General features: G+C 45.1%; 9 protein-coding genes across 15 annotated transcripts in view; 6 read left to right on the forward strand and 3 right to left on the reverse strand.

The window, feature by feature from the left end:
* Positions 1 to 2,620, forward strand: part of Rrp8 (ribosomal RNA processing 8) — a 5,061-nt gene extending 2,441 nt beyond the window's left edge. Inside the window, exons 3-7 of one of the 2 annotated variants that reach the window (XM_042691401.1) lie at positions 616 to 1,065; positions 1,161 to 1,290; positions 1,438 to 1,544; positions 1,621 to 1,717; positions 2,219 to 2,620. In XM_042691401.1, the coding sequence (XP_042547335.1) occupies positions 616 to 1,065; positions 1,161 to 1,290; positions 1,438 to 1,544; positions 1,621 to 1,717; positions 2,219 to 2,338 (904 nt within the window). In that variant the 3' untranslated portion in view covers positions 2,339 to 2,620. Of the gene's footprint in view, positions 1 to 611; positions 1,066 to 1,160; positions 1,291 to 1,437; positions 1,545 to 1,620; positions 1,718 to 2,218 lie in introns of both variants that reach the window. The other variant, XM_042691400.1, reaches the window with a different exon arrangement.
* Positions 2,621 to 18,493: 15,873 nt separating this feature from the next.
* On the reverse strand, positions 18,494 to 94,475 carry Dnhd1 (dynein heavy chain domain 1). The gene is given in 43 exon segments (XM_042691374.1): positions 18,494 to 18,859; positions 19,041 to 19,825; positions 20,067 to 20,216; positions 20,315 to 20,406; positions 21,884 to 22,085; positions 22,171 to 22,293; positions 22,513 to 22,693; positions 22,912 to 23,877; positions 24,016 to 24,194; positions 24,396 to 24,548; positions 24,777 to 25,043; positions 29,445 to 29,910; positions 30,111 to 30,542; positions 30,678 to 30,860; positions 31,088 to 31,237; positions 34,394 to 34,496; positions 34,571 to 34,775; positions 35,005 to 35,213; positions 35,395 to 37,051; positions 38,534 to 38,822; positions 39,046 to 39,238; positions 39,408 to 39,585; positions 39,788 to 42,674; positions 42,792 to 42,889; positions 43,402 to 43,527; positions 48,281 to 48,488; positions 48,961 to 49,055; positions 49,806 to 50,004; positions 50,107 to 50,234; positions 52,550 to 52,829; positions 52,831 to 53,049; positions 53,516 to 53,673; positions 63,027 to 63,270; positions 63,359 to 63,630; positions 73,426 to 73,468; positions 73,606 to 73,743; positions 73,846 to 74,100; positions 85,433 to 85,589; positions 88,362 to 88,472; positions 88,556 to 88,759; positions 91,683 to 91,853; positions 93,350 to 94,151; positions 94,412 to 94,475. Coding segments are annotated over 43 exon segments (14,388 nt in total).
* Positions 94,476 to 103,840: 9,365 nt separating this feature from the next.
* Positions 103,841 to 105,060, reverse strand: Timm10b (translocase of inner mitochondrial membrane 10B). Its single transcript, XM_042691306.1, has 3 exons — positions 104,966 to 105,060; positions 104,665 to 104,760; positions 103,841 to 104,509 (listed from the first exon to the last, which is right to left on the reverse strand). The coding sequence occupies exons 1-3, from the start codon at positions 104,993 to 104,995 to the stop codon at positions 104,333 to 104,335; spliced, it is 303 nt and encodes a 100-aa protein (XP_042547240.1). The 5' UTR covers positions 104,996 to 105,060; the 3' UTR covers positions 103,841 to 104,332.
* A 137-nt stretch (positions 105,061 to 105,197) lies between these two features.
* Positions 105,198 to 110,231, forward strand: Arfip2 (ADP ribosylation factor interacting protein 2). Of its 4 annotated transcripts, none has more exons than XM_042691303.1 (8): positions 105,198 to 105,373; positions 106,136 to 106,236; positions 106,489 to 106,585; positions 107,506 to 107,624; positions 107,800 to 108,021; positions 108,576 to 108,733; positions 108,884 to 109,058; positions 109,442 to 110,231. In XM_042691303.1, exons 2-8 carry the CDS (start codon positions 106,138 to 106,140, stop codon positions 109,595 to 109,597), a joined length of 1,026 nt encoding a protein of 341 aa, XP_042547237.1. In that variant the 5' UTR covers positions 105,198 to 105,373; positions 106,136 to 106,137; the 3' UTR covers positions 109,598 to 110,231. The 4 variants fall into 4 exon arrangements, with proteins under 4 accessions (XP_042547237.1, XP_042547236.1, XP_042547238.1 ...); XM_042691302.1 differs by having other exon boundaries at positions 105,198 to 105,318; XM_042691304.1 differs by lacking the exon at positions 105,198 to 105,373 and having other exon boundaries at positions 106,153 to 106,236; positions 106,445 to 106,585.
* Positions 110,232 to 112,391: 2,160 nt separating this feature from the next.
* Trim3 (tripartite motif containing 3) lies at positions 112,392 to 136,595 on the forward strand. Of its 3 annotated transcripts, XM_042691301.1 has the most exons (13): positions 112,438 to 112,560; positions 112,965 to 113,172; positions 120,634 to 120,799; positions 127,012 to 127,243; positions 127,461 to 127,612; positions 127,816 to 127,996; positions 128,282 to 129,014; positions 129,136 to 129,239; positions 133,848 to 134,015; positions 134,203 to 134,371; positions 134,632 to 134,702; positions 135,749 to 135,889; positions 136,001 to 136,595. In XM_042691301.1, exons 3-13 carry the CDS (start codon positions 120,669 to 120,671, stop codon positions 136,151 to 136,153), a joined length of 2,235 nt encoding a protein of 744 aa, XP_042547235.1. In that variant the 5' UTR covers positions 112,438 to 112,560; positions 112,965 to 113,172; positions 120,634 to 120,668; the 3' UTR covers positions 136,154 to 136,595. The 3 variants fall into 3 exon arrangements, with proteins under 3 accessions (XP_042547234.1, XP_042547233.1, XP_042547235.1); XM_042691300.1 differs by lacking the exon at positions 112,965 to 113,172 and having other exon boundaries at positions 112,392 to 112,588; XM_042691299.1 differs by lacking the exon at positions 112,965 to 113,172 and having other exon boundaries at positions 112,392 to 112,560.
* An 11,845-nt stretch (positions 136,596 to 148,440) lies between these two features.
* On the forward strand, positions 148,441 to 158,445 carry Hpx (hemopexin). The gene is made up of 10 exons (XM_042691645.1): positions 148,441 to 148,531; positions 148,670 to 148,728; positions 148,817 to 148,888; positions 149,191 to 149,312; positions 150,435 to 150,588; positions 151,203 to 151,415; positions 151,667 to 151,804; positions 157,634 to 157,764; positions 157,849 to 158,011; positions 158,129 to 158,445. The coding sequence occupies exons 1-10, from the start codon at positions 148,449 to 148,451 to the stop codon at positions 158,386 to 158,388; spliced, it is 1,395 nt and encodes a 464-aa protein (XP_042547579.1). The 5' UTR covers positions 148,441 to 148,448; the 3' UTR covers positions 158,389 to 158,445.
* Positions 158,446 to 166,242: 7,797 nt separating this feature from the next.
* Apbb1 (amyloid beta precursor protein binding family B member 1) lies at positions 166,243 to 192,539 on the forward strand. The gene is made up of 14 exons (XM_042691356.1): positions 166,243 to 166,371; positions 174,585 to 175,313; positions 180,878 to 181,053; positions 181,144 to 181,200; positions 181,303 to 181,388; positions 181,496 to 181,559; positions 181,970 to 182,119; positions 182,483 to 182,610; positions 183,024 to 183,138; positions 183,292 to 183,376; positions 183,640 to 183,723; positions 191,369 to 191,484; positions 191,849 to 192,025; positions 192,109 to 192,539. The coding sequence occupies exons 2-14, from the start codon at positions 174,599 to 174,601 to the stop codon at positions 192,274 to 192,276; spliced, it is 2,121 nt and encodes a 706-aa protein (XP_042547290.1). The 5' UTR covers positions 166,243 to 166,371; positions 174,585 to 174,598; the 3' UTR covers positions 192,277 to 192,539.
* A 283-nt stretch (positions 192,540 to 192,822) lies between these two features.
* Positions 192,823 to 196,785, reverse strand: Smpd1 (sphingomyelin phosphodiesterase 1). The gene is made up of 6 exons (XM_042691357.1): positions 196,341 to 196,785; positions 195,116 to 195,888; positions 194,403 to 194,574; positions 194,103 to 194,179; positions 193,771 to 193,916; positions 192,823 to 193,608 (listed from the first exon to the last, which is right to left on the reverse strand). The coding sequence occupies exons 1-6, from the start codon at positions 196,644 to 196,646 to the stop codon at positions 193,199 to 193,201; spliced, it is 1,884 nt and encodes a 627-aa protein (XP_042547291.1). The 5' UTR covers positions 196,647 to 196,785; the 3' UTR covers positions 192,823 to 193,198.
* Positions 196,786 to 241,972: 45,187 nt separating this feature from the next.
* Cavin3 (caveolae associated protein 3) lies at positions 241,973 to 243,648 on the forward strand. The gene is made up of 2 exons (XM_042691409.1): positions 241,973 to 242,436; positions 243,028 to 243,648. The coding sequence occupies exons 1-2, from the start codon at positions 242,053 to 242,055 to the stop codon at positions 243,436 to 243,438; spliced, it is 795 nt and encodes a 264-aa protein (XP_042547343.1). The 5' UTR covers positions 241,973 to 242,052; the 3' UTR covers positions 243,439 to 243,648.
* The last annotated feature ends 30,780 nt before the right edge of the window (positions 243,649 to 274,428 follow it).

The following is a 274,428-nucleotide window of genomic DNA, read 5'->3' on the forward strand; positions in this document are numbered from 1 at the left end:
AACCACCCAAAAGCTGGAAGTGGAGCAGTGACTCAAGTGGTAGAACACTTGAACCTTGACCAGAAAAGCTAAGCCATAGCTTGAGGCCCTGAGTTCAAACCCTAACATTAAAAAAAATAAAAAGACATTTATATGTGTTTGCGTGTATGCATTTTTTCACGTGCTCTAGAACAGGGCCTTGAACTTAGGACCCTTAGCTCTTTTTTTTTTTTTTTTGTCGTGGGCTTGAACTCTGGGCCTGGGCGCTGTCCCTCAGCTCTTCAGCTCAAGGCTAGCACTCTACCACTTGAGCGACAGTGCCATTTCCAGTTTTCTGGTGGTTTATTGGAGATAAGAGTTTCACGGACTTTCCTGCCCGGGCTGGCTTTGAACTGCGATCCTCAGATCTCAGCCTCCTGAGTAGCTAGGATTACAGGCGAGAGCCACCGGCGCCCGGCTTCCCTTATCTCTTTCACTTGAAAATGGCACACTACCACTTGAGCTACAGCTAAAGCACTTTATTCAGGCCACAATCTCTTATGGACAAGAGTATGTCCAGGATGACTTGCTAAGCTTCTGAAATTAGAGGATTCTGCCTCAGATAATACCTTTCCACACTTCCTTCCTTATAGGTCTTAAAGTCTTGGAGAAAAATGCTACAGATGACCCACCCAAGGCAAGCCCTGGATTGACTTCCCCTAATGCCCCCCATACCTTGAGCCGCAAGCAGTGGCGGAATCGACAGAAAAACAAGCGGAAACACAAAAACAAATTTCGGCCACTTCAGCCATCGGGTCAGGCTCCTGCTGAGGCCTCCACAGAGGAGACAGAGGTGCTTCCTGCTCCCAGACCAGACAGCCAGGAGGCTCGGGCAGAGGCCCTGAGAGCTCGTATGACACAGCGGCTAGATGGAGCTCGATTTCGCTACCTCAATGAACAGCTATACTCGGGGCCCAGCAGTGCTGCCCAACGCCTCTTCCAGGAAGACCCTGAGGCTTTTCTCCTTTACCATCGAGGTTTCCAGAACCAAGTGAAGAAGTGGCCACTACAGCCAGTAGATCGAATTGCTAAGGATCTTCGCCAGCGGTAAATGGGGCAAGGCCGGGGTTGGGGGGAGCCCTGTGAGAAAGAAGCAAGGGGACTCATTTAAAGAGGTCAGACTAAACCCCTGCCACTCCCAGGCCTGCGTCTTTGGTGGTGGCTGACTTTGGCTGTGGAGATTGCCGCCTCGCGTCCAGTGTCCGGAACCCTGTGCACTGCTTTGACTTGGCCTCTCTAGACCCTAGGGTCACTGTGTGTGACATGGCCCAGGTAAGCCTCTCTGTATCTAGCCTATATTCTGTCACACACGCCCTCCCTTCTTCCCCCTGCCTCATCCTGGTATTCAGTTCTAGCTCTTAAAGCTGAGTTTCTCCTTCCAGCATTGTGTTTTCCTTCCAATACTCCCACTCTCCACAGGTTCCTCTAGAAGATGAGTCTGTGGATGTGGCTGTGTTTTGTCTTTCACTGATGGGGACCAACATCAGGGACTTCCTAGAGGAGGCAAATCGAGTGCTGAAGCCAGGGTGAGAAAGATACATTCCCCACCCCCCAACACATACAGTGCAAGTTCATTTACACAGAACTTCCTGCTTTTCTCAGGGGTCTCCTGAAGGTAGCCGAGGTGAGCAGCCGCTTTGAGGATGTTCGGGCCTTTCTGAGGGCTGTAACCAAGCTGGGGTTCAAGATCCTCTATAAGGTGAGGACTGCAAGAAACCCTGTTCCTATTTTTGTCTCATGACAGAATGCTCTTTTTCAGGATAATGATGCTTAGGAAGGAAGACATAGACACAGAAATAGACATTTTGCTTCCCAAGGGGAGCAAACTCTAGGAAGAGCCCTGGGAAGCTTTCTGGATGGGGCAAGGATATGGAGGGGAGGTAGTTTTGGTTTTGGTGGTACTGGCGTTCGAACTCAGGGCCTCACATTTGTTAGGCAGTTGCTGTAGCACAGCCTATACTGTGATCCTCCTATTTAAACTCCCTACCTAGCTGGAGTGATAGGCATGAACTGCTGTACCCAGCTTTTTTGGTTGCAATGGGATTCTGTGAACTTACTTGCCTGGATTATCCACGAACCACGATCCCAATTCCTATCCCTTCAGTAACTAGAATTACAGGTGTGTGCCACACACTGAGGGACATGTTTTGAGGGTATCTGATAAGAATTTGGAGCTAACTGGGTCTTTTTCTGCCCGTAGGACCTGACCAACAGCTACTTCTTTTTGTTTGATTTTGAAAAGACTGGGCCCCCTCAGGTAGGACCCAAGGCTCAGCTCTCAGGCCTGAAACTTCAACCATGTCTATACAAGCGCAGGTGACATCTGGATACTCAAAAGGGAAAGGAGGTGAGGGTCAGACTCTGAAGACTGCTTTCTGCTATGCTGTGAGCCAGGACTTAATGTTACCTTTCCTCTGTCCAAGAACACATTGTGATAAAACTGCTGGCTCAGCTCCTGTCTAATGAAGCCTTCTGGGCTGCAAGAAGTATAAAGTCACTTGGATACGTTAAAGGAAAAGATGTTTATTGCAAAAACATAGGTATATGTGGGAATTATGGATCACCTTACATACCATGAAAACTAGTTGGTTTGAAATCGGTGCATCTGAGTTTGACTCCTCTTTCCATCTTCAGAGAGCACATGGGCTTTTTGTCCTGACCTCTCTACCATGCCATCTACTGACCTGTTCTGACCAGCCATTCTTCTACCATAGATCTACTTCTTCAACTTCAGTTTGTCCAGACCTTGAAAACTTCGGACAAGCAGTGCTTGCTTTGACAATTCCAATTTGGCCTGCCACTTAGAGCTGAGAGTCTAAACTCCAAATAGTCCATTCCTCATTTAGACAGTGGTGAAATTTCTGTCTTACAGAATAGTTCTGTGGGATAACCCAGGAAATCTAGGCAAGGTTGAGAACATTGGAGGTGCTGAATATTAACCAGCTGTATTCCTTACATATTGTAAACTTTACTATTCTTTAAAGGTCCCCCCCCCCCCGAGCTAGGCTAGAAGTTAAAGGGAAAAGAAGGAATTTGGGGGGCCTGGGAATGTGGCTTAGTGGCTTAGTGGTAGAGTGTGCTTACTAAGTATGCATTAGGCCCTGAGTTCAATTCCTTAGTACCACATAAATAAATTAAAAAATTTACAAAAAAAATGAATTTGTTGACTGAGGAAAGGCCAGGCAGTTTTGGTTAGACTGTACAGCGAACTCATTTCATGAGGCATTTGTATTTATAGCTACACCAGTCAATCCAGTGATGTGGTTACTTTTATCTGCTCAGGAATCTAGGTATAACCTGAAGAGATGAGTGCTGAGGGATCATCCAGACCTCATTCTTTGCACATGAAATCAAAGGACAGGAAGCAAAGGAGTTTTAGGCATTCAGTGTGCAAGTGATGGATTGTTGAAGTTTTTTGCACAGGTAGGACAGTGAAATTAGGTTGTTGAATTCGAGTAATCCAAAAATGTCCTGGGAAGTTAGATTGTCATCAGAATTAGAATGTTTGAATTATTAATTTTGGAAGCAGATCAACTCCCAAGTGATGGCAAAGTATTGGGTGTAGCTTCGGGGGAGCATTCCTGGGGAGACGTGAAAGTGGGGCTGCCTGGAGATTGATTAGTAAATGGAAAGGTATTATGGATGGAGGCATTGTTTGCATCTAGGTTGGTAGTAGAAGTTGGCAGTGGATAAATGCCAGCTTCTTGAGGGAGGGAGAGGATCAGGAGATCAAAAAGGGAGTGAGCAGGATGGCATACGTTTCAAAATAGCAGAAAGTTTACACAGCTTACTAGAAAGACTTCCATGTTAGGGGTGGTATGAGGCTGGTGAATAGCTGGCTGCCAGGTAGCCAATGAAATGCTTTAGACTGCCCTCTTCAGCCTGTCATGATCATAGGGCTTCTAGGAGGACCTGCCATGCTCCATAAAGCAGGAGCTTCCTGGCATAACACCGTGGGAGACAAGCCTCAAAGATATTGAATGTGTGAATAGCAAAGCATAAGATACATATCATCTTTTATAGTTCCATATTTGTGTTTTTCCTGATTATTATTACTATCCTTACATCTGGATTGTTTTTTCTATGTTCTTGCCATGGTCAGCAGAAAAGCTGAGGTCTGTCTTTTCCCTCTCCGCTTTCCTTCCTTCCTTATCATTTGGATTTGCCTATTCTGACTCAAACCACCTGAATAAACATCTCCAGATCTGTCTCACACCAGGCTTTCCCTACTTCAGCCCAGCCCCCACTAGTGGGACAAGACTCTCCCGAGCTATCAGCTTCAGAACTTTTATTCAAATCCATTCCCAAGCTTCTGTATCCAGTGTTGAGAGCCTAGGCTTGTTATTAAGAAATAACAATATGCTCTCTGTTCAAGAAATTGGAGACCTGTTTGAATGGATCAGATTGAAGGAGGGAGTGGAGTAGGAGGAGGTAAATGAGAAGTCAGGGGTGAGAGGTGGTGGCTCTCTTTAGGGTACCTTAAAATCACCACAAGGCTCCTTACAATGCAGACAGCCCAGCCTTCTCCCCAACTTCCTAGTTCAATAGAGGAAGTTAGGGCCCCAGAAATTCTCTTCTGGTTATGTTGACTTTTGTTTTTCAAAGAAGCAGGAAGATAATTTCTTAGGGGAGAGAGGGGGTGTCAGAAATTCCAAGAGAGAAGAATGTAAATTTCATTTCTAGGGAAGTGAGACAGGGAATTAAAAAAAAAAAACAAAAACGGGAAATACAGTGTGATTGCTAGCAGCACTAATTAGGCACAGTAGAGGTTCAGGATCATAAATAAAGAGGACAAGATGGAAAGAGAGTGGTGTAAAATTGCTTTGTAGAAATCTTGTTACTCCCAACCCCTCCTTTGCTGGGGCTGGGTGTCTTACCTCACATCTAGTTAGGGACCCCAGTGGGGTCATTTGGGAACCATGAGATATTTCTATTGCTGAGAAATGATGAGACTAGAGGCTAACTCCTGCCCTGGAAATGTATACCAACTGGTTCAAAGGTGGGCTTTGGCATTGACCCACATCTCCAGAATTTGCCCTAGCAAGCAGTACATGAATTTCTCCTCTATGTACCTTGGGAGAAGAGAGGGAAATATGGGATGGGTTGGGACCTGTCCATGCCCAGTAGGACCATTTTGAAGAGGAAATGAAATCAGCACAAAGAAGCAAGGAGTGTGCTGTATGGGCTGGGGATGCAATTTTAGGGAACTACCCAGAATAGTGCTTCCAATGCCAGGGGGCATTGGAATGCTTCCATCTCCAGGGGGCAGCAGGGACTCCTCCTTTAAATATTTCCTAGGCCCTTCGGCCACACAATCACCCAGTTAAGCCAGACTTATTTATCCTCTTTCCTCTCAATTCTACAATGTGGAGGGGGCTTTGCTACAGCAAGCAGACAGCAAAGCTCTTCCTCTATCCCTCAAAGCAGGCTGCTCAATTTATATGAGGCAGGGCTAGGGGAAGGTAGGTACAGGTCACTTATCGTGACAGAATTATGCATTCTAATTACTTGAGATTGTGTTTGCCCCCTAAACTGATCGTACAATCCGTAAGTCAGTTGTTGACGAGAAATGTCCCAGGGTTGTTGCAGGTTTTCTCCACAGCAGGGAAAGAGGACGGACACCCCGCTACCCCCCGGCCCCAACACACACACACACTCTCTCTCTCTCTCTCTCTCTCTCTCTCTCTTTCTCTGCTCTCCACAGAGTAAAGTTTGCAGAGCTGGTAAGAGACAATAAAGTTGGCTTTGGATATCAGTCTATGCCTCATGCTTATTCAATATCCCTTTTAGACTTTTGAGTAGAGTTTTTGCTTCTTCAGTTCCTGTAATACAGTCCTAACAGAACACAGTTCCAAAAGAAACAAAATGATCTTGGCAGAGACACTGCTGCAAACACGCATCAGTTACATAATTGCACAAAGCCCTCTGCAGCTTTTCACAGAGAGTAATAATTAGAGCCTTTCATTTCCAACTCATCCTTCTCAGGTAACTGTCTGACCAGACATTTTACTATAAAGTCACTCCCTTTCTGGTCTAATTGCTTCTGTTCCCCAATTCATTTTTTCACACAGTCAAGCAACCTTTTTAAAATGTAAATCAGACTATGTCACTTCTCTGGTAAAAATCATTCAATGGATTTTCATTGCCCAAGAACAAAAAGCCAGATTCCTTCCCAGGCCCTGTGTGATCTTGCCCAGGATTTGCTCTCCAAGAACATCTCAACCCACTCCTCCCCTCTTAAGACTCCAGCCACACACAGGCTTTTTATTCATTGCTCTGTATTCCAAAGCATTCCTACTTAAGCATCTTTACACATGTTGCTCATCTTCCTAGAATACACTTTACTTAGTGAGCTCATTTTCATTTTCTTGATCTCCACACCAATATCACCATTTTTGTATGAAAAAAAAGTCCTCTTTCTGGACACACATTTTCCAGCTCCATGCATTTAGCAGGGAGAATTGTACTCAACAATAGAAAGAGAACTAATGTATCAATATTCAGCAAAGACTTTTTTATTCTCCCACTCGTCTACCTACCAAGGTTTCAAAGGTGGTAGAATCAGCATGAAAGTTCTTGCCAGATGTCAGTCACCACTTTCTTTTTAACCCATGTATTTAAAATGGGAGAACTGCTCGTGACAGAAAATTGAGATAATACTCATAGCAAAAAATAGAAAGTTTGGTCACAAGCCAAAAGTGTGAAGAATGATTTCTTATTTCTTTGGTTCCTTTTTTCCCCTTTCCTAGGCAAAATCTCTACCCATTGAGCCATATCCCTGTCCATGCTTGTCCACCTGATTAAGTGGTTACGAGATATTTTCTTGTCTTGATTAAACAGAAGTACCCTACTTATTAGACTTCCTAGGAATCTTGCCATTAACCATGGCTCTATCTTGGCTCTATAATTCAGTAGTCCTTCCACATTTTAATATTCTGGTGTAAATATTTTCTGTTCTACATACCATGACAGATGAATCTAAAATATTAACACTAAATATTTTCCTTTTCCATTCCCTCCCGTGTTTCAGCAACCTTTAGAACCCTCTCTCTAGCTTAATGGATTGGGAGAGCATGATCTCTCATTTTTTTATCTCTTCTGTTCTAGGGGAGGGGCATGTTAGAGGAAGAAAGATTAAATTATGTGAATAAAGCAGCATCAGTGTGTTCTACAAAGACAAGCATTTAATGTTGATTTGTGTGGAGTGTGGGGGAGGGAGGCCCTAGACTTGTGCGTTAACAGACATTGGTTAGCTCTTTGTGGTATGTAACCCACACTGCCCTCAGCTGTTTAACTCCTAACTGCCAGTTCTGGAGATTGAACTCAGGGCCTGGGTACTGTCCCTGAGTTTCTTTTACTCAATGCTAGAACTCGACTATTTGAGTCATAGCACCACTTCTGGCTTTTTCTGCTTATGTGGTACTGAGGAATTGAACCCAGGGCTTCATGCATGCTAGGCAAGCACTCTACCACTAAGCCACATTCCCAACCCTAACTCCTAACTCCACAGCCTCCTAATTCAAATATGCCTTACTTAGCAGGCAATTCTCGGGAAAGGTCCCCACACATTGTCAGAGAGCCCATGGGGAGTTCAGACATTTGTCCTACCAAATAGTGGAAGTACAGCCAGCAACTAATAGTTCTCTGCTCTGATGGGAAGGGCTAATCTATAATCGTATAGCTCCAAATCAGTTCCTCATTCCCCTCATATTGCATCCTAGACTCATACCTATCTTTGGCAAAGTATGATGGTTACCATATGGTATATGAATGTTATGGTAGAGACAGTATTCTTCATATCCATTTTATTCTTGGAAAATCAGCTGGACTATCCCAGCTACTAAGTATGGACATGTGGTTAAGTCTAGCCAATTGGATGCTCATGAAATTGTGCTACTTCTAGACTTGGATCTTTAAGTTCCTTGTGTTATTTCCATGATGGTCAAGTTTATCATTTGAGCAAAACAAATACCTGCCAATTAGCTTTTAGCATGGGAATGCTATATGTCATATTGCGGCATATAAAGTTACTTATATGTAACTTTTCCTCCCTTTTCTCTCTCTGTGTGTGTGTGTGTGTGTGTGTGTGTGTGTATCAATCCTCAGACTTGAACACAGGGCCTGGGCTTTTATTACTCAAGGCTAGTGCCACTTGAGTCACAACTCCACTTCTGGCTGTTTTGGTGCTTAATTGGAGACAAGAATCTCATGGATTTTCCTACTTGGGCTGCTTCAAACCAAGATCCTTGGATCTCAGCCTCCTGAGAAGCTAGTTTTATAGGTGTGAGCAAACAGCACCTGGATGGTAACTTGTTTCTTTAAGTTCTGTAGGCTCACAGCTAAAAGTTTGCCTTACATCTCAGAGGGGACATTGACCTTAGACTTTGGGAAAATGCATTTTGCATTGTGAGATGGACATAATAATTTGGGTAGTAGGATGCAATGATAAGGTTTAATACGAAGTATACCCTAAATAGGCTTATGAATTACAGCATTTTAAGGGATGATGGGATCCTAAGGATGCTAACTTCATCAATAGACTAATCTATTGATGGGTTTATTGCAGAATAGGCTAGTGGGAGGTCAAATCTTTGAAGTGTGTGACTTGTTCCTGGACCTTTCAGCCATGATGTTATTACCTCACTGCAATAATGGAGCCAGCATACCTTGGATTGAAACTGAGCCAAAATAAACCTTTCCACCTTTAAATTGTTTATCTCAGGTATCTCAGAGTGGAAACTATGTGAAGCAAAACTGATAAAACTGAAAGAAATAGACTGATGGATATACTTGGAACTTCACACCTCTCCCTCCCCCTTCTTTTCCCCCTCTTCCCCCCCTCTCTCTCAACAATCAGTAAAACAGCTAGGCAGTGCCATTGGCTCCTAGCTACTAAGGAGGCGAAAATCAGAGGATCATGGTGCAAAACCAGCCCAGGTAGGAGACTTAACTACAATTAAACAAAAACAAAACAAACAAACAAAAAAAACCCTAAGCAGAGCTATAGCTCAAGTTATAGAGTAAAAAAGCAAAGAGACAACTTTGTGCATGGTTTCCCTCATTTTTGTAGTTAGAATGTGTCTGTAAATCTATAAGTAAACAGACTGGGTGATATGCAGGCAATTACAAATGAACTAACTGAAGTATAATAGACTATAGAGAGCTAAAATAGTATAAAGTTTTAGAAAGACTAAGTCAGAGCCCAGCAAAATAAATACCAGGAAATGGGTACTTGCAAGACAAGGGGGAAGAATGCAGTCAAGCATTCATTGTATATACTACAAAATTTTTTTAAAAAGGGAAGGGTGGGTTGAAGAGAGGTTAAGATGTTGAAGAGATGACACAGATCACAATGTTTTGTGTACATAAACTGCTTTGTTAAATAGCAAAAAAAAAACCCCAAAACATCCTAAAATATTAAGAAAAGTGAGGGAAACGGGCTAGGAGGGATGGGTGAGAATGTTGAAAGTGTGACAATTGATAGATGCATTATATTCATAAACTTTGTTGAAGGACAGATCCTTTGTACAACTACTTAAGGATAATAAAAATCATTTTTTTGTTTGTTTGTTTTTTTGTCGGTCGTGGGGCTTGAACTCTGGGTCTGGGCGCTGTCCCTCAGCTCTTCAGCTCAAGGCGAGCGCTCTACCACTTGAGCTACAGCGCCACTTCCGGTTTTCTGGTGGTTTATTGGAGACAGGAGTCTCATGGTCTCTCCTGCCCGGGCTGGCTTTGAACCGCGATCCTCAGATCTCAGCCTCCTGAGTAGCTAGGATTACAGGCGTGAGCCACCAGTGCCCGGCTAAAAATCATTTTTTAAAAGCTAAGGAACAGCCCTCAGGCCTAGAGTTCAAGTCCCAGTACCAGCATTAAAAAAAAAAAAGGAAGGGAGGGAGGGAAGGTGTGAGGGAAGGTGGAAGGTAAAGGAAGGAAGGAAGGAAGATAATAAACAATCAGCTGTTCTTCAGCAGGTGAAACAAACTGGTATGATCATACCATGGAATACTAGTCAATAAAGAAATGAGTCTTTTTAAAATTTTTTCAAAAAATTGTTATTGTAAAGGTGATATACAGGGGGGTTACATGTACATAAGTCAGGTGAAGAGTACATTTAAGGAACACATCTTTGATACAGCAACCTGGATGAATCTCCCTCCAGTCTCTTATGCTGAATTAGAAATATATATACAGTCCTCTGCCCCCTTCCCCAGAAAAAGAACAGCCAGTTCAAAAAGATTATATATTGAACGATTCCATTTAATAACATTCTTGAAATGAAAAAAAAAATTAGAAAACACAAATAGGCTAGATGAGAGGAGTGGAATGAGATGAAGAGACTGTGACCATAGAAGGACAATATGAGAGACCTGCAATGGTGGGACTTGTGTGTACATCTTGACTGTATCAGTGTGTCTTGATGTTGATATCTGATTTGTTATAGTATTATAAGATCACAGTTTGGGTGAATTTGGTAAAGGCTATATGGGTTCTCTCTGTATTATTTCTTTGTTTTGTTGTTGTTGGTGGTTGTAGGTTGTAGGGCTTGAACTCCAGGCCTGGGCCCTCTCTCTAAACTTTTGCTTAAGGCTAGCACTCTACCACTTTGAGCCACAACACCACTTCTGATTTTTCTGGTGGTTAATTGGAGATAAGAATCTCACAGCTTTCCTGTGCTGGTTTTTCCAACACTTACATTAAATTTGGGACAATACAGAGGTGAGCTTGACACTCAAGTTTGTGAACTTTTTATATTTTTGTACAATGTTGGTGTGTCTGACATTGTTTTACAAGACTTTGATGATAAAACCTTAAACTTAAAAATAAAGGATCTGGCAAACAAAACATGAGCAATTTAAAATTTAAAGACTGAAAAATTTAACAAATAATGAAAATTTAAAATTTAACAACTGAAGTAATGAAAATCAAAAAATTGTGAGATGCAACTACAGTCTCCTTAGAAGTGTAGAGCTTTAAATGCTTTTATAGAGAACAAGGCACACCTAAAATCACTAGTCTACATTTTGTATTAAGAATCTAGATAAAGAATCTACATTTCACATAAAGAATCTAGTGGCTCACACCTGTAATCCTAGCTACTGAGAAGGCTGACATCTGAGGATCACGGTTCAAAGCTAGCCTGGGCAGAAAAGTCAGTGAGACTCTTACCTCCAATTAACCATTAGAAATCCAGAAGTGGTGCTGTGGCTCAAGCGGTAGAGTGCTCGCCTTGAGCTGAAGAGCACAGAGATAGTGCCCAAACCCAGAGTTCAAGACCCACAACCACCACCAACAACAACAGAAAAATCTAGAAAAAGCATGAAAACAAAAATAAGTATAAAAATTTTAAAAGAGCCGGGCGCTGGTGGCTCATGCCTATAATCCTAGCTACTCAGGAGGCTGAGATCTGAGGATCATGGTTCAAAGCTAGCTTAGGCAGGAAAGTCTGTGGAACTCTCATCTTCGTTAACCACCAGAAAACTGGATGTGGCACTGTGGCACAAGTGTTAGAGCGCGTACCTTGAGCCGAAGAGCTGAGGGACAGCACCCAGGCCTAGAGTTCAAGCCCCCAGCTGACAACAACAACAACAACAAAAAGGCTAAAAAAGATAAATGCAAGCATTGAAATAAGACATTGGAAAGATGGTAGAGAAAAATCAATGAAACTAAAAGCTAATTCTTTGAAAGAATCAATAGAATTGAAAAATCATTTAGTTAGACTGATTGAGGAAATAGGAGAAAAGACCAGTAATAGGAATGAAAGAGGAGACCTTCCTGTAGATCCTATAGCTATTTAAATGGAGATATACCATTAAATTCCACATTGAAGATGAAAATTTTCAAATAACACCACAACTGGTTCAAGAAGAAGTAGAAAATCTGATGACCTTATCCTATTAAAGAAATAGAAGTTCTAAGTTACTGGCCAATTTTATTTATGGAAATAAAAAGGAATGACATCTCTTTTACAGACTGTTGAAAAGTAGCAGACTGGGTTATTGATTTTTTTGTTTTGTTTTTTTTGTGGGGGTAGGAGGTGGGGGGCATAAGAGTCTTGTGGAATTTACTGCCCTGGCTGCCTTCAAACTTCAATACTCCCATCTCAGCCTTTTGAGTAGCTAAGATTACAAGCGTGAGTCACTGGTACCTGGCACAAATCTTTTATCTTTTATTCCACTATGTAGTAGAAGAACCTAGAAATAAGTCTCTGGGTATCCTTCCTGCTCTTTAAATGATAATTTAGAATTCCTTCCATTCCACCTCTACTCCTCCCTAAAGTAGCAGCTAGGTATAGAGGGGAGGGCTTATAGCACTTTTTGATGTCAGAAGAAATGGACTCCTGGCATACTGCTGGTTCTTAGATGTGCATAAGTTGGCCTCTAGGGATGGTTGGCAAAGTTTCATACCTGGGCATTCTGCCAACATTTGCTTCTAAAGCTGATGAATTTGTGGTCTAGTGTTTCATAGCTGCCAGGACCTTGTTCTCTTTCCTATCAATTGAATCTTGTCTCAGCAACACTTTTTGGTGCTAAAGAGATTCTCTGCCTCATACTTCCTTTAAAGGCTCATTTCTTAGTAGCCATACCATACAGGGATCCACAGACACACTTCTTCATGGCCATGACACTCTGCCCTCCTAAGAAACTTGGGGCCATAATGAGTACTTGAGAGAGAACAGTTCCCTTTAAGAGTTCCAGGAAGAAAAAGGTGAAAACCAAGCCCCTTTGCCTTTTTTACGTCAGTCTATATGCTATTCCTTTCCCCTCTGAGATTTCAGAGGCAAAGATCAAGTTGGTCATGTCATCCTTCTTCCTTTCATCTCTGCTCATTCTCTCCACACCTACCCATTAAGATGGAAGGAGATATTTATTCCCTTGTAAATGTCATACTTCCTTTTGCTTTTTGTTGTTCTTGATGGTTGTGGAGCTTCAACTCTGGGCTTAGGCGCTGTCCCTGAGCTCTTCAGCTCAAGGTGAGCCCTCTACCACTTGGGCCATGACACCACTTCCAGTGTACTGGTGGTTAATTGGAAATAAGAATCTCATGGACTTTCCTGCCTGGGCTGACTTTGAATTGTGATCCTCAGATCTCAGCCTCCTGAGTAGCTAGGATTATAGGCATGAGCCACCAGCACCCAGTTTATTGTTTGCTATTTTAACTTGGTTTTTCCAGTACTGTTCTTGAACTCAGGACCTCAAACTTTCCCTTAGCTTTTTCCTTTCAAGGCTGGTGCTCTACCACTTGAGCCACACATCTACTTCTGGCTCTTTGCTGGTTAATTGGAGATTAAGAGTTTCAGATTTGTCTGTCCAGACTAGCTTTACACTACAATCCTCAGATCTCAGCCTTCTGAGTAGCTAGGATTACAGGTATGAGGCACCTTTTATGATTGCTTTCCTACAACATCCTCACTGTTGGGTCTTTGTCCGTCCCACGAAAGACGGACGGGGTCCAAGGAAAGGTAAGTGCGCCACTTGCCCATTCCCCAGCCTCCCTCAGCCCGGGAGACAATCAGAAGCAGCTGTGAGTCAAGTCAAGCAGGAACTCGTTTATTACCACACAGCAAGCACTTTTTAAAGCAAAAGAGACCCGTGGCATGGGGAGGAAAAGGAACCAATCACTGTCAAGGTCACACCCTATCATGCACCTAAGCTTCCACGGGCTGATTACGCACTGGACATAAACAAATCGGTCTCTACCCAGTCAACTCCCTCTCAGCACCATCTTTGCCGCCCATGTGCTCTACAGATTCCCCCTTTTTGTTTTAATGGCAGACCTGCTTCCCAGTTAGTTATCCTTTTCCCCTCCTCTGTAAAGGTTATTTTAACAGGATTACATTGGTAAGAATAGCATTGGCCACGCAGGGGGTTTGAGGCAAGTCTGGGGGTCGAGATTTGCCAGACTAGGATAGGGAGGGCCCTGGTGCATGATCCAAGAGCCCGTCCCAGTTACCTCACATCCCCACCTAGCACAAAAATAAACATCAGCCCCACCACAGTTAGAAATGTCCAAAGCAGTTCGATTAGTGGAAACAGAGTGCAGTAAAAACAAGACAAGGTCAACTAGTTGAAAGTAAAACAAACTCTGCAGACATAGCAAAGCAATCCCCGGCACCTGGTGTCTTTTCAAGTAAGCCAGTTTCTTAAACTTGCCTTCAAGCGAGCACAGGGGTCAAGATGACCTTTGAGCTTTACTGTTGGCTCCCAACACCCCGTCTTTGTTTAAAGAAGCGAACCCGCCTGTCTTAGGTTGGGTGGATCACCTTGTCTGCCTTACCTGTCATCGGGAACTTCTTCAGAGCGAAGCTGAAGGCCCTGTATTAAGTTGGTCAGACTGGCACCCTCTCCTACCTGTCTTTGGCTGTGGTTCCTCTCAGGGGAAATCCATTCACTTGGAGCTTGATCTTATGTAACTGGCTCGCTAAACTCATAAAAGTTTTGCAGTGCACGTATAATGCAAGGAAGGCATAGAAAAACCATCAGCAAAAGCATTGCCAAGGCCAAGCAAGTCATTAGCAGTCCTTTAACACGAGTCAGGGATGGGATAGCAGTCTTTGCCACTTTAGAGTCCAGAGGTGGGGCTTGTTCTAATCCGGCTATTTGCCTGTGGGGTTGAAAAGGATCTAAAGACAAGTTATTATGTTTAACATTCTGTGTTAGTGCCATAGCAGCTGCCACTGCGGAGGCAGCTAATGAAATAAAGGCCCAAATACCAAGTTTTAGACGTGTTTACAGGAAGCATAGGGATTCAGTAATGCTGCTATACAAGCAATTAGTAAAAGAACAATTAGAGCAGGTAACATTAAAATAATTATAAATTATTATAATTATAATAAATATATATATATAATATATATATAATATATATTATATAATATATATATATTATATATATATATTATATATATATAAAATATATATATATATAATATATATATATATTATATATATATATAATATATATATAATATATATATATAATATATATATAAATATATATATAATAAATATAAAATAATTATAAATAATAAATTATTATTAAAATAATAAACACAAGCCTTGGCCACCATAGCCGTTTTTCTTTCCTTGTTGGTTGGTTTATCCTTGGGCATCCTTCTGTATAGAGGAAATTGGTAAAAACTTAAGGTTCCTGGCAGGGATCCAAATGGGGCTGAATCCCCTTTGGGAAAAACACATCCAAATCCCCTGTCCATAGTAACTAGGGGGTCAGGCCCTCTCCATTGTTGTGTCAGGGGGTCCTTCCATCTGACTTTCACTTGGGGCTTAGGGTTTAGCTGTCCCCAGTGCCCCTTTTGAAAAATTTAAAATGTTAATGGTAAACAAAGCTATCTGTAACTGTATATGGGGGCTAACTCCCCCTTTTTGTTTTAATAATTGTTCCTTAAGACATTGGTTATTTCCTATAATTGCTTGGCCTTGGGGATTATAGGCATTTCCTGTAGTATGATTAATATGCCATTTGTCAAAAAACTCTGACATTGCTTTACTAAGAAAACAGGGTCCATTATTGGTTTTAACTTGTGCTGGTAGCCCCAAGGTGGCAAAGCATTGAAGAAAATTGTGCTTGTGAATGTTTAGTTCTTTCTTCTGTATGTGCTGTGGCCCAGCATGCTCCTGAGTAGGTATCTATAGAGACAAAGATATATTTGAACTTACCAAAGGCTAGGAAATGAGTAACATCCATTTGCCAGAGGACGTTAGGTTTAAGGCCTCTGGGATTTACCCCTGGTGGTTGTAACGGTACACCTAAGAAGGGCTGGCATGTTTTACAGGGATGTACTATCCTTTTGAGGTCCTTTACAGGAATCTGAGGAAATCTATGTTGAAAACCTCTCCAATTAATGTGGGTTAAATCATGCAAACAGGTGGCCTCTTGTAACGTTAATGCTTGTGGGCCAGTAACTAACTGGTCTGCCCAATTATTACCTACGGATAAAAACCCAGGAAGTTTTGAATGCCCTCTCAAATGTTGAATATGAATAGGGGCTCCCTGCCCTTCTAATAGGCCCTTAAGCGTAACCACAAGGGGGAAATAGGGTTTCCATCCAGCTTAATATGTGCCTGGGGAATTTGAGGGAGCAAGTTAATCATATATAGGCTATCAGAATACAAATTAAAGGGTTTTTGAATGTCCTGAATGGCCATAATTAGAGCGAGCATTTCTTTATATTGTGTTGACTTGACAAGGTTGAAATCTTTGTTGGCTTGGGGTCTTTTGTTGTTCCTCAAAGGCTGCTTACGCAGAGCCTGCTTTACCTGTCAGTAAAAACATGGAGGGCGCCAGGCATCCTGCACCTGGAATCCTGCACCTGAGGCAGGGTGTAGGGGGCAGTTTGGACACCCCCCCCATTGACGGGGGAGGGGAGGGGAGGAGGGATTGTTGTGAACAGTTCCTCTTAAAGTGCCCCTCCTGCCCGCATTTAAAATAAGTCCCTCTCCCCGATGGTCTTGGGGTTCCTTGGCCCTGGGCTGCCAGCGCCTGGGTAATAGCCTTAGTCAGTGCAGATGTCTGAGCCTGTAAAGCTAAAGCTAGTGATTGGGACTGGTACTGTTGTGCTCCCACATCCTGCAAGGCCACCACCCATCTGCTCAGGGAACTCTCTCTCAATCCCATGCAGCGGCAAGGCCGTGTGGTGGTCTGCATTCATCCCTTCCCAGACCAGTAGCTTTACAAACTGATCTCGGCAGTCCCCTGCGGGCAGCTGGCAGTTAATACTCTGTTGGTCAGTCTACAAACTCAGCTAGAGGCTCACCCGGTTTTTGTCTCACTCCCGCTATGGGGGACTCAGTAGGCCCATCATCCAGTTTGTACCACACGGCAAGTCCTGCCTGCCTCACCTGGTCACGGTATGGGCCAGGTATGGCAGTCTGTTGGATGCCAGTGGAGCACCCTTCCCCTGTCCCTGCTAACATGGCATAAGTAATAGGTATCTCGGGTTGAGCCTGCCGGTTATTCTCTGCTCGCACTCTGCATTCCTCCTTAAAGCACACCATTTAATAAACTGAGAACTGGTGAGGATGGCCACATCCAGCCAGTCCTTAGGGACACACGGGTGATAGGCAATGTCTTGTAATAAGGTTTGGGCCCAGGGAGAGTTTGGGCCATCCTCCGCCACCGCCTTGTGGCGCTCTTTAAGATCCTTAGCTTCCCATGGATACCACTCCAAGGGCCTGTTAGCTCCTGGTGCCAGATTGACCAGATATGCTTGGGGAAGCGAATCCTGTGGCCTAGAGTCTGGGCTCCCAGGTGGCCCTTCCTTTCCAGGGTAGCCCTCCAAGTAGGTTACTTCCCCAGCCCTCGGCCCCTCCTTGGAAGGTCGGTAGGGGTCCGGGTCCTGCAGGTCCCTCTTGCAGGTTGCATAGGGCGCCATACCTCCCCCCCAATCGGGGGGATAGGGTGGGGGCATGGGACTGTCAGGGGCACCCGAGTCAGAGGGGGTAACCTCACCCTTGTTTTGACTTCCACTGTGCATGTTTCAGTGCGTTCTCGGTCGAATTTCACCCATTCCTTTTCTTTCTCACTTCTCAAGTCCTCCTGTACTCCCTCTAGGCCTAATGTTGCCTCCTCCTCCTCCTTCTGTGAGATAGCATTACTCATACTAAGAGTTTCACTTACCCTGAGAGACCACTTAGCCTCGGCCGCTATATTTTCCTTTCGAGCCCCACGTTGGGCACCAGGTGTCGGGTCTTCGTCCATCCCACAAAAGACAGATGGGGTCCGAGGAAAGGTAAGTGCGGCTGCATGCCTGTTCCCGAGTCAAGTCAAGCAGGAACTCGTTTATTACCACATAGCAAGCACTTTTTAAAATCAAAAAAGGCCTGGTGGCATGGCAGGGGAGGAAAAGGAATCAACCAATCACTGTAAAGGTCACACCGTATCATGCACCTAAGCTTCTGTGAGCGAGCTGTTTACGCACTGAAGGTAAACAAATCAGGATCTGCCCACTCAACTCCCTCTCAGCGCCATCTTTGCTGCCCATGTGCCCTACACCTCACCGGTGTCTGGAAGAATCCCTGGTATAGAAGAAGAGTGAATAAGAAGGAAGAGCTTAGGTTTTGTGTTTCATATGTATAATCCCCTCAAGAATCTATCATAGGTGAAGACATGATGAGATTGGTAACACAGGAAGTCCTTGAGGATTTAGCGCAAGTGCTGCAACTACAATGCAAAGCCGAGCAAGGATTCTGAAGTCTTTGTTAGCCACTGTCACATCGGATTAATCTTTTGGAACCACAAGGAACACCAGGCCCCTCTTCCAAAGGTGTCCTAGACCTGTCCAGGACAGGTCCTCTCCCCAGGTGTCCAGCTCATGCCCCCATCTAACTCAGCGTAAACACAACCTCTCATTCCTCAGTTGTGCACATAGTACTCTCCCCTCGTGTCTTGTTTTGTCTCCTGAGCATATTCCACTCTCCTTCCCAAACTCAGAACTCATTTCTGGACTCACTGCTAGCTTTTATTTTGGTAGAGGGCAGGGCAAGGGTGGGCTACACACGTGGACTCTGCGTAGGACACAGGTGTCGGGGCTGAGCTTGGTGGGTAGGGGCAGGTACATCAGGATGTTGCTGCTGTGCAGCTTGGTGGTGCCAAGGGGCCCTGCCATGTACACGGGACAGAGGTACACAGGCAGGCTGTCTGGGGCAGGCAGGTCACTGGAGCCAGGGGCCTGTGCCCTGATGCTGACGGGAGGCAGAGGGCTGGGCTGGGTGGAACTGGTGTCCCGCAAGGCCCCCTCCGATAAGTCCCACTTGGCGTGCAGGACTTGTAATCCGGTCAGCAGCAACCCCAGCTCAGGAACCGTGGGGTTGGGGCCGTTCTCCACCTGGGGGAACCAGAAACTGGTCAGAACTGAGTAGGAAGCTGGGTGGGGATAAGGAGGGAGGAATCCAAGATCAGAAAAGGGACTAGGGGTGACTGAGGGTCAACATGGGATGTAATGGATTCTTGAGAGGCTGGTGGGAAGCAGGGGGTGGGGGGGCGGGGTGGGGGCAACATCAAGATACCCGGAGGTGCAGAAGATGGGGCAGCTCCTGACGTCTGTACAGGAGAGCACCGAAACTTAAATCTTGACAACCCCGGAAGCTGGGGCTGGCCAGGATGGCCTCCCAGCGCAGGGCAAACAGCAGGCGACGCGGGTGACAAAAGGCTGACAGGTGAAAGATGCGCTGGGGGATCTGGAAACCTCGGTCCTCGCCGTCGCCCAGGTAGAGAATCAACTGCTGCCCACGGCTGGACAGCTGCCGGAGCCATTGCCAGGGCGGCTGCGGCCCAGCTGGTGCGTGGCGTCGCCAAGGCCGGGGAAAGTGGCCGGCCCAGAGGGCTTGGGCCACCTCCACGCAGCGGTGGGAGGCGCATGGGGGCTCCCCCGAGAGCTGCTGCAGCAGGCAGGTAAGGTCACACTGCAGCAAGACTACCAGCTGACTGAGTTCCAGCACCTCGCGCTCCAGGAAGGCCCGCAGGGGCTGCTCCTTGGTGGGCCCCACCTTGTAGGCATCAGACTGGTCTCCGCATGTGTGCTGGGTCAGCAGATCCTGCAGGGCCTCCAGCCTCCCCTTGGCTTGCACTAGGCGTACCCGCAGCCGCCTTTCGGCTCGCCGGGCGCCTCCCGCGTCGGCAGGGACCCAGGAGGTTGCGCACTGCCGCATGGCGCGTAGCAGTGCCCGACTGCGGCATCGCAGCAGCGAGTCGCGGGGGGCCTCACTCAGGCCGCAGATCCCCGGCTCAGATGGGGTGGGCAGCAGGTGTACCTGCGCCTTGCACTCGGCCATGGCATCCAGCTTCCCTAGATCTGGGAGTGGGAGGCGAGGGTTGAGGGACAACATGGATTCGACATCCACCCCCCGATCCCAGAGCTGAGGGAGTAGGTGTTCCTCTGGTGTGGCATGCCATCACTTCCACCCCCAACCTGTGACTGTGACCCCTTTATAGGCCCTCATTGGCACTGCTGTGTCTACTTTGGGTGGGGACGGGGGACAGAGGTGACATTACACCACCCCGCTCCACACACAGATAATTTGTCGGGAGCTTACCTGGACTAGGCATCAAACTGGCCAGCAGAGACTGAGGTGTGTGTGGTTGGACCCCACTCCTATTGCTGGAGCCCAGGCAGGCTTGAGTGAGGCTAATCTGAGCCTTCATGTCCTCCTTGTCTTCCAGCGGGCCCCCATAGAAAATGGAAGCTGAGGATGAGGCCAGAGTCCCTCAGTTCCAGCCCCTCCAGTATCCATTACACCTCCCAGCCAAAGTTGTGACTTCATGTCCCAGATGTATGTCTTACCAGCCAGCTCCTGCATGGCAACACTGGGATTGCTGAGACTGGCCCACAGCTGATTCTGGGTCTGAAGGACTTGGGTCAGGGTTATTTGACTCCTGGGGAGAGGAAACACACACACACACACACCACACACACACACACACACACACACACAGGATTTTAAAGAATACCAATATACTGACGATTCAAGTCATTTCTGCTTCCCAAACCTCTCTTCTGAGCTTCAGGGTTATGCGGTCTCACTAGGCATTGGACTGGGCATCTCAAATTCCATTTACTTCCATATGAAATCACCACCCTTCCCCTTGTAAAAGCTGTTCCATCTTTTATTCCAGCGAGAAGTGTCATTAGCCACCCAGTTGTCTAAAGCAGAACTGGGAAAGTCACCCCCGACTCCCTCTTCCCTTTCTCATGTTTGCTCTTCAATCTCATCCCAGCCTCTATCACTCATTTATCATCTCTTCTTTGGAAGCTACTGGAATACCTTTCTTTTTTTGGTGCTTTTTTAATTTTATTTTTATTTTTGTCATGGGGCCTGAACTCTAGGCCTGGGCACTGTCCCTCAGCTCTTAAAAAGCTAGAACTCTACCACTTGAGCCCTACCACTTGAGCCACAGCACCACTTCTGGTTTTCTAGTGGTTTATTGGAGAAAAGAGTCTCACAGACTTTCCTGCCTGGGTTGGTTTTGAAGCATGATCCTCAGATCTCAGCCTCCTGAGTAGCTAGGATTACAGGTATGATTCCAGCACCCAGCTGGAATACAAATTTTTTAAAGGCAAAACTGTTGTGCTTGCCTCCAGTGCCACCTCCTCTGGCTCATCTTTCTGAAAGATCAAGGTCCTTTCCTAAGGAAAACCCTTCAGTGGCTTCTCACTGTCTCAGAATAGCATCAGCCCCACCCTTTGCCACAGCTCCACTTAGACCTTTTTGCTAATTAACTGGATATAAGAGCCATGGTGGGTGCTGGTGGCCTGTAATCCTAGCTACTCAGGAGGCCGAAAATAATGGTTCAAAGCCAGCCCGGGCAGGAAAGTCCCGGAGACTCTTATCTCCAATTAACCACCAGAAAACCAGAAGTGTAGCTGTGGCTCAAAGTTCTAGAGCACTAACCTTGAATGAAAAGCTTAGGGACAGTGCCTAGGCCCTGAGTTGGAGCCCCATGACCACCATGACCACCAACAAAAAAATAGTCTCTTGGATTTGTCTTCTGGGGCTGGCTTCAAACTATGACCCTCAGATCTCTACCTCCTGAGTAGCTAGGAATATAGATGTGAGCCACTGGTGCCTGGCTTCAAGGCCCTCTTTTTCAACCTTCAGCATGCCTTACTCCAGCTGCATTGAAGTCTCCCTTCAGCTCAGCTTAGTTCCCCCTGCTCAGAAAGGCCATATTTCTGTTTGCTTCAGCTTTAAAGACTCAATTCAGAAGGAGATCTCAAAGTCCTAAAGATTTCCTTCCCCTTACACTTCTACTTTGGAGATACCAAAGATGAATTAGTTCTTTTTTCATGTGGAAAACAGTTTGGTGAGTGACTGAGCTAACTGAACAGGATGATGGGTGGTGGATCTCTTACCAGCGCCCCCTGTGTGCCTGCATTTTCATCCCATAGAGCTGCCTGTGCAGCAGAAGGCCATGTAGGAGGAGCAAAGGAACTATCTGGGTAGGGGGTTGGGCAAGGGATTCTTGCTGGGCTAATTCCACATTGTTGACCAAAATGTGGCTCAGCTCCAGGGATTGGTCCCAGAAAACAGGCAAGGAGTGCTGAGTCAGCACAGCTGAAAAAGAAGCAAAGCTCCAAGTCAGCACCACACAGTTGTTGTCTTACTTCTGAAGTGAGAACCTGTGGGTGCTGCCCCTCACCTGGCAAGGAAGATCTTGCTTCTGTGGACACAATAAGCCACAGACGGAAATTTCTGTGGACAATGGCTGTAGTACTGATCTCGGGTTGAGGTACAGAGTCTTCCAATTCCCTGTCTGAAACCACTAGGGTTAGAAAAGGAGCAGAGATCAGACCTCAAATAAGGGGCAGATCCACAAGTCCAGGAATAGACCTGCGATTGGATTGACAGCATTCTGACACAAGGCTGTAGAGAAGTGATTAGGCTTGGGGCTAGTAGACTGGTCATAAGGCCTGAGTGTTCAAGCTCAGGCTGGAATATAGAGGCCCTCATTCTGGAAGCCATCTCTAAACAGTTAACCTACCCTTAGCTCCATCCAGTAATCTCAGCAAGGCCTGCAGCAGCTCTCTTGGCCAATGGGGCATCAGATGACAGTTATCCAGCACCAACCAGTACCCCATGAACATAGCCTGGCACAGACTGCCGACAACAACAGAGAGTGGGTCCCAGGCTTTGGAGCCAAGAGCTATCACCTGCACTTGCTTCTGGAGACAAAAAGAAAGATGGCACAGTGACTCACAGTGGTACTGGATGACCCTGAGGAATCAAAATGGTTTTTCAAAAGAGCCACAATAATCCAAAATGTGCTTGAATAATCCAGGAAGATCCACAAGAATGCCTGAGAGGAGGGGGGGGTCCCCCCAAACTTCACACCAGCCCCCAAGAGCCTGCTCAGTCTGTGGCTGAGTGGCTAGGTTCAAACCTGAATGTGGACGTCAGCTAGTTTCTGAATGTCAGCCAGAGGATGCCCCAAGGCTGTGGGGTGACCGGGTGGCGGCAGCAAGATGAGTATGGGCTGGGTGGCCTGGCTGTGTTCGAAGGGTATGGTAGGCGCACTCAGGTTTTCATCCAGCGGGCGGCCCAGGAGGCTGGTGGTGAGGTCTGCCAAGGCAGCTGCCAGGCAGTCAGGTCGCAGAACCCTCCACAGAATCAGCTTCTGAAAGAGGCTGAGTGGCTCTGATTGAAGCTCAGGTGCAGGACCCAGCACTGTAGAGGACAGCGACAGGTAATCCTGCCAGATTTTAGGCTGTTCTGTCAAGGATGCACGCAGCCCGTTAAAGGGAGGCAGCCGTTCTAATATTGCACATTCTTGCCAGGCATTCAGCCCTAGCCATGCTGGCCGGCCTGCACCTGACGCGGATTTGCTGTGACTTGTGATCAAAGAGGTCGTCAATCCAGGCCACAGTGCCAGCTTCTCTAGCTTTGGGGCCTGGTTTTTCACACTCAGCAGAGCCAGAGCACCTAAGGCACCCACCAAGGGTACTTGGGTCAGCCCCAGTATAGCCACGGTGCTGCCCAGTAGATGGCGAGTCAAGCGTATTTTCAGCTGCAGCAGATGACTGGCCAAGTCCTCTCCATGCTGGCTGTCATGTGGTTTCATACTGTTTAAAGCCCGCTTGGTAGCTGTCAGCCAGTTCTCTAAGCTCATATGGAAAAGTGGCAGCATGTTCTGTAGGGAGCTAAGGGCCTCTACTATGGCTATCCCGTGACAGACCACATTCTGGTAGGGTACCCATAGTGCAACTTCCCGCATCTTCTGCTCTTCTAGCTCCTCAATCTGGGCTCGCAGCTGACATATCTTTGCCTGGACTCTCACCATGTCCCGCAGAAACTTGGCAGGTTTCTGTTGCATTGGACGCCGTAACAGTAGGGCAGTCAATAACCGCTCCTGTGCATATGGTCATTTTAATAGATGGATCTGGTCCTTTCTCACAGTCCCCATACATCTCCCCACTCATCTCCACCTCCATACTTCAAGGGTCCTCCCAAAGCTCATCCTGTCCCATAGACTGGGCCCCTCAAGCACCTCATCAGTTTTAACAGCTTCACAGGTATCCAAGTGTCTGGTCTGTAGCTCCTGCCAGCGTTTCTTAAGCTCAGGAGCCTCTCTAGACAAGATTTCATGCAGCATCTGCTCTTCTAGTACATCCATGTTCATGCCAAGATCCATCACATTCATCCTCTTCAGCAGTTCACAACCTAGCACTTGGAGGGCCATGCAAAAGAGGCTTAATATTTTCTTTTTGGCAGAGATATGGCATGGGGAGATGGGAAGGACAAGAAGTATGTATGGCTCTACTACAGTTCTGAGCCAGCTCAAGGCTAGGTGAAACCCTCTGAGGGCAGATCCTAGGAGTTTAGGGTGTCCACAAAGCTGTATCAGCAACTTACCTCTCTCTGTCTTACCATTTTCCAAGGCACCAAGTGTGATGGTAGTACTCAGATAGAGATAGAAGCCAGGTTGCACCTCGGGTGGGCTCAGCTGCTCCCGATGCAGCAGCCATTGGAGTTCTTGGCACCCTAGGCCCAGCTCCATGTTGGTTAGGAGCACAGGCTGGCCTGTGAGAGAAAGCAAGGACAACCTACCTACCCACAATGCCAACACTTATATCATCCAACCCCTTTTCACAAGATCTGGCTCCATTCAGGGCAGGTTTCCTACCCTTCTACGTAGTGAGATGAAGCATAGGAGTTGAGTGAGATCAGATAGCTGTGGGAGGACTGTGTGGTCACAGGACTGGGGGAAGTCTAAAAGGGAGGGCATGGTATGTGAGGGCAGGTTCTTACCATTGGCAGCTGCCTTCCGGAGCTGAAGACCCAACTCTGGGTCAGCACCCGAGAGGACACATAGACAGACAGGAGGCAGAGGCCCAGCCTCAGAAACGATATCTGACCCCTGACTCTGAGTCTCAGTCTCCTCTTTCACATTTTCCTCTTGTTCTTTCTTCGCCTGCTTTTGTTCTTCTGTCTGCTTCTCGGGCTCATTTTCCTCTTCACTAGTGTCATCTTCGGTGTCTTCTTCATCTCTAGTTAGATCTCTCAGGAGGCAATTCCCTAGGACAGAAAGATGGAGTAGAGGAACTGCAATCCTAGGGAGAGCCGTTCACCCAAGGACTCCATTTCAATGAGGACAGATCTTCAAAAAGATGCCTTAGAATAGCTATGTAAGCGCTATGATTTAATTTCCCCGTCTGCAAAATCTGCTTGATATTAGTGAGGCCCTCATGGGATTAGTGTGAAGATTAATTGCAATGGTATATAAAAAGCACTTAGCCGGGCACTGGTGACTCACGCCTGTAATCCTAGCTACTCAGGAGTCTGAGATCTGAGGATCGCGGTTCAAAGCCAGTCCAGGCAAGAAAGTCCATGAGACTATTATCTCCAATAAACCACTAGAAAACTGGAAGTGGCACTGTGGCTCAAGTAGTAGAGAGTTGACCCATGACCAACAAAAAACCAAACCAAAGCAAACAAACAAAAAAGCACTTAGACTGGCACAAAACAAGTGTCCAGACTCCAAAATTCTAGGGAGGAGGTCAATCATCTCTGAAACTGGCCCTATTTCGGCCCCTTCTATTGGTTGACTAGAAGAGTCAATGCCTTTCTCTTCTTAACTAATATAGTCACTCATATGGACCTTAGTATCTGGGGGACAGTGACATAAGTGAAAGGCTCAACATCAGCCAAGTCATTGGTGGGCAACCACCATAGCAGCCATTCACAACTGACTCCTTGCCTCCTCTACTGCAGGAACTAGTAAGATTTTTCCAGGGATTTTTTCCTCCTAGGTTCTTTTACAAAGGGAGGTTGCCAGATCCACAGATAGTGTATCACTTTTTATTGGTAATAAATTACTGCAAATTTAGCAGTATCATTTATAATCTCACAGTTCTGTATTGTTACAAGTCCAGCATAGCATGGCTGGAGCATCTGGAACAATATTATACTAAACTAAAATCAAGGTGACCTCTAGGCATAGAAGTCTCATCCCAGTGTTAATATCTTCCATTTAGATTTACTGTTTGGTGTGTGTGTGTGTGTTTTGTTGGTTGTGGGGGCCCCTTGAACTCTGGGCCTGGGTGCTGTCCCTCAGCTCTTCAGCTCAAGGCTAACGCTCTACCACTTGAGCCACAGTGCCACTTCCAGCTTTTTCTGCTTATGTGGTGCTGAGGAATCGAACCAAGGGCCTCATGCATGCAAGGCAAGCGCTCTACCACTGAGCCACCTTCCCAGCCCCTGTTGCTTTGTTTTTGACATAGTTATCTCACTATGTTGTTCTTTCTATCTTCCAACTCTGGGGCTCAAGTTATCTTCATGTTTCAGCCTCCTGAATAGTTGGGATGACAGATGCACATCTGTGTGTCTGGCTCTTACTGGCTTTTAACAGTAAATTTTGATTTCCTTCTTATACTGGCCCTATAGACTTCTCTGTTTTTGTTGTTGTTTTTTTGTCAGACATGGGGCTTGAACTCTGGGCCTGGGCGCTGTCCCTCAGCTTTTTAGCTCAGAGCTAGTGCTCTACCACTTGAGCCACAGTGCCACTTTCGGTTTTCTGGTGGTTTATTGGAAATAAGAGTTTCATGGACTTTCCTGCCTGGGCTGGCTTTGAACCGTGATCCTCAGAATCTCAGCTTCATGAGTAGCTAGGATGACAGGTGTGAGCCACCAGCGCCCAGGTTTTAAACCCAATAACATTGTGTTGAATCATTCTTGAATTTCAAATATTTTTCTTCCTCCTTTCTGCTTAGAAGAGCTCATCTGAGCCGGGCGCTGGTGGCTCACGCCTGTAATCCTAGCTACTCAGGAGGCTTGAGATCTGAGGATCGCGGTTCAAAGCCAGCCCGGGCAGGAGAGACCATGAGACTCCTATCTCCAATAAACCACCAGAAAACCGGAAGTGGCGCTGTGGTTCAAGTGGTAGAGCGCTCGCCTTGAGCTGAAGAGCTGAGGGACAGCGCCCAGGCCCAGAGTTCAAGCCCCACGACCGACAAAAAAAAAAAAAAAAAGAGCTCATCTGATTTCAAGACCCTCCCCCACAATATAATCCAGGATAAGACCTCTATTTTAAGATCAATTGATTAGTAATCTTAATTAAATCTACAAGGACTTTCTTATCCTATACATGATGTTAACACCAGAAGAAGAACATTTGCTTAGCAAGTACAAGGCTATGATAGGTTCAAGCCTCAGCAATTGGAAAAGGAATTTAAGAAACAAAAGGTAAAGGGGGGGGGGAGGGAAGTAAAGGTCATGGAGATCAGAAGTCTGCCTAGGAGCCAGGTGCTTGTGGCTCATGCCTGTAATGGTAGCTACTCAGGAGATTATGATCTGAGGATAATGATTCAAAGCCAGCCCAGACAGGAAAGTCTCCATGAGACTCTTATCTCCAATTATGCGCCAAAAGCCAGAAGTGGTGCTGTGACGCAAGTGGTAGAGTGCTAGCCTTGAGCACAAAGAGGCTCAGGAACAGCACCCAGGCCCTGAGTTGAAGCCTCATGACCGACCAAAAATAAAAAAGTCTATTCAGACTTCTGGAAGAGCTTGTACTTTCCCAACAAAAAGGACATCGATGGCCAGCAGATATCTGTGTAGTAGGTATCTTGTAATTATGATGTATGGATTCGTTTCTAGGGGTTCCATAACAAATGACCATACACTTTATTCTCTTAGAGTTATGGAGGCCACAAGTCTGAAATCAAGGTGTCAGCAGAGTTGTGCTCTTCCAAAGCCTTCTAAGGGATCATCTCTCATTGCTTCTTCCATTATCTGATAGTTCTAGGCATGTATTACTTGGCTGGTGGCTGCATAACTCTAACCTCTGTCTCCCCCTTCAGATGGACTTCTCTTTTGTATATCTGCCATCTCCTCCTTTTCTAAGATGCCAGTCATGGGATTTTGAATCTACACATATAAGTAAGATTATCCCCTTTCAAAGTCTTATTAAACCTCATTATCATCATCACAGGCCCTTTTCCAAAATCGTGTTACATTTTTTCTCATATCTACAGCCTCATAACCCCTTCTTTCAGGAAATAAGCACTCCATCTTCCTTCTAGGAAATGTTTCTTCCAACATGCCACCCTGACAGGCCTCTGGTCCAAAGAGAGTCAATAAAAATATTCCCTTAGAATTTCAAACATGACAAAGTTGCTAAGGAGAGACTTCTCACAAGAGGTGAGAATGGCAAAGAAACATACAAGGAAATGCTCAACATCCCTGGCCCATAAAGGAAATGCGAATCAAAATATCTCACCTCACTTAGATTAGTCAACATCGTGAATGTTGGCGAGGATGTGAGGAAAAGAGAATCCTATTGCACTGTTAGTGGGAATGTAAACTAGCATAACAACTCTGGACAGCAGCCTAGAGGTTCCTTTAAAAAAAACTAAACATAGATCTTCCCTATGACCCAGCCGTATGGCTCCTGAGCATATACTCAGAATATCACAAGCCAGGACAAGAGACACTGGCACATCCGTGTTCATTTGCTGCACTATTTACAATAGCCATGCTATGGAAACAGCCCAGATGCCCCCAAATAGATGAGTGGATCCAAAAAAATGTCCTATACTAAATGGAATTTGATACAACCATTAGAAAGAATAATACTATATCATTTGTAGGGAAATGGATGGACCTAGAACAAATCATGTTAAGTGAGGTAAGCCAAGCTCAGGGACGTGATAGCACATGTTTTCTCTCATGAGGAAGCTAGATCTAAAATACAATGGGACAGGATAACTTATACAGGCCTCTAGACAGTCACACACAGTGAGACCAATGGGGCAAGGCCTATATGATCTTCCGATCATATAAAATCATATTTATCAAAATGAACTCAGAAAATGGAAACAAGAGACTTGTTTTTGTTTTCTTTTGTCTTGTATGTTCACTTATTTGTCTTTGGGAGTGTAAAGGGAGGCAATGAAATGGAGAAGCACAGGGTAAGCAAATGCAGCAGTGATACTCACTACACACTATGTTGAAATAGAACTCTACAACTTGTGGGTGAGGTAGGGGAGGGGAAACCTGGGAGAGAGTGAGGGAAGGGGTGACATTGTCCAAAAAGATATGTACTCATTACCTGACTTATGTAACTATAACCCCTCTGTACATCACCTTTATAATAACATTTTTTATAAGAAGAATTTCAAATGCTGGATAAATTTGGGAAGCAAAGTTCTGGATTTTGAGCAGGTTTCTAATAATGCTAAGTAGAGCAAAGAAATAGAAGATCATGGGCTGGGAAACCAGTCTACAATCGTGGTAACGTGTCAAAAATCACTAACAAAGTAAACATGACCAAATTTGTTAATGTAGTATAGGCCAGTAAAAATTTGGGAGATCCTAAGTCACAGAAATTTAGTGTCTCTATTATGAAAGGGAGGACCACAAGAAACTGAGAGTCTTGGGCAATTCAGATGCCTCCGATATAACATGTTACCCCTGGCTTACCAAGCCTCTCGGTGGGTTCTGAGGCTAAGCACACGTTCTTTGCCCGTGGCAGTGGGTCCAGCCAGATGAGGGCCTGTTGGCTAGGGTCAAGCAGCAGAGGCCAACGGTAGCTGTAGTAGTGAGTGAAGCTTCGAAGCAGCAGGCCTATCAAGCGGGCTGACCTAGCATGGGGCTTCTGGTCTCGGTCCCACTGGAACTGTTCAGCTTCGCTGCTCAGCAGAGAGAGAATCCTGAAGGGAGAGCGTGTGGGCAGCAGAGACATCTTTGGTGGTACGATGCCATGTTTCTGTTTCAGTGCCTGGGCCACATCATCTGGGCCCAGGGCCTCCGGGAAGCCCCTGCACAGAGCCAGCCACTTGTCTAGCAGCTCCCGGCGCCTCAGTGGTGGGAAGGGACCCAGGTAGGTGATGGCAGCAGAGCACAGGAGGGCATCTCCAAACAGACTCATGCAGTGCTCCCTCAGTTTCTGATGTGTCGGAAAGAGCAGGAGGCGTGGAGGTCAGTGAGGGAACCCGGCGGAGGGTATACGTGTAGAGAGGAACAAGGTAGGGTAGTGGAGGAGAATATGGAGGGGGGCAGGCAGAAGAGAGAGGGGCAGTTAGAACATGGGGCCTTAGGGAACAGAAGGAACTGAGAAAGTGACATCATCTGGGAGGGGTTGAGTACCTGGAGTTGTGTAATCCAGGTGTGCATGGGGGTGATCAGCGCAGACTTTATGGGCCATTCGTGATATTGTCCGTAGTGTGCTTGATTGAGGTTCTCCAGCATACGGCTGTGAGATGCTTGGGCATCCTCCAGCTTCTTAGTCAGGTCTAAGGTATACTCCAGCAACTCCTGGGCCTGAAACTGGTAGCGGCCTAAGCGAGCCTGCTCTCGGATTAATGTTTCCTCCACCTGCCGCAGCAGCAGGCCTGTGGGTAGTCCCCGGCGCTGTGCCATCCCATAGTGCATAACTGCCCACAGCCAGATTGCCAGGTTTGCTGCAGGCTTGCTCACTGCCCGCAGCGCGGCATCGCTCATACCCGGAGCACTCAGAGCTTGTCGTAACTTGAGCAGTTCTGAGTCTGTGAGCTTCTCCTTGGGGAAGAACACCAACTCCTGGAGAACATGGGTTGTACGGGAAGAGAAGAGCCAAATGCTCTAGACCTTGACCCAACAGCTCTTACCTCATCTTGCCAGGTCTCCCCCTTATGCCTCTCCTCTTCCTTCTTCCTGAGGCCTCATCTTCCTTACCTGATAAAAATCCTCGGGGCATAAGAGCTGCTTGGCACTGGCCCAGCCTGTTTCACGGTGGAATAAGTCGCACAGAGCATCTGTCACGCGGACTACAGGTTCTGGCGGTGCTCGATAGCTCCGGATCTCCTCAAAGTCAGACACCTGCAGCTGGCTCAGAGGGCCCAGAAATGCTTTGCCCATCTAAACAAGGAGAGAAGCGTGCTGCAGAGCACTCCTAACAATGTCTTCTTGTGCTTCAGTATGTTTCGTCTCAGGAGTCCTCGCGGGGAGACCATCCCCAAACCATCTCAGTACCTGAACCTCCACCAGAAGCCGCTTCATCTTTCCCTTTTTTTTGGCATCCTCGGAGGGGCTATCCTCTTCCCCCAGAGAGGAGCAGGGCAGGGCAGTTGGCAGGAAGAGCCTACCTGTTCCAGGAAAGCATCGTGCTGAGCCTTCAGGGCATCCCGCTGCTTGATTAGGTTCTCCACGAGGCTCTCCTGATGCCAACACTCTGCCAGCTGCCGCTTGTACTGGAGCTTGATCTGGTCAAGCTGATGCTGGTACATCCCAACATTCTGTGAACAGAGATCCAAGCCCTGCAACACCACCACATTCTGGGCAGTGTGGGAACACGCCGGGGTGGGGCGGGGTGGGGGGGGGGGGAAGACACCATGTGCTTGATAGAGGAACCAAGCTGAACAGATACAGCCGGAGCTCTGGGGTCTGTCAGTGGTTAGACACCCAGTAGCACAGGCCCAAGTTAGTCAGGACTGGGTATTCTGACTCCAAAGCATGTGTGTGTAGCCATTGTGCTCTGCTCCTTATTTTACTTAAGACTCTTGAGCAGAAGTTGTCTCAGAAGACTGTCCCTTTCTTTGGAAGGAAGCTCCTCTCTTGGTCTTCATGATACTGTGTTCCCTTGGGCACTCTCCAACTTCTCTGGCTGTTCTCAGACTTTTCCTTTACTGATATATTGTAAACATAGTACATTGAACTAACATGTGAAAAAAATGTTCAAAATGCATATTCCCTCACAAGTCCTATACAATATTGCCATCTGCTCAGTAGAAATCTCCACTTGGATGCTTGGCAGACCTCTTCAGACTCTATGCCCCCAAAAGGATGTTGGTTATGCCTCCTTAGCTCCCCAGCAATCTTCCTATTTATTCTCCTTGACCTCTTTTCCTCAGAAAACTGGCAACGCACAGTCAAGTTTCCCAAGGAAGAAACCAAGCTGGGTTGCTACGCTTGGACTCAGTTCCCAGCTTGTCTTTGAGATCTTGCTTTCAGTTCTATCTCTAACATGTCTCTCGTGTCTACACTTCTGCCTCCAACACCTACTGCTCACACTCAGGATCACTCTCCTTAACTGTTCTGGCTTGCTAACTAGTTTCTCCAGTGCTGCTCTTATTTCTGATCTTGAACCCATCCTGCACTTGATTGGTTTCCTACAACTGGGGTCTAATCATCCTCGTGTCTCTTAACCCTGGTCATTTCTACATATGGTTGACAATGCTTCCTTGTCCAGGCCCCTACTTTTCTTTCTAACCACTCCATCTTCTTCTGTCTCCTAGAATATGACTTTCAGTTTTGCCTTCTCTGGGCCTTTACATGCACAGTTACTTCACCCTTGGATATCCTCCCTCCTCGCTTCACTCTACCCTTGGTCTAATTGTACGGAACCTGCAGCACCAACTCTGATGTATTTCATTCATTCATTTACATTTTTAATAAATATTTTTGAGCTCCTACCATGTTCTACACATGCTATGCTATATATTGGGGCAGTGTGCTTTTTCTAAAGCCCTGTGGACTTTCTCTGTTACAGCACACTGTTTTGAAATTGCCTAGATGAATCTATATTTTCTAGTAAGTTACAGCCATGAGGAGAGCCAGGGCCTTATGCCCTCTTGTTAGGGGGTGATCTAACTGAACATCGAGGCTGTACTAAATGCTAGCACTTCTAAATGTTCTCCTCCTCTTCCTCCTCCTCCTTCATCCTCCTCCTCCTCCTCCTCCTCTTCTCCTTCTCCTTCTCCTTCTTCTTCTTCTTTTTGGTCAGTCATGGGACTTGAACTTGGGGTCTGGGCACTGTCCCTGAGCATTTTTGCTCAAGGCTGGTACTCTGCCACTTTGAGCCACAGTGTCACTTCTGGTTTTCTGGTAGTTAATTGGAGATAAGAGTCTCCCAGAGTATTTGATTCCAGTGCCCTGCATCTTGAATATACATTTTTCTAACTTGGAGAGGGGAAGGGAAATATAAAATGCTGAAACAAGGATACAGGTTGACCCATTGTAACAATGAGATAGATGTACAAGACAGTATGTTGAAAATGAACTTTACAACTTTGTGAGGGAGGAGGGAGGATTTGGGGAGGTGGGGAGGGAAGGGATGGTAGGGGGAAAACAAAGGAGGGGATAACAGTGCTCGATAGGAAATGTACTCATTACCTTACTCATGTAACTGTAACCCCTCTGTACAGTATCTTTACAATAAAAATATGTTAAAAAGAGTCTCCTAGACTTTCCTGCCTGGGCTGTCTTTGAACCATGATCCTCAAATCCAAGCTTTCCTGAGTAGCTAGGATTACAGGCATGAGCCACCAGTGCCTGGCTACATGAGCTCTTACATGTAAAACATTTAGAAGAGCTGGGCACTGGTGGCTCACACGTGTAATCCTAGCTACTCCCAAGAGGCTGAGATCTAGGCACTGCAGCTTGAAGCCAGCCTGAGTAGTAAAGTTTATGAGAGGCTTATCTCCAGTTTACCACCAGAAAACCTTAAGTGGCACTGTGGCCCAAAGTGGTAGTGCTAACCTTGAGCAAAAGAGCTTAGGAACAATGCTCAGGCCCTGAGTTCAAGCCTAGGAACCAACAACAACAACAACAAAAGGAAACAACAAAACCCTCTTGTTCCTGAGAACTGTATCGGAGGAGCTCTAATGGGAAAGTGGGATAGCAGGTATTGGGAGAAGGGAGTGAGAGAGAAATACCGACTAAGGAAACTGAGAACATTTATGTCTAGTGTACTATTTAAATACAGTTGTTTCTTTGGTATAGGTATAAATGTCTACCTACCACCATTTCTAATCCAATTTCCTTACTGCAAACAACAGACTTGTAAATTTGATAAGGACAACATGATATGGGGAGGGGGAGGTGGCTACCAAAGGTGAATCGACTGGCAGGGATAGAGATTTCAAAGGAAGAACTAAGAGAAAGAGGTGGTACTAAAAAGGTAATTATCAGGCTGGGAAGGTGACTCAGTGGTAGAGTGCTTGCCTCACTTGCAATTCCTCCACACCATATAAACAGAAAAGGCTGGAAGTGGCGCTGTGGCACAAGTGGTAGAGCGCTAGCCTTGAGCTGAAGAGCTGAGGGACAGCGCCCAGGCCCAGAGTTCAGGCCCCACAACTGACAAAAAAAAAAAAAATGTAATTCTCTTCCTCATTCATCATGGGAATCCAAAGATCTTGAGAGTATACTAAACTGCTTATAGTCAGTGTTGTAGAATCAGGACCACAGTCAATCTGGTCTCAGTTGTACTGTGGGAAACTTTTGAGCCTGAGATCGAAGGGAAGAGGCAGCAAGAGTTAGAGTTCCTCTGGGGAAAGGGAGACTGTTGAGAAATAAGAACTAAGGCTCACTCTGGTTGGTGCCTCTTAAATCCCCTTTTGTGCTTTCTGCTTTGACACAACTGTCTCACATCTTAACAATCTTCTCCCTCTTACCTTGTGGGAGCCTTTTAGCTCCTGTTCCAGGTTCGAGACCAGGTTGGACTGGAAGCTGTGCTGGTCAACTAATGTTCTCAGATTCTCCACGGCAGTATGAATCCTGGAAAGCGATGACACAGTGAATTGACTCCGGGGCACAGGAGGAGGAACGCTGTAGGGAATGGGACAACTTACCGGTTGGCTCTAGTCTTCATCTTCAGGGTCATTTCTTGCTTCTGTAGCATGAAGGTGTTCAGGAGGTCTAGGAAGGTATTGGGAGTGACCAGTGGCAATGAAGGGCACAGGTGCTCATGGTAGTAGGCAGTTGAAAGGTGGATGAGAGCCATGGCTTTGGCCATGCTGGGAATTGAGGTTTGGAGGTCTAGGAACTTCAAGGCGCCTGCAAGGAGCATGGTTTTAATATGGACTTGTGGACTTGCAGGGGGGAATGGGAATGAAAAGAGCCTTTTTTCCTAGCTCGTGAAGGAGGGCAGAAAAATCTCAAGGGAGTGCAAGGAGAGAGAAGAAAAGAGAAAGGGAGGAAGGGGGAGAGAAGAGAGAGAGGGAGGGAGAGAGATTCAGGTCTAGTAATGACTAGAACCTGGTGAGAACAAGTGACAATGGCTCACTGTCATCAGGGGGTGGGCTTTTAGCACTCTCCAGGTAGTACTGAGCAACCTTGACCAGGGAAGCTTGGTCCCAGGGCTCGTAATGGTCAATGCTGGCAGTGGCCAGTTGGAGAAGCCGCAGGAAAAGAGTGGAGGGCAGCTGCTTTTGGACCTGGTCATCTTCAATCAGGAAAAACATGTGCAGGTGACGACTCACTTGCTGGAAGAACCTGTGGGCAGGCAAAGGGCTCCTGCTGCTGTCTTGCTGCTCTATCCGTCTTTCCACTTCCGACCCCAACCCCTTTGGCCCTCACCCTGTTGAGTCCTCCACAGTGACTCAGATAACTTATTTGGGCCTTTTGACAGAGTAATGGCAGAGAAGGCTTGGGGGGACGGGTTTCGGGACCTTACCTCTGCAACACGACTTCTTTCTTAATGTTGTATTTGAGACCCAGGTTCTCCCTGGGGACCCGCTCTTCAATGTGATCCAGGTCTGCCTCTGTGTACTGGTCAGGGAAAGTGCCTGAGGTGGCCAGAGCGACCAGGCGATAGAGGGTGGTAATATTCACACTCTTGGGTACCACCAGTGCCACTGGCTGGTTTGACATTCCGGCATGCCAGCTGGCGTCTTGTAGACACTGGAGAATGGCCTCCTCCGACCCAGACGGCAGGCAGAAGAGGTGGGCCTGACAAATGCTGGCAGCCAGGGTGATGGCTGTATGGCGTCCGGTACCCAGAACTCCTGAGAGCAGTAAGCCATGCTGGTGGGGTCTGGCTAGCACACGGACCAGACGAGCCACGTGCTGGGTTGAGGTGTGGCAGCGGGCGAGGTGGGGGTTCAGATTCAGCTGAGCAGCAGACGCAGCCAGCTGCTCTTCCAGGCTCTCCCACTCCCGTTCCAGGTACAAGTTGGGAGTTTCGGAGTTGGATATCAACAATTTCTGACTGAAGACCAGGTCTAAAGGATTTTCCCGGGGACGGAGCAGCAGCACTGGAAGCAACAAGGGTGAGACCAAGTCTTTCTGGTTTATCTTTTTCCACCACCTCTTCTGTTTCTTCGACTGCTTATAGATAGAAGCTCTGGTGTCTGCCTCCTGCTTTGTCTTGGGACTTTTACTTTCCATACTTTCCTTGCCTGTTAATGTTTTGGACGGTAGGAGGCTTGGGTCAGAAGGGTGTGCACCTGTGGTGGCCTCAAGGCTGTAAGGATCCTCGTCATCTGTTTCACTGTTGCTGTTGTTTAACTCCTCCCACTGGGCTAGTTCCCCTTCAGACTCCACTTCGGGAACCCTCTCCTCTTCTTCCTTCTCTTCCTCTTCCTCCTCCTTTTCCTCCTCCTCTTCGTCCTCCTCTTTCTCCTCTTTTTCTTCTTCCGTATGGTCGCTTCTCAAGGGCTGGGATTTCATCTCACAGCAAAAGACTCCCTGAGCTATTTTTAGGAGTATCTTGGAACAGCAGGTGCGTTCCCTATGGCTGTCCAGCCGGTCACAAAAAGTTCTATGTGCCTCGTGCAACCAAAGACGCACCATGTTGCGTGTGACCATCATAACAGCCAGGCGAGTGCCACGTAAGCCTGACACCCTGCGCAGATGCTCCTGATGGTTGTAAGAGTCTACAAGACTCCCTGAGCTCACTCTAGTAGGTAGTAGCTGTAGGCTTCCCAGAAGCTGGCTGACAGAGTGCAAGGAGAAATGGTAGTGTGGGTGGAGAGGTGAAGGCATGAAGTGATTGCTCACAGCCTCCCAAGCCTCCATGGAAGCTCGAACCAGAGCTCTTGCCAGAGCACCTTCCCGCTCCATAGAGGGAAAGCGCTCAAGCCAGGCTTGGATGTTTGGTGCGTGTCTGCTCAACATGGTGGTCAGGGTCATGCTGCCTAGGGCTAGCACTGTGAAGAGCCGAAAGAGGCGTGGGCAGAGCGGGCGCTCACTGCACGCTGGCACTGTAACCGTGGCAAGGAAGTTGACTGTGGGCTGCAGTGTCTGCAGCTCCAAGGTGTTGTGGGCATACACAGTGCCATCCATGGCCTGGCGCAGAGTCTCCAGAATTGGCTGGCAGCTCTTCTCTGGGTCTGTGGGACATGAAGAACAGGGAGGATGCGGGCAAATCCACGTGAGACTCTCCCCTTTCCTTCTGGTCCTGCCCCATCCTGCTAGTTGCAAAGGAAGTCTGTGCTACTGATGCGTTAGGACTGAGTGACATCTGAGCAAGTCATTCGCTCTCCATACATTCCCCAACATTCTTCCCTAAATCCTACCTCTGTGGTCAATTATTTGTTAACCAAAAGAAAATGAACACTGTAGTAAGATTTGGAAGCTGACGTAGTTCGAAAGTGGATCAGGTGACAATTAGGGGGAAAGTACAAATACTTCTGTCAGAGAGCCCATATGCACACTGGGGTTTCCAGTACCACAAAAATACTGTGCTAATACTGCGTGTGTGGATATAATGGAACTGTGAAATCCATCTGTAACTGGGAGCATTTATTATTAGTTCAAAATTTTAATAGATAGGGGCTGGGAATGTGGCTCAGTGGCAGAGCGCTTGCCTTGCATGCATGAGGCCCTGGGTTCGATTCCTCAGCACCACATAAGCAAAAAGAAAAAAGCCGGAAGTGGTGCTGTGGCTCAGATGGTAGAGTGCTAGCCTTGAGCTGAAGAGCTGAGGGACAGCGCCCAGGCCCAGAGTTCAGGTCCCACGACCAGAACCCCCCCACCCCAAAATTTTTTTTTAATAGATAGGAGGTGATTTCTGGTGGGTTTTTTTGTTTTGTTTTGTTTTTTTCTGGTCCTAGGGCTTGAACTTTGGGCCTGGGCACTATCCCTAAGCCTTTGTGTGCTCAAGGATAGCACTCTACCACTTGAACCACAGCCCCACTTCTGGATTTTTATGAGGAGATAAGTGTCTCATGGACTTTCCTGCCTGGCTGGCTTTGAACCACACTCCTCAGATCTCAGCCTCCCTCCTGAGCAGTTAGGATTACAGGCATGAACCACTGGTCCTGGCTTCTGTTCTATTTTTTTCTTTAGTCCGACTTGGAAAAATTGCATTTTGCAAGACAGATTTCCTTTTTATCCAAATTACTGGGTTTATTAGCATAAAAATTTCCGCAATATTCTCTTACGCTTTTAAAAAATGTCTTTACTAAAATCTCTTTCTTTTGGGGGGAAAATTTAGGTTTTCTTTTTTATTTCTTGATTAGCTTACTAGGGCTTTGTCCATTTTTATTTTTATCTTTTCCAAAGAATCAAATTATGGCTTTGTAGACATGTGCAGTAAATAGTTGAGTAAACATACCTGTGCTTAGAAATTAAATGTGGGATAGAGAAAAGAGATTTACCAGGAAAAAAAAAAAAGCGGTAACAGATGAGGACATGAGTGTGGGTGGATGGGACCGCTGGCAGAATAAGAATGAGAGGATACTAAGAAAGGAAAACTGTAGTTCTGTGAGCTGTATACATATATTTGACAATCAATATTGCTGTAGATTTTGTAACCTCAGGAGATGAGATTACTAAGTGATGAGATTCCTTCCCTCCACCCAGCTCCTCACCAGAAGTGGCCAGGTGCAGATCCTCCAACAGGAAAAGGAGGGAGTCTTTAGAATCCTGTTGATTCTCAGGCCAGGGGGTGGCTTGTGACTGTCCTTGGACTCCCCTGCTCAGGAGTTGGCGGAGATGGGCAGAACCGAAGGCAGGGTGGATGGAGTTGGATATGCATGGGTGGTTTGGCACCACTAGGACCTCCACAAAGGCTGACTTCCCTGTGGCTGCCTCTCCAGCCAGCAGCACGGGCTGCCCCTTGGACAGAAGCAGGTCTACCATATATAAGAGCTGCTCGGTCTGGGGAACAGGAATAGAGCTTTCACTGAGATAGTTCCAGGATAGGACAGTTGTCTAGATAAAAATCTACTTCTAAGGGACTTGTCCCAAAGCTGTTCTTAGAGATCATATGCCGTGTATTCTTGTGATCAAAGAATGGGAGCAAATGGATCTCAGTCCAGCCTTAAACATGGTCTTACTCCCTTTAGTCCCAACCTCAGCTATTTCCCCACTGTCCTCATACCTGGTCAGAAGAGCGGAAGGATCCTAGATTTCCCTTGACACGGCTGCTCAGATAATGGCCAGTGAAGGGGACCAATGTCCCATCTTCAGGGTTTACATGTAGATCAAACACTGAAGCTGAGGGTGGTGGCTCAGGGTAGTTGGTGAGGCAACTAATAGAACTCCTCATGAAGGTATCAAAGAGGGGCCAAAGCCTGCTCAGATGGACACACAGCAACAGCCACGCAGTTATTACAGAACCATCAATAACACGCTCATACGTGATACCCTAGCTGCATAGTAAGGTTAACTTGGAGTTTGAACTCCTGTGAGCAAGTTAACCCCAGCTCTCTGCATCACCCAAAATCCCATCCCTGTAGGTACCTGGAGGGAAGGTGGGCTCCAAAGCCCCAGATCAGGGCAAAAAGAAAGCTGCTGATAGCCAGCAGATGTTCCCTGTGCTTATTCGACGTCTCATTGCTTTCAACATGGTATTGTTTCAGGGAGCTGCTTTTTGAAGACGGGAAACTTTTGGCCATAGGATCTCTATCACTGTGGTCCTCTGCAGCAGTCACCAAGGCCAGATGGGGGTCCCGGCATACACACAAAAGTGGAATATGGAGAGGAGAGGAGAGGTTGACCATATTACCTCACTTCCTCTGCAGTTCCCATGCACTACAGAACCCATGCTTCTGGCTCCAGGCATTCCCCAATCCCCCCAGGCCCCCATGTCTCTCAACAGGCCAGCTCTTCCGTTTTCCTACCTGAGCCATATACACTCTTTTCTTCATAGAGGCGCAGGTGAGAGTCAAGCAGACCACGCAAGATGCGGGCCAGGCTGGTAACTTCAGCTACACCTGGACAAAGAGTCTGCTGCCCGTGTATCTGCAGCAGAGAGCCAGTCCCTTTGTGGGCAAGAAATCGGACTGTGGCAGGCACCAGAAATTCAGCCATGTGGTTGAGCTCAGTGATTGTCGGAGGCTGCAAGCGGTAGTCACGGGGCAGGGATGTCATCAAGGTGCTAAGCATAGACTGCCACGTCTGTCCCCCCCCACACCAGACTAGGGCACACCGGCCGACTACTGTGGGGGACATACCTGTGGCATCTGCCACCTCCAACAAGAAGAAGGTACCTGGTGGTCGTGCTATTTGCTGACCATTGGGGAGGCTAAGCTGGGGAGGATTACTCAGGAGGCAAGTGATGGAGTCCAGCCACGCCGAACTAGAGGCCCCATCACAGACGATCCAGTGCTGGATTCCTATCCATTCTTGGTTGTCTTCTTTTGCTGCCTTACTGTTACACCGAGGGGTTGCACGAAGGAGCCTGGGGAAAATGCCATGGTGCCAACAGGGGCCCTCTAGCCATCCTAGGAACTCCTGGGAGTTGAGCGTGCTAGGATAGAGGTGAGTAATTTCCACAGGTTGGTAGCCCTGGGTGGAAGTGCTTTCCATGGCTGCCAGCCGATTGTGGATCTTAAATAAGCTGCGCCAGCAAGTAGTCTTGCCACTGCCTGCAGGACCCAGGAGCAGGACGCCTGAGGAACGGCTCAGGGCCTGGCTGAGCTGCTCCAGGGACCCCAGAATTTCAAGGCTGGGAAGCAAGCTCACCTGCCGCAGTTCCTCCATCATTAATGACTTCATCAACCTGTGGGCCATAGGCTCTGCCAGCATGTGGCTAGCATTTGGGAAGACCCCACACAGCAGCTTGCGGAGGTTTTGGAGGTGGAGCTCGTCAAGGATGCTGAACAGTGGTGAGTGCAGCAGGGCACGCAGTAGGACAGTCTCCTCCACAGAAGTGAGTCTACCCTGGGACTCCAATTCCTCCTTGGGCTCATTGAGCATCTGGATTGCGTCTTCCAGTATCTGCTTGAGCAGGGGCAAGCGGCAGGGCAGGGGCCCAGATGCCAGCTCCTGCTCTAGGGAGAAGAATTTGGATAGGCGGGCAGCCAGGCGGGAAGCATCTCGCATCCCTGCACCCAGCAGGGCCAGCTCTGCTACTCGCTGAAGGTCAGGTAGTGCCAATGCCACGGGCCGCAGCAGCTGGTGCAAGTTGGTGGGTATAGCAGGGCTCAAGGCACGCATGGTCAGAAAACAGCCATAGCCAAGGCGCATGGACACATGATGCTTCTCAAAGAGGCCACTACCAAGGAACTGGGGTTCAGTAGGGCTTATGGTGCCCATGTTTCGGGAAGCCTGTTGGTACAGAGGGCGATAGAGGTTTTGCAGTTCAGCCAGGTGCTGGCCCAGGGCAGAGAGCAAGCCAGGAGGCAGATGATGAACTGCCTCCAAAAGCAACCAGGCACCACACTGCAGGGCACCATTCAGGTAGCTGCTCAGACACCTGGCCTCTATCTGGGGCAAGCAGAGCATCATTACCAGCTGGCGGCCCAGGGCCCGGGCCAAGCTGTTTACCATTTCTGTCTTGCCTACACCATTAGAACCCAGTAGTGTCCCACAGGCTACCTGGTCCAGGGCCAATATTAGACTCAGCACTGGGCGCTCAGGTAGCAGGCTGGGTAGAGGCTCTACTCTGGGACCCATATACTCGTAATTGTATACGATGGACCGGCCCAGCACATCGACCCAGCATGCAGCTGGTGACAGAGAGGACTCAGTTGATAACACTGTCTTAAGATTCTGCAGTGGACTTTCAGGAATCAGGTGAGGAGAACCCAGGTGATACTTGAGTTGACGAGCCCAGTGGAAGTCCTTCAGGTCACGGACCTGGTGCTTCTCTAACAGCTGGGCGATATCCCGGTGACTTATTGCCATGACCAGCAGGGCACTGAGCAGGCTGGCCTGGCGGGCAGAGGGCACGAAGGTCTTTCTACCCTGGGAGCCCCTCCGGACTCTCATAAATTGCACCAGGACTTCGACTTTGTGTATGTGCATGGGAGTCACATCGAGGGCCCCTAATTCAAGCAGAGCCTCCTCCATCTCAGCCCGCCACACCACTTCCTCTGCTACCAGTATACACTGCCACGGGAAATCCTGGGCTAAATCTAACCAATGATGAACATGTTGCTGCAGGGGCAACCTTCTTTGCTGAGGCAGTTTCTTAAAGACCAGGAATGAGCTCAAAGCCAGGCGAGCGGTGACACAGTCCTGTAGCAGGGACACCAGTGTGGAGCGCAGGTATTTCTCCAGAGTGGCTAGCCACTTGGGGATATCTGGATACAGGGGTAAGGACTCCTGCAGCTTCACCGCCTCTCCACCTGCCCCTCGCACAGCAAATGTCTCCACTCGAGTCTTTCTACTTGGGATTGACTCCTGGTCGTGGTCATGAGTATTTTTCTCATCCGTTAGGTGGGATTGGAAGCTTACTGTGTAGACATGAGGAAAGCAGCGCTGCACCCATGGCTGGGCCTCATACGGTTCTAGAGGGGTGGCCAGGAGGGCCACCAGCTCGCTGTTACTGAGGAAGAAAAGGCGGGGGAAGCAAGCACATACCTCATAGAGCACACTCTCCAGAGCCATGATGATGCTTTCCAGCTCCACCGCCCCTGACTGCAGCAGCTGTTGTAACTGCTGACCCTGGAAATAAGGGCTCCTCTTGGCACTGGGCACTATGAGTGACAGCACCAGGGGGTCAGCTATGGAGATGTGCATCAGGGTCCGATACTGATCATCTATGGCCTGGAAACGAGCGTGCTGTGGCAAAGAAGACGGTAAAAGTGAGGGCTAAAGGGAAGTGGCAGCTTTCCCCTCCTGCACTGAACCCTGAGATTCAGGAGCCCTTGTCCAACCTTGGAGCAACTCCCTTCCTACCAGGTCAGCATTAGGAAACTGGATCTTCATCTCATGGAGAACTTTATTCAGAAAAATCCACTTCTGCTGGAAAGTCACCCACGCCTCCAGCAGGGCACCTGTGTGGGCAGCCGGAACAATACTAGATGACACACTGAGGTTCTTGCTTTTGCAAGGGAGCTTGAGTTCTTGGGTCTGCCCCAGTAGCCCAATAGAAATTCTCTGCTCGAAAGACCCCAGGAACCTTATTAGGGGAAGTTATTACTTTCACTGTCAATAAAGATCTAGTCACTTTATACAAAGAAATAGCAGGATGGGAATGTGGCTCAGTGGTCGAGTGTTTGCCTTGCATGCATGAAGCCCTGGGGTTCAACTCCTCAGTACCACATGCACAGAAAAAGCTCGAAGTGGCACCGTGGCGCAAGTGGTAGTACGCTCGCCTTGAGCAAAAAGAAGCTTAGGGACAGTGCCTAGACCCTGAGTTCAAGCCCAAGGACTGGCAAAAAAGAAAAAAGAAGAGGTAGCTCAGAAGGAGGTCCTCATTCTATCCTTCTATCCCTCTCTTTCCCATCCCTTGGAACCCTCCCAGCTCAGGTCCCACCCAACAACCCATCTACAGGCCTGTGCTCACTCAGGCTATGCATGATGGTCACCCACTCCAAAGCTGTTCTGTGTAAGTCTCCTGTCCTGTGGATAGCCCGCATCTTGAACAATGTCTGAAGACTATCCTGGATTGAGTCTTGTAGATTGTTGTAGTCTGAGGAAGAAAAAGCTGAGCTATTAGTTACAACTTAGTTGAGCTGTCAGTCACAGCTTAGTTGAGCTGTTATTTCATATGGAGCAGGAAAAGGGTAGACTAGTGTGACCTTTTATGGGAGGCAATTACAGGGATCTTGACACCCCTTCTATCTTCAAGGACTTCATCGGCCAACAGTAGATTCAGTGGAACACTAGGGTCTTAAATAGTAGGAAAAAAACTTCCTCCAGGTACTGTGGGCAGACTCCCAACCAGTTGATTTCCCTGGCTAGACATTATCAGTACTCATCAAATTTCACAAAATTCCTTTGGAGAAATAGAGCCTTCATCCTGGGAAGAGGGCTTTAATGGGTTTAAAACTCTACATAATATTTCTATGGCAAGAGTGCCCATTCAGGGATGAAAGAGAACCCTGGTGGAAAATCAAAGACCAAAATTTTCTCTTACGATATCATCATTTGGCTTTCTGGTGCTGTTTAAAGAGTCATCTCAACATTCTATATGAGATTAGTGCTGGGAGTTAAGTGGAGAAAGTAAGTAGAGTGGGAATATTGGAGAATTGAGAGAGACCAGTCCTGACAGATTAAGATTCTCCCAAAACTCTCTGTTGGAGAGAAAAATGCTCTGTATCTAGCGTCCACAGAAAAATAGTTGCTGCTCTACTAATAAAAAAAGTACTGGAATTTTTAAGCATCTCTGTCTGTCCCTTTACACTGTAAATATTTACATGGTCCTCCTCATGTGAAGAAGCAAAAAGGCCCATCTCTTGTACTCTAAGGGATGTGAAGCCGACCACAATCCATACAACTCCTTGAGAGAATGATTTGGGGAAGGCTATGCATAGGTTGTATTAAGTCTCAATCAGGATACAAGCTATGGCTAACAGCAGGTTATATACAAAACACATAGTTGGGCTTCCCTTTTCACGCGTGTTCTTGTTCTCATTTTGTTAAGAATCTAAAGAGAGAAGTACGGATCCCTAATCCTGAAACAATCTGCCTTCCTGGGATAAGAGTTAAATACATAGTTTCTATCATCTTGGGCTCATTTTGGGTGAATGAAATTGTTATCTTTGTGATGTGAGGACACCATAAAACTTGGTCCTTGACCAACATATCTAAGGAAAAGGAAGCCTGGCACACAGAAGGGAGAGAAGGTATGGGGAGAGAAACCAGCCGCATGAAGTGTTTGGTGCAAATGGAAGCCTAGAGATAGAAGGAAAAACTTGGAGCAAAAATGGGGAAAAGCTATAAGCTTAAGTAAAGATTGGGAGGACTCAGTCTACCCAGCCTGATGTCTGAACTCAGAGACAGATCAAGGCAACACAATCCAGAGCCTGTACTCTGTACTATGATTCTTTGTTCTTTACTTCTAGTAGCCAAATTATCTATAGATAATACAGTAGTGGAGACCAAGTAGAAGCAGATCTGCAAAGCTGGAGAATCAGGATCAAAACTGGGCAAAAAGATCAGTGTAAAATATACTCATGTGAAAAATGAAAGAGGATGTCCTTTTGAGTCTTAGTGCAAGCATTCACTGTGAAACCCAGTCTTAGTATTTATTAGTCAACACCAAAACCTAGGAGTCCTTAATAAGACAGATATGAACAAGGAGTCCAGATGTGAACAAATACCTGAAGAAGACATTCCTAGCCAAACATTAGACAAGGAGAGGTGACATGGATAAAGAGTTTGAGTGATGAAAACCATCCAAATTAACGTTGAGAAGTCATATACTCTGTTCCATGTCAAAGTCAGATCATTTCATTTTTCCCAGTTGGACTTATGCAGAGCATCAGTCCATTTACTTTTCTTTGTGCCACACTAAACTAGGCCACTATTGGTTTTCAATTGCGTTACAGTCATTTCTAGTTTGACCCTCCAACCTTCATTCTTTGCCTCCCTTTAGCTTATTCTCCATATTAAACTAAAATCTGAACATTTCCCTTTCCCTTTTATGTGTTACTGAGTTAATTCTTAACATGACCTATAAGATAGCATATGTCCTATTTCCTCTTCCAGTACTCTTTGGGCTGCAACTCTGGTGAATTAGATGCTCTTTCATGAGCATTCTCTTCTCTTATTATAAAAATATACTGACTGTGTTAGTCAGACTGGGTCAGAACACATGACATATACAACTTAAGAGGGGAAATTTTATTTTGAGCTCATGTTTTCAGAGGTTTCAGACCATCGTGGCAGAGAGGGAATGATGGATCAGAACAGAATGCACCATGGTGGCAAGGAAGTAAAGAAAAGGGACCATAGCAAGATAGAGCCCAAGAATATGGACTCATGGATCTACTTTCTTCAACTGGGAGCCATCTCTTACTTTTCACCATCTCCCCAAAGTGGCATCCTATTATGGATCCATGTAAGGATTAATCCATTGATTAGGTCAAGCCACCAGGATTCAATCACTTCCCAAAACTCATCAGCTGGCAACCAAATCTCTAATACAAGAGCCTATGAGAATACTTCAGATTTAAATCCTAAGAATTAAACTGAAATTTACAAATCCCAAACTATTCTTTACAAGATCCAAAACATTTTTGCATCCACTAAACTGTCTTCTTGCCAAGGGACAGATTGTGATTTCACAGCTATTTGTGAAAGTTATATCGTACTTTGAATGATACATTTTTAATATGGGTAGGAAAAGAGTTGTTATGTCTGTGGAAATGATAGAAGGGTTCAGTAAAGACTGTTACTACATATAGACAATCCAGTCTTATTAAGTGGGGAAGTTGTAATAAAAAAATTAGAATAGTGGGCTGGGAAGGTGGCTCAGTGGTAGAGCACTTGCCTTGCATGCCTGAGGCCCTGGGTTCGATTCCTCAGCACCACATAAGCAAAAAGAAAAAAGCTGGAAGTGGCGCTGTGGCTCAAGTGGTAGAGTGCTAGCCTTGAGCTGAAGAGCTGAGGGACAGCGCCCAGGCCCAGAGTTCAGGCCCCATGACCGGACCCCCCCAAAAAAATAAATTTAGAATAGTGCCAGGCGCTCGGTGGTTCACACCTGTAATCCTAGCTACTCAGAAGTCTGAGATCTGAGGATCGTGGCTCAAAGCCAGCCTGCGCAGGAAAGTGTGTGAGACCCTTATCTCCAATAAACCACTAGAAAACTGGTAGTGGCACCATGGCTCAAGTGGTAGAGTGCTGTCCTTGAGCTGAAGAGCTGAGGAACACACCCAGGCCAGAGTTCAAGCCCCACAACCAACAACAACAAAAAATTAGAATAGTTTTGGACTCAGCTAACTTTGTGTAGTCAACTTGCTTCCCAACCTTACTCAAATGAAAGCAAAAACAGAAAATAGAAAAGAATGAATGAATGAACTTGAATGAATGGAAAATAGAAAACAATGAATTACTTCAAGAAAAGTAGTGTGGAGCAACTAATGGGCCTCAAGTGAAAGCAAAGCTCTCATTGTTTTAGGACAAAAAGTAATATGCATATGAGTGTGTGTGTGTGTGTGTGTGTGTGTGTGTTTAAAGCTAAAATAAAAATATAACAAATACATCTTTCTTTTTTTTTTGGTAGTATTGGGGTTGGAACTCAGGACTTTATACTTGCTTGGCAATAGCTCTACCACTAACGTATTATACTTCCAGCCCTTTTCTGTGCTAGTAATTTTTTGAGACTAGGGTCTTGCTTCCTGCCTGAGAATGCACCCCAACTGTGATCCCCCTATTTTAAACTTCCCACTGTAGTTGGATGGAGACAGCCAAGTGCCACCATGCAACACTTGTGTTCTGGTGACATCTTGTGGACTTTTATGCCTGGGCTAGCTTAGAGTTATGTTTCTCCTGATCTTAGCCTCCCATATTTCATAAATAACTAGGATAACAGATGTGAGCCACTAGTGCCTGGTTGAATACATCATTTTTATTACTATTTACTAACATTTGGACTCACTGATTGGGTTTCAATTATGTTAGATAAAAGAATTTCTCTTGTACTGGAAATTCGCTGACTGTACCAGCTTTTATGTTCTTTATCTGGCAAACTCCTAATCTTTCAAAAGTCAGTTGCTCCTCTGATTCGCCTTTTTTTTTTCTTGCCAGTCCTGGGGCTTGAACTCAGGGCCTAGGCACTGTCCCTGAGCTTCTTTTGCTCAAGGCTAGCTCTCTACCACTTGAGCCACAGCGCCCCCTCTGGCTTTTCCTGTTTAAGTGGTACTGAGGAACTGAACCCAGGGCTTTATGTATGCTAGGCAAGCATTCTACCACAAAGCCACATTCCCAGCCCCTGATTCTCCTTGATCCTTTGAGCTGATCTCCTCTCTGAGATTTTACTGTTCCCAGTAAGTGCTTCCATTGGGCACTCATCTGTATGTTATTGTCTGTGCCTGACTGGCCTGGGATTTTCTAAGTGGTGGATTCTATCTAAGTCTCAGGGTCTTTGCCTTTGGCGCAGAGGAAACTGGCAAATTTAATGGGGGAAGGAATAAAAGAAGAAATGAGTGGGTATGCCATAAAATTAGACAGCAGGGTAGAATCCAGAGGACAAGAGCATTGAAAGGTGAAGAGAAATTACCCTGTAGAATTTCTGAGCACACTCCAAAGGCTGAACCTTTGCTGAAAGAGCCAGGCATCAGGCAGGAAAGAAAAATGGTGTGTGTGGGCGGGGGGTAGGGGGGAGCTATCAGAACTATCAGATGGAGTTCTGGCTAAAAAGATTAGATGTGACAAAGCTTGGTGGATGAAAGTGGTACCCAGCCAAAGGCATTCACTGTGTCACAAGGGTTGAATCTCACCTGATAGGATAAAGGTGCCGCTATCCTTGCCCATCACCTCCCACTGTGGGCTTTCGAAGAGCTTCTTCTTGGAACGCTCTGAGGCTGGGGGCTCATAGGGCACATTCAAGATGAAGTTGAGCAGACGCAGCTGGCGTGTCTCCCAGTACTGCTGCAGCTGCTGGAGGATCTCTTGGGCGTGCATTTGTTCTTTTTCATGCTGCCAGACCTGGAACGGCCGTGTTTCAGAAACCAGAGCTGGCTTGATGGCTCTGAGGATGGTTGGAGCTAGGATTTGAGTAGTGGGGCTGAGGCGCAGCTCAAGGGCCAGGTCTCAGGGTGGTGATGGTCTCAGAGATGGAAGGAGAATGGGACCATCAGGCATCAATGATGGCCATTACTGGGCCCACTGAGCAGACACCTCAAGCAACTGGTGCTCCTTAGGAAAGTTAAACGTTGAGGAACATCTGCTATTCTGTGTGTTCATCACTTTGAAGCTGCTACCCTCTTCCTCTCTGCCCCACCAGGGGTAGAGGTTACCTTTAGTCACATAGGGTCTAGAACTTAGAAAGACCAGCCGATTCTCATCTGGATATTTGGGGCAGTTTTCCTAATCTCTAGGCAAATCAGCAATCAAGGACTGTGATGGGTTTTATTACTAGCTTGGACCACCCACTTCCCTCCCTTCCTGTGGACCCTACCTGTTTGATTCGACCTGAGAATTCCAGCAGTGGACACAAGAGCAGCTGGCCCAGTGTCAGGAGGTCCATATTGCGGATAATGCCTAACCCTAAGGCTGGAGGTAGAAGAGAGTAAGTCACACCAGTATCCAGAACGTGACAAAATCCAGGATATATTCCACAGCTCAGTGCCACCTTAAGCCAAGAACCAAGAGGGCAGCTCCAACTGATCTCAGAATATAACCTAGAGCCAGAAACTCAGAAGTTAAGGTCCAGGGTTAAGACCCCAGCCTCAGCCCATATCCTATCAGCAGCAAGGATTTGTCATGGTAATGAGGAAGGTTAGAATTCTCTTTTGTCTCTGTAGGGGAAAGGAGTTTAAGATATATGGGAGCCAGGAGGCCCCTGTCATCCTAGCAACATAGGAGGAAATCTGAGGATCAAAGTGTGAAGCCAGTCTAGGCAAGAAAAGTCCATGAGACTCTTAATTAACCAATAAAACCTGAAAGTGGAGCTGTGGCTCAAGTGGTAGGGCTCTAGCCTAGAGGAAAAAAGGCTAAGTAAGGGACAGTGCCCAGGCAGGCCCTGAGTTCAAGCCCAGTACTAGCACAACAAAGAAAGGAAGAAAGGAAGGATGGGAGAGAGGGAGGAAGGGGAGAGAGGGGTGTAGAGAGGAAGGAAGAAGGGAGGAAGGGAGGAAGGGAGGGAAGGAGGGAGGGAGGGAGGGAGGGAGGGAGGAAGAATATGGGCAAAAATGGGAAACAAGTGAAGAGGGTTTCCAGCAGAAGCAGGGAACTGCCTGCCTCATGGATTGCTCCTAAACCCATTCCTGCCCTCCCCCCTCCCCTGACTCTACCCAAACACACCTCGGAAGAGGGCCTGGCAGCTAAGGCTCTGAGGGTTGAGGCTGCTGAGCTTGGTGAGCAAGGGCAGACAGCTGCGAAACTCCTCGAGCATGCGCATGCAGCGCTGCAACACTGGGCTGTGCGTCCCCAGGGTCGCGCTCAGGCGCGCTGCCTCTGTCAGCCAGGCATCAGTCTTCTCCTGGGCCATGGACAGGTTGAACTGCAGGTGGAAGGGCTCACTGTCAGTCCAAGACCCTCCCTGACCCCCACACCTGCAAGCCTCCCCCGCCCCCAGTACAGCTCCCAGGAGGAGTGTGGGCACCTTAAGAAAAGCCATGCACTTCCACTCGCTGAGGTTCTCAGAGATGACTCCGTAGAGGTGCCAGATGCGCTGCTGCATCACTATGGGGTGGGTTCCGAGGATGGGCAAAGACATACCACAGTCTTCCCCTGTGGGATAGGGCTGGCTAAGACCCAGGCCATTTGGAGAATGCTCTGTCAGGACCCCATGACAGAAGAGAGGGCCCAGACAGTGCTGCTGCTGCTGCTGATGATGATGATTGGGGGAAGCAGGGGAGTATATATGTGTGTAAACTACTGAGCTCAACAGCAATGCTAGCAGAGCCCATCCAAAAGGCAATTATTCTGGGGAGAGAATGTCTGGGGAAATATGGTGGCACGGAAAGGGAAGGGTCCCCTCTGTCTCTCGACTGCGGCACAGAAGCACCATTGTCCTATGCCTTTGCCCATCCGGTTAAGGCCTTTGATTAGGGACAGTGCCCAGGCCCTGAGTTCAAACCTCCTGACCAAAAAAAGAAAAACATTGTTATCCACCTATCTAGCTTTTTTCTAGACCACCATCTAAGATACTACCTAATTTAGTTTATTATTTATTGTCTTTCTTCCTAAGTGAGAGTATCAGATACAACAGAAGTTTTTCTGTTTGCTCATTGATGTACCTCAAACCTACTAACAGAGCAAGCACTCTCAACAGATATATCAAATGGATGAATAAACAATGAACGCAACCCATGGTAGGAAAGAGATGTACAAGACACTACGTTGAAAACAAACTTTACAACTTTGGGGGGCAGGGAGGGAGGAGTTGGGGAGGTTGGGAGGGAAGGGATGGTAGGGGAAAAACAAAGGAGGGGGTGACAGTGCTTGATAGGAAATATTCTCTTTACCTTACTCATGTAATTGTAACCCCTCTGTAAAGGATCTTTACAATAACAATATATATATTAGGGGCTGGGAAGGTGGCTCGGTGGTAGAGCACTTGCCTTGCATGCATGAGGCCCTGGGTTCGATTCCTCAGCACCACATAAGAAAAAAGCCGGAAGTGGCGCTTTGGCTCAAAGTGGTAGAGTGCTAGCCTTGAGCTGAAGAGCTGAAGGACAGCGCCCAGGCCCAGAGTTCAAGCCCCACGACTGGACCCAAAAAAAACAAACAACAACAACAATATATATATTTAAAAAAAAAACAAATGAATGCAGCCCAAGGGATGTGTAGACAGATAAAAATGAAAAAAAAAATAACAAGCTGTGGCTCATGTAAGAGTAAATGATAGGGCAGTGTGTTTCATCTCACAGGCTTCTACGTTAGCGCTTAGCCAATCATTTTACAACCAGTGTGGAGATATATGCCTGAAATAATTGGTCATCAATAACAATTCTAGAGTAGTATACACTTAATTTACAGTGAGTTGCTTTTCTAATGTACTTAAAAGATATCAAATAACAGTCAAGGTTATTGCTGTAAGATGGTCATTCTCAGGCTGCATGTCAGGGCCTCACAACTGTACTCCTACGTGTAGAAGGCTGAGATCACAGGATCACAATAGGAGCCTGCCTGGGCAGAAATATTTGCTAGATTTCATCCAAAAAATGATCAAAAAAGCAAGGATAGAGGCACAGAAGCCTGCAGCGGCATACCACACATATGCGTGTTCTTTCAAATACTGCATTATGTTGGACAGAGACAATATCCACACCTGTTCTTATCTGGGGCTTGCTGCTTGGAACAGGACCACTGTGAGTACACAAGGGCTAAGTCTATAATGAAGACACACAGTTCCCCTACATGGGATTTTAGCCCCTGACCCCATCACATCTGAACAAAACATTCAAATTCATTTATTTGTTTTCCCCACCATGAACCCCTTGTATCCCTACCCTTAATATAATATCTGAAATATGCAATATATGAAGGTTTTGTTCTGATGTACACACACATACACACAAACATACATATGACTTTTTGCTTTTGAGATACTAGTGCTCTACGATTTGTCATATGCTCAACCTTTTCTCTTTAGCTATTTTTAGATAAGGTCTTGTTTGCCCAGAGCTGACCTCAGATCATGATCCTCCTACTTCTACCTCCCCTATGGCTGGGACACAGGTATGCACCATCATGCATGGCTTGTTTTTCGGTTTAGGGGTCGAGGGTCTGTGGTACCAGGGTTTACATTCAAACCCTCACATTTGCTAAGCAGGTGCTGTAACACTTGCGTCACAATGCTTGGCTTGGGATAGGATCCACGAATTTACACAGCTGGCCTCAGACCACAATCCTCTGATCTCCATATTGCTGGAATTACAACAGTGTGTCAGCATTCCCAGCTTATCCAGCAATCAGTGGAGCCATGTGATTCCTGAGGCCTACTTAGGGTGACAGGGGACAATGGAGCCTGAGTCCCAATCTTTATCCCAGTTGGAGACTATGACAGGGCCACAGTAGAGGGAGTGGGCGGCCATTTTTACCAGTCAATGCAGTGTAGGTATAGTGGAGTTCTTTGAAGTATCTGCTGGTTTTCTCATATTGATGCTCCAGAGAGATGAGCTGTAGCTCAGTTTTCCTCTGAGCTTGTGTCGGGTCCATGAAGGGACCGGTCAGGGCCTTGTCAAGCAGGCTTTCCAGCTCGGCCAGTGCTGCTGCCATCAGCTGTTGCAGCTTAGGCAGGATGGAATGCTGCTTGCTCAGCAGGAACTCAGAGGCCTGGCTCTTCTCAAACTGAAATGTCTCCCACATATCTAGAAGCTGGCAGAGGAGGAGAAATCATAGGGTCATGAGTATATGTGGCTTGGGGAAGAGGGGGAACAAAGAGGGTGGGAGACATCGTGACCTATCCTCTCACCGAGATGTCCAGTGCCTCATTCTCACTGCTGAATACATTAAAGTGGTTGCGGATGAGTTCATGGAGAGACCGGATGTATTCTGTTCGTGCTTCCAGCTGGTTGTACTGTTCACTGGCTTCGTTCAACTGCAGGGGTTACAATGTGAGACACCAGCACCCCCACAACTCTGCCCATCCCTTTTGACCCACCCCCAAGGGGAGGCTCCACACCCAATCACAACCTCTTAACCAACTGGGATCAGTGGCAATCTGGGATCAGAGCTCTTCTGACCAAGATCTATGAAAGCAGTTTTGGTGTCTCCCACCAGCTGTCACCCTGATAGGTCATCATAGCCCTATCTGATTGGCACAGAGAGAAGAATCATATCTCTTAAAGTGAGACTGCCTCTCTCATTAGTGCAGCCTCCTGACATGAGGAAACCCAGGGCCGTGTGAACAAGGCAAGACTTCTCAAGTGCAGTTTGACGTGTGAACAGGGTTTTAAGAGCACCAAGCCTCATTGAAGTTCAAGGGAGATGGGAACCAAGTGTACTGAGCCTCTGGACAGGGTGGGCCCTGGGTAAGCTGTGGAGGCTGGGCGGGGAGAACCCACCTTCTGGGAGCATCGTGCAATGGTGTGAATGTCTGAGCTGATGGTCTGGAAGACTTTCATGAAGATGCTGAGCTCGGACATTAGTTGCTTACTGCGTTTCCAACACTCGTCCTGCACCTGGGCAAGAAGGTCCGTCGTAATGTTGTTCAGCCTGGATGCTGGAGACAGGAGAGTCAGGGGTTAGAGGGTGCACAGAAAAAGGGAGGGGGGACTTTCTGGGTGGGTTAATGGGTCCAGAGTAGAAGAAGGCTGATGGGGGGGGCGGGGCGTATCAAGAACTCTTTCCCATACTCATTAAATGCCGGCTGCACCTCTGCTCAGTTTCCAACAAACTGCTTCAGACTTGTGCCCAGTACATGGAGTGAATGAGCAAGGGCTGAGTATAGTGGTGCTGTACCTATATTTCCAGTTACTTATGAGGTGGAAAGTAGAGGATTAAGATCCAAGGCCAGTTCAAGCAAAAAGCCTGAATAAAACAGCTAACTCAGAAAAACAACTAAAAGCAAAAAAATGCTGGAGACATGGTTCAATGGGCAGAGTACCTGCCTAGAAAATACCAGAGCACGAGATCCTTATATATCACCCTGCACCAGAATCAACTCCAAATGGATCAAAGACCTTGGAGTTAAAACAAACAGAAAACATTACAGGATGGAATAGGAGAAACCCCTAGGTCTCCTTGGCTCAGGCTGAAATTTTCTTCATAGAGACCCAGAAACACAACAAATCAAAGAAAGGTTGGATAAATGGGATTGCATGAAATTGTAGAGCTTCTGCATGGCAAAGGACATAGCTAGCAAGATCAATAGAAAGCCCACGGATTGGGAGAAGATCTTCACTAGCCATATAATGGACAAGGGTCTCATATCTAAAATATACCTGGAACTCAAACAATTAAATCCCCCAACAACAAATCTTCAATAAATGCCCAATAAATAAGTGGGCTAAAGACTTAAAAAGAAACTTCTCTGAAGAGGAAAGAAGGATGGCCAATAGACACATGAAGAAATGTTCAACATCCCTAGCCATAAAAGAAATGCAAATCAAAACAGCATTGAGATATCACCTCACCCCAGTTAGAACGGCAAAAATCAAGAACTCTAACTCTGGAGGGGATGTGGACAGAAGGGAACCTTACTGCATTGCTGGTGGGAGTGTAAACTTGTTCAACCACTTTGGAAAGCAGTATGGAGGTTCCTCAAAAGACTCCACATAGAGCTCCCACTTTTGGGCATTTACCCAAATGTTCACAAGCAAGACCACACTAAAGCTACCAGCATGATTATGTTTATTGCAGCATTATTTACCATAGCTAAGATATGGAACCAACCCAGATGCCCCTCAGTAGATGAGTGGATCAAGAAAATGTGGTATCTATACACAATGGAATTCTATGCCTCCATCAGAAAGAATGACATTGCCCCATTTGTTAGGAAATAGAAAGGCTTGAAAAAAATTCTATTAAGTGAAGTAAGCCAGAAGCAAAGAAACATAGGTCCCATGGTTTCCCTTATTTGCAATAACTAGTATATGTCTGAGACAAGCAGAAAAGGTCAGATATGTTGATGTTAGGTGAAATGAACCTCAAGATAAGTATTCAAATGTTTTTTCTTTCATGCGATTGTTTCTAACATATTTATGATTTTTTTTGTTGCTTTGTATGTCCCTCCCCCAAGGTATAACCCCTGCTTTCACTGTATTTGATGTTGGTATAATTTGTGGTGGGGAAGGGAAAAAACAAATCGTTTAAATAGGGATACAGGTGGACCCATTGCAACAATGAGATGTACAAGTTGTTATGTTGAAAAACGAACTTTACAACTTTGGCAGGGGGAGGGACATGGGGGGGGAGAGGTGGGGCAGGAGATGGGGGGGAGATGGGGGGGGAAATGGGAAGGGACAGGAAGGAGAAACAAAGGAGGAGGCAACAATGCTTGATAAGAAATGTACTCATTATCTTGCCCGTGTAATTATAACCCCTCTGTACGGTATTTTCATAATAATAAAAAATAAAATAATAATTTTAAAAAATGCCACAGCACGAATTCAACACAAAGTGAATGAGAGAAACAAAGTTTTCTCACTAGATAGGAGCAGAGACATGGTTATACATGAGCAATCGGGAGCCCAAAGCGTGGCATACCGCAGGGACTGGGAGGCTGAGAAGTCCTGGCACGCTGTCCTTCCTTGGAGGAAAGGACACTGGAGTTGACTGTGTTGCGCAGTTTAGGTTGTGTTGTGTTTGTGTGTTTCCCTTTTGTGGTGCTCTTGGGGCTTCAACTCAGGGCCTTCCACTCACTCAGCTCGTTTGTGCAGCTGGCACTCTTACCACTTGAGCCAGGCCTCCAGCTTGCCTTTCTGCTGGATAATTTTGGAGATGGAATCTTACAGATTTTTCTGTCCAGGCTGGCTTTGAACTGTGATCCTCAGGATTTCAGCCTCCTAAGTAGCTAGTGTTATAGGTGTGAGCCACTGGCACGGAGATGCCATGTTCATGAACAGCAGGTGCCTGAGGCAGTGTGCTATTTTCCTACTCTTACTCTCTCTCCTCTAGCAGAAGAAATACAAAGAAAAGGGTATAGTCTGGCTTTGGTTTTTTTTTTTGTTTTGTTTTGAGACAGGGTCTCGCTGGCCTTGTAGAGCTAGCTTTGGACTCACTACATAGCCCTCAGGCTGGCTTCAAACTCAAAACCCTCCTTTCTCTGCTTCCCAAGAGCTGGGATTACAGGTGTTCACCACAATGCTCAGCTTGGTTTTTGCATTTAAGTATTAAAGGAAATCTGCTCAGGTGGGTGTAAGGTTAGAAGATGATCCTGTCCTCAGTAATATTCATTGTCTCAGAAAGTGAGACTAATACCCATGTGAGACTTCATCTTAGATCTGATATTCTTAATTATAAAGCACACATTATGTTAGGTACCACTGAAAAGGAAAATGGGCCAGGCGCTAGTGGATCATGCCTGTAATCCTAGCTACTCAGGAAGCTGAGATATTAGGATCACAGTTCACAGCCAGCTTAGGTAGGAAAGTCTGTGAGACTTTTTTTTTTTTTGGTCTGTGAGACTCTTATCTCCAATTGAACACCAGATAAACCAAAAGTGGCGCTATGGCTCAAAATGGCAGAGCATTAGCCTTGAGCAAAGAGAGCTCAGGAATGGCAGCCAGGCCTAATGTTCAAACCTCATGACTGACAAAAAAAAATTAAAAGGAAAATGATACCCTTTGAACGCTGACAGGCCATCCATTACAAGATGCTTAAGTTCAGAGATGTTAAAATATGCCCAGAAGATCAAAATATAAAATAAAAATATGGTATTCCACCAAATTCAGTACATGGAGGGCTTATAGTATACTAAAAATTATTTCAAGTACTTTTACCTACCATAACCAATCTTTTTTTTTTTTTTTTTCCGGTCATGGGGCTTGAACTCTGGGCCTAGGCAGTGTCCCTGTGCTCTTCAGCTCAAGGTGAGCACTCTACTGCTTGAGCCACAGCGCCTCTTCCAGTTTTCTAGTAGTTTATTGGAGATAAGAGTCTCTCGGACTTTCCTGCCCAGGCTGGCTTTGAACCGTGATCCTCAGATCTCAGCCTCCTGAGAGGCGTGAGACACTGATGCCCGGCACCATAACCAATCTTACCTTCACAAATTTCCTTTGAGTATTTTATTTAGACTTCTTTTAGAAATAAGAAGACTGAGGCTCAGAAAGGTAAGTAACTTGATCAACACTGCATAGTGGTAGAGCAAGGATTTAAACTCAGGCTGCCCAAGTTTGAATTATATAGCCTTTATTCCACTATATCTTATTATAAACATGGATAAAATATCTACACGTATACACTGGTATGTGTGGCATATGTGATCTTTATGGGTTTTTCCAAGATGGAATTAAAATACACCTCTGATTGTTCAAGAAATAGCAGATTGGGCTTTTAAAAAATTAAATAAAAAAATAGCAGAGCATGGGTATATTTTGGGATTACTAGTGTACTAATAATCTTATTTCAAAGTCTTTTAAAGGTCACCTTATTTAAGTGTGTGCATGTAAGTAAATATTATTTGAAGAGTAGACTTGCCTATCTCCTATTAGCATCTCTGTAACTGAAAAATGAATTCATGGGCTCTGAGGACAGGTACTGGAGAGATATTTCTGAGCCATGGAAAAAGAAGCCAGAAGAGCCAGACACTGAGAGCTGAGACAGACAAAACCTAAAGATGGGGAGTTTATAGAGGGCACCTATGTCGAAGAGAATGCCAAGAGGTCCACCTCTACTTTAAAAAATATTCCTCTGTATCAATACCAAATTTCAAACTCTACTATAAAGCCATAGTAATCAAAACAGCTTGGTATTGGCATAAGAACAGACCTCAGGACCAATGGAATACAATTGAAAACCCAGAAATGAACCTACAGACCTATAGCCATCTAATCTTCGATAAGGAAGCTAAAACAATAGAATGGAAGAAAGACAGCCTCTTCAGTAAATGGTGCTGGCAAAATTGGTTAATCTAACTAAAGCTAGATCCTTATATATCACCCTGCACCAGAATCAACTCCAAATGGATCAAAGACCTCGAAGTCAAAGCAGAAACTCTGAAAATATTACAGGATGGAATAGGAGAAACCCTAGGTCTCCTTGGCTCAGGCCGAAATTTTCTGAATAGAGACCCAGAAACACAACAAATCAAAGAAAGGTTGGACAAATGGGACTGCATGAAGTTGAAGAGCTTCTGCATGGCAAAGGACATAGCTAGCAAGATCAATAGAAAGCCCACGGATTGGGAGAAGATCTTCACTAGCCATACAACAGACAAGGGTCTCATATCTAAAATATACTTGGAACTCAAAAAATTAAATCTCCCAACAACAAATCCTCAAAAAAACAACTACCCAATAAATAAGTGGGCAAAAGACTTAAAGAGAAACTTCTCTGAAGAAGAAAGAAGGATGGCCAATACACACATGAAGAAATGCTCAACATCCCTAGCCATAAAAGAAATGCAAATCAAAACAACATTGAGATACCACCTCACTCCAGTTAGAATGGCAAAAATCAAGAACTCTAACAACAACAGATGCTGGAGGGGATGTGGACAGAAGGGAACCCTATTGCATTGTTGGTGGGAGTGTAAACTTGTTCAACCACTTTGGAAAGCAGTATGGAGGTTCCTCAAAAGACTTCACATAGAGCTCCCCTATGACCCAGCAATCCCACTTTTGGGCATTTACCCAAATGTTTACAAACAAGACCACACTAAAGCTACCAGCACAACTATGTTTATTGCACCATTATTTACCATAGCTAAGATATGGAACCAACCCAGATGCCCCTCAGTAGATGAATGGATCAAGAAAATGTGGTATCTATACACAATGGAATTCTATGCCTCCGTCAGAAAGAATGACATTGCCCCATTTGTTAGGAAATGGAAAAACTTGGAAAAAATTCTATGAAGTGAAGTAAGCCAGGCCCAAAAAGACATAGGTCCCATGGTTTCCCTTATTTGCAATATCTAGTATATGTATGAGTCAAGCAGAAAAGGTCAGATAATGTGATGTTAGGAAAATGAACCCTTAGATATGTATTTTAATGTTTTTTCTTTCATGTATTTGTTTCTAACGCATTTATAAGATTATCTCTTTGTTGCTTTGTATGTCCCTCCCCCACCATATAACCCCTGCTTTCACTATATTTGATGTCAGTATAACTTGTGGAGGAGATGGGAAAAACAAGTCGTTAAAGGATGCAGGTGGACCTGTTGCAATAATGAGAAGTACAAGTTGTCATGTCGAAAACGAGCTTCACAATGTTGGTGGGGGGAGGGGAGGGAGGGGGGTATGATTGGGTGGGGGGGAGGGGGGAGGCTGGGAAGGGATGTGAAGGGTAAACAAAGGAGGAGGCTGCAATGCTTGATAAGAAATGTACGCATTATCCTGCCCATGTAATTGTAACCCCTCTGTACAGTATGTTCACACACACAAAAAAAAATTAAATAAAAAAAAAATATTCCTCTGGCCCCTAACAGTAGACAGGCAATGCTGCCACATTTGGATCAGTAGCAGCAGCTAGGTAAAGGCTGGGGGAAGGCAACAGTGACACCATATGGCATAAAGGAGAAATGGTTTGATAAAATATCAGGGCTCGGGACAGAGAGCTGGAGCTGGATGAGAAAACATATGTGAAAGATATTCAGGAGGCAAAAGGATGCAGTGCTAGCTTGGATGTAGCAGATTTAAGGAGCAGAAGGAGGAGGAGTAAAGGATGATCGCTAGTTTACCACTGAGGCCAATGTACCAGAGAGGTTCAGTACGCTGTCCGCTGTTCAAGGAAGCTCAGGAACAAGATGCCCAGAATTAGAGATAAGAAGATAAACTGTGATCAGCAAGAAGGGTAAAAGAAGACAGAAGAGGAAGAGATGAAGTGAAAAATTACTACTGCTTTCCATAGTCAGCACTAGGAATACTGTAATAATATCGCATTGAGTCCTTGCTCTTGTTCTGAGTGACTACATTAGCATACTCTGGCCACAAAGAAACTGAAGCTCAGTGATCTTGCCATGAAGCAAGTGAAAGCCAGCCAGGATCCTTACTTCCCATCAGCTCCTCTAAAGAGACCATTTGATCTTTTTTTTTTTTTTTCTTTGCCAGTCCTGGGGCTGGGACTCGGGGCCTGGGCACTGTCCCTGACTTTCATTTGCTCAAGGCTAGCATACTACCACTTGATCCACAGCACCACTTCCAGCCTTTTCTGTTTAGATGGTATTAAGGAATGGAACCCAGGGCTTCATGCATGCAAGGCAAACACTTTACCACTAAGTTACATTCCAAGCCCAACCACTTGATCCTGAACTAGGAATCAAGAAGCTAACAGACCAGAAAGACAGGGGAGAGGTGGTACAAAGCCCACCTGAAACAGGGCCAGAAGGAGAGCAGACCAATCACAGACCTCTGTTCCTGCCTTGCCAGCATTCCACTCCTCTCCCACAAAGAGTCAGAGCTTGCATTCATCAAAGCCAGGAAGGCTTTGCAAGAAAGTACATTCAAGCTCAGTCTTTCCAGGCCCCAGTTCTAAGGCCTCTTACTTTCATAAAGCAGGTGAAGATTGTGTGTGTGTGTGTGTGTGTGTGTGTGTGTGTGTGTGTGTGTGTGTGTGTGTGTGTGTGTGTGTGTGTGTGTGTGTGTGTGTGTGATGGGTCCAATAATATTTAGGCTCTGCAGGAAGTAGGCACTATTCATTATTACCATCCTTGGTGAGCCTAAGCGAGGATTAGAAAAATCTTCCTGTTTCCTAAAAAACAAGTCAGTGACTTCTTAACCTACCCTACCATGAACCTCTACAAGCCTAGCTCCTAGGCTAATTCCTGGAACTAGAGTACAATATCATGTGTCATCCTTCCAATACCTAGGGGGCAAGAGAAAAAGAGGAGACACCACTGAGGTGTAAACCAGATTTTCTCAGGGGCATCAACAAGTGGGCTTTGACCTAGCAGAGATAGGAAGCGGCAAAAAGAGATAAACTTAGATGGGCTAAGGAGAAAGCAGAGAGAAGGCAGCTACTGAGTCCCCCATTCTATGTGGAACCTTTAGGGTGCCCTTGAGCTAATATGAACCAGTCACTTACACAGTAGAAATCGTGCTATGATGTGTTATAATAGAAAGAGGTCGCCAGCCAGGCACCAATGGCTCACACCTGTAATCCTAGCTACTCAGGTGGCTGAGTTCTGAGGATTGTGGTTTGAAGCCAGCCCAGGCAGGAAAGTCTATCAGGTTCTTATCTCCAATTAACCACCAAAAAGACAGAAGCAGAGCTGTGTCTCAAGTGCTAGCCTTGAGCAGACTCCTTAGTTCAAGCCCAAGTACTGGCACTCCCCCCAAAAAAAAGTCCCCCAGAGCTCCCAACTGGCAGGAGACACCAAACATAACAGAGGAATTGATCACCAGTGAGACTGGAGAAGGTTTCTATGTTGTGGGGTGAGGGATCCTGAAATAAGTGCTGTGGGCATGACCAGCCTCAACGAGGGATTGATTCAAAACCCCGAAGATCTGTTATGCTAGCAAAAGCCAATGTGGGGCTGAGCCAGGAAAGGAAAGCACTAGGAACTCTACTAGGCCACAGCTACCACAACCCGGGACACAGCACCCGAAGCACAGGAGAGCTGAGGCTACGTAAGGATGTACAATACTGTGCAAAGAAGAGCATGCAACTAGACAGCCCCCACCCTTGCAGAACCAGATGGCATCTGGGGAAGGAAAAGGGAGCAGAGGACACTTAAGAATAAAAATAACCCAGAACTGTGGTATAATCAATTACCCACAATAGACTGAACTAGACCAAAGTGGCCACTTAAAATGAAGAGAGCTCCTTTTAATTAGGAGGATCATATTCTTCTCTCACTAAACCCACAGAAGTTAAGAATTATAGAGTGAGGAAAGACCTGCTAGAGAATTTCTATACATGCAAATTGTGGCATAAGAGCTGATTTGCTACATGCATGGTGGGAAAGGGGTGCCGGGGGGGGGGGCAGGGGGGGAAACACGATGGACCCTAGATTCTTGAGAACATCTGGGAAGAAACAGAGATCAATAGCCCAAGCAGCAGGCTGAGTTTTTTTTTCTCCACCATATTGGTATAAACTATGTCTATACCATAAAAATACAATGTGTGGGATGGGAAGGGGAAACAAAGGAGGAGGCAACAATGCTTGATAAGAAATGTACTCATTACCTTGCCCTCTGTGTGCTGAGTGCTGGTGGCTGACACCTGTAAATCTAGCTACTCAGGAGGCTGAGATCTGAGAAACAAAGGTTCAAAGCCAGCCTGGGCAGAAAAGTCTGTGAGGCTCTTATTTCCAATAAACACCAGAAAAAAAAAAAGCTGAAAGTAGAGCTGTGGCTTGAGTGGTAGGGTAAAGCCTTAAGCCAAAAAAACAACAAAACTAAACTAAACTAAAGATAGCACCTAGGCCCTGAGTGCAAAAAAAAAAAAAAAAATATATATATATATATATATATATATATATATGGGGCTGGGAAGGTGGCTCAGTGGTTGAGCGCTTGCCTTGCATGCTCAAGGCCCTGGGTTCGATTCCTCAGCACCACATAAACAAAAAGAAAAAAGCCGGAAGTGGCGCTATGGCTCAAGTGGTAGAGCGCTAGCCTTGAGCTGAAGAGCTGAGGGACAGCGCCCAGGCCCAGAGTTCAGGCCCCACGACCGGACCCAAAAAAAAAAAAAAAAAAAAATATATATATATATATATATATATATATATGAACTGATTTTTTAAAAGAAAAAAATTATTGAACAACAAAAACATGATTCCTAAGAAATTCAGGGAATACGTGGAGCTATAATAAGAGGTTATTTGTTAGTAATCCTAAGTTTGATAGAAAAGGGGAAGGGGCTTTAGGATGCTCCTATTGTTCAAAGAGGGGCCTGTGCCAAAGGTAGACAGCTGTGGCCCAAGGCAGGCTATGTGAGTACAGGGAAGGAATGGAGCCAGGCAATACTCACTTAGCTCTGTCTTTACATCACAGCAGCTCAGCAGCAGCAGCTTGCCTTTTGTCACCAACTGATTAGGGATTTCAGAGACTTGGGCCTGCCAAGCCTTCAGACGGGTCACCAGTGCTATGTAGTTCTTGACAGGACAGCCTCGCATGTTCTCCAGCTTCTCAGGCCCCCAGCCCTGCAGGAACTCATAAATGACTGTAACCCATTGATGGTCTTTGCAGAATTCCTGCACCTCACACCGCATGGCCTAGGGGAAGACAGGGGTCTTAAGATAGAGGCAGTGGCTAAGGAAGAGAAGTGAGCAGCATTGCGGGCCTGAAACCTCAGCTTCTTACCTCCAGCAGTGCCTTTTGTGTAGTCAGTGCATGCTGGATTCGGAAGCTTCTGTCCAAATCCACCTGCAGCTGGTTATAATTGTGAGGCAAATAATCGCCCCGCAGTCGGTGCCCACAGATCTCCAGGAAATGAGTGGTAACTACATGAGTCTTCCAGGGTAACACGAATCCAACATTAGGGCCACAGAACATTTTAACAGCATAGGTGGGCTGGTTGTGGAAATCAGGTATTGGGAATTCTGAGTCTTGGTCTGAGGTCTCCTCATTTTTCCCTAGTGGAACAATTGAGGTTAATGGTCTATGAGAGCCCTCCAGAGTCCCCATGAAGCCTTTCTCTCTACCCTGAGTGTATGTTCAATGCACATATCCTCACATATCCAATTCTTGCTCATAACTTTACACACATCAATAGCATCAACACAGTTCATAGAGAGAACTTACAACTTAGAATTCAAGAGGTACAGAATTAAATTTACTGTTTGTCCATGCAGAAAGGGAAATGTACAACATGTTAACTGGTATAGAGTAATGAGATCTGAACAGCAAAGCCACTCTAGGCTAAGCATCTGGACTTTCTGTTGATTGGCAAATTGAAATGTCTCCCCTACCATGAGGAACCAAGCACACTGCCTCTGCCATGCAGAATCTGCAGAGTAGATGAACGTGCTCTACCTTTTCCCTTAATTCTGAATGGAAAAATCATATGATACATAGCTGCAAGAGAGTCTGGGAATTTGTAATTTGTAGCACATCATCCTCTGTAGAATAGAAGAAGATGTAGGTGGGAAGAGATGTTGATCAGGCCAGTCCTCACTATCTGAGCCTGGCACACCCCCTTCACTTTTGAAGAACTAGTTAACTATCATGATGAATAGTTGTGCTAAAATTTTTTCTCCAAATAAAGGTGGGAAAGCATCAAAATCACATCTGTTTACACACATTTGGTGTAAGAAAATCTAAAGTACAGAGTGCTCCCAAGGTTTGGGCCTCAGATCTCTACTGTATTTGTACACACCCTCAAGATCTTACTTGAAGATTATAAGCATGAGCCACTAAGATTATAAGTATGAGCCACTGGTGTCTGGCTGCAGTCATCTTTGATTCTTCTCTCACATAGAGCATATCTAGCCATCACAATATCCAGTGATGTGATGTTAACATAGATCATCGGCCTGACTGAATTGTAAGATAACTAGGATCTTAGAAAGCACATCTCTGGGTGTGTCTATGAAGGGATGCCCAGAGACGACTACATAATGAAGGCTCTGACTCCATCACTGTCTCTGGTACCCCAGCCTCAGCTACTCAGGAGGTTGAGATCTGGAGGATTATGGTTTGAGGCCAGCCTGGGAAGCACAGTTTGCCAGACTCCATCTTCAAAATAATCAGCAAAAAGTGGGGTATAGATGTGGTAGATAGAGTGTTGGGAGATGATGGAAGTAGAATGCAAGATCTAGTTTGAAGAAGTGGGTCACGGGGATGGGAGAAATTATTTCTTTTTTTTGTTTGTTTGTTTTGGTCAGTCATGGGGGTTGAACTCTAGGCCTAGGCGCTGGACCTCAGCTCTTCAGCTGAATGCTAGTGCACTACCACATGAGCCATAGCACCACTTCCAGTTTTTGGGTGATTTATTGGAGTCTCACAGACTTTCCTGCCCTAGCTACTCAGCCTTCTGAGTAGCTAGGATTACAAGCATGAGCCACCAGCACCTCGCTAAATAAAACTCTTATAAATTAAAAAAAGAATAGTTCCTGCTTTGGCCTGGTGGATTATTCTGCTAAGACAATATCAGCAAATGCTGAAAGAAAAAAAATGAATTGCTTTGGGATAAAGAAAGATTTTTGAAACGTAAAGTTTTGCCTTTATGGAAGACACACTCAGATGGTTCAAGATAGCAGCGTATGGGTATATTTGGGGATTATTAGTGTACTGTTCATCTTTTTTCAGTCTTTTAAGGGTCACCTTATGTAAGTGCATTTTACCTTATTCAAACTAGCCAACTGAGAACAGATTGTGAATGTGAGCACAACCAATCTGGGCAGAGGGGTGGGGCCTGCTGTGTTAGGAATTAATAGAGGAGCAGCCTGCCTGCTTGCCAGATTTCTGGCTGGTGGCACACACTTTTGCACAAGTAAATTTTGCTCCGCTGAGACAGTTCTCTGTTTGCATGTCTATCATTGTGACTCCCGTGGCTCTTGAGGAGCGCATGATATGTGAAATAGTGGTTCTTGAGGAGCACATGGTATTTGAAATAGTGCAGACCACTCACACAGCTTCAAGCCCCTCCTCGATCAGCAGTTATGAGGAAGGAGACAGAGCAAAGATAATGAAGCGCTGGAAACTCCCAACAGCCAGCAAGCTTTTTTCTCGAAAGTGGAATGAGGGCTGATTTGCATAATAACAAGTAAAAGGTAAGGCCCAAAGTAACTGAAACAACTGATGCCCTGGGACCTCTTGAAAACTCGGGACAGTAAGGGGAGACTGCTGGGAGTATAATAAAAATGGAGAAGGATGGAAGCTGGAGAAAAAAAAGCCCAGACAAAGGTATGGCCAGGAAATAACGGGAAGCCAGCTGACACTTTTTGTTTGTTTTAGCACTGTAGAACTATGGTTCTATAGAAGGTTAACTGAGTGGTCAGAAAACGATCTTGAATCACCTCTCCTTCAGAAACTACTTAAGAAAAGCTAACTACATGAACAACAAAGAAGAGAGAAAGAGGAAATGACTACTAGTGGCTATAGAGTTGTTGGGGAATGATGAAAATGTTCTAAATTGTTGGTGATGATGATTGAATGGCTCTGAGAACATATTAAAGTGCTAGAGTGTATGCTCTCTGTGGCTGACTTCTGAGATGAAGAATATATCTCAGTAAAGCTGTCTTGAAAATCACAAAGCAAACTGTCCTGAAACAGATTTAAAAGGTGAAAGGTTTATGTGATTCAAATAAAAACAAAATACATATTTTTAAAAGATTTAAAACTATAGTAAGAGAGAAAATATGAGACTCCTCCCCCATATTTCATGCCAAAGCACATTCTACTCAGATTGCTACATATCATGAAAAAGGAAAAAAAAATAGACAAAAGAGAGAGAAGAATTGAAGCCAGGTAATCCTAGCTACTCAGAAGGCTGAGATCTGCGGATTGCAGTTCAAAGCCAGCCCAGGCAGCAAAGACCTTGAGTCTCTTATCTCCAATTCACTACCAGAAGACTGGAAGTGGCACTGTGGCTCAAAGTGGTAGAATGCTAGCCTTGAGCAAAAGAATTAGGGATAATTCCCAGACCACGAGGTTCAAGCCCACAACTGACAAAAAAATAAATTTAAAAAAAAGAGAAATTGCATTTAAGGGGAAAATTAGATATCAACACACAATTCACAGTAGTGAAGACAGTGAAGTAATGTATTTCAGATAAGTAAGGGGGAAAAAGACATTCAACAATACTTTCACACCTTGCAACACTAACTCCAAAAAGATATAAACTGTTATCAACGGAGAAGAACTTGAGAATTTTGTTTCTGAAAGCTCTCCTAAAGAATATACTGAGAATGAGCTTCAGACAAAACAAAATTACTAAAGAGATGTCAATGTAAGGAGTGCTTCACTCATGACTAATTGCAGAACTAAGATTGAGTGACAGGGGAAAGAGTAAGCACAGTGTGATGCAACAATGTAGAAAATGCTTGCCAGGTAGGGAAAGCCTCTCTGAAGACTGGGACTTTGGAAGAGGAAGCTAGCTTCCTCTTCCTTCCTGTTTGGTGGCAAAGCCTACCCCTTAGAAAAGCTGAGGATGTCAGCCATTTGATTTCTTGTTGTTTTTTTTTTTTAAATAACTAGAAGTAGTAACATTCTCTAGATTTTGACTAGAAGATATAAAAGTGAATCTGCTAGGGATATTTCTGGATAAGATTCTTTTTTTCTTGTGAAAACCGAGACTCTGGCATAGACAATTACCCTGGTGACTTGTTGCCCACTTTCTCTCTAGTTTTGCTTAAGCAAAGGAAGTTAAAGCCAGACACCAGTGGCTTGCACCTATAAATCCTAGCTGCTCAGTAGGCTGAGATCTGAGAATTGTGACTCAAAGCCATCCCAAGCAGAAAAGTCCTTGAGTCTTATTTCCAATTAACCACCCAAACAACAGAAGTGAAGCTCTGTGGTTCAAATGGTACAGTGCCAGCCTTGAGTGAAAAGGCTTGAGTTCAAGCCCCAGGACAGGCACCATTAAAAAAAAAAAAAAAAGACAAAGGGGATTGGGGAAGACGGTGGAGTATGATGATACATGCCTGTAATCTCAGCACTCAGATAGGTGAGACAGGAGGAGTGTGAATTTGAAGCAACCTGGTATATAATAATATATACTCTCTCTCTCTAAAAAATAAAAAGGAGGAAGAAGAGGAGGAAGAGAGGGGGAAAAAGAAGGGAAAGCTTAGAGTTGCACATTGTTTTAGAACTATAAACAATAAGCCTAAAGAGGGCTGGGAATGTGGCTCAGTGGTAGAGTGCTTACCTGGCATGCATGAAGCCCTGGGTTTGATTCCTCAGCACCACATAAACAGAAAAGGCCAGAAGTAATACTGTGTTTCAAGGGCTAGAGCACTAGCCTTGAGCACAGAAAGGCTCAAGGACAGTGCCCAGGCCCTGAGTTCAAGCCCCACAACTGACAAAACAACAACAACAACAACAAAAAAAAACAATAATAAGCCTGAAGATTTTTTTTAAATGTCAATAACAAATGTTTGCAGCCTCTCCAGCACACTCTCCCTTCAAAGATGTTCTGCCCTGACCTGTCAATAAATGCAGGAAGGTGTGTGGAAAAGATATAAAGACCCTAGTTCATAGCATTTAATCTTTTGCCACATAATCATACTTAACAGCACTTTTGAGCCATTAAATCCTGGAAGCACTTACCTCAAGACGTTTTGGTTTTATGGTTTAGGCCACTGTAACTGAGCCAAGCTGAAAATATACCTTTCTTGGGAGAACCAATAAATTCTTCTTGGATTATGTTAGGATTACGTAGTCCCAAACCAACTCACACATTCAGTCTCACATATTAATAACCAAGATAAGCATAGTTGAAGATTACAAACAACTCCATTACACACACATCCTTCTAAGAAGAGGTACCTTTGGGCTGGGAAGGTGGCTCAGTGGTAGAGTGCATGCCTTGCATGCCAGAGGCCCTGGGTTCGATTCCTCAGCACCATATAAGCAAAAAGAAAAAAGCCGGAAGTGGCGCTGTGGCTCAAGTGGTAGAGCGCTAGCCTTGAGCTGAAGAGCTGAGGGACAGCGCCCAGACTCAGAGTTCAGGCCCCATGACCGGAAAAAAAAAAAAAATAGAAGAGGTACCTTTACCAATCAGTTTGCATGACACATTCCCTTGTGGTAGTTTGTGGCTACATGATTGTCTACAATATGATAGTCCTTATTTTTTTCATTTTTGTGTGTATGTGCACACTTGAACTCAGGGTCTCAGACTCTTCTTGGCTTTTTCACTCAAGGCTGGTACTCTATCACTTGAGCCACAGCTCTGCTTCCAGGTTTTTATTGTTTAATCAGAAATAAGAGTTTCTTGGGTTTGTCTGCCCAGGCTGGCTTTAAATATCTTGACCCTGGACTACTCAACTTCCTGAGTAGCTAGGATTATGGGTATGTGACTCACCAGCATGGAGCCTATTTTCTCAATTTCTCACACATACGGGAAAACTTGACTAAAAGATCATATAGTGTCAAGGGTGGAATTGGTGTTGCACAGCTCAAGTCATTTGAAAATAGTAGTCATCTGGAGGCAGAACACTCAGTGGAAATAGAGATAGCTGATCTTAGGAATACAAGGAACTGGAAAGATACACAGGGAGAAACAGAGTTAAAAAGATCAGTCATACTTGGAGAGACAGGGTCACTTTGCCTGACTTTCTAGTTCCAATTTCTGTGAAGGTTGATGCTGCTCTTTCTTTACTGCCTTTGAATTGAGTAACTTTGTTCTGTGACAAGGTTGAAGAACAATGACTCAAGGTGCCAAGACCTACATGGAACTATACAAAGTCAATCCCAGTGTGACTACATACAAACAAAAGCGAGTCTATTTTTAATGTAGTTTTGTGGAAGGAACATATAAAATAAAGGAGGAACCACCAATAACTTCATTCCTAGAATGAGAGCAAAATAAAGTTTGCTTCAAATAGAAAACCAATCATTTCAGAGTAATTAGGAACACACACACACACACACACACACACACACACACACACACACACACACACACTACATATAAATTGATATCGAGCTGTATTTTAAACTATCAGCCAGGCACCAGGGGCTCATACCTGTAATCCTGGCTATTCAGGAGGCTGAGATCTGAGGATCATGGTTCAAAACCAGCTCAGGGAGGAAAGTCTGTGAGGCTCTTATCTCCAAGTAACCACTCAAAAACTGGAAGTGACACTGTGGCTCAAGTGATAAAGTTCTAGCCTTAAAACGGCTCAGGGAGTGTGCCCAGGCCCACAGTTCAATAAAATATCAATCTAATTTTGAAAGTTCTAAATAATATAGATCTTTACTGTAGATTTCCTTGAGTGAGGGATTCTGGTAGTTCACACAGAGCTAAAATTGTCAACTCTTCGTTTCTTTAAAGTTTCACAAAGCACCAAGAAGAAAAAGTCTGTTTCTTCTCCTATCTAAAATCATCTTGCTCCCACACTGTTTCTTTTAATACTTTTTCCTGGTCATAATATTCAAATCTATCTCTCTCGAAAGACCCCAGTGAAATGTGAAGTTTCCTGGTGAAGACAAAATGAACAGTCACATCTTTTTCATTCTTCGTTTTGTATCTCTAAGCTAACTTCAACACCATCTCAACTAAAATGCACACTAAAGATTATGTAAAAAGATTAAGTACACCATTATGTAAAATAATGCATTACATAACCTTCATGATATAAAAGATAATATGAAGGCCTGTTTGGGAAGCTGAGGAAGGATGATGTCTATAGAGTTCAAATCCACGTGGACTACATTCTCAAAAAATGTATAATGAGACAATCCTTTGTCTTTTTTTCACTGTACCGAATTTAGCTTGCCACAAATATAAAAAAGACACTCAGAAGATCTTAGTCAAATAATTGTCATACTTTACACTAACATAAGAATATCATGGTTGGTAGTTTTTGAACTTGACATTTGACAGATGAGGAAAGTGATTGATGACCTGATAGTTTTTTTTCTCAGTTTTGAACTAAGTAAAATTTTGAGAGAAGACTACAGAAACATTGGATGGTAATATTAATATTCTACTTTTTTTTTTTTTTTGCTCCAAGATGTTCTGTGAAATACGTTGGAGTACACAGAGTAAAGATGGGGGATATATGACCCTGACATTTTGTTATTAATACATTCTGTTTTCTTTTAGTGACTAAACTATAACCAGTGTATGTTTCTACTGTAAAGGAGTTTTATTTTTCATATATAAATAGGGATTTGAAATAATTTTAAAAATTGGTTAAAAAGATGTATAAGTCTTGCCTTCATGAAATAAATATTTCTTAGTTTGATGTGTGCTTCTTAAATATTACTAAAAGGGGTTTATCTGCTACATATTTCTTATTAAAAATAACTTCAAAAAAACTTCAAAAAAAACTTCATTCTGTATTTTTTTATTTCTTTATTTTTTTTTGCCAGTCCTGGGGCTTGAACTCTGGGCCTGTGCACTGTCCCTAAGCTTCTTTTGCTCAAGGTTAGCACTCTACTAGTTGAGCCACAATGCCACTTCCTGCTTTTGCTCTTTATGTGGCATTGAGGAATCTAACGCAGGGCATCATGCATGCTAGGCAAGCATTCTATCATTAAGCCACATTGTCAGCCCTAATAACTTCATTCTTGTAAAGAATTTAGGGAAAATCCTTATAGAGATTGAAAACTTTGGTTCTGTTTCAGTATAGTAATCCCAATTTGCAGATCTGATTTTGTAGATCTTATTTGCTTCAAATTTTGTAGAAAAAAAAACGTAAGGAATGGCATTACCCATCTACTTAGATTCAAAAATTAACATTTTACCACATTGCTTTCTGGTTTTCCTTCCATCTTTTTCCTCTATGCCATTTGATAGTAAGTGACAAACATTATATTTTACCCCAAACACATCAGTCTGGGTTGTTCTTTTGAAAGTAGAAGGGACAAGCCAGCCACTGGAGGCTTACACCTGTAATCCTAGCTGAGATCTATGGATTGCAGTTAAAGCCAGCCCAGGCAGGAAAGTCCGTGAGACTCTTATCTCCAATTAACTACCAGAAAACTGAAAGTAGAACTGTTACTCAAACTGATAGAGTGCTAACCTTGACCAAAAGGGCTCAGGGACAGCACCCAGGCCTGAGTTCAAGCCCCACAACTGACAAAGAAAAGAAAAAAAGAAAAATGTGGAAGGGAAAGCATCTAACGATTGCCATGAGTAGTTGCACTCATTCTAGATTTTAGAATAACAACTCAAGGTTCCCTTTTATTTTTCTTTTTTAAACAATTTAAAAGAAGATACCAAAGCATATAATGAGAAAATCTTGTGGCTCCTCTGATTTAGCTAAGTCTTTAATACTAACAGTACTAATACTAGTAGCAATAAAATACAATCTGTAGCATGAATTACTATGTGCTGGACATACTACCTTTTCTGATCTTCAAAACAATCATTTAGTTGAGGTACTTTTTTTATTTCCCCTGTGCAGATTAGAAGAGCTTGATCTCAAGCTCTGTCTGATTTTAGAGCTTTTTATCTTTCTACTGCACTATGTAAAATAGATTCCAACAGTCTATCAATTAGCTGAAATTCACTTTTGGAAAAATTATGTCCTAGCCAGTGCAATTTGTAAAAACCACAGGCTCCTTTCAATTAACTTTTTTTCTTTTTGTCTTCTATTGACTTAATTTAATTCCATCTTTCATTCACCTTAATGAAAATGTACCAGTTGAATGGCAAAGTTAAAAAGCATCTATATATTAGGTCATGGTGGCATACACCTGTAATCCTAACCCTCTGGAGGCTGAAGCAATAGGATTGCAAATCCAAGGCCAACCTGAGCTGTCTCCAAAAAAAAATAAGACATAATAAAACAAAAGACAAAAAAAGGCATTTCCTGTGTCCATTGTGGCAACACATATACAAGAAAAGGCATTTACATGCGAATGTGATTGAACGCATTTTGTGGTTTTGTTGCAACAGCAATAGTAGTCTAGCGTGGCCTTCCACCCTGAACCATGCCTATAGCTCTCACATTACTATTCTATTTTTTCCATTTATTTTTTTTATTATGCTTAAGTAGTTGTACAAAGGGCTTCAATTCAACATGTCTGTTTCTTATATTAGTACTCTAACTAAGGGAAATATGAAGATGTATTGCTTCCCTGATCATGAACAGGTGCAGAACTGAAAGGTCAACATTATCAATTAATTCCTCGATATGAAATGAAAAGCAGCTGTACAAAATAAAGCAAGTGTCAGGGCTGGGAAGTTGGCTCAGTGGTAGAGTGCTTGCCTTGCATGCATGAGGCCCTAAGTTCGATTCCTCAGCACCACATAAGCAGAAAAAGCCGGAGGTGGCACTGTGGCTCAAGTGGTAGGGTACTAGCCTTGAGCTGAAGAGCTGAGGGACAGTGCCCATGCCCAGAGTTCAAGCTCCATGACAGACAAAAAATCAATCAATCAATCAAGTGTTGAACAAGAAACACTCCTCAAGCAAGTATAAATTAACTTAGCAACCAAATTCAACAGTAAATAAAATGCAACTATTTCACTAGAGAAAAACCTTATGGACTTTTGGGCAAAGTAGGGGAAGGGCAATTTAATTCACTCTTAAATATACACCCTCACTACATACACATATGTATGTAAGCTTACAAGTATCGGATAGTGAACAAAAACACCAGGTCCAATTGCCCTACCTTTCAAGAGCTGCTTTATTCCGTACTGAAGGACTAAGTTCCATGGGCTGGGACACCTGTCTACTTCCCATGCTCTACATGTGCCCCCCCCCCTCCAGCCTTCATACCCCCGCCGGAGTCTTTTTAAATACCTTTTTTACTCAGGACATTCTTGGAGGGCTTCAGAGCTGCAGACCGTACTACCTTCATACCAGGATACAGAGAAGAGGCAGAAATGGACAAACTATAAGAAATTCTAACCAGACTGGGACTTCGCATTGCACAAATGGTGATAGGAAGTAGGAAGTCCAACAGCCAGCCCCCTGCTCAATCCACAATACCTGCAGGGTACAGGTCTTGATAGACTGCACACCATCAATGAGATTACGGATTATATTTTCAACAGGGGGCATGGGAGACAGCTGGTTACATTCATTAAAGATAAGCCGTGATAAGAGGAAGGGGTTTTTCCTGGGGGCCTGTAAAAGAAGCAGAAGAGGGTATATGGAGCATGTGTACCCATCCCCCCCTCCCTACTACATGACCCTTGGTTGCCTTCCCATCTTCACCCACTACCTCACTTGGATAATATTGGCCACAAAAGAGGTTATCTCATCTTCCAAGATTGAAACCAGGCTCTGACAAATCATGTAATTGACCAAGCGGTGCAAGCTTCCCAACTGTAGCAGCCAGGTCTCTGTCTGACTCAGCTTCTGCTGCAGCTGCTGGAGCAGGACCTTGTGAAGGTGCACTGAGCCATGGTCTATCCTGGATCTGCTGCAGTTCTGCACTCGCTCCTGCAGGCCACGCTGCATGTGGTATGTGTCCTCATGAATCTGTCAGGGTATAAGAGGAAACTCATCAAAGAGAGGAGGATGGAAACTAAACTACTCACACACTGGCCTGTGCAAACTATCATGTACTGATGTCTGAAACATAGATATGCACATGAAGAGCTCCTTTTGTGTATGTGTGTTTGCCAGTGCTGAGGGGGGGGGGGTGGGGGGAAGAGGGGAAGGGGCTTGAACTCAGGGACTGGGCATTGTCTTAGCTTTTTCACTCAAGGCTGGCACCCTACCACTTGAGGCTCCACTTCTGGCTTTTTGGTGGTTAATTGGGGATTGTAACAATGAGATGTACAAGACACTATGTTGAAAAATGAACTTTTCAATTTAGGCCCTGGGAGGGGGAGTGTAGTTATGGAGGTGGGAGGGAAGGGATGGTAGGGGAAAAACAAAGGAGGAGGCAACAATGCTTGATAAGAAATGTACTCATTACCTTGCTCATGTAACTGTAACCCCTCTGTACAGTATTGTCACAATAAAAAACTTTAAAAAAAAAAAAAGAGTTTCAAGGACTTTCCCACCCAGCCAGGCATTGAACCATGATGCTCACATCTCAGCCTCCTGAGTAGTTAGGATTACCGACATGAGCCAGAAGTGCCTAGATAAGAACTCCTTTATGATAGAGATTTGTCCCTAGATAACTGTAAGTGACCAGAGAAGATGCAAAACAGAGGATATATATTCAAATAACTCCCTGTGTTAATGGCCAGACCTCCATTTGTGTCTATGTTCAGAGAGCATCACAATGCACAGAACAGATGCAGAAGAGACTGGAAGAGTGAAGCTCAGCAGTCACTTCAGGAGGAGGACTCTAACAATTAGGACAAGGTGGAGTGAGGCTGCTTTATTTTCTCCTAGGAGCTGTTTCCAGGCACTGATACAGACTTTCTTTGAAGAAAGTGAAGTGTGGGGAGAAGCCCAGGAGACCTCCTTGGGAGTTCTTCTCAGACCTAGAAGGGTTCTCAATCTATAAAGGCTGACAGAAGTTGTTGAGTCTCTGATCTTGTCCTGAGCAGACAAACACAAGAAGACACAAGGAAACTATGCTTGGCCCGGATGGACTCTTGGTCATTTACTGCTCTCCTGTTCCTTGCAGTGTTCCACAGAGCTCATGGTTTAGAACTGACTGGCTTCTGTGGGTTGTATTTCTGTCACCCACAAATGTAAATCTTAGTTAGTTGGGCCCTAAGTAAGGCACAACACACCCAAACGTGTCCTTAGACTTGGTGAAGAGTCCTCTTCCATACTCCCCACAATGCCCTGAACCCTACAGCATTCCCCTTCACAGCTCAGAGTCCAGTGCATTGCCATTAACCAGAATTGTGTGTCACTCAGCTACTACACCATAAGTCCCATGAAGGTAGTCTTCTGCCATGCCTTAATTTCATTTTTTAAAATTGCTTAACATAAGTGGCTGGCAAAGAATAGCTCCATAGTAAATATAAAAAGATGTAACACTTCACACAAACAACAAAGTATTTTATATATAATATATATATAACAATATATTCACTATAGCTCTTTATACACATCAGCAATAGGTGAAATAACTTGTGAGTTTTGAGGGATTTTTTTTTTTGGGGGGTGGTTCGGTCATGGGGCCTGAACTCTGGGCCTGGGCGCTGTCCCTCAGCTCTTTAGCTCAAGGCTAGCACTCTACCTCTTGAGCCATGGCACCACTTCTGGCTTTTTTCTTTCTTTCTTTTTTTTTTTTTTTGCTTATGTGGTGCTGAGGAATCAAACCCAGGGCCTCATGCATGTAAGGCAAGCACTCTACCACTGAGCCACCTTCCCAGCCCCTTGAGGGATTTTTTAAACCTACAGCATCATTGAAATTGGAGAATGAACAAAGGCAATTTTAGATACACAAAGATTTAGAAAATTTACCACCCATCTATTTTCCCTTGAGGGGGGGTAAGGAATGGTGTATTTCAAACAAAGGAAAATGAATCCAAGAGGACAAATATATTTACTAGAAGCTTTAGTAGGCAAAGAAACTTGTGAAATATACTGTTCATTAAAATGGCTAGATTTAAAATAAGAATGTTTGTAACAACTCTCAGAACTCACATTCCAGGATTTGTAAATGTAAGATTAGCAGAAGCCTATAGAGAGACTGAGAGGAGAGAAAGGAAATTAGTACTAAACAATACTAACTGTGCTAAATATTTTCTTGTGTGTGTGTGTGTGTGTGTGTGTGTGTGTGTGTGTGTGTGTGTGTGCCAGTTCTTGGGCTTGAATTCAGGGCCTGGGCCCTTTTTGAACTTTTTTTCCTCAAGCTAGTGCTCTACCACCTGAGCCACAGCTACACTTCTGACTTTTTGGAGGTTAATTGAAGATGAGAGTCTCACAGACTTTACTGCCCCCTCTGGCTTCAAACTGCAATCCTCAGATCTCAGCCTCCTAGGAATAGCTAGGATTATAGGCATTATTAGCCCACCAGTACCTAGCTGTACTAAACATTTGTTTGAAAAAAAATCTGGATGCAAATTCACATGAGGCATTCATTCACAGCAGAGAAATGAGGCATTCATTCATAGCGTAGAAATACTAGAGATAGACCACTGCATGAAACAAAAAAGACATACCTAACAATTTATATTTTATATAAAAAAAAGGTGATAAGTGCTATAAAAATCAAATGGCAAGGGAAAAGGGACTGAGAGTGCTGGAGATGGCAAGGATTTGCCATTTCAATGGGAGAGTCGGGAAACGTCCCGTGGAGAAGGTGCTGGTAGAAGTGGGCTTGTGCTGTGCAGAGCCTGATTCAGTTTCACTTGCGGGTGTGTCTGCCGAGCCTCAGGCAAATCCCAGAGAGAGCAGTAAACCAGGGACAGGAGAGTCGTAGAGGGAGCAATCAGTCTAACTAGAGAACAGCTCCAGGGGGGTGATGAGATCCCAACCAACCTGCAGCACCAGGATGCCGTGGACCTCTTTTGTACGGCAGGCTGAGAGCGCGGCACCGGAGACGGGTACAGAAGGGACCTACATGACATCCAAGTCAAGGGGAGCCCAAATAGTATTCCTAGAGCGGTGATGCTGGGGCCGGAGCGCTCCCACCGTGGTAGCAGCCTGGGCCTTCATGAAATACCGACACCAGCTTTGAAAGACTTGCTTCCTGCCAGCGTTCCCAGTGAACCTATGTGTTTCTTTTACCCCACTTCCTTGCTGTTCTTCTGTATCTTTCCCCCTCCGCATAACCAACACATGACTGAAAGTGACTTGATTCCTACCTAGACCCTTGCTGTTCAAAATCTCCAAGTCTTTACATTCTAATGGGCGGGTAAAGATCGTCTTGGAAGGAAAGTTGGACATAAGCTAAGACTTAGAACAGATGAGGCAAATGAGGCTTGACATATTTTATTAGGACTTCTGATAAAAATTCTGCAGCTACCCAAAGAAGGAAAGATCCAGTCTCCCTGACACCATTTTTTTTTCTTAATTGGCATAGAAGACCAGATGTATGAAATGAGAGGAAATGTTTGTGGCCTTTATTAATAATTTCTAACTATGTGCTTGAGTGCCTATATTGAACACAGGAGAACAAGAAGAGCTTTTTATTTTTTTTAAAAAAAGCAACTGACATAAAGTACACACACAAATTCTTATATGACAGCATAATACTGATGCCTTATGGAGAATTAAAGAGGTGAGGAAATCACTTTGGTTTCTGATCTAAGAGATGATCCTAATTGAAGAACTTTTGAAGATCTATTGTGTAGAGCATACATAGTGGGGAGGAGAAAGCTTTTTTAAGAGGGTGCTCAGAGTCAGAAAAGTAATTGCTGAAGCAACTAACTGAAAATAGTAGAAAACCTTTCCATAATACCTATGGTAATATTGAGGTAAATTATAAAATAGCTCTGTTCAAGTTGATTATTTAAAAAAAAAAACAACAACAACAAAACCTTGAGGTAGTCCGATAAGTTTTATCAAGCTCTGGGCTACCTAATGGCTTTTGTGGTGCCTCATCATGCCAGGATGCCCTAGTGCAGAGATGGCTGTGGCTAGGGCTGTAGCAATGAGGTCAAGCCAAACCAGCAAGACAACTGAAAAGCAAAGATTGGGCCTTAGTGGCTCTAGGCTGCTGACTATTCTGAGAAGAGATAGTGAAGAAACCAGTTCTGCTTCTGATTTAGCTATGTTGAAAAGGCCTGGATTACTATTTTTTTCCCAAAGGCTCTAAAGACTAGTTATGGGTTTTATTATTAAGTGAAGAAACTTTTTTCTTTTCAGAGAAAAGAAGGAAATGAATTTTATTTTAGGGAGAAAGGGGATTTTGCTGGGTGTTTTCCAGGGAAGTCTGGGAAGGAGAATGCAATTAAATGGACCTTAAGAGATATAGGAATGCTGGGGAGGTAGGAACCGTCCTGTTCTTGTGGTAGTTAAAGCTTGTTTTCGAAGCACTGACGACAGCTGAACCAAGTCTAATTTTCTGGGTTTAAGAAAATCCTTTCTGGGGGGCTGGGAAGGTGGCTCAGTGGTAGAGCGCTTGCCTTGCATGCCTGAGGCCCTGGGTTCAATTCCCCAGCACCCTATAAGCAAAATGAAAAAAAAAAAAGCCGGAAGTGGCGCTGTGGCTCAAGTGGTAGAGCACTAGCCTTGAGCTGAAGAGCTGAGGGACAGTGCCCAGGCCCAGAGTTCAGGCCCCACAACTGGACCAAAAAAAAAAAAAAAGAAAAGAAAAGAAAATCCTTTCTGGGCTGGGAAGATGGCTCAGTGGTAGAGTGCTTGCCTCGCATGCATGAGGCCCTGGGTTCAATTCCTCAGAACCACATAAACAAAAAAAGCCAGAAGTGAGCACTGTCCTTGAGCTGAAGAACTGAGGGACAGCACTCAGGCCCATAGTTCAAGCTCCTGACCAACAAAAAAAAGAAAGAAAAGAAAAGAAAAATAAAATCATTTCTATCCTCCAAATAACTTGGACAGATTGTATGGCTTACACATTCCAACCTAAGATTTTCTAGACTCTGCCTGAGGCAATCAGTCATATCACTTTTAACATGGACAATCTAGTTGTTATTTAATAAATGCTGATTGGACATAGGATTTGTCAACACACTTTTACACATCTTCATCCTAGAAGGATGTTTTTGTTACAATTGGGAGGAGAACACTTACCACTGAATTGGCTAATGAGTAGGGCATTGTAAGTGTGTATCAAGCTTATAATACAGGCAGAAAAAGGGAAGTTATTGAAAATTGGATCATGGAGGAAGTGAAAAACCCAGAGGAGCTTGTAGAATTCATGAAGTAGGTGAAAAGTTAAGTAATAATTAAAAATAGTAGGATAAATGATATCATGCATAATACAATGTAGCAACAAAGAAGATAAATAGATGGTCACCAGAGTTTATTTTTTAATTTAGATAAGAAAAGGTATTATGTAACAGCATTGTTATAAGAGAAAATGTTACCTTTGAGTCAACTGTTAAGATAGGGAGAAACTTGTTCTAAACAACTGTGACACATTACCTTCCATATTGCAACCTGAACTAGACAGTGCTTTTTTTTTTTATACTTGTTTAGATAACAACTCCTTGTAAAAACACCAAATGTATTCCAGTTCTTGTTTCAGACTGCCCCACTGGAGGATCAATCTTAGGTATGGTCCTTGTATCTTAGGGCATATGTAGCAGCTTCTACCTTAAACCTGCTTATCTCCCAGGGTTTGGACATTAAATCTTAAAAGAGCTATACCAAGTGAAGCAAGTGACAAGCAGGAGGGAAAGCTATGTCCTCTTAATATATATAAATTTGAAAACACCTATTTTCAAACATTTGAAACATTTCATCATTGGTAGAAGCTTTGCTTTGGTTGATAATGAGGATTCTGATGCACTTTAATAATTTAGGTTTTCTTGGAAAATTAAATAGCATTTAAAGACCAATATATTGAAGATTTAGACAAGTGTACTATTGATGTATATCCTTCTGATTCTGTGAAAAACTAAAATTAGAGATGAGGTATCTGAATCCATTACAGGTTGTAAAAATATTCCTGTTCTTTTTTTTTTTTTTTTTGGTGGGGCCTGAACTCTAAGCCTGGGGGCACTGTCCCTCAGCTCTTCAGCTCAAGGCTAGCGTTCTACCCCTTGAGCCACAGAGCCACTTCTGGCTTTTTCTGCATATGTGGTGCTGAGGAATCGAACCCAGAGCCTCATGCAAGCAAGACAAGCACTCTACCATTAAGCCACCTTCCCAGCCCCCAAATTCCTGTAATTTATAATTTGAATCTACTACTTTATAGGCTATATATAAAACGTTCCTACCACCTAAATTATAATGTTGAGTTTTAAAAATTGAATGTAAGTATTTTAAGATCCTATACTTAATATGTTTTTTATATTTATCATTATGTATTATATATAATTCTAATAAAATATTGTTTGCTTTAAAAAAAAGAAGTGGACTTGTAAGTGTTAGTTATAAAATATGAACTGAGGCCTAGTTGCTTACATCTGTAATCCTTGCTACTCAGGAGGTTGAGATCCAGAGTATAGGGTTTGGGTTTGAAGCCTGCCTGGACAAAAAAAGCCTATGACTTTTTTTATTTCCAAAACAACCAGCAAAAATCAGAGTTGAAGATATGGCTTAAATTGTAGAGTGCTAACCTAGTAAGTATCAAGTCCTGAGTTTAAGCCTTAGTACCAGATATAACTATTTTGGGATTTTAATTAAGAATATGCATATAGTAAGGTTTTTAAGTATTTTAAAATAAAAATACAAGTAGAGTAGCCACATTACAAACCTTAAATATGCATTTAGCTGCAGCTACCAGGATATTAGAAAAACTGTGGCTTAAGCAAATGAGTTTATTTACTTAATGCAATGAAAGAAATCTACAGGAAGTAGTGCTGTGGTTCAAGTGGTAGAGTGCTTGCCTTGTGCTAAAGAGCTCAGGGATAGCGCCCAGGTCCAAAGTTCAAGCCCCACAACCAATAAAGAGAGAGAGACAGAGAGAGAGAGAGACAGAGAGAGACAGAGACAGAGAGAGAGAGACAGAGAGAGACCGAGAGAGAGACAGAGAGAGAAATCTATAGATGATACATAGGCCCAATAATAATGGTTAAAACAAAGCTTCTCAGGGCTGGGAAGGTGGCTCAGTGGTAAACTGCTTGCCTTGCATGCATGAGGCCCTGGGTTAGATTCCTCAGCACCACATATACAGAACAAAGCTGGAAGTGGCACTGTGGCTCAAGTGGTAAAGCACTAGCCTTGAGCTGAAGAGCTAAGGGACAGTGCCCAGGCCCAGAGTTAAGGACCCACGACAGACAAAAAAAAAGAAAAAGAAAAGAAAGCTTCTCCTGTTTTCCTCCTCCCACCTCAGTGTGACTTTCCCCAATCATGGTGATGGCTTCTCCATCACCACAACTTTCACTACAAGTAAAAGGACAGGAAAGGCACACACACACACGCACACACACACGCACACACACACACACACACATACACCATTCTAGTTGGATCTGTCTCTTTTAAAGAATTTTTCCAGTTTCTTCCATGTATACTTATTTTTTGCCCAGAACTGAGTCATGCAGCCACCCACTCAACTAGGAAAGTCTGCAAAGAAACAAAATCAAGATTCTAAAACTAAGACTGACCAGTAGACTCTGGGTGATACCTGGACAACCACAAGAAGAGTAAAATGTATTAGTATCCAAGTCAATGGAGGATAGTAGTAACAATAAAGTTGTAAGCGATCCAAGGAAAGACAAGAAACACAGAAAGATTTAACTGGAAATCACAGGAAACCAAAAACATCAAGACAAGATGAAAAAAAAAAAAGCGAACTTATGACATAAACCTACTGTAAGATAGACTCCCAAATAAAATGATTTCCATCAGTTTATGAGAGTAACATTCCAAAAAAAGAAAAAAGCCCAAATTAATAAAGAAAAATTGAAAATAAAGGGGATATTAAAAAAAAATCCAGGGCTGGGAATGTGGCTTAGTGATAGAGTGCTTGCCTAGCATGCAGGAAGCCCTGGGTTCAATTCCTCAGTACTACATAAACAGAAAAGGCTAGAAGTGGCACAGTGGCTTAAATAGTAGGGTACTAGCCTTGCACAAAAGAAAAGAAGCTCAGGGACAGTGCCCAAGCCCTGAGATCAAGCCCCAGGACTGGAAAAAAAAAAGATCATAGCCAGGAACCAGTGATTTATACCTATAATCCTAGCTATTCAGGAGGCTGAGACCTAGAGGATCAAGGTTCAAAGCCAGCCTAAGTAGAAAAGTCTGCAAGATTTGATCTTCAATCAACTAGAAAAACGTTAGAATGGAGGTGTGGCTCAAGTGGTAGAGCACCAATGATGAGTGAAAAAGCTACGCAAAAATGAGAAAGCCATGAGTTTAAGCCCTAGGACTGACACACACACACACAAATCTGTATCAAAGAGAACTTTAGAAGTAAGACAGTAACAGGAATGGAGGCATTTATATTTATTTGTTTAGCAATTATGTATAGTTAAAGAAAATGTAGCCAGGTACTGGTGGCTCATACTTGTAATCCTAGTTACTTAAGAGGCTAAGATCTGAGGATCTTGGTTCAAAGCCAGCTTGGGCAAGTTTATCTCCAATTAAACACCAGAAAACAGGAAGGGATGGTGTGGCTCAAGTGGTAGAGTGCTTGCTTGAGGTGAAGAGCTGAGGGACAGCGCCTAGGCCCAAAGTTCAGGCCCCATGAATGACAAGAAGGAAGGAAGGAAGGAAAGAAAGAAAGGAAGAAAGAAAGAAAGGAAGAAAGAAAGAAAGAAAGGAAGGAAGGAAGGAGAAATATAATATTGTTTGAGAAAACACACTGGCAGGTTTAGAAATAAAGTGAATTGATACCTTGAATTTGGTCTTAAAGGAGTTAGAGGAAAATGTGTTCATATGTAATACAAAAAAAAAGAAAGAATATAAATAGTAAACTAAATGTAGCAAAGTTAAAAGCTGGATAAAAGGTATATGGGATTTTATCTTGCTATCCTGAAGCTCTCCAAATAAGGATAAAATTAAATCATTCAAGAAAAGGAAAAAGGAAGAGCAGATTAAAGGAGGAAGGGACAATGGGAGTAGGGAGGAAAGGGGACAAGGGGAGGAAAGGAGAAGGGAAGCAAATTTATCCTAGTAATGCAATGGTGTCCTCAGACTGGAAATTCAAATGAACAAACTAAGTGGAAAAAAATCCTGAGATCATTTGAACAGAAGCAGAAAAAAAAAACAATTGGCGAAAGTAAACATCCATTCAATATAAAAATCTCTTAGCAATGGATAAAGGATATCAACCCACCACCACAATTAACAACACATTTTCGTTAATATCTCCAATGTCTTCTGGCTCTAGTAGCAGGCAGCAGAATGCATTCACTTAGCACCAATTGCAAGCTTGGCTCTAAAGCAATTCAGTTACCAGCTGTGGTAATTCTTGTTCTCCATCTCCCATCCTACCTCTTTCGGAGACTGCCAACTTGGACGGACTCTCCCACTCCAGGCAGTAGCATACAAAGTTCCTCAGTTTGTTCTAATACCTTTGTTTTCCCCTCTTTTCCCTTCCTCCTCCTCCTCCCTCTTCCCGTCTTGCTCCTTCTCTTCCTCTTCCTGCTCAGCTGCCTCTTCATCCTCTTCTTTCTCTTCCTTCTCTTTGTTCTCCTCCTCCTCTTTTTTGGGAGGTTCTCAGTTTGAACTTAGTGCCTCACACTTGCTAGGCAGGTGCCCTACCATTTGAGCCACTCCCCCAGCCCCTGTTTTTTCATTTATTAACTGGAGTTTTGTTTTGCCAGTCCTGGGGCTTGAACTCAAGGCCTGGGTACTGTCCCTGAGCTTCTTTTCCTCAAGGCTAGCACTCTATTACTTAAATCACAGCACCACTTCAGGCATTTTCTGTTTATGTGGTACTGAGGAATCAAACCCAGGGCTTTCTTCATGGTAGGCAAGCACTCTACCACTAAGCCACATTCCCAGCCCTAACTGCTGTTTTTAAACTGTACCTTTAATTTTAATAGACAAGCACACCGACTTGCTGTAGTTTACAAGTTTGTATTTTATTTAAGAAATCCTTCCCTATACTGAGAACTCTCACCCTGTATGATCTTGTAATCTTAAACCTGTCCTCTTTTCCTTTCACACTTAGATCTTTTATCCATCATTAATTTTCTGTACGTGGTACAGCAACCATCAGAAGACATTTTTTTTTTTTTTGGTTTTGGTTTTGGGTTTTTTTTGACACAGGGAATTGCTATCAAGAACCCACTGGCTTCAGACATATTATGTAACCCAGGTTGGACTTGAATTTGTGGTTTGCTTTTAATCCTCCCACTTCAGCTTCCAAAGTGCTGGGATTACAGGCACGTAGGACCATAATCACATGTATTTACTAGCAACCGAGGCAAGACACACTTTCCATAAAGGCTCAAAGATTATCCCAGCCAGGTGCTGCGGCTCAATCATGTAATCCTATCTACTTGGGAGGCAGAGATTGGAGGATTGGAGATTCAAGTCTGCTAGGGCTAAAAAGTCACAAGATTCTGTCTCAACCAGTGTCTCTGTGAGGTGATGTATACCTGGTCATTCCAGTGATGCAGACAAGCACAAATGGGAGGATCACAGTACAGGCTGGTCTAGGCATAAAGTGAGACCCTACCTCAAAAGATAGCCAACGCAGGGGCTGGGAAGGTGGCTCAGTGGTAGAGCGCTTGCCTTGCATGCACGAGGCCCTGGGTTCGATTCCTCAGCATCACATAAGCAGAAAAAGCTGGAAGTAGTGCCATGGCTCAAGTGGTAGAGCACTAGCCTTGAGCTGAAGAACTGAGGGACAGAGCCCAGGCCCAGAGTTCAGTGCCCATGATGGACAGAAAGAAAAAGATAGCCAACACAAAAAGTCTGGTAGAGTGGCTCAGATGGTAGAGCACCTGTCTAGAGTTCAAACCCCTCCCCCTCCACAAACACACACACACACACACACACACACACACACACACACACACACACACACACACACACACACACACACAAAAGATAATTCCTGTAGAATGAAAAAGATCAGAATTCCAGGCCTCAAATTACCAAGTGTCTTAATTCCCTAAAGTCAATACAAACAACCAACAAAAGAAACATTCTTCTATTCTTAATCATCTCTGCCCTTAGGCTGGAACCAACCTTTAAGAAAGTTTGAATCTCAGTCTCTGCTCACCTATTCTGGATCCCTGACTGACTTCTACTGCTGGGTAGGACAATGACTCTAAGACACATGGGTTCCTGGGAGAAGCTTAACCAACAGGATGCTGGAATTCCAGGGAACTGAGTTTGGAGAAAAGGTTCACAACAAATGGGAGCCTCTTACCAACTGAAGAATGGATGTACAGAGATTCAGGAAGTAACCGAGTACCCGCAGGGCCCTGTATTTCTTTCTGGCCAGGGCCCTTTGCAGGTCCAACAGCTCATAGCAGTAATCAGGGTCATTGGGCAGCCAGGACACAGTGTGAAGCTCCTGCAGAAGCCTGGAAGCAAGGGATAAGTTCATTAGAGGTAGCTCCTTAGACACCTGTGGTCTCTTCTTAGGCCAAGACCTGTTCACACCAAACTATGCAAATGTGTGCAAAGATAATGAAAATCCCAGTGCTCAGCAGTGACAGATCTTCTTCAGAGTTCTCTGGAAGAGTTCAAGCCTAGAAAGGTGCTAGCTGAGGAAGTGTTTGGGGGGAAAAAAAAGTAAGATATGTGAGGGTGTTTATATCTATGACCTCTCTTCCAGGAGAAAGGATCAAACAGATCCTAAGTTCTGGCTAGGAGGAAGAGACAAATGAGGTTTTTTTTTTCCCCTTGGAATAAAGGAAATGCAGACTCTCAAAGTCCAGGCTGACAGGTAGAGTCTTATAACCCCAGGTGATTAAATTGCAACTTCTGATATCCACTTTCCCCATTATTCCTAGAGAACTGCATACCTTTAAAACATTCTTGACACGTATGAAGAAATTTTTTTGTTTTGTTTTGTTTTTGTTTTGGTCAGTTGTGGGGCTTGAACTCAGGGCCTGGATGCTGTTGCTGAGCACTTTTTGCTCAAGGCTAGAGCTCTACTACTTTGAGCCACAATTCCATTTTCAGCTTTTTGGGTGATGAATTAGAGATAGGAGTCTTATGGGGACTTTTCTGCTTGGACTGGCTTCAAACTGCAATCCTCAGATCTCAGCCTCCTGAATAGTTAGGATTACAAGTGTGAGTACCAGTACCTGGGCTCAAAATTTTGTCTTTTACTCAGTGGAGACTAAGCAGCCATTGGCTCTGTCACTTTGTATCCACAATTGCATTTTAATTCACATTGGAATTACAAGGGCAGAAATCTTTTTGTTAAAAAAAAAAAGTGCCAGTACTGGAGTTTAAGCTCAGGACCTGGTTGCTGTCTCTTAGCTTTTTCACTCGAGGCTGGCGCTCTACCTTTTGAACCACAGCTGACTTCTGGCTTTTGGGTGGTGAATTGGACATAAGAGTCTCATGGATTCATGGTCTGGGTTGGCTTTGAACTGTAATCCTCAGACCTTAGCCTCCTGAGTTGATAGGGTTATAGGCATGAGCCACTGGTGCCGGGCAAAGCAGAAATCTTTATCTTATTTTGCAGATCAGTAAACTAAGCCACAAAGAGCAAAATGCTTTACTAGTTTTCAGAATCTAAATTCAGATATATCCACACTCCCAAGTCCTTACATTTTTAATCAGGCAAGACTGGAGGATGGAAACTGCCTAGAGCAGAGATTGCAAACTGGCAATGATGTGTCCATTTTAGACTGAAAAAAAAAATCTAGTATATGCCACTAACGAGTTGGTTGGCACATATTTTAATTAAAACTTGAGCCAAATGGTTAAAATTAAGAAATTTCACAACCAAATGTGGACTTCCAAGAAATCCTGAAAAAGAAAAGGAGCTGATCACACTACATCTGTCCTCTCAAATGACAGCAGTTTGTTGGACCTGAGTAGTGACTGTCCTCTTCAGATATAGTCTCCAGGTTACAGCCTCCAGGGTCTCTTATGTCTTCCCTTACCCACTGCATTCCTTCAATGCTTTCAGCTCAGAAGCTGAGTTGGGAACTATGAGTTGGGAAGAGTAGCTACAGCATCATAAGGGGAAGGAAAGAAAGCACTGAAAATAAGAATAGCCAATTTGTGTGTCTGTGTCTGTGTTGGTACTGAGGCTTGAACTCAGGGCCTGGGCTCTGCCCCTTAGCTTTTTTCTCTCAAGGCTGGCAATCTATTCATTGAGCCACAGATCCACCCCTGGCTTTTTGCTGGTTAATTGTAGATAAGAATCTCACAGACTTTTCTTCCCAGGCTGGCTTCAAAATGAGATCCTCTCAGATCTTAGACTTGAAACTTAATTGCTCAACATTTGGGACAAGCTGATGTGGAAAAACATGTAACTACATACATATATGTTCAGGATATATAATTTCTGGGGAAAAAGGTTCTTTAAGATTATATAACTACAGTCATATTTTGTATATGTGGTAGGAAAAAGGTGAGAAGGATATGTTCATAGTAATTAGAGTGATGAGATTCAAAGACTTATTTTTCATTGTGCTTTTTTGTACTTTCTAAAATGTTTTCAAAAACATTTTCTTTCTTTCTTTCTTTCCTTTCATTTTTTTTTTTTCTGTCAGTCATGGGGCCTCACCTCTGGGCCTGGGCACTGTCCCTCAGCTCTTCAGCTCAAGGCTAGTGCTCTACCACTTGAGACACAGTGCTACTTCTGGCTTTTCCGGCTTATGTGGTGCTGAGGAATCGAATCCAAGGCCTCATGCATGCAAGGCAAGTGCTCTACCACTGAGCCACCTTCCCAGCCCCTCTTTCTTTCTTTTTTGAGTCAGGATCTTGCTTCATTTCTCAGGCTAGCCTGGAACTTACAATCCTTCTTCACCTTTCAAGTTCTGGGATTATAGTTGTATGTCATCATGCTTAGCAGTCAAAATAATTTTTAAAAATCGACTGAAGTCCTGGGGCTTTGTTTGTTTACTGTTTTATCTCAGTACTGGGGCTTGATTGAACTCAGGACCTCTGAGCTCTGGTTTGGCTTTACCCCTACTGGCTAATGAGTCTATCACTTGAGTCATGACTCCAATTCTGGCTTTTTGCTGGTTAATTGGAGATCATTGTCTCACAGACTTTCCTGTCTGGGCTGGATTCAAACTATGATCCTCAGATCTCAGCCTCCTGAGTAGCTAGGATTACAGGGGTGAGCCACTGGATGTCTGGCTGAAGTTGTATTTTTAATAAGTTACCTGCTAATGTGGAGTAACCCAGCTCCAAAGTGGGGCACAGCGGAGAGCAGTTGAGTCCCTAGGAGAGTCTGGATCTGATGCAGTGTGAGCAACTTCACGTTCTTCTTCCAACTACAGATTAGAGGTCAGTGACAATAAGCTGTGGCTCCCAAGCATTTTCCATCCACATCCCATCCCCATTATCACCCACCTACCAGGCCAAGGCCTTGCGTAAGAGGTAATACTTAAAGAACGGAATGAACTGGAGCTGTTGCCAGAGAACAGAGTGACGATGCCAGGTACCCAGCGTCATGGCCTCACTGCCATCCAGTGGATGTACATACAGCACCCCAAAGGGAGAGAAGATGTAGTGTTCAGGATTCACCTTGTTATGTGGCACTACTATCAGATCATAAGGCCTATTCACACAAAAACAAATTTTAAAAAGTCTCTAATGAGTAAGTTGGACAAGTCAAACTCACAAAGACAAACACAGATTATTTTCACTCCTGTGGAATCTAGATTAAAATCTAGACTAAAAATAACATTCAGTTGGGGCTGGTTGCCAGTAGCTTATGCCTGTAATCCTAGCTACTCAGAAGGCTGAGATCTGAGGATTGTGATTCAAAGCCAGCCTGGGCAGAAAAGTCCCTGTGAATCTCTTATCTCCAAACCGTTCAAAAACTGGAAGTGGCACTGTGGCTCAAGAGGTGGAGCCCTATCATGTCCAAAACGAGCTTTACAACGTCGGTGGGGGGGGGGGGGAGGAAGGGGGGAGAAGGAGAAGGATTGGGATTGGGGGGGAGGGGGGAGGCTGGGAAGGGAGGTGAAGGGTAAACAAAGGAGGAGGCTGCAATGCTTGGTAAGAAATGTACGCATTATCCTGCCCATGTAATTGTAACCCCTCTGTACAGTATGTTCTCAAATAAAATAAAATTTAATTTTAAAAAAAAGAGGTGGAGCCCTAGCCTTGAGCACAAAGAGGCTCAGGGTCAGTGCCCAGGCCCTGAGTTTAAACCCACAACTGACCAAAAAATCTTTTTTAATTAGGGGAAATATTATTGGGGAAAAACCAGCAGGAGGTGGGAAGGAGGAAAAGACAAAGTAACTGAGGGAGAATATGACTAAAGTATATTGTAGGCACATATGAAATTCATGATAAAAGCCACTTAAAATTTTGTAAGAGATCTGGACATAATACCTCATAACTGGAATTTTAGCTACTCAAGAATTTGAGATATGAGGATCCAAATGTAGAAACAGACTAGACAGACAAATCTGAGAGAGTTCTATTTCTAATTAAGTAGTAAAAATCTGCAAAAGCCAGGACTGAAGGCTGGTTCAAATGATAGAGCACCAGCTGTGAACCAAAAAGCAGAGACAGACAGAGCTCAGGGCCCTAAGTTCAAGTTCAGTGCCAGCACAAAACAAAATTTGAAGGAAGATTTTTTTTTTTTATAAAGGGAGGCTGTGGGAATAAGAAAGAGCAATAAAAGAAAGGAATACAGAGTATATTATATGTGTATATGGCACTTTCACCATGTGACTGCTCACCTTGTGTAATATAAGTATACAAGAATTTTGTAATTCTTAAGACAATAGATATATAATTTAAAAGAAATACTTTGAATTCTATTTAAAATAGGATCACAAAAATATTTAGGAATATGTTTAATAAATAAAGCAAAAAAGTTGAGATCAACAAGGAACCAAAGAGGTGTGTGCATATTTCAATGACAAAACAAAATTGAGGCAGACCAAAGAGGATGCAGGGAGAAAGGCCAAGGAAAGTAGAGAGAAAAGAAAGAGAGCAAAGTGATTTTCAAACTAGACAGATGAAAGGAATAATATGAAGAAGAAATGAAAGCCTAGGATAAACAAGAAGAAAATGGTACCTACTCTGTTCTAAGCTCATATGTCAGGTTCTTATAGCCCATCAAATTTAAGACACAGTTGACTGCCAGCGGCAATAGTATTTTATGAAAAAATAAGGTTAAAAAATGTTTCCATTGTGAGACTGCATCACATTTTCTGAAATGTGTACATGTGAGAAAAGGTGTCATCTTAATAGTGGGAATGAGGGCCTGAGGGGGGTATGTTGGAGAGAGGGTACAGAGGGGATAATTAATGGTATGGGACAAAGGTGAAACTGGACAGGAGAAATATTTTATAATGTTCTATTGTACAATAGGAAAACTACTGCTAACAACAGTTAATTGAGTATTTCCAGTCGTTAATTGAACTTTTCTTTTTTTTTTTTTTTGTCGGTCGTGGGGCTTGAACTCTGGGCCTGGGCACTGTCCCTCAGCTCTTCAGCTCAAGGCGAGCGCTCTACCACTTGAGCTACAGCGCCACTTCCTAATTGAACTTTTCTAGTAGAAAGTGTTTTGAATGCTCCCACCACAATGAACCAGTACATGATTAAGGTGACAAACATGCCAACAACTGTGATCTGATCAATACACATCATACATAGATACTGAACTATCACACTGCACCCCATAAATATGTACAATGATTATCAAATAAAAAATCAAGGGCTGGGAATGTGGCTTAGTGGTAGTGTTTGCCTAGCATACATAAAGCCCTGTGTTCAATTCCTCAGTATCACATAAACAGCAAAAGCTAGAATTGGCACTGTGGCTCAAGTGGTAAAGCTCTAGCCTTGAGCGAAAGAAGCTCAAGGACAGGGCCCAGGCCCTGAGTTCAAGCCCCAGAACTGGCAAAAAAAAAATCCAAAATCTATTTTCAAAAAGGGATGTAATTTAAACCTAATGGGAGAAAGTGAATGAGTGTCTTCGGTCATATGGAAGGACTTTTTTTTTTTTTGATAGACCTAGAGATAAAATAAAACCAGGAAGCAGAAGTTAAATGAACAACAACAAAAAAAACAAAACAAAACAAAGGATTCAGTCTAAGGAAATGGATGGTTTTGGAAGATAAATGCTTCCCTGGCACTAAAGATTTAAATATCTGATTACTGCCTTGGAGTTGGAAAGCAAACAAATAACAAAACACTCTTGAATATGCTTTGGAGGCTAGGACCAAACATCTTCCTCATTCTAGAATATAAAGAAGAAAGAAGTGTGAGGAAGACAAAAAAAAAAAAAAAGGATGACGAAAACAAATGGCAGCAACAGCAAATGAGGAACAAAGAGGATGGGTGAGGAGGAAGCTGCTGAGAAGAGATGGGGGGGGGAAACTAGGAGACAGAAGAGGGTTACTGGGAGAAAGAAATAGGGACAGGAACAGGTGCAGGGAGACAGGAGGAAAGGAAATAGTGCAGGAGGAGGTCAGAAAGAAAGAAAGAAACAAAAAAGGGGTCTGGGCTATGGCTCTTACTTAAAGTGGCGATTGGGAGCCACATTGAGGTAGAGGAAGTGTATGGTCCTCAGGTACTTCTCAGTCTTCATGATGGCCACCACCTGACTAGCTGGGTAGGAAAACTCATGCAGGAAGCCAATACTTCTCCCTGGGAGAGATTTTTGAGGAATTTCATAGTCCAACTGAGACCTATATGACAAAAAGCCAGAGGAAGAAAACAGACCAAAAGGTCAGATACCTAGAGATGGCCGTAGCCAGTGACGGTCTATGAAAGAAGGAGCTAGAACAGGTGCCTGAGGTGATGTGATGCTGTGTGATACTGCCAGAGCCCCTCAACCAGCTACTCATATGGACATGTAAATACCCTGTTTATTTATTTCTTTCTTTCCTTTAAAATTTTTTTTTCTGTCAGTTGTGGGGCTTGAACTCTGGGCCTGGGCGCTGTCCCTCAGCTCTTCAGCTCAAGGTAAATGCACTATCACTTGAGCCATAGTGCCACTTCTGGTATTCTGGTGGTTAACTGGAGATAAAAGTCTCATGGACTTTCCTACCTAGGCTGGCTTTGAACCATGGTCCTCAGATCTCAGACTCCTGAGTAGCTAGGATTATAGGTGTGAGCCACCAGCTCCCAGCTCCCAGTTCCTTTCTCATACATGAATAACAACACTGGATTAATTGTAATTATAACAAATTATAGGGAAATTGGGAGGGAGGGAAGGGGTAACATTGTCCAAAGAGAAACATACTGTTTACCTGACTTTGGAAAGCCAAGCTATTTCCTGCAACTTTGGTTTCCTGATGGTGGACTTTTTTTTTTTTTTTTTGCCAGTCCTGGGGCCTGGGCACTATCCCTGAGTTTCTTTTGCTCAAGGCTAGCATTCTACCACTTGAGCCACAGTGCCACTTCTGGCTTTTGCTGTTTATGTGGTCCTGAGGAATCAAACCCAGGGCTTCATGCATGCTAGGCAAGCACTCTACCACTAAGCCACATTCCCAGCCCAGACTTTTGACTTTCAATTGCTGCCTTCCCTATGGGGATTAACACTGAGATGCTGTTTTTTGTTTTTCATTAAAAAACAAACAAACAAACAAAAACGGGGCTCAGAAAGCTTGCCTTGGGGGCTGGGAAGGTGGCTCAGTGGTAGAGCGCTTGCTTTGCATGCATGAGGCCCTGGGTTCAATTCCCCAGCACCACATAAGCAAAAAGAAAAAAAGCTGAAAGTGGCACTGTGGCTCAAGTGGTAGAGTGCTGCCTTGAGCTGAAGAGCTGAGGGACAGTGCCCAGACCCAGAGTTCAGGCCCCACGACTGGACCTCCTCCCTCCCCCCCCCAAAAAAAAGAAAGCTTGCCTTGGATGTATGAGGCCCTGGGTTTGATTCCTCAGTACCGCATAAACAACAAAAGTCAGAAGTGGCACTGTGGCTCAAGTGGTAGCGCACTAGCCTTGAGCTGAAGAGCTGAGGGACAGTGCCCAAGCCCAGGGTTAAGGGCCCACAACCAACACAAAACAAAACAAAACCTCACTGGATCAGTCTCACAAACATCAGCTCAGCTTGGGGTTAGAGTAATTGGTGAGAGGCACAATGAACTGGCTAGAGACATTTTAGGGGCCTTCTGGGCACTCACGAATGGATTTCTTTTTCTCCCCTGATCAAAGTCCCAGACCAGACCATTCACTCACTCACTTAGTCTGTCTTTCAACATATGAGTCTGAGTAGTCAGTGTCACTGCTTTCATACTGCACAGGGATGTTGGTCGCCAGGGCCAAGGGCAGGAGACTAAGGCCATCCAGCCAATGGGTCTCTTCTAGGGCTACTTCAGCACCAACAATGCCCAGGCAGTGCTGAAACTCACGAAGTGTCAATGGTCGTGACCATGTGGCCAATTTCTTCTTTTTTTGTTTCCCACTCCACTGGGCCTGCAAGAAAGAGCAGGCAGGGCAAGGGGACTCTCGATAGAATCTCTTCTTCCTAGGAGAGCAATCAACATGGGAGGCACAGCGTAACAGAGAGCTGTCTGGAGGAAAGGCCTTGTCTATGGCATCTAGCAGGTCCAGGTGGACTTGGACTTGCACCCTGGGTGCCCAACAGTAAAGCTGTTCCAGGAAGGGCAGCAAATCAAGACAATTGGCTAGTATCTCACGATATGGAGGCAACAGACCTAGTACTGCATGCAGGTATCGCCAAGCTGCAGAGCTGCCATCCTGCAGCACAGCTGAGAACAGAGCTCTGATCTCAGCAATCAGGAGCTCCAGCAGTGTAGACGTTTCTATTTCCTTCAGGAATTGTCTTCGTTTCTTCTTAGAGACCCGGGGCCGTTCATTGCTGTCCAGAGACTCTCTGATATTAGTCAAAGACCGACCAGTAGACACTGTTGCCTTCTCTTTCTCCAGATAAAGGAGATGAATGTTCAATTGCTGTCGAAGTGACCTGGCCCACAGCTCAGGGTCCAAATGCCAGTTCCAAGCGCTCTGCTGCTGGTCCTCACCTGCATGGCCCAGCCCAGAAGAGAGGTAGGAAAAGAGCCCTCAAGTTCTGGGCCAGGTTAAGGGAATTGTGTGGAAAGGAAGAAAAACCCATCTACAATAGGGAAATGGATGGAGCTGTAAGGCAGAGCCAGATTAGAGTATGGTGAGACCTTCACAATCTCCCAACTGTTTCCCTAAACACTAGGAAGAAAAGGTCCTGGTGAGCTGCGGGAGCTCTACCTGGTGCAACAGTTCCTTCCTTCCTCCCAGGATTCCTCACCTGGCTTAAGAGATGTCGGAATCAAGGGACGGGACAAGGGAAAGGTCTGCTGGTGAGGTTTCATTGGGCAGCGTCTGTGGGAGAAATGAATGAACTTAGATTTGGGTCCGGTGCATGGGCTCACCTTAATCACAGTCATCGACACAGAGAGGCTGTGTGGCAGGTGCCATACCTTGGAGAGGCACACTGACACACAAAGTGGAAGCAGGCAATCACCTTGGAGACTCAGAGACAGCAAAGCTCCAGCCCCTTGACGCCTTTGCCAGCAGGTTGGGAAGATCTTAAGGACGGGAAGCCCAGGAGCCCACACAATATCAACTTTGGTTGGGAGACGATGGGGAGGCCTGGAGAAAGAAAAAGCAAAGGAATGGGGCAGGAGAGGAAGGCGGGGGGGGGGGGAGGGGGAAGGTGGATTTTTGGAGGGAGGTAGGGGCTGTGGTGCTGCTCCTGGATAGCCCAGAAAAAGGGATTCTTGCTGATCCTGAGCCAGGACTCAGCAGCGCCCCCTCCCCCGACCCCTAGCTGTTAGAACCGTTACCACATCCTGGGAAGGCGAGAGCCTCAGCTGGGAGGAAGAATGAGGGCGTGACGGGGAGGGGGGGGGGTTGGGGGGGCGGGGCTTAGAGGCAGGTACAATGCCTGGTGGGGAGGGACCCGAAGCCAGCCAGCCAACTACCACTCTTCAGGCTTTGGGGGCCTCTCAGAGGAACCTGCTTAATATGAAAAATGAATGACACGATTCATTAGGAGCACTAGCTGGCGGAGGGGGGGGGGGGAGGGGGGGGGGGTCTTGGTTATCCACTTAGTGAATATGTAAATTAGTGCAAGTTTCAACAAGGTATGACTTTGAGATTTACTCCTGCCACCCCATACCCATTTGAAGCAACCCTCCTTCCAAAAGAAACCCATGTAAGACAAAAGCCTTGTAAAAGACTAATTTTTTAATCTCAACTAGTTGCCCATCTAGTTGAGGACCAGGAAATCTAAGAGTGGCTGAGGTGATTTTTAAAATTCAGCTGAATGATTTAAAACAACAGCAGAAATCCAGCCCTACCTCACCTCTGAAATTCAGATTTTTATATCTAACTACTTAATGTCTCCAGTTGGATATCAGATTAAGTATTGCAAACTTAAAACCTTAAAATACCCCGAAAGGGGCTGGGATGGTGGCTCAGTGGTAGAGCGCTTGCCTTGCATGTCTGAGGCCCTGGGTTCAATTCCTCAGCACCACATAAGAAAAAAAAAAAAAAGCATTAAGTGTCACTGTGGCTCAAGTGGTAGAGTGCTAGCCTTGAGCTGAAGAGCTGAGGGACAGCGCCCAGGCCCAGAGTTCAGGCCCCATGACTGGACCTCCCCCCAAAAAATATCCCTAGAAACTCTTAATCTTTTTTTCCCCCACAAAAGAAACCTGTTCTTTCCCATTTCAGGACATGACAAGCCATTTTCACTTGTTCAAGTAAAAACTTTGAACTCTCCCTCCCTTCCTCTCTATCCCTTCCTCATCCTGTCTCTCTCTCTCCTTCCTTCCTTCCTTCCTGTCTCCCTCTCCTTTCCCCCCCCCCCCCCCCCCTTCCTTTCTCTGGCAGACAGAGTAAACATCACCTTTACCAGTGTGGAGGAGTATAATCCAGTCTATTTCCTGGATAGAACTATGAGGCAGAGGAAAGGTAAATCTGCTCTTTGGGCAAATTTGAGTTCATCCTGATGCTCATGACGACACTATAACTGAGTTATAAGGAGCAGCTTTCCTGTTTCTCCAGCTGATATGATCGCCTTTCTGCCTATGCTTCTGTTTTTTGGGTTTTGCTTTTGTTTTTGCTTTCTTTTCTGGAGAACCTTGGATCATACAAAGTATCTGTGGCGTTATAACATAGTATCAGGAAATAAGAAGCTCAAAAGCCCAAAACCCTTGTAGGATTTCACAGGTTTATAACTTAGATCTCCAGCATGACTTGCTTTGGGGTATAACAAAATGTTGACTGGGCTGACTCCTCATTTGCAGACACTGTGGGGAGGGATCCACTTCCAAGTATATTCATTTTGATGATAGGACTCAGCTCTTGGTAGCTGTGGGGCTTAGAGGTCCTTGTTTCTTCCTTGGCCATCAGACAGGGGCAACTCTCTGGACCTAGAGGACATCTGATTTCTTTGAAATGTTCTTCTTCCATCTTTTTCTTTTTTTCAAAGGAAAAAAGCTCCTGGAGTTCATTTTGATAAATATTATTTTGTATGATCAGATGCACATAGGCATTGTGCCTCTGTGTTCCTCTCCTAAGAGTATCCTCCTTTGGACTCACTGTGTGTGAATGCCTAGAGTCCTGTATAATTTATCATGTCCCAGTGTATGTTATATCTAGCTTCCACATATGAGAGAAAACATATGCTGGTTAGTGTCTCTGAGCTTGCCTTACTTCACTTAACATCATTTGTTCTAGGTCCATCCATTTCCCTGCAAATGACACAATGGCTGTGTTCTACTACTTGAACCACAGTGCCACTTCTTGATTTTTCTGAGTAGTTTATTGGAGATAAGAGTCTCATGGACTTTTCTGCCTGGACTGACTTTGAACCATGATTCTCAGATCTCAGCTTCCTGAGTAGCTAGGATTACAGGTGTGAACCACCAGTGCCTAACTGTGAGATTCTTATCTCCCATTAAACACCACAAAAGCTGGAAGTAGAGTCTGTGACTGAAGTGGTAGGGTATTAAAAAACTCAGAGACAGTGTCCAGGCCTAGAGTTCAAGCACCAGGACCAGCACAGAGACATACACTACTTAGTTTTGCACTATTTCCTCGTTCTTGCTAGCAAGAAGGGTAGCTGTCTAAAGCCGAGCTATATACCTTTGCTCTGTGACCTCTTTTCCTCTGGCATCCATTGATTCAACAAATATTAAGTATCAGCTATATCTGTGACTGTTTTAGGTGTTTGGTTGCATCAGTGTAAAACAACAATAATCATAAAAATTTCTCATTTCTGGAAACTACACTCTAATGGGAAAACAGGTAATAAACAACAAACAAAATGAATAATGTACACTGAATGAATGAAATGCCTACTATAGAACAGGATAAGAAGTTGGAGGAGGGGGCTGGGAATGTGGCTTAGTGATAGAGTACTTGCCTAGCATGCATAAAATCCTGGGTTCAATTCATCAGTACCACATAAAAAAGCCAGAAGTAGTGTTGTGGTTCAAGTGGTAGAGCCTTGAGCATAGAGAGGCTCAGGGACAGAGCCCAAGCTCCAAATTCAAACCACTGGACTGGCAAAAAAGGAAGAAGGAGGAGGAGGAGGAGGAGGAGGAGGAGGAGGAGGGAGGTAGGGGAGGAGGAGGAGGAAGAGGAAGAGGTGGGGGAGGAGGAGGAGAGGAAGAGGAGGAGGAGGAAGAGGAGGAGGAGGAGGAGGAGGAAAGAAGAGGAGGAGGAGGAGGAAGAAGAAGAAGAGAAGCAGCAGCAGCAGCAGCAGCAGTTGGAGGAGGTTAGGGAACATGGACTCTCAGGTTTGGGCTTTTGCTTTGTTTTTTTGTCTGTGTAGACAAGTTGGCTTCCAACTTGTGATCCTTCTGCCTTAGCCTTCCAAGTTCCAATTTTAAATAGAATCATTAGAGTAAGCCTAAAAGAAAAGGTGATAAACAGGCTTTTTTTGGGGGGGAAGAGTAGGAACTAATGAAAAGAAGTTGAGCTGATGAGGATCAAAGAGGATGAATATGGTCAAAAAAGATTGTCAGCAAGTATGAAAATACAACAATGAAACCTGATGAAATTGTTTTATAAAAAGGGAATGGTAAAGGACAGGGATGGCAGGAGGTATATTGGAATACACTGTATATATGCATGCAAATGTCACAATGAAATAATGTTTGCTAATGGAGAAAGAGAGACTGAGAGAAAGAGAGGAAATAGGGGCTGGGAAGGTGGCTCAGTGGTAGAGAGCTTGCCTTGCATGCATGAAGCCCTGGGTTCGATTCCTCAGCACCACATAAGCAAAAAGAAAAAGGCCAGAAGTGGCGCTGTGGCTCAAGTGGTAAAGCATTAGCCTTGAGCTGAAGAGCTAAGGGACAGTGCCCAGGCTCAGAGTTCAGGCCCCATGACTGGACCCAAAAATAAAAAATAAAAAAATAAAGAGAGGAAACAGAGTGATAAGACATGAAAGGAGGGAAGCCTTTCCTTCTCTTTTGTCCAATTAATTTGAATTCACCCTTTGGATTTGTTTTAAAATCACTTGGAGAAGCTCTCTATCCCACAAACAAGGTGAGTTTTACCATAGTGTGTTTCCATTGCAATACACATTTCTTCTTGATGACATTTACCACAGTGGTGACTACTTCTCTTATAGTATCTTTTTCATATCATGTTAGTTCTCAGAGAAGAGCTGCTGTATGTCACCCACACCTCTTTATTGGCAGGGCTTAACCTTAACTCAGTGTTAGTGGGATGGATAGATAGATAGATGAATGTCAGGCAAAATTCAGAGTTCAGAATTAGCATGATGTGCTCAAGCACCACACATAAAGTGATCATATTTATAACAAAAGGTAAGAGAATCAATAACTGAAGAAACATCTGACCAGAGAAAGCCTGTTACAATGCTAAGGGGTCTAAAAGTCAGACATTATTAAGTAGACGAGTATCAACTAAATAGATGATATACCATTAAATACATGAGTATCATATATATATATGTGTGTGTGTATGTACATGCACACACCTATAGATAGGTTATAGGTTTATATATATATATATATATATATATATATACATACCTATCTAGATGTGTGTGTACATATATACATACACACACTCGCATACTTTTGGTGATATTGGGTTTGAGTTCAAGGCTTTAAGCTTGGTAGTCAGATAAGCTCTACTGCAGTCCTTGTCTTTTATTCTGCACTTATTATTATTAATTTATTTGTGTGTGTGTGTGTGTGTGCGTGCACACAAAGCTCTTGGGGCTTGAACTCAGAGTCAGGGCACAGTTCCTGAGCATTTTTGCTCAAGGCTAGCATTCTACTACTTGAACCACAGATCCACTTCCAGATTTTTCATGGTTAATTGGAAAGAAGAGTCTCATGGACTTTCCTGCTTGGGTGGGGAGGAAAGGATACTCAGATCTCAGCCTTCTGAGTAGTAAGGATCACAAGCATGAGCTATCATTGACTGGCTACATTGGTTAGCTTTGATAGAGTCTCCTTTCTTACCCAGTCATGTACTGGACCACAATCCTATTATTTGTTTCCTATTGTAGCTAGGATGACAGGTATTATAGCTAGGTGTAGCTTAGTTTCTTCTGGTGAGATCAAGTCTATGCCTGGGCTGGCCTAGAGCTAGGATCCTACTGATCTCAGCCTCCTCAACAGTTAGGTTAGGTTAGAATTATAGGCAAAAACCACTAGTTGAAGCATTATTTATATTTTACTTCACTTTGGCTAGTGTGGAAATGGAATTGATAGTTATCTCTATAGCCAACATCATCTCTTTACTTAGGAACAGGCCCCCAATCTTTAGATAGGAAAATGACTGCTAGTATAAAGGTAACATTTCCCAGCCTCCCTTGTAATAAGACCTGGCCACGGGCCAAATTTCTGATACATAACTTCCAGTATGTCATTGCTAGGAGGGCCTGCCCTTCACCACCAATCCCTGCGTCATCTTTGGAATGTTTATATAATGAAAGCTCCATCTTGCTCATGAGGATGAGGCTTATACCTCAGAAAGCTGCTAAGTAGACTGGGTCTCAGAGGACTATGAAGTCACTACATCAGTTTTGGACTAGATTTTTAAAGAGAAATAAAGTGACTAGTTGAGTCTCTGTTAAATGCAGCTTAGCTAAATACTAATGAACCAAAAGCAGTCTAAACTGAAGACAAAAAGGGAGAGACATATGGTAGAGAGCTTGCCTAGAAATGTGAAGCCCTGATTTCAAACTCTAGTACTACCAGAACCCAGCCAACCAACCAACAAAAAATCTATTAAGACTGTTGCTTGTGGTATTAATAGAGGTAGAAAGGAAAAAACTAAAAATATTTGGAAGAGAGGTGTCTGGCTCATGCCTGTAATCCTAGATACTCAGGAGGCTGCGATTTGAGGATCGCAGTTCAAAGCCAACCTGGGCAGGAAAGTCCGTGAGACTCTTATCTCCAATAAACCACCAGAAAACTGGAAGTGGTGCTGTGGCTCAAGTGGTAGAGCACTTGCCTTGAGCTGAAGAGCTCAAGGACAACACTCGGGCACAGAGTTCAAACCCTACAACTGACAACTATCTATCTATCTATCTTATCTATCGGACTTAGAACTTAGAAATTGTCGAACTTAGAAATTGAATGAATAGCATGACAGTGAAATGCTCTAAGATGGGGGCCTTCAGGTGAAGAATTATCTGGGTAAGGCTCAAAGGTTCTATGTATTGAGTTCTTGGATGAAACACGTCTCTAGCCAGGCACAGTGGCATGCCTATAGACCTAGCACTTGGGAGTCAAGAGTGGGAGGTTGATTTGAGACTAGGAATTTGAGAACAACTTTGGGAAACATGGTAAGATCTAATTGAAAATAAATCTCCATAAATTATTTGCAGTTAATTCAAATTACCAGTTCATTTGTCTCTGCTGATAAAAGGGCTTTCCTTGCTTAAATTGAACTATTGAGCCCATCTAATGTACCAGGTATTATGTTTGAACTCTGCCTTTGTAATTACAAACTGTGAAATAAACCTAGATTGTAAGAGCTGAGGTACTAGAATTTGGCAACCATAGGGGTATAATCTTCTCAATGGTAGTTTCTTTGGATAGCATTTAGTTATATCCAAAGGCGGGCACAAATGTCTTTTATTTAAGGGTTCAAAACAAGACTTAAAAAAAAAACACAGGGAAATTAAGCTTATAGCTTATTCCAAGAAAATGAGTCCAAGCTGTCTAGGAAAGTGCTAATGGCAAGGATAACTGGAATGTTACAGTGAAGTGATATCAAAGAATGACAGTCCAATAAGACTATCAGTCCAATAAGCAAAGCAGAAGATGCAAGTAATAGTGGCTTTGGGCTTCCCCCCCTTGCTCCTCCCCCTCCCGCCCCCCCCCATTTGTCATTGTTGTTGTTGAGTGGGTATGAGAGAATAAAAAATCCTTAGATTGAGGCTGGGAAGATAGCTCAGTGGTAGAGTGCTTGCCTTGCATGCATGAGGCCCTGGGTTCAATTCCTCAGGATCATATAAGCAGAAAATAGATGGAAGAGGTGCTGTGGTGTGGCTCAAGTGGTAGAGCACTAGCCTTAAGCTGAAGAGCTAAGGGACAACGCCCAGGCCCAGAGTTCAGGCCGATAGACAAAAAAAAAAAAAAAAAAATCCTTACATTGGGTCAAGGGAACTTAAAAGAGACCTAAATTCTGAATGATTGTCTAAATACTTAAGTTTACAAACAGACTAAGAACTAGCTATTTGTAAAAAAGTAACAGGGCAGTAGTAATTAGTGGTAGTAAAACAAATAATGAGAGTCACAGGGATCAACAGCTTCCAAAGAATATGATGTCAAAGAGCAGAAGTGAAATCCTGAAGCCAATGAGAGGAGCACCCCCACAAAAAAGTGTTTATGCTAATGTGAGCAAGCTAGTTTGTTTATTTATTTCTGGTCCAAGGATGTGACTGAGTGGTACAATGCTTGTCTAACATGTACAAAGCCCTTGGTTCAGTCTCTAGCACTGAAAGGAAGGTAAGGAGGGAGGGAGGCTATTTCTGTATTGTGCTTGAAGCATTACACCATTGGTCACTACAGCAATGGCTGTCACTTTATAGAAAGATGTGATATAGAAAATAGATGATAAAACTAGGCTTTGTTCTTGAGTGGTAAACAGAAGACAAAGAACCAGGGCACAAGAAACCGAGAAAATGGTTTGCACCTAGATCAAACTGCACATGTGAACTCTGGTAGGCTGGGCATACCAGCACTTGGTAGAGGTAGAGGCAGAGCAATCTTGATTTTGAGGCTGGCCTAGGCTATCCAGTGAGACTCTACATCAAACAAATCAAATCAAAATGAAAAGCTCTGTAGACCAGAACCTTTAGGAACTATGCTCCTAGTTTTTCTCTAATAGGTACGAATTATGTGAAATTGTAACCAAAGAAACATAATTCAAAATGGAACTTTACTGAAAAAACACATACAATGGTTGGACCAATTTTCCCAGCACTAGCACATCTGGTTTCTAATGTCCTATTTCTGAGAGTTAAGATGTTCACAAACTTTTTGCTTGCATTTATACTTCTCAAGGAGAGAAGTGTAAAGACATGAAAGCTACTATACAAAGAACTTTCTCATTAACAATTTTCTGTTCCTATTCTATTGCCTTTCTATTCAAGAAATAGCAGAACACATGAGCCCTTTTATCAATAGATAACTGTACAAATAGGCTTTGAGTAAAGTCTGGTTTCTTCATCTGTTTAGTAGACAACCCTCTTATAGTTTTTGCTGTAAAAATTGGAACATGACATCTGTTAAATTTAGAATCTATACAAACTTAATGCTCAGTAGATAATGATTTTGAGAAACAGCCTGATGTAGGACAAAGAATATGGACCTTAACGTCAGATCTGCACTGCTTTGTGGGTGGCTGAAAGTTATTATTATTGGAGCCAATGTCTACATTTAATTCTTCTGTAAAAAATGAAACATTATCACCTGATGGGGATTCTTGAGGATGTAGTGTAGATTGATGACAGCAGTAAGAGTAAAATAACTATCATGGTGATTAGGGGAAGGAATGGATCGGGGATTTCTCAAGGGGATTTACTGTAATGAATACTTGGTTGAGATTGAAGATCTTATATATTTGGTAGCATTCATGACATTTTTCCTAGCAGTTTGAATGGAAGAAAACAAAAATCATACAAGAGGTCAAAGGATGCTAGAATATGAGGCACACATGTCATTCAGAATGCTGAATAGACATAAATGCCACCAAAATGAGGACAATGAGAAAACAATGGAGAGGCTAGAAGGGAAATATAGGAGAGTGACAGAGTGAGGTTAATGAGGTACAATCAAATCTCTCCTTCAACAACTAATGTATGCTAATAAGAAAATCCTTTAAAAAAAAAAAAGAATGAAGAAGCCAGAATTAGAAGTCATAGAACACATATAGTGAGAACACTGTTGAATAGAGGGTAGCAAGGTGGAATAAGGAGATTTTAGAAAAGCAGTAAAACATTAAGGTAGTATTAACAAGGTCCCACATAGTTTACTTGATCCATATTTTACTTTTTTACATAGTTCACTCCCCCTGCATAACTACCACCATTGACTTCTTCCTCGAGTTTGAATGCATTGTGGTTTCTCTCTCCTTGATTGTCCTTGAAGAAAAAAACAGATTGATTTTTTGTTTAAAGGTTTTACTGCTAATTCCATTCAGACGAGAAGTATGAAGCAACAATCTTGAGAAAAGGTTGAAATTATTGAACAAATTATTTATTTACAAGTTTTGTCTCTGTGGTCAATGACTTCCTAAAAGTGATGTGTAAAAGCCCTGTGGGTCCCTTGCCCCCCCCAGATCCAGTACAACTATTTCTTACAAAACAACCTAGGGGGAAAAAAAGGAACCCGGAACCAATGCATACTTTGCCATTTACGTTAAGACAGAACCCATGGGCAATCTGTCATCTGAACGAGAACTTGTGTCAGGCTTGAAGCCTGCAGATACGCCCTCAGTGACAGAACCAAGCATGGCACCAATAAAACAGACAAAAGTTCCATGCCCAGAATATAAACGACATAGTGTAGAAACGGGTTTATTGGCTCCTGGTTAAGGAGCAACAACACTACCTGGCTTTCAGGTAACGGCCTCAATCTCTCTGTACAAACGTCAACCAAGCCCAAGGTCCACTGGGTCCTTCCATTGGAGGGTCCATCTTGCAGCTTCCTCTCATGAAACTGGACGGCTAGCTGCCTGACGGTGAGACATTGGGCTGTTCTTCGGTAACGCCGGGCGCAGCCGAGGCAGCCTCGTAGTCGGCGATGCGGCGCTGTACCAGGGCAGGCATAAGCTGCACATAAGCGGCCATGAGCCGGTGGTTGGAATGGATCAGCTTCCCGGCACAGCTATGCAGACAGGCCTCCTGGAAGGAAGACAGAAGTGGAAGTAGAGACCAAAGGGGTCCCATCAAGCCCACCTAGGCCCAGCCCCAGTCTAGGGTGAGGTCCCGGGGTCAGACATTGGCGGGGAGGAGGCCGTTCTCTGAGGCTCCAAGGTAAGCTGCCTACAGTTCCCCACCTCCTCGGCGTCCAGGGACCGGTGGTGTAGGCTGGGCACACAGCGCTGGAAACAGAGCTCGGTCATCCGATTGTAGACCAACAGGAAGTCTCGCAACTGGGAGAGAAAGGGACCAGAAAGAGCTGGAAGGGGCCCGCACGCCACTCCAGGCCCCGCAGCTGGCGTTTCCCAGGACCGCACGCCACAGCCGTCCTTCCCTGCCCGCGAATTCCTGACTCTCTGCACGTCTACCTCTATCTCCTGAGATGCGGGTTTAGCCGCGAACGGAACGTCTAACCCAGAAGTTTTAACTCTCACTCACGTTTCTCAGTTGCTGTTGCTGCTGCTCCATAGCGCCAAGGACGCGCGGCGACGCCACTTCCGACACACCTAGGTCCCGCCCCGGAAGTAAACTCTCACCACTCTCCCGTGCCCTCCCCCTACCCCACCTTCCCCTCAAGGATTTGAAGGCTGGGCTTCAAGATCGCCCTGCCCACACATGCGAACGTCACTTCCGCCCTTATAATCTGCGACGTGGCCGGCTTCGTCTGCCCAGAGAGGGCGTCACTTCCGCCGAATCCCTGACCTGCTGCTAGGATCGCGACGGGAACTGGAACCTGAGGTCCCCGCGCGGTCCGGGCCTGGCGCCCTGAGGGGAAGAGCGGCCCGGCCCAGGTGAGAGGGACTTACTTAAGCGTAGGGAAGTGGAACGCAAGAACCTGCCCTGAGGGCAAGATGTCCTAAGCCCTAGGCAAGGATGAGGACACACCTGATGCCCAGGTGTGTGTGGGGGGGGGGGGAGGATGGGGGCAGGGAGACACACACCTGGGAGACATAACTGACTTTGGAAAGGGTCGTCTATATCCTGAGAAAGCGAGGCTTTTAGCCAGACCCCGGCAACATCACACCAATTGATTCAACTAAGGCCTGGTGGCGAGGGCTGGGGAAGAGGATGAGATGGAGGAGAGGGAGACCACCCGAGAAAGGAACACCGAGGCATGTGGAAGGTCAAGCTCTTGGAGAACATGCCTATAAAGCTCGTGAGCACCTGAGCCCCCCGGAAAGGGGTTCGACTCCTGGTGGGAATAAACACACCTGTGCAGGGGATAAGTTGGAAGAGGGAGCGGACTTTTGCTCTGTTGTTTACTGCTTTATTCCCAGTGCCTGGACGTGTACTTCCTGAATTTCTTTTGAATGACTAGATGTGTGAATGATTACTGAAGGTGAAGTTGGGGGTTGTGAGAAGACACCTGAGGCTGGAGGGGCTCATGTGTATAATTTTTACACACTTTGGAGGGAAGGAATGCACATATACCCAAGCAAAGAAGTAGGAGTGGTGAACCCTAGGGAAACTCAAATCCCAGGACAACCTCTGAAACCTCAGAAATGGCAGGGGAAGCCTCCCTGTTCTGGAGTGCTGGCCAGTTTCCAGCACTGTGTTGGGCTTTGCAGTGCTCTGGGGTGGAGACCTTGATTCCAATTCCTTCTCTAGCCATGACAGACGGGATCCTAGGGAAGGCAGCAACAATGGAGATCCCCATCCATGGGAATGGCGAGGCTGGGCAGCTTCCTGAAGATGACGGGCTGGAGCAGGTGCTTCTGTTTGATTCTTCTCGGTGTTTCTCAACTTAGCAATCCCAGCTTTCAAACCCTGGGCTCTCGCTTTCCATTCCATTGCCCTTTTCTTATCTAAGTCCTTTCATTCTTTCTACGAATCTTCATATTTTGACTCTGTGCAGGCTTCCCTGTGTAAACTTTGATGCTTCAATCTAAGCTTATTCCCACCCCCAAAATGTTTCAGCTGCCCCTATGTTCCTGAAGCGCCCCCTCTTCTCTGGCCTATAGGACCTTCAGCAGGTGATGGTATCAGGACCCAACCTCAATGAAACCAGCATTGTGTCTGGTGGCTATGGGGGCTCTGGTGATGGACTCATCCCCACAGGTATGAATGATCAGAGGCAGAAAGTTTGAAGGGGAGTGGGGCTGGAATGGTTTGGAGGTGCATAGGAAATGTCTAGAAAGTGTCTGTAATGTCTGAAGATCTTGGGAACTACTGTGCATTTGAACCCCTTGAGCTCTTCAGCCCCAGGCCAGCTACCAGTATTGTCCATTTGCTTCCCCCTGGTGTGTAGTCACTGAGATGGCTCATTTTCCTTTTCCTCTTACCACCGCTTGAGCCTATGTAAGACCTCTACTTTAAAGGAATTCCCCAGCTGTGGAACATGAGGCTGATTTGGAACTTTGTGAGGCTTCTTGGAGCTTTACTTTTCTCTGTAGAGGAACTAGAGAGAATTTCACACTAATATTCTACATGGAAATGTCAACGAAGTTTCCTGTTATCAAGACCCACCATTCTTTTTTTTTTGGGTCTGGTCGTGGGCCTGAACTCTGGGCCTGGGTGCTGTCCCTCAGCTATTCAGCTCAAGACTAGTGCTCTACCGCTTGAGCCACCGTGCCACTTCCAGCTTTTTTCTTTTTGCTTATGTGGTACTGAGGAATTGAACCCAGGGCCTCATGCATGCAAAGCAAGCACTCTACCACTGAGCCACCTTCCCAGCCCCAAGACCCACCATTCTTGACCCTTCCTTGCCTACAGTCAGTGTATTTTCTTCTGTTTTCTCTGGCTCTGTATACCAGCAACACCCCCACTCCACCCCAGGTGTGCCAGATACATTTTGGCTTGGGGTTTGGTTCTCAAGGCATAGGCTTCTAGTTCCCCCAATGCATAGGAAAATCTAGTCATCTGTATAGCTGCTTCTTCAGTGAATCCATTTTATGTATTGGGAGGGAAATATCAGTAGGGCCACAGAAGTGTCTGCTTATGTCTGAGAGAGGCTGGTGTCAGAGAACTTGGTCCTTTAGGGTCTGGCCGCCATCCATCTCACAGTACCACTCCTGCTGGCGCTGGAGATGAGGTGGCTCGGGGCATCGCTGGAGAGAAGTTTGACATTGTCAAGAAATGGGGCATCAACACATATAAGGTAAGGATTCAAGCACTTCTCTGTTTCCCAAATTCCCCATGGATACCTTTTCCTAGATCCTAGATTCCTATGTATGGCTCAGACTATGATACTGGAGGTGCTTGAGTAGCTAGCTACCTTTTGGGAGGGTGTGGTCTAGGGTCTCAGACTTTTCCTTCCCCCACTTCTCAATCAGTGCACAAAACAGCTGTTATCAGAGCGATTTGGCCGAGGCTCTCGAACTGTGGATCTGGAGCTAGAGCTGCAGATTGAGTTGCTGCGTGAGACGAAGCGCAAGTATGAAAGTGTCCTGCAGCTGGGCCGGGCACTGACAGCCCACCTCTACAGCCTGCTGCAGACCCAGCATGCACTAGGTGATGCCTTTGCTGACCTCAGCCAGAAGTCCCCAGAGCTTCAGGTGCCTCAGCCAGAACAAAGAGGGTGGGGGGACTGGGCCCCAGCCCTTCCTAGCAGTCACTCCTCAGCCTCCCTCCCTCCCTCCTGCAGCCCCCAGGGAGAACCCCTCCAGGGTGGGCCCAGCCCTGCCCCCAGCAGCACTCACCTGTGGAGGCAGCCTAAGGGTTTGTACAGAGGTCCAGAAGTTGGAGGGGGTGAGGGTGGGGGAGGTGGCACATTAGGTGCCTCACAAGTAACCCTTCTCTACGTCATCAAGAATGCCTTTGGTGCTCGGCCTAATCAGAGCTCCTTCCCTGCCTGCTGCACTAGCTTTCCCTGTTCCTGTCTTGTAAACTTAATCTGAGAATCCCTTTCCCCCCCCGGCATTCCTACCCCAGGCATCCCCAGGATGGCCCAACTAACTTTCTGGCAATGAGAGCCTTGCTAGAGACAGTCCTTGTTATTTTTAGTTTTGATGGCTGTTTTCCCTCTTTGGGAAGAGGGGAAATGAAGGACTGTGCAGCTCCAATTAGGTAGGGACTGTTACTCAAGGCCTGTCCCTCCCTCTGCCCTCAGGAAGAATTTGGTTACAACGCAGAGACACAGAAGTTGCTGTGCAAGAATGGGGAGACGCTGCTAGGGGCTGTGAACTTCTTTGTTTCTAGCATCAACACATTGGTCACCAAGACCATGGAAGACACGCTCATGACTGTCAAGCAGTATGAAGCTGCCAGGTGTGAGCACTGGCAGGGCCCAATGTGTGGGAAGTTGGCTGGCCCGGGTGGAAGTTTGGGCATTAGGGGTATAGCAATAATTCAAGAAAGAAAGGCAAATATGTGTCAGAACATAGGAGTTGAGACCAGCCTTTATTACCCCTTTCCCAGGCTGGAATATGATGCCTACCGAACAGACTTAGAGGAGCTGAGCCTAGGTCCCCGAGATGCAGGGACACGTGGTCGACTTGAGAGTGCCCAGGCTACATTCCAGGCCCATCGGGACAAGTATGAGAAGCTTCGAGGAGATGTGGCCATCAAGCTCAAGTTCCTGGAAGAAAACAAGGTGCCCACCCTGTACCCTCCTTGATCTTAGGCCACCCTTACAGTAACCTTCCCCTCAGTCTCTCCCCATTGTCGGGTGGGCAGTGCAGTTTGGCTAGAAAATGTTCCTTGTCAAACCCTGCGCCATTTCAGGTCACCCTCCTCCCAATCACTGATCATTGTTCTGTTGGGGGGAAGAATTGCCCTTGAGCTGGGGTATAAGAACCCTAGGCCCAGCAAATCAAGTCAGGTTTCCTTTTCTCATATTGACCTTTCTTCTTTGACTCCCTGGGTGGAGTTCAGTTCCCATCCCAAGAGCACCATTAGAGCAGAATCCATGTGTCCCTGGACTATGCTCATAGCCCCTCAAGAAGGGTGCCTGAGTCTATCCTGCTGGACCCCCAGATCAAGGTGATGCACAAGCAGCTGCTGCTCTTCCACAATGCCGTGTCCGCCTACTTTGCTGGGAACCAGAAGCAACTGGAGCAGACCTTGCAGCAGTTCAACATCAAGCTGCGGCCTCCAGGAGCTGAGAAGCCTTCCTGGCTAGAGGAGCAGTGAGCTGCTCCCAGCCCAACTTGGCTTTCAAGAAGGACATTGGGAGGGGCAGCCCCAGGGTGGAGGAGTTTGGACGACATGGGACATTCCTTGCCATTTACCTTCTGGCTTGGACTCCCTTTCTCTGCTGGGGCCTGACACCAATTTTGCCCATACTGCTGTGGTGTGAAGAGGGCCACACCTCTTCTGAAGAAGCTGCTGCCCTATCCTTTATCTTCTTGGCCACTGGGCATCATTCCCAGATTTTTTTCCTTCCACTCCACAGCCAAAGGCTATGACAAAACTACTCCCCGGCCAATGGCATCACTCCTCCGGCCAATGGCACCACTCCTCGGGCCAATCCCCAGTTCCTGGGGTATGCCCCCTGACCAATGACAGGGTCTCAGAAGACCTTGTCAGCCAATGGCAGCTCTTCTTGCGCTCCCCTGGGCCAATGATGTTGCCTCCAATACTCTTTGTCCCTCCTCTGTGCGTGTCCATTGCAGTGAAGGGGACTGGATCAAAGGAATGGGGATATTGGGGAGCCCCATTTCTGACCCTACATCTGATTGGGTCTCCCCTTGCCCACTCACCCAATTGTGCTTGGAGCCCAGGAAGACTGGGGTCTAGCACTAGGAATAAACCTTTCATAAAAGCAGGCCCAGTGAGGTCCATTTGTGGGGGACAGTAGGAGGGTGGACTGGGTAGAGAAATATTTAGTCTCACCAGGCACTCAAATCCTATGAAGTTGAAAGAGTATGGGGCCAGGCAGCTGAAATTACAGGTTTCAGGAGTAGTCTGAAGGACTGATCTCCCCAGTCCCACTTGGAGCTAAAGCATTAGTTGTCCTTCAGGTCTGTACCAAGATAGCTACAGATCTTAAAAGCATAGGGTCCAGAGGGGGTTGGGCTTGCTGACCTTCTTCATGTGTTCAGTCATACAGCAAATATTTACTGAGTGCTTTTATTTTGCCAGGCACTGCTTTAGACCCTGGGGAAACATCAGTGAATAAAATACGGTCCCTGCCCACAGTGCTTAAAACCTAGTGGTGGATAGATGAGTAACCAGGCAACTATAATGCAGTGATAGGTACTAGCAGAAGCACAGCATGCTGTAAGAACTTGGACAAGGGGCAGCTAGCCTAGAGGTGGTGATTTTGGCTTCAAAGCTGAGACCTAAACAAAATGAGTAGCTGACAGCCAGGCAGAAAGATCCACATCTAAGAAACACCAAGTAACAGTTCAGTTTGGAATGAAGAAGACATGGCAAAAGGGAGCCTGAAGGCTGGTTAAATATTTTTGCTCTTTGGAGAAAGCAAGCTGTGAAATGTTTAAGTCACGGGTTTGTTAGCACTGGAGAAGTCGAGGGTTGAGAAAATTAGAGCTTAAATAGTGTGGCACACACCTTTGTTCCTTCATTTTTGGTAATCTAGTGGCCCTAGCCTGGAGCCAACAACTATGAACCCTCCTGAGGCTCTTTCCTTGTGGTTGCTGGAATTCAGAGGTTGAGGTTAAGGGCAGTTCCCATGGCTTTGCTGCACTCAGATGTTCTAAGCCAAACCTAAGTGAGAAATCACAAACTCCCCAACAGCATTTTGGTTTAGTCAGGGGCCAGGTGTCATCACCTCTGTTGCTCCTTGTCCAAGGCTAGCTCCAAGATTTTTCAACATTTTTCCCACCTACTTCTGGAGGGCTAGGGAAAGGAGACAATCCAGTCAGTAAGAGTCTGATGGCACTGGGATCCACATGAGCATGGCTTTGCTCTTTATCATCCATACTGAACTTTCCAGGCAGGCTTCCTGAGTTTTGGTTAGCAGTTACTTGACTAGAACTTGACTGTGTATGGGGGGGGGGGGGGTCCTCATAAGCCCCCATTTTTATGGGCTACCAGAGATTTTTCAACAGAAAGGCAGTCGTTGAATCTCTAAAAACAGACAGAGCCTAAAAGCAGGGCTCACACCTGGTCCCAACACTTCCCAAGTGATCAACTTTAATGCCCAGGGAACTAGAACTCTTTATTTCTTCAGTCATAAAACAGAGCTAATAAAAGAAGCTACCTATTATGTTTATGAGTGTTAAGTAAGATAACGTATGTAAAATGATTATAGTTTTATGTCTGGCACAAAATAAACAGTCCCTGCTAACATAATTTTTATTATTTTCTACCGGGGCTGCTTTTCCATAATGCAATGGTTCTGAGACTTGCCCTGGATCTCTGATGTGAAAGGAACCGCTAGAAGGTCAGAATCCTATCCCCAGGAGGGGATCTCCTGACACCCCTAGAATCAAATGAAGTCCTCCGCCTACCCTGCAAGCCCCTTTGGGCAGGGTTCTGGGTATTGCGTAGAATCTGATCATCGATCAGGGCCGAGACGCAGACGGTCCCGTCTCCTTCCCGTTCAGCGGGAGGCAGACGGGCACACCGAGCAGCGAGGCAGGCGAGACCGGCTCTCCCGGTCCCCAAGGCTGCTGCTCCAGCAGCCTCTTCCCGAAGGCGCCTCACGCCAGTACCCAAGCCTGACCACACCGCCCTTCCTGGCGGCGGCCTCGAGCGCGGGAGGCAGCTGGCAGAGATCCGGGACTGGAGATCCGGGATCCGGCTGCTTGGTTCCCGGGTTCCCCAGCGGTACCGCAGAGCCAGCGCCCGAGGGAGCCGCAGGGGCGCCGGGAGGGGCGGAGCGGGTGGGGCGGGAAAGGGCGGGGCCGGGGCGGGGCCTCCGGCGCGGAGGGCGGGGGGAGTGGGTGGGGCTTCGGCGCCGGAGTTGCCCCCTCCCGCGGCTGGTCCGCAGCCCCGCCCCGGCCCCTCCCTCCGGCCTGTGCGGCTGGTCCGGCGGCGGCGCCCGCGTGGGGACGGGCGGAGGCACTGGACGTGGGGCGGCGCCGCGGGCAGGACCGGGGCGAACGAGCGCTGGCAGGCAGGGCAGCGCCGCGGGCCCCTCCGAGTGGCCGCAGTCCGGGCCTTGCCCTTCTAATCCTGCTCCCAGCGCCGTGAGTGCGACGGGCGGGGGCCCCAAGGGCGCGTTGGGTTGTCCCCGTGAGCCCGGGTCCGGGTCCGGGTCGGAGCGGCCGTGGGTGGGGGCGAGGATGCTTTTCAAAAGCTGTTCCCGTCTCCGTCCACGTGAGGCGTGTCCGTGTCCGTGGTAGCGGCGGGGGGGGGGTCCTTGGGGCTGTGGCCGCTCACGTGAGGTCCGTGTTTGCGGGTTGGGGGTGGCGCGGGTGGGTGGGGGACGGCTCCCTTCAGGAGCGCGGGGTTTGGGGCTTGCATGTGTTGGCGGCGGAGGGTGCCGAAGGCTGCGGCCCAGGGCGGGGTGAAGGGTGGATGGGGTTGCTGAGTGAGACTCTGGAATCTTGTGGCCCAGCTTGTCTGAAGGCTTCCTTTCTCCCTCGTGCAGACACCTCCACCCCTTGCTCCCTTCTCCATCCTCCCGGGGCACCCAGAGGCCCACCAGCTAGGATGAAAGGACCCCTCTAGTTCTCCTGCAAACCTGGGCCCCTCCCTGGTTCTGGTCTCCTCCCGCCGGGACTTGGCTTCAGATCCTGGGCTGCAAACCTGCAGGGACAGATGGTTGCAGATTGGAGGGCAGGCTGCACCCTGGGGAGGTCAGTCCGGCTAAAGGCAGGCTCAGGACCTGTTCCTGTTGTGTGGGGGGTCTGAGGAGGACCACAAAAAACTCAGACTGGCCCCCAGCAAGAAGATAGATCTAGAATGTTAGAATGGGTGTAGAGGTTGTCTTCACAGATCTCTCCCTGATAGCCTGTCCAGCTCACCAGTGTCCATTCATTTCCTAAGCCTGAGGGCTCTGGTTTGCTGCAGAATTGGAATTAGAGCTGCAGGCCTGACAGATGCCCTCCCTCTCTTGGCTTGCATGCCTCCAGTGACAGAGCACTTACTACCTTCTGCTGGGGGGTGGGGGTGGGTGGGAAGCTTTCTTATGTTAAGAGGAGATCGCCTTCCTTTATTCGTTTGTCTGGTTTTTTTGCCTTTGATTGAGCTTTTCTCTGGTGAGAGGGAACTGGAAGATTAAAAAATGGTTCTCCTGTCATCAACATATATTGAGTACTTTCTGTGTTCCTTGTACCACCTCAACCCCTGAGGGGATGATGGCATTCTTGCTGAGGGAACTTGAGCCAATGGACCATAGTAGGGATAGTATAGCTGATGTTCAGAAAGACTTAATGGCTGGTGTAGAGGGTGCTGAGAGGGAGTGTCAGGGGCGACAAACTTAGCAAACATTTATTTTGGAAGTGGGTAAGGGCAGCAGCTGTGACCACCCTCTTAACACCTAGCCTTATGTAGAAATTAGCAATCAAATCATGTTTGTAGTATAAGATGTGGTTTAACCACAGGCTCATATTGCAATCTGTACTAGCCTAGGGTTTGAAAGAAACCCATAGAATCTTAGATTTTGAGAATGAGAAAACTCTCGCCCTTCCAATTTGCAAGTAGGGGTATGTAGGATAGGAAGCTACCCACCCTCTCATCTTATGTTACTGGTATTAATGACAAATCTGGAAACATTTTAGAGGTAGCATCAAGGATATGGTTAAAGCTTGTATCTGAAAGGAGAAAGAGAAGTCAGAATTGAGATGACCAGGCTTAGGCTTGTGAATGGTGGTGCCTTTTATGGAGATGAGAAATACAGCAGGAAGAACAGGTCAGCTGGTAATGAATTCAGTTTTGGACTAATCCTTTGCATCATCCAGGTAAAGATGGCCTAGATACACAGGATATAGAGGTCTGGAGTTCAAGGGAGTCTTTAAGCACAGAAGATGAGGCTTTGGGAGTTATTAGCAATTGGATAGTCACTGAAACCATGGGAAATAATGAGATTGCCCAGGCAGAGTATAAAAAGCGAGAGGAGACAAGTTCCTAAATCAAAAACCCCGTGGAATTAGACATTTAAGGATTGGCAGTGGAGAAACAACTGAAGAAGAAGCAATCAGAGAACCCATATTGAGTGGACTGTGGAAGAGGAGTGAAACCTCTGCCCAATGAATCTTGCTGTCTTGTCCCACTATGTACGTTTGTGCATTTCCTTTATTCTCTGTTTTCCCCCATGTACCCATCAGTCTCCTGTTCTTCCCTCAACACCCATTTCAAATATCTATTCTTCTGAAAACCGTGTATTCCCCACCAAGTTAGAGACTTCCTGACATAGCAGTTTGAACATGGCAATATCATAGTACTTATCACATTGTAATGATGTTTGTATATGTTGGTTTCCCATACTAGTCTAAAAACTTAGGAAAGACAGGGAGCATGTCTGGTTCAGCTTTGTGACTCTAATTCCCAGATGTAGGACTTAGACCAGAATGTGGACCGAATGGTTCATTCACCTATGTATCCAGGCATCATGGGGGAGATTGGAGCCATGAAATTCATCATTTTCCTTCCCTGCCAGTTTTATTGAATAGGTTCCTTAGATTTGAGGACTTTATCTTTCCCATGCTTCTTTATTTCGGAGAAATTCCAAATACTCTAGCTTGCAGATGTTTATTATTTTGCTGAGGCCTCAAATGATTAGATACACCTGGAGGCTACTGAGTAGCAGTGAGTCATTTCAGCAAGAGAGTCTAGCTGACCTCTCCAAAGTACTTTTCAATGCTATCTAGTTACCTCTACTCACTGGTGTGTAAATCATGAACACTGGGAATCTTATGAGATTCTAGGAGAAAGTTTTGGGGGAAGTTGGATGTTATTTGAGAGTTTGGAGAACTTGAGAAGTTTGAAAACAATGTACTTGTCAAAGATCTAGTGGAGTCAGCACTCGCTGTCCTCATTTGTTTGAAATCAACTTCTTCTTTAACTCCCTGGATCTGACTTCCTCTTCTCTACCTCCCAGAAACTACATTCTTGAGGTTAATAATAACTTTTTGGGGACTTTAAATTACGGGGCCTCCTGAAGCATTTCTCTATGAAGCTCACTCCCGTTGGCTCTCAGACTTTTGTCTTTCTGGTTTCTTCTGCCTTTTCTGGCTGTATGTTCTCAGTCTTCTCTGTGCCTGTGTAATTTGTTTGTTTGTTTTGACTGAGCCTTGCTGTGTAGCCCACATCAGCCTGGAAATCTCAAGTCTCCTGCCTCAGTTTCCTTCTGAGTGCTGGCATTATACACCACCCCATGTGGCACCTGCACCTGTATCTTAAGTGTTGGCCTCAGCCACACTGTGGCACTCAGCCACAGACCCTCCTTTCTCACTTAACCCTCCCTGGGTGATTTCATTCACTCCTAGGGCTTCAGAAAGACCTCTACACCAATGACAGCCAAATCTGTAACTCTAATCTAAACTTCTCTCCTAATCTCTAGGCTGCTTTTCCAACTGCCTCTCCACTTGACCTGTGTCCCATTAGTACCGTGGTTTCACCACATTAAGGAGCGAACTACTTTCTCATTCAAACTGTGCTTCTTCCAGTTTCCAAGTGGGAAAACAAGGAAGCATCTTTAATTCCTTTTTCTTTGACTCAGTGTATAAAACAAGTTTCTATTGATTTCTCCTTAGGAAATCTGTTGGGACCTGCTTTTGCCTGTTCCCTAATCAAATCAGTTTCCTAACCTTTTGCCCTTGACCCCTCTAAACTAATGTGACTCTATGGTCAAACCCCTCCTCCCCACAACTACTATCAAACTTTTCCTTTGCTTTTTGGAGGAAGCCTTTATCTCCTAGTAGAAAAGGGTCAAGTCTAAATTCCTTAGTACAACCCATGAAGCACTGTGTGCTGTAACTCCCCGTGTGCCAGCCTTACCTCCTTTGCTATCCCTCTCCTGTCACTTGTAGATATAGCCTCCTGAGGCTGAAGGCATCATACCTCCTCTTAATAGTTCTCTACTGGGATGCAAGCTGATAGCCAACCTCTGGACAGACCTCAGTTCTCAATCTAAGTTAGGGTACTTCCTTGTGTTTCTGGAACAATCTGTGCTTTCTCATGGTCCTCACCACATTGCATTGCAGGTAATCTTTTTTATTACAATCCATGATGGCTGAGCTGTGGCCCTGTTTATCTTTGTATCCCCAGCAGAGGTGTTGAGTGACTGTTGAATGAGGCAGTGTGTTTGCCTTTAAAACTGAGCTATAAAGGATGGGTGGGATAAAGTATGCAGGGGAGGCTGGAAGGCAGACTGAGTGAGGAGATTAAAATTGAGCTCTTGGTCCAAGACCCTTCAAGTGTCTGCTGTGATCAGCAGTCCACTTGAACCTCTGCCTACTGGGGGCAGATCTCTAGAGCACAATGAGATGACAGGGTAGGGAGGAGTAGGCCAAGGGAGGAAGAGAATTCTAGATCCTGGCTGGGATATCGCCTCAGCAGCTGTATGCCCAGTAAGTCTGGGCAGGGAAGGAAGGGAGGAGCTGTTGCTCCTTGGATGTAGCCCAATCCCTGCCTCCAGAGTGACAGGCTGGGAGAGCCCCTGGGGCTTGGAGAGAGGCGGATCCTGACATCCAGCTGCCCCAGCACAGCCCCACAGACCACTCCTACTCTTCTACCCAGCCCTCCCCTCTTGCAGATAAAAGCTTCAGTTTGCCTCCAGCTGGCTTCCCTGTTCTGCCAGCCCTCAGTCTGACCAGCTATGGGGTCCTGGTAATAAGTCTTAAGATTCAGAACTTGTCCTATATAGAGAAAAACCTCAAGATCCCAGCACCTACTTCAGGAGAGAATGTTCTTAGTCACGCCCTTTCCTTCCTACCATTTTACAGACACACACACACACACACATACAGAGGCAAGGCACATGCTGTTCAGCTTTTCTCCTGTCTTTCCCTAAACAGGAATAGGGCTCTGAACTGGGCCTGGCATTCATTCATTCATTCATTGTCTGTATCTGACTGGGTATAGCAGTGGTGATCTGGATCTACTCACTCTGCCTGCTTTGAATCAGTCTAGCTATTTTTTTGCCTTCCATCATGGCCAATTTTCTGTCGTGAATTGTCTGCATCGGCTGTGTTAACTTCATCACTCATCTATTCTTCAGTCACTCTGACCTGGCTTTCCACTAGGACCAGATTAAATCTGGGGGGACACTTTTTAGTCCTTAGCTGAGTTTCTTAGATTCTTTTGAAGGCTCTCTCCTTTGCTTTCTCCTCTTGCTTCTCCTTGTGCCCCTGTGAGCTCTCCTCTGTCTTTGCCTGCTGTACTTTTTTATGCGGACCCTTTTCTCATCACTCTCCACCCTCTGTCCCAAGGCAGTTTCATTCATTCTCATTGTTGTCAGTGCCATTAATATGCCAGTGGTTCCAAAACAATAGGCTTCTCTCTTGAGCTCCTTCATCCTGCTTCTTACTTACCGACTCTACCTGGACTTCACACAGATACCTCAAAGTTAGCATGCCCAAAGCATCTCCTTCTCAGCTTTGGTTGTCTGTTCTCTGCCCCTCCCCTTTTGCTCATTATCAACAAACTTTTGCCCCCTTGCAGCCAGACTGTCATGATGTCCTATTCCACCTTGCAAATATGTCTCCGGCAAGGCAGCCTTACTGCCTGTTGCTCTGTAATGCCACCATTATCTCTGAAGAACTGTGGATTTGTTCTGACTGGGCTTTCTTGTTGCATTCTTTGCTTTTCTTTCTCTTCCACTGTTATAACTACCAGAAGGACTTTCTAGTTTATTTAAGTTTATTTGCAAACTGGACTATCCTCTCCCTAACCACAGGATAAAATCAGTTGTTTTTAGTACAGTTGTTTTGAACTCAGGGCCTCATGCTTGCTAGGCAGGCACTGTACCACTCCAGTCACATGCCCAGCCCGTTTTTGCTTTAGTTATTTTTCACACAGGGTTTCTGTTTTACCCATTGCTGGCCTTTTGCCTTGGTCCTCCTACTTATGCCTCCCACACAGCTAAGATTAAGGCATCTACCTTCACTCCTGACTTGTTCTTGAGGAAAGGTTTGTTACTAACTTCTGCCTGGATTGTTCTCAAACTATAATCTTCCTGTCTCTGTCTCCTAAGTAGCCACCATACCTGTCCCTTTATTTTGTTTCTTGAGCTGGAGTCTTACTCTGGCTGGCCTGGAACTCCCTGTATAGCCCAGGTTGTCCTCAAACTCGTGAACTTTCTGCTTCTGTCTCCTACATGCTGAGATTAAAGGCATGTGCCATGAAGCCTGGCTAAAATAATATTTTTAATGATGACTACAAGTCCTTTATAGTCTTATCTCTACTTATTACCCAAATGCTTATTCACTTGTAGCTTTTTGGCTAAGAATTTTCATGTACTTTTCCTTCATCCTAGGTTAATTTCCCTCTCTGAATCCCTGTTGTTCCCTCCCCTCATCTCTGTCACCTTTCTCTCAGGGCTCTGCTGAAGTTTTTGCAGCATCCTTCCTTCATCACAAAGACATGTAAAAAGTATAATCGTTTTTGGCAGCTATAGGCTTTAAACTTACTAGGGGCTCATGCTTGCTAACCAAGGACTCCATTGCTTAAGCCATGCCTCCAGCCCCTTTTGTATTGTTTATTTATTTATTTTTGTTGTCATGGGGCTTGAGCTCTGGGCCTAGGTGCTGTCCCTAGTTCTTCAGCTCAAGGCGAGCACTCAGCCACTTGAACCACAGCACCACTTTTGGTTTTCTGGTGGTTTATTGGAGATAAGAGTCTCATGGACTTTCCTGCTGGGTCTGGCTTTGAGCCATGATCCTTAGATCTCAGCCTCCTGAGTAGCTAAGATTACAGGTGTGAGCCACTGGCACTGGCTTACATTGTTTATTTTTGAGGGAGGGTCCTGCTTTATGCCCAAACCAGCCTGGGCTGTGATTCCCTTACTTGTACTTCCTTCTGTGCCCAGTCATTGGTTTTGCGATAGAGTTTCATAAACTTTTTTTTGCCCAGGTTGGCTTCAAACTCAAATATTGTCATTACCTCTCACCCCAAGGATGGGGACCATCTATATTTTATTGACCCCAGCACCTGCACAAAGTAGGTACTTAATAAAGAACTATTAGTTGAATTGATTACTAGATTGATGCAGAGAACTTTAGATAAGAGAACTTGCTGAGAGATGGCACACCTAGCCACACTTTAGGAAATCAAAGAAGGTCTTACAAAGGAAGTGGCATTTGTGTGAGTGATAAGTTGATGGCAGATATGCACCAGCCATCAAAGGGGATGGGAAGAAGTTCTCAGGCAGAGGGAACTAGAATGTGATACTGCCCAGAAGCAAAAGAGAACATGGTGTTTTCCAGAAACTGAAAAGAAACTGGTGTGACTGATCATGGAATCATGAGACAAGAGATTGAGAGGAAGGTATGGTCGAGACAAAACTAAGCCTTGTTGGCCGGTTCATCCTCTGGATAATGGAGGACTTTATCCTTTGCACAATGGAGGAACATTGAAGGAATTTAGAAAGGGGGTGGTGACAAGATCAAATCTGTGCTTCCTAAAAACTCTTTCTGGTTGCAAAGGAAATGGATGAGAAGACACAAACAAGGAGAGCAGGATACCTGTTGTGAAGCTCTTGGCGTCAGGAGATTGGTCTGCAAGAGAGAGTTGCTGATGGCCTACGTTAGGGGCTGCAGCTTTGGGGATGGAGAGAAGGGGATAAATTGGGAAGTAATTCCACCTTGATACTGTGCACTTGTGCTAAGAGTTGGTTCCGGGTGTAGAGAGAAAAGCTGAAGGTAGTCCTAGGGCAGACACTTTACCTGGAACTGGAAGGTTTCTTGGAGCAGGGATGGCAGAGGAGATGAAGAGCGAGTATGTCAGTGAAAATGATCATTCTTGTACTGCGCACTCAATATGCACCATTTCAGATTCTCCAAAGAAATGTTGAGGGGAGATTATTATTTGCATAATTACAAGAAAGAGAACTGGGGCTAGGTCAGATTATATGAATTGTCCGATGTTACCTACCTCATGAGAGCAGCTGAGCTAAGTTGAAAGCCAGTCTAGCCCCAATCTGTGCTCTGAAACAGCATCATATTAGAGGTCTCTCAGCCCATCTGATTTGTCCTATTCCTACCACTGCACTTTTGTCCCCCTGGCAGGGAAGAAAGGGGTGCATTTCCCCACAGAGGCTTCGAGTGGTGAGGAGAGAATGCTGGACTCCCTTGCTGACCATCTCTCTGTGTTCACAGGCTGGTGTAAGTAGTGGGAACTATCCGTCATCACCATGGCAAAGAGAGAGGACAGCCCTGGCCCTGAGGTACAGCCAATGGACAAGCAGTTTCTGGTGTGCAGCATCTGCCTAGATCGATACCGGTGCCCAAAAGTTCTGCCTTGCCTGCATACCTTCTGTGAGAGGTAAGAGGGCTTCACCGGGGAGAGGTGAGGGCTTGGCAGGCCCTGCTGGGAGGAGAATGTGTGTGCAAACCTTTAATAGGAGAGGGGAAATATGGAAATGTGCACACATGGTGGTGGGGGAGTACAGATGAACCTCAACCTTCAGGAGGGATGGATTTGGGTATAAGACCTGCAAGAGGAGCAGATGCTCTGAACACTGGATCAGGTTCTACCCAGATCCTGCCCTTCCCATAACCCAAGACAGTCTTTGTCGTCATTAGAGAGACCAGACAGTTCTGAGACTTAGCTCTGCACCAGCAGTTTGTGACAGCAGGAGGATAGTTGAAACTAGGTCTGTCCTTCCCTTCAGTCTTCAGACAAGTGAAAGCAATCACTCCCAGCTGCTAAGTGTCTTCTCATCTGTCATTCATTCTATGAATATTTATTTATTGCACAACTACAGTGAGCTGGACCCTGTCCTGGCTATTAAGTATGCAGCGATGAGTAAAACCACTTATAATCTCTACTCATAAAGAGTGTATAGTGAAGGAGCCAGATTATAGATAAATACAATAAAGCATTCTTAGAAAGTGTTGTGACAAAGTAGTAAGCTCTGTGGCTGCACATGTGTGATCTGTTGTTCTTTAGAAAATCACTTTGCTGAGGTGCAGTCCTGGGGATGAACTAGGGTTAACTAGGTACTGAGGAATTCAAGGAGCATTCTGGGGAGAAGGGAAGACATGGAAAGACCTTTCATGTTTTGTAAAAAGTTCTAGAAGAAGCCGGAGCAGAGTGAGTGTGATTGAAAGTTCTCTGGAATAAAGCTGAAGAAGGAAGTGGCCAGACTGGGTGGAGCTTGATAGGCCTATTAGGGAAATTCACTCTGAGACCCATGAGAAGCCTTTGCAGGGTTTGATGCATTGACCTAGTCTCTAGCACCATTGCCTCCATTTAATCCTGCCTTCTGTATCTAGATCTTCACTCTGCCACTGAACCTGGCTGCGCTGCATGGATCATGCTTCCCTTCTACCCCTGCTCTTTGAGATTCTAGCTCCAGCCTGGCACATTGGCATACATGTGTAACCAAAACTCCACCACTATTTAAGTTCTCCCAACAGCCTAAGGGCTTTGAGTCATATGCCTCCTAGTTAGCGAATGTTTCTCCAGGATCGTCCTCTGCTGTACCTTAGTAGCAATCTCTCCCAACCACTATCTCCATCTTGTCATCACCGGTAGTGATACTACTGTCCTAGGTACCAGTCTTCCACTTCCCACTTCCACTGCAACTGTGCCCACTTCCACTGCAACTGTGCCGTCTTTGACTCATTGTCAAGCCTAATCCCCTCCACTGCTCCCTTTTGTCCCATCACCAATCCCGGTCTCATTTCCTCTTTCCTTCCCAGTGTGGATTCTATGTCTGACTTAGCATAGCTGCAACTATTCCACCCAACCTCATGTCATTTGCTGACTAAGCCTATCCTGTAGAAACTCAGTGCTGGATCAGAGCCACACTCTGTGGACCTCTCTGTGCTTTCTCTTGTGCCAGATCACTGAGCACTCTTGGAGAAAATCAGTGACTGATTTTATTAGCTATAGTAATAATAGCTACAATGTATTGATTGCTTTCTCTTTGCCAGGGACTTCCTAAGTGATTTACACTTTTGATTTACTTAGTGTTCACAACAGATAAGTTATTGTCCCCACTTCAGAGAAGAAGAGACTAAGATTCAGAGACATTAAATAAACTAAGAAATGTGTCCTAGGCTACATAGCATTTCAGTAGTTGGGATCTGAATGCAAGTTTAACTGCAGAGCCTTTGTTCTTTACTTGGACTCATTCATTCATCCTCAAAGAGCTTATGCTACAGTGTCAGAGACAGATGGTGAGCAAGCAAACAGAAAAACCTGCAGCTGTACTGTGGACCCTGAGAATCAGGGGAGCACTTGTTTGTTTTTTTTAATTTGTGTTTTTATTGTTATTATAAAGGTAATGTACAGTGGGGTTATAGTTGGATAAGTCAGGCAAAGAGTTGCATTTCCTTTTAGACAATTTTAGGCCCTCCCTCACTGTCTCCCAGTTTTTCCCTTCTGTCCCTACCCACTAGTTGTGTAGTTCATTTTCAACACAGTGTCCAGTGAGGACCACTGCTGCATTTGTTCACCCTTTGTCCCTCCATCTCTGGGCCTTCACTTACCCTCCCAAAGACATACAAAGAAACAGAACAAAAAGGAAAGAAAACAAAAACAGCAAAAAAGAAAAAAAAACTCATTTTCATTTCCTGGAGTTCATTTCAATAAATATTATTCTATATGATCAGAGGGGCATAGGCATTGAGCCTTTCTGTTCCTTTCCTAAGAGTATCTTCCTTTGGTCTCACTGTGTGTGAATGCCTAGAGCCCTGTATAATTTATTATGTCCTGGTATTTTAGATCTACCTTCTGCATATGAAGGAAAACATATGCCATTTGCCTTTCTGACTCTTGTTGGTTTTAGGAGAGTATTTGGATTTTATTCAAAATGCAACCAATAGCTATTGGAGGGTTTTATTTTTTTTTTAAGCTTACTCTGGTGGTGTGGGTGAATGGATTATAGAGGAGCAAAAGTGGAAACGAGAGACCAGTTAGGAAATTATGGCAACCCCCAGAAGGAGGTACTAGTCTGAAGGTGTTTCGTAGAAGTGGTGCTAGTCCATGAGCTGGGCAGAAAAGCTGCAGGGGCAAAATAGGAGTGTAGATTTCAGGCTTCAAGAGGTGACAGTTGATGAGATGTGGATGGTGATAGGAGCATGTGAGTGGATCGCTGAGATGAAGTGGAAGAAAAGATCACCGGGGTGAGGAAGTCAAAGAGTGAGGAAATCACGATGGAAATGGGTGCTTTTGTGGATGTCAGAGCCACAGGGAATGTTGGCAGAATGTGTGTGTTTTGGGGAGGGGAGGTGCTAGAGAAGAGAGTGAGTCAGAAGAAAGACTTCAGTAAATGGGGGAGAATGTTAGGTCAGCAGAGACAAGGAGGGTGGCATAGACAGAAGGCATGAGCTTCAAAGGCACGAGCTGAAGACAAATAGAATGTTCCAATTGGGAAGAGGAGGGACTCAGCTCTACCTTCTGGCCCTCAGGAATGTGGAGTATGAGACAGAAGCTACTCTCTACTTGAGGGGAAGGGGCGGGGAAGAAGTAGGCCACAATTAAATAAGTTAATATTTGTGAAGCACTTTGCAGTTGTGCCTGGCATGTAGTGTTTGTTAAATTTTAACTAAGGACAAAAGGTAAAGGGAATAGGAAGTGGAGACATTGAGGATATGAGAGTGTGCTTCATACACATCTTCCCCTCCAAAGATCTGTGGTCTCCAAACACAGCTGCCTTCAATCTGATGTCTGTTTCTAGTAACTTCCCTCCCCCTTTAGTGACTAATCCCAGCCACCACTATTCCCTGACTCCTCCTTCCTTAGCTCTGCGGCCGATCTTGTTGGAGGCAAGTTATCCACCCTCTTTCTGACTTTGATTCCCCCCTCCCCCACACTCTTCTGTATCCACCTCTTCTATTTCCTCCATCAGAAGATGCCCTTCAGGTCAACTAAACCAGTCCCCATCCCCAGGACTTTGTGCTACTATTTTTCTATACTTTTCTACCTTTCCCTTTCTACTGGTACCTTCTTGACTTAGAAACATGCTCAGCATTCCCCTTGCAGTGGTCTGGGGATGTAGCTTAGTGGTAGAGTGCTTGTCTAGCACGTATGAGGTCCTAGGTTCAATCCCCAACACTGAGGGGAAAAGGGGAAAGTATCCTATTCCAAATTTACAACAACAACCCACTCAGTCCATCTCCATGCCCCCCTTTAATTGCCTAGCCTTTCCTTCACTCTTTAATTTCCATTAGTCAATCTTGTCTTCCTCCACTCTTCCCTTCATTGCTTCCTCTCGGAGAAAAGTAACTTCTGATTTGCCAAATTCAGAGGGCATTTTCTAGCCTGTACCCTATCTGACTTCTCAGGTGTTTTCTACCCTGGTGACTTGTTCCTTTCTTCTGGACTGATTTTGTTGCCCAGATACTGTCATTCTCCTGACTTCTCTGCCTCTCTCTCTCTGCTCTCCTTCTTTATCTTTGGGGATTGATCTCTGTCTCTGTCTCCGTCTCCATCTCTGTCTCTCTCTGTCTCTGTCTCTCTCTCTCTCTGTCTCTGTCTCTCTCTGTCTCTGTCTCTCCCCCTCTCCCTCCTTCCCTCCTTCTCACCCCTCCCCCATTCTTCTCTCTCTCTCTGTCTCTCTCTGACTCTCTGTCTGTCTGTCTCTGTCTCTCTCTCTGTCTCTCTCTCTCTCTTCTCTCTCCTCTCTCATCTGTACTGAGGCTTGAACTCTAGGCCTGGTACTCTGGTTTAGTTTTTTTTATTCTCAGAGCTAGGGCTCTGCCACTTGAGCCACAAGTTTCCAGCTTTTTGCTGGTTAATTAGAGATAAGAGTCTCACAGACTTTTCTGCCTGGACTGGCTTCAAACCATCATCCTCAGATCTCAGCCTAAGTGGCTAGCATTATAGGCATGAGCCTATGATTGAAAGGTTTCTGTCCTTTCCCTTATCACTGTCTATACCTTCCTGGCTGATCTCATCCTCTCTCTTCCAACATTGGTAGCATCTACATGTCTATCTCTAATCTGCCTTCTTCCCTATTTTTTTTTTGGGGGGGGGGGGGTCCTGATTCTTGAACTTTGGGTCTGGGCTCTTCAGCTCAAGGCTAGCACTCTACCACTTGAGCCACAGGGCCACTTCCGTTTTTCTGGTGGTTAATTGGAGATAAGAATCTCATAGACTTTCTTGCCCAAGCTGGCTTTGAACCGCAATCCTCAGATCTCAGCCTCCTGAGTAGCTAGGATTGTAGGCGTGAGCCACCGGCACCCGGCTTCCCTATTGTTTATTGGACCCCTTTACCTGGATGGCCTACCATCACAGTAGACCCAACCAGGACAAGACTGTTCCTCTCCATTTCTCATTCTAGTAAATGTTACCACTGTCCCTTCCATTACCTAAGCTAGGAAGCCAGGGTCCCACCAAGACTTGTCTCTTTCTCTTCACACCCAAGTATACAACCCTGTATTTTTATTTTATTTTTTTAAATAATTTTTTAATTGACCCTGTGGTTTTTAAAGACTTCTCCACTGCACCCTGTCTGCTGTCTGTTCCCTTCCAATCCACCTTCCAGGATGGGTGATGGAGAGGAGGAGCTTGGTCATGCTTGAATCACCCTATTACTGCTAGGGTTAACTACTGAATTCCTGGACTCCTCTCACCATTTCTTACCTTGGACTTTGTTTCTAGCCACCTCAGACTGCTTCTAGTTCTTTGTCCACACAGTGTTGTTGGCTGCTGCCCTCTGTATGTAGAACACCCTTCCTGCTTTCCCTGTACCTTTGCTCAGACTAACAATTATTTATCCACAAAGATTCCTTTTGTGTCACCTCGAGAGCTTTCCCTGGCCATATTCTCCACCCACCTGAGCCAGATGCATTTCCTCATGATTGCATCTCTGTGTTTCTTGCATTAATGACAAGCAGTAGTAGTCATTCATGTTCATAGTGCTTTGGTGGGTCAGACATTTTATATTTATTCTTCCTGTGAAAGCAGATCCTTTACATTTAATCCTCTAAAGAGATCTAGTGATTGCCTGTTTCCAACTTACCAGCAGGAACTGCTTGGTTCATAAAAATAATGTGTCAGGGGTCCCTCGGTGTATTAAATCATTAATCTGGCACCTTAGCTCCAAAATGAGACCCATACCCCTAATCATTATACTAGTTACTTCTTGAAATTCTCTATTTCTGTGACATTTTTCCCCTGGAGATTTATTTGATCATTTTTTTAATTCCAAGAGCTTGGCACAAATTTGGCAAGAGTAGGCAGTCAGTAAATGTTCAAGGGTTAAAAGGAGTAGGAGGAGGGCTAATTGCCCATTTTCTTGAGGAGGTTTTGTAAACATTTTTGAAAGGTGAGCCTGTGTTTGGGCACACTGTGAAGAATGCAGACATGTTTGCTCTCCTGAGAGAGGCCAGGGGTGTGTTTCTGTTCATTCGTCAGAACCCTCTGCACCTGCCGCAGGCTGATGAGGTGTGTTATGTGTCAGAGAGGTTTCAAAAGGAGGTGGAATAGCATATCCATGGGGTGAGGGTTCATCACCTGTTAGAAGGGGGTTCTGCTGCCACCTCACTCCCCTCCTTCCTTTGATTCTCCCTTTCCTGGGCCAGATGCCTCCAGAACTACATCCCTGCCCAGAGCCTGACACTGTCCTGTCCAGTGTGCCGGCAGACATCCATCCTTCCTGAGCAGGGTGTCTCAGCCCTACAGAACAACTTCTTCATCAGCAGCCTCATGGAGGCAATGCAGCAGGCACCTGATGGAGCCCACGACCCCGAGGACCCCCACCCCCTCAGTGCAGTGGCCGGCCGCCCTCTCTCCTGCCCCAACCATGAAGGCAAGGTGGGCCCAAGCGAGGCCCAGTGAGGCCAGGACTTGGGGTGGGAGAAGGAGAGGCGATGGGTGGGGAGTAGATGTGGCTGAGAGATCGTCTCTGTGTGAGTGGTCTAGGTAGAGGCGGGCATGGGAAGTGAGGGTATGGAGGGCTGCTGGGAGGGCAGGGTGCAAAGAAGGGCAGTGTCTGGCCGTTGCCTCACCGGAGTCCTTGTGCCACCGCCAGACGATGGAGTTTTACTGTGAAGCTTGTGAGACTGCCATGTGTGGCGAATGCCGCGCAGGGGAGCATCGGGAGCATGGCACCGTGCTGCTGCGGGATGTGGTGGAGCAGCACAAGGCGGCCCTGCAGCGCCAGCTGGAGGCCGTGCGTGGCCGGTAGGCACTGGCTGGGGAAAGGGGCTGGTGAGGCCCTGGGATGACATCTCAACAGATGGAAGGGTCTGGGAGTCTAGGAAGGGCAGAAGTAGAAGCCAGAGGAGGTCTCAAGGAGGGGATATCCTAGAGGATCCTTGGGTAGAGGGGTTTGTTTGGTGATGGCAGCCACCAGCAACCCTGTGTGAGGCATTTCCCTTCCCCAGATTGCCACAGCTGTCTGCAGCCATCGCCTTAGTCGGGGGTATCAGCCAGCAGCTCCAAGAGCGCAAGGCTGAGGCCCTTGCCCAGATCAGTGCAGCCTTCGAGGACCTGGAGCAGGCACTGCAGCAGCGCAAGCAGGCTCTGGTCAGTGACCTGGAGGCCATTTGTGGAGCCAAGCAGAAGGTGTGTCTGTTCATTCACCTTTCCTTCCCATCATGACCTCTTATGAGATGTGTTATTGTCTCCATTGCTTCCCTGGCCTTCAACATCAGCATTTCCTTCCCTCCAGCCTCCATCACTTGCCTACTGACATGGCCCTACTGTAGGTGCTGCTGACATCTGTCACCCTTGTCCACATTCACCTTCTTGTGTTTCTTTGGATGGCCGTACCATACAGACTCCTCAGTAGTCACAGAAACCCCCTCTCTGCCGGTGTGTGTACCCACTCTTCTCCTCCTGCTTCCTCAGGTGTTGCAGACCCAGTTAGACACACTGCGCCAAGGTCAGGAACACATCGGCAGTAGCTGCAGCTTTGCAGAGCAAGCCCTGCGCCTGGGCTCGGCCCCAGAGGTATTGCTGGTACGCAAGCACATGCGAGAGAGGCTGGCAGCCCTGGCAGCTCAGGCCTTCCCAGAGCGGCCTCATGAGAACGCACAGCTGGAACTGGTCCTTGAGGTTGATGGGTTGCGGCGATCCGTGCTGAATCTGGGCGCGCTGCTCACCACCAGCGCCACCGCACATGAGACGGTGGCCACCGGTGAGGGCCTGCGTCAGGCGCTCGTGGGCCAGCCTGCTTCACTCACTGTCACAACCAAAGACAAAGATGGGCGGCTGGTGCGCACTGGCAGCGCGGAGCTGCGTGCAGAGATTACGGGTCCTGATGGCGCACGCCTTCCTGTGCCAGTGGTGGACCACAAGAACGGTACATATGAGCTGGTGTACACAGCGCGCACGGAAGGAGAGCTGCTCCTCTCAGTGCTGCTCTACGGACAGCCAGTGCGCGGCAGCCCTTTCCGCGTGCGCGCCCTGCGCCCCGGGGACCTGCCACCGTCACCTGATGATGTGAAGCGTCGTGTCAAGTCTCCGGGTGGTCCGGGCAGCCATGTGCGCCAGAAGGCGGTGCGTAGACCCAGCTCCATGTACAGCACAGGTGGCAAACGGAAGGACAACCCAATTGAGGATGAACTCGTCTTCCGTGTTGGTACAGATGGCCAAGGGTGGATCCAGATGGGGGCTGGTTTAGGCAGGGGTCAGGGGGAGGGGGGAGGGAAGTTCCAAGGGACCTCAGAGTGAATTCTTTTGTTCATACCTCACTCCCATAGGCAGTCGGGGAAGGGAGAAAGGAGAATTCACCAATTTGCAAGGTGTATCTGCAGCTAGCAGTGGCCGCATAGTGGTAGCAGACAGCAACAACCAATGTATCCAGGTAAGCCCTGCACCACTCTTTCCCAACACCCAAAAGGGTTCCCTTCTGAAAGAAATAGACCGTACAGGTCATCACCTGGAATGGAAAACTCACAGGAAGATGATATTCTATAGGCAGTACCATTCCTGAGAGAGTGGTGTGTCACCAAGGGCCACAACAGTAGCCAATACCTTCAATCAGAACCTAGTTTCTTGCGCTTGCAGCCACTGCCTCCTAAGCCATGACCCAGAAAGGATCATCTTGGCGACTCCTAGGATCTGGCCCATTCCTCCTTTCCATCTTCTGCCTCTCCAGTCTCCAGATGGCTGGTGTACGTTCTCTCCTTTACTCCTAATAGTCAGGATGCTAGCCTGCCCTCCCTGCTATCTTCCAACATACCAGCCTGGCTCCTGCGTGTATGTTATCTGCCTTGAGTCTCTGAAATCATCTGGCTAGACAATTAAATGGATCTGATTTGACCAAATGGGTACCTTTCGCTGGCTAGAAGGTGGAGAGAAAACAGGTGGTCCTGTCCCTGTCTCTCAGTACTATGCTGTGCGTTCTGTGAGCTTTTTAAAATCAGGAAGCAACTGGGAGCCAGAGATTCACACTTGTAATCCTAGCTACACAGGAGACTGAGATCTGAGGCAGGAAAGTCCTTGAAACTTTTATTGCCAATAAACTATTCAGAAAAATCCAGAAGTGGCACTGTGGCTCAAGTGATAGAGCACTAGCCTTGAGCACAAAGAAGCTCAGGGACAGCACCCAGGCCCCAAGTTCAAGCCCCAAGACTAGTTTTTTTTTAAAAAAAAAAAAAAAGGAAAGAAAAAGAAAAAGCGGGAAACATGGTTCTTCTCTTTCCTCTTTGTAGCAGTTCAGAGCCTGGTTCAGTAGAAAATGCAGCAGTTAAACTCCCAGGCTCTGAAATTAGACACCTGGACTTGTCTCTTGGCTCCATTGGGTACTAATCAATCACGTGACTTCTTTGAGCTGTAGTTAACTCATGTGTAAAATTAGGAAAAGCCTATACCTAATACCTCAGGGTTGCTTGAGAGTATTGAATGATGTAATGTGCTGTATCTGACACCTAGTGAACCTTTTAATGTTAGCTGAGGCTGTAAGTATAGGCGAGGAGGTGGGAACGTCCTGGAGAGGGTTGTTTATGGAATGGAAGTAGCTTGCTAGTAGGGACGGGATAGATGAGGTCAGATTGCAGTGGTCTTTTTTTCTTCAGTGTTTTTTCCTCCTTGGCCCCACAGGCTAAAGGTGCCAGAAACTCTTGTATGACCAGATTCCTAATACTGTCTGGCTCCTTTTGTTCTTGCCCTGTTACTCGTAGCAGAGGAATGAAGAGGCTCCTATAGCACAGGGAAGTATTTGGCTGAGCTTGGATGGTGAGGAGGTAGAGGTTGTAGACAGCACTGGAGCTTTACACTCCTTTCCTTCTCAATAGGCCAGGGATGTTTCCAAGCCCAAAGGTTGAGATGTGAGATACTTTTCCTGTCATGTGTCACCTGGGTGTTCACATGCTCACACGTACAAAAGAACAAATGCTGATTTCTCTTCCCTGGTGAGGGGTTGTGCTTGTTCATCTTTTTCATGTGAGGAATGAGGGGGAAGCCCGACATAACCCCCTCTCTCTTCCAAACACCTGCCGCTCCTTTAATATTCTCCTTGTTTCTACCCCTACCTCCATCTGATGTTTTAACTGCTCAGAGCCTGGATCTCAGGTGCCCAAGCTCAGTGTTTGCTTCTCTTACTCCAGTGGTTAGGGCTGGTGTGGGCTAGACTCCCAGTCAGAGTATGCGTCCCCCTGCTTTGTTCATGAGGCCTGGAGTCCTTGAGCTTTTCCTCCGTTGGGTCCTTTGTGGTAGAAGGAAGGCTCTCACAGCACAGAAACTGCTGTGATTTTTAAGGGAAATTTGGGTTTGCACAAATCCATGTTCTTGTGTCATTGTCTTAGTCCAAAAGCATTATCACCTCTTCCAGGGAGATACCCTCTTTCCTTTCAGGCAGAATGTTAACAACATCCTTCTCTGATCACCTTCAGTGTCTACAGTAGCAGTTTCCACACTTTATTGGTGTCCCTAGTTTGTTTTGTTATTGTCTTGTGAATTTTACTTTTTTTGGTCCAGTTTTACTTTATTTTGTTCACTCATCACCTAGGATCCCTGAAGTCAGAGATCTACATACTGCTACTATGAAATAGGTGATTTAGCAATACCTCTTCTAAAGTAAACTGGGACTCCAGTAGATTGGAGAAATATTAAGGAAGCAAATATAGCAGAATGTGATGAACCTCCGATGTTATGAGAGAGAGAGAGAGGGATCAAGAATGACAACTCTTGCCAGGCACTGGTGGCTCATGCCTGTAATCCTACCTACTCAGGAGGCTGAGATCTGAGGATGAAGGTTCTCAACCAGCCCAAGAAAAGAAAGTCTATGAGATGCTTATCTCCAATTAACCACCAGAAGACTGGAAATGGTGCTGTGGCTCAAAGTGGTAGAGTGCTAGCTTTGAGTGAAAGAGCTCAGGGATGGCACCCAGGCCCTGAGTTCAAGCCCCACAACTGACAAAAAAGAAAAGAGAGAGAATGGCAAGATTATGGGGACTGGGTGTATGGTGTTGCCAGTGAGGAGCAGCTTAGGTGTAAGTTGGTGAGTTCCACATTTGCACATTTGAGATGGCTTTACAGTATTCAAGTAGGGAAATCCAGGTCTGACATTTTGATGGGAAACTCATTCATTTGTTGAATGTCCACAGTGTACCATAACTCAGACCAGTCCTGAAAAATGTAACCGCAAACAAAGCAGATGTGGTCTCTGCCCAGTGCAGAGCTTATGTCTTTAGAAGGGAATACAGATATTTAGCAATTATTTAACCATAAATTATTTAACATTTATTGTGAAGAGAACCTAAAGCATATATCATGGGAACCTAACTTTACATGTGTATATTCAATTGAAGAGGGTAGAAGCTGGTCATTAAAGTGCTTTGAAGAAGTGACCTGGAAATTCTGAAAACCCAGAGATGAGTAGGATTTGGGCTTGGAATAGGGGGATAAGGGAAGAAGAAGTCTTCCCATTTCATCAGAATTTGAGCTGCTCACACTGAAGGAGGTCTATAGACTACCTTACTGCTAATCTGATGCTCCCCGAGTCAGCCTGGCATGTGTTCTTTACTCCCTTTTCATGTGGACAGCACTGTCCTGATAGAGGAACAAGTACTGTGCTGCACAGCCAAGTGAGAGCCTCCATACAAGGAGGAAATAATGGCTGTTAGTGGGACCAGTTTAAACACCCCTAAGACATGAGAATGGGGCTAAGGAGCCTTAGCTTACCAATAAGGGAACAGGTCTGGATCAAAGATCTTCAGGCCAGGGCCCAGAACTTGAGTTCTCTAAGCAGCTTTTGACTCTGATTCATCTTGTATTGCCAGAGCCTATAACAAAGCAGAGCATATGAGACTTATGCAGTGAGTAATGTTTTGGCTGTAAAGGAGAAGCCAGAAGGTTTAGCTTAAAGAGGAATGAGGATTAAAGAAAATGTCTTTAGGAAGGAGATAATAAAAGAAGAGAGGTGAAGGATTTATCCTGTCCAGGAGGGAAGGGTACTTTGTCAGCTCCGTATCTGGAGTAGCCTAATCCTGTATGCTTTCTGCTCTCTCACCCACCCCTCTCCAGTCTGCTGTAAAGTCCTGTTGGATCATTGTCATATAATGTTCTTGAGTCTGTCTACTTCCCTCCAGTCTATTTCCTTTGTCCAAACCATAATCATTCCTCATCTGGACTCCTACCATAACCTCTGATTGGTTGGCTAGCTTCTAGTCTTAAGTCTTTCTGGTAGCCATTGCACTCTCAGAAAAACAGATTTCTCTGGGCACTAATGGCTCATACCTGTAATCCTAGCTACTTAGGAGGCGGAGATCTGAGGTTCGTGGTTTAATGCCAGCCCAGGCAGGAAGTCTGTGAGATTCTAATGTCCAATCAACCACCACAAAAGCTAGAAATAGAGCTGTATTTCAAGTGATAGCGTGCTAGCCTTGAGCCCAAAAGCTCAGGGACAGTGCCAAGGCTCTGAGTTCAAACCCCACAACCAACAGACAGTCGTATACACACACACACACACACACACACACACACACACACACACACACACACACGCACGATTTGATCTTGTCACTCCCCTGTCTAGCAAGATAAATATACCTCTTGTGGCTGTCTTGAGTGTTCTTTGTAACCTAGTCACCCTGGACAGGTCCTCAAGTAGTGCCCATACTAGACTGTGTGCCTTCCACAAATTCTTCACTGTTTCCTCTTCTTTTACTGACTGGCTTCTGTTAATCATTTGTCATCCTAGTGATGTTAGCTCAATGTCCTCTTCTCTTGGTGCCTTTCCTACTATTCCCTGGCCCCTTTCACACGCTTTCCATCCCCTTCAAAACTTGGCTGCATGTCCCCTAAGGTCTGCTGTCACACTTGATTCCTCTGTACCCTTAGCACAGTGTCCGTGAGGGCTGACTGTCACTGAATAAATGGAGAGTCTTCTCCCTCAGGAACCTGCCCCTTACCCTCTGTGCCTACAGTGTTTCCCTTCTTCCCTTCTCCTTCCCCTACTCCTCTGCTACAGGTTTTCTCCAATGAGGGCCAGTTCAAGTTCCGTTTTGGGGTTCGAGGGCGCTCACCTGGGCAGCTTCAACGTCCCACAGGTGTAGCAGTGGACACTAATGGAGACATTATTGTGGCAGACTATGACAACCGTTGGGTCAGCATCTTCTCCCCTGAGGGCAAGTTCAAGGTGAGAAGCCTATTGTTCTGGTACCTCTGGTGACTAGTGAAGCTGACCTCCTAGTGTTCAGAGCTTGAAGTGGTCTAGTCCTGCCTCCTGCTCTCCGGTTCATCCCTGTTCAAGGCACTGCTTTGATAGTAGGCTGAGACATCACTCTACCAGTCAGGACAAAGCGCTTTCTGGTATCTCCTTCCAGACCAAGATTGGAGCTGGCCGCCTCATGGGGCCCAAGGGAGTGGCTGTAGATCGGAATGGACATATCATTGTGGTCGACAACAAGTCTTGCTGTGTCTTCACTTTTCAGCCCAATGGCAAGCTAGTTGGACGTTTTGGGGGCCGTGGGGCTACCGACCGCCACTTTGCAGGTATGGGAAGACAACTCTAAGACCTACTGATGCCCCAGACCTTGGAACTCCCTTGGATACCCTGACCCTAAAGAGTTCTCCTTCTATATCTTGATCCTAAAGACCTTCCCTTCTCTATACTCTAGTCCCATCATCTCAGAGATCTCAGCCCCATAGATCTCACCCCCTCTCCTAACGTCCTAGTTTCATCATTCCAGGTATGTTCTCTGTCCTACTCAGTACCTCAGCTTAATGCCCTAAAGGCCACTTTCTATTTTTAGGGCCCCATTTTGTGGCTGTGAACAACAAGAATGAGATTGTAGTAACGGATTTCCATAACCATTCAGTAAAGGTTGGTGTCTTCCCTACTTCCATAATCACTGTACAATATCCCTCCCTCTTCCTTAAGACTCCTTTCTCCTTCATCTCCTTTTCCCTCACCCACCCTACCCCTGGCCCTTGAAATCATTCATCAAACCAATAAACATTCATGGCATGGCTACTTTGTCCCAGACACTATGCTATAAGCTGGGGATACAGTGATGAACCAAGCAAGTACATTTCCTGTCTTCTTACTTACAGAGTTTAGTAAGGAAGAGAGGGTAAACAGGGAATTACAATATGCTGTGATAGATTCTGTGAGAGGGAGCTGCAGGGAGCCGTGGGAGGACAGACCAGAAGCATTTGATTCAGGAGAAGTCTTGAAGTGCAACTGGAATCAACCAGAAGGCAGAGAAGGAGGAGACTGAGACAGAAGACGCAGGAGGAGCAGGAGTGGGAAGTGGACATCCAGTATGTTTCAAGAGATCACGGGTAGCTCAGACTAAGTTTAAAGAGAAAATGAGTACAATGTGAAGATGAGGCCTATGTGCCCTGTTAAGGGGCTGGCTCTTCCACAGGGCTGTGAGGAATCCTGGAAGAAGTACAGGCAGGGGAGTGATATAATTCTTTTTGTCTTAGAAAGATTAGTATGGCTGAGGTAGAACTAGACAGGAAGATTGATCTTTGCAAATGATCCAGATGAGAAATAATGAGAACCTACACCATGATAAAGATGTTGCCATATATACATAGGATGCACATCTGAGAGAGGGATTTGAGTCTGAATCAGGAGTTGTATGAATTTCTTGGCTGTCAGGCAGAGAAATAGGCAGAGAGGAGAATAACTCATCCAGCTGGGTAGTACTAATCATTGAGAAAGAGAACTTGGAAGAGCTGCCTTCCCAGGGAAGATGTGCTGTTAGATTTGATTGTCTAGTGGACATCAACTAAGATGTCCAGTAGACAGTAGGGTATGCAGATCTGAGGATCCTCAGAGCTAGAGATTTAGCCCCATCCTCTGAGGCCTGCCCTGTGTTTAAGGCCAGGTCCCCAGTCCCTAGCCCCTTCCCCCACCAGGTGTACAATGCGGATGGAGAGTTCCTCTTCAAGTTTGGCTCCCATGGTGAGGGCAATGGGCAGTTCAACGCTCCCACAGGAGTAGCTGTGGACTCCAACGGGAATATCATCGTGGCTGACTGGGGCAATAGCCGCATCCAGGTGAGTAAAGGCTCCGGGATGGCTTGAGAGAGAGGCTTCCAGCTCTGCCTAAATGACCTCTGCCTCCGTCTGATGTCACCTCTCCCTTTGTTCTCTTGACTCCTTCCCCAGGTGTTCGACAGCTCTGGCTCCTTTCTGTCCTATATCAACACATCTGCAGAGCCACTGTACGGCCCGCAGGGCTTGGCACTGACCTCGGATGGCCACGTGGTGGTGGCTGACGCTGGCAACCACTGCTTTAAAGCCTATCGCTACCTCCAGTAGCTGCACAGGGGCCCTGCCTGGCTCATAGAGGGACGGACACAGGGGTGACTGGACAAGAGGGTCTGGCTGGGAGGTGGGCCAGACTCGGCAGCACTGAATGTGGGCTGTGGGCGTGAGTGCGCCTGGTGCCCTTCCTTCCCTCCCCTACCCCCACGGTTGCACTTTATTTATTTGGTACTTGCTTTGGTGACTGGGTGGGCCTGTACTATGGTATCAAGGATGTGTGCAGAGTTTCACCCTACCCCCTTTACACACCTTCCCTACACCCTCAGTCTGCTCTTTACCATCACCCCGATCCCATCCCCACCCCCCAGCCTGGGGCCACACCAGCCTCTTACTCCAGGACAGAAGTCCCTCTGGTTGTCTCCCTACCACCCCATACACACTGACAGAGACAGCAATACCCCACACCCCATATTAAATAAATGTCTTCACCAGGATGTTTATGCTGGGTTCTTATGGGATAAGGCTGTGAAGGGATGGGGAATTGGGACTAGCTTTGATCTAAGAGGTGAGTAAGCAGACAGACATGGGACCCAGACTCCCCACCTGGTCTTGGTACTTTGAAACTGCAGGAGAGAAGAACAACAAAAGGGTGGACCCTCAGATACTTTCCAGATCCCTATCCCCAGAGCCTGTGTCCTTGGATCTTCTATAGACATAAACCAGGCTTCGTCCCATCTTCCCTGGGGTTGGAAGATGCAGCAGCCGTATGGAACACAATTTCAAGGTCTGAAAGCAATTGGTGAGGCCCTGGTGTAGGTTAGAGACCTGAAGCTCGCCCAGGGAAACTGGCACAAGGCACTATGGAAAATGTTAAGCTCAGATCCAAAGCCCTGAAGTCAGGTCCATGCCATTGCTCTCTTTCAAGGTTACTGCTCTTTCCTTAAAGTGGATGAGGGTTTTCACATACCCTCTCGACTTCTGCTCTGTCAAAGTTTGGCTACTGTTTCTAAAAATAATTAAAACAACAGTGTTTAGTGACATGGGAGGTAGGAATTAGGATTTTTTCCTCTCTACAAAAGGCTGAAACTAAGCTGGACACTGGTGGCTCATGCCTATAATCCTAGCTACTTAGGAGGTTGAGATCTGGGGATTGCAGTTCAAAGCCAGCCGGGGCAGGAAAGTCTGTGAGACTCTTATCTCTAAGTAACCAACAGAAAACCAGAAGTGGCACTGTGGCTCAAATGGTAGAGCGCTTGCCTTGAGCTGAAGAGCTGAGGGACAGCACCCAGGCCCAGAGTTCAAGCCCCATGACCAACATCAACAACAACAAAAGACTGAAGCTCAGAAAATAAGTGTGTGTGAGGGTCATAGTGTTGATGAAGCAGAGCATAGACTCAAACCTGTAGTTATCATGCTTCCAACCGGTCAGTTACAGCATCCTATAAGCCCTGTGCCCTAGTATGATGATTGATAGAGAAGGCACTGAATTAGATGGAAAATGGTGGGTCTGGGGAGGTTGGTCCCAAAAGTCAGGGAACATTGTCCTAGATAGCACACTTCCTGGGCCTAAGACAGGAAGGGCTGTCCATGGACCTGTAGAAGAACATAGGGTCTTTGTAAGGGCAGAGGAGGTACTACTTGGACCATATGGAAGCCTTACTTATACTCACATGGAGCTGTTAGTCACTTCTCTATACCCTGAAGGTTAATTTATTAAAGCTATGTATGTATGTATGTATGTACTATATATATTTATTTGTGCCAGCACAAAATGCACTCAGGTCCTGGGTGCTGTCCCTAAGCTTTTTTTTTTTTTTTGGTCCGGTCATGGGGCCTGAACTCTGGGCTTGGGCACTGTCCCTCAGTTCTTCAGCTCAAGGCTAGAGCTCTACCACTTAAGCCACAGTGCCACTTCCGGCTTTTTTCTTTTTGCTTATGTGGTGCTGAGGAATCAAACCCAGGGCCTCAGGCATGCAAGGCAAGCGCTCTACCACTGAGCCACCTTCCCAGCCCCAGCTGTTTTTGCTCAAGGGTAGCACTCTACCACTTGAGCCACAGCACCACTTCTGGATTTTTTTCTGAGTAGTTTATTGGAGGTGAGTCTCACAGACTTCTGTCTGAGCTGGCTTCAAACGGTGATCCACAGATCTCAGTCTCCCAAGTAGCTAGAATTAAAGGTGTGAGCAACCAGCACCTGGCTTTATTTTATTTTTGTTGATCATGGGGCCTGAACTCTGGACCTGGGTGCTGTCCCTCAGCTCTTCAGCTTAAGGCTAGTGCTCTATCACTTGAGCCACAGAGCCACTTCTGACTTTTTTTTTCTGCTTATGAGGTACTGAGGAATTGAACCCAGGGCCTCAAGCATGCAAGACAAACACTCTACCACTGAGCCACCTTCCCAGACCCCCTGGCATTATTTTTATAATATAGTTTATTGTTATTAATGTGTTCTACAGAAGGGGTTTCATTTTAAACAAGTATTTATTGAGTGATTAGTCTTCAGTATTGTTTAGACAGTATGATGGGCCCTGAGAAATTAGAAAGGATCTGTCTTTATGGAGCTTACAGTTTACTCAGAAAGGAGACAAGGACAAGGAACTAAATGTGTAATCACTGAGTTCAAGTATGAAGAAAGAATAGAATATGATGACAGAGAACTTAGTGTTATATAGGGTGTATGTGGAAAGCTTCTTTAATCAGCAACCTGCAGGTTTGGAAGGGGTGGATAAAGAATCAGCCATGTTGAACAAAGGAGTCAGATTTCTGAGAAAGAGCAGGTACAAAGGTCCCGAGAGTGGAGATATTAGTGTGTTTGAGGATTACCTGTAGAGGCTCAGGACCTGTGAGGAAGTCAGAATCGCTTCAGGAGGGATAACCACTGGAGGAAGACAAGGAACCATTTTGGAGACTTGATCTTGAGTTAGATCCTTTAATTCAGGCCAGGATTTTGAATTTCATTTAGAATATAAGAGTAAAGTGCTGAAAAGCTTAAGCAATGGGAACAAATGGGCTGCCTTATAAACTGGAGCTGGGCAATGAGGTCAAGAGAGAAATGAGAATGGAGAACAGAAAATGTTTTGGCATCTCTAACCTTCTGAAGACAGGATATCTTAAAATCACCTATAGTCTTTCTAGGAATGTATTCTAAAAAAATAACTGGGCAAATACCTCAATGAACCATAGAGGTATTCTCTGGTTAGCAGAATTAAAACTGATTTTTTAAGAAGAAGAAAAAGAACAGCTAAGTAGGAGCACATGAAGATCTCAGTTATATGGTTATTATGAGGACTGTTGTACAGAGAACCTGTTTTAGAGGGTAGGCAAACAAAGACAGTCTGCACTACTATTATTGGGAAGCAAAACATAATTCTTTAGCTATGAAGCAGCGGCAGCAATGAAGGAGAGGAGGTAAATCCTTGACTTGTACATTTGATCAGTATAGTGGATGGGGTATTAAATAGCTGATTATCAAACTTTCATCACTTGGAGAGCTGGTTGTTAAAAGCCAACCATTATTAAAAAGTTTAAACTAGGGCTGGGACGGTGGCTCAGTGGTAATGCACTTGCCTTGCATGCTTGAGGTCCTGGGTTCAATTCCTCAGCACCCATAAGCAAAAAAAAAAAAAAAAAAAAGCCGGAAGTGGCGCTGTGGCTCAAGTGGTAGAGCGCTAGCCTTGAGCTGAAGAGCTGAGGGGTAGCGCCCAGGCTCAGAGTTCAGGCCCATGACCGGACCCAAAATAAAACTACATGAGTCTGTTTTGTTAAAGCTGAAGATCACTCAAAATCTGTCACTTCCTGTTTTGCTGCATTTTATTGCATTACCTATCCTCTGAATTTCTTTACACCACTTGCATCATGCGGTAGGAATACCATACATTAGTCCATTATTGCACATCGTCTTAACTGGTGATAACTTGTTTGCAATTTGTTTGTGATAGGCAAATGTTACAAATCAGGGCTTTCCCAGCTTTAGACATCAGCTGTTAAATATTTACTAGCACATACCTTTATAGAGTTAGGAACACAGCCAGAGAGGTCAGGAGCCAGGGTTCCAACACTTGCTAACAATGTGACTTGGTTAAGATTCTTAATGTTGCCAGGTACAGTGGTCCAATCCTAGCTGCTTGGGAGGTTAGAGATTGGGGATGTATGATTCAAGGCCAGCCTGAGCATAGAAGTTCATGGGACTCCATCCCAATGACTAGATGTGGTAGCACCCTCCTGTTATCTTAGCTACAGGTGATGGTTGGAATCTGGGTACCTGTCATTCCCAGTGACAGGGAAAGTACAGGTAGGAGGATTTCTTGGAATAAAGCAAAGCCTTACTTGGAAAATCATAAAGGCAAAATCAGGCTAGAGGTATGGTTCAAGTGGTAGAGTATCTGCCTTGTTAATGTGAGGCCCTGAGATTAATTCCTGGTACAAAAACAAACCCTCAAAACCCCCAAAACCTAATGTTTTTCTTATTCATAAAATAGGACTAATAGTACTGTCTTAGTTCATTGTGCTGTTAAAATACCAATGACTGCGTAATTTATAAAGGACAGAAATTTATTTCTCACAAGTCTGGAATCTGGAAAGTCCAAGATCAAGGTATTGGTAGATTTGGTGTCTGATGATTTTCTTTTTTCTTTCTTTCTTTTTTTTAATTTAAATAGTGGCATTAGCCAGGCGCTGGTGACTCATGCCTGTAAATCTAGCTACTCAGGAGGCTGAGATCTGAGGATCAAAGTTCAAAGCCAGCCCCAGAATGTTGAATTTTTATATGCTTAGAAGTCCCCAAGAAAAGAAGTGTGGGATTGAGGCCTCGAGGTGGGGAAGATTAAAAACAAAAGGTATAAAAGAGAAGAGGTCTCTCCTCGGAAGAGTAGAGGTTTTCAGAGACAGTGAAAGGAGAATAGATAGGGGCAAACCACTAAGCCCTTATAACCATGGCTGAGAGGAGAAAGAGGAGGTAGAGCCAGTTTGTGAGACAAAACAAAACAAAAACTGGGTGGGCCCCAGTCTGTAGTTCATTGGGTGAGAGTGAACTGGTTTCTTTGGCCTCCAGGGGGCACTTGGGCACAAATATAGCCACACTGATCTAAGCCTGTGGATTGGAATGACTCTGCATAGCAAAGGAGACCTTTCAAAGGAGGGCAATGGATAGAAAGGTCAGCCCTATGTTGGGTACTTGAGACACATTACCTGGTGCTGGGTGATCAGCACCAGGGTGGGCCCTGATTCCCAAATGGATATAGTCCTCTACTTCTCAGCTCCCGCTAGAATTTGAGCTTTTACCCAGGCCACCAGGCCACTTGTATGCAGAAGACTCTGAGAGCCCAATCCTTATAGATCTTGATAAGCCACTGTAAGTGAGATAAGACAGTAAACCAGTGAAGAGGGGCCAGAAATCACTCCTCTGGGATAAATGATGGATCCAGGGCTGCCGCAAAGGGGACCAGAGCACTGTCATAAAGAAGTAGCCAAGCTAAGTAAATTTTCATCTAGTACATGTTCTGTTTCTACTCTAAGAGGCCTGCTAGTGTAATACATGGACCCGGGACTCCCGAAAGACCACCAGAGACCACGGCCAATGTAAACAGCAAAAGAGTCGTCTATTTGCAACCTCAAGCACAGTCCTCTGTGCACTTGGGAACCAGTGACGCTAAGAGGCCCCGAACCTAAAATCAGCATGACTTTTATAGTATTGAACAAACAAGTTTAGGGGATTTCCACACAAGCAGTAACACAATTGGTAGATTTTTACAGAGATTATACTATTGATCCATGTTTGACAGTTCGATGGTTGCAAACCCATTCTGTTCCTGGAACACCTGGGCAATTGTTCTGTTTCTTAAGGGTGGGCAGGGTTGATGGCAACCTGAGACTTTTCTGAGAATTGTTTCCCTCCCCTCCCCACCTAAGGGTTATTCTGAGGGCAACCTAGCACAAGATGGTGGAGTCAGTCTCCAAATGGAGTTACTTTGGCTCTTCATTCCCTCCTCTTCTAGAGCATCGGGAGGTCAATCATGGTCCCTTGATATCTAGTTCTATGTTAACTTTTATCTATGAGCTAATACTGACATCTGAGAACTGGTACACAGACTGCATTAACCAGCTCTTTCACAAAGTTTACTAGCCTGTTAATCACGCAAGGACCAATTGTGTTCCCCTATTCCTTTCCCAAGGCTTTCTTTACTACCCTTCTCTTCTTTACAATTCCTTGAGCTTCTTTGTGGCTAGAGTTTAGGAGACTCAAAGCAGTTTTCCACCCGGAAGCAGTCCCAGGTGATTGAATCAGGCAGTTCAGGCTACTTTTACCACAGTGGAGGTGGTCTGGGTGACAATGTAGATTTCCTCTAGATGACTGTCAGGCTGTTGTTGAACTTTACCCATTAGGGTGTGCAGCAGCAGGGTCTCTCAGTAGCTCCAAGGGACTGTCTCACCTCATGCTGGGCTGCAAATTCCTACACAGACTGGTTAAGGATACAGTACATAGGCCTGGCAGGCTGTGACCCCACTAGTTTTTGAGACCATTTAGACAATAGCCCGGGACAATTTACCAAAATGACAACTTTTTAAACTAGATTGTTCTTTTAATAAGGCTAGGATTTTCTAGGCAGATATAGAGGGCTCAGGCCTGTACCACTATTTCCCATACCTTTTCCTTCAGTGTATTTTGCCACATTTTTTAAAAAGTGACTCTTGCCCCTTGATCTTAAAAGTGGATGAGGGGTGAAGATGACAGAAGATGAATCTGTCACTTCTTCAAGCTGCCTCAGGGATGTTGATCCTACATAGCCAGGAACCTATAAACTTATCCTAATTTACAAAGAGGTTACCAGAGTTAGATGTCATTAAGTACACTATTTTAACTTTTGACAAATGCACAAAGCTTTTCTCTGGCTACAGCAGTGTAGCTTATTTAGCATTCTGGTTTGCAAAAGCATCTTTCTAGATGGTTTAGGAATGTGATCTCTAGTGATCCTAACAATGCCTAAGTTACCTATACAGGCCTTCAGACAGATAACAAGAGAAACATACTCTCAGGTTTACAAACTTTTTCCTAAGCAGATGAATTTCATGTAGCTGGTGTCAGCTCAAAAGTTACTGCCAATTAGAGCTTTTGGCACATACAGGAGTTGGGCTTTAAACTATCCTCCACATTTTACAACCTTAGCTTTTTAGTACTATCACAGATGACTGACAAGTTCCTGTCCCTTACAAGGTAGACAGTCATGTACACTATGCATGCTTACCTCCTGGCTCTGAGCAATTTTTGAAGGGCCATGCACAAATGACTCTAGGATCTGACCTTATTTCTGTCATCCAAGCAGTGGCTTACTGCCTCTGGATGCTCCTCCATTGCTTTTGTCCCAGGAGTATCTTCCCCACACTGGGAAAAATGCATCATTGGCATTTCCCTTGGTTGTTGGACTTGAACTAGGGGCCTGATTGCTGTCCCTCAACTCTACAGCGTAAGGCTAGCACTCTGCCACTCTGAGTCCCAAAGCAACTCTGCTTGCTCTTTTAGCCTTCCGCTGGCTGTGTAGAGGTGACAGTCTCACAGGGACCTTTTTCTGTCCAGGCTGGCTTCAAACCAGTGTGCAGATCAATGAGTCTCATAAAAGGCCACTTTACTCCAATTAAAAGCAACAAGGTGGTCAACATAGAAGTAGCTTTTAAGCATGCTCTTACCTGAAACTTATTAAGAGCCAAAGTTACATCTAACAAACTTACAAGAATCCTCACTCCTTTTTGTTAAGCCAGATATCTTAATTACAGTGTAAACAGCCTTATGCATTCTAAAATACCAGATTTTCTAATTTTTAAGTTAAAGAATCCTTAAAAAGCCATTTAAAATGTGAAAAATTTTTAAATTTTTTGATAATGTCCAAACTTCATAATCTTTGAACTTTAAACTTAAACTCACCCAATTGTTACAGCATGCTGACAATTTTTATCTTGAACATGTTCACAAACACATACAAAACACATTCACACAGATCTTAAAGCATGCAAAAATTAAAATCAGTTGTACATACATTTTCTAAAGTTGTCAAACAAAAATTTAAGACAATATTTCTTTTAAACTAAGTAACTTTGTTGAGCTTCATTTTCCCAGGACTTGCTTGTTTAGCAAGGCATTTCACCAATCTGTCTTTTGAATCCTTTCTGTTGGAGAAAGGCGGGGGGGGGGGGGGGGGGGGGGGAGTCACCTGAAACTAAACTGGCCTGACTTTTATCCAATTTTAGACAAGAGCATTTTACAAATTGTTACATTGTCAGGACTAGCTGAAAAGTCAAAACCAGGCACACAGCCTTCTACACCCTCCCTGCAGGCAGCCTCCACTAGGAGAAAATGCAGCCTGAGGCTTGAAGGGAACCAAACTAGTCTAGCAACCTTCCATGCCTCACAGGGAGGGGGGCATAGCAGGTCTGTGATTGAGGCCAGTGGGAGGCTGGTACTTTTATTTCCCCAGAGATGTTCAAATAAATAACAAAAACACAAATGAACACAAAAACCAAGGATCTACATTTAAAACTGATACCAATTCTAAAATAGAACTAGACAAGACAAGAACCGGAGACTGAGTTGGGTACTAATGGGCCCCCAGTTTATCCCTACCATAGCTCTGTGCCGTTCTCACTCAGCAAGCTGAAACCAGAGTCTGCTGAGTGAGCCTGCCACTCTCACCCAGAACTTCCCTACCTCAGGAAACATAGAACAGAGAACAATCAGGTCTCACCAACATTTGTTGACTCAGGGGCCTTCCAAAGCAGAAGAGAAGCCCCAGTCATCTTGGGGCAAGGGAAGTAAGTCCCTAGTGGCCGTCCCCTCAGACTGGCAGATTCTCCCCCATACTCAGACACCCCTGGGCCAAGGCCTAAAGCTAAGATTAAACACTCACCACAAAGACACAACTTAAGACAAAGACATGCTGCGGGTTGTAAATTGCCAACCAGAAAGTGCCAGACTTCAGATGGAGAGTTTCCCCAAAAATGTCCAGTGCCAGACTACAGACAAAAAACTTCCCAATACAGATGGAAAATTTCCCAAAAAAATGTCCGCACGAAAGAGCCAGGCTATAGACAGAAAATTTCCCAAAAAATGTCTGCACTAAACAGCAATTTACCCAGAAGGGTCTGGGGACATCTCCTCACAGACCCTGTTGACAGTCTTTTAGCATGTCTGCCAAGACTCTTTGCCAACCACCAGAACCTGCAGGCAACCAGAATACAGATACAGAGAGGCAATGCCTTAACTTACAGGCCGGGTTTTTGTGACTGTGGTGGAGCATCTGGAGGGTCTTATGAGGGAGATCCCGGACGAGCCCCCAGGAATGTAATACACAGACACGGGACCCCCAAAAGACCTCCAGAGACTAGGACCAATGCAAACAGCAAAAGAGTCGTCTATTTGCAACCTCGAGCACAGTCCTCTGTGCACTCGGTAAGCGGTGACGCTAAGAGGCCCCTAACCTAAAATCAGTATGACTTTTATAGTATTGAACAAACAAGTTTAGGGGATTTCCACATAAGCAGTAACACAATTGGTAGATTTTTACAGAGATTATACTATTGATCCACGTTTGATGGTTCGACGGTTGCAAACCCATTCTGTTCCTAGAATATCTGGGCAATTGTTCTGTTTCTTAAGGGTGGGCAGGGTTGATGGCAACCCCCCACCCGGGGTTATTCTGAGGGCAGCCTAGCACAAAATGGTGGGGCCAGTTTCAAAATGAAGTTACTTAGGCTCTTCACTAGTGCGGAGAATGTGCTTAGTGATAGAGTGCTTGTCTAGCATTCATGAAGCCTCAGGTTCAATTTCTCGGTACCACATAAACAGAAAAAGTCAGAAGTGGTGCTGTGGCTCAAGTGGTAGAGTGTTAATCTTGAGCAAAAGAAGCTCAGGGACAGTGCCCAGGCCCTGAGTTCAAGCCCCAGGACAGGCAAACACACACACACACACACACACACACACACACACACACACATACACACCAGAGGCCTGCTAGGCTAAAGACTGTTCCTTGGACCTGCAGTAATAGGACTCAGGAAGACTTTCTCTATGGGTTTTCTGTGGGGGGTCAAGGGGGTTGTCCATGACTTGGGGTGGAAGCTTCCATCTCCCCAAGCAGGCTCAGCAAAGTCTATAGGACATGTAGAGAGGGCTCTGACAGCTGTAAACTAGTCGTTGAGGAGATTGCTGATAAAGGTTATGGGTATTCAGTAGAGAGGATCCCCAAAAAGTTATTTGCAGTGGCTGTGAGGGAAAGAAAAGGTAAAGAAAGAGAGTCTCAGAATCACAGTTCCCAGTGCTCAATGCCCAACAGCTGGGGTGGAGCAAGTCTAGTCAGAGAAGCTCTGCAGTGGGGTAAGGTGGGGATCAGTGCCAAAGCTGTATCATAGATTTGCCTGGTGACTTATGAGCAGGAAATGATGTTAAGAGCACATTTTCACTTGCAAATCATGAGAGAATAGGAATGGCAGAAGTCTGGTGGCATGTTCCAGAGGTCCCAGAAATCTTCTTAATTTTTATTTTGTGGAGAGCTATCTTTGCAGCATAGAAAAGCTATCTTGGGGATAAGGTTATAGCTTAGTAATGGAGTGCATGCTCAGTATGTACAAGAGTCTGAGTTGAATCCCCAGCATGCGCCCCTCTTTCCCCACCCCCCCACACACACAGAGTGAGGATCACAGAACTTTAACTAAGGTTTTCAGTTAGGGGTTTGAAGCCATCTGACAGGGTTGGCTAGGGAACAAGAATCCAGGAATCTCATCCTGGTCCATTGCTTATATTATCTATGATTTTTCTTCTGGCACAGTAGCCAAGCCTAGGGTATAAATGAGGCAGGCCCTGAGAGGTCATAGGGATGACCAAGGAGGGAAGATAAGATACCAGAGATGGCAGATGGGATCTCTGGAAAGAAAGAGATGTGGCACTCGGACAGTGGGAACAGATAGAGTACTGTCAGATAAAAGGCACTGTGTGTGTGTGTGTGGTGGGGGGGGAGTATCTGTAACACCTAGGTTTCAGAATGCCCTATGTTACAACATACCTAGTTACTAATATCTACTTACCTCAGAAGCGGTCATTCAATTTTCATTGTTGGGAATTTGTATGCAACATTACCAACACTAGTCAGCACTTGCAATATATTTTTCATTCACCTATTGAGCAACTATTATATGCTATTTTAGACCTAATGGTATTGTAGATAGAATGGGATAGAAAGATAAACAAGATAAGCAAAACAAATAAAGCAAACAGTAGATTATAAAAGAAAGCTGAGGATGTGTCTCATTGGTAGAGTAATTGCCTAGCCTGTGCAAGGCCCTGGGTTCCACTGCCAGCACCACAAAACAAAACAAAAGCAATAAAATGAACATGAAAAACTAAATTCAAGACATAGACTGTTGAAATGATTTTGAGTTTCAGTAAGTACCACAATGAAAGTGTCTGAAATGTCTGCATAAACTGGTCAGGAAAATATTTATTGAGAAGGTAACATTTAAGTCGAAATTCAGCTGTAAATATTGTGAAACCTTCATTACAGTACTATCTGTTCTGTGATGGGTAAATAAACGATTGCTCCCCTAAGGTGGAAACTACCAAGAAAGACTAATTACTGGTAGGGGAAATGCCCCCTCTTGATGGAGAGACACCTCCTCTTCCGCCCCATTACTGTCAGTTTTCGTCTTCCAGGCATTTTTGCAACACCCTTTGCCAACAGGGGTTGAGGCTAGGACATTTGGCAACGGTGAGACATTACTGACCCCTAAACTAGCATTCAGAGATAAAGCTGAACAGGATTAGGGTACCCAGAAAGGTCCTGATGACTGGAGCTTGGGGAAAGCTATTCTCTTGAGTATTTCAGAGTTAGTTTGTCAGTGCATGGTTGCTAAGCACATATAAGTATTGTTTCTTTAATTGCCTAAGAGCTTTAGTTGATAGGGCTTGACACTAAGTACACAAAAATTCTAGTTCCCACCTCTTCTCACCTCCCCACTGTAGAAGTAAACTTAAAAGCATGGAATGGCGATCCTTACTCTACTCCCTTCTCAGATTTAGGGGCACCCAGATTCATGACCAGTGTGTGGTTGAGAGTCACAATGGACTGCAAGCATGGGCTAGTCATTGCTGAAGGGGGATGGGGGCTGCTGCCGGGAAGAGGGAGTCCTGGAGTCAGATTTCATTTCAGACCTTGACCTTATTGGAGGTGATGCAATCGACCAATATTAGCATAGTCCTGGGAGACTGCTTATCCCCAATAGGGTTGAAAGTGGGGGTGGTGCTGCCACCAACTCTATATAAATTCAACCCCTGATATCCAAAGCTGTCCTGAGGCTTCTCTAGCTCAGCATGACTAGGACACTGGGAGACCCCATTGCACTGGCCTTGTTAGGCCTCTGCTGGTCTCTGGCTATTGCCAACCCTCTTCCAACGTGAGTAAAGCTAGGGCGAGGGATAGAAAATTGTGGTTTGGATTTGGATACATGGGTCCAGGTTTTGGGGTTGGGTCAAGAGCTAAGGAAGAAATATAGGTCACAATGGACCCAGGCATCTATCTGTTCTCTCTTTAGTGCCCAGGGGAATGTTGCTGAAGGTGAAATTGCGACCAAACTAGACCCCGATGTGATCGGTGAGGCTCCAATTCCCTATCATGTATGTCACTGTGTTTTTTCATCTTACTGGTTTTTCACCTTGCCAACTCCTTACCTCTACTGCAGAACGCTGCTCTGATGGCTGGAGTCTTGATGCTACCACTATGGATGGCAATGGGACCATGCTGTTTTTCAAAGGTAGGGGGCTTGGTAGCACATGTCTGTAATTCCAGCGTATTTGGGGGGAGGCTGAAGCAGGAGGATCATAAGTTCAAGGCCAGCCCGGGCTAGACCTTGTCTCAAGCAAACAACAGAAAATACACAAAAATAGCTAGGAGGAGCTCTGGGGGCCTCAGATGTATTCTTCTTCAGAGATTGTCTCCATTTGTGGGAGGACTCAGGAAATATTCATGGGTATCACTGGCAGCTTCTCTGTAACGATTTCAAGTCACACAAAATTTTGTTGTGGGTCTCTCAGTAAGTGTGGATTTTTTTTAAAGGGGAATTTGTGTGGAAGGGTCACAAATGGGTCCGGGAGTTGATCTCAGAGAGATGGAAGAATTCTACCAGCTCTGTGGATGCTGCATTTCGTCGTGGTGGCAACAGTGTCTTTCTGATCAAGGTACTCTAGGCCAATGGCAGAGTTTGGCAACAAAGAACTGGAATCAATCTGTGACCTTCTCTCAGGTTTCTCAGACTTGGAGCTTGTTTTAGTACATTTTCTGCTGCTGTAATAGAATACCCAGAACTAGATAATTTAAATGAGCAGTAATTTATTTGGTTCACGGCTCTGGGGTCTGTGAAGTCTAAAGCACGGAACTGGCATCTGGCAAAGGAACTCTTGCGTTGGTATAGCATGGTTAGAAAGACAATACCAAGGCTAGATGGCTAGAGTAAGAGAGCAAGAAAGGTCCAAATTTGCTTCCATAGCAGCAATCTGCTCTTGTAATAACTAACTCATTCCTGTTGTCACATTTATGCAGTTAATCCATTCATGATGACCTAATCGCCTCTTTATTGGCTCCACCCACCAATTCTGTTGCATTTAATTCCAACAAATGATCTTTGGGGAACACAGTCAAACTAGAGCATGGCTCATACTGATATATACCAAGCTTCCTTCTGTGCCTTTGTTTCCTTAATAAAAGCTCGGGATTATATCCACTCATTTTTCAGTTCTTGAGCCAAATTCTTCCTCTTCACTGTAAATCCTTCAGGGACTTTCCCAGCCAGACTTAGGCATTTCCTTTGTATTCCCAATGCTCTTTTCATTTTTTTTTAAACTCATTTTGCTGGGTACATGGCTAGGATGGTAGGAATTGTTTCTGCTTCTGTACGGGGGATCTTGTCACCCCACAATCCCCAATGCTTCTCAATACTTGGCTGTAATAGTCATTTAGTAACTGCTTCATTAATGACTGCATAACTTAATGAACAAATGAATGCATGAATGATTGTAGGATAACTATTTGTGGGTATACTTACCCAAATCAATAGACTAAGTATGCTTCAGGAGTATCTAGTTATTGATAAGCCAGATATGTATGCTATAGTAGTATCAACTGTGTACAGTAAAACTCAGAATATGTATTGTGCAAAAGATATCACACCATTGTCTATAGAGAGACAATGTGGAGCTGCAAAAGAATAATTGTATAACAACAATAGGTCAAAAACACTATGTGTGAATGCAGATTGGCACTATCTGAAAGAGTAGTTCAAAATAGAGTATTTTTGGCTCCAGGGTGACAAAGTCTGGGTATACCCTCCTGAAGAGAAGGAGAATGGATATCCAAAGTTGCTCCAAGATGAATTTCCTGGCATCCCATTTCCAGTGGATGCAGCTGTGGAATGTCACCGTGGAGAATGTCATGATGAAGGCATCATCTTCTTCCAAGGTCAGTAGAAGCTGGATTCCTAGAGCCTGGAGAAGTAGTAAACAGTGACAAAGGAGTAATGTTGCTAATAGTGATGGGAGTATCCACTCTGTGATTTCAGTAAGGAAAACAGGAGAAAGAGAGGGCATCATTCTAATAAAGGTACCCAGGCTAAAAGTCCTCCACTATTCCCTATGAGCCTAGGACAAATCTATGTGTTTTAGTTTTTGGTGTAAAGTACATGATGACCAAACACCTTTTGATTCTCCAGTTTTGACTTTTATCATTCCCTTACCTTAAACACTAGACTTCTAAAACTATGCTATGCCCCATATACTCCATTTGCTTCATACTTTAGGCCCTTTCCTCTGTAGAATTCCATCTTCCCTCTCGTATATGTCTTGTAACTCCTTCAGCTTTCTGTTTAAGAATCACCTTCCCTGAAAACTTCCCCTGGACTCTCTCTCTTGCTGAGATGACCATATGCACTTTGCTTTTGTTTGTAAGATCACTCTTCTCAATTATCTCCCTGCTTCCCTGTGCACCCCATGTTGTTAGTGCTGGATACATCCTGGGTCCCAGAGCAAGCACATAACCTAGCTTCCCTAAATGTGTTTTTGATTCATTGGACAAAGGTGACCGCAAGTGGTTCTGGGACTTGGCTACAAGAACCAAAAAAGAACGTTCCTGGCCAGCTGTTGGCAACTGCACTGCTGCCCTGAGGTGGCTTGAACGCTACTACTGCTTCCAGGGCAACCACTTCCTGCGCTTCAACCCTGCTACTGGAGAGGTTCCTCCCAGATACCCTCTGGATGCTCGAGACTACTTCATGTCTTGCCCTGGAAGAGGTGAGAAAACCCCAGTCTCTGGGACCTGCTGGAATTCATCTACCTTTCCTGAGCCTGTGGACTCTTGTGCCCCAGCTCTCATGTTAACTCTATTGTATTACATTGCCTCTTACCCTAGTCTATTTTCATTCTGACTCTTCCCATTGTCCTCATATGGGGAAACCCACACTCTTACTAACCCCAGCCATCTGTTCCTCCTCAGCCTCCATTCCATCGTCTTATCTGTTTCTTTCTCTTTTTCCCTCTTGCAGGCCATGGTAGAAGACACAGGAATGGAACTGGCCAAGGGAATAGCACCCACCATGGCCTTGAGTATACACGCTGTAACCCGGATCTAGTCCTGACTGCATTGCTGTCTGACCACCATGGCGTCACATATGCCTTCAGTGGTGAGAGATTCCCTCCACCTCCCCAGTTTCTGTCTTCTCTCTTTTTACTTGCATTTCTCATCCATGACACATTTCCCATTTTCACTATGTCTTCTATTTTGTCTCCCTCTCCTTTCCACCTTTAACAGGCTATACTGCACCCATGCCTCCTCTGATGCATGTTTTCCAACCTTCTCTCTCCTTGCTCAGGCTTGTAACTTCATCCATATGATCACTTCCCGGTGTCATCTACTCCCATGCCATCCACGCCCTCGGAGGACTGCTCAGTTCCAGTGATTCCTCATGTCTTCTTTGTCCTATGTGCTGCTGAGTCAGTCCTCTGGCTCACTTCTGCTCTGTCTGTGTCCCTAGGCTTCTGTGCCTCTTGGTGTCCCTTTTCTCTTGCCTGTCTTTCTGGATATTCTGGCCCCTCCTGAATTAATCTTCAATCTTTTCCCAGGTACCTAGTTCCTATGGCTAGGCCTTTGGGCTCTATATCATTTTCGATGAGATGTTTCCATTGTTGAGAAACAGATAAGAAACACTGAATACCCTTGACTTTTGGGAGATGGCTTCAAGTTTTCTCCGCTGAATGTCAATGGGCCATCCCTGGCCTTGGCCTGTGGCATCAATTGATACAGATTCATCTAGTGAGATCTGGGGATGTTCTAAGACTGGTCAGGCAGGTAGTGATATGTCATTTCTCCCATCTCCAAGAGAGGATATGATCAACTACATTTCACTCAAACTAAGATATATGTGTGATCAGATATGAAAGTAGGGTAAGTACTGAGAACATAGGAACGTGAAAAAAATTGTTTTTAACTCCTGGATAAACCTGATCTATTATGATTGCCAAGATCTACTGAAAATATCCACCTGGGGATCATATATCCTCAGCAGGAATGTATACTATAATGAAAATATATAGCTGGAATGGAATACACATATAATGAAGACATAGAACTAAACTGAGAACATAGTAAGAACATGAAAGTCCATCCAGGTGTATATGCAGCTATGGAAAGAACATGGAATCACTAGAAGAACAGTGTATATGGAGAGAGACAGAGACAGAGATAGAGAGACAGAGACAGGAGACAGAGAGAAGTCAAAACTTGAGAAAACAGTAGAACAGGATACACACTGAAATATAATGAAAATCAGCCATGGAGAACTCACTAAACTTCAAGTCCACAAGTCTACAAAGAGGACACAGCTGAACTCTTAGATGTGTGAGGGAACACAATCATGAGAACACAATTATATTAAAAAATATATGCCCAGGTGAGGACACATGGTTTTGGTGGAAATACCAAACTGGAGCTGGTACTCTGTCTCCTCCTTTAAATTTGTCTCCTTTCCCTTCCATCCACTCTCCTCTTCACAACATTGGATGGCACATGGGACCATGGTGTCTTCCCCATTTTCTCTTTACTTTATGATCTTTCAGCTTCATATCCTACTGATAATTCCCAAAGCTGTTCTCTTTTTCTGATCTGATTCCTAGAGGGAGAGTCTGAATGGCCCAGCCCTATGTTTTCATACCAGAACATATTGAAATGGTTGCTGGTCAGTCTGGATCAGCTACAGATGGCTTAGAGACTCATTACTTACTTCCTCTGCACAAAGAGAAACGCAGCTCTTATTCTCAAAATAGGGGGCCTGAACAGGATAGACTCAGCAGGAAGGGAAAGTGGGTATGACCTGTCATGACATACCCAGTTCACAAAGAGAGCTTGTGCTATGGCTAGAACATCAGGTATTGTGATTCAATTGTGATTTATTTAGACACATCAGAGGCATTGGTATGTATGATCAGATACAAAAGTTAGGGAAATGATAAGAACATTGAAAAATACCTGTGAGGTACTAGACATCTTAGTCACTGAGACATGACAGGATATCTGCCCTCAGAAAGCCGCTGGAGGGTGGGAGGAGAGAAAGTGAGAGGGAGAGGGAGAAGCAGAGCACAATAGCAAAGAAAGAAGAAAGAGAGGGCCTGGGAAGGCGGCTCAGTGGTAGAGCGCTTGCCTTGCATGCTCGAGGCCCTGGGTTCGATTCCTCAGCACCACATAAGCAGAAAAAGCAAGAAGTGGTGCTGTGGCTCAAGTGGTAGGGTGCTAGCCTTGAGCTGAAGAGCTGAGGGACAGTGCCCAGGCCCAGAGTTCAAGTCCCAAGACCGACCAAAAAAAAAAAAGAAGAAGAAGAAGAAAGAGAATACTTTCACATAGTATTAGGAGCTCTAAAAAATAGGGCAGGTTAATGTGATAGAGGAGAATGAGGGCCAATTGTACTGAAAGGAGGAGTTTTTTGTTTTGTTTTGTTTGAACTCAGGGCCTAGGCCCTATCCTTGTGCTTTTTTAAAATTCCATTCCTTCCTTCCTTCCTTCCTTCTTTCCTTTTTTTTTTTTTTTTGGTCGATCATGGGGCTTGAACTCTGGTCCTGGGTGCTATCCCTCAGCTCTTCAGCTCAAGGTGAGCGCTCTACTACTTGAGCCACAGCGCCACTTCCGGTTTTCTAGTGGTTTATTAGAGATAAGAGTCTCACGGAGGGCTGGGAAGTTGGCTCAGTGGTAGAGCGCTTGTCTTGCATGCCTGAGGCCCTGGGTTCGATTCCTCAGCACCACATAAGCAAAAAGAAAAAAAAAAGCCGGAAGTGGCGCTGTGGCTCAAGTGGTAGAACAGTAACCTTGAGCTGAAGAGCTGAGGGACAGTGCTCAGGCCCAGAGTTCATGCCCCACGACCGGACCCCCCCCCCAAAAAAAAAAAAAAAATAAAAGAGTCTCATGGAGTTTCCTGCCCAGGCTGGCTTTGAACCATGATCCTCAGATTTCAGCCTCCTGAGTAGCTAGGATTACAGGCATGAGCCACTGGTGTCCAGCTTGCTTGCTTGCTTGCTTCCTTCCTTCCTTCCTTTCTTTTTTGTCGGTCATGGGGCTTGAACCCAGGGCCTAGGCCCTGTCCCTGAGCTCTTTTGCTCAAGGCTAGCACTCTACCAATTTGAGCCACAGTTCCACTTCCAGTTTTTGATTGGTTCATTGGAGATAAGAGTCTTATTGGGACTTTTCTGCCTGGGCTGGCTTTGAACTGCAATTCCAAGATCTTAGCCTCCTGAGTAGCTTGGATTACAAGTGTGAGCCACTGGTGCCCAGCTGTCCCTGAGCTTTTTATGCTTAAGGCTAGTAGTTGATCATTTAAACCAAAGCTCCATTTCCAGCTTTTTGGTGTTTAATTGGAGATAAGAGTTTCACAGACTTTCCTGCCTGGACTGGCTTTGAACTGTAATCCTCAGATCTCAGCCTCCTAAGTAGCTACTAGGATTATAGGCATGAGCCAGTGACACCTAGCTAAGGGTGATTTTTTAAAAGCAAAGATTTCAATAATACAAAGAATTGACCACATAAAGCCTTGGAGAAAAAAGTATTGTAGAGAATGAAAGGCAAATACTTTGAGGCATCAAAAAAGAAGACCAGGGAGATGGGAAGGGACAGGAAGGGGAAACAAAGGAGGAAGCAACAATGCTTGATAAGAAATGTATTCATTATCTTGCCCATGTAATTGTAACCCCTCTGTACAGTATTTTCACAAAAAAAATCATTAAAAAAAAAAAAAAGAAGGCCAGTTAACTAGAACACAAAAAGAGCTGACCTGCTGAATTGAATGAGAAAGGAGAGCAGAGCCAGGTCACATAGATCTATCTGGTAAGGATTTTCTGGAAAAGGAAGCCAAGGTAAGGTATTGAGCAGAGCTGTGATAGGTTCTGACTTGGTTTGAGATGATCATCCTGGTTCCTTGGAGAATGTCAGCCATATAGTTATGGTTATGTAAGCTTAGAATCTAGCTGAAAGTTCTTATAGCTGATGACAGTTTGTAGTAGAATGATAGCAGAGCTGGTGAGGGGCCATCATGATGCATTTTGGACGTAGAGCTGACAGTATCAGCTGATAGAGTGGATCGTGATGAAGAGTGGAGAAGGGAAAGGAAAGGCTCAAGAATAACTCAGCCTTGGGGCTGGGAAGGTGGCTCAGTGGTAGAGCGCTTGCCTTGCATGCCTGAGGCCCTGGGTTCCATTCCTCAGCACCACATAAGCAAAAAGAAAAAAGCAGGAAGTGGTGCTGTGGCTCAAGTGGCAGGCTTCACGACTGGACCCAAAAAAGAAAAAAAAAAGAATAACTCAGCCTTTGGGAGAGCAGACAATGGGATGTTTGATAATTTCTTTTTCTAAAATTTGGAAACTCTGTGTACTCATGTGTGTATGTTTGGGGTAGAAATCAGTCTGGATGTTAGGTTTTGATGCTTAATAGCACCAAATGAATATATTAGGTAGGCCAATTAAGTTTGAAATTCAAATGTAAGGTCAGTCAGAGAAGAAGAGAATTAACAGGAAACCCTCAGCTTATAGATGATATTTGAAGCCCCAGAACTAGGTACGAAGAGCTCAATCAAGGGGACTCCAACCTTCTAATACAAGGCTGAAGAGAAAAGTCACCAAGATAAGAACTGGGTGCCAGTGGCTCATTCCTATAATCCTACTTACTCAGAAGACTGAGACCTGGAAGATTACAGTTTGAAGCTAACCCAGGTTGAAAAAGTTTGTGAGACTCCATCTGTAATTAGCCAGCAAAAAGCTGAGCAGTGGTGTGCCTCAAATGGTAAGGTGCTAGCCATGAATGAAAAAGCAAACTGAGAGTATAAGGCTCACACTTGTAATTCTAGCTACTCAGGAGGCTGAGATCTGAGGATCTGAAGTCAGCCAGGCAGGAAAGTCTGTGAGAATTTTATCTAAAATTAATGAACAAAAAAAGCTGAAAGTGGAGCTGTGGTTTAAATGGTAGAGGACCAGACTTAAGTGAACTAAGGGATAGTGTCCAGTCCCTGAGATTTTAGCCCCTGGATAGGCTCGAGAGTGAGAGCAAGAGTATGTATATGTGTGAGTATGTGTGTGTGAGAGAGAGAAAGAGAGAAAGAGACAGACAGACAGACAGATTTAAGAAAGGGTTGGTAAGCAGTCAAATGCTATGGAGATGTAGAGTTAGGTGAATTCACCATTAGGTTTGGAGGAAAGAACATTTTCAATGGAGGAAAGGAAACAGAAGAAGTAAAAGAATGAACAGATGCCTCAATGATTCCTTTAATGGATTTTTATAAAAGGAGGAGTAGAAACATTGGGTAGTGACTAAGCTATACCCTCACACCTAGCCATCTCGCAGGGATCAGAAAACAAAGCCAGAGCCCAGTTCTAGTGGCTCATGCGTATAATCCTAGCTACTCAGATCTGAAGAGCAAGCTTTGAAGCCAGCCAGGACAGGAGAGTCTTTGAGAAATCTTATTTCCAATGAACCACCAAAAAGCCAGAGGTGGAGCTGTGACTCAAATGGTAGAACACCAGCTTTGAGTGAAAAAAATTTACAAAACATTAAAAACTAAGGGAAAGTACCCAGACTCCAAGTTCAAAGCCCAGTACAGGCACCAAAACCAACAACAAAACAAACAAAAACCCAACCAGAGTTGGAACATTTTTCTTCAAATTTCTGTCCACAACATTATCTATAACCAGATCTTTGCACATGAACACCTGAGATACACAGGATGCTTCCACCAAACACTGTTTTGTTGGATTTACCTGGAACCTTCACCCTTGGTCTTCACACACGCTTCTGTCAGGGCCCTGCTAACTCCAGTTCCAACTGTGCTACAGTTTCTAACACTGCTGACCAACATCTTGATCTACTTTCTCTCATCTTACCTCTTCCTTCTTAGCCTTGATACTTTCTATCCCTCTCGTGAAACATCGTTAGTGCCTGGGCTTTTGGTACCAGAATTAGCCCTGCTTCTGATACTCCACAGGGTCCCACTACTGGCGTCTGGATACCAGCCAGGATGGGTGGCATAGTTGGCCCATTGCTCATCAGTGGCCCAACGGTCCTTCGACAGTGGATGCTGCCTTTTCCTGGGATGATAAACTCTATCTGATCCAGGTATGTGTTCAGAGAAAGGCTTGAGATGTAAATCAAACCAATATTAATCCAGTTCTCCGTTGACTACTGTTCTTTGTTCTTTAGGGCACTCAGGTATATGTTTTCCTGGTCAAGGGAGGCTATATTCTAGTCAGTGGCTACCCAAAGCGGCTGGAGAAGGAACTTGGGAGTCCTTATGGAGTCAGCCTTGAGGCTGTGGATGCAGCCTTTACCTGCCCTGGCTCTTCTCGACTCTACATCATGGCAGGTGAGAGGCTTCTAGGTGTTACTTCTCCATGGCATTGATCCCCACCAGAGCATGACAAGGGCTAAGTCAGAATCCCTATAACAAGAAGCTATTTTTTGCTTGGTTTCTTATTTCCAGGACGGCGGCTCTGGTGGCTGGACTTGAAGTTAGGAGTTCAAGCTAAGTGGACCGAACTTTCGTGGCCTCATGAGAAGGTTGATGGGGCTTTGTGCATGGAAAAGTCCCTTGGCCCCAAATCATGTTCTTCCAATGGTCCCAGCTTATACCTCATCCATGGCCCCAATTTGTACTGCTACAGTGATATGGAGAAACTGACTGCAGCTAAGACCCTTCCCCAGCCCCAGAAAGTATCAAGCCTCCTGGGCTGCAGTCAGTAAGGAGCCTCTAACAAGAGTTTGACCTGGCTCCACCCACTCCCCACTTTCCACCTAATAAAGCTCCATCCTTTTTCCTGTGGACACTGGGGCCTCAGTTGTAGAACAGTATTTACTTGAGTCAAAAAGTTAGCAACTTCCTTATTGAGGTTCATTTTTTTCCAAACAATATACATGTACATATACACATATATACACATATACACACACATATATATATTTATATATAAATTGACATTATAAAGGTGATGTACAGAGGGGTTATAGTTACATAAGTCAGTTATACATGTTGTTTTTTTTTTCTTTTTTTTTCTGTGTTTTTTCAACAATCCTGGGGCTTGAACTCAGGGACTAGGCACAGAACTTCTTTTGCTCAAGGCTAGTGCTCTACCACTTGAGTCACAGCACCACTTCTGGCTTTTAATGTGTGTGTGGTACTGAGGAATCCAACCCAGGGCTTTATGAATGGTAGGTAAACACTCTTTCACAAAGCCACATTCCCAGTCCCTACCTTTCTTTTTGAACAGTGTCACTCCTTCCCTCGATCTCTGCCAGGTTTTCCCTCCTGTCTCCACCCATGAATTGTATAGTTCATGTTTGACATAGTGTTTAGTGGGTACCACTGCTGCATTTGTTCACCCTTAGTCCCACTCTTTCTGTACCAACACTTCACTATCCCTTTATTGAGATTCCTAGGCTCAAACAAGACCCTGGGAAGGAGGAGGAGGAGGACTAAGGGACAACCTTTCATAGACAATTGTTAAATATAGACCATTAACTTTCTCCCACCTATTTATATATACTGTGAAAAAAGAGGAGCAGAATAGGGAGAGGAAATACTGAGTTCGAACAGCAAGTAAAAGGCAGAGTTAGGATCTGATTAATCTTAAGGGCTAAGCACAAGTCTGTGGACAGCTATGCATCTACAAAGTAAATTGGCTTAAAGTCCCTGTCTTTGGGCATATGAGGGAAGATTGTGGTTTCAGGTAGTTTAAGCAAAAGACAAAAGTCAGGCATTGATTGCTTTTAGATAGACATAGCAAGTGGAATGATTGGGAAGTGGGGAAACAAAGATACTGGCTATGTGTTAGAGATGAGCAGGAGGGGAAAATAAATGATTGAGAAACTTGGTACCATGAAATACATTTGTAGAGCATAACTGCAGATCTGTAAGAGTTGGGGTGGGGGGTTCTTCTGGATCCTGGAGCCTTAAGAGCTCTGCTGGAAAGCAGGGTCCTATGAACCTCTTCCATCTCCATGGTATCTACACCATCTAGGTCAGCAAATGTCACATTCATAGAGATTACAGTACTTGGTTCTTCCCAGGTCATAAACTGGCAAGACTACCTGAAAAGATTTCAGGTGAGACTCTTTTCCTCCTCTTCCTTTCAAACCCAGATGAGGTTGGAGGTTGTTTTGTTTTGAGGGGGGAAAAGCTATAGACTCTCTGGAAGCCATTCCTCAGAGCTTCCATGTCCTAGCCTCAATGTACTTCTTTAAAAGGAGTATAATACAACTCATCTTCTGGTGATAAACCTATACCTTTGACTTAGGAAGGGCCCTGGAAATACGCCAGACTGGGTCCCATGGCCTGCCTCATCTGGTTTAGAGGCAGCCCCTCTTGACCGGCTGGCCTCTTGCTTTGCAGACTTCAGTGGATAGAATAGCAAGCTGACAAGCTCTGTCAGCTAAAGTGCCCTCCAATTCACACTCCACCGTTAAGAAGCTTCTCTACTTCCTTATCACCCGTTTCAATGGGATTCATGATCTCCAGGTCTCCAGATTCAAAGAATTCTTTTTTCTTGACCTGATTAGAAATCTTTGCTGTGCTGTTTGTCGGTGGCTCATGCCTGTAATCTTAGCTACTCAGGAGGCTGAGATCTGAGGATCACAGTTCAAAGCCAGCCCAGGCAGGCAAGTCCATGAAATTCTTATGTCCAATTAACCACCATAAAACCAGAAGTGGTTCTGTGGCTCAACTGGTTGAGTGTTTTCCTGGAGCTGCAGAGCTGAGGGATTAGAGCCCAGGCCCAGAGTTCAAGCCCAAGACTGACAACAACAACAACAACAAATCTTTGCTGCATTTGATGCCATTGACCATTTATTTCTCCTTGAAAGTCTTTCCCTCCCTTGGATTTCTTCCATGACATTACTTTCTCCTGATTCTTCTCTTACTCTTCTGTTTCTTCTCAGTTTCCTTCCTGACCTTCTTTTCCTTTGCCAGCTCCCTAAATGTTGGCATTTTTCCAAGTTCATATCTCAGTTATTTTCTCTTCTCACCTTATGTGCTGTTCTGGGTATGTGTTAGGATAGTCCTGTTGAAAGGTGTTGAGGAAGTTCTTGCTAGCCCTTGAGTCTGAAATCTGATTTCTACTTTATGTAGTATATGGGAACATTTTATTTCTTGTATATCTCTTAAAAGAAAGCTACCCCTTGGAAGAAAGGTAATTTGTTAGATCTAACTATACTTAAAAGAAAATGAAATACCTGTGGGGGAAGATAAAGCTATCTTTTCTCAAGAAGCACCTTTGCTGTTAGTGGGGATGAAAGCTCTGTTTTTCATACAGGTGACTTAAATGCAATCTGTCTGGTAAAGCTAACTTGCTGGCATAGCAAATCAAATGACACTAAGCCATTACTCTTGGTAAGAGTAATGATTAAAGAAAATCTGGGAAGATTTTCTTTAATCCATATTTCCTGATGGTTCCAATATGATCATTTTAACAGATTGCTGCCTCAAAGGAACCCACATTGGTCAGAACAATGCACCATATCCAAGATGATTCATAGGCTATTAATTGCTTTTATGCCATAGGTAATACTGGAAGGGGGAAGAAATAACAGTAGAGTAGGGATGGGTGAGGGCACAGGTTGATTCCTCTTTGGTTTGAAGTGTTGCAGATGTAGGAGTAGATAATGAACATAGGAAGACAGACAAAAGCATTAGCAAGAATATTTCCATGTGAACTGAGCATCTTCCATTCTGTTCCTTAGTTAGATTCTTCTCATTCTCTGTGTCCCCCTGGTTACCTGAAGATCTTTTCCTTAAATACATTATCTTCTTGCTCAATGAACTTGGAAGGACAAATGTTTTGGTGAGCCATCTGTACATGAGTGATTATTTCTGACATTTTTTTATCTGCTCAAGCAAAAAAAATCTAGAAGTCATCTTTTTTTCACAATTCCATAGCTAATCAATCAGTTGATTATTGATGTCTCTGAATTCTACCTCCTGAGTATTTATTAAACATATGCAAATTTCTCCATGCTTAGTCCTATTGCTGTGGTCCAAAACATCCTCCTCCTCTAAATGAACCTTCTTTCTTCCTAACTGGTTGCCATACTTCCAATTTTCCTCTCCTATCTATCCTCTCTCAACAGTCAGAAATGATCTAAAGTGTAGACGTAAACATGCAACTTTCGTGCTTACCTCTCTCCACTTAACTGTTTGTTTGTAGTACTGGAATTTGAACTTAGAGCCTCGTCAGTTAGGCAAGTGCTCTGCTATTTGAACTACACTACCAGCTCTTCCACTTAATTCTTTGATGATTTTCCATAACTGATAATTTTCCATTCCCTTTAAAATAAAGTTCAGAATGCTCAGCATAACATACCTGTTTTGACTTGATGCCTTTCTAGTTTTTATGCCATTCTTCTAAACATGATTTAATCTATTTTCTGTAACTATAGCTCACTATGATCGACTACGTAATTTAAAGAGAATAAAGGTTTGAGAGTGAGAGGGAAGGAGCTTGATGAGAATAAATTGTATATGTATATGTATATGGAAATATCACACTGAACAACCCCCTTGTATAACTAATGCATGCTAATAAAAAAGAATAAAAGTTGATTCATTTATTATTCTAGAGACTTGCAGGTCCAAGGTCAAGGCTCCACATCTGGCAAGGACCATCTTGCTGGTAGGAATTCTACAAGGTCCCAAGATGGCACAGAGTATCACACAGTGAAATGTGATATAAAAAAGGGACAGAGTCACACTGGCTTTTATAACAGACACACTCTCCAGAAAACCCATTCATTCACTAACCTACAAATGGACTAACCAATCCATGGGAACAGCACCTTCCTGACCTTATTACCTCTCCCCCTCCTTCCCTCTCCCTCACTTTCTCCCTCTCTCTTTTGTCAGTCATGGGGCTCAAATACAGGGCCTGAGTGCTGTCGCTCAGTTCTCCCACTTTGAACCATAGCTCCTCTTCCAGTTTTCTGATGGTTAATTGGAGATAATCTCATGGAGTTTCCTGACTGGGCTGGCTTTAAACCATGATCCTTAGATCTCAGCCCTCTGAGTAGCTGGGATTACAGGCATGAGCCACCAATACTAGCACCTTATTACTTCTTAAAGACCCCACATCTTATTACCTTAAGATGAGAATTAAATTTCAATGTGTACTTCAGTGGGGACCCGCCAAACTACAACTACACTGTACTTCCTGTACTTCCTCTGCTTCTTGGAGTAATTTTCCCTTCTGCTTGACTTCTACCTCCTTCATCCCTTTCCCTCACTTAAAAGTCACTTCTGGTGGAAGTCTCTTTGAACTCTCAGCTAAATTAGGTCCATTTATATAATACCTTGTATCTATTCAAGATAGCCATCACATTTCTAGTTACTTACTCAGTGTCTCTTTCTTTCCTTACATTTCAAGCTGTATGAGGCTAGGAAAGTTATCTTGTTTCTTAGGTGTTCCCAGAACCAAAGACAGTGCTTCATGCACTATAATTATTTGTTAAAAGAGTGAATGAGGTGGGTAGGGGAGGGACAGGTGAGGATATTAAAACAGTGACACTAATCAAGATACATTGTATTCATAAATTGCTTCATTAAGTAGCAACTACTTAAAAATAATTAAATAGCAACTACTTAAAAATAATTAAATAGCCGGGCGCTGGTGGCTCACACCTGTAATCCTAGCTACTCAGGAGGCTGAGATCTGAGGATTGCGGTTCAAAGCCAGCCCGGGCAGGAGAGACCGTGAGACTCCTATCTCCAATAAACCACCAGAAAACCGGAAGTGGTGCTGTAGCTCAAGTGGTAGAGCACTCACCTTGAGCTGAAGAGCTGAGGGACAGTGCCCAGGCCCAGAGTTCAAGCCCCACGACCGACCAAAAAAAAAAAAAAATTAAATAGCAACTACTTAAAAATAATTAAAAGAATGTGAAGATAGAGTGAATCAAACCATTTGTCCACTGAGGGGCATCTGGCTTGATTCCATATATTGGCTGTGGTAAACGATACTGAAATGAACATGGTTGTGCTGGTAGCTTTAGTGTGGTGTTGTTTGTGGTCTATTGGATAAATCCCAGGAGTAGAATTGCTGGGTCACAGGGAAGCTTTATGGTTTGTTTGTTTTGGTCCAGTTGTGGGGCCTGAACTCAGGGCCTGGGCGCTGTCCCTCAGCTCTTCAGCTCAAGGCTAGCAATCTACCACTTGAGCCACAGCACCACTTCCTGCTTTTTTCTTTTTGCTTATGTGGTGCTGGGGAATCAAACCCAGGGCCTCATGCATGCAAAGTAAGCCACCTTCCCAGCCCATGGGAAGCTTTATGTTTAAAACACCTAAACTGCTTTCCAGAGTGGTTGAACACGTTTACATTCCCATCAACAATGTGGAAGAGTTTGTTATTGTTAGTGGTATAAACACACAATAGAATTCTACTCTTCCATCATAATGAATGACATTGTACCATTCATAAGGAAATGGAAAGACTTGGAAAAAAAAAACTATTAAGTGAAGTAAGCTAGACCCAAAGAAATGTAAGTTGCATGTTTTTCCTCAATTGTGGTAACTTTATGTCCATATATAGATATAGATATACAGATAAATTATACAGGTCTCTTGACTTTCACACAGTGAGACCCAAGGAGGATATTCATAGGAGTGGATCACAAAGGCTCAATAGCTATGTGCAAATGATCATATAAAGTAATACTTTTTGATATGAACTCCAAGAAATGAAAACAAGATTTTTTTCATTGTTGTTAGTTATTTCTTTTTGTCTTGTTAGTTTATTTGACTTTGGGAGGGTACTGGGAGGGGGGCACAGAAAAGGTGGGTCAAAGAGTGAACAAATACAGCAGTGGTACTCACTAGACACTGTGGAAAATGAACTATACAACTTGTGGGTAGGGATGGAATGGAAAAACTGGGAGAGAGTAAGGGAATGGGTGATATGATTCATTACCTTCTTATATAATTATAACCCCTCTGTACATCACCTCTACAATAACAATGAAATGCATTTTAAAAAGAGCACATGACTGAATAAATGAATGAGTCTACTGGTCTTCTCCTAAGTAACCTTTGCTCATCTTTCAAGGTCTCAGGCCAGACATCATCTCCTCCTGGTGCGTTATAGTCAAATCTTATGCATCTTTGGATCTTGTGGATGTGGCTTAGAACCTGAAACCTGGTTTCTGTATCATCGATGTTTGTTAGATTATAATATTATAATGAACTCTTAGGCATGAGTTGGTAATTGCTGTAGGTGTATGAAGTTTCATTATATGATTCTATTTTACAATATATTTGACATTTCCATAATAGAAAGCTAAAAAAATTATATCTACCGCAAGTCAAGAGGAAGTATTTTCAGACAATCTTGGTGTTTCTGGTATGAGCAAGCCAGTCAATGGTGGCGCCATTTATTGAGACTGATGAAGCTCTGTGTGTGTGTGTGTGTGTGTGTGTGTGTGTGTGTATACTCCTTGAGAAACAGAACATTTATAAAAGGAGCTGAAACTGATCAATTTAGACCTAGGGACCCTTTTAGGGATAGGTGCATCTCTAGTCAGTTGTTCAATAGGACTGTAACAGATTCGACAGAAGAAAACATGTGCTCCGGAGGGTTTGTGGTTGGTAACTACCTGTCTTGCCCTTGAGAGCCTCTGGGTCTGGGATCTGACCATTGGAATCCATTCCCCTGTCTAAGGAGGATCTGCAATCAATAGCGCGCCCCATGAGGGCTTCCTTGACAGTTTTCATTCACACTCTCCCCCTTCTTGCCTTCCTCTTGTGTATTCCAATCGGGGAGCAATTGCTTCTTGCCATCTTCAAGGCCTAGGCTGGTGACTGGGCGGCAGGGATAATAAGGTGGTTAAAAACACAGGCCGCTCACTGTGACTGCAGGCCAGTCGCCTTACCTTTCTGAATCACAAACCAAAAAGAGAGAGAGAGCGAATAGTAACGGTGGCAACTAGCCCACGGCTGTGAGGATAAGCGCAAGGAAACGGGTTGAACACCGAGCCTGGCACAGGGTATGCGGTCAATAACTGCGAGCTATTATTATCACCGGCGCTGCCGCTGCGGCCCCACCGCCGCCTTCCCACCCGGACGCCAGGGCAGTGCGGCTGCCGGAGCCGCGCCGCGCCGCGCCAGGCCGCCTGCGCCCCAGCCACCGCTCCCGGCGCGGGCCCGGGCCCCCGCACCGCTCGGGCTGCAGCCTCGGGGGGCGGGGGGTGCACTGCTTGCAGGGGTGCAGCGCCCCAGCTCTGTGGGCGCGCAGGGTGAGTCTGGAGCATCGCGGTGCAGGGCGGCGCCGGACCGCGGTTCCCCGGGAACCCCGCGTGTGCGTGGGGGGTGGGGAGGGAAGAGGTAAGGGGCTTGGGGACGTGGCGGGGCGTATCCCGGAGGTGAGGATGGCGGAGGGGGGGGATCCTGCAGACTGAGCACCCCTCTATTCCTTCCCCCACCCCCTCTTCCCCTGGGAAGCTGCAGCCTGGAAGGGGGCGGGGCTCGCGCGCCGGGTCCAAGATGGCGCCCCTCCCCCCTTCTCCTCCCCTCCCCCCTCCCTCCCTCCCGCCGCCTCGGCGCGCGCGCGCGCGCACCGCCGCTCCGGGCGCGGCCCCGCGGCCTGCGCGCTCCTGGGCGGGGGATGTTGTGATGGAGAAGCCGCGGTGGAGCCCGAGCCCCGCCGCAGCCTGAGGCACCCTTCCGTCACCTGGGCCCGGGGCCTAGCCGTGCAGGTAGGAGCTGCCCCTGCTCTGGGGTCCAGCCCCAGCTGCCCAGAGCCAGATCCCCCATTTTAAGCCACCGGGAAGCAGGGAGAAGGGAGGGGGGTCGGCTTGCAGCTCCATCCCCGCAGTGCCCCCGGCACCCCACCCCCCACCCCCTCCACCTCGAGCCCCGGCTAGGCCCTGTCCCCCCCCCCCCCACTCCCCCTCTCCTTCCCAGGCCGTCCTTCTCCTCGCCCTGCCTCCTCCTGGCTGGGTCCACTTCGGTCCGCACACTGGCCCCTCCCCTGATCTTTAACCTCTGGCTGCTCCGGGATGGCTTAGGGTGCCAGTAATGTGGGGCGCGAGGCCGAGGGGCGGTGGGGGCGTGGGGGAGGGGAGGGCTAGGCAGGGAAGGGGACGGGAGGGTGGGGTTGGAGGCCGGCCACCAGATTCCAGCTGGAGTCCCGAGGCCTAGGATCTGTCAAGCCGCATTCGGCTGCCCTCTGCCACCGGAGGGGTGTGCCCTGGGACCAGCTGTGTCCCCCCTCCGTCTGGAGGCCTAGCAGGGCTAAGAGCTCTCCATTAGGAGCAGTTTTCCACCTCCACTTCGGAGGGTATTGGGAAGCTATTTTGAAGCATGTGTGTCTCTTGCATTTTGCACACATCCCTTCACCCACCTTCTCCCCCTTCCTCTCCTCCTTCCACCCCATTCCCAGCTATGGTGTCAGCACTCCGCCTTGTCTACACTTCTTAACTCTCCATTCATTCTTAAAACCACTCTACTCTGTCTCTGATATCCACTGGAGCTGTGGATGTGCCAAGGTCATTGGGGACCTCCTTGCCCCCACAGTGTCCACGGGGACACTGTGCTGTGATCCTCTTTACCCAGTAATAGTATCCCACTGGTGTGTCCCAGCGCACTCTCCGTGAATCATTTTCCTGATACCTCTCCTAGGCTTTGTCTACTCCCTCTCAGTTTCCTGTATTCTCTCCTCCTCTCTGTCTATGCTGAAGAGGCTCTTGTTCCTATCTTCTCTCATGCTGCGCTTTCTCCCTGGGTGTTTAATTCATTCCTAAGGTTTTAGATTCCATATATATACATATATATATATATATACATATATATATATATACGTATATATATATATACATATATATATATGTATATATATATATATATATATATATGCTGATGATCCCCAAATTTATATATCTGGCCCAGAAGGCTCTCCTTAAATCCGGACTCACATATACAACTATCCTCTAAAATCCCTTTGGAGATTCAGCAGGCGTTCCAAAACTGCAGACCCCCAACTGGATTATCTTTTCTGGTTCTTCTTCTACTCCACTTCCAAATATTCTTCTTTCAAATCTCAGAAATGACTGCTTTCTAGGTTGTTACCCAGGCCAGAGTCCTGGGAAACATTCCAGATTAACTGCTCTTCTTCTCCCCTGTACATTTAGTATCACCAAGACCTGTGACATCCACTATCTAAATATTTCTACCTACTTGTATCAACTTAATCTAGTCATTTCCCCTTTTTCTTTGCCTGCTGTAATCGCATGTCTTCTTGCTTACCTCTCCATAACTGTTCTTAACATAGCACTGACTGATCACCTAAAATAGTTACTTGATCATTTATTCATTCAACAAATAGGACTTGAACACCTAATATATACAAGGCAGCACTGAGTTAGGAACTGAAGATGTGATCAATGGGCAAAATAGATTAGATCCTTGTCCCCACAGAATTGGTCATCTATGAGGGAAATCAAGTAAGAATAACATTATATTTGGGGGGCTGGGAAGGTGGCTCAGTGGTAGAGCGCTTGCCTTGCATGCTCAAGGTCCTGGGTTCGATTCCTCAGCACCACATAAGAAAAAAGAAAAAAGCCGGAAGTGGCGCTGTGGCTCAAGTGGTAGAGCGCTAGCCTTGAGCTGAAGAGCTGAGGGACGGTGTTCAGGCTCAGAGTTCAGGCCCCACGACCGGACCTCCCCAAAACAAAACAAAACAAAACAAAACATTATATTTGGGGCCCTGGTGGCTCAAGCCTATAATCCTAGCTACTCAAGAGACTGAGATCTGAGGACTGAGATCCAAAGCCAGTCTGGGAAGACAAATCTAAGAGATTCTTATCTTCAGTGAACCAGAAAACAGCTAGAACTGGAAGCATGTTTGAAAAGGTGGAGTACTAGCAGTAAGTCAGAAAGCTTAAGTGGTGAGGCCCTGAATTAAAGTCCCAGCCTCCCCTCTTCCCTGCCAAAAACATTGCTAGCTGGGTATAGTGGTACACACCAGTAATCCCAGCTTTAAGGAAGCGGAAACAGAAAAATTTCTAGTCTTGAGACCTTGTTGCAAAATACCAAACCAAATTGCATGCTAATGGCTCATGCCTGTAATCCTAGCTATGCAGGAGAATAAGATCTGGAGGATCCAAGTTTGAAGACAGCCCAAGCAGAAAAGTGAGACTGTGTCTTCCAAATAATCAGTAAAAAGCAGAGCTAGAAGCTTGGCTTACATGGTAAAATGCCTATTGAACAAGCATGGGGCCCTGAGTTCAAGCCCAGTACCCCCCTGAAAAAACTCCAAAAACCAGAAAAGAAAACCCCATCAAAATAAAACAGTACCACTAGGTGCTGGTGGCTCACATCTATAATCCTAGCTATTCAGGAGGCTGAGGTCTAAGAATCATGGTTTGAAGCTAGTCCAGGCAGGAAAGTCCTTGAGACTCTTATCTCCAATTAACCACCAGAAAAACTGAAAGTGGTACCGTGGCTCAAAGCAGTAGAAAGCTAGCCTTGAGCAAAAAAGCTCAGGGATAGCACCCAGGGCCTGAGTTCAAGCCCCATTACCAACAAAATAAATAAATAAGCAGTACCATTGCAAATGTAATGTCCTGTGAAGGAAAGATGTATGATATATGATGCTTTGAGAGCACACAAAAACTAGCTAACCTGGCTTTGGGGATAGGGAGAAGGGAGAAGGGTAAAGGAAAGCTTCTTTGAGAACCTGACAATTGAATTGAGAAATAAGGAAGAGTAGGCTGAGAGAATAGAGGTAGAAGGTCTCAGGCAAAAAGGTAATTCATGCAGAAGAGCTATGTCTCTGAGGAATCAGAATCAAGCCATTTGCAAAGCCATTGCAAGCCAGGCAACTGTAATCCTAGCTACTCAGGAGGCTGGGAACTGAGGGTTGTAGTTCAGAGCCAGGATGAGCAAACAAGTCTGTGAGACTCTTACCTGCAGTGAGCTACTCAGAAAAGGCTGGAAGGGATGCTCTGACTCAAGTGGTAGAATGCGAGACTTGAGCAAAAGAAGCTCAGGGACAGCACCCAGGCTCTAAGTTCAAGTTCCAAGACTGACCAAAAAACCAAAAACAAAAAAACAACCTCCCACCCCCCCCAAAAAAAAAAAAAAACAAAAAAAAACCATTGCAGTTGGAGAGGAAAATAACTAAAGCTTGGGACTGGAGGGGGAGAGGAGGCACACAGGGCCCAGGTTAATAGTATAGTTTAAGCCATGCAAAGAATTTTGATCTTAAGGTGTTTGACCTTCACATAGATATGGACGGTAGTGGAGGTGTAGAGTAGATAATGTATAGAATTTTATTTTTTTTTGGCGGAAAACAGTCATTACCTGTAGATGGACTGGAAGGAGTGAGGGAGAAGGATGTATCCAGGATGGCACTCCTCCTTCAAGAGTATACAAAAGGATGAGTACTCATCATCCCATGATTCCAGATCCTGAAAGAAGACCAAGTAGGGTGGGTTAAGAAATTCAAGTGGAAAAATTAGTTTGAGAGGCCTTTGAGATAGCAAATGGAGTGGTTGAATATAATGTCAAAGGTACAATGTGTGGGGCTCAGATGCAGGATCTGAAATGTAGATGTAAATTTGGAAGTCGTCAGTGTATAGGTGACACACTGAAACTATGGGTATGAATGAATGTCACTGTTCAATATAGGATAAGTGAAAAGGGCATAAGCTATGAGCAACTCAGCCCGTGATGGCTGGTAGAGGCAGATGAGCCTACAAAGAAGTTTAAGAAGAACAAAAAGTAGCCAGAGAAGTATAGAAAGAAAACTAGGACTGACCAGGTCCTGGTGGCTCATGCCTGTAGTTGTGGCTACTCTGATGGCTGGGATCTGAGGATCGTGATCTAAAGCCAGCCCAGGTAGGGAAGTCCATGAATCTCGTATTTCGAGTTAATTAGCAAAAAGCCAGAAGTGAAGCTGTGGCTCAAATGGTAGAGATAAAAAAAAAAGCCAAAGGATAGTACCTAGGCCTTGAGTTCAATCCCTAGTACTAGCACCAAAAACAAAACAAAAACCATCACCCCCCTACCCCAAAGAAAAGCAAAACAGGCACGTAGAGTGTGGAAGCCATGAAGGAAAGTTGATGAGAGATTCAGGGCATCAGATACTGCTGAGAGTACAACCAAGGTGACCAGAGATCCATTGGATGAAATGCCAGCAAGACTATATTGACCTGTAGAAGCTTTGCTGAATTTTGTGAGGGATGGAAATTGTATTAGAAAGGGCCAACCAGCTGAGTTCCAGTGGCTGATACCTTTACTTTTCACCACTCAGAAGGCCAAGGTCTGAGAGTCATGGTTGGAAGCTAGCCTGGGTAAGAAAGTTCATGAAACTCTTATCTAGAATTGGCAACCAAAAAGGTAGAAGTGGAGCTGTGGCTCAAGAGGTAAAGTCCTAACCTTGAGCAGAAAAGGCTAAGGGACAGCTTCCAGGCTCTGAATTCAAGCTTTGGTACCAGCACGGGGGCACACACGCGCACACACGCACACACACACACACACACGCACACATGCACACACACACACACACACACACACACACACACACCCATACAAAAGGCTGAGGAGTAAGAGTAAGGAAATGGCAACAGCGAATAGGAAGACTCAGCAGGTTTACTTATGAGAGGGAAAAATGGTGGTAGAAAATTTTAGAAGGCATGACAAGATGGATTCAAATTATAGGGGCAGCACTTGGTTTAGGAAGAAAAATGTTGGTGAATTTGTATGCTTGAAGATGCTCTTTAACCAACTGCTTCTCTCTCCTGGGTCAACTAGGAGAGGCTTTGAGAGGCTAGGGGAGCTGAAGGGATGGTTCAAGAGACTTGTGTTTGAGGATTAAGGAGTCTTCATTGATTCCTGGGTTAGAGGAAGCCTTAGGCTTGATGGTGCCTTGTTGTTCTTCTCCCATCACAAAAATCATCTGTTGGACCAACATGGAGTGCTAATATGGATCAGGCCTGCTTCTAGATGTTGGCGTTATACGGCACTGTGGATGTGTTGTTCTGTGATTCTCCCTGTAGAGCTCCTCCAGAGGAGGAACCTTTTATTGTCTCTTTCCTCAATCCTAAGCATGGTGCTTGCTCTCTTGTAAGGTATCTGGTTAGAAGACTCTTGACTTTGAGTAGGATTCAGCTTCTGCTTCCATTTGTCTGATACGAGTTTCTTTACGCTTAAGGGCTCCTCCTTTTAGTTTCTGGTGGCCCCAGGACTCTGTTCAGCTTCCTGCCTTGAGCCAGAATTTATTTGATTCTTTCCATTCTTTGAGATGCTTCAGGATAGATCTTTAGGGGAAGGAACAAGAGAAAGGGTTAGAGAGAGGGAGAGGGGAGTGAGGGAGGGGAGAGAGAGAGACAGACAGACTGAATTTTGCTTTTTCTTGGAGAAATTGAGTAGCTGATCATCTTTTTAATATCAGAAAGTGAGGTGATGGAAACCCCCCTGGCCCAAGCTAGAGGCTCAGGTCTCAGTACTGACAACAGAACTTCCCCATCTCATCCCAGTACTTTCTGTTATAAAGTCGACCTGACTTGTTACTGTCTCAGCGTCACACAGCGCATGCTCTTCTCAGAGCACCCTTCCTGACTTCTGAGAAACCTGGCTTCACCCAATACCTCCCAAAACTTACGGAGAGGTAACTGAATAATCGTTGAACCAGGGTGTTGGTTCCAATTTGAAGCAAATCCTTTTCCTCTCTCTTGTTGTAGATCTCAGCCTCACTTTTCCAGGGCTCCCATGGCTCTCTCATGGCTCTTCCATCATTCTTGAGCGCCCTCCCCAAAACTGCCTCATCCTCAACCCATGGGTCCACAAAGCTCTCTTTGGTATCTATTCCTAGAGAGTTCAAAGCTTCCCAATTTCTAGCTCCCCTCTCCTCACCATCTATCCATTCTATCCTTCCTTTCCTACAATGTCCACTCTCATAAACACAGTATACTCCCCTTCGTACTGGACTATGAAATTGCGTAAGATGTGGTCTCAGGTATTCTACTAGCATGTGATACTTCATGTTGTGGGACACAAAGGAAGGAGCAGTTCAGTCTCAAGTCCCAAGGGTGGGGAGGGAACAGGAAGATTGCTTAGGAGCTGTGGCCGCTGAGCCAAGTTTTGAAATATAAGAAGAGGTTCTCACAGGGGAAGACAGGATTCCAGGCTGAGGGAACAGTGTAAACAAAGACCCAGGGTCTTGTTTGACATCTGTGACAGTTTCCAGAATCCACCACAGTTTAGGTGGCTGAAATAAAAGGTAAGGAGGAGGTGGGAAGGGAAGGGATATCTGAGGGGTCATTGGGGTTGGCTCTGGGGAGCTCTTTGGGTCTCTTGCTATTGAGCTTAGATATTATCCCAAAGGCGGTACAGAGCCCTTTAATTTTATAAACCAGGAAATGACACAATCTGCTTTCCATTTTTGGAAAATTGCTGTGCTTCTGGGTGGAGGCAAAGCTGCTTTTTTTCCCCCTCTTTATTCCAGCGACCAAAAGCTTCCTCCTTTCTCACGTGAAGCCACCCTGAGCTGATTATGTGAGACAAACATACCGACAGAAACCTTTTTAAAATTTATTTTACAGATGTATGCCTGGTCTTGTGCTAGGACCTGAGGAGCTGCTACTGAGACACAATGATATAACCAGGATGTTTACTGGTCTGGCTAGAGGAGATGCATCTTAGTATCTCTTAGACCCAGGAGAGTGGGAGGATAAATTTATGCATTCATTGAGCTCTTGCTCAATGCCAGAACTGTGTTAAGTGCTAGACCTACAACATTGAAAACAATCGAAGAAGATGCTCTTTGTTAGTGGCTCATACCTGAAATACTAGCTAATAGGAGGCAGAGATCTGAAAATCATGGTTCAAAATCAGCCAAGGCAAACAGTCCTTGAGACATTTATCTTCAATTAACTAGCAAAAAGTTGGAAGTGAAGGTGTGACTCAAGAAGTCGAGTGTTAGCCTTGGGTAAAAAAGCTGAGGGACATTGCCTAGGCCCTGAGTTCAAGGCCTAGTACCAACACGCAAAAAAATTAAAAACAGAAAGGCAAAATGTTCATTAATGTGACACTTTTTAAGTTTAAGACTGGAGGAGACAATCACTAAATAAAGTAAATACTAAATTAGTTTGTTAGATGGCAATAGGTACCTGGGAAAAGTAAGATTGCAAAGAAGGAGAGAGTTAGCCTGAAATTTTAAAGTGAGTGCTTAGGGAAGGCTTCACTGAAGTCACATTGAGGCAAAGACCTAAATGTCTGGAGGGTCCAACTCATGAGAGGATCCAGATATTATAAGGACTGATATGGGGACAAATGGGTATCTTAGGTGAGATACTTCATAGAAACAGTCACCAAAATACAGCTTTCCTGGGCCATGCCCTGGAGGGCTGGCTCTATACTCATTTGCTCCTGTTCACATGGTCCCTAGTATACTGGGCTTGGGAACTGGTTTACAGACAAGCACAGCTTGGCGAGCCCCCAGTGATGGGGCTCGGGATAACAGCATGGCAGGAGGAAAGGGGCAGTCTATATGTCCAGTGTCCAGAACTTGGCATGAGCCAGTCCCAGGCCAGCTGTGTCCCTGGCACAGTAAGCTACAGTTGGATGAGCTGTGGGGGTAGAGATGCACAGAGAACCATTGTGCAGAGGCTGTGCTGGTGGTGGGGCTGAGCAGGCACCGGCACTGCTATCTGAGAAAGTTCATGGTTAGGGACTGTAGATGGGGTGGGTTACAGATCTGGGTCTAGCTTGTGATGGGGGTAATGGTACAGGGGCAGAAGACCATCCCTCCCATTCCCACGGGAAAGTAGCTCATGGGGTCATGGATCATTGTGTGCTGGCCAGATGAGTTTTTGGAAATGTGGGATTTGCACAGGGCTGGGGTGGAAGCAGGGATGCTGTTGTCCCGTCCAGAGGCTCAACATGGTCTTCCCTCCCCACCCCACAGGATCTGCCAAGGCCATGTCTCTTCCGTCATCACTGAGCCAGTCGGCCATTAATGCCAACAGCCACGGAGGCCCTGCTCTCAGCCTACCTTTGCCCCTGCACGCTGCCCACAACCAGCTGCTTAACGCCAAGCTGCAAGCCACAGCTGTGGGACCGAAGGACTTGCGCAGTGCCATGGGGGAGGGCGGTGGGCCTGAGCCGGGCCCTGCCAATGCCAAGTGGCTGAAGGAGGGCCAGAACCAGCTCCGGCGGGCGGCCACAGCCCACCGCGACCAGAACCGCAACGTGACCCTGACCCTGGCAGAGGAGGCTAACCAGGAGCCTGAAACAGCACCTTTGGGTCCCAAAGGCCTGATGCATCTATACTCTGAGCTGGAGCTCTCGGCCCACAACACAGCCAACCGAGGGCTTCGAGGACCTGGCCTAATCATCAGCACCCAAGAGCAGGGGTCAGATGAGGGAGTGGAGAAAGCAGCTGGAGAGGCTGAGGAGGATGATGAAGACGAGGAAGAGGAGGAGGAGGACTTGTCTTCTCCCCCAGGACTGCCTGAGCCCCTGGAAAATGTGGAGGTCCCCTCTGGGACCCAGGCCCTTACAGATGGCCCTCGGGAACACAGCAAGAGCGCCAGCCTCCTATTTGGCATGCGAAACAGTGCAGCCAGCGACGAGGACTCCAGCTGGGCCACCTTATCCCAGGGCAGCCCTTCCTATGGCTCCCCAGAGGACACAGGTACCTTGTGAAACTTGACGTGGGATACGGGAGGTCATGGGGCCAGAAGCTAGGAGCCAGGTGGGGTATAACTTTTCTGCTTGGACAGAATTTGGTGGATCTATCCCTCATTCATGCCATGATGGATGGATCTATTATTCATTATGCATGCTATCATAATTGATGTGTGGACTGCAGAGATTATCAGGCACAGATGAATTAACTGCATCTCTGCCTAGCTTGATGGTACGTAAAGCATTTAAGAATGCCGTGAGCCATGTACTGGTGGCTCAGGCCTGTAATCCTAGCTACTCAGGATCATGCTTCAAACCCAGCCTGGGCAGGAAAGTCCATGAGACTCTTACTGCCAATTAATCACCAGAAAACAGAAGTGATGCAGTGGCTCAAGTGGTAGAGTGCTAGCCTTGAGCTGGAGAGCTGAGGGACAGAGCCCAGGCCCAGAGTTCAGGTGCCACAACTGACAAAAAAAAAAAGAAAAGAAAAGAAAAGAAAAAGAAGAAAGAAAAGAATGCTGTAAAGTAGATATGGTTGCTATGCCAATATTTCAGATAACAAAGAAGAGGCCTAGAGAGGTTTAGCTGCTTTCTGAAGGTCATAGTATGGGATCCCAATAGAATTGAGATCTAAACCAGGTCTGAGTCCAGGCCTGAGCCCTCAACCAGTATATACACTACTAACAATGCACATGGCACCATGCACTGAGGGTGCACTTGGAATGATCTGCCCTGTTTCACAGGCCAGGTCTGGAGGGAGCAGCCAGCACCTCCCACACACGTCAGTGTGGAAAGTCCAAGTGGGGTATTATGCTTATGATTCACAGGAGTTTTATAGAGCACCACTCTGGCCACTACCAGCGTCCATTATGTTAGGAATAGGATTTTGACTAGGAGTTAATGCACCAAGGAAGACTAAATGTATGTTTCTTCAGGGGGAGGGGCTACATATGAAACTATGAAGATCAGTCATTAAATGTGTCCCATTTAAATAAGACCAGTCTCCACCTTTGTTGATGTTGCATAGAGATAGACAGAGTTGAGGGACAGAGAGTAGTAGCCACAATCCATGGATTACAGTATAAGCAAAGATTCAAGGGGCTGGAGATGTAGGTCACTGGTAGAATTCTTGTGTGGCATGCATGTTCACTGACTAAACAAACAATTAACCAACTAACAAATAAATAGGGAAGTCTCCCTTCGTACCTGGTAATATATACCATACCCAGACCCTAAATTGTGGATCCTTTGCAGGGAGCATTCAGTTCAGTGAGCCTAGAGTTACACCCTTTCCCCTTTTGGAATACTTAACACTGGACAGTTTCAAGCACAATACAGAGGTAATAGAATAGTAGACCTCCTTTATTCCTGGCCTGGTTTGAATAATTATCTACCCCACCCACTTCTGGGCCTCTGTTGTTGTTATTACTTTCATCTATGAATGTTTACATATGCATTTCTAAAAGGAAAAGAAACACTTTTAAAACAATTTCATTTAATATGTACAAAATCAGAGTGGCTCCTTACTATCATCAAGTATCCAGTTAATGTTTACATTCTCCCTGTTGTCTAATAATGTTCCCTTACCTTTTAAAAGGCTGTGTACTCTGTGAATCAATATCCAAATAGGCAAATGGTTGATTTGTCTCTTAAAGTTTCTTTTGATCTACAAATTCTCCTTTCTCCTTATCTCTTTTATTTACCTTTAAGAAACCGTGCGGTCCATGTTGATTTGTTATGCTCTGGATTTTTCGGAATGTCTTCCTGGGTGGTATTTCAAATGCTCCTCTTCCCCTAGATTAGTAAATTAGTAGGATAGTTCTAGAACCTTGATGAGGTTGAGAGTTGAGCATTTCTCTGTGGTTTTTCTGCAAGGAAGAAATACCATCTCAACCAGGAGCATAGTCCGCTTGCTTTTGTTTTGTGATTTTTTTTTTTTTTTTTTTGCAGCCTTTGGTCATCACTGCCTCCATTTAAAGGGAACAGCCTCTATTTCTTTCTAGCTAGTTTTTACAGGGTTGAGGTGGAAGAACATGTAATATCAGTGGAACCAGTTCAAGGGAAATTGAAAGTTCAGTGTTGATGTGAAATATTCTAAGTATGAATGCCTAACTGGTATTTCCAAAAGCATTGTATGGGCTTAAGTCTGCAGTTAGCGGGTGACTAGCATGCAAACTAGAGGTCATGAATCACTGGCCCAATAGAGGATTGAGTATTTAGTGGCTCCTACAGAGGTGGCTGCTTTTCTGAGCCTCTGGAATGGGAGGGTTGAGTGCTAAACAGCTAGAAAAAGTATACTGGGCATGGGCAGTGATTCCAGCCAGGCTGGGGGATTGGTGGGACCGGGTTCAAGGATCACATGCTGGGGGGGTGGGGGGGTGACTATGAGTTTAGCCCCAGGAAGAGGTTTAGTCATTAGCTTACTCTTTTGTCTCTATGTTGCTGTGACACCAAAAGCCATGGAAGAAATTCGAATTCCTTGTAGGTCAAGGGTTAGGGTTGGGCAAAAATTATTTTCTTCCTCCTCAATCTAGTATGTCACAAATAAATGAGTGAATTAAGTAAATTAATGATGAATGCATTATTACATGAATTGGGTGCATACACTGTGCCAGGCTTGTCCTAAATGTTAGGATGTGTGCTTTCGGGCAAAGACATTCTTGTGTAAGAACATCTTGGCACTCACCATCTAAGGGAGACAGAAATAGGTAAACAGCTATAGCAGTATGTTGAGCTGGTAGGTATGGTAAATGGAGGAAGGCACCTTACCTGCTTATATATGCAGTGGAGGGGAGGGAAGTGGTCAGTTTCAAGAAGTAGCCTTAACTCTGATGTCTGAAAGAGGTGTAGGTGATCTGTAGTTGAAGTTGGAGGGAGGAAGACGAGGCTAGGGAGAGAATGAAGGACATGTCCCAAGCAGAAAGAGCTAAGCAGAGTTGGGAGTGGTCAGATAGAAGTGCTCAAACAGCAATAGACCCTGAGGAGGAGTTTGGGTTTTATCCTGAGGACCAAGAGAAAGCAGTTATGAGTATTAAGCTGGAGGTAACATGATTATGTTAGCATCTCATAAGACTCATTCAGGCTATAGTGTGCAACTCTTATTGGAGGAGATAAAACAAAAAAGGAAACCACTTAGAAGGTTATTGCAACAGTCCAGGTTAAAAAGAAATGCTGGGAGAAATGCTGGACTATGGTGGGGTAGAGAGAAGAGGAGAACATTAAATGAATCATGGATTTCTGAGCAAATGAGTATACCTGGCTTAGCTACTTGATTCTTGCATGCATGTCTGTAGGAATCCATGCAGCAGTGAAAGTATACTTTCTGGAAAAATGCATGCATATAGAAGCAAAGGCCCGGGTGGGCTGTGCTTGGAGGGAGGTGTGCCAAGCTCCAGAAGGACATCCCAGATGGTCACGGTGGGGGTGGGGCAGTCGGGTGGGGGGAAGGGAAGCTGCCCCTCCAGGACAGATCGGAAGGATGAAGCTCTTTGAAGCCAGAAAGCACAGGCTGACAGGGATGGCAGGTGGATTTGCATATGTGACAGTGAACTGGAATCCCCCTCAGATTCCAGAAGTGTCTCATCCTTAACGAAGCTGGCTTTGGATGATGGGGACCCTAGCTTCTGGTGTTCTTGGAAGGTTTCTGTGGGAGAGTCCTGAGGGCAATGGGAGGGCTCTGGGGAAAGAGCAGGCACTAGCTGAGTCTTGGCTGTCAGGGCCCAACATGGGGGTAAGTGGGGGATAGAGAGGCAGTGATGGTTGCCTTAGAACATGGATGGGTGAGAAGAGCCCCTTCTTACTCTGTCTGTGGGCTCACCTCACTTGTAAGCTGAGTATGGTGAGGAACCTTGGCCTGAATTACTCACATCAGGTGTGCAAACACCTTAGTGTAACCACACCTACTCCCAGCCCCTCTGAGCCTGGTTGCCCAGCAGCCTGAGTCTTGAGACTGCCTGTCCCTCAGTGCTTCCTCTTGGACCAGTCAGGATTCCTGGTTTCCTTGGTAACGGGAAGCACGTCAGCAGTCTGGGCGCTCCCAGCCGGTCCTGGTGCTGCGGTTGCCGAGGAGACGCTGCACCCTAGCTGGGCCTTGGCAGGTGAGGGGGGTGGGATACTGGGAAGCCTCAAGCTCTGCCTCAAGCTTGCTAGGTCCCAGGCCTTAAGGGACCACCCTTGGATCCAAACTGTGAGGCCAGTTCTAGGCAGAGAAGGGATCCCTGAGGACCTTGAAGCCACACCCAGCTGATGCTGAGAACTATAGGTTATGTAGGGCCCCAGGTGGCAGGGATGTTCCCAGGAGACGCAGCCTCTCGTTGTTCCTGGGCTTAGCTGTGGCATTGAGCTGACCGCTGGAGGGTGGGATGGGGAGTCAGCACTGGGGGAGGGGAGCCAGCGTCAGGAAGAAAAGATGGGGGCAGGAAGATGTGGGATCTCAGGAGAACCCCCCCTTCCTCACCTACCTCCACCCCAAGGAGGTTCCCTAGTATGGTGGTCTTGGCCCCTCCCTAGAGAGCTCCTGGCGGGGGAGGATCTTGCCTGGCAGACGCTCTGCCCTGGTGAGAAGGGGGCGGGATGAGCTTTTCTCTGCAGCCCAGCACCAGGCTGTGAGCCCAGCTGGCTGGGCTGGAGGGCTGTGAAGGAGGGAGGGTGGAAGCAGGAGGGGCTGGGAATTAGCGCCATGTTCTCCCAGGACTTTTTCCTGGCCATCATCCTTCAGGATAACAGCCCAGGTGAGGGGCAGCCTGGGCGTGGGTATGAGATGGGGTGGGACTGGCAGGGAGAGCAGAGGTGGAAGATGCCTGGGCTGGGTACAAGGGATGGAGCTCTGCTCACAGAGGAGTGGTGTAGGTCCCAGATGCATGGTGTGCATGGATGTTCCTAAAATGTTTGCTAGCATCTGCGTGTGATGAGGGTCAGGGTGTGAGTGTCGTGTCTGCACAGATGTGGCAGGGATTGGTGTGTTTTATGTCTGAGTGTGTGTGCATGCTTGTGGGGCACAGCCTGGTATAGATAGCTGTATGTGTACACATCTCTGTATGAGTTTCTGGCTGGAGTTGGTGTATGTGTTTGCACCCGAACCTGTGTGCATACCTGTATATGATGTCTGCAAGCGTTTCCTTGTGTGTCGCATACTTGTGTGTCTGGCTGCACAGGACTGTGTTGTCTGTGTGTATATGTATGTGTGGAGGAGCTGGTGAAGGCGTGCAACTTTGTATATCCTGAGATATGGACATGTATGTTATGTGAGAGGAAGTTAATTGGTGTCATTCAACCTCCATCTCTCCCTTCCTTTTTTTCTTCCCATGTTTTCTTCGTTTTCCTCATTTGGCCACATCAGAAAGCAACAGAGCCCAGGAGGAAACCTGAGCCATGTTCCCTCCTGGTGGTCCCCCATGTGGTGACTCCAGACTGTAGTCTCCAGAATGAAGCAGGAGCCATGCTGTGCAGAAGCTATTTCCTCTCCCACTTCTTCTCCACCATTGGGTCTCAGGGAGGGGACAGGGACAGGGCACAGGGATCCACTGACTGCTTGCTGGGTGGGCTGATCTAACCAAGCTTCCCACCTGGCAGATTCCTTCTGGAACCCCAACGCCTTCGAGACGGATTCCGATCTGCCAGCTGGATGGATGAGGGTCCAGGACACCTCAGGGACCTACTACTGGCACATCCCAACAGGGACCACCCAGTGGGAGCCCCCTGGCCGGGCCTCCCTCTCACAAGGGAGCAGCCCCCAAGAAGAGTCCCAGGTGAGGATTCCTGGCTTGTTGTTTCATGGAGGGGTACATGCTTTCAGAACAGGATCGAACACCCATTCCCTGTTCCCATTTCTCCTCCAGCTTACCTGGACTGGCTTTGCCCACAGAGAAGGCTTTGAGGACGGAGAGTTTTGGAAGGTGGGTGAAGGAACCTGCTTCATCACAAGGGCGGGGGGTGGGGTGGTAGCTGGAGGATGGGATGTCTCATTCTGGCCCTGATTCCCCAATCCCTCTTTCTAGGATGAGCCCAATGAGGAGGCTCCAATGGATTTGGGACTGAAGGAATCTGAAGAGGGGACAGTGCCCTTTCCAGCTCAGAGCCTCAGGTGAGTCATTAGATACAGGGTTAAGGAGTGGGGTGGACGGATTTGAAAGGGCCTGGGACAGCTCCATACACAGGGTCACTATAACAAATGTTCTCACCTGCTTTCAGCCCAGAACCATTGCCCCAAGAAGAGGAGAAGCTGCCCCCACGGAATGCCAACCCAGGGATCAAGGTTTGTTCAAGAATGACACCCATTCTGCAGATGGAGGCCCTTTATGCAGGACAGGCCCTCATGCTGCTCTGTAGGGGTGCCTCTGATCTGATCTCTGTAAAGCTCCCAGGTCCTGGGTTCAGCTTCTTTCAGTTAGGACTCAGCATAGAGTCCTGTGTCTTCACCATTTAACTCCACCAGCTAGGGACCTGGCCCGGTAGTGGCCCTTCTAGGCTTGGCTCAGGTGCTCCCATGGGCCAGCAGGGATTTTCTGTCTCCTTTTCCTGTCTGGGGTGTTTGTGTCACAGTTTGGAAAGCCTCTTACCCGCCATCTTCTGAGTCCGGAACTCCTCTGTGTCCTGTGCCTAAGCGCCTCCAGTGTCAATCGAGATCTACACCCCCCACCCTTACCCCTCTTCTGTGTCTGGCAGTGTTTCGCCGTGCGCTCCCTAGGCTGGGTGGAGATGACCGAGGAGGAACTGGCCCCAGGACGCAGCAGCGTGGCCGTCAACAATTGCATCCGTCAACTCTCCTACCACAAAAACAATCTGCATGACCCCATGTCTGGGGGCTGGGGGGAGGTGAGGGCCAAAGCCCGTGAGGTGGTAGTACTATGGGCGTGGGTAGAGAATTGTGAAAGATGGGAGATCTGTCCTGTCCAAGAGAGGGCTAGGGAAGGGGACATTGGGTCCATTCATGAGGCAGACTGTGGGGTGGGTGGCTGAGTGACCATGAAGCCTGGGTTGTTACCTAAAAGTGAGGATGATAGAGAATCATGGGAAGATGACCTCTGCTAGAGCAAGGTGGCTGATTGGACATAAAAGCAAGGGTTTCCCCACCTCTGTTCCCCCAGTGGTAGCTAGCCTCCCCTGAGTTGCAGGTGGCAGAGATCAGCCACCTTTCTAGCTGAGATATCACTGAGTATCTGCTTCCTGAGCCCGCAGGGAAAGGATTTACTGCTGCAGCTGGAGGATGAGATGCTCAAGCTGGTGGAGCCACAAAGCCAAGCACTGCTGCATGCCCAGCCCATTGTCAGCATCCGCGTGTGGGGCGTCGGGCGGGACAGTGGAAGGTGTGAACAGGGTCCAGCATTTGGACGGGGGTGGGGGTGGGGGTGGAGTGGGGTTCATGCATCAGTCAGAGTATTCTTCCCTAACTCTGTTCTTTGCCTCTTTTGTGCTGCTGGACCCAGAGAGAGGTACTATGCCCACCTGCTTTGACTGAGTTCCCCTCAAACCCTGGACCCAGTGCCTCAAAGCACCAAGCTCTCCAACTTCCTCTGCCCTATCCCTTCCCACCTGCTGAGCTGGACTGTCCCCCTCTCCCCATCTCTGCATGCTTGCCTGTCTACCCTCCCTCTAGAAGGCAGATCTACAGGACACCGTCAGAGGGCGGAAGCCTTGGAGAAGCTGCTGTGGGTAGGGTGCTGGTCAGGCTCAGCCCTTGATGGTTCCAAGAGACACTGAGGTGACCCTCCCCCAACAGGGACTTTGCCTACGTAGCTCGAGATAAGCTGACCCAGATGCTCAAGTGCCACGTGTTTCGCTGTGAGGCACCTGCCAAGAACATCGCCACCAGCCTGCATGAGATCTGCTCTAAGGCACGGCCCCCCCCTCCATTCCCTGGACTAGCTGCCACATTTGCTTTACCAGGATGTGGGTGGGGTCGCTGAGCAGGAGGGGGGGGTCGCCAGGGTGATGAAGCTCTAATAGATTCTCTCCCCTACTCCTCCCTTCCTTTCCTCCTTCTTCAGATCATGGCTGAACGGCGCAATGCTCGCTGCTTGGTCAATGGACTGTCCCTCGACCACTCTAAACTTGTGGATGTCCCTTTCCAAGGTCAGTGTTACAATCACACTAGGTCTAGATCAATTTTGTTGGTTAATGTAGATCATTCAAGAACAGACTTTCAGCTGATAGAAAAATGAACACATGGAGAATGAATAGTTGGGATCATTTAAGTGGAGGGATCTTGATTCACAGGGAGGCAGGGGAAGGAGCGGGGATAGAACCTAGGCTGGGCAGATGTCCATACCCTGGTGTTAGACATTAGGAGTCACCAAGATCTGTCACCACAGCTGACCCTCCTCTTCTTCCCACAGTGGAATTCCCCGCACCTAAGAATGAACTGGTGCAGAAGTTCCAAGTCTACTACCTGGGGAATGTACCTGTTGCTAAACCTGTTGGTATGTGTGTCTTCTTCTCTTAGGGGCCACCATCTTGATGCTAGAGCTCTGCTCCCAGTCTCTGTCTTCCAGTTTCCCCTAGTGAATGTTCCTTGTGTGTCTGCCTGTCCCTTAAAATGCACCTTATCTTCCTGTACCTTGGTCCCAGCTCTGCTCTAAGCCCTTCCTCTAGCAGCAAAGAGTTTGCCTTCACTAGTATTTGTCACGTGACTGGTGCTTAGCCAGACATGGAGTACTGCCCCTTTGCATGTGCTGTGTTGGTGGAAGAGGAGGAAGAGCCCATACATCCATCCTGTATGGGAAGCAGATGTTAGGCAGCTGGATATACAAAGCAATAGCTAGAACTGTGTTCAGTATAAGAGATTCTTGGTGTCCACGAGTATATGGCTTCAAGGCTTCAAGTATATGGCTGAGAGAAAACTCAGGCTGCAGACAGTTCAGTATTCTGAGAGACTGACTTAGTGCTTCTCTGCATCAATTAATCAATGTAATATGCATGAGGATTTTTTTTATTTTTGGCTATGCCTGGTCAAAACTGCATGGAGCTGGATGCCAATATTCCTAGCAGCTCAAGAAACTGAGATCGGAGGACTGAAGTTCAAAGCCAGCCTGAGCAGGAAAGTCCATGAGACTTTTATCTCCAGTTAGCCACCAAAAGACTGGAAGTGGAGCATCATATGGCTCAAATGGTAGAGTGTGCTAGTCTTGAGCAAAAAACCAAAGGGACAGTGCCCAGGTCTTGAGTTCAAAAAACAACAACAAAACCCTGCATGTAATACATCCACAAATAGTTGAGTGTTGGTGGCTTACACCTGTAATACTAGCTACTCAGAAAGCTGAGATCTTGATGATCACAGTTCAAAGTCAGCCAAGGCAGAAAAGTTTAAGAAATGTCATGTCTAACTAAGTACTGACCTAGAGGTGTGGCTCAAGTGGTAGTGTACCAGCTGTGAACAAGAAAGTTGAGACAGTGAGGCCTTGAATTCAAGCCCTACTACCAGCTCTCTCTCTCTCTCTCTCTCTCTCTCTCTCTCTCTCTCTCTCTCTCTCTTTCTCTCCTTCTCTCCTCTCTTCCCCCCCCCCCCCATAGTGATATAGTGCTGGTTTACTACATTATAATACCAACTGTAAACTCTAAGCATCCAGGGAAAGAAGCATAATTGACATATGCTTTACTATTGTAGTTATGTCATTTTTTCCTTCAGTGTTGGTGAATGGATACCATCCTCATGTATGCTTAATAAATGCTCTACCACTGAGCTGCATGCACTCCCAGCCCTCATTTGATTCTTGACAATCCTATGAGATTGTGCTTATGAAAATATCTTTTTATTATTTTTCACTTTATTTTTTTGTGCTTGAACTCAGAGCCTGGGCACTGTCCTTGAGCTTTTTCACTCAAGGCTAGCACTCTACCACTTCAGCCACAGTTCCACTTCCAGATTCTTGTGGTTGATTGGAAATAAGAGTCTCATGGACTTTCTTGCCTGGGCTGGCTTCAAACCATAATATTCAGATGTCATCCTCCTGAGTAGCTAGGATTATAGGCATGAGCCATTGGCACCTGGTGATAATACTTATTTATGAATAAAGAACTGAGGGTATCAAGTGTGCTTTTGTGGTATCTTTGAAGCCTGCCTGTGCCAGGTACTGGGAGAACAATGACCATAATCCTGCTTTCCTGGAGTTTACAGTCGAAAAATCAGGGATGAAATAATCACACAAATAAATATGTAAAAATAAATGGAGTCGTGCAAGATTAAAAAAAAAGTAGCAAGGTGTAACAGGGGAACTTCACACAAAAGTCTTATTTGTAAAAGTGACTGATACAAAGACTATAATTAGAAACAAGTGTTGTTAAGTGGGTTGGAGGTAGGGATACAACAGGGATAGATCATTCTAGATGGGAGAAAGTGTGTGAGAAGGTCCAAAGTAGGAGGCACTTTGGTATTTGGGAAGCCCGGAGAGAAAGCTAGCAGCGCAAGGCCAAGTAGAGGCTGGGCAGGGTTCAGCCTGTGAGGGTCTCGTAGCATAGTTAATGAGTTGGTCTTCACTCCAAGAGGTACAAGAAACTATTTTTGTTAGTCAGCTTTTTGTTTCACCACCACAACAAACAGTTGAGCTAATCAGTTTATGAAGAGAAAAGGTTTATTTTGGCTCATGGCTTTAGAGGTTCAAGTCCATGATGTGTTGACACCATTGCTTTTAGACCTGTGGTGAAACAGCACACGACAGGAGAGCACATCATGTGCTCTCTTTGACCAGGAAGCAAAGAGAAGAGGCCAAATTCTTTCAGACTCCCTAACCGCTCACTCCAAACCACCTAAAGACATTCTGCTAGGTTCACCTCTTTTGGTGGTACTGGTGTCTGAACTCAGGTCCTCATGCTTGCAAGAGTCTTCTACTTGTCTAGTTACATGCCTGGGTAAACTCATCTATATTAGGCTTCTCTATAACTAGAATAATAGGTGCCTGCCATCATATTCAGCTCTTCATTGAAAAATGGATCTTATAAATTTTATCTGCTTGGATTGGCCTTACCTTGTACCATGATCACAACAACCTTAGCCACTAGACATAGGCCATCATAAGTGTTTGGCTAGCCACCACCTCCGATGGGCTGGGGATTGAGCCTTTAGTACATGGATCCTTGGGAGACACTTATCCAAACCATGGTACATTGAAAAGCTTTTAAGAAGTACGTTTGAGCTGAGTGCTGGTGGCTCACACCTGTAATCCTAACTACTCAGGAGCCTGAGATCTGAGAAATGTGGTTTGAAGTCTGTGAGACTCTTATCACCAATTAACCAGCAAAATGTTGGAAGCTGTGGCTCAAATGGCGAAGTACCAGGCTTAAGCAAAAAAGCTAAGGGACAGTGCCCAGGCACTGAGTTTGAGCCTCAGTACTGGCACTGAAAACATGATGTAGCATTTGACTACATCATGGAAAAAGATGTTGAGCAAATAGAGGTGAATCTAGGGAGGATTTTGGAATAGTCTTATCAGTCATGAGAGTATCTAGGGCAACTGTGGAACTGAAGAGGAGTGTGTAGGTTCAAGAAATAATTTAGAAAAAATAACAACAGGGCTGTGAAGGTGGCTCAGTGGTAGAGCACTTGCCTTGCGTGCATGAGGCCCTGGGTTCGATTCCTCAGCACCACACAAGCAAAAAGAGAAAAGCCAGAAGTGGTGCTGTGGCTCAAGTGGTAGAGCACTAGCCTTGAGCTGAAGAGCTGAGGGACAGCGCCCAGGCCCAGAGTTCAGGCCCCACGACCGGACCTCCCCCCCACTCCAAAAAAAAGAGAAAAAACAACAACAACAAAAAGAAATAACTTAGACAAGTTAACAGGACAACAGGTCTGATGACCAGCTGATTGGAAGGTAAAAAGCACAGGAGTTCAGATGAACCCTGTGCTCCTGGATGTGGACCTGACTGGATAGTGGTTCCATTCTCCGAAGCCTGCAGATCTGGGAGAGGCCGTTTTGTTGTGAGTTTCATTTTAGAAATGCTGATTTGAGATGTCTTTGGGACAATGGAGTGGCAAGATCAAGTAGATCCACAGGTCTGGAGCTGAGAGTGAAGGTCTGGCTTAGGTAGAAGTTTGGGTATCCATGGGTTATAGAAATAGTCAAAATTATAAGGAGATTGACTCCAGAAGGTGAGTGGTCTGAAATGAGAAGGGAAAGAATGCTAAGCCAAGCCTTGAGGACTTCAGTGTTTAATAGTTGGGTGGAGAAGGAGGATGCTTCTCAGAAAGCAGAAAAGATGTGGGAGGAAGAAAAGAAACTGCTTCAAGGAATGATTAGGTGTCAGGTCAAAAGACAAGAAATACTCCACAAATGTCTGGTGAATGAGTACATGAATTAATGCATGAGTCATCAGAAAATGGTAATCCTGGGATTTAAAATCCTGATTGTCTTCTGCTCTTTTCTTAGAATCATGGTGATTTTTTTTTCAATTGGTCATGGGGCTTGAACTCAGGGCCTGGGTGCTGTCTCTGAGCTCTTTTGCTTAAGGCTAGCATTCTACCACTTGGAGCCACAGCACCACTTTTAGTTTTCTGGTGATTCATTGGGGATAAGAATGTCATGGACTTTCCAGCCCCATCTAGCTTTGAACTATGATCCTCAGATCTCACCCTCCTGAGTAGCTAGGATTACAGGTATGAGCCACCGGCTCATACATTCAAAGAGGGTGTGGGTATGGTGGTATATATCTTTCATCTTAGCATTCAGGAGGCAGAGGAGGGTCTTAAGTTTAAAACCAGCCTGAGTATATGGTAAGATCTTGTCTCAGAAAACAACAAAACAAAAACCAAAGTGAGAACTCTTCTTTGAAAAGGTTGGGGTGGGAATTTACAAGGAAGGCTTGGATTTTCAGAAAGGGATTGATATTCCTATAATTGCTCAGAGCTGGAGGTAAAAGCCTGACCAAGGAGCAGAAAGAAGGCTTAGCTGACCCACAGGTTTTCTTTTTGTTCCCTCCTCTTCCTCCTCATGCTCAACTTTTAAACCCTTTTTTGCTCCTTCACAGTATCAAACCAACTGACTTCAACCCCTGGCCTCCCTCACAGCTCCATGGGTTTATCCTGGTTGAGCAGGAGCTTTTCAGTCAGTAGTTTCAAATATCACTTCTTTTATCTATATTCCTTTTTCTTTTTTCCAGTACTGGGGATTGAACTCAGGAACTCAGGGCTTTGTGCTTGATAGGCCGGTGCTCTACTACTGGAGACTTGTTTCCTGCTCTTCGACTCCCTTCTTAAGATCCCCTTTTAGCGTTGGACACTCCAGAATCTTCAATATTTATTCATTAATAATTTATTCAGCTAAGTGCCTGTGGCACTCAGATCTCAGGAAGCTGAGATCTGAGAATTGCCATTCAAATCCAAGAGACTCATATCTAATAAACCAGTAAGAGGCCAGTAAGTGGAGCTATGGCTCAAGTGGTAGAATGCCAGCTTTGAAGCAAAAAAAAAAAAAAAAACTAAGCAAGAACAAAGCCCTAAGTTCAAGCCCCATGACTGGCGTATACATACAAAAAATATTTATCCATTCAGCAAGTGATTATTGAGTGCTTGATGTGTGCCAGACACCATTGTAGGTCTTAGCACACATTAATGAACAGAACTGTCTTCAAGAAATTTATGTTCTAATAGACAGAGATAGGCAAGAAGATGAGTAAATTATTATGTTAGGAAATAACAAGTGATATAAAAAAATGAATACATGGAGGATTGGGGGACTGTGAATAAGTGGTTAGTGGTGAGGGTGTAGGTTTTACTCCTAAACCATTACCAAATCTAGGTAATGTTCCATATCACATTTTTTCATTGCCTTTCAATCTTCCCCAGACTCTCAGACCAGGCTTCATCCCAAGGTCATTTGCATATCCATTTGGACTTTCACTGTTTCTTCTACCCCAATGAACTCTGTGATATCCCTGATCCAAATGGCTTGCTTTTGAGGTCCTCAGTAGTATGACCTGCCCCATCCATTCCTATCTATCTAATCATCCTTCTGTGGATTCTTTTCTCCTGTGGATTCTTATGTTACTTGGTTTTTATCAGTTTGGTTTGTTTGCCTGTAAAGCATCCTGAAGTTTACCCATATATCTGGAATTCCTCTCACACTAAGTTGTGTATTAGGGCTGAGGACATTAGAGATGAATTAAATGTGGTCTGTGTCCTTTAGATGGCCACAGTCCAGTGTGGAAAAAAGGCTTCCAGATGTTATAAAAGACTATGGTAAAACAGCTGTCCCAGACTTGTCCTCTTTCTGCCCGGGAGGATGCTTCCCAGTTGGGACCTAAAGGATAAGATTCTGGAATTGTCAGGCAGGGCATTCAGGACAAAGGCTTCTCCCTTAGTAAAAGGTCTGCTGAGGAGGTGGACTCTTGCTTTGTATTTCCCATCTGCCTAACAGTCCATTTGCCAAGATTACATGTTAAATGCTACACGCATCATTTGAAGTTCAGGGAGCAGTGAAATTATGTGGCTTACCACCTCAGCTGGTCCAGTTTTTACAAGATTTGCATACCTGGGAGAATATTTTGGCCTTCATCCAGCTAGAAGTAAGATGAGCAAGATCAAGATCTTGGGAGACTTTCAAGGGAAACATTTCTCCTCTGCTTTGTCTTGTATACACAAAGGGGCCACATGGTCTACTTTTGGAAGCCTAAGAGATCTGGAAGTGGACCATGGAGGCATATACCTTTTGTGCAGACACTGAGCCAAGACACAGCAATCACACAGCCAGCTTGGCTGTATAGTGGGGCTAGAACTTATGTGTCTGCCGAGCTGTATGCTGTGTTGGTTCTCTGCATTTAAGAGAAAGTGGGATACCTGAATGGAAGTGTCTAAGAGCAGTTTGGGCCGATGGAGACCATAGAGTTTTAAGAGATAGGTTATTTATCTGAAATGACACCTTGGGTTTCCTGACCATTATCTATAGTATAGGTTTTGTTTTGTTTTAGATAAGCCATTGCCATCAGCATGGTCGTGAGATAAGGTTTTGCTCCCATGGCTGTAGTTCAGTGTACCTCGAGTTGGCTCAAACTTACTTATGTGTGCAGCCGCCTTAGTCTTGTTGGGGTTATACAGTGTTGCACCACAATGCCCAGTATATTACAGAAGATTTTTTAGTAAAACTAAGATTTTGAACACTGTTCTAGTTCTGAAAATAAATATAGAGACGAGGTGGAGGAAAGGCAGATCCTCATTCGTCTTTGTGACTTAAGGTCCATAACCTAGTCTCTGTCAGCTATAGTTTCCTCATCTGTAAATTGGTAATAAAATATACTCTTACAAGATTGTTTTGTGAAGCAGGTGCTGGTGGCTCAAGCCTGTAATCCTAGCTACTCATGTGGTTGAGATCTGAGGATAGTGGTTTGAAGCTAGCCCAGATAGGAAATTCCATGAGACTCTTATCTCCAGTTAACCACCAAAACAAGCAAAAGTGGAGCTTAAGTGGTAGAGTGCTACCACTTGAGGGGTGAAAAAGAAAAAAGAAGCTCAGGGACAGCACTCAGACATACAGACAGAGGTGGTTTTGTGGGCAAAAAGGAGACAATCAATTCTAATGAATTATCTCGGTGTCACCCAGCTAAAAATGCTCCCTAAATGGCTATCTTTTTTATTTAAAAAAAAAAAAACAAACATGTCAGAGTCTTGGGAAAGGATAGCCTAGCCGATTTGGGAGTCTGTGTGTGAAGTGTAGTGTTTTAATGTGGATGGGCACACAGAGCCAGAGATGGAGATGTCCAATCTTTCCACAGGAGGAAGGTCTTTCAGTGTAGGAGCCTGGAGGAAGAGACAGAGGCAGTGAAGCAAAAACAACAAAAAAAAACCCCAAGCAAATGTAGATTTCAAGGTAGAAAAAAACCAAAACTATGGTGTTCAGAAATGAAGAAGAATATTAAACCCTATTTAAGAATAAGGGGGAAAAAAACAAAGCCAGCAGAATGTCAAGTCACTGAAGCCAAGGAGGAGAGCTCCAGGAAAGGATGCCTGGTTGGGCTGCAGGCCGGTGGCATGGGGGTGGAGCTAGGGCCACAAATTTGACTGGGAAATGTTTGACAGGTCTAAGGTAGAGCTGGGGTATCCTTCCCTTGCCCTCATGGTGCTAATGGCCTGTTCATCTCTTCTAGGGGTAGACGTGATTAATGGCGCCCTAGAGTCAGTCCTGTCCTCCAGTAGCCGTGAGCAGTGGACCCCAAGTCATGTGAGCGTGGCCCCTGCCACCCTCACCATCTTGCACCAGCAGGTAAAGAACCAAGGCAGGAGAAGGCATGGAGGGAAACTGGAGTGAGGGGAAGAGCTCTCGGGAAGATGGATGAGCCTCTGCGGAGGCTCTTTTTGTTGTTGTTGGTGGTGGTGGTGGTGATCATGGAACTTAAACTCAGGGCCTAGGTGCTGTCCTTGAACTTTTTTGGTCAAGGCTAAGCACTCTACCACTTTGAGCCACAGCTCCATTCTGGTTTTCTGGTGGTTGATGGGAGATAAGAGTGTCACAGACTTTCCTGCCGGGGCTGACTTCGAACCATGATCCTCAGAGCTCAGTCTCCTGAGTAGCTAGGATTACAGGCATGTGCCAACAGTCCCTTTTTAACAGAATTACTTCCCTCCAGACAGAGGCAGTGCTAGGGGAGTGTCGGGTGCGGTTCCTCTCCTTTCTGGCTGTGGGCCGAGATGTCCACACATTTGCATTCATCATGGCTGCCGGACCAGCCTCCTTCTGCTGCCACATGTTCTGGTGCGAGCCCAATGCTGCCAGCCTCTCGGAGGCTGTGCAGGCTGCGTGCATGGTAAGCAGGTAGGGTACAGGGTGGTGCTATGACCTCCCATGAGATCAGCCGCAGAATGACTGCTCCCTCTTGCCTCTGTGCAGCTCCGCTACCAGAAGTGTCTGGATGCCCGCTCCCAGACTTCCACCTCCTGCCTCCCAGCTCCCCCTGCAGAGTCTGTCGCCAGGCGTGTAGGGTGGACTGTCCGCAGGGGTGTTCAGTCGCTGTGGGGCTCCATCAAACCCAAACGTCTGGGAGCCCAGACTCCATGAAGAAGCCTCCTTCCACCTCCCTCCACCTGCTTGTGTTGGACCCCAGGGAACTCAAAGGTTTGGGGGCAGGAAGGGGCTCTGGATGCTATTACTAGGCCTCAGGTCCCCCAAAGCTGCCCCTCCTCAGTAATTAGGGTTCCCTGCCTAGGGGCTGGGAAGGGAAGATCTAATTCCTTAAAGGAAGTGGTAACACTGGATTAATGATGAGAGAATCAGGAAGCAAGGCCAGCTCCGGGCTCTCCACCCATCCTCCCCGCCCCCCCCCCCCCCCCCCCCCAGTGTTTGAGGTGGAGCAGGAGGAACTGGTCCAGGCCAGGTCCCATCCTCATAAGGCCCAGAAGGGAGAGGAGGAGAGGATTGGTCTAGGCATGGGTCCCCTCTCCCCTGCTCTATGGGCACCTCTGCTGTACTGATAACACTAATAAAGTCTGTCTGCGCTGCTGTGTGACTTCTTCTTTGTGTACTACACCATTGCCCGCCTTACCAAAGGACTGTGGTCCACAGGTCCCTTTGCCCAGCCTGCCTGAAAAGAAATCGAGACAGGCGTAGAGATACGCAGTACCAAGTCCTTCTTTATTTTATCAACCTCACAGGATCAAGTAGCAGCAGTGCAAGGTTTCTACCTGGGCAGCAACAGGACAGCTTCTGTCTGGCTGCCCAGGGGCATTTAGACCTCAAGCTACACAGCTGTGAGAGCTTGAATCCCAGGAGAATCTTGGTGCTGGGCTTGGGTAGAACAGCCAAACCCTCTCCCAAATCCAGCCAAACCGGCTCCAGGAAAGAAGGTCCTGTTCCCCAGCATATTTGGGGCCCTAGGATGGGCTCTTCCATGCGGTGTTCTCGCTAGACTGACTCACAGCAGCACTCAGGCCTTTGTTCCTTTCCTAAGACATGAACTTTCCTGACGCTCATCCCTTTGGCCCTAGCAGAACAGGGGCCTTTGCCATAAGCCCTGGACATCCGGGAGGCTCTCATTCGGCACCAGGTGGCGGCACAGAGCAGGACTGTCAGCTCGAGCCGAGAGCTGGGCACACAGAGTAGCCAGGCGGCAGGGGGCACCGCAGTGCTCTGTGGGTGGGTGGCCTTTGTGGTAAAGAAACCAGAAGGTCTGGAATAGTTGGTCATCATCCCGCATTCGGTAGACCAGGTCATGCCAGGCAGCAGGCAGTGTGTTGGGCAGCCCGTAGGTTTCTCGTGCTCTGTAGAGGAGTTGCCAGCGTGGTGTGGCTCCTGGTGCATTCGCCTGGGTCAAGTTCAGGATGTAGGTCTCGTGGTCCAGGACCACATGAGAACTTCCGGAGTAGTTCCCATCAATTTGATAGACTCGGTAACCTATAAAAAAGGAAGGCTGACTGGAGGGGAAGGAGGCAAAGGTAACTCTAGGGAGGGCTAGACATCAGGCCTGCCCCAAGTGGACTTGGGCTCTCTCCCCGTCTCTTCCACCATCCCCAGGGTAAAGGAAGCTCCTCCTTTTTTTTTTTTAATCCCACTCACCAGGATTAAGACCAATGTAGGTGGTAGCACTGGGTGCCAGAAAGGCTACAGCCAGCGGCCGGCTCAGAGTCTCCTCATCATAGAAGACCTCAAACTCATCCACATGATTGTGGCCAAAGAACTGAGCAGCCACGGTGTTCTCATACCTGCCCAGAAGATAGTTGCAATCAGAAGATTGTAAGGAGGGGAAGGGAGAGATCAGGATGCTCTTTCTCCAACTCCCTCCAGTAAGTAGGCTCTTCAGCCCACAAAGCAGTGGCTGAGGAAATTTCAACCCACAGACTCTCCACTCCCACCCCCACCACCTCCCATTCCTCCTTCTCCCTGCTAACCTGGCTATAATATGGTAATAATTCCAGCTCCAGCTCTTCAGGCAGTGCCCTGGGGGAATGTGACCGATTATATGTACCTAGGGGGGAGAGTTAAGGGTAGTTATTGGGATCCAGAGACCCCTACCCAAAGAGGGGGAGTGGATGAAGGGCTTTTTTTAGAGTGAATCCTCCTCAGGAAATAGTTTATATTAGGGACACCAGCACATTAAGCTTCTCTGCTTACAGGTGCTCCAGCTTGGCAGAGCCTGCTTCTGCCCCAACCTTCATCACCTCCACCAGTGTCCCACCACTGCCCCTCACTTTGTCTCCTCGATCCTCAGCAGCCTGAAGTTCCCTCACTAGCCACTGGAGCTGTCCCGCAGGGTCTGTAGAGTTGATCAAGAGCCAGAAGTTCTCCCGGGAACAGAAATTCATATTGAGAGAGATGAGGCGGAGCCCAGGGCGTGGAGAAAGGGCATAGAACCCCCCGATTCTGAAACAAAGCAAACAAAGGAGGTCTACACTTATTGGAAATCCTGGTTGTGCCTGCTTGGCCCTGTGCTGGACAGAGATATGCATGGGATCAGATCCTCCCTCAGGAGCTCACATTCTAGCTGAAGACCAGGCAACCCAATTAAAGGGTCAGTATTGATAGAAAAATGGCTTAGAGGTCTGAAGGCTCCAGGAGTTCAGGGTGGAGACACAAGTGAGCTCAGGTAGGAAGTACAGACCATTTTGAGGGGAAGATGATTTGACTTGAGGAGAAGTTGGCTAAAGAGGAGGGGAAAAAATCATTTTAGAGAGGGCCAACGTAAACAATGACAACCTAGGGCGTAGAGATAGGTTATGTAGTTGGCTTCTGAAAGAGGGTGCCACTGGAGATAAGGAAGAAAGGAAAGGTAGAGTCAGGTTAGAAAGGGCACTGGAGTATGCTTAGGACACACATTGGAGAAGTCAGAGAAAGTGACCCAAGTTCCCTCCTCCTCCTCTCACTCACCCATCTCCCTCCCTAGGTTGCCATGGATCTTAAATACCTGAGGGTTCGAAGTGCTTCCGCAGGGAGCCAGGGCTCCCATGCCTTGGCCATGGCATCATAGAGCCAGCGTGAGGACTGGTTGCCCTCTATGAAGGGAGGAGGGAAGCCATTGACGGGTGTGCTCTCATGGTTGCCCACAGCAGGGTACACTGGCACTGGTCCCAAAAACTTCTTCACGAGGTCTGTGATGGTGTTCAAGGCACGCAGCTGGTCCTGACGAGACTGCTGCCAGACATCATGGGCAGGGATATCTCCAGTCCAGTACACCATATCGAAAGGACCAGCAGGGCCTAGCCCACTCAGTAGGCTCTCCAAGGTCCTCAGGGGCAGGTCACACTTGCTGTACTCGCCCCAGTACCCAGCACCTGGCTGAGAGGTGGGTGGCAGGCCAGAGCCCTTGCGGCAGCACAGTGGATCTGGGCAGTTAGGGTCTGTGCCCTCCAGGTAGTCATGATCCCAGTGCAGATCCGTGAGGAAAAGGACACGGCTGACAGGGGCACCTGGGGCTGGTGGGGCTGGTGGCTTGGGGACTGGCTTGGGTACATCTGGCAAGGAGATGTTCCAAGGTGAGAAAATGTCCCAGTGTCCACAAGAGGAGCCCAGGAGCAGGCCACAGGCCTCAGATGGACTCAGCACGGAGCGTGTCCACACCTCTATCATGTCGTTCTCAAAGAGGTGGATAGCTGACTGGCACACATTGGGTGGTGCTATGTTCAGTATCTTGCACAGCTTGGTGGCCACTGAGCCCAGCCGCACTATATTGGGCTCTTGCTGTGGGTGGAAGGTACCATTGAGAAGTTCAAAGAGCAAAGGAATAAGGCCAACCCTAGTCACCACCCCAGGGGCCTCCATACCTAAACTGGAGCTGGACTGGACTCAGTGCCTCCAAGGTACTCATCTGTTTCTCGGACAGCACCAAGCCATTACTTCCTCTTTAGCTCAGAGGCCAGTAGGCACTTCAGGCCTATGTCTGACTCACTTTCTCAGGCATTGCTACATTGTTCCCTTATTTGATAAAGGTTATAGTGGGATGGTGGTGGCATGTAGGCATGAGGGGTTCCCCCAAGGAAACTTAGTAAAGATGTGTAGATACCACCCCTGCCTTTGGGGACCCATCAAGGATGGATTTGATCTCAGGCCACCTCTGCTCCCCAAACTCCCCTTCCCTCCTCCCCCCCCCCCCCCCCCGGACCTCTCCACCACAGCTCCCTCTTAGTGCTCACCTTCAGCCCGAAGTTGATGGCGGTGAATAGGCTTTTGCAGACTGGGCAGGAAAGGTTCCACCATCCAAAGGCATCCTTGAGACTAGGCCCTATGCCATTGAGCCTGGCAGGATATCCTTGAGCAGGAAGAGGGTGAGCTCTGACAGGGGCCCAGAGAACCATAGAGTCAGGCAGAACCAGCAGTAGTCCCAGGCCGAGACCCAACCAGAAGAGTCCCAGACGAGGGGCCCATGAGGACCTCTCCAGTCCCTGATCCCCGCTGGACCTGCAGTGACCCTGGCCGGGTGACAGTCCGTGGCGGAGCATTGCCTGACTTCTAGGCAGGGCTGGCTCTCCAGACCCCACCGGCAGAGGCCCTGGCTAGGGCCCGCAGCGGCTCCGGGGACACCCGGTGACCCTTCGCTGGGAACGGCTTGACTGCCCAGGCAGCCAGCCTCAGCGCAGCTCCGCCCCTTCCTGTTCCTCCGGTCCCCAGCAGCTGATGCGGGCGGCGGCGGTGGGGGAGTCCCGTCGATGCCAAGGGAAGGGAGGGGCGTGTCCGGCCCCGCCCTACGCCACGCCCCCTGAACAGGCCACGCCCCCGCTCCGCCCCGGGGTGTGGGCGGATGCTCTCTGCGGGGACCAGGGCGCCGCCCGGGCTGCCGCAGTCCTCCGCGCGAGCCCGGGCCGGGATCTGGTGGTGGCCTGAGTCCAGGATCCCAGGCCTAATCGGAGAGGGAGGGTGGGGAAGGCCTGGGGAGCAGCGATCCTTGCCCGGAGTGGGCGGCTCCAGACGCCCAGGCCCCAGCCCTCCGCTTCCCACGCTCTGTCCCTGGCAGCTGCACCTTTGAATCATTTTATTTTTGTTTTATCTCGAGGAGAACGGGCCGGGCCAGCTCTGGGTGGCCGCTGTGTAAAACAGCTCTAAGGCTGGGCGTGGCCTTGACCCAATCCATTTGTACAGCAGTTGTTTTGACTCAGGCTGTACGGTTTTAAACAGAATGACTTTACATCTTCTGTATGCAAATAAACAACCAGCGTCTGGGTAATCTGATCATTCATGCAAATTGAGTATGGCTCGCCCTGGTGGTGCTTGCCTGTAATCCCAGCTACTCAGGAGGCTGAGATTCGAGGATCACGGTTCAAAGCCAGCCTGGGCAGGACAATCCGTGAAACTCTTGCCTCCAATTAAACACTAAAAAGCAGGAAGCGGAAATGTGGCTTAAGTGGTAGGGTGCTAAAAGTGCTGGGACAGAGTCTAGGCCCTGAGTTCAAGCCTTCGGACCGGTACAAACAAACAAAAATATGACCATCTGTAAACTTAGCAAATTAAAATTTAGAAAACCAAAAGCAGCCAAACCCATATCATGAGACCAACTAGGTCCATGAACTTCCAGAGAACATCAGACTCAGTGATTTATGCAGCTCTGCCACCTGACACATATAAAAGGAGAAACCCCCCCCTCCCCCCTAGCATTACAACTGACAGGATCTGTCATATCCATGCCAGGGGACCACGCCGAGGCAGGCAGGCACAGGAGAAAGATTATTACAAGGTTTATTAGAGGAGCCATATTTGCCCTGGAGAGAGGATGGCAGCCTCCACTATATAGGTAGCAACAGGGTCTGAGAGTTCGGCAATGAGGTAGATGGGAGCTCAGGTGGGTCTGGGTGGAGAGAGGAGGGCCCAGCTGTATGATGGGAAATCCAGGACAGGGAGGAGCTGAGGACCAAAGGTGGGCATAATGTTTACAACAGGATGGCTCCAACCCCTGCATGTGGGTCAGCAACCTACAACTCCTGACTCTGTCCCCTGGGGCTTTAGCACAGCTTGAATTTCTGCTTTATCCATCCCACTGAGGAAGTAGGAAAATCATCTCCATGTCTGACTCAACTGTGCCTGAAGTCAGTTCAGCACCTTCAACCAGCCTTTTACCTGAGGACTTGGAGGTGATTCCACCTGCTGTCAATGAACTATGGTTATCACTGTGGTTGGACTACAAGTTTCTAGAAGACCAGAACAGCTTAAAAATTACACTGTGCCCCAAAGGCTCCAGATAGTCAAGAGGTCATTGATAGACTGCCCTGGGCCATGCAGGCCCTATACTGACACCTCCCTACTTCTTGATTAAGTTTCCATCCAGTATCTGTGTTACCTAGGTAACTGGCACACCTCCCCCCCTCCTGCTAGGTTACATCCTGGGCCACCTCTGGCCACATGCCTCCCATCTATGACTTTAGGAGGGTTCCAGGCCCTGAGGTCACACCTTTCCCCCACCTGACCACAGCTCTTCCTGTTCTTGGCCTAGATAAGTCCTGGCCTGGGGGTGGGTCGCCCCTTTTGGCAAAGCCTCTGCACCATGCACACCATGGGCCACAGTTCAGTAAATAAACTCCTTTTCCTGACTGAGTACTGCATGGTGTTCTCTTCATCGGCTACCTAAGGAAACCTACCTATATAATAGACCTTACAATGGGCATTCCCTTTCTGTGGGCACATTCTTTTCTTTTATCTGTCTACTCTCTCCTCTATCTATCTATCCCTGTTTCTTATCAACCTAGAATAGCCCATATAAATCTTCCTCTTTTCCTGCTTTTTTTTTTCCAATAGTGATTCAAGGTAATCTGAAGATGTGTTTTCTGAATAACAAATTCTTAGTATTCCAAATAATTTCCCTTATACTTTGGCAGTTTATGAGTTTAGATGGTCTGATAGAAACATAATTGGACAGAAGGATCACATTGTTGATGTGATCTCTCATGGAGGCCTCGTGGCCCCTATGCGAATTCTGAAGCTGGAATGACTCTTTGGGGTTGTTCTCAAATGAGAGAACAACATACCTTCCTTCCTTCCTTCCTTCCTTCCTTCTTTCCTTCCTTCCTTCCTTCTTTCCTTCCTTCTTTCCTTCTTTCCTTCCTTCCTTCCTTCCCTCTCTCTCTCTCTCTTTCTTTCTTTCTTTCTCTCTCTCTCTATCTCCCTCCCTCCTTCTTTCCCTTCCCCCTCCCTCCCTCCCTCCCTGCCTGTCTGCCTGCCTGCCTGCCTGCCTTCCTTCCTTCCTTCCTTCCTTCCTTCGTTCCTTCCCCCCTCCCTCCCTCCCTCCCTCCCTCTCTCCCTTTTTATTCTTTCTTTCTTTCATTCTTGTTTTGGCAGTGCTGGGGTTTGAATTCAGGTTTTGTGCTTGCTCAGCTTGTATGCTTGCTTGGCTGGCACTCTCCACTTTAGCCAAGGTTCAATCACTTTTTGTTGGTTATTTTAGAGGGTTTTTTTTTTTTTTTTGCCTAGGCTGGCTTTGAAAGTGGATCCTCCAGATCTCAGTCTCTTGAGTAGCTAGGATTACAGGTGTGAGCAATTAGCTTATGTCTCCTATTCTTGTTAATATCTAAAAAAAACCATGGTGGAGTGGGAAACTAGATTTTCTTTGATTTGGGTGGTTTTTGTTGTTGGTTTTTTTTTTTTTTTTTGTTAGTTTTGGGGCTCTAACCTGGACACTGTTCCTGAGCCTGTTGTGCTCAAGGCTAGTACTCTACCACTTGAGCCACAGTGCCACTTCCGGCTTTTTTTAGTAGTTTATTGGAGGTAAGAGTCTCGCGGAGACTTTTCTGCCAGAGCTGGCTTCGAACCGTAATCCTCCGATGTCAGCCTCCTGAGTAGCTCGGATTACAGGTTTGAGTCACCAGTGCCTGGCTGGATTTTGGTTTTTACTTTTAATGCCTAAGTCTGACCATTTAATATTTATTAATTTTAATCCCTCTGTCTGCCATCTCCTTCTCTGTCTTGCCTTAAAAACATGTTCCCAAGGCGAGCATAGTTTCAGTACTGTCAAGTGTCTAACCTGTCAACAATAGTCAAATCCACTGAATGGCACTATGCCTCCAAGGCAAAACTATATTATTTGTCATGAGTTGATTAGTCTTTCTATCCTAAAGATGAAGCACTTTATTTTGTTTGGAATAGGTACATATTTCAAAATGGGTTAAGATTTCTGTGCTCATTGTGCTTTAACCATCACTCTGCCAAGATCCCAGGACCCAGTAAGTTCCAGAAAGCAGCTCCTCCAGCACATGACTGTAACTCTCTTCATGGTGGAATCATAGAAGAAAGATGGTGGTGTGAGACGAAAGTGACTCCATCTTAAAAATTAGCTACCTAACCACCATCTTAGGGAACCTTAGGGTGACCAGTGAATAACCTCATGTTCCTGGAAAAACTACAAAGTGTTCCAACAGCCCCAACATCCCTTGCAAGAGCCAAATAGCTGTTGTACCTTAACCTAAATGTATTGTGCTCAATAGCTTCTGCAGTTTTGGTTCTGGTGCACTAGCCAATGATAGATAGACAAGGTGCACTCTCTAAATGCCAGCCAATTATGTAATTGCCAAGCTGAACAGCCCTTAAACTTGCCTATTCACTGTTATAAAAATGCTGTGACGAGTGTGCAGAGGACCAAGCTTGAGCTTGCAATAAAGACTCTTTTGCTTTTACATCAGTGTCGGCTTCTGGTGGTCTTTGAGGGTCTTGAAAACGGGCATTACAGTGGAAAAAGTTATACCTCACAGCAGTTCATTTCAGGATAGTGACTCTGATAGTCTTCTTTTTTTCTTTCTTTAATTTTAATTTTGTTGTTGTCGTTGTTGTTGGTCATGGGGCTTGGCCTGGGCACTGTCCCTCAGCTCTTCAGCTCAATGCTAGTTGATAGCAAAAGATTAATTAGACTTTTCCAGCGAACCACACAGAGATCCAGGTACAGATAACAAAGGTTTATTGCTGGGGAAGGGGGAGGGAAGGGTGGCAAGACTCCTCCCAAGGGAGGAATGAGAAGAACCGGCTATTGTCTGGGGTGACCTATATAACCTAGGAGGTTTAGGAGGGGCTAGAAGGGGCTAGGAGGCGGAGACCCTGGTATGGACATGTGGCCCAGGGGCTTCATCATGGTGGACTAGGATTTATGGCTGCTATCCATAGTAGATAAGGGGTCCTGCAGCTGCCCAGACCTGAAGGTCACTCTAAGGGGCTCTTGTTGCTTTATATGGTGGTAGCTGCCCCAGAGAAATGCCATCCTAAGGTAGAGGGGGTTGGAAGTTGATTATTCACTGCCTTTACTACATGGGCCTAGTGTTGCCTCGGAAGGGAGCATGTTAAGCTGTGGAGAAGGGAAGGAGCGGACTAAGCTATGGGAAGGGACTCATTTCACTAACATTAGTGACCTACCACTTGAGCCATAATGTCCCTTCCAGTTTTCTGGAGATAAGAATCTCATGGCCTTTCCTGCCCGGACTGGCTTTGAACCGTGATTCTCAGATCTCAGCTAGGATTACAGGCCTGAGCCACCAGCACCCAGCTCGTTTTTCCTTCTTAATCTACCTTTATTATCTCTTCTGATTTTGATACCAAATAGTGAGAGAATGAGAGTTCAAGTCTCTGGACCAGCAAAAAACAAACAAACAAACAAACAAAAGCGAAGGGAGAGCTCAAAGCCCTAAGTTTAAGCCACAGTGCACTCTCTCTCTTTCATACATATACATATAATTTAAAAAGAAATATAAATAGCTAGAACTCCCACATGGTGAGTCTTTGGATTGGTAGGTTTTCTTTTCTTTGCATATAGGGTCATGGCACCAAAGTCTCAGTGCCATTTTCTTACTTTTTTGTTCCTCTGCCCTTAACATAACCTTTCTACTTCACTCTCCTTGCTCAACAAGTTGTTCTACTTCCATGTTCCCTTTTAGCTCTGTACCCATTTTATTACTCTGTGCTGAGACATTTGTTAAGTTTAACCTGTTACCTGCAAGTTGTGTATGCCTTCAATTCCCTGACTGCCTGCTTTCCTACTGTTAGGAAACTGAGTCATGAGTGTTAAGAAAGATCAAGTGGATGAAAGGAGAGAAAGAGGGCAGAGACCTCAGCAGACCAGATTAGGCTTTAATCATGGCTGCAGCAGGACTCCATGTAACACGGAGCAGGGGTGGAGGACCAAGGAGCAGGGAGTGTGGAAGGTTTTATGTTGTTATACATTTGAGGATGAGATCCTTCTTTGGAATGCCTTTGTGTCCAGTTGGGGGTTTATGATAGAGATATTATCCTGATTCTGGCAGTCCTGCACTCAGACAAGGTTAGGGGTGAAGTTTTCCTGAAAACCAGGAGGGATCTCCCAGGAGAAGGTGCTCAATGGGCCATGGGAACAATATACAGTTATGAGAACAAAGCAGACTCCCCTCATCTACTAAGTCCTATCACCTGCACCCCATCCCCCGTCGGAGGTAATCCCAACTGTTGTTAGGGACACAGGGTGATGATTGCTCTAACTGCTTCCTACTGATTCACGAGTGTGAATGGTGATGCAGCCAGTGGAGGGATCCTCTGCAGAGGACTGGTCTAGAGGGCTCTATAGAAGTCAGGGTGCAGGTTTAAGTCGATGTACCATTTCCATGACCATCTGAAGCTTGATAGATTCTAGGTGAAGAAACACAGTGAACAAAAACCTTTATAGTCCAATCAATAGCAGGAGTAGGAAGGCAGTCAGTGGGCTTCAAGAGAAACCACATAAGGGTCTACCTGCAATCCACTAGATTTGAAAGGCTCATTGGCAACTAAGTATCTATGAGAACTATTCTCTGTGGGCCTGACTGTAAATGCATTGGAAAGGATCAAGCAGAAACCACGTAAGAAAGCTATTGCCTAGGAGAGAGAACAAATGTGGAGCAGCTTACCCAGCACTGGATCTTGTTCTTTGGACGTGCCGTCTCAGTTGATCTGATCCCACATTGTATGTAAGGGGACAATAGGTGGGGTAGGAGTCTGTGGCAATAAGATGCTATCTGGCTAAGATTAAGCAACAGAGAGATCAATAGAAATAGTTCCAAAGCAGGATTTATTGCAATCCATTGGAATTGAAAGGCTAACTTAGTTTGACAACTAAGTATGAGAGTCATCCTCTGTGGGCCTGACAGTAAATGCTTCAGAGAAGGACCAAACCTGCAATAACAAAAGACTAAAAATAGCCATGGTAAAAGTTTTGAAGTAGCAGCTGATTAAAAGACTTAGATATGTTTTATTGCATACAGCATTTTAGGATGCTTAGTAAGATTTTTTTCTTTCTTGTGTGTGCGCATGTGTGTGTGCGTGAGTGTGTGCCAGTTCTGGAGCTTGAACTCAGGGCCTGTGCTGACCCTGAGCTTTTTTGCCAAAGGATAGCACTCTTCTAGTGGCACCACAACTCCACTTCTGGCATTTTTAGTGCTTAATTGGAGATAAGAGTCTCACAGACTTTCCTGCCCAGGCTGGCTTCAAATCTCAGTCCTCAATCCTCAGATCTCATCCTCCTGCGAGCCAAGATTACTGGCATGGGCCGCTGGTGCATGGCGTAAGTTTTTTCTTTACAATTAGGAACACATGGACTTTATCCTGTAAAGAACTGGTATCACTGCCTTAGAGGGCATGACATACTAAAATGACCTCTGAACACTCCCTAGGTCTGCCTTTAATCTGCTTCTGACCAATTATCCTCTCATCTACAGAAAAGATCTAACTGCAATGTGGTGTTATCGCTGATAGTCAAGACAGGCACAAGTGCAGACAAATTCCAGCCTTTTCCTTTTAAGGAACTGGGTGAAATTGTTTTGAGGATGGCCAGGAAAGACATCTGCCTCTCCTATTTCTCCATACAGCCCAGAGAAGGTGCATGGTCTATCTGGGTTCTAATCACTCTCTACTGATGATACCAATTGTGCCTGTGCTTCTATTCTGAGTGGTGGGCCTCAGGGTGCTAAAATAAACACTGTCCATTGGAACTCATCATCCTTCTTGTTTCCCCAGTTTTGAGGGATTGACCAGGGTCTTCCTCATCCTGTCTAGTGATTGGCATCAGACAACAGGGTGAAGGAAACTGGGGTCTGATTTAGTGTAAGTTATTTTTGGACAATCCCTTTTCAATCTTGCTGCACGAAGGACAACAGGGGAGGGCATGAATGAGGAGGAAGTTTCTGATCCTACTGATTGAATCTGATCCCAGTGTCCTTGAAGAAACTCTAGGGAAGAAGTCAAGATCAAAGAGACCCACCCAGAGCCCAGGAGTAAGCCAATGAATCATATCTATCTAGGAGACAAGGATTTTATTGAAAGCTAGAGAATGCTGAATACCAAAAGTTAAGGATCACTTCTGTTTTGAGAGTTGAGGTGACACCCAAAGTCCTGTGGGTGAGACTATCCCTCCCGTTGGGCCACAGGAGACTGAAAGATAAAGGAAGATCACCTTACCCACTCAGGAATAGCCTAGAGTCCCACGAGAGCTGTTCACTCTTTTTTTTTTTTAGCTCCTCATTTACTCGTCTTATTTTATGGCAAAGCTCCTGTATAGAGGGGTTACAGTTACATAAGTAACTTTTTTAAAGTTACATAAGTAACCTTTTTGAACATTGTTACCTGCTCCTTTGCTTTTCTCCCACTCTTATGGAGTATAGATGTTCTGCTTTGCTGTTTCTGCTGCCTTAGGGTTCTACCCAACAGTAGCCTTGGTCAAGGACCTTCTGCTGTTGAATAGAGCACTTCTCATTTTTATACTGGAATTCAAGTGCGAGATACAGAGAAGCCACATTTTGAGAGGTCGAATCAGGACTCTTTATGAGAAAGCCATCAACTGCAGGTGGACACATGTTCCCAAAGAACTTGCCGCCTTGCATATACTTAACGCGCTTAGAAAACTGAGCCACAAATGTAGTAAAGCAAAGAAAGAGCAGAAAAACAATCTCAACAAACCTGATCAACTTTAATGGAGAGCGGAAGAGGGATTCCACGGTGACACAATGCATGGCGTAAAATGGCAGCTGAGCTGCTGCTGGTGGTCGTGGGGCTACCTAGGGTCATGGTCAGGGGTCAGGGTTATGGGGAGCTTGAGAGTCTTGCAAGTTCATGGCACAGGACTGGCAGGTCCAGCAACCCGTTGTCCCAGTCCCCGCCCTTGCCTCTAGGAATTCAGGCACATTCATCATCTGAGGGTGGGACTTCACTTTTATCCAATAAGAAGCCAAAGTAGTGCCAGTTAGACTCAGTATCCATATTTCATCATCAATCTCAGAACCCCTTACAGAAGTGATCAGAAAAGAAATTAGTACCAACCAGAGACAACATGTGCTTACAATGCCAAGGGAGGTTGACAAAGGTCAGTTTTGGTAAGCCTCGTATCTGAGTCTTTGAGAATGGCAGCAGCACTATTCATTTTTAGGTGGCTGCTGGATGCCTGTTTTTCGCTTTTTGTTTTTGTTTTTTTTGTTCTGTGCTTTTGTTTGTTGTCTATACACCAAAAATGATAGGGAAAAGCTAAGTAAAGAGTTGTTGTCTTTGTCTTACCCTGCCCTGGTTAGTCCTAGATGATCTCCCAAATATTATACTGGGGGGTATGAGCTGAGGTGATATCTGGGAATGGCTGAAGAATAAAGGTTCCAGACAGTGAGCCAGTGATAAGTAACAAGCTTAATTGAAAGAGGGAGATGGATAGAACTCCCACATACTGGGCCTGGATTGGTGGGTCTCTTTTTTCTTCCATATAAGGTCATTGCACCAAAGACTCAGTGCCATGTCCTTGCTACCTTGTCTTTTTAATCTTTGTGCAGTATGTTTGCCTACATCCTTGTTCCCTTTTAGTTTCCTGTCCCCATTTTGTTGCTCTGAGGTTTTTGGTTTATTAGTTTAACCTGCTGCCTGCAAGTTGGATAAGCCCTTAATGCCCTGGCTACCTACTAAACAATTCAGTGGCTTACCTGATGGTGCATATATTGGAGTCCTTGGTATTTATGCCCTTCTCAGACTGTGATGGCTTCACTTTTTTCTTTTTGTTAGTGAGTGGGGCTTGAATTCAGGGCCTGGGTGCTGTCCTTGAGCTCTTTTGCTCTCTACCACTTTGAGCCACTGTACTACTTCTGGTTTTCTGGTGGTTAATTGGAGATAAGAATCCCATGGACTTTCCTGCTGACTTTGAACCTTGATTTTCAGATCTCAGCCTCTCGAGTAGCTAGGATTACAGGTGTGAGCCACCAGTGCCCAGCTTTACTTATCTTTTTACAGTCAAAGTAGGACAGAGGGAGCAGCACAGCTGTTCTCACCTATATTCCCAGTACTCAACAGGCTGAGGTAGGAGAATTGTGAGTTCAAAGACAGGCTAGGCTATATATAGTGAGTTCCTGGGCTTCATAAAAAGACCCTGTCCCCCCAAAAAGAAAGACAATGTATATTTTGCATGGAAGATGGTGTCCTCTTCTTTCTAGCTGTGACATCTAATCTTATGTTGTGTATTCCCCCAAACTGTCTCACTACTGTATTGATCACATCTGGATGCTGTAACATGTAATGTGACCAGTGGGTTCAGTAGTCCCATTTTATACTTACGCCAATTAAAATGGGAACACTGGTTCAACATGTTAGTAAACTGCCTACTCCTTGAAAACTTTATGAGCTATTTGATAGTGGTGATGGTTGAAGCCCAGTGAGAAGAAAACACAGACCTATTTTTGAACTATGTGACCTATTTCTGAAATATATATATGTATATATATATATGTTCCTATCAAAACAAATTGCTTCATCTTCAAGACAGGAGGAGTCTTGTGTAGTCAACTCATGAATAAGAAGCACTGTTACCCTTGAGGTATGGTTGTATATGGGAGGGTGGCTGTTATTTTTACTGTTGGCAGGTTGAACTCTTGATAGTACCCAATGCTATGTCAGCTTTGGTGAGTGGGAGTCACACTCATGCCATTGTGCTGTGCCAATAGGCTTCTGATGGTTACATGCACACACCTGGCCTCAATTTTGGAGGGCATGCTCTGTCATTCTGTCATCTGCTGTCTGTGGATCATTCTTACTTGTGTATTTCCTGTCAGGCTTGGCCTGTAGAAGAGAGCTGTTCCGAACTTCTTAGAGTGGCAGTCCTCCTCTCCTCACATTCACTGCTTTAGCCAACTATCTCCTCCAGGCAGTGCCATGAAGCAAAGTCAGTCATTTGATTTCTGGCCATCTAGTGTACATGACTTCGCAGCACCCACTATTACTTTCTCAGATGCTTGTGTGTGTGTGTGTGTTTGTGTGTGTGTGCGTGTGTGCCTACCCTGGGGCTTGAATTCAGGGCCTGAGCACTATCCCTGAGCTTTTGTGTCCAAGGCTAGTGCTCTACCACTTGAGCCACAGATCTACACCTGACTTTTTAGGTGGTTCATTAGAGATAATTGGTAAATACTTTTGCCGATTAATTACTTCCAACTTTCTGTTGTCTTTTCTAGGGTGTTGACTGAGCTTTGCAATAACCACTCAATTCTTATATGCTTCCTATTTCTCCCACATTTCTTTTTTTTTGGGGGGGGGTCCAGTCATGGGGCCTGAACTCTGGGCCTGGGCACTGTCCCTCAGCTCTTCAGCTCAAGGCTAGCGCTCTACCACTTGAGCCACAGCGCCACTTCTGGCTTTTTTCTTTTTGCTTATGTGGTGCTGGGGAATCGAACCCAGGGCCTCAGGCATGCAAGGCAAGCGCTCTACCACTGAGCCACCTTCCCAGCCCTTCTCCCACCTTTCTTGAAAGTCCGACTCATTAGCCAGCTGATGCTTTCCTGTCCACTGTCATATAGTCTCACCTAGCTTGCCAGGGACTAAGCTCTGCCTAACCTGGGATGAGGGTCTTCCTTGGCAGGTGTGTTGGCTCTCCCAATCCAGAACATACCTGGCACTAACTTCCAGAGGAGATCATCCAGGACCATAAGGTGGAGCTGAGCCTGCAGGAGATTTATTACATTGTGCTCTCAGAATTACCATTTGCAAGCCACGCATGGTGACCTCAACCTGTAGTTTTAGCCCTCAGAAAGCTAACTCAGGAGGATAGCAAGGTGGAGGGAGGCCTACCCTAAACAAACAAACAAGAAGATGCTGAGCTTCAATTACTTAAAGAGAGGGAACTGTTTAGATAGAGTCACAGAAGGGAAAAAATAAAAACAAACAAAACAATGATGTCCACCCATGAAGAAAGAATAAGGTAGGATTGAGCAGAGAGAGATGATTAGGTTTCATTTTATTGTTGTTTTTTTTGTTGCTTTGGAGAAAAGCCAGCACAAACCACTTTTATTCCAATAATAAAACTTCAAAGTCATGCGGGATATGGGGGTGAAGAAGCAGAATACATTTTTTTTTAACCAAATGACTGTACCAGAGAACAAGAGAGGAAAGGCAGGAAATGGATGTCAGCAGACTGTCCAGCATCAAAACCCAGGAGATACTGAAGCTGGGATTACCAGCATTATTAAAGAACATTGGAAGATTTGTCATGAGTGGTTGGGTCTACAAGCAACACTTGTGTGTGTGTGTGTGTGTGTGTGTGTGTGTGTGCACGGGTGCTGTGTGTGGTGTGTGTATTGGTATTGGAGCTTAAACTCAGGGCCTGGACACTGTCCCTTAGCTTTTCTGCTCTAGGTTGGTACTCTACCACTTGAGTCACAGCTCCGTGTCTGACTTTTTGGTGCTTAATTGGAGATAAGATTCTCATGGACTTTCCTGCTTAGGCTGGCTTTGAACCATACTCCTCAAATCTCAGTCTCTTGAGTAGGCAGGATTATAGGTGCAAGCCACCAGTGCTCAGCAGCACTTTGAATTTGAATTTTCAATTCAAGTTTCTAAAATTTAGAAAGTGGAGCTTGAATAGTTCTAAGATGACAAAAGTCCTGAAAATTAATTAGAAAAACCACAAGATAGAAAAAGAAGAAGAAACAAAACCAAGTAAGGTCATAAAGAGCTTCAGCGGTCCTTGATGGCCCAGTGACAAATACTTACATAATGTCCAACTCTGCAATGAAAGTGGCCTGCTTTAAAGCACAGTGGGTTTCAGAGTAGGGGAAGGGGAAGCAGAGGCAGAGGCTGAGGCTCTCCCCCTTCTCACTTCAGTTTTGGTAGGATATTTTTCTTTTCTTGACGGTCATGGGGCTTGAACTCTGGGCCTGGGTGCTGTCTCTGAGCTCTTCAGCTTGAGCCACAGTGTCACTTCTGCTTTTCTGGTAGTTAATTGGAAATAAGAGTCTCACAGACTTTCCTGCTTGGGCTGGCTTTGAACTGTAATCCTCAGATCTCAGCCTCCTGAGTAGCTAGGATTACAGGTGTGAGCCACCGGTGCCTGGCTTCAGAGGATATTTCTTATAGAGAAGAGCAGTTTAGCTCCGCATAGCATCTCCAATCTGCTATGGCTGTGCAGCACAGCAAGAATGTTTTAATACACAATGAAAATTCCATTCCCAAAGTATTCTTGAATCATTCTGGTTTTAAAGTTGACTCATGAGTTGAGCTGTTTAATATTTCACAATATACTTAATTGAAAACTTTTGACCCAAGGCACTAAAATGGAATAGTGTGTGTGTGTGTGTGTGTGTGTGTGTGTGTGTGTGTGTGTGTGTGTGTGTGTGTGTGTGTGTCAGGGCTGGGGCTTGAACTCATGGCCTTGCATACTTTCTTAGCTTTTTCATTCAAGGATGGTCCACCACCACTTGCACTCCATCTTCACATCTGGCTTTTTTGCTGTTTAATTGGAAGTAAGAATCTTTTAGATTTGTTTGCCCAGGCTGGCTTCTAACATTCATCCTCAGATCACTGTGTAGCTAGGATTACAGGTGTGAGCCACCATTACCCTGCTAAAATGAAGTTTTATTCCAGAATGAAACAAAATAAAATGAGGTTTATGGCATAAAATTCAGAGAAACACACACAGAGGAGAAAGGGAGGAGTGAGTGGAGGCATGGCAAGCGGAGTTACAGACTGCATTCAGCCGAGACAGATGTTTATATAAGGTGTAGTTTGGAATGCTCCACGAGGAGTGACTTTGTATGGGTTCATGTGCAGTGTCTGGAGGCACTGACTTTCCACAGCAGATCTACGAAGAGAACTAAGGGAGGAGGCCTCTTGTCCTTCCAGTTTTAGTTTTAGAATCTTCACCTGTGGCATTTGGTGAGATGATGTGCTGGTGGAGCACAGTCTGGTAATATGGTCAATTTGGCTCTTTGACCCACACATATTGGAGACATCCTTTCTTCCCAGTCTTGTGAGCACACACTTGGTGGGTTTTTTTTTTTTTAATTTAATTTTATTTTATTTGAGAACATACTGTACAGAGGGGTTACAATTACATGGGCAGGATAATGCATACATTTCTTACCAAGCATTGCAGCCTCCTCCTTTGTTTACCCTTCACCTCCCTTCCCAGCCTCCCCCCTCCCTCCCAACCAATCATACCCCCCCCCCGACATTGTAAAGCTGGTTTTGACATGACATTTTGTACTTCTCATTGTTGCAACAGGTCCACCTGAATCCTTAAACGACTTGTTTGTCCCCATCTCCTCCACATGTTATACTGACATCAAATATAGTGAAAGCGGGGGTTACACTGTGGGGGAGGGACATACAAAGCAACAAAGAAATAATCTTATAAATGTGTTAGAAACACATGCATGAAAGAAACAAAAACATTAAAATACATATTTGAGGTTTTGTTTTCCTAACATCACATTATCTGACTTTTTCCGCTTGACTCATACCTATACTAGATATTGCAAATAAGGGAAACCATGGGACCTATGTTTCTTTGGGCCTGGCTTACTTCACTTAATATAATTTTTTCCAAGCCTTTCCATTTCCTAACAAATGGGGAAATGTCATTCTTTCTGATGGAGGCATAGAATTCCATTGTGTATATATACCACATCTTCTTGATCCATTCATCTACTGAGGGGCATCTGGGTTGGTTCCATGTCTTAGCTATGGTAAATAATGCTGCAATAAACATAGTTGTGCTGGTAGCTTTAGTGTGGCCTTGTTTGTGATCATTTGGGTAAATGCCCAAAAGTGGGATTGCTGGGTCGTTGGGGAGCTCTATGTGGAGTCTTTTGAGGAACCTCCATACTGCTTTCCAAAGTGGTTGAACAAGTTTACATTCGGTGGGTTTGTTTTTATCCCATGAGGAATCAAAGTTTCTTTCTTCCTTCTTTCCTTCCTTCCCTCCCTTCCTCCCTCCCTCCCTTCTTCCTTCCTTCCTTCCTTCCTTCCTTCCTTCCTTCCTTCCTTCCTTCCTTCCTTCCTTTCTTTCTTTCTTTCTTTCTTTCTTTCTTTCTTTCTTTCTTTCTTTCTTTCTTTCTTTCTTTCTTTCTTTCTTTCTTTCTCTTTTTACTCTCCCTCCCTCCCTCCCTCTTTTCCTTCCTTCCTTCCTTCCTTGTCTGCCAGGAAGGGGCTTGAACTCAGAGCCTGGGTCTGAGCTTTTTTACTTAAGGCTGTCTCCCTATCACTTCAAGCACAGCTCTACTTCAGGCTTTTTGGTGGTTAATTGGAGATAAAGGTCTTACAGACCTTCCTGATCTGGCTGGCTCAAACCACAATCCTCAGATTCAGCTTCCTGAGTAACTAGAATTATAGGCATAAGCCACCTGCACCTGGCCACATCTCTTTTTATTATCTTCAAGCACCTCAGTGTAGTTAGTGTACCATGTCAGTAGAGTAGATGGGAATCTGGGCCCCCAAAAGAACCTGAGTTTTAGTGAAATCTTGGTAGAGGATTTAGTTGAGTATATAGTATGTTCTTGACCTTCAAAGTAGACTAGGCCTTTGCCCTCTCTAAATTGGTAGAAAATTGTGTCCTGGTATGTTTTCTCTTATATGTGGGAATTAGATCTACATGATACTGGGCCATGATAAATTATACAGGTCTCTAGGTATTCACAGACGGTGAGACAGTGAGACAGGAGGCTATTCTTAGTAGCAGATACAAAAGTGAATGCCTGTGTGCATCTGATCATATAAAATAATATTTATCGAAATGAACTCCAGGAAATAGCAACAAGAGGTTATTTTTTTTTTTTTACTTTGTTGCTGTTTTTGTTTTGTTTTCTTTTTATCTTGTTTTATCTGTCTTTGGGAGGGTATGGGGGGCACAGAAATGGAGGGACAAAGGGTGAACAAACACAGCAATGGTACTCACTAGACATGATGTTGAAAATGAGCTATACAACTTATAGATAGGGATGGGAGGGAAAAACTGGGAGAGAGTGAGGGAAGGGGTGACATAGCCTAAAAAAGAAACATACTCTTTGCCTGACTTACGTTAACTTCTGTATATTTGGACACAGCCAGGGTAGACAAGCTGTAAAATTCTAACTAACCAGCAAAAAGCCAGAACTGGAGGTGTGGCTCAAGACCACCAGTCTTGAGTAACAGCATGAAAACCTGAGTTCAAGCTCTAATACTGGCACAAAACGAAAAAAAAAAAAAAAACCCTTAACTATACATATACATATATATGCAGAAGGCTTAGAAACTCTTTAAGTGAAATTTCATGCATCAAGCACTTGATTATATATCTCATACATCGGATACTAAAAGGCTTCCTCTGTTCTATTTATTATTGTAGCACAATCTCATTAAAGCCTGGAAACTCTGGGCTATGTATTATAATAACAATCTTAAAAACTTTTAAAAAGTGACCTTTCCTGGAAAGAAAACAATGGCTTTGAGCAAGGTGATTTCTAGGCAAAGAGCTCATGTAAGACTTACAATCAAAACCTAGATTCTAGCAGCACACCTGAATAAGTAAGTCCTGAAGGGAAGTCTGGGCCAAGCAGAATCTACCACACTCTTTTTTTAGTTTCTGTTGTCCTGTGAACAAGCAATTTATTATGAACAGGGTTTTGCAGGGCTGGCAGGAAGAGGAAAGGGAACGAGCTTATTCTTGATTATTTTTCTGGGATTTAGAACCTCTGAAACCTATTGTGGAGGTTTACAGGTTATCAGAGAAGTTCTGTGTAACCTAAGGCTTATATAACCCCTGCTACCACGGAGAAGCAGGTTCCAGGCCTGGTGGAGGGCTGGCAGAGCTCCCTGATTGGGCAGACTTTCTAGTTAATTTAGGGTCATTTGTACAGCATCTACTTAGGGTACCTGGGCTATATGTGTTGAGAAATGGGTAACAACTTTTGAACAGGTGACAAGTCATTTGTCTCCTTGAGCTGCTTATGAGACTGCAAACTGAAGTCTGCAATTCTCAGCAGTCTGGAACTGGTGGAGAATGTCTCCCTCTTGTGGAATTTTCAGGGAGTTCTAGAAAGCTAAGACCACAGAAATAAATGTATCTTCCGATAGAGGATTCCAACAGTGTATGCACAATCTCTTATAGGAGTGGATATGGCTAAGGGCAATTTAGATTTAGATGACCTGGATTGGAATCACGACTCTGCTATTCAGTAGCAGATAAAGTGTATACTTCTGGAGATAATACATAGCCCAGAGGTTTCAGGCTTTAATGAGATTGTGCTACAATAATAAATAGAACAGAGGAAGCCTTTTAGTATCTGATGTATGAGATATATAATCAAGTGCCTGATGCATGAAATTCTACTTAAAGGCTTTCTAAGCCTTATATATGTATATGTATAGTTAAGGTTTTTTTTTTCGTTTTGTGCCAGTATTAGAGCTTGAACTCAGGTTTTCATGCTGTTAAGACTGGTGGTCTTGAGCCACACCTCCAGTTCTGGCTTTTTGCTGGTTAATTAGAGTTTTACAGCTTGTCTACCCTGGCTGTGTCCAAACCCTGATCCTCAGATCTCAGCCTCCAGAGTAGCTAGAATTACAGATGTGAGCCACAAGTGCCCATGCACCATATATATGATATATGTGATATCATATATATGTATGTATAAATATGTATTTTTACCACGCAGTATTAACTTCTGTTTTACACATAGTAGATGCTATATTTACAGGTCATTGATGTGTAGGTCACTGATTTAATGAGATCCAGTTTCCAGCTGTCTCCAGCCTTCCATTCCCCACCAAGTTGCTCGTTGTCAGGAGAAAGCAATGTTACAACTGCAATGAGATGGAAGCAGAAGGAAAGGATGGGAAGCTTTGTTAGGTATGGTGGTGCATGCCTGTAATTCCAGCACTTGAAAGCTCAGGCAGCAGAATCACGTGTTCTAGATCAGCCTGGGCCTGAGCTACAAAACAAGACCCATATCAAAAAGAAAAAGGGAACAAATATGTGAGAACTTTGAAAAACCCCCTTTCCACTGTAAAAGATGGAAATATTTGACAATCAGTAACCTAGCTACTTCTATTGACAGACAATCAGACATTCTATTAATTAATTAAAAATTCATTCTTTTAACAAGCACACATTTAACAAAGTGTATCAAAAGATTTGTTGTTAGCTGGATGCTGGTGGCTCATACCTGTAATCCTACCTACTACTGAGGATTGTGGTTCAAAACCAGCCTTGGCAGGAAAGTCTGAGATCTTGTCTCCAGTTAACCACCAAAAAGCTGGAAGTAGAGTTATGGCTCAAGTGGTAGAGCACCAGCCTTGAGCAAAAAAGCTAAGGGACAGTGTCCAGTCAAGCCCCCAGTACCAGCATGCATGCGTGTGTGTGTGTGTGTGTGTGTGTGTGCGCGTGTGTGCACACACATGCGCTCACGTTTTGAAATGCGAAGATTAGGAATTCAGACATAGAATCTATGTCTTTACCACAGAGAAGACCAGAACAGCGTTGGGCAGAAAATTCAGATCTACATTGTTATCCCAGGGTAACTGGGATTGGGAGCCATCCGAGAGCAAGGCATGGTGCCCAGGTGGATGGGAGGCTTGGAGAGAGGACAGTCCTAACCCTAAAAGGGCGGCTTCCAGATGACAGAGCAGCTTGCTCCATGCATGCCACAGAATGAGTGAGAGGAAAGGCAGCCGCTACGGGTCCCTGGAGATGTTCACGTGCATTCCTCTGTCATTTGTTCTCTCCGACGACCTTTCAGTCATCCTGGAGGAGAGTCTCCATCCACAGATGCTTTCACGATTTTTTGGGGGGGAGTGGGGGTGTATTGTTGGGTGAAACTGAACTATGACCTCAGGGCATCGTGCTTGCTGGGGAAGGTGCCCTACCACTTAAACCATACCCCCAGTCCTGCCTTGCCTCATCTCAAATGATCTCTCCCTCTGTCTGAAACTCCCCAAACTCCCTCTGTCTTCTGCTCCCTAACCTCAGTGCCTCATGTGGACACTCATGTTCAGTGACTCAGACACTTGTAATTGTCACTGAACAGATGGCCAGCGCTGACACACAGGACGGGTGGGTGGGAAGCTGGAGGAGGTTGACGTGGGCTGCCTTCATTGTGTGGGCTGATCAAGGCTGAAATCTAGTCTCTACACCTACGAAGTTTTACTGGTCTCATCATCACTAGTCCATGGAGAAGCCACGGAGGTACTTTTCAGCTAGAAAACAAGAATTCCTCCAGAAAAATCAGTGCACGTGGCTGCGAGTGTCCATCTGATGCCCACAAGCACTCTGGTGCCCCTGAGATATCTCTCTGACATCATCAGTGCATCCAATTCGTCTTTCATTCTTTCTCTTCCCTCTTGGCTTCCTGTGTCTAGGAAATCGTATTCTAGAATCTAGCAACATAATGATTTTCTCTCAGCTCCCAGCTTCCTTTTCCTTGGTGAAATTTTGTTTCACAAACGATTCAAGCTGCTCTCCATTTTCTACTCCTGAACCCAAGTTGCAGAAACAAGAAAATTCCATCGGTGGGGAAAGGAATAAAGTCATGATCTTCAGACTCACTTGGGCATTCAGGGATGCTTGGGATTTTTTCCATTGGAATTTTTTCCCTCATGTTTCTCAAGTTGGCTTGCTCTGCTTTTTCTACAACTATTTCTTAACTTCAGATACTTCATGTTGCAGATTTCGCTGTCTCTACAACAGCCTCTCTCATCTAATGGTGTGTGTGTGTGTGTGTATGCGTGTGCATGCATGTGATGACCCTGGGGCTTGAATTCAGGGCCTGGATACTATCCCTTAGCTCTGTTGCTCAAGACTAGCTCTTTACCACTTAAGCCATAGCTCTACTTCTGGCTTTTTGGTGACTTTCTTGCTTGGGCTGGCTTTGAACCATGACAAATCCCAGCCTCATCAGTAGCTAGGATTATAGGCATGGACCTATAATGGCACCTTGTTTTATCTAATAGTTTTTGCCTTCTCTTTTACACATAATTTAGGAACCATCCAGACTAAAATTTCATTGGTTTTTTTTTTTTCTTGGTGCTGGTCATTCATGCCTGTAATCCTAGCTACTTAGGAGGCTGAGATCTGAGGATCACAGTTCAAAGCCAGCCCAGGCAGGAAAGTCCGTGAGACTCTTATCTCCAATTAACCACCAGGAAACTGGAAGTGGTGCTGTGGCTCAAGTGGTAGAGAGCTTGCCTCGAGCTGAAGAGCTGAGGGACAGCGCCCAGGCCCAGAGGTCAAGCCCCATGACCACCACCACCAACAAAAAATTTTCCTTTGTTTTGTTATAACTTTTAAAACCCTGCCTGATCTGCAGTCACTTGTGACCTTCTATTAGAACAAAGGACATAGCACAGTACTGTGTCTCTACCCTTTCTCTACAGATGGTGACATAGGCTTAGAGTAAGTACCTTGCTTGAGATCACACAGACAGCACGTAGGGAAATCCCTCCCTTTCCCAGTAGAGGGAAGTATTCTTTCTTTTACAAAAGGTACATACCTCTGTATTTCTCTGTATCCCAGTCTATTAATTCTACCCAGGGTAGAGGTCTTAGAAAATCAGACCTCTTAGATAATATTAAATTTCATGATGAGGAACAGAAAGTTGAAAATGACAACAGTGTTAAATATGTCCACACTGATCCCCCACCCCCCACATCTATACAGCCATCCAGGACCTGTACAACAACTCTGGCCATCAGGGACCCAGGCTTCTTTGATCTTGCCTTCCATCTTCAAAATGTAGCTTTTAGGCTGGATTCTGGTGGCTCGCACCTGTAATCCTAACTATGCAGGAAGCTGAGAGCTAAGGATTGCAGATTGAATCCATCCAGGGCAGAAAAGTGGATGAGACTCTCATCTTCAATTAACTGGTAAAAAAGCCAGAACTAGAGTGTGACTGAAATGGTAGAGCGCCAACCTTTAACAACAACACAAAACCCAAGTGAAAGCCTTGAGTTCAAGCTCTACTATAACACACACACACACACACACACACACACACACACACACACACACCTAGATTTTAGCATCAGACATGTACTCCTAGCACTCTAGAAGTGGAAGCAGTAGGATTTTGAGTTTCATGGTTAACCTGGACTACATAGTGATTTGGAGGCCAGCTTTGACTATGTATTAAGACCCTGTCCAAGAAAAACAGACAAACAGGTAGCTTTCATTCGTCATCTTTAATACCTAACCTTCCTTTACTCCTAAACATAATCATTATCAAATTATGTTTATTCATATTGGGTGCTAGATGCTTATACCTGTAATCCTAGCTACTCAGGAGGCTGAGATTTAAGAATCTGGTTCAAAGCCAGCCTAGGCAGGAAAGTCCATGAGACTCTTCCAATTAACCATCAAAAGTCCAGAAGTGGAGCTGTGGCTCAAGTTGTAGAGTGCTAGTCTTGAGTAAACAAGCTCAAGGACAGCGCTCAGGTTCTGTGCTCAAGCCCTAGTACCAGCACACACACACACACACACACACACACACACACACACACACACACACACATTATGTTTATTCTTCCTGAAAAAAATCTATGCTAACTCCTATCTCTCCTGAGTACTCCCTTCTCCCCCCTCTCCTTGTCTTCCTCCTCTTCCTCCTCCTTCTCTTCCTCCTCCTCTTCCTCCCCCTTTCCTCCTCTTTTTCTTCCTCCTTCTTATATTTTTATTTTTGCCAGTTGTAGGGCTTGAACTCAGGGCCTGAGCGCTGTCCCTGAGCTTTTCCCCTCAAGGTTAATGCTCAACGACTTTGATCCACAGCACTGCTTCTTGCTTTCTAGTGGTTAATTGGAGATAAGAGACTTTTCTGCCCAGTTCTGGCTTCAAACCATGATCCTTTTATCTCAGTCTCCTGAGTAGCTAGGATTACAGGTGTGAGCCACGTGTACTCAGCTTCAAGCACTTCTATAGCTACAGTCTTAATGTAGGCTGCATTAACTCATTCTAACTAGTTTCCCTGCTTTCATTTTTGCCTGAAAATCCCTGGTCTATTTTACTTGCTTCCTTTTCTTTTCTTTTTTTTTTTTGGGTCCGGTTGTGGGGCCTGAACTCTGGGCCTGGGCACTATCCCTCAGCTCTTCAGCTCAAGGCTAGCGCTCTACCACTTGAGCCACAGTGCCACTTCAGGCTTTTTTATTTTTGCTTATGTGTTGCTGAGGAATCAAACCCAGGGCCTCAGGCATGCAAGGCAAGCACTCTACCACTGAGCCACCTTCCCAGCCCGCTTCCTTTTCTTTTTTGAATTGAGTATTAGATTGAATTTTAGTGTTGAGTGCATACTTGGCCTGGGATTCAGGCTCCAACACACACACACACACACACACACACACACACACACACACACACACACACACAGCATATCAGATCACTTCACTTTCTTGGTGATGGGATGGTGGATGCTCTGGAGAAAATAGGTTATGGAAGGCATTAGGGAGACCTTAGCTGTGTGCCCAATTTAAAGCATCCAGTATGTCCCCTCTGTGGTACTCTTCTCTGAATGGCCACTCCACCGCTGGAAGTATGTGATTACTCACTCACGTCAATGCTCATTTCATTTGTTTAAACAAATAAGTGGACTTGGGTAAGATGGGAACCCAGTACTGCGGCTCTGACAGACAAGTGGGAGAGTCAACACTTGAGGCCTGGGTCAGGTGTCTAGCTCTTGTGTAGTCAGACCCAAGACGCCACAGAAAGCCTCGTGTATGGGTGGTGTGGCAAGCCGGCACAGAACTGTGTGACCTGGTCCTGGAAAACCAGGGAGTGTGGGGCCCAGGGGGTGGCTGGTGGGTTGCAATGCTGCACTGAGTCCGGTCCTCTCAGGACTTCCTGAAAAGGTGGCAGAATTCCAGGGATGGGCTGAATTACTCCGGCAGAGGATTCCCTTCACAGCTGCAGGTGCCGCCGCTACATGTCTGAAGCAGGGACCCAGTAGCACAGACAAAATGTGAGGGAGAGCCTTGGTGAAAGAAGCATCCGTGTGGACCTCTCCTGGGGGCCAGGGGAGGACGAGGAGGACAGACAGGAGGTCTGGATGTGGCCTATTCAGTGCTGGGAGACCTGGGCCTGTAGGTCATGGTCTCCAGTTACTCAGGCAGAGAGAATTCGAAACAAGAGGGCTCCAGGTTGCTGCAGGCCTTGGCCATTGAGGCCCGATGGAAGAGTGATGAGCCACAAGTTCTGCTCACCCAGTGGCGTGAGTGTGAGGCCACATCACCAAGAGGGTCCCAAGGAGGAGCCCTCACCACTTTAGAGCATGTGTGTAGGTCATGGTCACTGGAGGCATCAATTAAGAGCCCTGGCCAGTGAGGTAGGGTTGAGGACTGGGTGAGGGACACTGACCCACAAACAGGACATAGACACTGACTGGAGCAAGAGAATTTTATCACCGTAGTTTGGGTGAAAGGCACTGGTCTTTGAGGGGTTTGAGGGACAGACCACCTTCAATGATCCTAAACCCAGCTAAGGAAGGATTCTCCAGCTCATCTCGCCCAATACTGGCATGGCTCGCATGACTCATACTGGCCAGCAGATGGCACTGTGGCCTCACATGACATCGGAACTGCAAACCAGCAGCAGGTGGATGCACAATCCTTGGGGAAGCTCATCTGGGACAGGCTCAGGTGCAACTTTGCCTTGCTTGGGATTTACAAGGCTCAGGAAGGGGTGTACAAGGAGGTTATGTGAAACCTGCTGAAACTCTCTGGGGTGATGACCCAAGGCAGAGCGCCTGGAAGCTGTGAGTTCTGTGTGTCTTGGTTTTCCAACCCTCTTCTCCTCCCCCCCCTCCCCCGGGCCCACCTCCACCTCCCCAGGAGAACCAGCTTAGACAGCAGCTCTGGAGTTCAGAACAAACTTCACTGAAAATGTAGATCAAGGCAGCTTAGGCACATTTTTTACTTCTGGTCTCCACAGCCATCCCTATTACAACACAGATCCAAAACTATGGTCCACTATAGTCATGAAAGCTTCTGTTTCTCAGGTGCTGTGAAACCCCATGCTGAATTAGTCCATGCCCTGTCCCAGCTGGAACTCATTCCTGCCAAGGCCTGCTCACTACACGACACCCCACAGTCTGTTCACACTCCAGGACCTTGTCATACTCCAGATACAGTCAGAGACAAGGGCTCTGTCATCCTCAAATAAAGCAAATCTCAGGACTCTTCACAAACCCCGGGCCTGGCCCTTTGGATTTTTGTCAACTGGCACTCCCAGAGTCCTGCTGTGCATGGGCTTTTAGTGTGATAGTATTGGGGATGTGACAGCGGGGAGGTGCCAGGGCTCTGAGATATGACAGCACTGACCTGTGATAGAGCACTGAACTGTACCACTGTGGGAGGGGGGTGACAGGGTATGGGACTGTGACTTTATCTGCCTCGGGCAGTAATGTGCTCCCACCCTGCACCTGAGTATCTGGCCATTGTCACCTTGTACTCATGATTTGGTGTCATGGGGGACACGGAGTGTGTAGGACAGTGCTCTGTGAGCTTTTGTAGTTGCAGACTCATTTCACTTTTGGAAATTTTTCATAAGGAGCTGGAGGTGTGGCTCAAGTGGTGGAGTGCTTGCCTAGCATGTGTGGGGCTCTAGGTCCATCCCCAGCACTGAATAGAAAACAAAAATAAACACCTTTCCACATTGGATTCATTACAGATTGACTTTTGAAATTCATTTTTGGTAGTACTGAGGCTTGAACTCCAGGATCTTGTGCTTGCTCAGCTTGCTTGGTTGGCACTCTGCCACTTGAATCATGCTCCCAGTGTGACTTTTTGCTAGTTATTTGAATTCCTGCCAGGTTTACGCCTATACTCCCAGCTTCTCAGGAAACTGATAAGTGAAGATCCAAGTTGGAAACCAGCATGGGCAGAAAAATCTCCAAGACTCTTATCTCCAGTGAATCAGCAAAAAAGCCAGAAGTGGAGGTATGGCTCAAGTGCCCAATAATTTTGCACGTGCATGCACACACATACACATGCACACACACACACACATCTTCCAGATCTCAGTCTTCTGAATAGGTAGAATTATAGCACCTGGCTATACTATAAAATGAAGTTAAGGTTCCAGAAAAACTGAAAAAAAAAACATAGAATATCAACCTCTTTAAAAATAAAATTTATTTGAATGCTTTCAGATAGAAATTGCTAAGAGAGCAGTTGTGAGGTTTGTATGCCTTCTCCTGCTTCCCTAACATCAATCTCTTATATAACTGTGGCATGCTCATCAGAATTAACAAGTGAACATTAATTAGTACAGTGCAAATTACCGAACAATACTCGTGTTTCAGCAGTCACTCCACAAATGTCCCTTTTCTTAAGTCAGGATACGACATTATATTTAATACACTTTTTATTATCATCAAGGTAACACACTATAATTCTATCAAATTGTTATAAAAATTTCTTTCTTTTTTTGGGCGGGGGGGGGGGGGGTCTGGTCATGGGGCTTGAACTCTGGGCCTGGGCGCTGTCCCTCAGCTCTTCAGCTCAAGGCTAGCGCTCTACCACTTGAGCCACAGCGCCACTTCTGGCTTTTTTCTTTTTGCTTATGTGGTGCTGAGGAATCGAACCCAGGGCCTCAGGCATGCAAAGCAAGCGCTTAACCAGTGAGCCACCTTCCCGGCCTGTTATAAAAATTTCTAAGCCTATACTTTCCATCTCTGAATTGATCTCATCATGGACTGGTAACAAATAGTTTGTGCATTGGGACTGGTATGCACATCACAGTTTGAGTAGTGATAGTACAAACACTAGCAATTAGCCAGGCAAAGTGGCTTAAGCATGTACTCCTAGACCTACGTGAGGATCTGGAGTTCATGCTTCAAGGCCATGGGCAAAACAGTTCAAGAGACTCCATCTCAACCAACAACTGAACATAGTAGTGTACAAGTATGCCACTGTGTTTATACTAGCAATGGGTAAATCACAGTGGTGGGGTGCAGTAGCACAGGCCTGTCGACCCCAGTGACACAGGAAAGCACAAACAGGATTGCAGCCCAGGCCATCCTAGACCTAACGAGAGAGCCTACTGTGAAAATGACCAATGTGTGGCTTAAGTGGTAGACTACCTATCTAGCAAGTACTAAGTCCTTAGTTCAATCCCAGATACTACAAAAAAAAAAAATACTACCGGTTGTCATATTTATGGTGATGTGGCAAGGGGTGGGCAATGGAAACAACTAGAACACAGAATGCAGAAGATAGAAAGATGGTGGTCATATGAGATGGCCCGAGTCATGGCCTGTGTGAAAAGGGATGATGGGAACTGAATTCTCCAAAGGTACTAAGTAGGACTGTGATCCTGAAGATGAGCATCGTTCTGAAGCTTTGGGGTGGAGATCTTCCACAACCAGCAGGTCCTGTTGACGGTTTATGAATTCTTTAAGCAATAAAAGTTGGAAAAAACTACCACAGCTGGGCATAGAGACACACATCTCTAATCCTCTGAGGCAGGAGGATGGAGCGTTCCAGGCCAGCCCAGATCCAAGGCCAGCTCAGGCTCACTATGTAGAAATGACAACAGTCACCAAACCAAACCCCAACAAAAGAACCCTCATAAGATGATCTGAAAAGACTACACTGAGACACAAATACATATGTGGACTACATATGGTCAGACAGAGAAAAAAGAAAAGAAGAAAGCCATGAAAAGTTGCTCAATCTAATGATTAATGGTAACTATAGGAAGTTCAGGGGGTGGTTAAAGAGCCAAGGATATGCTCACAAGGGAAGGGGTGGGGAGTGTGGTTTTTATTTTTAGATACAGGTTTTTTTGGTCTGTCTTGGGGCTTGAACTCTAGGCCTGGGCGCTGTCCCTCAGCTTTTCAGCTCAAGGCAAGCGCTCTGCCACTTGAGCCATAGTGCCACTTCTGGTTTTCTGGTGGTTCATTGGAGATAACAGTCTCATGGACTTTTTCTGCCCAGGCTGGCTTTGAACTGGGATCCTCAGATCTCAGCCTCCTGAGTAGTTAAGATTACAGGCATGAGCCACCGGTGCCAGGCAGAAATACAAATTTTAAAGGCTGGAGAGAGGAGATATACCACTGTGGGTGGTGCTCCTTGGGGCTCTCTCCCTGGCCCCCTCTTACTGGGCAAAGCTTCCTCTGCTTTGGCCGGACTCCTTGATTGGTGTCTCTCTGGCCACTATTATCCTCTCTGATGGCAGCAAGCCTGCAGCTTCAAGAAGGAGAAGCAGAGGGGCATTCTGGGAGGAGAATTGGGGAAAGGAGGAGGGAGGGAGCTGGCCAAGAGCCCCATTTACCACATCCCTATCCCCACATTCCTCCCCAGCTCCCTTTTAGAGCTTTCTTTTTTCTCTTCAATTAGGCTTTAGAGCTTTCTTTTATATTAAGCCTCAGAGTTTTCTTCCTTTTATCTTTCAAATTAGTTTTTTTTTTTTAAGCTTAAAAACTAACCACCCACACATGTTTGTTCCCTACTTGTAACTTTGTAACTGAAGTCTGGCTGCTCCATTCCCAGAAGTCTGAACAAAACTTTTCTTTGGTTACCATGAACATACCTCAATCCAGAACTGTCCTTTTTAGAGTTTTTAAAAATATTGCTTTTTATAACTACCTTAAAAAATTAAATATGCCAGGTACTACTGGCTCACATCTGTAATATCAGCTATTCAGAAGGCTGAGATCTGAGAATCTTGGTTCAAAGCCAGCCTGGGCAAGAAAAGTCTGAGATTTTTTTAAAAAATCTCCAATTAACCAGCAAAAAGCTGGAAGTGGAGGTATGGCTCAAGAGGTAGAGTAGCAACCTTGAGCATAATAAGCTACATAAGAATGCTAGTACCAGCGCGCGTGTGTGTGCACACACACATTAAACAAATAGTGTATAGAGTCATTAGATAAAGAGCAGGTATAATTGGTATATTCTCAAAGTTGTTGTGAAGGATGGAAAAAAAAAGTCATTTCCCTCTGGTCCATTTTCCAGAGCGCAACATTCAAATGACAAAACAAAGAGATCCAGTCCTTCCTTAGGTTCTTGGCCAAACTTGATCTGGGTCCTTGAAGCCCTGGAGGCCTTGGAGGCCATGGAGATTGGCCTTTGTGGCTCCCTCCTGCTAAGTGCTCACATGCAGCTATCGTGATCATGACACACCCTTAGAAGTGTGTAGCCATGTGTGATGGCCATACTCCCTCCTTACTCCTCTGCCTATCTACAGTGGTGACGCCTGCATTTTTGCACACTCTCAAAGGTCAAACCCAACTTTAGCTAAAGCCTGCAAGCATTTTTGCAGAGACTCAAAGCCAATGGTAAAAATAACTCTTACATCTCAATAGGATGAGATGCAGTTGGCCCGAGCGTGTGTGTGTGTGTGCGCACGCGCGCGGTAGCAATCTGCCCACTCCTGCCGGCTGCACACAGCCTTCAAGGCAGCTCCTGAGCCAAATAGTGACTGTGACATTGTTACTGGTGACTACCAAGGTGGCCCGACTAAGCTTTGGGCATATATGTATATATAATATAAATATAATATATGTACATATATACTTAGACATGGAAAATGTGTATTTAAAAAGATACATCCTGTCAGAGCTCCTACATTTCTAATTTTCATTTTCATTTTCAGTACTAGCATGTGTGCTAGTACTGGGACTTGAGTTCAGGGTCTTATTATTATTATTTCTTTTGGGTCCGGTCATGGGGTCTGAACTCTGGGCCTGGGCACTGTCCCTCAGCTCTTCAGCTCAAGGCTAGTGCTCTACCACTTGAGCCACAGCGCCACTTCTGGTTTTTTTCTTTTTGCTTATGTGGTGCTGAGGAATCGAACCCAGGGCCTCCTGCATGCAAGGCAAACGCTCTACCACTGAGCCACCTTCCCAGCCCCTAGGGCCTTATTTTTATTTTTATTTTTTTTAATATATCTTAAGAGCTGAGTGTTGGTGACTTATGTCTGTAACCCTAGCTACTCAGGAAGCTGGAATCTGAAGATTGTGGTTCAAAGCCAGCCCTGGTAGGAACTTCCCAAGACTCTTATCTCTAATTAGCCAGCAAAAAGCCAAAAGTAGAGGTGTGACTCAAGTGGTAGAGTAACAGCCTTGAACAAAGAAAAGCTAAGGGAGAATAGGCCCTTAGGCCCTGAGTTCAAGCTCTAGTACTGACATGCATGCATGCACACGTGCGTGCGCGCACACACACACATCACATAATCCTGGTGATCATGTATATGTGTGGTTTTTTTTTTTTTTTGTCGGTCGTGGGGCTTGAACTCTGGGCCTGGGCGCCGTCCCTCAGCTCTTCAGCTCAAGGCGAGCACTCTACCACTTGAGCTACAGCGCCACTTCCGGTTTTCTGGTGGTTTATTGGAGATAAGAGTCTCACAGTCTCTCTTGCCCAGGCTGGCTTTGAACCGCGATCCTCAGATCTCAGCCTCCTGAGTAGCTAGGATTACAGGCGTGAGCCACCAGCGCCCGGCTACGTGTGGTTTTTGTATGTGTTATATATGTTTGTTTTCATGTATGTGTGCCAGTTTTAGGGCTTGAATTCAGGGCCTGAGCACTGTCCATTAGATTTTTTTGCTCAAAGCTAGCTAGTGCCCTACCACTTGAGTTACAGCTCCATCTCTGGCTTTTTGGTGGTTAATTGGAACTAAGAATCTCACTGACTTTTCTGCCTGGGCTTTGAACTATGGTCCTCCGATCTTAGCCTCCTGAATAGCTGGAATTACAGGAGTGAGCCACTGATGATCTGATCTGTTCATGTGTTTTAATTAGTATTTTGTCATGCCTTTTTTTTTCTTTCTGGTCATGGGGCTTGAACTCTGGGCCTGAGCACTGTCCCTCATCTCTTCAGCTCAAGGCTAATATTCTACCACTTGAGCTACAGTGCCACTTCTGGTTTTCTAGTGCTTTATTGGAGATCAGAGTCTCATGGACTTTCCTGCCCAGGCTGGCATTGAACCTCGATCCTCAGATCTCAGTCTCCTGAGTAGCTAGGATTATAGGCATGAGCCACGGCACCTGACTGTCATGCCTTTTTGTGTATCTGTCTACTTTTAAATATATATCCATTTAATTTTCAGTTACTGTGTCCCTCTTAGTGCCCAGTACAGTGACTGACTGATGGACAAATGATTGCACAAGTGAGTGAACATATCCATTTTGCCTTTCTACGTCTCTAAGAAACCCCATTTTGCCTTCATTCCTTTCTCCTGGCCAGTGGTATCTTCCTGTGACAACATTTTCTAAATGCAGTCTGCCCTCTTGTTTGGCCCATTTGCACTAATTTAGTCTGCCAGCCCTGCGACTTGGCCCTGTTGTCTAGATCTCTTTGTAGTTTCTAGTCCTTGAGAGTCTCTGAGACCTTCTCAAGAACTTAATTTAACCAGATGTGGAGTGGTGCACTTGTAATCCCAGCATTCAGGAGGCGAAGGAGGAGATTCACAAGTTTGGGGCAGGAGGATAGTGAGTTTGGGGTTAGCCTGGGCTTCTTAATGAGACTGCGACTCACTCCCCTCCCTGAACAAAATAACCTCATTTAGAGTGGAAGTTTTCTGCAGCCTCCTTTCCCAGAAGGAGCTCCAACTGACTGTCCTTCTGGACTGTGGTCCTTGGCAGTAGATTTATGCCTTATGTGTTTCTTTTCTATCACCCAGAGGGCTTGGAGCACAAGCCTGACACATAGAAACCTATCTCCTTTACAGCACAGAGCACAGTTTCTATTAAGAAACAACCAGGACCAGGGCCAGTGGCTTGTGATCCTAGCTACTCAGGAGGCCAAGATCTGCAGAGCATGGTTTGAAGCCAGCCAGAGCAGGAAGGCCAAAGAGATTCCTATCCCCAATTAACCACCAAAGTGGAGCTGTGGATCAAGTGGAAGAGCCTAGCCTTGAGGGGAAAGAAAAAAAAAGCTCAGGGACAGCACCCAGGCCCTGAGTTCAAGTCCCAGTACCAATATAAAAAACAAACAAACAACGACATAGTTTGTTTACTGTTTGTATCTCCCATTTAGAGGTAGGTTCCTCAGAGACAAAAATATCTATCTATCTATCTATCTATCTATCTATCTATCTATCTATCTATCTATCTATCTATCTATCTATCTATCTATCTATCTCTGTAAAAGTAGCATAAGGAAATACACTAAAGCCTCAAAAAGGATGAGGATAGTTGAGAAGGAAATCGAGAAAGAATAATATGCAGGTGAATTTGATCAAAGGACATTATGTGCTTATATGTAAATATTACAATGAAATTCCTCTGTAAAATTAATTTATGTTAAGTTTTTAGAAGAATGAATGAATGAATGGGCTGAATGACTACCATGCGTTTCATAAACAAGTGAGAGTTTTTTTTCCCCTCTGAAAAGAACCCTCATAGCTGGAGGCTCTTGTTTGTGTAAGGGGGAAAAATGGGCCTTGGGGTGGTTGGTGACCCAGTACATTAGGTTAATGTTTAAAGAGCCTCCAGGGCCGGAGTTTCCAGCTCATTCAAGTGCAGGAGAGCCCAGTAAGGGACCAACATAGGACAAAAAGAAAATGTTTCTGGAAGGGTGAGTGGCTAGGAGGAGTGGTGAGTTACAGTTTTGTGTATCTGACCCCTTCGATGTCTCCCCTAACTCAAGTTGACTTTGGACTCTGTGTTGTATCCTCAGAGGATCTGGAGTAAACATGGACTTTGGTTTGTGTACCTGTGATGCTGCCCACATGATCCCCATGGCGTAGAAGCATTTCTGGGGCTTATTACTAATCCCTCCTGATGCAGATGGGCTTGGCAGTCCAGGGATCACACCTATTAGACCAGCAGGGTCCTCACCTCCCCATGGGACCTGGCACAGCTGTGGCCACTGCCTGGACAAAGGGCCCAGGGATAAAGTAGAAGACAGAGTTCAGAGACTGGAGACTCAAACAATCTCTTGAGGGGGGCCAGCAGAGAGAAGGAAGGCTTTGGAAGGTCTGAAGGGACTGTCTAGCTTTTCCCATGCTTGCCAGACCGTAATTAAGGGCCTTTGGTCACAAACTCCTGGGTGATGGGCCTGAGATCCCCAAGGCATGGGGCTGAGGATGAAGACTGCTAATGTCCCAACCACTTTAAAGAGTATAGTTGTAGTCCCTATGTTATTAAAAAATAAACCAGTATAAATCATAAACAGTGCAAAAAGGTCGATAGAATTCATGTTTATTTCATGATAGTCTCATTGATGCTTTTCTAAAAACATTAAAAATTCTATACATGTGTATCAACAACCACAGCAACCCTTGTTTTCTGTTTTATTTTTGTGTTTCTGCTTAGCAATGTCAGAAGCTCTTTCTTTTGGGCCCATTAAGAAATGCATCTTTGAGGAGGGTCTGAGGGAAGGAGGGTCCCTGGCACTGAGGCTTGAGTGGGACCTGGAAAGATCTGAGCACAGGGCCCTGGCTATGAGGGGCCTAGTGAAGTCCCTTGTCACTAGGGTCTTCCCAGGGTATCCGATCAGTGAGGGGGTTGAACCTAGGTGCTGTCACTACAATGTCTGAGTGAGGATCCAAGTTATTCACTGACTTCCTTAGGGTGGGTTCTGGTCAGGAAGGGTCTGAAACAAGATGCTCTGGTTATTGAGGACCTATGGCAAGGATTCTGAGGGGACTGAATCAGGGGCTCTGCTCCAGCCCAGGGGCTTGGAGGAGGCATTTCATTACCAAAGGCAAAAGAGACTCCCATGCCAAGTTCTTCCTCCATTTCTCCACTGGGAATAGAACCTATGGCCTTGTGCATACTAGGAAAGTTCTGTATCACTAAGCAACATCCTTAACCATTGTCCCAAATTCTTTTCTTTTTCCTTCCTTCCTTCCTGCCTTCCTGCCTTCCTTCCTCTTTCTTTCTTTCTTTCTTTTTATTTCATGTGTGCAGCTCCTGGGGCTTGAATTCAGGACCTGGTTGCTGTCCCTGAGTATTTTTGCTCAAGGCTAGTGCTCTATCACTTGAGCCACAGTTCTGGCTTTTTGGTGATTAATTGGAGATTAGAGTCTCTTGTGACTTTCCTGCCCTGGCTGGCTTCGAACTGTGATCCTCAGATCTCAGCCTTGTGAGTAGTTAGGATTAGAGGTGTGAGCCACTTGTACCCACATGTCTCCAATTCTTGAGTGTGATCACTGGGGTCCTGAATGAGAGGTTCTATTTTGAGAGGATGGAAGGTGAAGCTTGTGTCACTTGAGCAGGGTCATAGCTTTTGGAAATTGAGAATAGGTCTTTGCCTCCAAAAAAAATGGAAGAAAGGGCCTTGATACTGAGGGGTGAAGAGGATCAAAGGACATCACGTGTACACATAAAAGCAGCAGAACAAAACTCACCACTGTCTGAAAGAGGAGGGAAGGGAGAGGGTAGGAATAGGAATATGGAAGAGGAGGTGAATTTGTTCGACGTGCACTGTGTGCATCTGTAGAAATGCCATGAAGAAACTCTCTCATATAACACATGTGTGCTCATTCTAAAATAAAGATAAAATAAAGGGCTTTGGCTACTGCGAAATGATTACGGATCTTTAGTCAATAGGATGTTTAAGTAAGGGGCCCCCTTCATCAATTTCGGACTTATGTAGGGTGTGTGTGTGTGTGTGTGTGTGTGTGTGTGTGTGAATGTATGTGTCCAAATAGCTGAGATTTCACAGCAGGATTAAACCACAGTGGTTCTTTTCCTTCTTCAGTCTGACTTGCAGGTTTTATTGTGACCAGTAGATGGCAGTGAAGCTTAACACTTGGAGGGGCAGTTGGCTTAGGTCCCAAGCTAGGGCCCAGGTGCACTCAGGTGACTCCTGAGAGAGGTTGGTTGCCTCTGAGGAGACTCCCTGGAGCGAGTAAGAAGCAAGCTTGAAGACCCATCCCAAACTTCCTTAGCATAGGCCATCTAGAGGCTAAGCCTTGTCACCACCTGACCAACTAGTTTCAAACTGTGACTTTTTATGTTTGATTCATTTGTACATTCATACACTCAGCAAGTACACACTCGGTGTATGATAAAATGTATGCTAGGCACAGAGGATACAGGCCATTAAACAGGGTCACTATTACTGACAAATGCAGTCTTGGAGGTGAAAAATTTAAACTTATAGAGGTTTATTTTAATTTTACATTTTCTTCTATTAGCACACAATAGTTCAAGGGGGATTTCATTGTGATATGTCCATACATACATATGAAAATACAATGTATTTTCATCGGGGCTGGGAAGGTGGCTCAGTGGTAGAGCGCTAGCCTTGAGCTGAAGAGCTGAGGGACAGCGCCCAGGCCCAGAGTTCAGGCCCCACGACTGGACCCCCCCCCTCCCCAAAAAATATATTTTAACCAACCACCTCATCTATTCCCCTCTCATATCTACTTTTCTATTTTTTTTGTAAATTTTAATCTATCTTTATATTTGTGAATTTATTTTAGTGTGGCCAGTTAAAGAATTTTATTTTTAAAAATGATTTTATTGTTATTATTAAGGTATTGTACAGAAGGAACGTGAATTCAGAAGCCAGGGAGTGAGTGCATTTCTGTTTTTTGGACAGTGTCACCTGTTCTCAATTAAAGTTTTTTGTTTGTTTGGTTTTGGTTTTTTGCCAGTCATGGAGCTTGAACTCAGGGCCTGGGCACTGTCCCTGAGCCTCTCTGCGCTCAAGGCTAGCACCCTATATTATTTGGGCCACAGTTTTACTTTCAGCCTTTTCAGAGTAGTTCATTGAAGATAAGAGTCTCACAGACTTTTCTTCTGGCTTCGAACCGTGATTCTCAGATCTCAGCCTTCTGAGTAGCTAGGATTATGGGTATGAGCCCCTGGAGCCCAGCCCAGTTTAAGTTTTTAAAGAAAGATTTATTTATAGGAATAGATACTTATTCTGGATTTGGGTGTCTCTTCTCTATTTGTTTTGCTTCTACCTACACTGCTGTATGTGAACTTACATATTGCCAGAGAATCTCTCTCTCTTTTATTTGCCAGTCCTGGAGCTTGAACTCATGGCCTGAGCACTGTCCCTGAGCTTCTTTTTTGCTCAAGGCTAGCATTCTACCACTGGAGCCACAGCACCACTTCTGACTTTTTCTATTTATGTGATGCTGAGAAATCAAACTCAGGGCTTCATGCATGCTAGGCAAGCATTCTACCACTAAGCTGCCTTCCCAGCCCCACCCCCCCATATACTCTTTCCCATGATCTGGGCTGGCAGCTGGCAGCAGGGCTCACTGGCCTATGAGGTCCTTGCTTGCTGTGCTTGATTGTTGGCTGGTTAAAGGATAAAGAGACACGGGAGACTGGGCTGTATGTCATCTCTTAAGCTGCAGACTGGCATGAACTTGTGTGCACAGCAGAGTCAGGCACCTATAGAAAGATGGAGTGTTTGAAGTGTAGATTTAGGATGGACACAATCCCATTTCTGTTGTATTATTGAGCTGGTAAGTGCCAGTTATATAAGCCAGCTATAAGTAGATACTGTGTGAGAAAATTAGTTTCATTTCCTGTTGGGGAAGACTGTGCCAACTTTGTGGTTTGGATATGAAGTGTCCCACAAAAACCTCACTTATTCAAGGCGAGTGGGGCGGGGCACTGGTGACTCACGCCTGTAATCCTAGCTACTCAGGAGGCTGAGAACTGAGGATCACGGTTCAAAGCCAGTCCAGGCAGGAAAGTCACGTGAGACTCCTGTCTCCAATAAACCACCAGAAAACTGGAAGTGGTGCTGTGGCTCAAGTGGTAGAGTGCTAGCCTTGAGCTGAAGAGCTGAGGGACAGCGCCCAGGCCCAGAGTTCAAACCCCACAACTGACAAGAAAAAGGCGAGTGGGTGGTGAAGGCTCTCACTTCAGTAATGGATCATCCAAGTGGGATGTGGGTCCTGGCTGGAAGAAGTAAGCAGCTTGGGGAATGTGACTTTAAGGGCTCTGTTTCTGGCTTCTTGTTAGTGCTCTTGCTGTTCCTGCCTCCTCTTCTTCTTCCTCCTCCTCTTCTTCCTTCTCCTCCTCCTCCTCCTCCTTCTCCTCTACCTTTGCCTGCTCCTCCTTCTCCTGTTCTGTCTGTCTGTCTCTGCTTCCTGGGTGCCGGAAGTGAGTAGGTCATCCCCGCCTCCCCCACTGCCCTGACTTCCTGCTGTGATGCTGTGCCTTATAGCATGTGGACCAGAAGCAAGGAGCCAAGTGACCATGGAGCCTCTGAAACCATGAGCCAAAGTGACTCCTTCTTTAGGTTGTTTCACAGGTATTTTGTCAGAGCAATGAAAAAGCTTACTAGTGTACCCTCACAGATTCTGTAAGATTTGTGCACGGGGACCATGTATATTTCTTTACCTCACCCTTGGGTTACCACGTAGATGCCTTCTTGTCATCTTGCTTTTTTGAAAAGCATTTGTATTATCATTAAGTAGTCGAACAAAGGACTTGCCACACAGCAAAGCCGCTTACGTGTACACTGTGTCTTGATCAATGCCTTCTCTTCATCTTGCAAAAAATTTTACTAAGACTCAAAACCAGCAACTGAAATTGTTTGGTGGTAGGCAGTTGCTGGACAAGGGTGACCATTTTCCCACCATGAGCTTTGTTGGTTAGTAGCTACAGGAAGTTTAGCTACAGGGGAAGCAGAATAAGTCAGGGACACAGAGAGAAAGGGTGATGATAAGAGATTAAGACGCTCTTGAGAATCAGAGAAAAAAAGACTGGCTCTCTGATCTTACTCTAGTTTGCAGGCATTTCTGGTGGTCCCTTAATTTTGAGATGACCCATCTGGATCTAGGCTTAGGAGATAGAGGAATTTATGCCCACCAGATTTGCTGAAGATTACTGTTAAGTTTGTGAAAGAACTTTCAGTACTAGCTCATTTGAGGTGGAAGCCAATAAATTAAGGACTGCAAAACATCTGTAGGAGAAAGAAAAAGCAATTGCTGAACATTCTGGAGGAGGAATTTGAGTGTGTTAATTTGAGGTAGCAGCCTCATACCTTCAACCAGTTAAAAGGATTGCTACTGCAGAATTGTGTGTATAGGAGGTAGGGAGTAGGGGTAAGAAGAGGACAATCTGTAATTCGTTATGGGTTTAGATTTTCCTGGACAAATTTCCATTTCACTATTCCTACATGTGTGAGCAGGAATCAGATGAACTCATTTGATTAATAGAATTGTTATATTAGCTCAGGCACTGTTCCCAGGAATAGACATTAATTTTTAGAGAGCACAATCTGAACTCATATGGAGAAAGGATATATTTCCTCAATTAGAGGGACATTTTGCCTTTTCCCCAGAGTTCCTGGGCCCCATTATTGTGCAGAATCAAGGTCTGGTTTCTTTCCTGCTCTGCCTAGGAAGCTATTGAAATAATAAATACGCTATATTATCCTTTAATGGCTCCCCCCTTTTGTTAATTCAGGAAAAGCTCCAGACTCAATAAATTCTTCCAGTAGTATGCTTTGGAATTGGGATTGCCACCAATATTCTTTTTCAATAAACTCATCTTCCCTTTAAGGTAACTGAGATAGTTCATGTCTCTTGCAACCAACTAGTTCTGTCTCTAAGAGAAATGGATTCTGGCAAGTAGTTTGTTAAGCATCAAGACTTAAAAGACAGTGAGTGGTGAACCCAGCATTTTGGCATGGTGTAGAGCAGTTGAGTCTCTCATTAGGAAAGAGGCCTCAGTAGGTTGAACAGACATGTGTTCATTGCCAAAGAGTGAGAGTTGGCTGGGATCCATGTTAACAAATGCATGGAGGGACATGGGCAGAATGGTAGAGGCATGACTGACATGGCTTTGTGTGCTGCATATCTAGTGGACAAAGGTAATTTCTACCTTAGCACAATTCTAAGCTAACTCACCAAAGGTTCAAACTCTTTAATAGGGCAGTTTAAGTCAGTTCACTTGGAATTCTAACAAGTGTAGGTACATAAGTAATATACAAGGGATCAATAAAGGCCAACCTTACTACTCCTCCCATATATATGTGTATATATATATATATATATATATGCTCCCTTGTTTGTTAAAAAATTAGCACATAATCTTTCACCAGCAGAGACTAGAAAGCAGTCTTTTCTGATGCAATGCAATGATCGTTTCTCTGGTAGTGATATCAGCTTTACTTCTTAAGTGTAACCATTGATTCCTTATCTCATTGATCACATGATTTATTTTTCTTTATGGGGAGTACAATTTAAACTCAGGGCCTTGCACTAGTCAGGCAGACATTCTATCACTTGAACCATACCACCAGTGCTGGTACCAGATTTTTTTTTTTTTTTGGGTCCGGTCATGGGGCCTGAACTCTGGGCCTGAGCATTGTCCCTCAGCTCTTCAGCTTAAGGCTAGCGCTCTACCACTTGAGCTATAGCGCCACTTCTGGCTTTTTTTCTTATGTGTTGCTGGGGAATCGAACGCAGGGCCTCATGCATGGAAGGCAAGTGCTTTACGACTGAGCCATCTTCCCAGCCCCTGGTACCAGATTTTTAATTGACTTTTTTTTTTGAGACAAGATCTCACAATATAGCTTAAGCTGGACTTGAACTTGAAATCCTGCAGCATCGTTATATGACTAAATTTAGTTTTTAAAAAATTGTATATATATATATGTATATATATATATATACTTGTTTTTTGAGATTTTTAAACTCAGGTCTTCATCTATTTCTCTTCTCTCCTTCCCTCTGTCTTTCACAATATTGGACACCTAAAACATTTCTTTCTCTCATCATTCTAATGATTCTAGAGTGATTTTCAAAATGAGGTATCAGTGGTTCACGCTTATAACCCTTACTACTCAGGAGGATGAGATCTGAGGATCCTGGCTCAAAGGCAGCCAAGGCAGGGTTGAGGAGAGAGCTGTGGGACCCCTGACCCTAGCCGGCCAGGTTTAGGAAAAATTTTCAACTCCTACTCAAAAAATATCAGGAAGCCCATCTTGAGAATTTTCTTTCAGGTCCCATTTCTCCATGACTTTTCCATAACATCTACTCATCCTTTGGCAGCATTTTACCAGATTTTCTGCCACATCTCATTTTTTTGTGGGTGGCCTGAGGAAGGGTATGAAGGTCAGAGAGCCTAGGTGATGTGGGTAGGTAGAGCTTCCTAGGGAGAAGTGGTAATTGGCAGATAGGATTGCCAGGAAGCTTTTTAGTGTGCATTCAGGGATTTATTCCTTCTTACCAAATCCATCTGAGGTCCTGCTTGCTGCAGTCATACACCATTATTCAAATTACCCAGCATTCAGAAGACATCAACATTTAAAAATATTTCATTTTAGAACAGACTCCAACAATCAGAGAACAAATGGGAATAGGAAACAATTTGTTATGTGACATTGTTGTGATCAGGATCACTATTAATTCCCTCCTACCCTCCCTCCTTTCTTCCCTCTCTCCTTTTCTTCCTTCCTCTTTCTCTTTCTTTCCTTTTCTTTCTCTCTCTTTCCCTTCCCTCTCTCCTTCCTTCCTTCCTTCCTTCCTTCCTTCCTTCCTTCCTTCCTTCCTTCCTTCTTTCTTTCTTTCTTTCTTTCGTTCTTTCTTTCTTTCTTTCTTGTCTTTCTACCAGCACTAGACTCAAATCCAGAGCCTTAGGTGCTATCCTAGAGGACCTAGGATAGAGCTCTACCACTTCTTTTTGCTCAACGCTAGAGCTCTACCACTTGGGTCACAGTTCTACTTTCAACTTCTTGCTGGTTCATTGGAGATAAAAATCTCACAAACTTTCCTGCCTTGGCTTCAAACTGTGATCCTCAGATCTTAGTCTCCTGAATCGTTAGAATTATAGGTATGGACTACTGGAGCTCAGCTTAACTGTTTTGTAAAAGTAGCAAGACCTACTTCAGGGGGCACAACCAGGGAGTGACCCAGCTAGGAATCATACAGACATATTGAAACCTAGGCCTCCCAACAGAACCCAGGTGTGTGTGGGGGATCTGCTCCCCTCAAAGTGTTTGCAGGTGCCAGTACCAACCAAGTACCCTCAAGTAAGCCTTTCGGAAGCCTCAAATTCATAGTAACCTTTCCCTGCACTCTTCTTCACTTGTCTTCTTACTTCTTCTACACTGTTTACTGAGCTCACATTGACAGAATACAGAATGCTCAATTCAAATTGAATTCTGCATAAACAACAAGTAAGTTATTTTGGGGTATGTCGCATGGGATATACTCACATTCCATTTGTAGTATGTGCCTACACATCGCTTCATTCACATGGATTCAAATTTGTCAAGTTAAATTGGACAATCAAATCTAACTAGATGCTCTGTATTTTTGTTTGCTAAATCTGGCAATGCTAGACACCTACAAATCCCCTGCCACTGGCACTGGTGAAGTTGAAATTCCATGCTGACTCAAGTATTGTGGGCGTGGCCTAGCTGTAACTATTCATGTTCAACATGTTTAATGTTAAATATGTGTGTAATAGGGCCTTTGGGCAGAGCACTGGGTGGGGGCAGCTGGAGGAATGGGTTTGTCTCTGAGAAATGAAGGTACATTTTATTTTAGATTAGGTTCCAACCCTGATCTGCCACTTAGAGGCTCCTGGACATGTCCCTTCTCCTCTGTAATCCTCACGGCACATGAAATTGAGAGACTATTTCGGGCTTTATGTAAAAAGTTAGGTGGCTTGTCTTTCATTTCCAGCAAATTGACTTGACTGGATTCAGACTGCATTGCTAGCCTCTGTGATATTTTTGGTAGCATGGTTTATTTGTTTAAGGAGCAGATGGCTGGGTTGGATCTCTGCTCTGCTATTTGTCAGAGCTCATCAATTAAACTAACTTCTGTGTTTTCCTGTCTCTTCATTGTGAAATAGGATAGTAAAATCGCCTTTCTCAAAGGATTGTGACAGTTAATTGAATTGCTATAAACAAAACATTTGAGACTGTGCCCAACCCAACTGATCCCTTGTGTGTGTGTGTGTGTGTGTGTGTGTGTGTGTGTGTGTGTGTGTGTGTGTATGTGTATGTGTGTGTGTGTGTTGATTCTGGGGCTTAACCTCAGGACCTCCTGCTCTCAGCTCAGCTTTTTCTGCTCATGGTAGGCACCCTACCACTTGAGCCATGTCTTCACTTCTGGCTTTTTTGCTAGTTAACTGGAAATAAGAGGACTGTAGATTTGTTTGCTTGGCTGGCATCAAGCCTCAATCTTCATATCTCAACTTCTTGAGTAGGTAGGATTACAGGTTTGAGCCATGGTGCCCAGAGACAACAGCAACAAAAATTCTTTAAAATATTACTTATAGTGCATATTAGTTGGAGAAGGGGATGTTTCATTGTGACAGTCCCACAAACACAGAGCATGTATCCCACAATTTGCTTCCAGGCAAAACAATCTTTGGCTGAATCGACTTTATTGGGGACACAACTCTAAGACTAGTTCTGTTTCCTCTTGTGTGGTCCAGGGTTGGACCAGTGCGGCCCTCAACATCCTCATGGAGCAAGAGTGCTTTGCCAAGTGCTCTTTAGCTCCTGCATTATATGTGTTAGCTGTAACTTGTGGCAGGAAGGACATCTTTGAAGCCTGTGCGGTACCTGCATCAATGAACATTTCCTTCATCAAACTCCCCACAATAACAAGGATTAAGCTGCAACTCCTACAAACTGAATAGCAGATGGATGGTAGATTCATTTTGCATAGAATTTTGTCTGTGGGGCAATTAAATGGATCACTGTGATAGCATCATGTTTAACTGGGAGCTGCGGTATTAGTCTCAGGTACCATCCCATCCATCCTGGGGACCGTGTTCACCTGCCTGGTAAACAGGCAGACCTATTGACATATTTTTTTACCCTCTTTAAGGTCTGTGAACTGCCATACCTGAATGGCTTAGTGAATTAACTATCGTACATATGGTCTGACTCAGAGCATCTTCCTGTTCTTCAAAAAAAAAAAATCTAATGAATTCAAGATAAGAAATCTCCAGGAGGGTAATTATGACTAAAATATGTCAGCTGTTCTGCAGCGGGGTGAATGGAGGAACCAACGCTGTTCTTTGTCTGAGGTAAATTTTCTTCTCCCATTTTCCTAATCCAATCAGTTAGCTACTATCTCTCTTTTTTGTGGGAATGGGAAGGTGCTGGTCCTAGGGCTTGAACTCAGGGCCTGGGCACTGTCCCTCAGCCTCTCTGTCCTCAAGGCTAGCACTCTACCACTTGAGCCACAGCGCCACTTCCAGATTTTTCTGTGTATGTGGTACTGAGGAATCGAACCCAGGGCTTCATGCATATAAGGCAAGCACTCTACCACTAAGCCACCTTCCTAGCCTCTACTATCTCTTCTTTAGACACCAAATAAGTGATTGTATTTTTCAAATGAAGGCCAGTACCTAAACACCATCCAACTAATATTTATAAGTCATATTATTTTCCATGTAGATGTGGGTGGCTCACGATGATGTCAACTTCCTTGGGCCTACCTGCAGGTATTGAGGAGGATGTTAATACTAAATAAAAGTAATTGCAGAGCTCCAATGATAGATCATTTCCTATAAATCATCACCCATCTGGGATTGCTGCCTATGGCATTTTGGTTCCAACCTCTCTTCCATTTCCCATTGTATCTCTCAGTCCAGAGAGTTCCCTATGAGAGATAGAACACACCATTCCCAAATGATCTACCTTGTCATTTATCACATAGGTAGTGAAATGTAGGCCTAGAGTGGAGATTGCATTGAGAAGTGTCATATTAGTTTATAAGGCATTTAATTCCTTAGAATACAGAAAGAGGTTCAATAGAGTCTATTCAGTAACTGTTTCCAGGATTTCTGCCTTTTGGGATGTCCCAAGACATTAAAAAAATTTAATTGTTGTTATAAAGGTGATGTACAAAGGGGTTACATCCCAAGAAATTTCTGAGGAGTGGCCCAACTCCCATATTCAAAAAAATTTCTCCAGCAACCAGTACATCCTTCAAAATTCTACATTTCTGTCAAACCCAGTCTTACATTAGATGCAAGGTGTTTCTATCACATCTTGATTGGGTTCTTTGTTATGTAGGGTTTTTTCCTGCCCAATGCTTTTGGTAGATGTCTACATGTATAGTTTCCTATGTCTGCTATGACAAATTATCATAATCAATAGAAATGTGCTTCCCCATAGTTCTGAAGGGCAGAGATTTGAAATCAGTGTCAGCAAGACCACCTGCTCTTAGAAAACACTGTAGGCCACATATCTCTCCTAACTTGTAGCGGCTGTTGTTGATTCTGCCCTCCAATTTCTGTCTCTATTATTTTCTTTTTTGAGTTTCTTTGTCTTTTTCTTGTTACAAGGGCAATAGCCTTTAGATTTAGTGTCCATCCTACATTCAGGATGATCTTATCTCTAGATTATATTTGCAGTGATCCTCTATCTAATTAAGGTCACATTCATAAGTGCTGAGAGTTAGGGCTTGGGTAGATCTTTCTTGGGGGTCATTATTCAATACACAAAATGTTTGAAGTACAAAAATGGTCATTTGAAGCAGTATGCCTGATTCTTGTCATCAAAGGAATTCCTTACTCTTACTTATACTAAGCCATTGGGGGGTTTTCCATCCACTTGGATATCTTAATTTCTGCTTAAAATTGGCAAAATATTCTTATTTCCTGCTGCTCCTTAGTTAAAATGGTTTTAAATGATTTTTTAAAAATGGTTTTAATGACTGTCAGTGTCACAGAGCTCATTGTTTGGAATGGCCTTACCCCTTCCGTAGGCAGGATGTTTGTGACAAAAGGTGGAAGGTAGTGCCTGTCCCCTGAAGCTCATTCCCTGCTGTATGGGTGATTAGATCCAGCCTTTACATTGTTACTTGTAACTCAAATGTTAAGTCCCTGAAGGATGCCCTAGTTTGTCTGGGTATCTGAAAGCAATGTCCAGGATCAGTGTGTTCCTTGTATAATGAACTCACATAGACATCTTTCATTTTTTGATCTTTGCTCTATTTAACAACTGGAGACTATTAGGCTGTATTGCTCTCTGAGATAAAAGTGTTCCAAGGCACAAATAACCCAGTGACCTCTGGTGAATCACTCTACTAGCATCCAGTGGTAAGTTTGCAGTCATATTTTAAAAGGAGTATCGGTTCTCAGTGGCTGATGGCGTTACCTTAGCCCCAAATCTCAAAGTATTTCTGCTATAGTTTTCCTTATAGGATATACCTTCTACCTGTCTCCCCAAACCATCTTGGTAGGAGAGGCAGAAATCACAAGACCTTATTTTCATTTTACCTGCTTGATTTGTGGGGCCAAATGAATGTTCTGGGGCTTAGGAAAATGATTCCTGGAAGTATGGCCTTTTGGTATGTCAAGTGCTTTCAACTAAGAGAGACTGAAAAGCCTAACACTCTTACATTTGTCCTGTCCTCCTGTCCAGTCATTTGTGTCTCCCTCATTCCCCCTGAAGCCAATTATGGAAACCAGAATTGGCCCAATATGGTAGCTAAATTATGTCTGAATTGGGTTTCCTGTTCTTAAGAAGCATTTGAGTTGGATTTTCCACTTAACTCTGTTTGAAGGGATGCTCATTGGCACGTTCCTAACTGGTCCCCCTCTCTCCCCAGATGTGGAACCACTGCAAGGTACAGGGATTCCCATGGGAGCCATTTTCTCTTACAGCAAGCACCATCAGATTTCTGGCGATTGTTGACAACCCTCGGCTACATTTCTATGTAAGTGCAGCCTCTGATCTTACAGAACCACTATAGTGACATAGGTTTCTTCTACAATTTCTTTCACAGAGTGACTCTCTTAAGTTTGAAGAGGAGAGGAAGTGCAAGAGAGATCATTTGGATCAATGGATTGCTTAGATTTGTGAGACTACAATCAGCTGGCCGAGTCTTGCTAATAAAGATGAGTGAGGCCTGGGAATTTCCCAAACCAACAATACTACCGATTCACAACTCCCACCATTAACTCTCTCTCTCTCTTCAATAGCAATTTCAAATTTTTGCTCTTAGCAGATATCCTCACCTCTTTCAGAAGAAAGCGGGGTACCCTCTCAGTCAATCTCCATCAAAACAGAGAGAGGTACCAGTCCATACTTGGACCCACGGTTTAGGTAGATCCAAGAAGCCCCAAGAAAGATAAGGAAAAGGTAAAGAAAACAGAACGCTATTCCTTAACACTAAGAAGCAGAGAAGCAAGAAATGAAGCCCACGGCTAAACCTTGGCAATGACTATTAGGAAAATCCCACAGGATGCCCCGCCTGCCCACAGGCCAGCTCATTTTTGCAGCTTTAGTAATCACAAAGTGAAGTCTGGGACCTCAGCATACGTCTGAGACTAGAGCCTAGACCTCTGGTCCACCCGCACAGCCCCAATGGGAGAGGACCTAGGGGTGTCTCCATCCAACTACAGTCTTCAGGGATGTGTGAGGCTACACAGGTAGACGGTGACAGGCGCCCCTCTGGCTGTCTTTAGGCCTCGCTACCTAGCAGTTTCTCTATCCTCTAGATGCATGAAATAAAACTTTCTCTGATTCGCCCGAGGAGTGTGTGTGTGTGGGGGGGGGTTCGCATAGTGGGGGTAGGGAAGGCAGGAGGGTAAAGGGGGGCGACTTGGGGCCTAACTGCTTCTCTGTGGATTCCCGGGGCGGGGCAACAGCTCCGGGAGCTCCTCCAAAGGACCCCACGGCCATCATCCCGCCCCCACTCTGGCCTCCCTCCCCTTTCCCCAGCCGGGGGAGAAGGCCAACTCCGCCTGCCTGAGTCACCGGGGCTGGAGCTGGGGAGGAGCCGGGGAGAAAGGCAGCCCTAATGCAGAGGGCAGCCCGGCGGGCAGGCAGGCAGGACGATCAGGGATCATGGGGGAGAGCACTGTGCAGCGGGGGCCTGCGCCCGGGGAGCCGGCTGGAGGCCCCGTGCATGCCGTGACGGTGGTGACCCTGCTGGAGAAGCTGGCCTCCATGCTGGAGGCGCTGCTGGAGAGGCAGGGCGGCCTGGCCCAGAGGCAGGGGGGCCTGGCCGGCTCGGTGCGCCGCATCCAGAGCGGCCTGGGCGCCCTGAGCCGCAGCCACGACACCACCAGCAACACGTTGGCACAGCTGCTGGCGAAGGCGGAGCGCGTGGGCTCGCACGCCGACGCGGCCCAGGAGCGCGCGCTGCGCCGCGCCGCCCAGGTGCAGCGGCTGGAGGCCAATCACGGGCTGCTGGTGGCGCGCGGGAAGCTGCACGTCCTGCTCTTCAAGGTCAGTGACCTTAGGCGTCCCCTAACCTGGAGCCTCTTCCCGCCTCTGGGCCACCGCTTGGGGACCACCCTCTCCCCCTCCTCCTCCCGGCCTCCCTTTGGCCTAACAGATCCACCACGCCGCCGGGGCCCCGAGGGCGCAGCCCCCCAGCTGCCAAACGGGCTCCCAAGAGCCGCACCCCGCTTCCCAGCCCCCAGCCCCCATTCCTCCGCGTGTCAGACGCCCGAGCCCCGCCTGCCGATCCGCGCCTGCCAAGATCCAGCTCGGGCACGTCCGGGGAATGTGGGCCAAGTTCCAGCCCGTGTGCCCACAGGAAAAATAACGGTGGTGAAAGTGCGCTGGGCCCACGCGGCCTCGATCTCGGTCTGCCACCCTAACCGGGCCTGGCTCACTCCTCGGAGTTTTTCAGACCCCTCCTAGCCCTCCCTCCGTCTCTCTGCCACTCCCTTCCCGGTCTTCCCGAGCCAGCCCTTTCCCTCCCTACTCTGGTTGCATTGGTAAAGTGTGGGGCAGCTTCCCCTGGTGAAATCTCTTCCCGCTGCCCCGGGTCTGGGACTTGCAGGGTCCATGTGATCATGTGGTCACTTGCAGGAGGAGGGTGAAATCCCAGCTAGCGCTTTCCAGAAGGCGTCTGAGTCCTCGGGCCCGGCTGACCAGTCCGACCTGGGTCCAGAGCAACCAGAGGCCGAAGTTGGCGAGAGCTCCGATGAGGAGGGGCCGGTGGAGTCCCGCGCTAAGCGGCTGCGGCGCACCGGTTTGCAAAAGGTCCAGAGCCTGCGGAGGGCCCTTTCGGGGAGGAAAGGCCCTGACGCGCCTCCACCCACACCGGTCAAGCCGCCTCGCCTTGGGCCTGGCCGGAACGCGGACGGCCAGCCCGAAGCCCAGCCTGCAGCGCAGCCTGTGCTGGAGTTTGCTCTGGAACCTCCACAGGATACCAAGGAAGATCCAGAGAGGCCCGGGGCGGCCGACGGGGCTCTGCTCCAAATAGAGAGTGCAGCCTGAGGCTGTCTCCACGGGGTGGGTGCCTTGTCTTAAAATAAATCCTTCCTTAATGTAGCATTCACATCCAAATAAGGAGCGAATTCTGTATCCACTGCCTAACTCTGACTCTCCCTTCCTGGCTTTTTTTTGGGGGGGAGGGGCAGAGGGGGGAGCTAATATGGTCTAAAACAGTACTTGGCATTCACCATCAATAAAAATAATTATATCTAATCTAGACTCTATGTGAAAGGGTGCGGGTGGAGAAGGAAGTTTAAAAAAAACACCAATAAAAATTCATAAATGTTTCTCCACTTCCCACTGAATCCTAGGCTCCACTCCAGTGGTACGTAGAAATAGGCTGTGGGCCACTTGTCCCTTAAACACTTTCCTTGTGGATAATCACGTTTTTCCCCATTTTTTGGGGGGGAGGGCTGAACTCTGGGCCTGGGTGCTGTCCCTCAGCTCTTCAGCTCAAGGCTAGCGCTCTACCACTTGAGCCACAGCGCCACTTCCGGCTTTTTTCTTTTTGCGTATGTGGTGCTGAGGAATCGAACCCAGGGCCTCAGGCATGCAAGGCAAGCGCTCTACCACTGAGCCACCTTCCCAGCCCCGTTTTTTCCCTTTTTTGTGTGTGCATGTATTGGGGTTTGAACTCAGGACCTCACGTTATGCTCAAGGTGGACACTACCATTTGAATCACAACTCCTCTTCCAGGCTTTTGCAAGTTAATTGGAGGTAAGAGTCTCTTGGACTTGTATACTCAGGCTGGCTTTGAACCAAGGTCCTCATATCTAGCCTTCTGAGTAGCTAGAATTACAAGTAGTGAGCTACAGGCATGGGCCACCAGCAGAACTAACAATGTAGGGTACAGGGCCACTGGCTGGTGGCTCACGCCTGTAATCTTAGCTACTCAGGAGGTTGAGATCTGAGGATCCTGGTTCAAAGCCAGCCTGGGCAAGAAAGTCCGTGAGACTCTTATCCCCAATTAACCACGAGAAAATTGGAAGTGGCACTGTAGCTCAACTGGTAGAGTGCTTGCCTTGAGCTGAAGAGCACAGGGACAGCGCCCAGGCCCAGAGTTCAAGCCCTATGACAAGAAAAAGAAAAAAGAACTAACAATGACAACAACAAAAAGCCTAAAACAAACTAGCGTTGCACAAACATGGACACAGCATCATGAATGGATCTCATAAGGGGAAGGAGTAAAGCAAAATCTCACAAGTCTTTATCTGAAATAATATATGAATGCACAAATATCAGATAGACAGCACATTTTTCCTTCTTAGATTTTGTTGTAGTTTGAATGTAAGGTGTGGTCTGAAGGTTCGTGTGCGGACAGCTTGTTGCCAGCTGATGGGCATTTGAGAAGAGGTTCTGATCTAACGTGGAATGGCTCGTGATGTGATGGCATTATTGGGAAGTGGTGGGAAGCATCCTGCTTAGTGAGGCTTAGTTGCAGTAAGTAGGTCCCTGGAGCGTGCCATAGAAAGATGTTTCCAGTCTTCTGTCCCTTTTCTCTCTGTTTCCTGTTCACCATGAGGTGAGCATCATGATATTCTGCCTCTCCCCAGGCCCAAAGTGGGTCTAGCTGACCTTGAACTGACATCTTTGACATCTTGAGCCCAAATAAACCTTTCTTTTAAATTGTTCCCATTGGTGAAGAATAGACTTAGAAGAAATGATCAAACATTTGTTTAATGCACTTTTTTTTTTTTGAGTTTTGCCTGTTTAACAACTAATGTCATACAAGTACCTACAGGCTGGTATTTTACCATGAGAACTATAGTTCTGGTTTTGCTTTTTCTTTAAGTGCATATTTTGTTTCTGTTGTAAGATGCTTAGCATCTTTCTAGTGGCTCATTTAAATAAATGTAGTACATATAAATATTCTTGGTTTATCTTATTTTTCTACATTTTTAAACATCAATTAGTTGCATCACTTTTTTGAAGCTTTTTCTTTTTTTTTTATTTGTGAAAATACAGAGGGGTTACAATTACATGGGCAAGATAATGAGTACATTTCTTATCAAGCATTGTAGCCTCCTCCTTTGTTTCCCTTTCCCATCCCTTCCCATCCCCCCCACCTCCCCCACCTGACAAAACTTGTAAAGTTCCTTTTTAAATTTTTTTTATTTTTTTATTGTGAGAATACTGTACAGAGGAGTGACAATTACATGGACAAGATAACCAGTACACTTCTTATGAAGCATTGTTGCCTCCTCTTTGTTTCCCCTTCCCATCCCTTCCCATACTCTCCCTCCTCTCGCCTTCCCCCCCCCCCAAAGTTGTAAAATTCATTTTTTGACATAATGACTTGTACATCTCATTGTTGCAATGTGTCCACCTGTGTCCCTATTTAAAGAATTTGTTTTTGCCCTTCCCCTCCACAAATTATACCAACATCAAATACAGTGAAAGCAGGGGTTATACCGTGGGGGAGGGACATACAAAGCAACATAGGAATCATCTTATAAATATGTTAGAAACAATCGCATGAAAAAAAACACATTTGAATCCTTATCTTGGGGTTCATTTCCCTAACATCAATTTATCTGACCTTTTTTGCTTGACTCAGACATATACTAGTTACTGCAAATAAGGGAAACCATGGGACTTATGTTTCTTTGGGCCTGGCTTTCTTCACTTAATATAATTTTTTCCAAATATTTCCATTTCCTAACAAATGGGGCAATGTCATTCTTTCTGATGGAGGCATAGAATTTCATTGTGTATATATACCACATTTTTTTGATCCATTGATCTACTGAGGGGCATCTGGGTTGGTTCCATATCTTAGCTATGGTAAATAATTCTGCAATAAACATAGTCGTGCTGGTAGCTTTAGTGTGGTCTTGTTTGTGAACATTTGGGTAAATGCCCAAAAGTGGGAATGCTGGGTCATAGGGGAGCTCTATGTGGAGTCTTTTGAGGAACCTCCATACTGCTCTCCAAAGTGGTTGAACAAGTTTACATTCCCACCAACAATGCAATAGGGTTCCCTTCTGTCCACATCCCCTCCAGCATCTGTTGTTATTAGAGTTCTTGATTATAGCCATTCTAACTGGGGTGAGGTGGTATCTCAATGTTGTTTTGATTTGCATTTCTTTTATGGCTAGGGAGGTTGAGCATTTCTTCATGTGTCTATTGGCCATCCTTCTTTCCTCTTCAGAGAAATTTCTCTTTAAATATTTAGCCCACTTATTTATTGGGCCGTTGTTTCTTTGAGGATTTGTTGTTGGAGGATTTAATTTTTTGAGTTCCAAGTATATTTTAGATATGAGACCCTTGTCCATTGTATGGCTAGTGAAGATCTTCTCCCAGTCCGTGGGCTTTCTATAGATCTTGCTAGCTATGTCATTTGCCATGCAGAAGCTCTGCAATTTTATGCAATCCCATTTGTGCAACCTTTCTTTGATTTGTTGTGCTTCTGAGTCTCTATTAGGAAAATTTCGGCCTGTGCCAAGGAGACCTAGGGTTTCTCCTATTCTATCCTGTAATGTTTTCAGAGTGTCTGCTTTGACTTCGAGGTCTTTGATCCATTTGGAGTTGATTCTGGTGCAGGGTGATATATAAGGATCTAGCTTTAGTTTTCTCCAAGTAGTTAACCAATTTTGCCAGCACCATTTACTGAAGAGGCTGTTTTTCTTCCATTCTATTTTTTTTTTTTTTTAGCTCCCTTATCGAAGATTAGATGGCTATAGGTCTGTAGGTTCATTTCTGGGTTTTCAATTGTATTCCATTGGTCCTGAGGTCTGTTTTGTGCCAGTACCAAGCTGTTTTGATTACTCTGGCTTTGTAGTAGAGTTTGAAATTTGGTATTGATATTCCTCCAGCACTGTTCTTTCTGTTAAGGATTGTTTTTGCTATTCGGGGTCTTTTATTGTTCCATATGAATTTTTGGATTGCCTCTTCTATTTCCTTGAAGAATGAGGTTGAAATATTGATAGGTATTGCATTGAATTTGTAGATAGCCTTGGGAAGTATTGCCATTTTCACGATGTTGATCTTTCCAATCCAGGAGCATGGGAGGTTTTGCCATTTTTTAAGTTCTGTGTTGATTTCCTTTTTCAAGATTTTAAAGTTTTCATCATAGAGGTCCTTCACTTCTTTAGTTAAGTTAATTCCTAGGTATTTTATTTTTTGTGGGGCTATTACAAATGGAGTTGCTTTCCTAATTTCAGCCACACTTTTCTCATTGTTGGCATACAGAAAAGCCATTGATTTCTGAGGGTTAATTTTATACTCTGCTACTTTGCTAAAGTTTCAAATCAGCTTGAATAATTTGGGAGTAGAGTCTGTGGGATTCTTTAAATACAAGATCATGTCATCTGCAAAGAGGGAGAGTTTTACTTCTTCTTTCCCTATTTGGATCTCCTTTATGTTTGCATCTTGTCTTATTGCTGTAGCTAGGCATTCTAATACTAGATTGAAGAGAAGTGGAGAGAGTGGACATCCTTGTCTTGTTCCTGAGTTAAGAGGAAATGGCTTTAGTTTTTCACCATTAAGTATAATACTGGCTGTAGGTTTGTCATATACAGCCTTTATTGTATTGAGGAATGTTCCCTGGATTCCTAATTTTTCCAGAACCTTCATCATAAAGGGGTGTTGGATCTTGTCAAATGCTTTTCTGCATCTATTGAGATAACCATGTGGTTCTTATCCTTGCTCTTGTTGATGTGATGAATTATATTAATTGATTTGTGTATATTGAGCCAGCTTTTCATCCCTGAAATGAATCCTGTTTGATCATGGTGTATGATTTTTTGGATGAATTGTTGAAGTCGGTTGGCCAAAATTTTGTTGAGAAGTTTTACATCAATGTTCATCAAAGAAATGGGTCTATAGTTCTCTTTCTTTGATGAGTCCCTGCCTGGTTTTGGGATGAGGGTTATGATGGCTTCATGGAATGAGTTCGGTAGTGAACTTTCTCTTTCAATTTCATTGAAGAGTTGGAGGAGTATTGGTATGAACTCTGCTTTGAAGGCCTTGTAGAATTCCATTTTGAAGCTTTTTCTTTTTAACTTTATTTAAAAAATTATCTTTAAGTAGTTGTACAAAGGAGTTGCCTTTAGCAAAGCAGTTTATGGATACAATGCATCTTGATCTAGGGGGTTTCATTCTTGATCCTACTGTCTCTGCCTCCCAAGTAGTAGGACCCAGACTGAGTCACTCTGTCTCATTTCTATTGTCCTGAAAAATTCAACAAAGGCACAACAGGATCAGGTGTTTCCCTTCCTTGCTCCCAAAGCACCACTGGCACTCTCCTAAATGCTAAAGGCCGTGGTTATGATTGTTGCTGCTTTCCTTCCCCACTTGACTAGACTGGACCTCCTTTGAATAAGAATGCTTTATTCAATGCTTTATTCCCACAGCCAATACAGTGCCACACATACAACCTCCTGAAGGGCTGGAGATAGGATCTGCAGCAGTAAAACAAGAGTCTTTCTGATGTACAGTGAAGAGTAAGGGGAGTGCCGAAGGTTTCTGTTATCTACCTTTCATTCATTCACTGTCATGGAAATACTTGTGAAAGACTCTTATGTTCCAGGCTGTGCTAAGTCTGATCACCAAGATGAGATCATCTCTGCCTTCAAGGATGTCAGAGTTAGAGGGAGATTCAAGCACTAATAGTTACAATGAATGTCATAAATGCACTGATAGCTGTATGGAGGTTATGTTGTGAACAAAGAGGGAAGGGGAATGATGCCAAGTAGGAAGAGGAAAGACGTTTAAGAAAGTGTTCTTGGGAAAGGGCAATAGTAAAATGGAAAACATGGAGTCAGTTAATCACTGGGGTCCTTTGTTTTCTCATCTATAGAGGGGCTGACAGCCTTCGACAGCACTGTGTCAAGGGCTAAGTGAATAAAGTACCTAGAACAGTATCTAGAATGTCATCTTTCTTCTTCCTTCTCTCCTTCCTCCCTCCCTTCCTTTCTCCCTTCCTCCCCCCCACCTCCTCTGGCATTGAGATTTGAACTCATGGCCTTGTGCTTGCTTAGCTTGTTTACTTGGTTGGTAACCTTTTTTTTGGTGTGTGGTTGTTGTGTGTATGTACTGGTCCTGGGGCTTGAACTCAGGGCCTGGGCGCTGTCCCTGAGCATTTTCAGCTCAAGGCTAGTGCTCTACCACTTGAACCACAGCTCCACTTTTGACTTTTTGGTGTTTTAATGGGAGATAAGAGTCTCATGGGCTTTCCTGCTTGGGCTATCTTTGAACTGTGAACCTCAGATCTCAGCCTCTTGTGTAGTTAGGATAACAGGCATGAGCCACTGGTGCCTGGAGCTTGGTGGCTTTTTGATGGTTGTTTCAGAGATGGAGTCTCCTGAGCTTTTCTGCCTGGGCTGGAATTGAGTTATTATCTTTTGGATCTCTATCTTCTGAATAGTCAAGATTACAGGTATAAGTCATTACTATCAGGTCCTTTTCTTGCTTTCTTTCTTTCTTCCCTCCCTCCCATCCTCCCTCCTTCCCTTCCTTCCTTTTTTCCTTTCTTTCTTCCTCCCTTTCTTTTTTTTAAGTTTAGACATGTTCTTGCCATACATCCCAGGCTGGTCTTGAACTCACAGTCTTTCTACCTTGCTCTCCCAGTTGCTGGGGTTATACGTATGTACTACCATGCCAGCTCAGGGAACATAGTTTCTGCATAATTAATTTAGCTACCCATTCAAAATGTCCTGAAATTTGACTGGGGATATGACAATGTTAGTGAACTTGATAGTGGTAGTGGTAGAGTTCAATCCCCCAGTACTGCAAAAATAAAACTCTGAAATCTGTGTATGTCAGGCATTCTTGTTCTCTTCTATTTTTTTCTTCTTCTTTCAACCTAGGATCTTGCTATGTAGCCCAGGCTGGCCTTGAGCTCATGATTCTCCTGTCTCGGACTCCCAAGTGTTAGGATCATTACCACGCCTGGCTTCCAGGCACTGTTTTAACAGCTGTAGATATAGTGGCATATCAGAAAGACAAGATGCTTGCCTTGATGAAGTTAAACTCTCGTAAGAGAAGATGACAGGTAGGCATATGAGGCAAACAAACATATAAACAAGTAAACACATGAAGAAAGGGCATCTAGTTACAAGTCTTAGGACAAGAAAACCGATTAAGGTCGCAGATGTATAGTTTAGATGAAGAAATTGACTAGTAATAATAAGGTCAGAGTTATAAGTATGAATTACTCCTTGACACATGAGTTCAAGGGTCACATTTTCTTTTCTATTTTCATAGATTCAGTGAGAAGAGTTTAAGTCCCCATTCTCCATCAGCGGTGGCATCAGTAATGTCTCTCCCTAGATTTTGCAGTCTCTTGTCTCTCACCCTTTATGCATCTGCTGCTATTGCTCCTTATGGCCTCAAGATGTCGCTGTGGGAGTACCAGTGTCCTAGTTGATGCTGCTTGTCTCTGGCCTCCCCAGTTTCCTTGGTGGTCAGGGCTGTTAGTGGAAGATAGTAGGGATAGAGAGGAGAGGGTTAGGGGCTCTTTCATGGAGGGTAGGGGATGCTACAGTAGTTTTATTTCACCTAGAGAAAATTTAGGGCTCTTCCTGCAGCTCCCAACTTCCCACCAGCCAGTCCTTTCAAGAGCAAACATTTTGGAGGGGCAGATCTGAGCAGGCTCATTTTTCTGTCTCCAAGGGGAAAAAAAATAAATGTTTTATGTTTTCAAATTCCTAGGAATCTACTTGATTTCTCCCTTCTAACCCACAGACAAAATTAAGAATCAGACTGTACCTTTTGCACACAAAATAGCTTGTTCTCTTAAATTCCAAAGGCTTGGGTTTCTCATTCATCTACATTAGCAAATAAAGGAATCAAGCTAAAAAATAAATTCAATTTCATTACAGACTACTTGGTTGCAGTATGTTCTAGATTGTTGCAGCTATAATGTTACTGAATTATGATTATAAATTAAAGCAGTAGATCCCAGGCACTGGTGGCTTATTCCTCTAATCCTGGTGTCTAAAGAGGCTGAGATCTGAGGATAGAAGGTTTTTTTTTTTGTTATTGTTTTTTTGGTTGGTCATGGGGCCTGAACTCTGGGCCTGGGCACTGTCCCTCAGCTCTTCAGCTCAAGGCTAGCACTCTACTACTTGAGCCATAGCACCACTTCTGACTTTTTTTGTGCTTATATGGTGCTGAGGAATCGAACCCAGGGCCTCATGCATGCAAGGCAAGCACTGTACCACTGAGCCACCTTCCCAGCCCCCAAGGATAGAGTTTTGAAGCTAGTTGGGGCAGAAAAGTCCATGAACTTCTTACTTCTAATTAGCCAGCGAAAAGCTGAATGTAGAGCTGTGACTCAAATGGTAAAGCACCAGTCTTGGGGGAAAAAAAAGCCAAGCAAGAGTGTGAGGCCCTGAGTTAAAGTTTTAGTACTGGTACAAAAAGGGTATGTGGGGAAACATTGAGGCGGAGTACTCCTCTCTCATCCAGCAGCATCGACACAGCAGCTTTTTAAGTGGGTAGAAAGAACTCTAACCTGGTGAATTACTAAAGATCAGAATTTGGCTTTCAAGCTCTTCTGGCTAGAAGTACAAATTTGTCATTCCAGCATGATTAGCTGATCTGGGAAAACTCAGAAAGCACTGATTAACTTGAGTGCTAGATTAATTAATTTCTCTTTTTTTTAAAAAAAATCTAAGTGCGATTTACTATAGCTAAGATATGGAACCTACCCAGATGCCCCTCAGTAGATGAATGGATCAAGAAAATGTGGTATATATACACAATGGAATTCTATGCCTCCATCAGAAAGAATGACATTGCCCCATTTGTTAGGAAATGGAAAGGCTTGGAAAAAATTATATTAAGTGAAGTAATCCAGGCCCAAAGAAACATAGGTCCCGTGGTTTCCCTTATTTGCAATATCTAGTATATGTCTGAGTCAAGCAGAAAAGGACAGATAAGGTGATGTTAGGGAAATGAACCCTAAGATATGTATTCAAATGTTTGTTTTTCTTTCATGCGATTGTTTCTAACACATTTATAAGATGATTTCTTTGTTGCTTTGTATGTCCCTCCCCCACAGTATAACCCTATAGTTGATATCGGTATAATTTGTGGAGGGGAAGGGGAAAAACAATTCGTTTAAATAGGGATACAGGTGGACCCATTGCTACAATGAGATGTACAAGTCGTTATGTCGAAAAATGAACTTTACAACTTTGGTGCGGGGTGGGGGGGGGCGGGGTAGGGGTAGGAGTAGCGGGGAGGATGGGGGGGGCGGGGGGGGAGAGGATGGAAAGGGATGGGAAGGGGAAACAAAGGAGGAGGCTACAATGCTTGATAAGAAATGTACTCATTATCTTGCCCATGTAATTGTAACCCCTCTGTACAGTATTTTCACAATAAAAAAATAAAAATAAATAAATAAATCTAAGTGTGAAGGAACTAAATAATATAGCTAGAAGAGTTTTTCGTCCTGAATCCAACTCTGTGAGAGAAAGCACCATCAGACCTTAGAATGGGTAAAGATAATGTCTAACCCAGCTTGCTCACTTTCTGTTGTGATTGCTTCCTATATGGTAAAAATATATACATCCACGGCAGGAAGTTTCTTTTTTCTCTCTTGGCTTTCGTTTGTTGTGAGAGGAGGAATCGCATTGCTTCAATATTGGAGAGAACTCAAAAACCATTGAGACCATCTGCCATTCCAACTCAAAAACATCCTCTATCATCTTGCTGTCCACCCATAGCTGGCCTGAACTGGCTAGAGTCCAGAGACAAAGAACTCATTACCTCTCAGGCAGTTCTATTTTGGGATAATCTTAACTGACTGAAAACTTGTTATACTGTGCTCAAAATTTGCTTCTGTGATTTCTCATATGTGGCAGTTGACTCCTTCAGGAACATCTGTACAACCAGATTCATATATTTCTGTGGTGTAGGTGTTGGTGGAGTCTAAATTCAGCAGGGCATATGGAACTGACCCACGTAGGACCATCTATCAACAATTCTGCCCAAGTACTCCTTGTGATGTTTTTATTCAAGTCTTGACCTGCCTGTCGGCCTTACCAGCCTGCTTCTCTCCCTCCCTCCTTTCTTTCCTCCCTCCCTCTTTCCCTTTTTCCCCTATCTCTTTGTCTTTTTCTTTCTCCAACAATACTGGGGGTTACATTTGGGATGTGCTAGACAAATGCTGTACCATTTGAACTGCACCACTCCAGCCCCTGATCTTTCTTCTGTGAATTGTTTTAGTTTACCTGTATGAGTTTTAAAAGAGGAGATACTGCGGAAAAAGTACAGGGATGAACAAGACCCCACACCTCAAGTTTAACAACTTCGATTTAACACCACTCAGTTTAACACCTTCTTCTGCTTCTGTTCCTTTCCTCCTCCTCCCCCAACCTCTCTTTCTGTCTTTCCCTTCCTCTTCTTTCTCCTCTCCTCCTTTTCCTTCCTCACGCCCTCCTCTTTTTCATCATCTTGTGGTACAGAGGTATGAACTCAGGGTTAGTTACATCAACTTACTACCATTTGAACCATGCCCCATGCTTTCGAATGCTTCTTCTCTGGGCTGACTCAGGCATGCAGCACAGAGTGCAGAGGTCCTCACTAATTGTATGGGCTCATGACAGTTTTTGTTCTTGAGACAACTTCTTTGTTGTGTAAACCAGACTGTCTTTGAACTCACAACCCTCCTGCCTCAGCCTTCTGCGTGTTCAGATTGTAAGGTGTGTGCCATTGTGTCCAGCTGAAAACATTTTATTATCATTTTTTTAATTAGAAAGAAAAAAAGAGCTCTGTACTAAAAAATGTGCTTTTAAATGTTTAAAATTTATTTCTTATCTGCAGGTGGCTGTACAGGGGGTTACAATTTGACAGTCGGTGTCTGCGTACAGTGTATCTTTTTTGGTGCTAGTTCCTGGGGCTTGAAGGCAGAGCCTGGATGTTGTCCTTGAGCTATTTTGTTCAAGGCTAGCACTCCAACACTGAGCCACAGCTCTACTTCCTGTACATGTGCTCATCAGTCACCCTTCTGTCATTCTACCTCCCTGTCACCTTCCTCTTCCCACAAGTCACACAAAGTGTCTCACTTTATTTTTTCACATATATACATCTAGTATTCGTGCTCTATTTCTCTCCCTTTTGTCCTGGCCACGAAGGAAGAAGTTCCTTGACCAGCACTGCAAGCTCAGCTCCTGTGATAGCTGACAACTGTCAGAGCCCATGGACCTTATTCTCATGGCTCCAGGCTAGATGAAGTTGGTTTGCACTTCTGAAGGTGCCCATTCACCTTGGAGTTGTGTGTTCTACCAGCTGTGTGTCCATATGATTCACGGTTTTGATTAGGCCTTGATCTTACTGCTGTTGATAGCACTTCCTGTTTGGGGATTGGACTTTTAGATGTTCCTTAGTCTCATCAAAGATGGACCTAGTTTGTGTTTATGTTTCTCTTTCTTACTTCAAGAGTATTCTTAAGATGATACATGGAAATCATAGTCTTTATGCAATCATTTGAAAATAATAGCAAAACTGCCAGGGTCCTATGAGATTGCACTATGTTATTCTGGTTGGTATTTTTATTTAAGCTATCATGTGTCTCTTTAGCATGGGTATTTTGTGAGGAATTCTATATTATTATTGTAAGTCATGGTGTTTATGGATTTATTTTTATTTTTTAAATTATTTTATTGTAAAGATGCTGTACAGAGGGGTTCCAGTTACATGAGTAAGGTAGTGAGTATATTTCTTGTTGAACATTGTTATCCCCTCCTTTGTTTTTTTCTTACTATCCCTTCCTTCCCACTCCTCTCCCATTTCTCCCTCACCCCCCCCCCAAAGTTGTAAAGTTCATTTTCAACATAGTGTCTTGTACATCTCATTGTTACAATGGATCATCCTGTATCCTTATTTCAGCATTTTGTTATTTTCCTTCCCCTCCCCAAATTAGATAAATGTATATACAAGACGCAGGGCACTAAAAACAAATACAGTGACAACAGGGGATATACCATAAAGGGAATAGTTATTTTTAATGTACTATGTGATTTTTGTTGTTTATGGGTTTATATAGACCTTCCTCACTTGTATGCACAATGAAGCGGATGGATAGTCTTAGCTTGATTTATATAACTTCTTAATTTACATAACTTCATTTCACAGAGGTCCTGGAACAGGCCACTTGGGATGTAAAATTAAGTATCATGTTAATATTAACTGTATTATTATTCTTGTTGTTGCCATTATTAAGTTATTTTGGTTTTGAGATAGCCTAGACTGGCCTCAAACTCAACACAAAGCCCAGGCTGGCTTTAAATTCATAACCCTCCTGCCACAGCTTCCAGAGTGCTGGGATTATAGAGGGGTGCTATCATCCCAAGCATAATTACAATAAGAGATAACGTATGTTGCCACCATTAAGTACTAATGACAACAGATAACTTGTTTTGACCAATACACACTTTTTCCTTTGTGAACCCAGGCCTTACACATGCCAGGTAAGAACTCTACCACTGAGCTATGCCCATTTGGTTCCATTTTCTATTTTAATTAGCAGCTTCAAATGAGGGAAGTCTTGATTTGAGAGAATTACATCTTTCAGTTCTATTATATGCATTTATCATTACCTTTCTGGGTTTAAAACTTAACATTTAATCTAAAAGCTACTATGTTGAAATAGTACACCTTCATTTAAGAAGCCTCCTTCAGGAATTTCTCCATCGCATTGCAACAGATTCGTTTCCTTTCTGGATTTTGGAACAACTGCGTCAGACAGGATTTTTAACTGTTGGACCAAAGTCTCTTACCTCCCTCTTTTCTCCCACAAGAATCTGTGTGGAAGAAACTTCTGGGTGATTTTTTTTGGCATGTTTTATTTTAGGTTTCTTTTTTCCAACCCTGATATGTTGTTTGATTCAGATTCTCAAAATCAGATTTCTCCCCCAGAGAAGATTCATGGAAAGACCATTCTGAAACACAGGATATAGTTGAAGACACAGTTTAATTCACGGTGGCATTTTACTTCCTTTGGTGGAATTCCTTTTATTTCTCCTCTATACTTGAGAACTACAAATCATTCTGGAATAGACAGAAGGAATAGAACTTTTTCACAGACAAATCACACATTTAATGAGAAACTGGTAAGACTTGAAATGTTTCAACTTTTCACACACATAAATCACACATTTATTCCGGTTTAAAACATATTCTTCATTTAAAAAGTTTATGAAAGAAGTTTCTTATATTTATGAATGTAAGTATTTTTGAGTGTTTTCATATCAATTTGAGCAAACTATGTTGGAAACACTGACACATAATCACAAGGTCAGAAGATATCCATTTTACTCACCACCCAACTTTTTCTCATGGAATGGTAGAAGGATTAAACATACACATCTTGAACAGAATACTTCGATTTAAAATAATCAATTACAACTAGCATAGACACACGTGGCTACAATGTAATAACTTGTTTCCACCCAGTACTGGACCTCATGCTTTCACTCAGCTTTTTTTTTTGTTATGACTGGCACTTTACCACTTGAGCTATGCCTCCACTTCTGATTTTCTGCTGGTTACCTGGAGACAAGAGTCTTCTAGTTTTGTCTGTGACTTACAATTTTCATATTTTACTTCCTGAGTAGCTAAGAATATAAGCATGAGCTGGTGATGCTAAGCTTTTTAACATTTCCTTTACAGATTGTCAATGAATCCGGACAATATGCACATCTCCATTACAACACCATCCATGCCTAAAACCTTGACTTCTACCCCATTTCCTTTGCTAAGACAGGATTCTTTGTTATTGCAGAGTCAATATGTGGCATGTGAAGGGCCATTATACACAAAGCATGAATTATTTAATTTGATAGAATTTGTCTTTAAAATTGGCAGAATATTATGTGAGCTTAGGTGGCAGATATTTCTCAACTATGCACACACACAAAAAACCAAAACCAAAAGAAAAAGACACTAGTAGCAAAAGTATAAGCAGAAAGTTTGAATGAGGAATGATGTCATTTAGCCAGGTACCCCTAGCTTATTCTGGTAATTCCAGCTATGTAGGAGGCTGAGCTCTGAGGATCTCAGTTCAAAACCAGTTTGAGTTGAAAAGCCTAAGAGATTTTATCTTCAATTAATCAGCAAAATGCCAGAGTGAGGATATGTTACATGGTATCCACCTGTGAATAAACAAGCCCAGCAGAAGCTTGAGGTCCTGAGTTCAACCCTGGAGTTAGCATAAAAAAGAAAAAAGTGAGGAAGGAGAGAGAGGACAATTATGTCATTTGAGTAAAAAATTTGGCTTTTATTATTTCCCATTGTTTCCTCCTCTAACTGTCCATATGCACATGCATAGCCCAGAAAACTTGCTATAAAATGTTAAGCAACCAGTATATGAGACATAACACAAGTAAAAATACCAAAGCCATGATCATGATACTGTAAAAAGGATTTAAGTAATTTTAATAATGCGCAAATGCTTAAAATAAAATGGCTAAAAATACCAGAAAGCCAAACCATGAACAAAGTATGATCTCAGTTCTGTTTTAAAATCAAAATGTGACTAGGAGGGAAAAAGCCTGCCTTAGAATATTATCAGTAATGAGCCACATGCTTCTTGTTCTTTTTTTCTTAGTTTCCAAATCAAGTTATATCCATAATGAGAATAGATTACTTTTATAACCAGTGAAAAGTAAATATTAAAAAGTGTCAAGAAACACTAAAAAATAGACTGACGTGCACGAAAGCTGTCAGAAATGAGAAGAGAATTTATGGCTGCAAAGTAGATGAAGACTGAGACGATTCTATGCTGACTTGTGGAGAATTCCAAGAAAAGACTCAATGTATTAAGAGCACCTCCTTTGATTTATAGATACCGGTGACAGGAGACTGTAAATCTCCATACCCAAAACTCTCAGATTGTGCTGAGAAGCCAAAAAACTACAGGGCCTGCTTTGCCATAGTCAGTCATTCCTCCTTTGACAGAGATTTAATAATGGAGTACTCCTACATTCCAGCTGTGTCGGCTCATCCCAATCACGTCAGCACTTACAGGAAAAGAAAACTGCATGCACTGGAGTTACTCATAGGGAGTTAAAGCTAAATTAAGAGGGGACAGGAAGGAGGCGGTGGTGATGGCATGAATCCCAAGTTCTGGCTTTCAAAGCTGCACTGTGTATCTTCCAACAAGGGGCAGGACTGTGGACAGACAGGATGCTTGGTGGACCATCCTACATAAACACCAAACTCTGGGATACAGAATTTAGTGTTCCATACTTAAAGCAGACTCTCCAAAAGTTACCTAGCCAGTTACACTTCATTTCCTTTGTTCTTCCTTTACTTCTGTTCATCTTACTTCCCTGTTCTAATTCCAATGCTCAAACATGTCTTTGCCCGTCCCCCCCACCATCCCCCGAATCTTGTCTCATATACAGCTAGTCAACACATCTTGAAGAAGCCAGGCATGCAGTATTTCCTAAATGCCTTTCCTGATTTCTGCTTAATTGCTACAATCAAAGCTTTGAATCTCATCGCATCTCACACAGGCTTCTGAAATCATCTCTAATTCAAATCTCTTTGATAGACTCAGTCAAAACATTATTTTTGCTTTTCTCAAAAACTTGTGACTTTCTTTTCTCTTGGGCAAAGTAGCATTTGTGTATGTGATTTGTCACATTCCATTTGTGTGTAATTGTTCCCATCTCCACTATACGATAAGCTTCTTGGAGGAGGGGATTGAATGTGTGAATCTTTCAGAACTTTCCTGTACTATGTGCAGATTTTTATTTTTATTTTTATTTATTTAATTTATTTTTTGGGTCCGGTTGTGGGGCCTGAACTCTGGGCCTGGGCACTGTCCCTCAGCTCTTCAGCTCAAGGCTACCGCTCTACCACTTGAGCCACAGCACCACTTCCAGCTTTTTTCTTTCTGCTTATGTGGTGCTGAGGAATCGAACCCAGGGCCTCATGCATGCAAGGCAAGAGCCACCTTCCCAGCCCCTATGTGTAGATTTTTAAAGTAACAAAAAATGCCTATGATTCCATAGTGGGCTGTGGCTAGGCCATTTTGGACTTAGCTTCCTTCTTTTCTTCTGTTAGGGACAAGAAATTCTTTTCAAAATATGTCTGAGCTAAGGTTAAAAAAAAAAAAGAAATTTTCTTACTATCTCTACATCCTTCTGAACCATATATCTACCTCTTGGGTACCTGTTTTTCTTTTTCCCCCAAATCAGCAACCAATGGTGAAAATACGTTAATGCTCTGTCTATTTAACAAAAAAAACAAACAAACGGGGAGGTTATTCCTTTTTAAAATAATTGCCTGTTTGCTGGTATCATCTCCTGTGTTGGGGGTTGATACTCATGAAGATGTGTGTGTGTGTGTATGTGTGTGTGTGTGTGTGTGTGTGTGTGTGTGTGTGTGTGTGTGTGTGTGTGTATTTCTAGATACAAGCTGATGCAGCTCCTGATCTTGAACAGATACAAGTTCTTGACAACACCTAACTCTGAGTGGCTGCTGTTCCACCGTCATCACCACATGGGCTGCTCTGCTTATTTTCCTGGAGGCTGCTTACTCTGTCACTCTGTGTCTCTGTTCCTCTAGTTCTCCTCCACTGTCTAACTGTCAGGGCTCCAATATTCCACAGTAGAGTAGATCCCTCTGTCCTTGGCTCAGCCAAGGTTGGAGATGAACAATTCCCAAGGAGAAATCTGACTGCTCTTGCCAGGCCCTTGCATGTACAGCTCTTTTAAGAATTCTTTTTCAAAAGAGAGGCCCTGTATTACAGGATTTCACTTTTGTCCTGCTGAAAACTCAACTTGCTATCTTTCTTTCTTGAAAATAACTGGGATCTTGATCTTTTCTCCAGGCCACTGGGTTGAGAGCCAAGAGAATGCCTCAAGCACAGATTCATCATGGTCCCTTGACTTTCAAGCATTGTACCTGGCCAGTTCATTAAATGTACTGAAATGGTTGAGAGTGAGGAGTTTAATTCCTTTAAGCCTTTGCTGGCAGCTAGTAATATGGCTCCAGACTTCCAAGATTTGTAAACAAGTGGGAACTTAATATTTGGTTCTGACTGCCCTCTTTTCGTGGAGGAAATGAAAATAAGATAAGACTCACACCTCTTTACCTAATAGCCTTTAGAAAGAAACAGGAAAAATGGAGTTCTGACTTAGATGAAATAAAAATCAATATGAAGATCACAGACCACTAAAACTGTAAAGAAAATAGAAACCTTATCCAAAAGTAGAATAAAAGCTTCAAAAACCAGGAAAGAAATTCCAGTAACAAATTCTAGACAAAAATAAGCAAGTAAGCAAGTCAAACAAGTGATTCATTAGTATGGCGGCTATAGTTTGGCTCTTGAATGTCCTCCAAAAAAAACCCTCCTGTGTTAAAGGCTTAGTTCCCAGGCTAGTTCTGATGGGAGATGGGGGTTCTTTAAGAGGTAGGGCCTAGTGAGAGGAAGTTAAGTCATTGGGGGTGTGCCCTTGAAGAGCATTGTAGGATATCAATATCAATTTCTTTTGAGTCCTGGCCATGAGGTAGTCAGATCTGTTTTTCTTCCATATGTGTTGCGTGTATATGTGTATATATCTCTGTCTCTATCTCTATATATCTATATGTAGATACATCTACTTCTCCCTCCCCACCACAGGCCTGAAGCAACAGTGCTAGCAAATCATGAAATCTCCCAAATTGTCAGCCAAGATAATCTAGTTCTCTGTATACGTTGGTTATTCCTGGCATTTTATTAGACTGCCGGAAAGTTGATTAAATGACTTAAGGTCTGTTTAAGCAGCTATAACAAAATGAGTGTCTTATCAACAACAGAAATTTATTTCCCATATCTTAGCTATGGTAAACAATGCTTCAATAAATATAGTTGTGCTGGTAGTTTTAGTATGGTCTTGTTTGTGATCATTTGGGTAAATGCCCAAAAGTGGGTTGCTGGGTCATAGGGGAGCTCTATGTGGAGTCTTTTGAGGAACCTCCATACTACTTTCCAAAGTGGTTGAACAAGTTTACACTCCCACCAGCAATGCAGTAAGGTTCCCTTCTGTCTACATCCCCTCCAGCATCTGTTGTTATTAGAGTTCTTGATTATAGCCATTCTAACTGGGGTGAGGTGGTATCTCAATGTTTGATTTGCATTTCTTTTATGACTAGGGAGGTTGATTATTTCTTCATGTGTCTATTGGCTTCTTTCCTCTTCAGAGAAGTTTCTCTTTAAGTCTTTAGCCCACTTATTTATGGGGCAGTTGTTTCTTTGAGGATTTGTTGTATGGAACAAACCCAGATGCCCCTCAGTAGATGAATGGATCAAGAAAATGTGGTATATATACACAATGGAATTCTATGCCTCTATCAGAAAGAAAGACATTGCCCCATTTGTTAGGAAATGGAAAGGCTTGGAAAAAATTATATTAAGTGAAGTAAGCCAGGCCCAAAGAAACATGGTTTCCCTTATTTGCAATTACTAGTATATGTCTGAGACAAACAGAAATGGTCAGATAAGTTGATGTTAGGCAAAATGAACCCCAAGATAAGGATTCAAATGTTTTTTTTCTTTCTTGCGATTGTTTCTAACATATTTATAAGATAATTTCTTTGTTGCTTTGTATGTCCCTCCCCCAAGGTATAACCCCTGTTTTCACTGTATTTTATGTTGGTATAATTTGTGGAGGGGTAGGGGAAAAACAAATTGTTTAAATATGGATACAGGTGGACCCATTGCAACAATGAGATGTACAAGATGTTATGTTGAAAAATGAACTTTACAACTTTGGCTGGGAGGGCGGGGTAGGGGGAAGGGGGGAGTAGGGGGGATGGGGAGAGATAGTAAGGGATGGGAAGGGGAAACAAAGGAAGAGGCAACAATGCTTGATAAGAAATGTACTCATTACCTTGCCCATGTAATTGTAACCCTTCTGTACGGTATTTTCACAATAAAAAAAAGAAAAAAAATTTAGTTCCCATAGTTCTAGAGGTTGGGGATCTTAAAGCTAAAATGAAAGCAGATCTGGGGAGTGTCTGATAAGGTGCATTCTGGTTTATAGTGCCTGCTCTCCATGTCCTCACGTGATATAAAGGGTGTAAGTTCTCGCTCAGGTTTCTTTTATAAGGGTACTAATCCATTCATCTAATCATCTCCCAGTGGTCCCAACTCCAGGAACGATTATCACCTTGCCTATTAGGATTTCAGCACCTGTGTTTTAGGAAAATCAACATTGAGGACATTGGACACTTCAACAAAGAACAAAACTACAAAAGCCAAATCCTTGAGTGAGTGTGGTAAACAATAGAGGGCTAACTTAGGTGTCTCTTAAAGGAGCAGTTGTAATTAGAATTACATTGTAATTTACTGCTCCTGGCCCTTGGTTACAGGTGACTGATCTAGGCCAACTTATGTCAACTACAGTCCTTTCTCTAGATCTGTTGTTCTCTCTCTCTCTCTCTCTCTCTCTCTCTCTCTCTCTCTCTCTCTCTCTGTTGGGTGGGGAGGGTACTGGGATTTGAACTCACCATGCCTCTTGCTTGGTAAGCAGATGTTCTACCACCAAGCCACACCTTCAGCCAGTTTTGGGGCTTGAACTCAGGCCTTGGGCACAGTCTCTGAGCTTCTTTTTGCTTAAGATTAGCACTCTAATACTTGAGCCACAGCACCACTTCTGGCTTTTTGTGTTTATGCGGTACTGAGGAATGGAACCCAGGGCTTCATGCATGTGAGGTAAGCACTCTACCACTAAGCCACCTTCCCAGCCCAACCTTCAGCTTTTTTTTTTTTTTTCCTGTTAAGTTTTGCTTCCTGGCCAGGTATGCATCTGGACATTGTTTCTAAACACAGCCTGAGAAAGCATGACAGGATATTGGAGCTGAAGGAATGAGAAAAGACAGGGGGTGGGGGTGGGCCAGGGGTTTCAGTGCTCACCTGCTCTGAACCCCAAGTTCCCGTAAGCAAGCTTATCTGTTAGGTTTAGTACAGGGAAGGTTACCATGGGTATGTGCAGGAAACAAGGCATCTATACTGCTATTACAATCAAGAGACAAAACAGAGTTTGTGTGGATAACTGGCTCCCTTATTGTTTTGGGAGCAAAGGCTGCAACCCAGGAGTCATTCAAACATGGACTCTGTCATTCAAGGCCTACCTCTCAGTCCTTCCAGCACTCAGGAAGGGACAGCAGTCCAGCCTCTTGAAGTTCTCCAGCGCTGGCTGTTTTAACCTTTCCAAGGCTAGTTCTCAGTACTGTCAAGGTGGCATTCCAACCTCTCAAACTTTTTCCAGGTCTCACAGCTCAGTTTCAGAGTTCCCTACTGGATGTGATCTGCCTATTTTAGGCTTCCCATTGTAACTAGGATAACAGGTGTGCACCACCATACCTAGCTTCTTCCATGGGACAGTCTCATGGACTCTTCTGCCCAGGGCTGGCATGCATTGCCATCCTCCTACTGCTTTCTTCTCAGCCTCCTACAGAGTTAGGATGACAGCTGTGAGGTAAGAAAGAATCTTGTGAACTTTTCTCTCAGGATTGGCCTTGAACAGAGATCCTTCTATTCTCAGTCTTCAAGGTAGCTAGGATTACAGGCATGAACTACAGGTGCTTGGTTTAGACATGGTAGTCTCATTTTATTTTTTGTTTTTGTTTTCAATATTTTATTTATTTATTTATATTTATTTATTTTTAGACAAGTTAGTCTTCACTGGAGGCTATTTGGTCTCCCAGGGAGTGTTTGTTAATATCTGAAACTGGAAGTTCTAGATCAGGGATGCTACTAAACATTTCACTACCCAGAGTTCTTCAACAACAAAGAATGGGCCTGTCCAAAATATCAATACTGCAGGGGTTGATAAACTTCGTTCTTCATCAGTTCTTACACAGACTGCTTCTTATTTGAGTGTCTATAGTTAAGATTGGGTAAAAATTTTCTTCTGGCACACAATGAATTGAGGGATAGGGAGATTTAAGTTTTATTCGTTCCTTAAGTTAGACAAAAGACATTGGTTAAACTTCACAAAACCACTACAGTGATATAGGCTGTATTTCAGATAAATCAGTTGAGAAGGGGTTGGGTTTATTATTTATTTATTTATTTATTTTTGTCGGTCGTGGGGCTTGAACTCTGGGCGTGGGTGCTGTCCCTCAGCTCTTCAGCTCAAGGCAAGCACCCTACCGCTTGAGCTACAGCGCCACTTCTGGTTTTCTGGTGTTAACTGGAGATAAGAATCTCATGGACTTTCATGCCCAGGCTGGCTTTGAATAGTGATCCTCAGATCTCAGCCTTCTTAGTAGCTAGGATTACAGGCATGAGCCACCAGTGCCGGCTTATTTATATTCTTTAGCTAGTGATAAATCTACCCTACGCCTCTTTCTTCATAGTTTTCAATACAAAAGACTTGAAATGTGCATTTCACAATATTACTGTCAGTCAAAATGAATCTTGCATTCTATCTGGCATTTTGTAATACAAAACCAGATCAATCTGATGATTCTGTAGCCCATGTCTCTGCACATGGTGCATAAAGAAAGAAGACACAAGGTTAATTTAGCATGATCCTAATACCTCATCAATGATACTATATTAAGAATAAGAACTTAGGTGGCAGGGATGTGGGGAAAAGGAAATCCTATTGCACTGCTGGTGGGAACGTAGACTAATACAACCTCTCTGGAAAGCAGTCTGGAGGTTCCTCAAAAAAAACAAAATGTAGACCTTCCCTACAACCCAGCCATACCACTCCTCGGTATCTACCCTGAACATCAGGAGCCAGGATATGATCAACACTCCTGCACATCCATGTTCATTGCTGTACAATTCACAATAGCCAAGATATGGAAACAGCCCAGATGCCCCACAATAGATGAGCAGATCCAAAAAAATATGGTGCTTGTACAATGGAATTTTACACAGCCATTAAAAAAAGAATCAAATAATGTCATTTGCAGGGAAATGAGTGAAACTAGAACAAATCATGTTAAGTGAGGTAAGCTCAGAGAGACAAATGGCATGTGTTCTCTCTGATATGCAGAAATTTGATCTAAAATACACTGGGACATACAGTGAAACCAAAAGGGGATATTCTTAAAAGAGAACCACAAAAACACAAAGGCACATTGCCTCCGTGCCTCTTTATAGTAACATAAAATAATGTATGTATATGTATGTGTGTGAATATATACACAATGGAATTCTATGCCTCCATCAGAAAGAATGACATTGTCCCATTTGTTAGGAAATGGAAAGACTTGGAAAAAATTATATTAAGTGAAGTAAGCCAGGCCCAAAGAAACATAGGTCCCATGGTTTCCCTTATTTGCAATATCTAGTATAGGTATGAGTCAAATAGAAAAGGACAGATAAGATGATGTTAGGGAAATGAACCCTAAGATATGTATTCAAATGTTTTTTTCTTTCATGCAATTGTTTCTAACACATTTATAAGATTATTTCTTTGTTGCTTTGTATGTCCCTCTCCCACAGTATAACCCCTGCTTTCACTGTATTTGATGTCAATATAATTTGTGGAGGGGAAGGGAAAAACAAGTCGTTTAAATAGGGATACAAGGTGGACCCATTGCAATAATGAGATGTACAAGTCGTTATGTCGAAAACGAACTTTACAACTTTGGTGGGGGGTGGGGCGGGGGGAGGATGGGAAGGGATGGGAAGGGGAAACAAAGGAGGAGGCTACAATGCTTGATAAGAAATGTACTCATTGGGGCTAGGAAGGTGGCTCAGTGGTAGAGTGCTTGCCTTGCAATGCATAAGGCCCTGGGTTCGATTCCTCAGCACCACTTAAGCAAAAACAGCAACAAAAAAAAAGCCAGAAGTGGCGCTGTGGCTCAAGTTATAGAGCGCTAGCCTTGAGCTGAAGAGCTGAGGGACAGCGCCCAGGCCCAGAGTTCAGGCCCCACAACCGGACCCAAAAAAAAGAGAAATGTACTCATTATCTTGCCCATGTAATTGTAACCCCTCTGTACAGTATTTTCACAATAAAAAAATAAAAAACCACAAAGGCACATTGCCTCTGTGCCTCTTTATATTAACATAAAATAATGTGTGTATATGTATGTGTGTATATATATATATATATATATATATATGATATATATATGTTGGTTGAAGTGAACTTCATGGTATGGAAACAAGAGACCTATCTTCTCTTGTTTTCTTTAAATTGTTACATTATATATATAATATATATATATACATATATATATGGTTTTTTTTTTTTTTTGCTGGTTCTGGGACTTGAACTCAAGTCCTGGGTGCTGGCCCTGAGCCTCTTTGTGCTCAAGGCTAGTGCTCTACCACTTGAGTGACAGAGCCACTTCCTGCTTTTTTCTGAGTAGTTTATTGGAGATAAGTGTCTCACAGACTTTCTTGCCAGGGCTGGCTTTATAACATGATCCTCAAATCTCAGTCTCCTGAATATCTAGGATTACAGGCATAAGCCACAGATGCTCGGCTATACATACATATTTATTTACTTACTTATTTAATGATTCTCTCTGCATGTCTGCATTCTGCATTCTGTCTGTCTGCATTCAAGTGTCTGTCTTTGGGAGGACTGGGGGGAGGGTACAGAACTTGAGGCAAAAAGAGTGAAAATGTGCAGCAGCGGAGCTCACTGGACACTGATGAAAGTGAACTACACAGCTGGTGGCTGGAGATGGGAGGGAGGGACTGGGAGATGACGAGGAAACAGAAGACACTGTAGGAAAGGAAATATACTCATTACTTGACTCATGTAATTGGAATCCCTCTGTACATCACCTCTATAATAACAATAAAGTACATTAATTAAAAAAGAAAGAACTCAGGAACAAAAAGGAGATACTTTCATAGGAATATGGGCAAATTTTGTTCTTCACATTGTTTCCAGAAATACTAGTTCCATTAATCAGAACACCTGCTGGTGAAAAATGGAACAAGGTTCTGGAATGTTCCCACAAAAAGGCACCAAGAATTAGAGCCACTAATAAAGCAAAACTAAAAATGAATACAAACACATAAGACTGTCAAGATACGAAATGATGTGAGTATGTGTATATGTATACTTTTATTCAGAAATATTAATTATATTAAATCTATTTATTTACTTATTCATTATCAGGCCTGGGCCTTGAACTCAGGGTCTGAGCGGTATTCCTTTGCCTTTTAGCTCAACGCTGGTATTCTAGCACTTGAGACAGCACCACTTTCAGCTTTTTGCTGGCTAACTAGAGATAAGTCTCATGGACTTTTCTTTTCTTTTCTTTTTTTTTGGCCAGTCGTGGGGCCTGAACTCTGGGCCTGGGCACTGTCCCTCAGCTCTTCAGCTCAAGGCTAGCGCTCTACCACTTGAGCCAGCCACAGCACCACTTCCGGCCTTTTCTGCTTATGTGGTACTGAAGAAATCGAACCCAGGGCCTCATGCATGCAAGGCAAGCACTCTACCACTGAGCCACCTTCCTAGCCCCTCTCATGGACTTTTCTGCCTGGGCTGGCTTCAAACCCTGATCCTTGATCCTAAGTAGCTAGGATTACACAGGTGAGTCACCGGTGCTGGGCTATGTCATTTTCTGATTGTGATTTAGATGTGATTATACAGAAATGCCTTCCCCCTTGTCTCTTCCCTTTGCTCTCTTTCCTGTGCTTGGTTTGATGGATTGTTCTTGTTTGGTGGATTAGACAGAACACAGTGTAGTTGCATAGAGGATTTGTATGACAGGAGAAAGTACTGACATCCTTAGAAGAAGCTACGTAGTCCCTGAATACCCTAAGATTAACTAGGAGACGCTTATGAATGAAATTGGGACTACTGAATAATTCCATATTTGTTTGAGATAGGGTATCATTTTGTAGCCCAGGCTGGCCTGGAATTCATGATGCTCTGCCTGCGTCTGCCTTTTGAATGCTAGGGCTACAGACATGCATCATTATGGCTGGCCCACAAATTTTTGTTTCTGTTTAGTCTCACATAAAGTGGCCAAGATAAGTACCTAAAGATTTCTGGGGAAGAAAAAAAAAGTAAATGAGTCCTGAATTCTGCATTCAGCTCCAATAGGTTGGAAAGAGTTCAAACAAATCATTATTTTCCTGATGTTGATGGCAGTTGGATTATGCGCACAAGCTTTCTTAGTGCTCATTTCAGACATTTAATAGAAACTCAGCTCGCTGTGGATGTGCCATCCAAGTTAACCAGGACTCCTGGAAGAACAAGGTTGAACAGAGGGCAGAGCAAGAGATTGCTTCCTGCAATTCCGAATCTTGAAGCTTGTCCTCAGCTGACCAAAGGGGAAATATTGTTTATGTACCAGGCCAGTATTTTTAGTAAAAAAGTAGTAATTTTTATAAAGATCTGAAAAATAAAGACAATTGCCTTTATAATCAAGAGGCCACTAAGGGAGGGAAGGTTTCTGGAGGCCCTGCTGAGGGTTGCTTCCTCTTAGGTGATGTGTGATCAGTCACTAAGGCAGTGTGCAGAGAAGGATGCCAGGCACTGTCACCAGAAGGTTCTAAAGCATATGTTGACCCTCTTTGAGGAGACTATGATCACCAAGAATGGAGTTACACCTGATCTTGCCTTAAACAAACTAGAAGATCTCATGGACAGACCGCACTTCAGCAATATAAGAGGGAAACTAAAGGTCTCAAGTAGGGAATGAAGCAGTAAAGTCATGACCCTAGGAAAGCCATTCTTGGGTGGCTTGCTCTCGAAGTTCAGAGGCCTAGTAGGTTGAGTGATGACTGTTTAAATTTGTCCTTATTTGTTAATCCTAAAACTACAGCCTGTCCCAGACATAGCATAGGTTCCCCTTTGGGTGACAGTGAGGAATCTAAAGCCCTTCTATTCAGCAGGACCGCATGGAAGTATAAGGCTTTGGGCTATAGTGTCCTGGGCATCCACAGCCTCCAGTGATTGGTTTTGTCAACTGGAATGGAAGAAACAATTCGTCCCCCTCTTGTACCTATAACCAATTTAATTCTGAAGCCTATTAACAAGGGTATGAGTTGGATGGCACTTCTGTGTGTCAGAGGTTATGAATGTGCATACATAAGGAACATCATCTGGGTTTCTCCTGGAGCTGTCGAAATAGCAGGTGGCAAGCTATAAGTTTCTGTCCAGCTGGAAGGTAGGCAGGACGGGCTTTATTTAGCCTTAGTTAGCCATTCTGATAACATTTTGGGCATGAGTCTTTACTTTCTTGGTCAGTTTAGCTCTGGTATTTTGTCCCCTCCAAGCTTTTGTTTCCACTTGCTTCAGAGGATTTTACTGTACAAGCACAAGTACCTTCTGAAAAAGGCTGCCACCATAAAAGTTTTAGAATATTCTGTCCTAGGTTGCTGGACAAATCACTAACCTGTACTGCCTCAGAAGTCTTTGAAGCCAGGTATGATCATGTACACTGGTTACGTACACAATCTTCCTGTATCAGGAAGATTGTGAGTTGGAGGCCAGCTTGTATTACATAGTGAAATCCTGTCTTAGAACGACAAAATAAGTTTTTCCCCCTTAGTATTGACACTTGAACTCAGTGCCTCAGGGCCTTTTACTTGCTTGGCTTGCTTGCTTGGCTACTCTACCACTCGACCTCACATCTTCAGCCTGATTTTTTGCTGGTAATTGTGGAGATGGAATCTCATGGGCTTCTCTGTGTGGGCTGGCTTTGAACTGTCTTCTGAATCTCAGCCTTCTGAGTAGTTGGGATTACATAGCACCAGCTCATACAAATCTTTTTGACATTGTTGTCTTCAAATCCCTGGACACTCTGTCTGAGGCAAAGACAGAGCATACATGTGTTGTAAGGTAAATCATCCCAGAAGCTAGGTTTTAAAATATAGAATATTGGAGTCTTTATTATTCAGTTAACAGGCTGTAGGCCGCTAGTTACAAAGGCCTGCAGCACGCAAATACACATAACACAGCTAGGAAACATGCTAAAGAGGAAAGAAATAACAAAAACAATACCAACAAGCCAATTCAGCTCCAATGGAGAGCTGAACTGGGACTCCATGATGACTGGAGATGAGCCAGGAGACAGGTCACAGGATACGATCACGGAGACACATGTGGCATGGAGTCCTGGTAGCTAGGCTGGTTGGAGCCTAAATAGGTCAGCACAGGGGGCAGATCCTCAGGAAATTCCTAATCCCAGGCACTAGACTGACAGATTCAGTAACCTATCAGCCAAGTGCCTGCCCCTTCCTCCAGGAGTCTGAGCACATCCATTACCTAGGAGGCAGTTGATGGAGGATGGGGTCCTTCCCCCAGCATGAAGACAAAATGCCATACCCTACCATCCACCATGTGGCCAATATGGCGCCAGCCAGACTTGGCCTCCTTACTTCACATGGTCAGCTGTTGGATTCCAAGTATCTATTAAAAGTTAATTTTTCAGAAGCAGCTAAAATCCTATCATCCAAATATAAGAATAGACATACATTAAAGATTGTATTTAGCTCATTTATGAAGCAACTGGTGAGGTATTATAGCCTGATCAAAGAAAAATCAGACCAGACAGATTTATAGATCAGGAACGTCAGAATGAACAAGCAAATAGAGCCAAAGTGAGCTTTGGGGTTGTTTTTCTTTTAGACAGGATTCATTTGCATTTCTATGGACAAGAATTATTTAGCATTGCTGACAGTGATCCACAATTCAAAGCTCTGCAGAGCAGCGTTCACAGAATCAGAATCAGACAGCCCAGGTGTGAGCAGGAATGACAACACATAATTTTCCATTTAAGCACAAATTTTTCCTTACAGTCTCCCCACTTTTGACCAAAAGTGTCTCAAAGACTCTTGATCACAAAATTAGTCTGTTCTCATTAGATTTGGTGTGGTTATTTGCATAGGTGCAGCAAGAATGTGAATTCACCATCTGGGCTTTCTTCAAGCTTGCTCAGCTGGAGGTTTTTGTAAGGAATCTCAGTGTAGCCTTTTAAATCCCTTTGCTAATTTGCTGCCTCGATATTTGAAACCAAATTTAAAGAACTTTCTCCATTAGATTTCATCAACAACACTGAAAATATTTTGGGCACATTCTCCTATTTTTTTTTTTTTTTGTGCCAGTCCTGGGGCTTGAACTAAGGACCAGAGGGCTTTCCCTGAGCCTTTTTGCTCAAAACTTAGCACTCTACCACTTCTAGCTTTTTGGAAATAAGAGTCTCAAGGACTTTCCTGCCTGAGCTGGCTTTAAACGTTGATCTTTAGATTTCAGCCTCCTGAATAGCTAGGATTACAGGTGTGAGACATTGGAGCCTGACACATTCCCTTCTTTTTGAAGTGTTCAAAATACCCCTGATGATCCTGGCCTCCTATGGAAGTGAACTCATTGTTACTTCTAAGGCTGGATGTGAAAGCTAGGTACCAGCCAGTTTTCCCCTTTATCAGCACTGGCTTCACTGGTCAGCCTTATTGTCTTAAGATAGCTGGTCAAGCACTGACTAGAGCTTCCTCAGGCTAGCGGAGAGACCTTCAGTGAGTAGGGACTGGATAGGGGTGCCTGACTGTTGGGACAGCAAGGGTAGTCTACATAGCTGTAAATAGCTCTAGATCGCTGCTGCCTTGCAGCGACGGATGGCAGAGATCATGGACTTGGAGCAGCTGGCACAGGGGTCAGAGGAGGGTGAGCTCCAGTCAGTGGGGTGGGTAGGGAGCAGGCATTGCTTCTTTTTTTTTTTTTTTAACCTGGTCATAAATGTATGCCTCATTGGAGAGAATCTGCTGCTGGGTCACCTTCCACTTGCCCCTTGAGGTCTGAAATCTTTTTTAAAAAGGAAGAAAACCGGGCATGGTGGCTCACACCTGTAATCCTAGCTACTCAGGAAGCTGAGATCTGAGGATCGCAGTTCAAAGCCAGCCAGCGCTGGAAAGGCCATGTGACTCTTATCTCCAATAAACTACTCAGAAAACCTAAAGTGGCTCTGTGGCTCAAGGGGTAGAGTGCTAGCCTTGAGCTGAAGAGCTGAGGGACAGTGCCTAGGCCTAGAGTTCAAGCCCGATGACCAACAAAAAAAAAAAGGAAGAAAGGAACATAGCTCAGTTGTTTCTTGGGCTCCTGACTGGAAATTGTTGAGTTGGATAAAGTCTGTCCCAGAGAATATCTTGAGTAAACTTTAAAAAATCATTCAACTAGAATACAAAGCATAAACAATGAAGACCTTTAATCGACACTATATTTGTGTTCTAGGCACAAAAGTTTTGACTCTGAACCACTGTTCTGATTCTAAAGCAGGAGATATCCTATGGTTTGATTTCTGCTCTTGTGTCCTGTTTAAGAAACCTTTGCCCCATTTGTAAAGAAACTTTAGATGACCAACAAGAATATCCACTGTGGAACTGGAGGCATGGATCAAGCTGTAAGGAGTCAGCCTTGAGCAAAATAGCTGATTGAGCTGGGTACTAGTGGCTCAGGCCTATAATCCTAGCTACTCCTGGGGCTGAGATCTGAGGTTTGAGGACTGCAGTTTGAAGCCAGCCCAGGTACGAAAGCCTGTGTGAGTCTTACTTCCAATTAACTACCAACAAAACAAAACAACAAATGGGAAGTGTAGTTGTGGCTCAAAGTGATAGAATGCTAACCTTGAGAACAAAAAGCTCAAGGACAACACTTAGGCCCTGAGTTCATGTGTGCGCACGCGTGCACACACACACACACACACACACAGATCTGAGTGGGAGTGCAAGGCACTGAGTTCAAAGCCTCAGTACCAGCACAAACAACATTAAATAGGCCATAGCTGAGTCTTAAAACTGAGAAATTTAAACAATTCATAAAGAAACGAGAAAGAACTAAAGAAAAAAGGTTAATTGAAGAAGGAAATATTGTAACTTCAGTGGCTGTTTGAACAAGTGATATTCTGCCCATTTGGGCAATAGTATCTAGAGGGGGAGAATTGTGGTGCAGGTACCAAGCTAGATGTCCCTTAGGGTTCTTGGGTAAGATTTGAATCTTCTGTAGGAAATGAAATAACATTCTTGACCTTTAAGAAACATTCCTTTCCAGAAAGAGATGGTGAAAGAGCTTTTGTGAAGTAAGTTCTGTTTGAACACGTTATCCTTTAGAAAACAGATGTACCTGTTGGTTCTCTAAGAGCTGGTCTGGGAATAAGCTGTGTAGATCCTGTGAATTTCCATCTCTGGATCTTTCAGAAGAGTGGCCTATACTATGATTTCCTTTTTCTTTTTGGTTGGTCCGGTTGTGTGGTACCAGGATGTTTTACATAGTATCACAGGAGTGTAAATTAGTTATTGGTTATGTCCAAGAGGCACACTCCCTTACAGTAGTGCTCATTCTCAATCTGGTATATGCAGATGGTTTTATCCCATTCACAAAAATCTCATAAATAAGCCATGGTAGTTGGCCTTTTTTTCTATGCTGAGGTAACTTGCATTATTTGAAATCTTTCTTAAGACAATCTCTCCTGAAAGTTTAATGGTTTTACGCCACATACTTAATGGACTGCATTTTCACATTGGATTGCATATGAATTACTCTACATGATCTAGGATGATTTTTTTCTAATTTATATTTTATTATCTTTAAGTAGTTGTACCAAGGGTTTCAATCCAACCAATGAGTTTCTAAATACAATGTATCTAAGGCACTGGGGGATACATTTTTATTTAGCTCTAGATCAGCAATCCTCTAGCTACATGAAGATGTTTTATTATGGGAAGACTTTATTCATATTATAGCACAATCTCTAACTTGACAGAAGATGTCACATTAGAAAAGCTGTTCCAATGCACTGTAGTCAGGGCATCAAACCATGGACTTAGATCTTTGGATCTGTAGAGGAGGACATTAAAGAAACAGACAAGTATGACAGCCTGTCCCAAATAGTCACATTATTACACTCACTGAAATATAGAAGCAGATTTTTGATAATGGTCTTTTGGTTCCTATATAAGAAGCAGGGAAGGAAGTTGGAGAGATCTGAGATCTGAGAAAAATAAAGAGATGGAAAGTGATGGCTTTTAAATTTGTGTCTGAAGTACATGAAAAGAATAATCTAGTGACAAAATTATTCACAAAATATTTGCTTGTTTATCAGTTTCAGAAGAGGATGGCCCATATC

Source organism: Dipodomys spectabilis, unplaced genomic scaffold, assembly GCF_019054845.1.
Source record: "Dipodomys spectabilis isolate Male_0828 unplaced genomic scaffold, ASM1905484v1 ptg000145l, whole genome shotgun sequence".
Taxonomy (NCBI): Eukaryota; Metazoa; Chordata; class Mammalia; order Rodentia; family Heteromyidae; genus Dipodomys; species Dipodomys spectabilis.

What these genes read in the sequence shown, in the direction of transcription:
- Apbb1 (XM_042691356.1), top strand. Translation starts at nt 174,599, where the DNA reads ATGTCTCTTCCGTCATCACTGAGCCAGTCGGCCATTAATGCCAACAGC. An exon ending in TGGCTCCCCAGAGGACACAG is followed by an intron (nt 175,314 to 180,877) that starts GTACCTTGTGAA and finishes CCCACCTGGCAG; the next exon opens with ATTCCTTCTGGAACCCCAAC. An exon ending in TGCATGAGATCTGCTCTAAG is followed by an intron (nt 183,139 to 183,291) that starts GCACGGCCCCCC and finishes CTCCTTCTTCAG; the next exon opens with ATCATGGCTGAACGGCGCAA.
- Cavin3 (XM_042691409.1), top strand. Translation starts at nt 242,053, where the DNA reads ATGGGGGAGAGCACTGTGCAGCGGGGGCCTGCGCCCGGGGAGCCGGCT. An exon ending in TGCACGTCCTGCTCTTCAAG is followed by an intron (nt 242,437 to 243,027) that starts GTCAGTGACCTT and finishes GGTCACTTGCAG; the next exon opens with GAGGAGGGTGAAATCCCAGC.
- Smpd1 (XM_042691357.1), bottom strand. Translation starts at nt 196,646, where the DNA reads ATGCTCCGCCACGGACTGTCACCCGGCCAGGGTCACTGCAGGTCCAGC. An exon ending in CCATCAACTTCGGGCTGAAG is followed by an intron (nt 195,889 to 196,340) that starts GTGAGCACTAAG and finishes TTCCACCCACAG; the next exon opens with CAAGAGCCCAATATAGTGCG. An exon ending in CTACATTGGTCTTAATCCTG is followed by an intron (nt 193,609 to 193,770) that starts GTGAGTGGGATT and finishes CCTTTTTTATAG; the next exon opens with GTTACCGAGTCTATCAAATT.
- Trim3 (XM_042691300.1), top strand. Translation starts at nt 120,669, where the DNA reads ATGGCAAAGAGAGAGGACAGCCCTGGCCCTGAGGTACAGCCAATGGAC. An exon ending in TTTGTGGAGCCAAGCAGAAG is followed by an intron (nt 127,997 to 128,281) that starts GTGTGTCTGTTC and finishes CTGCTTCCTCAG; the next exon opens with GTGTTGCAGACCCAGTTAGA. An exon ending in GGGGCAATAGCCGCATCCAG is followed by an intron (nt 135,890 to 136,000) that starts GTGAGTAAAGGC and finishes CTCCTTCCCCAG; the next exon opens with GTGTTCGACAGCTCTGGCTC.
- Arfip2 (XM_042691303.1), top strand. Translation starts at nt 106,138, where the DNA reads ATGACAGACGGGATCCTAGGGAAGGCAGCAACAATGGAGATCCCCATC. An exon ending in AAGATGACGGGCTGGAGCAG is followed by an intron (nt 106,237 to 106,488) that starts GTGCTTCTGTTT and finishes TCTGGCCTATAG; the next exon opens with GACCTTCAGCAGGTGATGGT. An exon ending in AGAAGTCCCCAGAGCTTCAG is followed by an intron (nt 108,022 to 108,575) that starts GTGCCTCAGCCA and finishes CTCTGCCCTCAG; the next exon opens with GAAGAATTTGGTTACAACGC.
- Timm10b (XM_042691306.1), bottom strand. Translation starts at nt 104,995, where the DNA reads ATGGAGCAGCAGCAACAGCAACTGAGAAAC. An exon ending in AGCAACAGCAACTGAGAAAC is followed by an intron (nt 104,761 to 104,965) that starts GTGAGTGAGAGT and finishes TTTCTCTCCCAG; the next exon opens with TTGCGAGACTTCCTGTTGGT. An exon ending in GGTCCCTGGACGCCGAGGAG is followed by an intron (nt 104,510 to 104,664) that starts GTGGGGAACTGT and finishes TCTTCCTTCCAG; the next exon opens with GAGGCCTGTCTGCATAGCTG.
- Hpx (XM_042691645.1), top strand. Translation starts at nt 148,449, where the DNA reads ATGACTAGGACACTGGGAGACCCCATTGCACTGGCCTTGTTAGGCCTC. An exon ending in ACTAGACCCCGATGTGATCG is followed by an intron (nt 148,729 to 148,816) that starts GTGAGGCTCCAA and finishes CCTCTACTGCAG; the next exon opens with AACGCTGCTCTGATGGCTGG. An exon ending in CGTCACATATGCCTTCAGTG is followed by an intron (nt 151,805 to 157,633) that starts GTGAGAGATTCC and finishes GATACTCCACAG; the next exon opens with GGTCCCACTACTGGCGTCTG.